Below are 232,164 nucleotides of genomic sequence, written 5' to 3'. Positions count from 1 at the left end.
ATCAACTGCCAAAGAATTTAAAATCAAAATCCAAGTTTCCCAGTTCCTAGCTTAGTTTTATTTCTTCTGAATCATGAGATATCTTTGTTATTAGAGGTAACATAGCAGCAACAAATATTTCTAAAACAGTAGGTTAGATAAGTTGAATTGTATGTACTTTTGCTCATCTTCATCTCTGCATTTTTGTTTTTTTCCTAGAACTTTAGGGAATTACTATTCTGGCTCTACAATGCTACCCTGTACAGTGAAATTATAGACTAAATATGGAATAAATTAGCTACTGATGACAATCAAAATAATACATGAACCCTGTGCTCATGAACTTCCTGGGAGGATATTTTCTTTGTCTCATAAGGACCATGAGAAAAAACTAAAAATGTTCTGGATATTTTTAATTATAAAAGATAATTGTAATTTTCATTAATTTGATTTACAATGAGATTATTCAATATGTTGTTCCCAAGTCTGCATTATTTTGCTTTGTTTTGCTTGGTTATGAGAGTTTCCTTTACTTTTTCCCAATGGGGCTGAGATTTAGAGAGGAAAATGAAGTTAGTTATAGTTTTGTCCTCTTTTCTAATTGATGTTTACTTTTAAATAAATTATATAAATAAATAGGAGCATAAGCAAACATGCACAAAAGTTTTAGAGAAATTAATCTGATAATTGTACATGTAAAGTCTATATGAATTTGCTTACTATCTCAAGGAGCATAGGGAATTGGGATGGGGCAATGGGAGAGAATTCCAGACTCAATATTCTTTGAAAAATTTTGGAAACTATTTTCCCATGTAATTTTTAAAAACCCTTATCTTCAGTCTTAGGATCAATACTATGTATTGGTTATAAGGCAGAAGAGTGGTAAGGACTAGGCAATGGGGGCTAAGTGACTTGCCCAGGATCACATAACTAGGAAGTGTCTGAGGTCATATTTGAACCCAAGATCTCCCATCTCAATCCACTGAGGCACTCAGCTGCCCCATTTCCTCATGTAATTGAGGGGAACAAAATAAAATAAAATAATATAAAAGATAGAAATCAGTCTGAGTCATTGAAAAATATGACTACTAAAAGCAGGAAAATAATACATCTTTCTTTTTCTGCTTTCTAAAAGTTTAAGCTCTCAGTTTCTGACACATCTCTTAATTATTTAAGCTTTGCCTTTTATTCATGTTCAGCTTTCAAACCTATTTATATTTTTAAAGTACAATTGAAACTTGTTGTCTCACCTTTATTTAGTGGCTGAATGGAGCCCAATGCTATTCTCTATTTTATCATTATCTCACTGTCACTTTCCCACCAAATTTCCATCTTCCCACTTATATTTTAAAGCTCAGATGGGGGAAGGCAAAGAGTCTAGTACATACTTAAAATCGGTGATACATTTTTTCAGCCATTATGTTTTATTCTGGAAAATAGATAAATTGAAAAGATGCCACTAAACTTATGTGTAAAAAATACTTAATAGTTACAAGAGTGCAACATTTATTAAACCATTGTGGTATAGCAAAAAGAACAACAGACTAGATTAAAGAACATAGCTTTCAAAATACAGTTCTGAATCTATGTGAGTTGGGGAAGATCATCTGGCCATTCCAGACTTCAATTTCTTTATCCATGAAATGAAGTGATTCAAATGGTTTGATGTTAAGGTTCCTTTCAGTTCTAAATACTACAATCCAATTCTAAAATATGCTAACCAGTTTTTAATTATCAATCATCATATTGAGAGCAGTTCTTTTTAAGTGTAACTTAGTACTTGGCTTTCTTTTGATTTGGCTACCTTCTCCCTACCCAATAGTCCAGTCATCTTTATGGGAAAATAGCTCATACATGTATCATAAAATTATATAAGCTAAAGTGAAAGGTTTTTAGGATAGTGCATGAAAGATCCTCTTTGTGTTTGCTGAAAAAAAGCTAAACTTGACCCTCTGGTATACATTAATGCCCATTACCAAAAACTAGCATACTAGTAGAATTTATATCTGATACAGTAGAAGACACACTGCACTTAGAGCAAGATGGTCTGTGTTCTGTCTTTGACTCTTTTTTTAAACCCTTACCTTCCATCTTAGAATCAATACTGCCTATTGGTTCCAAGGCAGAAGAATGGTAAGGGCTAGGCAATGGGAATTAAGTGACTTGCCCAGGGTCATACAGCTAGGAAGTATCTGAGGTCAGATTTGAACTTAGGACCTTCTGTCTCTAGGCTTGGCTCTCTATCCACTGAGCTACCCAGCCGCCCCCTGCCTTTGACTCTTAATGAGCTGTGTGGTACTAGGAAAGCTTCTTAATCTCTCAGTGCCTAAATTTCTTTATCTTTCAAATGAGAGTGTTGGACTCAAAGGTTCCATTCAGCTTCAGATCCTATTATTAAGTTCATTAGTTCATTCTCTGATTGCTATTTATTATCATGGGACTAATTATTTATCTTTCATCTTGGTTCCTCTGAAAAATAGAATAAGGTGCATATAAGTGACAAAGGATATGCTGACTACAAAAGATAAAAGTATGCTGGTTGCTCACTGATTCCTTCTTTGTACATAAATCAAACTGAAATTTAAGGCTGAGGGAAGGGGAAAAGTCAGGTTTAATAGTTAAAATTGAATACTATTTTTTCACAAACTGTGATACTCTTGGTGAAGAGATTTGTCAGTTTAGAAACTCCTTCCTTAAATGCAGTTCAGAAACTTGTCTATAAATTATAGTTAAGTAGTTGATTGGAGTTGAGTGAATCATCCATGGATACACAGCTAGTACATGTCAGAGACAAGACTAGAATCCAAATCTGACTTGATCCAAAAGCTCATCCTCTTTCTACACTGCTATATTTCCTTCTGAAACTGGATTCTATGAAAGGACAACTATCATGATGTAGAAAAAATAAACATAGAGGTGTCAATAACTTTCAAGAGAGATTATCAGCCAGGACAGTACTTATAAACCTTATATGTATCAATACCAAAATACAGAATATTGAGGATCATTTTTTAAAAAAGAATCTGTCAGCTGTCTTAGTATCAATGCTAAGAGAGGAGAGTGATTAGAACTAGGTAATCAGTGTTAAGTGACTTTCTCAGAGACACACAACTAGGAAGAATCCAAGGCAAAATTTGAATCCAAGTCTTCCCTCCCAACTATAGGGCTGGTGCTTTATCCACGGTGCTACCTAACTGTTCTCAATTCTTTTTTAAAGAAGTCAACTTGAAATGCTAGCACAAAGGGCAAATACAATTACATGCAAAGGTATAACCAAGACTTAGTGGGAAGATATTTATGGCAGGATATTATCTTATGCCCTTTGTGCTGGAATATACCAGCATTATCAATATCACTGGGCATGGGATAGGGAAGAAAGGTAATTCAAACAGCAAGTAAAAAAGAGGCAAAGCTAGAGAAAGAAGAAAAGAACAAGTAATCCAAAGGTATGGCTGGTCTGTTGCCCAGGAAGCAGTGGGATAGTAGCATCTCACAGGGGCTAAGACAAAATTAATTAGTCAATTGCCACTCAGAGATTAGAGGCAATCAACCAAAGATTAGGAAGGATGGGAAAGTTAATATGCAGTTCCAATTCAAAATGTTTCCTAGAAACTTAGAGTTGTGAAGGTCAATTTGAAAATCCTATGTGGAAGACACCACCTTCTGCTAACAGTTATTTGAATCATGCATTCAAACAGAAAGGCATTGTAGAAAGAAACATTTCTCATAGAAGAATGGGCATATACCTGTGACAAAATTCATGACATTACAGAAGAGAAAGGTGTGATAGTATATGAAAAAAGTGATATTACTGTGGGACTATACTGTTGTTTGTTCTTCATTTTTTTTCAAAATTTTTTCCCATGGTTACACAATTTTTGTTGTCTCCCTGCTCTCTTCCTTCCCCATTTCCAGTATTGACAAACAATTCCACTGACTTATACATATATTATCACTCATTTTATTCATTTTTGTAATAAAGTAATCTTTTAAAATCAAACCCCCAAATCATATACTCATATAAAGTGATAAATCATGTATTCTTTTCTGAATTTCTACACCAACAGTTCTTTCTATAGATGTGGATAGTATTCTTTCTCTCTGAACTGCTACTGACAACCTCTGAGGACAGCTTTGGGAGAGACCCATCCTACAGCTGCCGGGCCTCTTCCTTTGTGAGGGAGCAATAAGCTGTGTGGATCAAAGACCTGGAGGCCTATGTCTGCTCTGCAGCTGGCTGTGGGAGATACCGAGGGCCATGTGTACTTTTTGTTATGGGAGTAAGGTGGTTAAACAGAAACAACTATCTGTCTGGAGAGACAAAGTCTGAGGATGCCATAATGACAGGTTTTCAATATATTTATTATGTAAAAATATCAGCAAAAAATATCCTTGATCATTACATTGCTTTTAGTAGCAAAGTTGATTACATTTGATCATCTCACAATGTCACAATTTCTGTGTGTAATGTTCTCCTGGTTCTGCTTATTTCACATTGCATCAGTTCATGGAGGTCTTTACAGTTCTTACAGAAATCAAGCAATTCATCATTCCTTATAGCACAATAGTATTCTGTCACCAACATATATCACAATTTGTTCAGCCATTCCCCAATCAAGGGACATGCCCATATTTTCCAAATTTTTGACACCACAAAAATGCAGCTATAAATATTTTTGTTTAAACAGAACTTTTCTCATTTTTTTAAATCTCTTTGGGATACAAATGCAGTAGTGGTATTGCTGGATAAAAGGACATACATTCTTTTTTTTTCTTTTTCTTTTTTTTCTTTTTTATAGTATTTTATTTGATCATTTCCATGCATTATTCATTAAAGACAAAGATCATTTTCTTTTCCTCCCCCTCCCCTCCCCCCGTAGCCAATGTGTGATTCCACTGGGGACATATATTCTTTTAAAGTCTTTTGGGCATAATAATTCCAAAATACCTTCCAGAATGGCTGGATCACTTCATAATTTTACCAGCAATATATTAGTATCCCAATTTTGCCACATCCCCTCCAACATTTATTATTTTCCTTTACTGCCTTTTTGGCCACTCTTCTCTGTGTAAGGTGATACTTCAGAGTTGTTTTGATATGCATTTCTCTAATCAGGAGGGATTTAGAACATTTTTTATATGATTATTGATAGTTTTTATTTCTTCATCTAGATACCACATAATGATTTGATTTGATTTCTTATAAATTTGATCTAGTTTTTGCATATGTTCTTCATCTTTGAAAAAGATTTTGAAAAAGATAATAGGTGATATCTTGACATATGATTAAATGAGGCAAAGTTGCTCAAAGTAATCATCTCACTCTTCCAAAATCATCAAAGTCCAGTGGCAGAACAAAAGTCAGGATGACTGGAGAGAGAACAGGATGCAGTGGATGGCCTTGGTGTCTTTGAAATCTTACCAAGCTCTAGTCATTCTATAGTGTGTGCTTTAGCTGCCTTCATGACCATTGGAAGAAATATTTTTATCCTCCTCTTTTACCAGGGGTATCTTTACATACATTGGGTAGCTCTCCTTCTAACTCACAGCTTGTTAGTTATCTTAATCTGATTTAGTCCATCTTCTAAGATAGGCATGGCCACTGTGGACACCAAAGGTCAGTACTGATAAGGTCTTGACAAGCCCTCACACAAGAGACACTAATCCTCCCTGTTAACCCTGGGGGTATATTATCAACAAGTCAAAAAATAAGAGAGATGGACAATGATACAGAATATAAAACTGGAATTTAAGCAAGAGAGAGTAGTAATGTAAAACTTCAGGTATATGGACAGCTGCCAGAAATCTCAGTGTGCTAAAAGTGAGATACCTGAAAAATTTTAAACTTGCTTTACTAATATTATTTATGTCTCACAAAGCAGAGATAGTAATAAAGAGAACTTATATATGGTACTTAATTCTCAGAAAAAAGGTAAAAATTGTTAATGAAGCAGAACTAATGGGAACCTTGGAAGTCATAAAATAATCTTAGAATTTATATCTGAGGAAGGTAACATTGGACTGGTTGGACATGAACCCTTAAGTTTACAAAATAAAATTTCCAAAAATTCAGAAAAAAACAAAGATAAAATAGCATGGCCTAAAACTCTGAAAAATAAAACACCTAAAGAGAAATAAAAATTATTTTAAAAAGTCAATAAATCACAAATTGGTTGATGAAGGGAAAATATAAAGAAATTTAGATGGGTATACAGTACTGTAATTATTTCATTTTTGAAAGATGTAAAAGGTAGACAGTTTTTAAGGAATGCTCAGGAAAAAATAAGACAGAATAGAGTCAATCTTTATAGTAGATGGGAAAGATTAGAGAGAGAGAGTAGCATAACAAAATAGAAAGAGATTCCAAGTTTGAATCCTTGCTCTTTGCGTCCCTAGAAAATACAGTAATCTAGTCTGGGCCTCTGATTACTCAAACTGTATAATTAAAAGGTAGACTAGTTGCCTGTAAGGCCTCTTTAAGCTCTAAATCCTATAATTCTATTCAATTCCTATTTTGCTCCTGTCCTTTCTTACCTGGAGAATGATGTGCAAACTATTAAGGGTAAAATGAAAGTAATGAAGGAGTGAAAACTAAATGAGTGAGAAGATAACAAAAGAGCATCTACATATGACAAGTGACTATGTATCTTTAGGCTAATCTAAAATCACAGGATAAGAATTAGAAGGTACTTAAGAGGTCAGTCCATTTATTCCAAACCATACCTGACTCTACAATACTGCTGGCAAGTTGTTCGCCATCTTGAAGACCTATAGGAAAGATGAATTCACCACCTTTAAAAGGTATTCTATTCCACTCTTAGCTCTAATATTTTGGGAGATTATCCTTGCATCAAGGGCAAGATTATCTTTCTGCTACTTTCACCCATTACTACTATTTAGCACAATCTCTGAAACATGGTAAGCTTAAAACTGTTTGTTGTTAGACTGAGTGACTTCTGCCCTCTGGATCCAAGCAGAATAAATCTGTTCTATTTCTTCTCCATTAGCCTTTCAAATACATTAAGAATGAAGTTCTAAACACTAGTAAATCTATTCTTCTTCAGGACAAATATCCTGAGTTTCCTAAAACTTATTTTTTCTGACATACTCTGTCATTTCTTTCCAAATACTGGTCATCTTCTTAAAGTCTTCTGAAAATAGATAATTGTGATTACAGAAGTACTAAAAGTAATATTTGGAGACATGCCACAAGATGGAAGATGTAAGACTTGTAAGATAAATATTAATTAATTTTAATTAATTAAAAGACTTGTGATCTCAATACTAATTCCAGGCAAAGTTCTCTAATGGTTTATTAAATAGTTATTTGAGCAATTAGAAAAGAGAGAGCTAATCATTATGAGACAGAATGGGTTCACTAAGAATAAATCATGACAAATTCATGTTATTTTCTCATTTTAGGATCACAGCGGTAGACTAGTATCTTGACAAAAATAAAGAATATCAAAAAATTTCTCATAGTTTTGGACAATTCAAAGAAATGTGAGCTAAAGAGTAGTACAGTTAAGAAGATTTGTATCTGGTTGAATAATCCTGTTTATAGAGTATTAAATAATGGACTACTGCCAACCTGGAAGGTCTCTATTAATATATCTTAGAGCTATGTACTTGGATCTATCCTGTCCAACATATTTATCGATGATGGACAAAAACATGAAAGACTTATCAAATTTGTATGATACCAAAGTTGCAGCAATAAGTAATATATTGAATAATAGCATCAGTGTAGGTCAACATTACAATATATCAACTCACCAAATTAAACAATAATAACAAATTAACACACCTAAATAGCCTATTGCCCCCAAGTTTCAGTGTGTAATAGGCATAGGATGGATGATAGACTAAAAAGAAACCATTTTCATAAATGAAAGTGACTTTAAAAAATCAGCAGGAAAATAAATCTTCAATAATTTGTAAAATTAATATTCCCAGGCTATAACTTGTATTTTTAATTGCTGTTAGTTAGAAATCATCATTCTTTGCAACTTTAGAATAGACTAATAGCACAGAAGGCTTAAAATATAAGAGTGGGAGTTTTTGCTGTTTGGGTAAATGCACTTGGAGCTCTGGATACAACAATGCAATTTAGAAAAAGCTAAGGTTTTTTTTGTAGTATGGAAATAAATTTAAGGCTTATAACCTGGAATAATCTTATTATTAAGAATCAATAAGATCCCTTCAAGCAAGACTTGTCAGAGAAATTGACAGGAAGAACAAAGTACAAAAGAAATTGACATTTAACTAAGAACAGATTGTGAGAAAGGGTGTTATTTAGAAGAAATCCTAAAGTGACTGGTCACTGTACCAAAGTGGAATTCCATTATTTAAAAATTTAATTCTACTGTGTGTTCAAAATGTGTTAGAAGACTTCAGCTTTGGGTCTCTTGGTGAACAGCAGCTAAATGTAGAAAGGTACCATAAGAGTCTGTTGTTCTTCCAGCCTACTTCTAATTCTTATTTGTCATACCAGTATGACCAGATATATCATACATGATAATAAGTATTGGCAGAGAAGCTTTGGATCTTCTTTCTCTGGATATGGCAGGAGTTCAATCTGTTATCCTGAGCTAGGTCCCAATGAGTGCAAATAACGAATCATAATGCATTGAGTGCAAATAACCTGAAATGGTCCCAGCTACTCATGCCTTTTGATGTTATAATTATGTAAAATATAGTCCCTGATTCCAGCCTGATAGAAATAGATAGTTTGAATTCAGTTAGTGGGACCTCTTAATGGGATTTCTTAGTTGCATTCTTCAGGACCTAGCTACATATGCATCTGTGTATTCGCCTCTCCATCCATCTCTCCACCTACCTGAATAGTTATTTGTTTGGCAATGATAGCCCCTCCTTCCTTCTTTCCATCTCTGGGAAAGTTAAGAACCGACTGATTATCAGAAGGCCCAGCTGGAATGAAACTGACAAGTGTGGGTGCTCTGCGAAGTGTTATTAACACTGTGGGCAGAAGTAAAAGGATCAGAGTAAAGCTTCCTTCCCAGGAATAGCTGCTGGAGCTCTCCTCCACCTATTTTCCACTCCTAGGTGTTAGTCATGTGAAGTCAACTAGAGAATGATTTTAAATAATATCTGCAAGCCACCTACTCCTTTGATTACATTCTAGTTAAAGTAAAAGCATCTTCTAGTAGACTGGGGACATGGAACAACTAGGTTGATAGCTATATTTTGGAAATTATAACTTATCATGAAATATTATGGTTTACTTATCTGGGTTGGATTTAGCTTTTTTGGTGTTAGAGTCCAGGTGACCATTTGCCAAAAGCTACTCCATAGCTACTATAGACTAAGAATGATCAGGGTCACAACAGATCACTGGTGCCCTAGGTTATGAAACAAATCCACATTTTCATTTTCAATGTCTAATTCTTTTGAATTTTACAAAAAGATTTTCTAGATTTTTGTTTAGGAACTAAAGAAAAATTCAATTACTTAGAATTGTATGAATATTCTGGAACAACATCAATTTGTTCTATTTACCGAGGTGATTTAGGAGGCCTAAAATATTTCCAGTGATTTTTAATATTGCAAAAATAATAAAATATAAATGTGAGTTGGGAAGAAACCTTATGTAAAATTTAATCTAAATTTAATCTAATTTTTATGTTGAATGAACTGAAATCCATAAAGGTGAAGTCACTTGGCCAACATTGTCTAGGTGGTTAGTAGTCAAGCATGATCTCCCTTTCTATTTATCTTGTCTTTTTAACATCCTAAAGTAGCATTCATATCTGTGGCCTCTTCCTAATGGTGGTACTATAGTTTCTAAATTAACCTTTTCTTGTTATAGCCCAATATTGCCAAGGGTATCCTAGAACCAATTCAGCTTTGAAGATCAGGCAATATGTCTTCTTACTTTGGCATTTGTTAGGAAGTTTTGATCAGATTCCTCTATTTATACATCTAATAAGGTAATGCTATATTCATCTTAAAACAATTAGCTCTGGATAATAGCTTGATTCTTTTTAATTCTTCCAGACATGATAATAAGAACTGAGCTTTAATGTAGTGCTTGAAGGTTTACAAAATATTTTACATACATTATTTTAATTTGATCCATACCATAATGTTGGGAGAGAGTCACCCTATTTCTTTTTTATTATGTCCCTTTTAAGTTTGTGAACTGAGAATCAGATAGGCTAAATGACTTTCCAGTGGTCACAACTATATAGTAGAAGAGGGAAGAAATTAACTTGGGCCTCTTTTGACTAGGATTATGGGATGATCAGATTTAGAATTTTAAAAATCCTTACAAGCCTTCTCATTCAAAACTTTCATTTTACAAATGAGAGTCTGAGGCCCCAAAAGGTTAAATGACTTGTCTGAAATTATTTAAGTAGTGAGACTCAAAACCTAGATTAAAACTCAGGTACTCTGACTTCAAAAATAACACACTTTCCATTGTGTCATGCTGCCTTCTCACTCCAATGCAATCTCTTTTTTTATCCTTTATCCTTTTATCCTTTCTCTCAATTTTAACATATTAAAAGTTTAAAGTGAGTAATAATGTTTACCACTATCATTCAGGATATCTTCTACAAAATCTAAATGGAAGAATGATTTCCTGTAGATGGTGAGATCTTCCAAATGCCCCATTTTATAAATAGTATTATAAATTACATTGAAGCTTAAAAGACTACATCTCCATCACTGTGAGCCAGGATCACTGAAAAAAGTCATTTTTTACAAAAAGCAATTGGATAAAGAGTGCAAATTGTTCAGATTTTGAAATATGGTTGAATGGGCAACCATTGAGTTAATCCTTTAGTACATATCACTCAGAAAGGCACTATAGATGAACAATGAACTTGGTCTGCATTTGAGGAGGAAGAAGAAACAGGCCACAGTGCATTTGAAAAAGTATGCATCACTTTCAATGGACCAATACCTCTCTGTCTTAAAAGCCTATCTTCTTAACACAAATATTCTTCCAGTTATACCATATGGAATTTCACAGTTTCAAAAGCATCAAAATCAAATGAGTATCAGAGAATCACATGGTAGGTGGAATAGGCTGACTGCAACAAATAGCCAATATTGTTCTTGTATGTAAGAAGTAGCATAAAAACACCATCAAAATGAATATATCTTAATAATATGCTCTCTTGCTCTCTCTCTCTCTATATATATGTCAGGAATGAAATCTACCTTTTTTACTTTCAATGTCCATATTGTCTCTCTCTCTCTCTCTCTCTCTCTCTCTCTCTCTCTATATATATATATATATATATATATATATATATATATATGTCTGCTGCTGCAACTGCTACCTATATATATATACATATATATGTATATATATATATATATAGAGAGAGAGAGAGAGAGAGAAATAGGTAGAAAGGAGGGAGCAGTGAAAGTCACAAAATATTAAATGACAAAAATGAGGGCCTCTAACAGTTTGGGTAGACTATCTGGAGTGGATTATAGAAAGTCATTGACAATAATGATATAGGATGAGAAGGTATGCATTTGCAATTTGAAAGGTGCAACTTGGGAGTCAAAATGGTGGCATAGAGACAGCAAACATTCAGACCTCTGAAATCCCTTCCTTACTGATTACAAACTAAATGCTCCTAGGGGACTGAAAATCAAGCCTAACAACAAGACAGAGCAAAGGAACTGTTCTGCTGGACTCAACTTAAAAGATGTGCCCCCCAAAGTCAGAATTTGAGAACACTCTTGTTTAAGGGGAAGTAAGAAGGAAGGTCCTGGGACCCCTCCCCCACCTAAAGTGCTTAAGCCTCCAGCGGCAGCTGGAAACTCTGGGCAGGCAAAGGTGCTGGTTTGGAGGGAGTACCTTGTGGGCAAAGCTGTGCCAGGCTCAGAGTGTCCAACACAGGCAGTGGGGAAGCAGTTAGAGAAGAAACATAGAGCAGGCAGCTGTTGCAGCAGCAGAGACACTCCATATTGCTCCCCCCTTTCCAAGGTTTTGGTCTCAGGGCACATCCAGCAACACAGTTGGACTTAATCCTATCAAAGCCTCCAGAGGGCAGGAAAGCTCAAGCTCCAAGACCCCCTCTCCCACAGACTGCACTGAGAGATTTACTGACAAAGCTCCAAGGGTGAAGGCAGAAAGAAAAAGCCTCAAACCACAAAAAAATGAGAGGAGCAAGAGCTCAGGCAACTACAGGGAGTAAAGAATGGGTAAATATGAGCAAACAACAGAAAAAAGAGAAAAGAAATTACAATCAACAGCTTCTATGCAGACAATGAACAAAGAGCAAATGGAATAGAGAAGGATGACAGAATACCAAGCAAAATACAGAAACCCCAGAGAATTGGATACAGGCTCTGGAAGAACTCAAAATACAATTCAAAACACAATTAAGAGAGGCTGAAGACAACTGGGAAAAGAACTTAAAAACTAAGATAAGTCATCTGGAAACAGAGGCATTTGAACTAAATCAAGAAAATAGTGTCTTGAAAGCCCAAATCAACTAGCTTGAAAGGAGATGAAAGACAAGGTAAAGAGGATGAAAGATGACCTCCAAAGAAAATCAGACCAGAAGGAGAAGAATGACCAAAAAGACAGGGATTAAATCCAGTCCTTAAGAACCAGAATACAACATCTAGAAACAAGTGACTTCACAAGGCAGCAGGACACTATAAAACAAAATCAAAAGAATGAAAAAATTGAGGAAAATATGAAGTACTTCATTCACAAAACAGAAGATTTAGAAAATCATTCCAGAAGAGAAAACTTAAGAATCCTTGGTCTACCAGAAGACCATGACAAAAGAAAAAGCCTGAACATTATTCTATAGGAAATTATCCAAAAAACTGCCCTGATATTCTAGAACAAGAGGGAAAACTGGAGATTGAAAGAATCCACAGATCACCTCCTGTACTTAATCCCCAACTGACAACACCCAGGAATGTTATAGCCAAATTCAAGAATTATGAGACCAAGGAAAATATATTACAAGCTGCTAAGAAGAAGTCATTCAGATACCATGGAACCACAATGAGGATAACACAGGATCTAGCTGCATTTACACTGAAGGACCGAAATGTTTAGAATATGATATTCTGGAAAGCAAGGGAACTAGGTCTATAACCAAGAATCAACTATCCAGCAAAACTGACTATATTCTTACAGGGGAAAGTATGGTCATTTAACAAAATAGAAGAATTCCAATCATTTGTAAATAAAAGATCAGACCTGAACAGAAAATTTGATGCCAAAGCACAGAACTCAAGAGAATCATCAAAAGGTAATTAAAAAAGAGAGAAAAAACAAAAAAACCAAAACCTTTTTTTAAGAGACCCAATAAATTAAAATGATATGTATCCCTATAAGAAAAGAGGTCATTGGTAAATCCTAAAAATTGTTATTATCACCTGGTTAGCTAGAAGAATTACACTTAGAGGGAAGAGTGACAAACTGCATAGGATGAAATGCGAAGACATAAATATATATAGAGATATATGTATACATATACATATATACACACACACACATATATATACAACTAGAGCTAAAAAGAGGTTATTGCTAAAAAGAAATGGAAAAGAAACAAAAGGGGGTAAATTTATATATCATAAAGAAGCACATGACAGGAGGGGAGAGAACATCAATACACTGGAAGAGTAAAGAGGTTGGAGACAGGAAATACTTAATTCTTATGTGCATTGAAATTGACTCAAAGAGGAAAGAACAATCTAATTCATTGGGGCAGAGAATTGATTTGTACCCTATAGGGAAGTAGAAGGGTAACAAATAGACATGTATGCACCAAATGGCATAGCATCCAAATTTCTAAATGAGAAACTAGTGGAGCTCAAGGATGAAATAGATAGAAAAACTATATTAGTGGGAGACCTGAACCTTCCTCTATTAGAACTAGACAAATCAAAACAAAAAATAAATAAGAAAGAGGTAAGAGAAGTGAATGAAATCTTAGAAAAATTAAGGTTAGTAAATATGTGGAGAAAAATAAATAGGAACAAAAATGTATACACCTTCTTTTCAGCGGCACATGGTACATTCACAAATATTGACAATGTATTAATGCATAAAAACATTGCCAACAAGTGCAAAAGGCCAGAAATAACTGCAACCTTCTCAGATCACAATGCAATGAAAATAATAATTAGTAAGAGTACATGTAGAGGCAAATCAAAAGTTAATTGGATATTAATATGATTCTCCAAAATGGGTTAGTTAAAGAACAAATCATAGAAACAATTAATAACTTCATTGAAGAAAATTACAATGATGAGACATCTTTTCAAAGTCTATGAGATGCGGCCAAAGCAGTACTCAGGGGGAAATTCATATCCTTGAGTTCATATATTAACAAATTAGAGAGAGCAGAGGTCAATGAATTGGGCATGCAAATTAAAAAATTAGAAAGTGAACAAATTAAAAATCCTCAGATGAAGACTAAATTAGAGATCTTAAAAATCAAAGGAGAAATAAATAAAATTGAAAATCAAAGTACTATTGATTTAATCAATAAGACAAGAAACTGGTACTTTGAAAAAAACAAATAAAATAGACAAAGTACTGGTCAATAAAATTTAAAAAAGGAAAGAAGAAAACCAAATTAACAGTATCCGAGATGGATAAAAGGGAAAAGGGAGACCTCATCTCTAATGAAGAGGAAATTAAGGCAATCATTAAAAATTATTATGCCCAGTTATATGGCAATAAATATGGCAATCTAGGTGACATGGATGAATATTTACAAAAATATAAATTGCCTAGACTAACAGAAGAAGAAATAGACTACCTAAACAACCCCATATCAGAAGAAAGAAATTATTTATAACAAAAACCTTTGACAGAGGTCTAATTACTCAAATTTACAAAGAGCTAAACCAAATGTACAAAAAATTAAGCCATTCTCCTATTTATAAATGGTCAAGGTATATGAATGTGCAATTTTCAGTTAAAGAAATCAAAACCATTAATAAGCACAAGAAAAAGTGTTCTACATCTCTCATAATCAAGGGCATGCACATCAAAACAACTCTGAGATGTCACCTCACACCTAGAAGATTGGCTAACATGACAGCAAAGGAAAGTAATGAATGCTGGAGGGGATGTAACAAATTTGGGACATTAATGCATTGCTGGTGGAGTTGTGAATTAATCCAGCCATTCTGGAGGGCAATTTGGAACTATGCCCAAAGGGTGCTAAAAGACTGTCTTCCCTTTGATCCAAGTCATAGCACTGCTGGGTTTATACTCCAAAGAGATAATAAGGAAAAAGACATGTGCAAGAATATTCATAGCTGTGTTCTTTGTGGTAGCAAAAATTTGGAAAATGAGGGGATGCCCTCCATTTGGGGAATGGCTGAACAAATTGTGGTATATGTTGGTGATGCAATACTATTGTGCTCAAAGGAATAAAAAAGTGGAGGAATTCCATGGGAACTGGAATAACCTCCAGGAATTGATGCAGAGTGAAAGGAGCAGAACCAGGAGAACATTGTACACAGAGACTAAGACACTGTGGTATAATTGAATGTAATGGACTTCTCCATTAGTGGCAATGTAGTGATCCTAAACAACTTGGAGGAGGGATCTACGAGAAAAAACAACAACATTATTCACATTCAGAGGAAAAACTATGTAAGTAGAAATACAGAAGAAAAACAACTGCTTGAATACATAGGTCAAGGGGATATGGCTGGGGATATAGACTCTAAATGAACATCCTAATGCAAACACCAACAACATGAAAATAGGTTCTGATCAAGGACACATATAATACCCAATGAAATTGCATGTGGGCTGAGGGGAGGGTAAAGGGAGGAGACAGAGGGAAATAATGTGATTCATTAATTCAAAAAAAATAAAATGAAAGGTGCAACTTGCTCTGATGAAGGAACCACATACATTGATGTGATCATGGATTCATTAAAAAGGTTAAAGTATCAAGAAATAAATATCTTACTGAAATCTATAGGCAATTATGGAAAAAAAAGATACTGAAATGCCAACTTACATTAGGAATTTAGAAAGCCTACAGCTCCGGGAATAAAAAAAAATAATTGTGCATATGGCACCTCCTGTATTATATATGTTCACATTTGTGTAATTGGGTTAGATATGCTTAAGTATGTTTCTGATAGTAGCCTTCAGCATTAATTACAATTCAAAGATCTTGCTTTTGATGGTCACCAATGAATTTTAAAAAAGCACTTCCCACACTGGCTATGTTCTGGCCCAGTTTCAACTCAGAGTCAACATAAAAAGAAGAGGAAAAATGATAAAGCAGAGCTTTTAAGAAGAGAGCAATGAGGCAAAAACAGAATGAGAGCCAAAAACTATAGTATGTCTCCCAGGGCCAAGAATTAATTGAATGCTTTACTTCCACACCACCTACAAGGAAATAGTCTTCATTCATGATTTAATTAATCAGATTAAAGTAAGGACTAGTTGGATGGAAAAAAAATTGGTTGTTGCCATTCTTGTGTTATGATTTACTTACTGGTAAAAATGTCTTAAATTTCAAATAGCTAGAGGAACAATTTAGCTTATTCAAGCATGCAGGCAGAGCTGGTTTCTGCTAGAAATGTTTATCTACATCTCAGAAAATGACTAAGAGAGTACTATATAGGATATGTCAGCATGGTGAAGAGGGAGAGAGAAACAATAAGCTAGAAGTCAGGAGGACCTGCATCCATACTTTAACTAACCCCAGAACTTTTAGTAATTTACTTCATCTGACTGGACATCAGCATTCTCATCCATAAAATGAGGGCATTGGACTTTAAGACAACTCAGGCCCTTCTCTCATTTCTGGTATCTTATAATCCTAGGGAATATTTTTGATTAAATCAAGTAAAAATGCTTCCCTGAGAGGAGACTCCCCACAATGCAAAGGTCATTGAATTTTAAAAAGCATTCTAAAGGAAGGATTATTAAGCTTTTTACTCTTATTCATTATTATTTCAAGTTATAATTGCCACAGAGACTGAAATTAAATATTAGAAATCCTTATCATCTTCTTTGATAGTGGATCTAGATAATAGTAGAATTCACTATCAGGATAAGACAGTTGGCAAAAATTATAATAAATAGGTTTTTGCTGAAAAGTAAGAAACTGAACAATGGTGAATGGTGAAAAGTTAAGAATAAGAATTAAGTGACATAAAAGATTATTGGCAATTCCTAATTTTAATAATTCCATGTGATTTTTGATTCATGTGGATTATTCTTTGGTTTTTACTGCCTGATCATTGGTCACCATGATAAGACACATAGTGCAAATTTCTCTTTTCAAATAAATTGATAACTCACCTTTATATTGCAATTTTCTCTCAGCAACCTTTTGAAATTGATATATTTTTTTTAATTTTAATATTATTTTATTTGGTCGTTTTCATACATTATTCACTGGAAACAAAGATCGTTTTCTTTTCTTCCCCTCCCCTTTCCCCCCCCCCCCCCCCCCGCCTTTCCCTCTCCCATAGCCGACGCATGATTCCACTGGTTATCACATGTGTTCTTGACTCGAACCCATTTCCCTGTTGTTGGAGTTTGCATTATAGTGTTCATTTAGAGTCTCTCCTCAGTCTTATCTCCTCCAACCCTGTAGTCAAGCAGTTGCTTTTCAGCGGTGTTTTTACTCCCACAGTTTATCCTCTGCTTGTGGGTAGTATTTTTTTTTAGATCCCTGCAGATTGTTCAGGGAAATTGCATTGATACTAATGGAGAAGTCCATCACCTTCGATTGTACCACAATGTATCAGTCTCTGTGTATAATGTTTTCCTGGTTCTGCTCCTTTCGCTCTGCATCACTTCCTGGAGGTTGTTCCAGTCTCCATGGAATTCCTCCACTTTATTATTCCTTTTAGCACAATAGTATTCCATCACCAACATATACCACAATTTGTTCAGCCATTCCCCAATTGAAGGGCATCCCCTCATTTTCCAATTTTTGGCCACCACAAAGAGCGCAGCTATGAATATTTTTGTACAAGTCTTTTTGTCCATTATCTCTTTGGGGTACAAGCCCAGCAGTGCTATGGCTGGATCAAAGGGCAGACAGTCTTTTATCGCCCTTTGGACATAGTTCCAAATTGCCCTCCAGTGAAATTGATATTTTAAGAACTATTAACCCCTTTTAATATATGAGGAAACTTGAGGTTCAGACAAGTCAAGTTACAGATCTGGTAGACTGGATTTGAATCTGTCTTTTCTGATCCTAAATCTAGTGGCATCATCACTTTACCACTGCTAGGTAAGAAACATTGCCTGTGAAGAGTGATTATATTGGGTTTTGCTTTAAGTTGGGCATGGTACTTTGACTTTTCCTCTCCATTTGCAAATCTTGCTTAAATCCACTGCAGGCAGCATATTATCCATGAAGCCTTCAACCACTACTCAATCCCAAATTATCCTCTCTCTTCTCTTAACTCTTTTATTACTTATTGTCTTTTTTCATTCATCCTTATGCATAAACAGCAATATGATGCCTTTTATAATTCACTGCTTGATTTACCTATATATCCTGTCTGGACATCTAAGTTGTCTGCTCCTTAGGAGCAGGAACTGTGTTTTCTGTTTCTACTCTATTTTCCATACCTTCTGATATAATACATAAAGAAATGATTAATAATATCTGCTGAACTGAATGATGCTGCTATAGGTTGCACAATTCTTTTCTGATTTCCTAAAGTCTAAATATCAGTGAAGTATTGCTTAGGCATTTTTCCCAAGATATAATTCAATTCAATAATTCAGTTCATCAAATATTCATTATGTATTCACTATGTGCCAGGCACTATGTTAAACACTAGGAATACAAATAAGAAAAGTAAAGATAGTCCCTGCTCAAAGTATGGAGCTTACAATGTGATGAGAACTAAAACAAATCTCCATAGCTACCTTTAAGATAGTAAAGTTATGATCACGAAGCTAAGAAAGGATTTGGGGCCTCGATTAAAAAATAACCTCTAGAGAAAGTCCAGTAGGCCTCCTTCTTTTATCTCTCCTACTCCTGGTTTACCTAAGCCAAGCATAATTACCTTCCCTCCTATATGTGAAAAGTGAATCAAACTTTCTTTGTCTATCAATCAGCAATTTTTAAATTAATCAACCAAAAACTTAAACACCCCTACTTAACACTAAGTAAGGGAGTTCCTAAGTCACTTACTAAAGTGAGTTTCAACTCCAGGGTCCACTGACCACCCCCTGGGCAGTGCTAAGCAAATTGAAAGACTGCAATTGGTTCCTGTAAAGTGGAGGAGGGTCAGGAAGTGATATGGAAATAGGATTATAAAAAGTCCTGAACTTCCTGTCCAGGGAGCTTCTCCTGGTGACTTGGCTTTTGGAGGTGGCTTTGGACTTGACCTTTAGCTTGGACTTTGACTTTGGCTCTTGGACTGCTTCTTGGAGGGCTGCTCCTGGATCTTCTCCATTGGACTTCATCTTGGGTGAGTGAGTAGCTGGCCTTCGTTTCCTGGCTTCTGGAGAGATTAATTCTAGAGAGGCCTTCCTTTCCTGGAGGAGGCTGCGAAGGTGGAATCCTTGCATAAGATACCACAACATCTTCTGGCTGAAGGTCACTGAACCCTGTAGGGGCTGAGCCTGACACCAGAGCAACATGTAGTGTGATAGGATAGACCTTTACTCTACCTTCTTCTAACATTTCTCTACACTCACTTTTTCCAACTCTTAGTAAATAAAAGCTACTAAAAGTCATTTTGACTTGAACTATAATATTTTAAGTAAGTGAACATAATATTACCTTAGAGTTCTCATATTTAGTCAAACCCTAAATTTAATTTCTTACATATATCTGCTTCTCATTTCCCTCTGTTCATTACAGGCAAAATTATATTTTATTTCAAGCTTTAATCAAGATTTTGGTGTCATTGAAGTTATTTCCCCATTTCAATGGCAAATTTCTTTTGGAATTGAGAAGATCCAATCTTATCAGCAACAGAAAGCATCAAGGTCAATCTAGTTATCTTGCCATTTAATGGTTCATTCCCCAGGACCAATTATTTCTATCAGAGTTGGGGAGTGGTAATGGAAGTACAATACTATGTTTCCCCCTTAAAAATAACTAAATAACTAGAAAGCTAAAAAAAGAGGTAATTGAAAATTTCATTATTGATGCCTTCTTAATATTATAACAGTCATAGTTCTTTCAGTGCAAGAATTGGTACTTTAGACATTACAACATTAGACAAGACATTAAGTACTCACTTTATACCGGGTCTGAAGAAGTTTTATTTATAAGACTTAAAATTTATTATCAACTTTCTGCTGGATTTCCCTATTTGGATGTCACATTAGTACTTCAAATTCTATATCCAAAACAAAATTGTTTATCTTCTGTCCTAAACCTGCAGCTTCTCCAAATTTTTCTATTTCTTTTAAGGGCATTATTATCCTTACTGTCAACCTGCTTCCCAAGATCAATGTCATCCTTTGCTATGTAATCTGATGCACTTATGTCATTGTCTAGTTTATTAAATGATATGCTCCCTGGTGGCAGCTTAACTTTTACTATATTTTCTAGGGTACCTGGTATAGTATATAGCATAGGAAATGCTTACTATTATTTATTGAATTGAAGGATATTGATGTGGACTATTGAACAGGCTATTCTTATCTCCTGTAAGCAAAACCTCTGAATGCTACCCCCTAGGCATCAATGCATTTTCCCTTTCCTCTCACTCACTGTCCCCACAGGCTAATCAGTGGCTAAATTTTGTTGAATTTACATCTCTGTTGCATCTGTTCATGTTCCACTAGAACTCCAATTTAAGCCCTAATTATCTCTTACTTTGGCTAATAAAATAGTCCCCTAATTGTTCTTTCTACTTTAAGACCCTCTACTCTTTAGTCCATCCTTCACTCGGCTTTCAAAACTATCTTTCTAAGTCATGGGTATCACAATCTATGTCAAATCTCTAGCTTTCCCCTTTTTCCACTTGGACAAAAATCAAACTCAGCAGACTAGAAATTAAAATCTGTTACCATATGGTTCTAGCTTTCCTTTCTAGACTTATTTCATATGACTCCCTTTTACAACATGCTTTGTTGTAACCAGATTGGTTTGCTGTCTGATTCCCAAATTCAGCCTCTTTACCTTTGCTGATGTTTTCCCATAATGGGAATGTCTGACTTTTTACTTCTGCCTCTCAGAACTTTTAGCTTTCTTTAAGGCTCACTTCAAGAGCCAACTACTCAGTGAAGTTTTCCCTGATTCTGGCAGTTGCTACTGCCTCCACAAATTACCTTTGATCTATTTACTGGGTGCTGGTGATATGCTGTACCCTCTCAGGAGTATAAATTCCTTAAGGGTAGGTATCATTCCCTTTTTATCACTCTCTTCCCAGTATTTAGTTCAGTGCCTTCCATATCATAGGCATTTAATAAATATTAAATCAAAAACACTTTAAAACTTGAAGCCTTTTGTAAACATCACTATTCTTCCTTCCATTACAGATTTTGTAATTACATTACTCTTTTGTAATTTAGTAAACCTGCATCAAGAATTGCTTTGGTAGTAAAACATCCAACACCCTTGTGCTAACCTGGCCATAGTCCTCTTTGAACTTAATCAGATGTCTCCTCTGACAACCAATATGTACTACATGCTTAAGCCTATATTTTCATTGCCCTATAAAAACATGAGCTATTATCATTATTAATTTTACTGTCCATCCTTGAATAACAAGTTATATGGGGATTTGAATTATTATTATAATATTAAAATATGCATTTAAAAAATTAAATACTGCTTGTAAAGTACCTGCTATACATCAGGCACTGTGCTAGATTCTGGGAGTAAAAGGACAAAAAAGAAATAAAGAGAATCTCCATTCCACTGATTATTATTATTTGAATTCTAGTCCAAATTCAAACATGTATTCAGAGTTATAGTATCTAGATCCCTTTTGGGGGCTATTTTATAAGATATAAATGTGTTCTCTCCAAAAAAGTTTCCTAGTCATATTTTCAAGCCAATGTTTGATTAAAAAGATATTCATGTCAATATCTGCTAACAAGTTTGGTGTAAAATTCTTTCTAAATTGGTCTCTATGGTATAGAGTGTTATGTCTTTAGAGACATATTACAGTCCTGTGCCACCACCTTCTTTTGCATTAGAGTTCAGAGCCTTCTGGAAGGAAAGCTCATTGTTAATTCCTGTCAACACCCTTCTTTCATCCTGGATTGTTTTTCACCCAGCTCTGTCATGGAAATAGGAACAGGTTACTCCCTTCTACCTTCCCCTTTTATCTTTTATATAAGCAGATAGTTCTAAGGTTTTAGAAGTGCTTTTACATCAATGTGATTTTTCATCCCCAATCCAGATAGCTACCTGTCTATAACTTATTAGATAAATCTTATGGAGTTATCTCAGTCTCAGAGGTTGATGGTCACAAAGCTATTTAGGTAGAAATACTTGAAGGCAGGTGCTTGAGTTAGAACTTGAACCCAGATTTTTCTCTACCCACTAAACTACATGGAATTTCAGTGTGTCCCCACCTCAAGTTTAAGAAAAAGAAATCTATAAATGTTTACAAACAAAGAAAAAAAACAACTTAGCAAAGGAATTTGAACTTATCATTTCTTTCAGAGGAGGTAGCCACATTTCCTCAGTTAAATTAAAGTGGAGAAATGTTTACATCATTCTTTACTTTTCAATGATGTCTCAATTTTATACTTTTTAAAGAAAAGCTTATTTCTCATTTTGTTTCTCAGCTTCTTTCTCATGCATTTTGTGAAGGACATTCAATAAAGTCCCATTCTTATTCTTCATCATCCCTTATCTTCAATCCCTGGACAGAACAAATATGGTAGACTCAGGTTTAGGAAAACCATTGGGGCATGATGTGGTGGAAAGAGTGATATAGTATTAGTTAGAAGGACCTTGGAGGTCCAATGAAGTTTCTCTCTCTCCACACTTGGTTTCTCAAAATAAATTGGACTTGTTCTGTGAGTGTGATTGTAGTATCATTGCTTCTAATATGTCTTCTTACTGGCAGTCATGAAGAACCTGAGTAATCTTTCCTGTAGCCACTTAAAGCCTCAACTTTAAAAATAAATCATAAATTGAATTTGGCTTAACAAATACCTTCTCTTTCTAAGTGATGATTATTAATAACCTAATGAATTCAACCACATGACTCTCTAAAATAAATGGATGAGTCTATATAAAAAGGTCCAGCTTATTTATAAGGGCCCAGAGAGAGAGCTTTATCAGATATATGCTTGCTCTCAGAAAGACTGCTTTGTTTCTAACAGTTACAATACTTGTATTCAATTACAAATCTGTTTCTTTAAATAGATGTCTCATCTTTATTTGGTTTCACCACTTTGCTCTCTCAATATCCAAGATACTGCTTGGCAGTCAGGCACTTAGGAAGATGCATTAAGGCCTGAAAGTGATTCTTTTCAACTTCATTATTATAAATGGTACCAAGGAGCTCTGGAAGACATATAATGTCACCTCAGTACCTAGTACCAAGTACTGCCCATAACTTGTGAAACTGCTTTAGATGATTGCCTTGATTTTCTAGGCTTGTTATCCATATTTCTATACCCTGTAGGATGGAGTATTGCATATAATCTACCAGGAATACTAGCTTATTTATAGAACCAGAGTTCTATAGAAATAGTTGGAAAGAAAATTTTTCATTTTCTTTCCTCCTTTTCTTTCAAGTGCTCATTTATTTCTTTTTTAACTTTATTTAAAAAAATTAAAGTTACAAATTCTCTCCTTCCCACCTCTTGCTCACCCCTTAAGAAGGCAAGCAAATGATGCAAATTATACATGTGAAGTCATGCAAAACAACTTTACATGTTAGTCTTATTGCAAAAAAAGGGGAAAATAAAGTGAAAAAAAGTATGTTTTGATTTGTACCAGAGTTCATCAGTTCTTTCTCTGTAGATAGATAGCAATTGCATCATAGGTCCTTTGGAATTATCTTGGATCATTGTGTTGTTCAGAGTAGCTAAGTCTTTTATAGTTGATCATTGTTATATTGCTGTTACTGTGTGCAATGTTCTTCTGGTTCTATTCACTTTATTTTGTATCAGTTCATATCAGTTTTCCTATTTTTTTTTCAGAAATCATTCTACTTGTCATTTCTAATAGCACAATAGCATTCCAACACCATTATATATTACAACTTGTTCTGCCATTCCCCAATTAATGAGTATTTTCTCAGTTTCCAATTCTTTGTCACAACAAAAGTATTGCTATAAATATTTTTGTAGACATGGGTCCTTTTCCTTTTCCTTTCATTTCTTCAGATACAGACCTATTGTAGTGATATTGCTGGATCAAACGGTATGAAGAATTTTATACCTCTCTTTTGGCATAGTTCCAAAGTGTTTTCCAGAATTATTGGACAAGTTCACAATTCCATCAATACTGCATTGGTCTATATAACTGCAGGGAAGATATTATAGAGTTTTTGACACAGAAATTGTACTAGTTATCACATATAATAAAATATTATTAATACTACAGTAGCAAAGAACTAAAAACAAAGATGGTTCCCATCAGCAGTGGAAGAGACCAACATATTGGTAGATGAAGTTAATGGAATATTATTTTACAGAAGAAAATTAGGAAAAAGGAAAGTGAAATTTTAATAATTTTAATGACCAACTTTGGTCCTGGAAAACCAAAAATGAAATATACTTCATACTTCTTGGAAGATAAGTAAAGTATTTACTGGGAAAGAATGTCATTGCAACTCTATCAGTTTTCTGTATCAGTTGTTTTTGCTATATTTCTCCACTTTGGCATAAAGGAGACTCAATGATAGAGAAGAGGGAGCTTATCCAGAAATGAATGAGTTGTTAAGTAAACTTCTTTCTGTAGAAAAAAAACAACTTAAGTTACCTAGTTATTCCTTGGTGTCTAAGTGGGTCAACAATTAGGAAGTCCAGGTGAATAGATGTCTTTTGTAGATGCTCCACACCTGTCCCAGTACCCCAGCTACTTAGAATCAAAATATTTTTTTAAAACTTAGGATCAAATTGTTATGATTGTTTCTTTGGAGATAAACATGATTTTTGTATTTTAAAAACATTTCATATAATTAATATGTAATATAACAAATATTTAATATTTTAAAATATTTAAATGTTTAATCACTAAGCAATATTATTAGGGAAGAGAAGCAGTGACATTTTTGCTGTGGGGCAACTGGAAATGAGTCTTTTCTTATCTTATAAAATGAAAATTCACAGCCAAGTTATTTGACTATTATTAGAACTGGGAGCAACTCTGTTAGCACAGGACAAAAAGGAAGCAGAAAGTATAAGAAAGGGGGGGGGGAGTAGCATCAACGAACTGCTTCATTAAAAACCAGAAAAGCCTAATCATGGAATTGCTAACTTCACTAGAGTTTGTATTCATTGTGTTTTCAGTTTCACTTTTTGCCTAGGAGTTTTTATTGACATCATTCCCATTAATAGATAATTAATAACATGTTATGATTCTTGCTAAATTGTGTGATTTGTTTAAATTTGAACTTTAAAAAAATTATAAGGGGTTGTTGGGAATAATGGAAAAAGACCTAGAATAGTAACTGGGAGACCTGTAATGTAGTTTCAGTTAAAAAATACCAGGTGACTTTGAGTAATTTACTTATATCCCTTGGGTTTCAAATTTCCTCTTATATAATTTGAGTGGGTTAGCCTCATTGATTTCTTAGGTCCTTTACAGCATTAGCATTCTTTATAAAATTAAATGCCACACCAAATTGTTTCTTCCCAAATTACTTCCAGCTTTAGGAAAGTATAATATACTTCCATGAAAAGATGGCAGACATTAGAACATCTAGTATAAATTTTTAAAGTAGTGGAGGATGCCATGGCTCATTTAATTATTTTAAAAAGAAGGGTGACCTCTATTATTATCAGAATCATGTTAATAATGATGTGTTTGAATAATGACAGTAATAATAATAACTGACATTTTTATAGTATGATGAGACTTACAAAATGCCTTATGTGTATTATCCCATTCAGCTGGTATATAACCTTGTATGAGGTGGATTATTATTATTATCATTATTTATTTATTTATTTATTTAACAGATTAGGAAACTGAAGGTCAGAGATATTAAATTATTTATCCCAGTCACAAAGCTATTAAGTAGCCAGGTTTGGATATAAAACAGGTCTTCCAAATATCTTTCCACTATACCATGCTATCTAGCATTAAAGAGAAGTCCACAATTCAGAATGACATTTGTTAAGACAGAGGAATAATACAAGGCCAAAGTCTTAGAGATATTGCAAATGAGACTGTGAATATATAAAATTTCTTGTAAAATAAATATTTTGGTTACATTAAGTAAAGTCATGGACTCCTATATAGTTATATCACAGCAATGATGAGGATTCACTGGGGTGGAATGATTGTGGCAGGAATAAAAAGGGGGAATCTCTGGTTCTGGTTGTCTCTCTGTCATTTGGTCCTGTGTACTTTGTAAACAAAATTGATGACTTTGTAATTACTTTGTCTTTGTGGGTGTTGGGATACTTATTACTGAAGCTCTTGAACTTGAGTTTTTAACATGCTATCTTTAGGCCCACTAGGACACAATGAGTACCCAAAAAGAATTTTTCAAGGACACAGAATAATAAAGGAAATAATGGTATACATTCTTTGAAAGAATAAGAAATATAAATATGTAAAAGCCATTGAATACTAATAAAAATACAAATCTGAATTTGCTTCAAAAATAAAAAGATAGAGGTTTAAAACATAAACATAAAACATAAAAACCCAGTATTTCCCTAAAATTGTAATTTTTAAAGACTAAAAAGATGGGGAAACCGTCCATGAGAAAGTGGGGACTTTATAACTTCCTGAAAAAGCATTCATGTTTCACATTGGTTTATCTGGAAAAGTCTTCAGCTGATACTTTCTTTTGATACCATGTCTCCATTCCAATCCATAAACTATACTATTGTTAAGGTATACTATCTAAGCTATAGAACTGATTGTATTTATGATTAAGATTATCTCACTCTAGAATCTTCAATTAGTCACCATTGCCTATATAATAAAGGCAAATTACTTCTATTGGCATTCAAGGTACTTGATAAACAGGTTCCAACCAATATTCCCAGTATTATTCATAACACTTACTAACTACTCCATGTTACAGAGAAAACGAAACTACTTGTTATTCCTTGAATTTATCCTGAATTTACTTGCCTTTGCTTGTACTTATATTGCTTGCTTCCCTCTTTTCTACTTGTTGAAATCCTTCCTATCTCTCAAGGTCTAATCCACCTTTTCCATGAAACTATCCTTGATAAATTTTCAATTAGAAGTTCTCTCTCCTCTTTCAAGTATCTCAAGGCATTTGTAGGCACCTCTTGGATGAACTTATTACTCTCTGATTTGCATTTTAGGTTGTTTTTTTTTTTTTTGTGCCTGCCTTATTTCCCTTTAAGGCACAAGGCAAGAACCTCATAAAGAATTATGTCTTAGTTATCTTTTTTTGCAGTGGCTAGAATGTTTACTTGATAAATGTTTAATTGTACCAAACGATTCTGAACAAAAAAATTGCCATTTGAAAAATCTCATGGGGATCATTAGAACAATGAATTGTAAGGTCCTGGGGGGCCATCCATTTCACTCCCATCACTTTAGAGCTGAAGAACCTAAAGTTGACTAGAACTAGAATCAAACCTTTTTTTCTAGCTCCATATTCAAAATTCTTTCCACTTTATCAAACTGAATAATCTCATTTGACATTCCCCATGGTGATTTGCAGGGTTTTCTAAGAGGGGCAGTCTGTCATACAGAGTATACCCAGAAGTCAAGAATACCAGTCCTGTCTCTGACTCATAATTGCCTGTGTAACCCAGGGTAAATTTATTAAACTCTTAAAATCCCCAGATGACCATCAGATACAGAGAAGGAACAGATCTGTATTGTCAGTGGGAGTTTACCTATCAACGATTCTCTATGCCAATAAAATATGAGGCATGAACCAAAAGAGAAAAAAAAACTAACTCTAAAAGCAGTGACAAAATGTACATCTGATATTTGGGTGAGTTTACTTTAATAAAATAGGAGGAAAACATTGTCTTGTGATTATATATATGTGTGTGTAATTATAAAAACACAAAGGTAGGCTGCTGTGAAAGTCTTTTTATGTATTTCAAAGAAACCATAGAGGAATTATATATATATATATATATATATATTATATGTTTGTAATTTACATAAGATATATTCACATATATCTAATATACCCTCTATATTGTGAATATATAAAAATACATACATTCATATAAATATGTGTATGCATACATATATGGGTATGTATTTATATAAAACGTGTATAGATCTTTCTATCTATTTGCTCACTCTTGTTTCATGGTAGTTGGTGAAACACATTAAAAGGCTGTTTCACAGCAGCCTACCTTTGTGTGATAATATCATTGATTTATCTGAGCTGAAGGAAAGAGGTGGTAGTCTGAGGAAGCTCAGGCTAGCACTTTAACTTCCAAAGAAACGTTACAGGATTTTTACAGCATATTTACCTTTCTACCTTTTTACCAAAAAGAAAAAGATAAGCAACTTTCAGATATTCTGTCTTATTTATCCAGTCCTACCATCTGAATTGTACAAGAATAGTCATTAATGATATTATTTACAAAGCCATTCAGAGCAGAGGAACTTGAAGGAATTTTAGCCTAGTGGGGTAGAGACTTCCACATTAAAGGCAGTAAGAGTACTTTCCCATTAAAGCTCTCTCCATTATGTATCATCATAGTTTCAAGTAACAGATTTCAAAAGTATTTTTTCACCTCAGAGCCACTTTTAATTTCAAGCTTTCATTCTAAAAACATAAATCTATTCAAACTGATTACATCCAGAAATCTCATTTCAATATTTTCTTCCTCTTTTGCCTTTGAGGTATTTTTATGCAAGGAAGGTTAGAAGGAATGAGAAAAATACAATTTGAGATTGAGAAGTGGATTGCAAGAGGAATGGATGCCCAAAGACAGTGAGACATAAACAAAAGAAAGTGTTTATTCAAAGGTTCATGTATGCCAGGCACTGTGAAGATAACTTCAATCGAATTCATTTGCATTAACAACTTCATTTTTCTTTAAGACTGGGTATCTCAGGCCTAGAAATACAATAGCTACTCTTTTTGATTGGCACTTGATTCAAATACTAATTGTAGTTTTAGATGCACCAGTTTTGGCCTCCCTAGTAGCAGGGAAAATAAACATGTACCTCCAAGTTTGGTATTTTAACAACTTCATAAGAAATCTATCTTGTGTCTGTTTAGTGTCACTAGACATTTTCTAGCTCAGACGCCTCTATTTTACATTATTAATCCTACACATTGGTGTCTAGGCTTCCATGGCCACCTACATTTCCAGGCAAATCCACCAGGGTGCGAATGCTATCAACGGCGCTTTACTTTTTTACTTCTTTACTTTTACTAACCCTTCTTTTGGATTTAGAAAGAGTGGATCCAGAGCCAAAGTGCTCCATCTTAGCAAAAGTGAGCAGAGCAAAGGAAACCTTGTAGTTTGATATATATATATATATATATATATATGTATATATATATATATATATATATATATATATAGTGCAGTTTGATCAATATCTTTTGAATAAACATGGATCTCATTGAGGAAGTCCTGTCATGTCCTAAGGCTTGATGCAGTTGATAAAACCATATGGGGGGGAATGTTTTTGGTTTGTGTGTGTGTGTGTGTGTGTGTGTGTGTGTGTGTGTGTGTGTGTGCAAAGTATACTCCACTGTGATCACAATACCTTTGGAATGGAAGATATATCTATATTGTGAAAATCATGAGTATTCTCAAATAACAAGTGGCTATATGAAGCCTACAAACTACCCAATTGGAATTGGCTCCTCTCATAACCATATAAAACACCAAACAGGATGAAAAAATAAATGAAAATTTCCTTTTAGCTAGTAACTGCTGCTTAAAATCTTATCTCATGGTCTAGCACTGTATTGCCCACCCTGCTTGATGGAGCACTAGAAATACTCTTGTAAAAGAAAAATAATAGGTAAACATATTCTGTAACACTACACTTTAAAACACTTGAAATTACCTCTTGACATTCCCCTCTTGACATTCCCCTATACTTAAGTATTCTTGATTTCTTGACCTCTTCCATTATTAATCTTATGTTTTTTTTGTTAGTCTAGTCTTTGAGATATCTAAAAATTCAATAAGTTCTTTACAACTTCAGGACAATCAATTACCTTCTTGGAAGTGTCTAAGTCAAAGTATATTGGAAGACACTGAATTCATATTTGCCACATGCTGTAATTTAGTAATACTAAATTTAGTAAGCTCTACTTTCTTTTTTGAGGGACTTCAAGGTATTTGTTGCTACAAGTGGTATACTTTATTTTCCCTCTCCATCTTAATAGTACTGAAAACTTAATTATATGAATGCTTGTGTCTGGTTTTTAAAATTATACCATTTTCTCAGTTGCTTAATCATATTTCTAGTTAGAAAGGTTGATTTGCAAGCTTGCAAAATATATTACCTTGTCCATCATTGAGAAAATAATAATTTCCAGTGTTTCCATCATAGTGATTTGAGCCTAGGGAATTTAATGGATTTCCCATTATTTTTTTATGATTCCTCAGATTAGTCCCTTCATCTTTCATCATCATCAACTATTAATGTAGTGCTATTAGGTACAAGGAATCAGGCTAACACCCTGAGGGATAGAAAGAAGAAGACTGACCTTCATGGAGCTTGCAATTTACCAGGACAGGTGAAGTGTGTCTACCATGAAGTACAAGATAAAATGTGAAAGTTCAAAAAAAGAAGTACAAGGTGCTCATGGCAATGAGAGATTCCCATATCTCAAATAGGAACAGACAGGGTAGGCTTCATAGGAAAAATATCATATGAATTGTGCTGTTTTGAGTGACTAGGAATTATGCAGGACTGGTTGAGGAGAAAGAAGAAAGTTCTAAGTAAAAAGCAGGAGTCTGGACAGCTTAAAGGGATGTGCTGTAAGTCTAAATGGTAGGTACAAGTGGCACAGATATATCTGTGCCAAAGGAGGGGATGTCAACCTTTTGTCTTGGCTTTTCACAATCTTCCTAATACGAGTGGATAAAGATTACCACACACATCTTGACTATTCCCATAGAAGATGCAATTGCTTTAGAAAGTCTTCATGTTTCAATCAGATTTCTATCTGCAGTTACAAAACTGAAGAACAGAAATGAGTGAAGGAAGAGTTTGGGAGATAGAATGGAGACACATTAAGAAACACATTAAACTATTTCTAATGGCCAACATTTACTGTTACTTGGTCAGATATATTTTTAAGTACTTTATGATTTAATAAAAAAGATTTCACTCTTTCTAGGAACTTGAGATGTATTCTGGGATAATGGCTAAGAGAAACATTTTTATAAACAAACCATTGCTTTGAAATTTGGTAGAGCTATGACTTCATTAGTGAAGTACAAATAACAAATTTTCCATACATTCTAATCTTGTGCGACAAAAACTCAAGAAACTGATTGAATCCTAGATTTTAATAATTTACATTTTCATTAGTTTGAGTCAAGAATAAATTTTCCTTTTTTATGCTCTTATTACTATCTACAAACTATTTTATTATTTTTATTGAATTCATAGCTATTTAGTTCTTTTCAATCATTTTTGTACAATTTAAGTTCTAGCCATGCTATTTCCCTTATACAACAATCTACCTTCTCCTTCCATACTTTTCACCTGAATGCTCTTCCTTTTCATCTCTTGCTCTCTAATTTTCAAATTCCGTTCAAGAATAATGAACTTTGAGGACAAGGCCCCAGATCATCTCAGATGCAGGCATTCTCCTTCAATTTTATTTATTTCCTTCAAGGTTCAGCTCAAATATCTTCCTAAGAGACCTTTCCTAATTATTCTAGTTGTTTACACTTTCCTTTGAAAGCAACTTGCATTTATTTTGTTTATATTTTATATTAATTTTATGTGCAACACTATCAGTCCCATTCCAAGAATTAAGTCCTGGAAATCAGGATCTATATCATTTTTAGTCTTCCTATCCCCAGGGCCAACATGTCGCTGGGATTTGAAATAAGCAAATGGTGGACAAAATGCTTATTGAATTGAATGGAATCCATTCAGTAAAAAAAAATAAATAAAAGCAGTCATATGGAAGTAGCAGGTCAATTCAATCAAGAGTTAATTATGTATGTAGTCATATCCTCACAAGTCAGTATTTCTAGAAAAATACAACATGACCTCTTTTCTGCCTTCTGATCCTCCAGATTTTAGGTGATATAAATTCAAAATATTATTTCCTATCTGATCATTCTCTGTAAAAGAAGGTATTTAATTACTTTTTTGAACTGACTAAATTACACATGGAAATGTGAAATATTAGAAGCTTACACTGTATCTCCTTTGCTCAAAAGAAATGGAGAGTGAAGAAACTGCCTTTTAAAATTCAGTTTGTTGTGTTTTTTTCTTCTACATTTGTCTAATTGCATATGTAACTTCAACTTATTTTTATAGGATATTAATGGCTAATTATATATTCTAAATTATACTCAACAAAAATAGCAGTGTTTTGATGAGTTGCCGAGGTATTTGTTTATTAATAGCAGTAAAAGCTATGAATTTTTGGGAAAAATAATCCACTTGGCCCTCTTGCACTGTTGATCTGAGAGTTTGACAATGTCACACTAATAAAGTTTGTGTAGGAAAAAAAAACCTGTTGCTTAGTCACAAAGCCCTAGAGTAGAGAGGCTTGTGTACACATGTGTAAACAGATTATTCATCTATGGTCTTTGAGAAAATCAGAGAGGTGGATGTGTCAATAACTGCCATTATCTGTTTTGCCACCTGCCTCTCTTCCTAATAAAATCCCAGGGTAAATAATGAATTTTACCAAGCCTCTAAGAAGGTTTAGTCAATTATGTTGCTAAATTGGACAAATATTCCAACTCCCAAAGATGAATATAATGCAATGAAAGGATGACAATTATCCTTATAACAATAATAATTGACAGTTATATAGGTTTGAAAAATATTTTATATGCATTATTCCTTTTGATCCTCAAAATAATCCAAGGAGATGAGTGCTTTAGATATTACTGATCCCATTTTATAGATTAAGAAATGAAGTCAAAGAAAGGTTATGTGGCTTCTCCATGCTTTAAATAGCAAGTAAGCATCCAGTATGGATTTCAAACAGAGGTCTTCATGACTATAAATCCAATATCTTGGGATACAATTGCTAAGAAGTCACTTGGCAATTATACAAACTATATTTAGTAAGGAAGGAGCCTGGTTTGGTGGAAATCACACTGGCTGTGACAGAAGGAGACCGTGGATCTAGCCCTGGCTCTGTCAACAAATATTTATTAGGTACCTTCTCTAAACAACATATTGTGCTACCTACATGACTAGATATCTTGAAGATGTGATTTTTCATTTGTACAATGAAAGGATTGACACAGATGATTGCTTCCATTTCTGGCTAGGATCATTCTAGAATTCTATTATAATGACAAGACATGATTGTGGTTTCTTTGTTATATTATTATTCATTTTCTGAACAAGACAGATTGCATATAGTATCATGGATTTAGAATTAGAAGGAACCTTCAAATTTATCTAAACCAATCATCTCATTTTTATAGGTAAGAAAAATAAGACCTAAGAAGACTCAAAGTACTTACCCAAGATCACACAGATTATGAGTAGCAGAGGTAAGATTTATAGCTGGATCTTCTGATCCCACCCTCAAAATATTCTTTCATAATACAGAGTTGTATATATGGGACTATTGGTGGGAGAACTGAATCATAAATATGCATATATACTGAAGATCTGTAGGATGTCCCAAAAGTCTTTTTTTTTTTAAACCCTTACCTTCTACCTTAGAATCAATTGATTCTAAGGAAGAAGAGTGGTAAGGGCTAGGCAATGGGGGTTAAGTGACTTGCCCAGGGTCACACATCTAGGAAGTATCTGGGAACAGATTTGAACCCAGGACCTCCCATCTCTGGGTCTGGCTCTCAATCCACTGAGCCATCCAGCTGCCCTCTGTCCTAAACGTTTTAGTGTGTTTTAAAGCTATTAATACTGGATATATATTAAGTGCAGATTTATATCTTTAAAATATACATATCCACTATTAATAGCTTTAAAACACACTAAGACTTTTGGGACACCAAATATATGTGTATATACATATGTGTACATATGTATATGTATACTCATGTATTTACCTGCATATATGTCTGTATATATGTATGTATATACACACATAGATATTTAAGAATATTATAGTGAAGTTACTGTATACTGGTGGTGTCGAACTTAAACAGAAATGGGGCCACGAAACAATATATATATATACACTTATAAGGGTCCCTGAAGGAGCATGTTGACTGATAAGACCACATATGAGCATTAACTATATTTTATTGTTTTAATTTATTTTGTTAAATATTTCCTGGTTATATTTTAATCTGATTCAAGCTTTACTCTATTTTGAAACATAGGCTGTGTATTTTACATCTCCATTGTATAGTAATAAAAGTTTTATAATAAAATTATAAAATAATTAACATTAATGGAATTTAAATATGTGTAAGCATGTATAAACAAGTATTCTCATTTTCTCTTAATCTCTCCCTTTTTGTCATCTCCTTCCCTGTCGCCCAATAATTATTCCCATAATTTCTCCATCATTAAAAATAACTCTCTTGATTCTACTATCCCTCCTGATTATCATTCATAGATTTTCCCTCTACTTATCTGCTTATCTCCTTTAAAATGTCATCAATTTGCTAAAATTCTATCTCCTTCAAGAAGCCTTTCCTGGTATCCCATAATCTTAGTGCTTCCCTTCTCATTATTCCCCAGCTACCCTGACTATTTCTTGTATGTATATAGTTGTTTGCTCTTTGTATCCTACATTAGAACATGAGCTCCTTAAGGACAATGACTGTTTTTACCTTTCTTTGTATAGCCAGTGCTCAGCAGAGTGCCTGGTACATAGTAGGAGCTTTAATAAATGCTCTTGTACTATACCCATAGTCTCTACTTACTCAGTTTTCAGTCTTTTCCAAATACACTACATATTGGTTTCCAAACAACATTTGACTGAAATGGCTTCGGTCTACTTTTCCAGTGATCTCTTAATTGCCAGATATAACATCCTTTGTCCAATCCTTATCTTTCTTAACCTCTCTGCTGATTTTTTTTAACCCTTACCTTCCGTCTTGGAGTAAATACCGTGTATTGGCTCCAAGGCAGAAGAGTGGTAAGGGCTAGGCAATGGGAATCAAGTGACTTGCCCAGGGTCACCCAGCTGGGAAGTGTCTGAGACCAGATTTGAACCCAAGACCTCCCGTCTCTAGGTCTGACTCTCAATCCACTGAGTCACCCAGCTGCCCCCCCTCTCTGCTGATTTTGACAACAACAATGCTGATTACCTTCTCTTTTTAAGTGCTTTCTTCCCTTTGGGTTTTTATGACACTGCAAAACTCCCTTGGTTTCCTTCCTCCTTGTTTGGCCATTCCTTCTCCTTTGTAGCATCTTTATCCTTGTCATGTCCCCTAGCTGTGGCAGTCTCCAAAGGCTTTGTTCTGAGTCCTTTTCTCTTTTTTCTCTAATATTTAACTTGGTGATCTTATCAGCTCTCATTCAATCATCTCTATGCTGATGGTTCCTAGGTAATTTAGCCCTAATCTCTCAGAGAACCAATCTCTAGTTGTGGATTGGATATTTTAAACTGGATGCCCTGCAGGCATTTAAAACTAAACATGGACCAGATATAATTAATTTTCTTTACTTCTCAAACTCTTCGATCTTCACAACTTCTCTTGCTATTGAAGGTACTATTGTTATCCTAGTCTCCCAAGTTTCCTTGAGAGGTCTCACTCTTACATATCTCACATATCCAATCTATTACTAAATTTTGTATTTTCTGCGTTCACAAATCTTATATACATCCCCTTATTTTCATTCACATAGCCACTAACCTAATTCAGGCTCTCATCCTCCTTTTAAAAAACTATTGTGATATCCTAATTGGTATCCCTGACTCAAGTCTCTCTCTTCCATGACCATGTTACCCCAACTCTCTTTTCAAAAACCTCAGTGGTCCCTTATTACTTTAAGATCAAAATGAAATCGCTCTGTTTGATATTTCAAGTCCTTAGTAACACAACCCTTTCCTACTTTTACAATAATCTCACACTGCGGAGTCAGCATTACCAGAATGCTTGCCATCCCTCCCATGTAACATTCTATCTCATCTTTCCATGCCTTTGCATTGGCTGATCCCATGGCTAAAATGCTGTGCCTCCTTTTTTTTTCCCTCTGCTTCTTAGAATCCATGTTTTTTTTTAATAGTTCAAATTCCATCTTCTGAAGATTTACAATCCCTGCAGATGCTTGAGTCTTCCTCTCTAAGGTTCCAATAATTCTACTTTGCACATATCTTTTGTATACTAACTTTTAAAATATTTGTTCTCTCTTATACCAGCATATAAATAAAATAGAGTATAAAATAGGAATTATTTTTGCTTTTCTTTGTATCTCTAGTTCTTAGCATATAATAAACATTTGATAAATGCGTAATGATTGGCTGGTAGTAATAAAGAGCTAATTATGATATGCATAGCACTTTGTAGGAGGTCTAGATTCCATTACCAGAGATCATCAAACTTTATTCGTATTTGCTTCCATTAGAAGGGAAGCTCATCGGGAGAAAGAGTTTCTTCATTCTATAAACTTTCATCCCTGGCATCCAGCACAGTCTCTGGCACATAGTGCTTACTTGATTAATGTTTATTGATTTATTGAATGGATTGTCTTGATATATAGAATGGAAATACTATATGTAGAAAACAATATGTCTATTGGAAGGATGTTAACTTGGCAATTAGGAACTTTGGCTTCTTGAGTTTTGTTTTTTTTACCACTGATTCACTGTGTATCCTTTGGCAGTTCACTTCACTTCTTGATGATACAGCTTCTCTACTTACTGAAAATTGTAGTATCTGCCTTTCTTGATCTTCTGGTATGAAGGCAGAGAGATAAATATGTCTGTAATCATCTGCAGGAGTAAATCCTGAGGAAGTTCCCATGAAAAAGTAAACCAAACAACTGAAGTGTTCTCTAGGAACTTAAAATCTAGGAAAATAATTTTGCAATAATTTTGACTATGCAATCTAGGAATTGGAATTTTCTTTAAAGATTATGCAGGTTACATTGTATAAGTCATATGGAACATATAAACATGTGGCACACAAATTTTCCATTTGTCCTACCTTTAAGGCAAGTAGATTTGAAGTAATGGGATCATGCTTAGAGCTGGAAGGAACTTAAGGGATTAGTCCGAGGAAGAGCCATGCTACTCAAAGTTCTTCTTGGGTGATGGTGGTGGCAGAGGCAGCAGCACTAATAGCAGCCACCACAGTGGCAGCAGCAAATCAGATACAGATGGTCCAGTAAGAAACACCTGAAACTTGCCAAGCACCACTCCAAACAACCATGGAAGAACAAAAGTGCCTCAACACAAAGACTGGAGCAGCAGAACCAGCTGAAGAAGGAGTGATGTGGTGCTCTGGCTCAGAACAACCTTAGTGAGAGACAGCAAGGGAGATTCATCTCACTGGGGTACCCAGGAAGGTTAGATACAATACAATGCAAGTGGCAGGGGAAAGAGAACAGCTTGCCCAGTCCAGTCTCAGCAAGGTAAGAGTAGAAACCAACACAATACAGAATAAGCACAGGTTGGAGGAAAGTGACCCTGCATAATTCAGTTAGGAACAGAGGCCAGGCATGACCTAGCACACATAGCAATGGGAGAAATTCAGTTTAACATAGTCTACCTCAGTAGGGTTGGGCAGAATCTAACTCTAATCAATTGAACCAAACATCTGCAAAATTCCAGAGAGCAGGCAAACCAGGCTACTTCTGAAGAGTGCTCAGTCCAGGACCCAGACAGTTGAACTATCCCCAGACACAGTACAAGCACTGGACAATAGTCCCTCTTCCCCAGGAACAGCATATAGATGAAATCAAAGGGAAAAGTAACCCCCAAATGAGTAAAAGATGGAGAAAAAGTCTGAAGTTAGAAAAATATCTCACGAAGGGAGATGACCAAATACATGTTCAGAAGAGCATAGCAATACAAAAATGAAAACATATGATGCCTCAAGGAAAAATGTGAAAGGATGTCAAATTTTCAAAATGAATCCCTGGAAGAGCTACAAAAAGGATAGAAAATCAAATGATAAAAAAAAACAGAAGAAAAATTAGAAAAGAAAATAGCTTAGAACAAAAACTTACTGAATAAAACAATTCCCTAAAAAAGGAGAAACAGTACTTCTAATTGGAAAATAATTCCCTAAGAAAGGAAGTACAAAGCCTTGAAGAAAACGACTCTGGAAGAAAACCTTCATGAGAGCAGGAAACAATAAAACAAATTCAAAAGAATGAAAAAAGAAAATTTGAAATCTCTCAATGGAAAAACAACCCTCTTAGAAAATAGATCCAGGAGAGACAATCTAAGAATCATTGGATTGCCTAAAAGCTATGATTAAAAAAAAAACAACTAGATACCACAAGCAAGAAATTATCAGGGAAAACTGCCCTGATGTTCTTGAACAATGGGAGAAAATAGAAATTGAATTGATCTACCAATCACATCCTGAAAGAAATCCCAAATTCCAGAAATCCCAAGTCAAAGAGAAAAATACTATAGTCAGAAAAAAATAATTCAAATATGATAGAACCACAATCAGGATTACACAGAACCTAGCATTCTTACATTAAATGACTGGAAGGCATAGAATACAATATTATACAAGGCAAAGGGTCTAGACCTATAAACAAAAATCATGTACCTAGCAAAACTGAACATAATACTACAGGGGAAGGTGAAGACATATATAATGAAATAGGGGAATTCTAGGTATTCCTGACAAAACAACCTGCACTAAAAAGAAAAAAAAATAATCATATTTGATACTCAAAAGCAGCATAAAAAAGTAAACAGAAAAAAAAACTTCAAGGGAATCCTGAGAGGTTAAACTAATTATATCCCTGCATGGGAAAGTGGTAACTAGGCTAGTTAAGATTTCTATAGTCCAACAGACACCTAAAATATTTAATATATTTAATCAAGGGAAACAATGGGGTTAAACAGATTACATTCCTTGCATAGGAAAATAATAACTATAATGCTTCAGATACTTATGGCATAAGAGACATTTAAGATACTTTGAGGCAATCAAGGGAAACAAGGCGGTTAAACTGACCATATTACTAGAAAAAAAGGAGATGACTAAGGTTGTTAAGATATCTATGATACTTGAATTACCTAAGATAACTAAAGGTCTTGGGATGCTTAAGGTATTGAGGAACTTAAGAACTTTCTCACTATTAGGGCAAGAAATAGAAGCATGTATAGGCAGAGAGCAGGGAATAAGTGGAATATAATGGAAAATTATTTAAATATGAAGAAACTAAGATCCACAGATTTGAGTTACATGACCCAGCTCACACGTTAGATGAGATTTAATGTTAGATGTGAGATCTGAACCCAGGTCCTCTGATTCTAGAGCTGGTAAACTTTTCATTATGTTATGTTGAGTAAGAAGATCTAGTTTCAAATACTATTTCTGAGACATACGAGTTGTATGACTATAGGCATGCTACATAATCTCCCTGACATCCAATTCCTCATCTTTAAGAAGGAAAGGATTCATCAGTTCAAAAACCATTTAAGTAGCTTCTATTTTCCAGAAAATGTTTTAGGTCAGTGGTTAGGACACAAAAACAAAAAGGAAATCATAAAAGTCCCCAAACTTTGGCGAATATATACCTTGTATTCAAGCAAGCAAATACAAAGTATGTGTAAAGTAATATCAAGAAATTTCAAAAAGGAAAGAATGCCAGTGATTATAGGTATCTGGAAAAGATCTACGTAGGTGATATGGAACTGTGTTTTATCAGAAGATAAGGATCCTATTGGGACAGAGAAGAAGAGGGAAGATATTCCACAAAGAATCCCACTCGTACAAATGCACCGAGGCAAGAGATAGAAACCTGGAACAGGAAGAGATAGCAACCAGTTTAAGTGGAATGGAAATGACATGAAATAATAATGTGAAATGATTTTGGAAATGTAAGGAAGAGTCATACATTTGGGCCTTATTTGTCTGAGGGTTAGTCTAGCTAATTTTATGATGAATCATTAAGATTTGGTCACCAGATGCTGAGGGGTTTTGTTTGTTTGTTTGGTTTTTGGTTTGGTTTGGTTTTCCCACCACCATTCATATGCTTCCTCCAAAAGCACAGATGGATAACTGGTGTTTTTGGAAAGAATGAAATTATGGATCTTTAAAATCAGACAAGAAGAACATACAAAATGTATGACATAAGTCAATACAGTCCTGGCTATAGAAGACCTGGGTCCATAGCCTGTAGCTGACATATAATAACTGTGTTACCACAGTCAAATAATTTAACCTCTCAGGGTATTTGTACTTAGTAACTCTTCAAGACTGAACATTACAAACAAGTTGTTGATCACCATCAGTGGAGTTTTCTCACTGGGAGATTCTGATGCTAATGAAATCATGGGTCTAAACCCAAACCAAAATAACAATATATACAAAAGGTGATTTTTTTTCTGTAAGGGTGATAAATAAAGATTTAAGTGTAGGAGTGAAATAGTAGGGAAAATCCCTGTCACTTTTCTAGTTAATTGGAGGTTTCTGTAGGAGATGGGAGCCTTGAGATTCAGGCTGGTGGCAGGGTAGAAGCCCTGCTAATCTAGGTACATCATGGCTTGGAGGAAAAATGTGAACGCCTACAAATTAAACAGTCAAAGGGTATATTGAACAAATTCAACCCAGAGAAGGAGAGAATATGTTTAGGCGAGTGGGTAGACTGTAAATCAGATTATGGTGTGATGGGAATCCATTGTAGTAAAGCGTGACTACTCAAACTTTTCATTAGTCAGTCATGTAGTCAGAAATAAACGTGTCCAGTCACATATGAATAATTATATGATCAATTACATTAAACTTTAATTTGGATTGATAACTTGGATTGACAAGTAGGCTATAGCCAGATTTTGAAATCAAGACTTCTGATAACCTTTACAATATACTAAAAAATTTCAGGCAAACCACATAAAGGGTAACAATGTGGGACTTTGTGTGTTTTTTTGGGGGGGAGGGTGGGGATGAGACTGACAAGAGCATTATCAAAAGCACTGGAGGAAACAGAATAAAGTAAAACCTATATGACTTAGACTCAGAATACCTGGATTCCAGTCCTGAATCTGCCACTTATTAATGCTGTGACCTTAGGTAAAGCATTTAACCATTCTGAGCTATATTTTTTTTTTCATTTTTAAGTGATGCATATCACAGGGCCATTGTGAGAAAAATACTTTGTAAATTCTAAAGTGTTATATAAATGTGAAATTAAGAATGCTGGTGCTGGAACTGGCATTGGGAGTTCATTTGAATATGCAGCCACTAGAAGTGAAGGATCTAGAGAAGAGACTGTAGAAATCAAGGTAATAAATGAATGGGTCATGATTAGGGCAGTGGCTTTAAAGAGAAATGAAGGGCAGGTTTAGAAGATGATATAAGGCAGCAGCATTGGACATTGAAGGTTATAGATCCATGAGTAAATCTCTCTATAGACACCAAAGCCAGCCAACCAGGGAATCACTACCAAATGCTGAAGGGACTCCAAGAGAACAACTCAAATACTAGAACAATTCAAGATACTACCAGAAGTTTGTGAAGATGATGGGGACAGTAGAAAGTAGGCATGGAAATATGCTGATAGTTTTTAGTGAGCGAAATTGGTAACAATAATTGGGATGGAAAGATATAATGAATGTAAGAGTTGTGTGGGGAGGAAGAGTTTAGGACTGGATCTCGAACTAATAAAGGATATTTATAGACTAAACAAAATTTATCATATGTACTTTTAGCTTTCTTCTAACAAGCATAAGTTTATCTTTTTTATCCAAACCATTTTCTCTCTTTTCAAAAAGTGCTATATATAGTTCAACCAAAATCTAACTAATTTGAATTCAATGAGCAATTCAACGAGGAAGACACTGAATTAGTAGAGTTGAAACCTCAGAAATGTAAAAGCAAGTCAATTATTTAAAGCAATTAAGAAGCACAATAGAAAGAATGCTAGACCTGAAGTCAGGGCCCTAATTCAAATCCTGACTACTTAAGTAGGTGGCCCTGAGTAAGTTATTGAATTCCTCTCAGTCTGAGTCTCCTCTGTAAAATTGGGATAATGATATCACTTACTTCCTAGGACTGTTGTAAGGTTCAAGTTGGTAACATATATAAGGTTTGATAATTACCGTATATCTATCTATGTAAAAGGTGATGAGGTACAGAATTATGTGATGGCTATAGAAAGAAGAGGATGTATACAAGATACATTGTGGAAATAGAAAAAAGTATTTGACAACTGAATATGTGGGGGGAGAGAGAGAGAGAGAGAGAGAGAAAGAGAGAGAGAGAGAGAGAGAGAGAGAGAGAGAGAGAGAGAGAGAGAGAGAGAGAGAGAGAGAGAGAAAGAGAGAGAGAGAGAGAGAGAGAGAAAGAGAGAGAGAGAGAGAGAGAAAGAGAGAGAGAGAGAGAGAGAGAGAGAGAGAGAGAGAGAGAGAGAGAGAGAGAGAGAGAGAGAATAAGGTTGCAAATGTGGGTAGTTAGAAGGATAGTGGTTCCCTTGATAGAAATAGGGAAATTAGAGGGCAGTTGGGTAGCTCAGTGGATTGAGAACCAGGCTAGAGATAGGAAGTCCTAGGTTCAAATCTGACCTCAGACACTTCTTAGGTCTGTGACCCTGTGCAAGTCATTTAACCCCAATTTCCTTGCCCTTACCACTCTTCTGCCTTAGAACCAATACATAGTATTGATTCTAAGATGGAAGGTAAGGGTTTTAAAAATAGGGGAATTAGGAAGAGTGGTCATTTTTTGGAGGGAAAATAATGAGATATCTTGAGTTTGATATGTTTCAAGGACAAACCAGGGTGTACCAGAGCCAATTTTAATAGAGTTTAGAATAGACTGAGAGGAGAGGAAGTGGTGGTATCAGGTAGGGATGGCTTTTCCCCGCAAGTTTAGTTTAGAAAGGAGTGAAAGAAATAGGATGATTGTTAGTGCAAGGCTAGTAGGAGCTAATACAAATTGCTTGCCAGTTCCAGAAGGAGGGAGGAAAGAAGGGACAGAGACAATTTGGATCATATAACTTTGGAAATATTATGTGGAAATCTGGTATTAGGTATAATTGGTAAAATAAAATATCTTCATAATCGTAGGATCTAATGAAGTTTTCTTAAAGATAAAGGAGACAAGAGTGCCTTGGTAGCAAGTAGAGAAAGAATAAGTAGATGGAGATATTGGACATTAGAAGATGATAATGGGGCAATTTGTTACACAGGGTGGGAAGGGATCAAAGATGTATATAGATGGGTAAGTGTGGGCAAGTAGAGATTACTAGAATAAAAGAGGAAACAGTAAGGGATGATACCAGAGGAGAAAAAGGGAAGCAAAATGTTATCAGCATTGAGATGAAAGTCTAGCAAAGTATAGAGAAGTGAAAAGATTGAAAGTCTGGGGGAGAGGGAAGATCAGGTAGGATTAAGGCTAATAAAAGAAAGATTAAAAAACTATTTTTAGATAGGAAAATAGTCCAACTCAACCCAATAAGCAAATACTATAAAATTACTAATGATGCTCTATAATTAACATATTCATCTTATGCTTTAAGATTATTATAACATTTGTTTTATGCAGTATTTTAATGCTTCCTCTGCATTTTATTTTTTAAACCTTTGCCTTTTGTTTTAGAATCAATAGGACTAGGCAATTGGGGTTAAATGCGTTGCACAGGGTCACACAGCTGGGACTATCTAAATCCAAATTTGTGCCCAGGACTTCCTGTGTTCAGTTCTGGCTCTCTATCCATGAAGCTGCTCAGCTCCCCTTCCTTGCAATTTAGAACACAAGATTTGTTGAGCGAAGATGAGCTTTAACTATGTTTAATTCAAATGATATGTGTGCAGTGTAGGTGAATGAGATTTTACTGTCTTATAAATGAGTCTCCTATCCCGATTCTATTTTTTTTAGACATGCTACTTGCAAAAGTTTTCCAGAGGCTTTAAGTCATTAAGGTATATTTATAATATGCATTTGCCAGACACATGAGATTTTTCTCTGGGCTATTCTCAATATTACTTCAAAGAGTTTAAAGAGATGCTTCCAATGCCTTGAGATTAGTTTTTTAAAAAAAAGAAGAAACAAATATGATTAAAAAAATTTTTTTTAATTTAAAACCTCCCATTTTAAAAAATGGGAGGTTACTTGAAAAGAGGTTACTTTTTAATTATTTTTATTATTGGTATTTTCAGGAAGGCAATAAAGCAGAGCAGAAAGAGCACTGGTCTTAGAATTGAGACCAGGTTTGGCATTCCATCTCACTCCTTCCTTATTAGCTGTGTCCCCTCATTAAGTTTCCTCACTTGTAAAACACTTGTACCACTTACTTGACATAAATGTGAGCAAAATAATAGGTAAAAATGAATGATATGTGTCATATAAATTTGATTATTTTTGGATAAAATTACTTATAAAGTCTAGAATAGTGTTTGTGATAAGTAACAGACTACAATAAACATTTAATTTTAGTTCAAAGTTAGAATATCTTGGGAAATTTCTCCCTATATGGCTCAGTGACATTATTTTGCATATGTTAAGATCACAGAGGTAGCGTTCTTGAAGGGACCTTAAAGGTCATCATAGTTGTCAAATACACAAAGGTGTTAAATAATGTTTTCTGGGGGAAGCTGGGTGGATTGAGACCCAGACCCAGAAACAGGAGGCCCTGGGTTCAAATTTGGCCTCAGGTACTTCCTAGTTGTGTGACCCTGGGCAAGTCACTTAACCCCCATTGCCTAGTCCTTACAACTTTTCTGCCTTGAAAACAATACATAGTACCAAGACAGAAGGTAAGGTTTAAATAAAATGTTTTCTGCTATACTTTGGGTCTTGTAAAATGAGACACAGAACAGGAAGCAGAGGCAGGATCCCTGATTGCAGTCCAATCAGGGTTCAATGTAATTGGGTAATGTTTTAAAAATAAATACAAATGTAATATAAATCATGTGAATTTGTTGTTTTCAAAGCCAATATGTGGCCCGCAGGGATCTATTTCTATCTGGCATTGACATCACTGATTCTAGCCCAACGCCATCATTTTACACATAAAGAGAGTGAGGCCTCCAGTAATCACTTGTCTTATGGAATTTAATACAAGTAACAATTAAAAATCAGCTGAAATACAAATCCCAATCTCAGATTCAAACTTCAGTTCAGCATCTTCTCCACTACACAGTCCATAGCTGCTGATTATCTTAGACAAACTCACTTCTGAGGTTAGGATGAAGAGGAGGAACTGCTGAGTTCTCTGTTCCTTCTTTCTGATTTGTGGCCAGTAGATGGAGCTACTTGTTAGGAAGCTGCTTGCCTTTTTTTTTTTTAAAGCTGTTTTCTGATATATGTTGGGTACCATAGAGTGAGACTCAGAACAGGAAGCGGAGGCAGAAGCGGAGAGGATTCTGGAAAGGTCTCTTTGTTTTCTTGTCCACAGAGAATGCAGAAAATTGTAATTAATTTGTAAACCTCTGTGGATAAAAATCTGAAGAACTGCCTTTGGAGGCATATCATCCTGTCATCTTCTTGGATGCTGGGCTTTGTTGTGCTGTGATTTCTAATTCTCTTTTTATCAGGTAAGCTAGAAAACATTTACTCATATGCATCATAGGTTCTAAAGATATTAATCTTATTATTTAAAAATCATCTCAATCCTTGTGATTGTCGAGTTCATGGTGATTTAAATGTATATTCATTATATTCAGTGATATCTTCTATTGTTTTAGAGCTTCCAAAGGAAAGCCAGCCTAGGTCTATATATTGTGAATTATGATAGGGACTAGGTGGTGGTACTGATCTTGTGTTTTTTTTCAGGCACTAACGGGTCTAGGTTCTATGGCATTCAATGACTATTTCTCTGGGAATCTGAAAGATTTCTTGTAAAGCTCATGTTTGTATCAAATGTACATAAAATTAAAAATTTAAATGGTATTTTAAAAAAAAGCAGCCTAAAACAAAAAAAAATTGTCTCGTGAACCTGGAAGTATCATTTTCATGGCTTAGCTTTTCTCTTATAGCCTAATATAGGCCATGTTTGTACACATTGATCAGAATGGTAAGATTATACCCATAGATTTGGCTATTTAAAAATACACCTTCACTTTTCTATTCAATCACATTGTCGTAGAAGATAGACCACTTACTGATGATTAAAGAGAGGTCTAATTTTCTGAGAATAATGATGATTAGCATATAGTCCCCAAATCCAAATCCCGTATCTGCTTGCTGAATTATATATAGCTACTCATATGTTTCTTCATGTTTTCTGTACTAGATTAATAAATAATATTAATCAATATTAATCATAATACTAATTAGAGACCATTACTTGAGCCACAAAACAATGTCATTTCTCTCTAGGTTTTTGTAGTTTTTCTAACATACCTGAGTATTATAAAACTGCAATTATTTAATATTTTTCTAGAAACATTATATTATATAAGGAGATTGTTTTTAAAAGTTCCTCCATCAAAATGAAAGAACAGTTATAAGAATTATGAAACTGCCCATTGTTTGTACAACAGGTGGTGTAATGTAGCTTATGAGGGCAAGGATATAAACAAGTTAGTGTGGGTAAAATTTTGAATAGAAACATTTAAACACATTTTCCTTAATTAGGGTATCACTTTAAATGATTTTTGGCATGGGCTTTCACTACAGTTTGGCAGAAAGAAGGCTGTAAAAGAAAGGACTTCTGGGGTCTGCCTAATTGCAAGGTTGTTTGTTTTTCTGGTGTTAGAGGAAAAAATGTTGATATCCAAGTTAGTATTTTCAAGTGAATACTGTCTTAAAATAGCCATACATTGAAAAATTAGTTTTCCAAAAGTGACTTTGTCTCAAATGAAAGCTGGGCATCTTAGAATTGCCTCTACTATAGTGTGTGAAGAAAATTGGTTCTTTGAAAGAGGGTTTTCGTTTATATATTGCAAATGTGGTGTTAATCGGCCTATATAGATCATGTGCAAGGCATATTTTTCCACAGGTGATTGACTATGAGTAACTTTGTCCTTGCAAATGCTAGTTCTGATCTTGGCTGAGTTAGTTTACATTCATGAATGGATGCTTGTGTTTGGGCACTGAATGCCAACAATTTTTCCCAAATCGGTGTTTGTTATTAGCTAGTATTTGGTCTGCAGGTGCCACTGGTGTACTCTACAATTCCTGAAAAGTTGTCTGGAAATCATACAGATTCCAATCAAATTACACTTCAAATGACGGGAGCATTCTATTTTAAAATAATTTTACTGTTAATCTTTTTTTTTTGTGAAATGATGACTCACTTCCTAATTTACACTCTAGTGGAAAGTGTACCCACCTAAGAGCCAATAGGCTAGGGCTCTAGTCACAGCTCCATGACTATCTGTGTGACTTCAGGGAAGTCTTGATTTCTCTTTGACTCAGTTTTCAAATCTCTAAAATGTGACAGTTGGTCCTTTTATCTCTAAAAGTCATTGATTCTATGAGATGTGTTTATTCATACACTAGTTTTTCTGGGGGAAAAGGCACACACATTCTAGTTGCTTACATTTATATAGTATTTTAGGTTATCAAGAATTTTCTATACATCATTTCATTTTATTTTTGAAAGAACTTGAAACTTGGGTTTCTGACTCTAAGTCCAATGTCCTTCCTATGAGCTATTGCTCACATTGGGGTGCTCAGGTATAATCTCTAAGCAAATAAGTAGGGATTTTCCAGCCCACAAACACCAGAAATATCTCCCAATTCAAGACAGAACTCTTGACAAAGTAGAAATAATGACTTATAGTTAAAAGTGTAACACATTTTGTGTTATTTGGTGTTACAAACAACCAATAAAGCAGGGAATAAAGAATAAGGGTATAAGTGTTTTATGTGCCAAGCACCATGCTGAGGAGTTGACAATTATTATCTCATTTGATCCTCACAATAACCTTAGGAGGTAGATGCTATGATGTGAAGAAATGGTGGAAGATAAAGGTCAAACGACTTACCCAGGGTTCCACAGCTAAGTGTCAGAGGTTGGATTTGAATTGAGCTCTTCCTGACTGGGTGCATAATATTCTATCTACTGTACCAACTAACTGCCTAAATATTGCAAATATAATAATCCTCATTTTACATATAAGGAAATTGAGGCCCTAAGGGGCTAAAAGACTTGCCTAGGGTGCAGGGCTAGTAACCAGCAAAGTTTGCATTTGCACTCACAACCAGTGATTCTAAGTCAGTATTTTCCCCTGCTACTCATAGAATGCTATAGATAAAGGCAGAAACTTTGGGAATTTCCTGTGCATAGATATCAATATATACTCCTTTGCATCTGAAATACTAGCTAGCAACTTGGTTTCACTTGCTATTCTCTCCTTAAAAACAATGTGAATAGACTAGCTGGGTGGAGTACCATTATGATGCCCTTCTTTCTACCATGAAGACTGTAATGTTTACTTCAATATCCTTAAGACATGCGAAGTAATCATAGTTTTCACCAGGGATCAGATTTAAACCCCCAACTACTCCTTATGATTCATAACACTGAAAAGGCTCATTTCAAAAGGTCTGAATATGAATTAGTTACCCTCTTTCCTAACCAACCCTCCACCTCCAAGATCATCTGATGGGGACCTATTGATGAAAAAAAGTTAAAAAACAAAGAATGATAACTGAAATAGCATTTCTGAGGCATCATGGTATAATTGATAAAAGGCCAGACCAAGGTTTGATTCTGAGCTCCACCACTCACAACCTGTGGTAAATCACTTAATTTTTGGGCATCTGTGTCTGAATCTGGAAAGTCAAAGACTAGATGATTTTAAAGTCTTTTCTAGCTCTAAAACCATGATCCTATAACATGTTCTTCTTGAGGGTCAGAGTTCAGTTACTAATGGGCTATCTTATCGGCTACTGACATTTAACTGCTTTGAGAATTAAAATTTAATGACTCTTTGGTAAGTCTGACTTTCTACATTTTCCTCTTCAGAAACCCTTAGATTATTTGAAGATGTTCATGTCACTCTGCTTTCTATCTTATTTTCTTGAGTTCTTAACTAGTAGGTAACTGGGACAATGGAAGACTGAAAAATATGAAGGAAATCTAAATTACCTTGGAGGGCTTAAAAAATTCCAATACTCATTTCTATGGAATGGTCTGTAAGTTATTCTTCATTCTTTAGAAGCCTTATAGGTCTGTGAGAAGGGTTTTTAGGATTTAACTGAAAATGAACCTTTTTAAAGGTAAATATATGCAGGAAATTTTTCCTATGACTACAGAGTCATGTATATAAATTCATATTATTTTAAAACAATATTTTATGTTCTCACCATGGTTCTGATGCTTTTCCTCTTCTAATCAATCAGAAATTGAAGCAGTTTCAATTCAATTCAGTTCAATGAGTATTTATTATATATCTACTAGTTAGATGGTACTGGGCGACCCACTTAGAGATACAAAGGGAAAATGGAAAATGGTCCATTCCCTTGATTCATTAGTAAAAATCCATTTTCCCCTTAAGTTACAGGAAAATAGACCATTTTATTCCTCTTTAATGTTAGGAATTGGTTTAATAGTTGATTCCAACTATACAAATCAAACATACACTCCCTCAGATGCACACACACAACCATAACCCCTCCTTCTAAGTCAAAATGGCATTTTCTTTTTGCCCCTTATATCCCACATCTGTGCTCTGTGAAGAGTCTCTTTTTAGACATTTGCTTTTTATCACAAATAACTTCAAAGGCAGTATATATTTACACCCAGAGCCTTCAATATCAGATCTTTAAAGAAAGCTTTTCACATTTTGGAACTTAGGGAAAGAATTGCCAAATTTACTTTAACTCTTTGCTGCAGTTTCACATATTTCACTTAGAGACCCACATTTATAGACCAATATTCTTTTATAATATGGGTTCTTAGCAGTGGAGTCAATAAGCTATTTAAAAATATTTTGATAATTTTATTTCAATATAATTGGTTTCTTTTGTAATCATATGCATTTTATTTTATTCATATAAAATATCAGAGTGAAAAGGGATGCATAGGCTTTATTAGAATACCAAAGAAGACCATGCAACAAAAATGTTATGTGAGAACCTCTGCTTTACATTGTTTCTCATTCCCTTATAAACTCATCTATTTACTGTTATCTGTCTTACACTGAAATATAATCTAATTAAAAGTTCATCTCAAATGTCTCATAATGAGATGTAGGACCAGAAACCATAGCACAAATCAGTAATGCGTATAGCTAGGCAGAATGAGATGGATGATTACTTCATTTGAGGAGTTCATAGCTGCAGTAGGGCCAAAGCCAATTGGATGTCCATATTATTTGCACCAGCATGGTGAGATCCAATGAATTTAGGTTGCCTAAGGAGAGTCAATTAGTCTAGGTTTGAAAAATGAAGCAGATTAAAACTTCCATGCTAATCAGTATCTGGATCAGGCATGTATATAACTGCTACACTACCAGCCTGGGTGATAAAGGGAGACCTAGTTTCAAAACCAATCCAAACAAATAAACACTAACGAGGCTATAATTCTGGGATATATGAAGATTCTTCTAATGGAAAACAAATTCTTACAGTTTTTACCAAGTTGGGTAGATTTAGGGTATCTTGAAAAAGGATCACTTATCTCTATAGTTCAATGACCAATATAAGCAAATACAAAAAGGCTTATCCTCAATATGGTAACCGTTCATTGGTGAATTTGGCACTCCAGCAGTACACAAAGGCTGTTTCACAAGTTGCTGAGGAATTTTGATGTCTTGGTGAAGGAAATACCTATAATCATGAAAGCATAGTTCCTTGAAGTAGTATAATGTGTTGAAATATAAGTAGTTGGTCCAGAACATGACACAGAAGTGTGAAAACTTAACAGTAAACTTCCCCTCCAAAATCAAATCCCTCCTTCACTAGGAAATAAAACTACCTTTTGTTCTTTTCTCGTTCAGAGGTGCTATGATATTTGTGTAAACTTAAGCTTGCAAAATATGGGATAAAATTAAGCAGATCTACTGTAGAAATGCTAATTTCTTAACATTTAAGCAGCATGGTGTTAACAGAAGATTAACCATCATGCAGATATGAGTAAAATTCTAGCCCCTAATACATACTAGCTATGGGGCCATTGGCAAGTTACTTAAGCTCTCAGTTCTCTAGGCAACTCTCTAAGATTATAAATTGCAGAAAAGTTGCTGATCTGTGAAGGAATTCTGCCAAATGTTTAGAATTTTTATCTTCCAATATTCATATTCTTCATTGTTTTTTCAGGATAGTCAGTAATATAAAATTTATCTTTTCCCTCTATAACTGCTGCTCATTGGGTCCATACCCTCAGTTTCTATACTTATTTCTCACTAAAGTAACGGTCATCACATTTCATCCGCTATAGATTCATGGTGAGTCCCAAATGAACCAAAAGAGTGCCATCTTCTGATATTTCCTGGTCTTTAAGGAGGCATGTCATGTCCAATACTCTTCTGACTCATCTTGTGAGTCTGGGTATTGCTAGGCCAATATTGAAGAAGCAGTCATGAGAAGGAGCCTCAAGAGATAGTCACTTTTCTATAGATCTCTTGAATTTTACAGATTATTAACCTGAGATCTATAGAAAAGTGACTTACCTAAGGTCATATAATCAGTAAGTGGGAGAGATAGGGTTGAAATCCCTGCTTTAAATCTCCTAATTTCATATTCTTTTAGTTTCTAGCCACTGATTGTTTTCTATATAGAAATGCCTAATCAAGGCTAATGATTTCTTATAAATATTATCAAAACTGTTCTTCACTTGTTAATGTTTTGTAACACATTTTCTTCCTCAATCAAAGTTCATCTCAATTTTTAAAATCTAGTAAGATATTTTCTTTTCCTATGCAATTTTCATGTAGTTTATAGGTTGCTTATATAGTCATAGATGCATTTATGTGGTCTAGAAATGATAGTTTCTTTTTCGAACATCTTTCAGTTATTCCTGTATATATCTGCAGATCTCTCTACATGTAGTGACATACAAAGTTCCCAAATCTTTCCTTGTCACCAATTGTCTCTTAGATATTTCAACTTATTCAACATCCTCCAAACTGACCTCATTATGATTTCTTTAATCCCAAACTTCCTTATTTCTGTGGAGGTCACTGTCACCCTTCTGATCACACAGTTTCATAATTAAGATGGGGGAACAGAACTTTGTTACAGGACATCAAATTTAGGGGGTGCTTATAGCATTTACAAGTACTCTAACAATGTATAAACAGGAGAACTTGGCATCTAGTTATCAAGAAAAATTAGTTAAAATAAGAATATAGTAGATGGAATGAATTCTTCCTTCAGTCTAATTAATACAATCTTTCCCAGAACTGGCTTTACTCTTTCCAAAGTCCTTGACTCTATAGATGCAGAGTAATGTTCCATACTTTCTCTCAACTCAGGGCCTGCTTTATGCTATCTGCCCTGGGTGATATGTATGATATTTTCTCAGACTGTAAAAATTACTAGCTACAACTATGGAAAAGAAAAAAAAATCAGAGGCCAAAGAGGGTGTGGGGGGGAAGCAACATCCAGATATCAAAGCACAGAAAATTTTAAGAAGATAAAGAATAAAAGGAAATATAGTCAAGTAACACACTCAAAAAAAGAAGAAAATATTTATATCACATATACTGTTTTCTCTCTTCATTAATTGACATTTCTCATTATATTTTCCTATCATAATCTTTTCCTTAGCAATTTTTCATATCATTCATTTCTTATCATTCATTTAACTGTTAAAGACCTAACCCTTGGCATCTAGTCATAGCTAGCAAAAAAAGATATACTTTTCTACATTTGGCAATGATCATTGTCTTTAATTTGTGAGATACACCAGAGGTTCCTGCACTTACCTATTTTTATAAATTGTTCTCTTGGGACCTGAAGTTTCAAGTAATCATATAAGAGAGGACACCGAATCTTACAGGCAAACTAAATCTGTTTAGCCCTTCAACAGAGGAGGCAAAACCCAAAATATTTGTTTCAAGTTTAGGAATCAAAATAACATATTCGGTTTTAGAAAATTATATTTGTGGCACTCTGGAGAGATAAAGGAAATTTAATATACTTTTGTAAATCATAGAGTTTTTTAAAAGCTAAGATTTATTTTAATTTTTCCCTGTTAGTGGCATTTCTGAGGAATAAATGGCTTAACAGAATAGCTGCAGAATTAATAATTCATTACATTTCTTAAAAGTCATTTCATTGCAAGGTGAATCATATTATTCTAGGCAGAGCAAAGAAGCACTCTCATTATATTAGGAAAGATATAAGGAAACAAACATTTAGTAAGTGCCTACAATGTACCAGGCACTATGTTAAGCACTTTTACACATGTTATCTCATTTGATCCTCACAATAACCCTGGGAGGAATTATTTTTATCTGTATTTTATGATTTTATGATTGAGGAATCAGAGAGTTGACAGTTGACTGTTAACATGATAAAACATCTGTATGCTCTTTAGATTCCAACTTTGACCAAGTATCTTGTCATGTGGTAGCACTGTGATGACTGGCTAGTTTTCTTCTGTGTATTTTATACAAAAATGAACCAATAAAACCATTTTTACCACCCCCCTCACAAAAACAAACAAACAAAGAAAAAAGTGGTTAAGTGGCTTGCCCAGGGTCATGCAGTTAATCTGAGGCCACATTTGAATTCAGGTCTTCCTGATTGTTAAATGCTAATGGAAATAAAGAGACAGGTAAGACATTGCTTCATGTTTTCCACAACAGCCTATATCATGAAATCTCACTGCATACTGACATCGGAAGAGCATCTACTTTTGTGTATTTCTTTTAGTACTTCTCCTATTACCCTTGGTCATTAGGGTTACCATCAGATGTAAAAGTCCATATGCATTAATAGCTTCAGTACTAGATTGTTCATATTGATGTATTTGATTTCCATTGCAAATTTATTTATTTTTATTTTTTTAAACCTTTACCTTCCTTCTTAGAGTCAATACTGTGTATTGGCTCCAAGGCAGAAGAATGGTAAGGACTAGGCCATGGGGGTCAAGTGACTTGTCCAGGGTCACACAGCTAGGAAGTGTCTGAGGTCAGATTTGAACCCAGGACCTCCTGTCTCTAGGCCTGACTCTCAATCCACTGAGCCACTCAGCTGCCCCCCAAATTTATTTTTGAAGTCTCATGTTTTCTGGATATTTTTTGTAAAATCTTTAAGTTACCGCCACATTTCAAGTATTCATTTTTTTTTTTTGGCAGAGTGATTGTATAGTGGAAAGAACATTTTATTTGGAATTGGAAGATCTGTGTCTGTTCAGGAACAATCTATGTAATTTGAATGCAATATTTGCCTTCTAGTATTCAGTGGTGTCCAATTTGATCTGACATGATTTTTCAATGTACTTTACCTTTTATGAATTTTCTTAATTATAAATCACTATGGCAAAAAAATAAATGATCTCTTATAACTCTAATCATATAATGCCTCCATGGATACAGATCAAAACTTTTTTATGCATTAGGAGATGTTTCATAAATTTCTTTGGCTGAAAATTTTTTTATTTCTTGCTAGTCAAACCTCTTGCAAGTGACAGATGACTAGAAGACATACCAGAGTTTTTGCTCTTTTTGCAAAAGCCTTTGGGAACTAAGGGGACTCTCCACAGACCACTGAGGCATCAGAGTATGATTTTAGTGGAAGAAGGCTTTATAATAGTTAAATCTCTCATGTCTAATGTTTAATGAAATATCCACTCTGATTTGTCTTTATCATAGGATTGCAGACCTAGAGATGAAAGGGAGGTTAGAAGTCATCAAAGGTCATTTAGAACCTTCATTTTATATCTGAGGAAGCTGAGGACCAAGAAAATTAAATATTCAGTGCAGGCTCAAACATGGTCCTGCTGAGACTAAAAGACTGTGCCATTGGCTAATGCAAATAAAGGGAATGGGAAAAGGAGGGCAAGTTATAATACAATGTTAAGGTGAAAATTTTTTCCTATCCATGGAATAGGACTTGAGGACTCCCAAGTGGGACTAGGTTTTATATAGGTATTATTTATTATAGTCATACCTTTATTTTGTCCTCAAGATCTACTTTGCCAAATTGTCTTCATTCTTCAAGCAAGTGAACATTAATTTACTGGCTAAGAGGGCTACGGTGTTTGGTAAATTTCGAATGATGCTCTCTTGATGTAGGTGCTTGAGATTGCCACAAACAAGGGTCTGAAATTACAAGATGAAATGAAAAGAAAAAGGAGCAATCTAGTCATAATATTGATAAGTTAAAATTAGCATTAAAGGATTAAAAGGGCAATGACAGCTCCTGAGCCATATGTTATCCTCATACCAATCAAATTATTTCTTTTGTACTTTTGAGCAGTTCTAATTCTGTCAGCCATATCCTGGAATATCCCAGACTAGTATCTACTAATGATACAGATCACTCCATTGGTATCCAATTTGATTTTACAGTAATACGTGCTTTCTCAATGTACTTTACCTCTCATAAAAGTTAGTTTATAAGTTATATAAAATGAAGACTGTTTACTTCCCCAGTTTTTATCAGAATTTCTTTAGTGCAGAATACAAATTGATACTCAAGTCCTACTGTAGACAGTATCCATTTTTTCTATGATAGATTATGTGGATTCTGCATTAAATGGCATTTTTTTCAGTTTCTCCTTCCTACTACTGCCTTATTTGGCCCTGTTTACTGTTTGCTGTTTACTCAGTCAGAAAACAGAGAAAGGAGGTAGTGACAATCAGTCATCCTAGCTAAAATGATCATTCAGGGTGAGGTTTGAAATCCCTATCTAAAGAAAAAAAATCTGAATTTACTTCAAGTTTTCACTTACCTGCGGTATTCTGCTTCCTCCTTTAGCTCCAGAATAAATGGGAGCTGAAAAGCATTTCCTTCTTCCTTTACCTGCTGAGATCTTAAGCTTCAGTGTTTCTCCTGCTGCAGTTGATGGCATCACTAACACCTAAATCAGGGCAGTGAATATAGCTCCCTGCTCTATTTTGGTGTTAATGATGTTCTTAGCTGTTGCTGGAAAAACACAGACCCCCTTGGGTAGGCAACGCAGGCCCTCCAAGATACATTTCCCCTATGTTATCTTAAACATAAATTCATTTGTTTATGTGTTTTTTGTTTGTCTGTTTTTCTCTTGAGGGTGTATGATTGAAATTTGAAGAGGTAGATTTATAAGAATTCATTTAAAAGAATCAAAAGCATTCTATTGCCATTTTTATATAGATTATCTCAAGCTTGAAGATTGTTGCTATCAGTAGGCCTGAAGAATTGATTTTATTATGAGTCCAGAACTAGAAAGGCCTTAAGGAAGTTATCTCTTTAGAGTCTCTTGCCTTTAGGAATGGCTGCAGTTTAACTGTAGTTAAGGCAGATGGTTCCCTATCTTTAATTAAAGATTCCCAGGAAACAAACCACAGTTTACCTTCTTAGTATGATTATTTAATTACCTTTGCTGTCAGAGGTTTCTATTTGTATCTAATCTAAATCTTTTGCTACAGTGTAGGGTATTTCCTTTTGTTCTAATTTGGCTATAACGTATTCCATAAGTAGGGGTCCCCAAACTTTTTACACAGGAGGCCAGTTCACTGTCCCTCAGACCGCTGGACAGCCAGATTATAAAAACAAAACAAAACAAAAAACTATGAACAAATCTGTATACCACTGTCTGGGATAGTGGAGGCTGCAGCGCTGGCTGTGATGGGCCTTGCTCAGGCCCATCACCACCACCACTATACCGGGCAGCAGAATACACAGTGGGGAATCCCCTCCCCCAGATCGCCGCTCACCATGCTGACGTCTTCCATAGTGCAGCCACACAATCCTTTGCGTGGCACTTTCCGTTCCAGAACAAAGCACCATGCAAAGGATTACGTCACCGGAAGTAGTCTTGTGAGTAGTAGTGAGCGACCCCGTGCTTTGAGTCGCCGCCACATACAGTGCTCCTCTCACTGGACACCAATGAAAGAGGAGCCCCTTCAGGAAGTGCGGTGGGGCCAGATACGTGGCCTCAGCGGGGTGCATGTGGCCCATGCGACGTAGTTTGGGGACCCCTGTAGGATAACTGTTCACATACTTGGGACAAGGCCTTAAAAAGGGACACTTGACACAATAAAAGGGTTCTGAGTCTGGATGGTACTGGCTGGAGGGAAGGTTTCTGCCTTATCCTCGGTCTGAACAGTGACAGTGCAGGGTACATAACCTTTGGACATCGAGTTCCTTCTAAACCCCCAATCCCTAGGGAAGAACATCCCTGGGCATACGTGGAGTGGTAAGAATCCTCTCATTTGGACGGTTTGTGGCAGTGTACAATATCCAATTAAAGGGGCTTGCTGCATCAACACAGATCAGTCTGCATCCCAGTGATCTGGCCTACTACACCTTGGAAAAGCTATAGCTTTGCTTACAGACAATTTTTTAAAAAAGACTCTAAAACCATTTCTTCTCCTGATGAAATAAAAATAAAACTTTTGTTTCCTTAGAAGATTGAAAGCAATACCCAAAGTGACTTGACTATGTAAATGATATCAGCCTTCTAGTATTCAAGGCCGTTTTAGGATGACTTTGTCTTTTTTGACATCTTTAAGGATGTCAACTCAAAAAGAACAACCAACATTTAACACTATGTTTATAAAACAGGAGCCTGGCACTTGATTACAGTTAGTAAACAGGCTATGTCTTTCTGAAGGAAATTGCTTAAGATTCGTGGCCTAAGTGTACCTTATGAAAAATGCTTTAGAGGGCTTTTAAATTCAACTAACAATGTTAACATGGAATAGTGCCCCAAGGCTGGTCACTGAGGAGGATGTGCCTGGCATATAGTAGCAATAAACATTAATAAATGCTTTTTGATTGTTTGGTTAAATATGCATGTATTATCACACACAGTTATGCATCTACATCATTCATACATATATTAAGCACCTGCTGTATACTAAACTGTACAAAGTGTTGAGGGGGACAAAATATGAATAAAATGCAATCCTTAATCTCTTAAACTGTTAATTAAGGTTATTGGTAACTTCAGATAGAGCAGTTTCAGCTGAGTAATAAAGCTGGAAGACAGAATACATAGGGCTAAGGAATGAGAGAAAAGGAATGGAAGCAATACATGCAAATTTTTCTAGAATTTTGGCTAAGTAAGGGATGAAAGATGTAGGGTAGTTGTGTGAAGGGATGGTAAAATATAGGTAAGACTAGAGAATGTTTAAAGGCACTATAGAAGGAATTGATACTTAGAGAGAAATGAAAGATTGAAAGGGAAGGGGGATTTTTGAGATCTCAAACTGATGGAGAAGCTGGAAGGGTATAGGATCAAGGATGTGTAGAGGCTTTGGCCTTGACAAGGAGAAAAGCCTCACTGAGAATGGGGGATTATATCAAGGGGTTCTGAGATAAAAAAAAAAGAGAGGAAGAAGGACCACAGATGGAATGACCTCCATTTTCCCACAAAGCAAGAGATGCTTGAGGTGATGAGGTGGTTGGGAATTACTATTTAAAGAGTAAGTTAGGGAACTAAATGCAGAATGGCATTTTGCATTGAGAAAGTTTCAAAGACATTTTCACCTTGATTAAATGTTCAAATTTAATTCAACATATTTAAAGAGGGGAGAAATTGTAAGTGATTAAGAGTGGAAAATATATAATGAAATCTAGTCCACATTGGGGACACAGTCATCAGGAAGGTAAACACTGATTGCTTGTGTTATACTATTCTGGGGAGATGGAATTAAATATAAGGAAGGTGAAAAATGCACCTGACATTCAGTTGAAAAGAGAAATAGAGTAAAAGCTAGTCAATTATCTAGACATTTCAAAATATTCCAAATTTGTCCTAATACAAAAATAAATCTGAATCTATAACCAAAATTTCAGTTTTCATCTAGACATTTGGTGCCAGATCCAGAAAACCTAGCACAAGGCTAAACTTATAAGTTGCTGCTCAACACACATATTGATTGATAGAGGAAAAACTAACAATACCTTGCTCTGCAGCTTTGCAAATAATGACTGCTAACCAAAGGACCACCCAAATGTGTATGTATTGTAGAGATGATTTTTGGTGACACATCAATCTTTCAGGACACACCTGTACAAACAATTTCTGTACCATGAAGGGTCAGAGAAAGGGTCACCACATAATCTCATTTATTTGCTTCTGGTTCATTATAAGATCATAGTGTCAAATTTCACCTGGGTGTTCAATGCTACTTGGCTTATTTTATTTTAATTTCAATTTGATTCTCTGGAATATCCCTTATAACACTTAATCTAGGCTATCTCCAGGCATCATAAGCCACCAATTCTATTTCCTCCCATTCTTAGTTGCTCTTCCTCCCAACCAATTCTTCTCATCATCAATCCTATCTTCACTGATAGATAACTTTAATTTTTACTTCATGGAAATGAAGATCATTCACTGACATGGAACACATTACTTACCATAGTCTTGAATTTAATGTGGTTTTGGAACCTATACACCATTCTCTTATATTTTTCTCTAATCTTTGAAGAAAAGGCATTATTCTTTTCCCCCCAAGGCTATCATATCAATAACCTTGTGATGTCATTTGTTGCTTCCTTCTTAAATATTTTGAATCTCTCTTCATTAATTCCTTCTTGGCCTTCAATAACATATGTATCTTTTCCGTTTTGAAATCACCTTTGATAGATTCTTCTGTCTTCTTTGATAATTCAATTCAATTTAATTCATAGTTATTAAGCATAAACTATGTGTAAAGCACTGTGCTGAGCAGCTGAGGTATATAAAGATGAATTAGGCAACATGCTTAACTCAAGGGAGCTTACAATTTAGTTGTCTAATTAAGGCAAGTACACTTACATAGCAAGAACTATACAATAGTAGTGACTTGCTCAGGGACACATAGCTAGTAAATATCTGAAGTTAGATTTGAATTTAGGTCTTCCTGACTCCAGATCCAGCGTTCTATGCAATGTACCACGTAGCTCTCTTTGTCTCTGTCTCCATATATGTACATATGTGTGACATATGTGCATATGCATGTATGTACTGTAGCAAAAGAGAATATAACTTATGCAAGGAATGATTGACAGGGTGTGAGACTTGGCATTCTCCCAGGGCAGTCAGGATTCTAAAGCATGGAGTATGTATGGATATATAAAACATATGTATATATATACATATATGTGTATATATATATGAATCCATCATCCCATCTCCATGGCTGTTCCCTTTATTGGTTGTTCCCTAAAGTGCTTGTTAATTCCTTCAAGTGTTGGTACAAACAACATATCAATGCCTTTTTATCCTTTGTGATACCTGACAATGTCCTCTTATAAAACCTCTTTAAAGCATTTAGCCAATATGGTAGAAACCTTTATCCAAGTCTTGTCACATTTCATAGGCATCAATGGAGAATTCTGACTCTTAATTTGTTTTCCCTCAGCTTTGGTATTCAATCATCCTGTCCCATTTCCCCATTAGGTATATTTCGAACACAGGAGATAGAGTGTGCTGTGCAGAAGTTACTCATTTTAACTCCCACCGTTGATCTTTTTATTTCCCACTGAACCACTTAAAACCCATTTCTTGAAAGACTGTGATATTGCCTAACACATCTGTAGAAGCTCCTTGGGCGAATTCTGGGGTAAAAAAGAAGGGTTGTTGAGTCAGAGAGCAGTTTGGCCTTATTCAAATCATTGTGCAATTTTTCGAATGTAATCCAGTCTACTCTCTTCCTTCTATTCCACTGGGACTCAGATAATTTTGCATCTGTGGTGACTGTTCAATATATATGTACCAATAAGACTATCTTAGGGTACTGCTTTGAAATGATTGTCATAATCTGGGTAATGTATATTTTATATCCTTTTGTTTTTTCCTCTATGAATGGTTAGACCAGTATCTTTCAGGTGGTTGTAGGTCTCATTCCCTATTGTATTGTAGGATTTGATACAATTGATGTAAGTGATATAACATCCACCAACAGGAGTGCTTAGAAATTTCACTATCTAAAAATGAATCTCTCTTACGTTTGGAATCTCTATAGTACATTCTCTTTAATAATAATAAATATTTTAGTGTGCTTATTTCCCCTCTTTTGTGTTCTGTTTGATATTGATAATAGAGGGTTGCTGGATGAAATTGTCTTTACTGCTGAGCTTGTCAAGGAATTTTTTATTATATCATCTTATACTTGGGTGATATGCCAAGGAAAGAAAGTCTGTAGCTGTGTAATACTCTACTGCATCAAATGTATTTTTATTCTCAACAAACAACAAATATAGTGGGATGTTTTATTTTCTAGCTCTACCAGACAATTGTAATAGCTTCATATGAGTATGTGGTCTATTGTAGATAATCATGTAGAAAACCAAAGCTCATCTACTTTTTTCTCACATTTTCACTAAGGATATTCTTGATAGATATATAGACCTGTGATAGTAAACCTCTGGCACAAGTGCCAAAGATAGCATACAGAGCACTCTCTGTGGGCATGAGTCACTACCCCCGCTAGAGATCATTACTAGAAAGGCAGAGGGACTTGCGTGGAGCTGTTCCCCTTCCCATCTCCATAAGCCTGATGACATTTTTTTCACATCACCCATCCCTCTGCCCAGCAGTCCAATGGGAGCACATATTCCCATCCTCAGACTGAGGACATTCCTTACATCACCCATGGGAATGCTTTCTCCCTCCCCTGTGTGGGATAAAGGGTGTGGTGGGGCATGCCCTGCACTTGGTGGAGGGCCAGGGCATGTGGCTTCTGGGGGTGGGGCATGGCATGTAGTCTAAAAGTTTCACCATAACTGATATAGACCATTCTCATAGTTTATAGAAATAAGTAAGTAGCACATGTATCAGTAGGAAACAAACATTTATTAAGCTTTTGCTCTGTACTAAGCACATTGCAAATATGATCTTATTTTATCCTCACAATACTGGGAGATATGTATTTCATAATTTACATTTACAGTTAAGGAAACTGAGGCAGACAGTGATTAAACAACTTATTTAGGGTCACTCAGCCAGTAAGTATTTGAGGTCAGTCTTTCCAACTCCAGATCCAGAACTCTATCCATAGTTCTATCTTTTTTTAAATTTTTTTTGCCTTTAGACTGTTTTTTTTTTGTTTGTTTGTTTGTTTTTTGGTAATACTATCCTGGAATGCTCTCCCTTAACTCTACCTACTGAATTCCCTAGTTTCCTTGAAGTCACATATAAATCTTTTACAGGAAGATTTTCCTAACCCCTCTTAATTCTAATATCTCTGTCAATTATTTCCTAGTTATTCTGTACAGAGCTTGCTTTCTATATTTGTTTACATATTGTCTTTGAATGTCTTTTGTCTCTTTCTATAACCCTAGTGCTTGTATAAACCTGATGTAGAACTAGGTGCTTAGTGGGTGTTTTTTGCTTGCTTGATTAACAATTTTTTTCATTTTTTTTTGTCTTCCCCTCTTTGAGACATCTTGAAAATTGATCCCCCAATCATTTCAAAACTCTGTCAACTCAACCATGAATTCTTCTGTTCTTCCTAACTTTGGACTTTTTCATTTAGCACATTAGATACTATTTTTAGTTTAAATACACTCAGTGGTTCCTTTTTCATTGATGCTGAGAATAGATGGCTAGAAATGAAAACATTTCATTCTCCACCTTTTACTCTCCAACCACTTTCATTTATACATGTTTTGGGGATGAATCTGACCTACTTGCACCACTTGGCAAGCTTTATAACAAAATTGTTTCTCACTTACTATTCTATGCTTTTTGTAGATGATGTTGCTTGTAACAATAAATGTTACTATCTGATGATATAGTCAGACCTAGATCCTCTCCTGAGCTCTGTTCCCATGACATCAGTTAACTACTGTATATTCAAACTTAACTTCCCATAAACATCTCAGACTCAACATATTCAAAACAGAACTCACTATCTTTCTCCTAAAATCCACCCTTTTCCAAACTTCCAAATTTCTACAAATTTATTGTTTAGTCTGAAGGCTGAAAAAAGAGTGTTATCCCCAACTGTTTATCATCTCATATATTCAGGCAATTACCAAATACCATTTCCACTTTTCCTAAATTTCTCATGTCTGACCTTTTTCTTTCCTCACACAGTTACCACCTTAGTTCAGGCCCTTATTTTCTTTCATGAGAATTACAGCAATAGCCTTCTAATTGGTCTCCTTGCCTTGAACTTCTTTCTCTAGTCTATCTTTCACACTGATACTAAAGGAACCGCAACCCTTAAATGTAGATCTGATCATGTCTCCCCTTTAATAAGCAAACTCAGGTGGTTTCATCCTAGAACTCAGGTTCTAGGATAAAAATATCCTCTTTTCTTTATTTCTTTGGAACCTGGCCCCAACTTATCTTTTTAGTGCATTATTCCCCTTCTTGCATTCTGCAATCTGGTACAACTGGTCTTTTTTAATATATTCCTAATACAGGACCCTCAATCTTCCATCTGTGCACATGTGCACTCATTATCCCACACAAATCCATTCCATCCTCACTTCTACCTCTCAGAATCCCTTACTTCCCTCAAGATGCAGGTCAAATAGCATCCTCTTAACTACTTTCTTGAGGTCCCTGGCCTTGCATTTATATTATTTATATTTTATATCTATTTTTATGAACATGTGTTATCTCTTACAGAATTTAAAGTAGTTGAAAGCAGTCAGGGACTTACCTATTATTATTTGCTTTCCAGAACCTAACATGGTTTCTGTTTATTAAGGACATAATAGGTATATGATAAATACGTGTTGGTTGATTAATTGATAATCTGCCATATTCTTCTACAATTTTTACAAGTGAGTTCTACTCTCAATTCTTTCTCTTGTCTGCTATGTATTTCTGCTTGGAAAGGAATCTAAGTGTTGAATGAATAGTTTCTGAATTTTTGGGGTCTTCTCATTGTGGTGATGGTTTTATATTGGTTACACTTCTTTAAAATACAGTCATGATCAGGGTCAATGTCTTGGACTTTAGTAAATTTCTCGTGTTTTAGAGATAATAGTTTATTTGAATGTTTGGAATTATTCTTTTCTTCTTTATCCTTTCTCCTAATTTGCTGCTATTGATTTTGACTTCTGTTTGTTTCTGATTTCTGATTTGCTCTGCTTGGCTCTCAGTTGTTCAGAAATCACTCCTGTATAAGTAACTAGTTGTTCTTTTCAATTAAAATATAGTCCATTTCTTGTTTTGAGGTACTGTTGTTTAGTATCTGAGATTTCCATGCTCTAACCTTCTAATTTCTCATCATTATCAAATGCATTGCTTTTTCCCAATCCAGCAATAGAATGTTCTGAGTTTTGCCTTCCTAGTCATGATGTTACTCAGGAGAAGCTATAAGCATTGGGGTAACTGGTTTACCACCACAGGTGTCAGTATTCAGGATCAAGAAGCTGTAGCTTCTTGATATAGGAACCCTACTCTTATAGAGGAAGGACAATTCATATCAGAGCTGGTGGAGCACAGATTATGACTAACACTTGTTCAGAAGGCCAGTTACAATTCTATCTAGTTGCTATATATCTCTCAGATAGGGAACAAAATTACACATTATTATCCACACCACACCAAAACTCATATAAATATGGCCTATGGAAACCCTAGCCTTGTAAGCTATTGTCTCTTTCTCTCCCTTTCCCCCAGATTCATTTCTACTTTGATGTCTCTCCTCTCCCAAGAGAGTCACTCACCAAACAGAATGTTTTCTTGGTCCCAAAGTATCTCTAGGATATAGAATTTAAACTTTCCTCACAAAGAATGCATATTCCTCCCCTAAAGTCACAGCCAAAGAATCCATGGCCAAACCTCACAGTCAAGTTCCTATCTATCGATGAATCTCTCATTTCATTAGTATTGCCCTGGGACAATCAACACAGTGTATAACTAGAATGTAACCTGAAAGCTTTCCAGCTTCATAGATTATGAATGGTTGACATGGGTGTTAAAAACACAGAATCTCCTCCATCTTACAATAAGACATCAGAGTAGGCTTTTTGTGACAGAAACATAAAAGCTATAATACAAAATACATTAAGATAAGCATATGGTAGATGTACAAATTCTATAAGAAAGACTCTCTAAAGAAAATTATATCTGGCTTAAAGGGGTTTGCAGGGGAGAAGTCAGATCAAGAGAAACTGCATGCAAGTAATGACATCTAAGTTAAATCTTGAAGATTGTGTTAGATTTGTTTTTGATGTATTGGATTTTTATAAGTGGAGATTGGAAGGAAGGTAGAGTTCATTTTAGTAAAAGGGTTTAGAGTCAACAAATCCAAAGAGAGGGGAAAAGAACATAATGCATAGAACAAATTCATGCATTAAAAATGAGCATGTTTTGGTCATAGAAGCATAGCATACAAGAAAGGGAAATAGTGTGAGATAAGATGACACTGATATTTCAAGTCATCCTATTTTATCTCTATGATAAACTTCTTAAAATAGAATTCTACAGCAACAATCTTAAATTCCTCTGCACAAAGTCCTTTCCTAAGTCTTTGTAATCAAAGTTCCCTCTCACTCCTATCATTCAATTGAAACTATCCTCTAAGCTATTGAAAATGTCCTTTGTTAAATTCATTGAACTTTTATCCCTCTTTATCTTTGAGCTCTTCAGTATTGATTAGTGTGGCTTATTCCATTCTTCTTGAAAACTCATTACCTCTTAGCATGCATGTAGATCTTCTCCAAGATTTAGTCCTATACTTCTACATTCATCCATATATGTATATTATGTATAATATATGTATCTTTGTACTTTTAAATTCTGAGCTTTTTTTCTGCCTCCTAGAAAAGTCACCATTTTATGTGTGTGTGTGTGTGTGTGTGTGTGTATGTAAAACCATATCATGAATACTTCTTTTTAAACAATTCTTTCTCTGGAGGTAGACATTCACAGTTACTCTTCTGTTGCTGTATACAAGGTTCTTTTTGTTCTATTCTTTTCACTATTCATTATTTCATTTAAGTCTCTCAATGTTTTTCTCTTTACCTTTTAATGGATCCTGCCTGGTAGCTTGCTAATATTATGGTTTAGACTCAAGTTTTTCTGGATTTAATTTTTTGTTGAAATTTCAATACTTATCTTCAGTAGCCTATAAGCAAACTCCATTCAGAAGTTTCACTGCTACATCTAATTTAATGTGTTCAAAATAGAATTCATAACCAGAGGAGGTACTACCATCTAGTAGAAATAACATTCCATATAGAGCCAAACATCAGCTCTGCTACTTACTACTTGTGTGACTTTAAGTTTGTAATTTTGTTTCTTATGGCTTCAGTTTGCAATTGGAGTAGATGATCCTCAAGATTTTTTTCTGGATCTAAATTCCATAACCATTCCACATTGGCAAAATACAATTCTGCCCTCAAGGAGCTGACAGTCTAATAAGAGAGAAAATATATAAGCAAATAAATATAAAGTAGACTATATGAGTGATGAATAGGAAATAATTAACAGCTACTGGAAGTAAATTCCAGAAGTTACTGGGACTAAAAGGGTTTGGGGAAGATTTCTGCAGAAGGCAGGATTTTCGTTGAGACTTAAAGGAAGCCAAGGAGTTCAGTACTTAGAATTGAGAAGTAAGACCTTTTCAGACATGACAGGATGAGAAAATGATTGGAATTGAGAGATGGGTATTGTATTTGTAGAACTGTTAGGACACAAATATCACTGGATGTATGGCTAAGTGTTGCAGTATCAGAGGAGAAAAGAAAGCATATTCAAAATTTGATGCAAAGGCAAAATCAACAGAACTTGGCAAAAGACCCAATATCAGTCATGAAAAATAGTGAGGAGTTCAGGATGACTTCCAGGTTGTGAGCCTGAGGAACTAAGCAGATATTATTATCCTTTAGAGTAATATAGAGGTAGGAGGGTGAGAGGGTTTAGAAGGAAAGAAAGTAAATTCCATTTTGTACATGTTTAGTTGAAGATATCTATTGAACATTCCATTTGGGATATCTGAAAAGGAGTTGTAGATACAGCAATGAAAGTCAGCAGAAATGTTGGAACAAGAGAAGTAGATTTGAGAATTTTCCATCTAGAGATGATAATTATGTAGGTTCTACATACTGATACATCTAGTTTATAGATACATCTGATTGAGAGCTATACTATTGATATATATATATATTAATCTAGAAAAGATGTGACTATATGTAGATATAGATTATACAGATATGTAGATATTTTTCACCCTAAAATTATTACCTTTCTGTAATGGATATCAGATTTCTTCAGTGCTTCTACTCTTAGGTTTTATCACCTTATATCCAAATTACAATAGCCCCTTTTTTTGCAGAATGAGTTGTAGGATAAGAAGCAGCATGATGTAATAGAAAGAAAATATATATCTGGGACTTGATTTCCTCATCTGTAAAATTCAGAAGTGTCAAACTTGTAGTCATTGACCCCAAAAAAACTTTGGAGTGGGAGCCAGATTAAAATGTAATTAGAAAATAGTTAACAAAAATAAAATATAATGAAACATAGGTAATGCTCATTAGTGGTTTTCTAAATCCATATGTAGCCTGTAGGGGTCTGTTTGTATTTGAATTTGACACAACATGACTAGATAACTTATAAAGACCCTTTTCTGATTATAACCATTAGATGTCTAGAACACCTAGACTGGATTCATGGCTTTATTACTTATTAAAGTAGAATTTTTAACCTCTCTGGACTTTACTTCCCTTATGTATTAAAATACTGTTGGATTACATAGTCTCAAAGGTCTTTTTTCTCACTTAACCTCCGAGTACTAAATCCTATTAACCTGTAAGTCTCACTCAGTTATTCTCTTACACCATTAATCTACCTCCAACTTCTCAATGCATCAATTTCATCATTTCATTCTCTGATTGAAATCTTCATTGTCTCTCCTGTCTCTACTAACAAATAGAGTTCATTGCTTCAAGAATACTTGAAAATATGTCACACGAGGAGCTTAAAACACTTGAAGACAATTATATCCCTTCTAAGTCTTCTCTTTTCCCAGATGAATATCATACATTTCTTTAACTGTCTCTCATATATTCGAAAGGTTGTCAAGTGAAAAAGGGATTGGGATTAATTCATGTAAATCCAAAGGTCAGCATTAGGGCAGATGGATGGAAGTTATAAGGAAGCAGAGATGAGGTCAATATAAGAAGAATCTTCCTAACAAGTATGGTTGCCCAAAACAGAATGGGTTTGCTTCAGAGGTAATAAATTCTTTATTTGGAAATGTTAAAGCTTGAAGTTAACTCTTGTAGGGGATGTTGTAGAATGGATTCATGCTTTAAGGTCTCTTATAATACTAAAATTCAATTATTCTAGAAATTCAATACCACTTCAACTGATGAACAATAGAACATTTGCTGGCATATATATTATAACAACTTGAAACAATCAGGACCATGTAATGTGATAACAGGATAATTAGACTGGGAGCCAATAGACCTGAGTTTCGTTTATAGTCCTTTCACTAATTTGCTAACTTTAAGAAAGTAACTGATCTGCTCTGGATAATTCCTTATCCACAAAACAACAACATTGGCCTAAATAATGTGTGAGGGACCTTCTGACTTGAAAATATTCATTCTAATAGGGATCCACATTTCCCCAAACACTCAGAGGAATCTGATAATTTGATAATGGGCATCTTCAGTTAATGTGTACATAATCAGTTTCCTCTTTTCTTTTTCTGTATTTCTCAGTTTTTTTATACAATGAGGCAGACCTGTATAGAAGATAGTTAAAATTAGGAGTGTAAGGAGTATTGATCATAAAAATCAATAATATTAATATATTAGTACCTTAATTATTCAAAATTATTAAGGATAAAGTTTCCAAGTTATCGAAGATTAGTTTTTAAAGTGACAAAATGTGGTTTTTGAAACATTTTATATGGAAATCTTTTTAAAAAGATATTATTCAGATTAAAATTTTAAAAAATAGAATATAGATAGCCTCAAAAGGTTCATCTATAAGCCAGTTGTTTGAAACTAAAAATATCAAAAATTCATGACAGTATGATGTAGATAACTACAAATATATAACAAAGATATGTAATTAAGAGAGACATTGTTGTGTGGTGTACACGGAGCTATTTTGTAGTCAAGAAGATCTGGGTTCATGTTCTGCCTTTGACACATACTGATTCTGTGGTAATGGGTAAGAGTCTTAACCTTTCATTGTCCTTGGACAAATCTCTTAGAACTATTGATTACAGACAGGTTGCCAATCTATATTAGTAGGAGTTTCCTTAACAGTAATGTCCTACACTAAAGAAATTAAAGGTCCAGACTCCTCAAAACAAAAAAAAATCTAGGAATAATACCTGTAAATTTCCAGATGTAATACAAAGAATTATCTTTTGTAGAGGATTGGGGACTTGTCAGAATGATCTACCTATTTCCTGTAAGTCACTATTGAAGGCTCTGGAATCAATGAACTCTATTTTCTTTTTATATATTTTTTTCTCTCCTTCTAGTCAGTTGTGACTTTCAGTTGTCTAAGTGTCTTTGGTGCTTTTCTAATCTGCTGGTTGCATTTCAGTCACCTTTACCTGGGAAAGACCTCAAAACTGGCCTGTTTTCCAAAAGTAAACCATGTGGGTATTTGTGTTAGTTATCAAATGCTTAGAGTTCCTGTGGCATAGAGAGGTTCTTTGGGACTACTGGTCATATTGAGGATACATGAGGTGATTTAGAAGTATGAATTCCAAATAAATTCACAATTACTATATTTGGAAACCTTTCCTACCAGTTATCTATTGGCCATGAGGAATTTAATAAGAGCATATCCATTTTGATTCAATTCTTTGGGTCCAGAAAGATTTAAGATATGTTGTTTATAGTCTAGTACAGTGATGGTGAACCTTTTAGAGACCATGTGCCATGCCCCACCTCTCCCGCCCCAGACCCCATGCTGTGCCCTTACCCAATTTAAGACTGAGTGCTCCATGCACCACCATCCTACCCCCTTCCCCACACACAGGGGAAAGAGGAAGTGCTCCAGTGGGTGATGTGAAAAAAATGTCATCAGGAACAGTGGAAAGAAGGAAGGGAGCAGCTCTGCCCCAGTCCCTTTGATTTTTTAGTAACAAACTCTGTGGGTGATGGTACACATGCCCATAGAGAGCTTTCTGCATGCCCTCTTTGGTACCCATGCCATAAGTTCACCATCATGGGCCTGTAGGGCAAGGTGAGAGGTGATTGAATCAATCAAATCATTTTATCCTATTTAAAGGATTAAGATGCTACAACCTGATATGTAAGCCAGATTAAAAAATTATTCACTGAACCAATCACAAACTTTAGGCTATGTGTGGAAAAGTCAATAATCAATTTAAATATCCTTGAAATCCAATGGATAAATTGTTGAAAACACTTGGCCACATCCTGGGAGTCATTTATGAAAAAAGCAAACCAGTTTGGAACCTGAGGATTTTAATATTTATCTAGCATTTGAGAGGTGAGAGAACCAAGGCCCTGAGAAGGAAATTCTTTGGGCAGAAGTACTTTTCCTCAGTATTGATCTTGGTCTTTTTCTCCTCCCTTGAGGAGAACCTCATGAACTCTGAAGTGCCTGAAAATTTTCATCCACAATCTAGTAGTATCCCCAGAATGATTAATGATCTTCACAGGACACTAAGGACAGATTGTATACAATTAGAAAAGACAGATTCAAAGAGCTCAGCAGAAAAGATACATAATATGTAAGGGGGACCTGTTGAGGAATCCAGCAAAAGGATTTCTATGAGAGTGGAATAGAAAAGAGAGAAGGACCAGAATAGAGCTCTATGGAGCAGGCACAAATAGAAGTTGGGACAATGAATTATGAATAAGCAAAGGAGAATGAGAAGGGGCTATTTTATAGGAAGAAATAGTCATTTTAAAAAAAGGAAGAACACTCAGGAGAAGGGGTTGATCAATAGTGTCAAGATAGATGAAGACTGAATAAAAGTCATTGAAATTTGCAATGAAATGATCATTGGTGCACTTAATGGGAGACCAGACTTCTACAGTTTGATTTAAAATGTGATCTTATCTCTTTTGATTAAAAAGGATAAGCAGAAGAGATCCTTTTGAAATGAAGGCAAATAAAAAGGGGAGAAATCTTTCAAGCCACTAGGTGAATATTTATTTATACAGATCAGTGTATTTTCAGTACATTTGTTGCAATGTTGCCAGGCATAACTTATTTTTTTTTTTCATTTCAGACTCATTGATTCTGAAAACATTGATTCATAGAATAAGATTCAGCTTATAACAGTGATAGAGAACCTTTTAGAAATGGAGTGGCAGACCCCTCCCTCCCCCCCACATTCTGTGCCCCTCTTCCTGCTAAGTGCTGGGCATGTCCTACTCCCTCACCCCCAATCCACCAAAGGGAGGGAAGAAGCATTTCCATTGGACTTCTGGGCAGGTGTCAGGCTTGGGGAGAGGGAGAGTTGAGGGATGCAAGCACTCTACTCTGCTCCCCTCTAATTAAGTGAACTATGATTCTCAAACGTAGGGGGGAAAAAAGCAAAAAGCCCCAGCTTACAGGAAAACTCCTTATTTATAGGAAAATATAACCCTCAAGTTAAATTACAGCATCCTGACACATTCATCCCATCACATTCCAGTCTGAAGGGGGTATCCTCCAAGTGAAACTTTTTAGCAAATGGTCAAGGGTTGAAGTTATATTTTAATCTGGATGCAGGGATGATTGATAGATGACTACCTCTGACAAGCTAATATTGTGTTTTCCAGAGCTCTTAGCCTACCTTTCTTCCTCTTGCAGGCACCCCTTTCATTGCAAATTGAACAGGCTAATAAGAGGTGAGAAGGAGAAGAATGCAAATTAAAGCAGCCCAAGTTTGCTTGTGAAAGAACCTGGGGAAGGAAACTGTAGAACAGCAAAGAGGCTATTAGCCTAGCCTCAGGGTCATAAAACTTACTTTTAAATCACTAGCCTCCAGTTTTGGACATTTTAAAAGTACAAACTCAAAAGACGCATCCCCAAATCCCCAAAATACTTTGTATAGTAAAGACACTGGTTGTTTCTGATAGTAAAAACATAAGTTATTTCCGTCTCACTCTGGCCAAAGGTAATTAAGAGACCATTGTATTCTGAATAGGGTAGGGAAATCTTGTCCTGTAAGGGATGCTGTCTGGTAGAGACCAGCTTACTAACTCCTACTGGGAAGAGGGGGAGGGGAGCAGCCCAGCTATGCCTCCCTCTGGCTTTATAGTCAGAATTCTGGTGAACTCTGTGCTGCAGGGATGGCTCACTGGGTCCTTGGCATGCATTCCCAAAGAGAGGTCTAGGCATGCCATCTTTGGCATATATGTCATAGGCTTGCCATCATGGACCATGAGTCTATAATATGAACACACAGAAAAGCACAAGTTACTTAGCTAGCCCTCTGAAAACCTAGGTAACTGTAGGAGAAAAGAGATGTCAAGTGTCTAGTCATCAAAACAAATATTGTTCCTCGCATACAATTCAGGATTTAAAAATATACTATCCTGTGGTTGGATTAACTTTTACAGACATTAAGAAATTGTGTATGAAGGTCAAGTGATTTAACATTTTGATTATAAAATTTGTTATTCTGTTAGCTAAACATTTTTGGTAAACAATTTTGTATAATCCTTTTCATTTTTTCCTAAATATGATTTCATTCTATATGGCTAAGTTTTGAATAAAATGATAAAGAGATACAATGAAAATTTAAACATTTGCAGAAAAATGTCATTTAAAAAATGTCATTTCTACATTTAGACCAGATCATTGTTTTAATCTATGGAAGAAACATCCTTTACTGGTGCAATTTGTCTCTTGCTTTGTCCCTCATAGTCTTAGAGAACTGCCTGGTCATTGAAAGAGGAAATGACTTACTTAAGGCTTCAAAGCCAGGATGTGTGAGAAAGAGTTAGAACTTAATCTGCATCTTCCTCACCCCAATATCAACCCTCTCTCAATTGGCATCTTTAGGTAGTTTTATTAATATGCATTCTATAGCTATTTCACAGTTTCTGTTTCTTTTATATGAGTGTTTGAGAATAAATTCCTTCATTTATGTATTTATATTAGGAAAATGTTTATTACTTTTGAATTGAAAGTTATAAATTATTACACCTAGAATAAAAATGACAGCAGCAAAAGACTGTCCACTGTAGAATTATTCATCATTACTTTCAGATCTAATATTAAAAATGCACAAAAAGCTATATTTATTATATAAGGTTATTCTTGACAGGGAGCAGAAATATTGGCAAAGTTAGGTTATAAAAAGCCAGAGCTCAGTGTTCTCACCACTCACCCAAGTTTACTATAGTTTTATTCCTAGAACCTGTTGGATTAGGTATTTGGTTTTTACCTGGTCATTCAGTAAAATATCACAAGTTAAGAGCTGGAAAAAGGATAATCAGGATGGTTTCTGTACTATCTCCACCCAGATCACATGCCATGTAGACATTATTTGGCCAAAGAGAGTTTTCGGGAAGAGAAGAGGTAGAAAAGAAAAGAGGAAGAAAGAGGAAGGGGAAACAGATAAAAGGAAAAGAATTATGATGAACATGATTGTGTGTTCAGATGAACATGATTATATGTTCCTTTCCAGCCCCTATCATGGGTCAAGGAACATGAAACAGAAGCTACGCCCATGTTGATCATGACTCAAGATATCTTTGAACCACTATAGCACCATATACTGCAGGGAGATGGGGAGATACAGAGTACTCATAGGGATATTGTCAGAATAAATGTGTTAATCAAAAAGAAAAGAAAACACCATCAGCTTTTCAGAAGAAAGGTGCTATATAAATCTAATGTATTCTATTAATGTGTATTCTACATATTGTGTAATATATATTCTATTAAGACTACAAAAAGAGATTCAAATATTGATTCACTAATTCATAAGATCAGCTGTGCCCTGATTAAAAAATATAGGAATGTTCCTCTTTAGCTTCCCTTGTCTGCTTGCACATTAAGGTCAAGAAGAGAGAATTCCGTATAACTTTTTTCTTCCTTTAAAAGATGCTGATTATGTATATTTAATAAAGAAAACTGGTTTGTAGTTGGGTAAATTTGTTCACAGCCCATCTGGCAACAGAGAGAGAAGGATTTCTAAATTTCCAGTGAGTGGTTAGTTATGACATAGCCTGCCTAAGACTAGAAGCCTGTCAGATCTTGTTTGGAAAGACCATGAAGCTCTCCCCTCTTCTGGACAATGTATTTTAGAGGCTCTAGGGGATAGAGAAAGGCAAGGTTTGGCAAATTCTTCTCTTCTTTTTTCACTTGTGGTAGCAGGGAGAATATGAACAGATACAAGGTTAAGGCTTAGTCTTTTTACAGGGTTTAGCTAAAGTCAAAGGCTCTTCAAAATGTCCTACCATAAAGTTGTCTTAAAATAAGAATGGATCCTAAAGAGACATATTTTAATCAGTTCTCAATGTTCATTATGATAAAGGTCAGGGAGAACTTATATATATATATATGTATATATATATATATATTTATTTATATATAGTTAAGATAAAAAATTTTAGTTTTTTCTGCTAAAAGTATTATATTTTATGAGGTTTATTAAAGATTAAGAAATAAAGAAAATACAAAATAAGAAAGCACGTGCAACCTACATTTTTCCTGCCTGGTAGAAAGCCACGTGTGCTAAGAAGCAGAAGTAGGGGGAGAGACCCAAAGTAGGTGGAGAGTCAGCTTAAATACAATTTCTGTTCTTGGCCCAGCTGGGAATTCAGGTGAGGTGACAAAGCATTCTGGGAAGTGGCCAAGGACTTCTGGGAATTGAAGTCCAGGGTTCAAATCTCCATTTTTTAACATTCCCTGTTTGATTGTTTTTGGGGAAAGAAGTTTCCCCAAAAAGGATCATGAAAACGTAATCAACTTAAACATTACAACAATTTGAGGATAAGAGGAAAAAAGAACAAAACCAATAATTGCTAGACACATTGATAAAAACCAATTAGGGACAGTCCCCTTTGGCATGAAAGTATACATATGAATACATGTTCAATCAACCACACCCAAAGTTCATTCTTGATCTTCTCCTGCAGCTTGTGGTCTGGAGGCAACTTCATGGTGTCTTCTCCAAACAGCTCAGTTTCTGGATTCGGGGAGGTATCATGTTTCTTAACCTAAAATTCTTCTCAAAAGGAATTTAAACTTTGCAATAATATTTTTACATTTCCCCGTGAAGAGGGTGATTGAAAAACACAGGATCACTTAGGGATGCATAGCTGAGTTATGAGGTATATGAATCATGTGACAAGGAAATCACTTTAAAAGACTGATATATATTAATTTAAGGTGGCCAAGGAATTCAGCTATGTAATTCCTAAATGAAAACTCAAGTCAGCAGTCAACCTTTTATGGAGTTTAATTACAAACAGGAGGAAGAATGGTATTAGAGAGAGAGAGAGAGAGAGAGAGAGAGAGAGAGAGAGAGAGAGAGAGAGAGAGAGAGAGAGAGGGAGAGAGAAAGGGGAGAGAAGAGAATAGGGCTTAAATACCCCTTCTGTTTAGGCTGGGCCAAAAGGCCTAAGCCCTTAGATAGCTGAGGCAAAGAAAAGAGATCAGTCCCTATCACTCATGTGACCAAAATGGAGAAACACTCTCAGGGGCCTCCACCTCCAGCTTCCTTCAGAGCAAGTTTCTCAGAGCACAACCTCTCAGAGCAAAACCTCTCCAACCCCCTTCAGTCCTCAGACCCCGCTATCTTTAAGGAAACCATCCAAGTTCCCTCCCCTCAGTTCTCACATCTACCAATCACTGTCCATGTCTTCCCTGTGCCAATGGTGGCTCTAGCTTAACCCAGGACTGCCCAGAGGTCTGCCCCCCTTTGCACATGTCTGTTGAAGGTCATATTCTCAAATAATTAAATCTTGATCCTTTGCTGCAGCCCTTCCTAAATCCTGTTACCCTGAGCAGGGTGGAGATTGGAAGTTCCAAGACCTGTTTCTGTCATTCCAAGTATCTCTATTGTATCAATTCTAAAATCAATCATAACTCAAAGAACTTCCTGTTCTATGCTTAAGCATAGGTCAAAGCCCTTTCCATTGTTTAGCAAAAGGTTTCTGTCCTAAAGTAATCTTAAGTAGGGAGGAGAAAGACCCTCCCATGCCAAAGGGGGGTTCACATTCCAATAGACTATCAGTAGGAAAATTTTCAAGTATGAAATTTCCCAATGGTGAAATTTCCAACATTTATAAGTCTAAGAAATTTTAAGGTTTACAATCAATTGGCAAGAGATATTAAAAAGACATTAGAAAAATCCAAATAAAAAAAGATAATTTTTGGATGAAAATTTAGACTATCAAAGTCTTATGTGTAAAAATTCCAAGTAAAGGAAAAAGAAATCTATAATAGGTCCTTGAATCAGGGCCCAATTAAAATGATCTAAGCAATGATGCATTTACCCAGTCATTAGCCAGGACTACAGAAAGTTTGCCACAGTATGAAAGACAGAAAAGGGACCAGATTATAGGAGCCAAGTAGGAGCCAAGTTTGGGATACTCATCTGTAAGTATTTTCAGAGTGAATGTGGCTACAAGGAAGGCCTATGTCTTAACGTATGTTAAGCATCACAACCTTGAATCTTCACACTAGGTTCAAGTCCTTTGCATTGGCTTAGAAGTGCATCAATTCATCCTGGATTGGTTTATCTTTGGCCCTGAATAATGGATCTTTTGTATACCTTGTCCTGGAATTGGACAGAATCATTAAGCAAAGTCCCATCATTTTTTTTTTTTTTTCTTTAATTTTATTTTATCTTTTTATTGCTTTTAGCATTCATTTTTATCATTTTTTTAAAATATATTTTATTTGATCATTTCCAAGCATTATTCGTTAAAGACATAGATCATTTTCTTTTCCTCCCCCCCACCCCCCATAGCCGACGCGTAAGTCCACTGGGCATTAGATGTTTTCTTGATTTGAACCCATTGCTTTGTTGATAGTATTTGCATTAGAGTGTTCATTTAAAGTCTATCCTCTGTCATGTCCCCTCAACCTCTGTATTCAGGCAGTTGCTTTTTCTCGGTGTTTCCACTCCCATAGTTTATCCTTTGCTTATGAATGGTGTTTTTTTTTCTCCTGGATCCCTGAAAGTTGTTCAGGGACATTACACCGCCACTAATGGAGAAGTCCATTACGTTCGATGATACCACAGTGTATTAGTCTCTGTGTACAATGTTCTCCTGGTTCTGCTCCTCTCGCTCTGCATCACTTCCTGGAGGTTGTTCCAGTCTCCATGGAACTTCTCCACTTTATTATTCCTTTGAGCACAATAGTATTCCATCACCAACATATACCACAGTTTGTTCAGCCATTCCCCAATTGATGGGCATCCCCTCGTTTTCCAGTTTTGGGCCACCACAAAGAGCGCAGCTATGAATATTTTTGTACAAGTCTTTGTGTCCATTACCTCTTTGGGGTACAGACCCAGCAGTGCTATGGCTGGGTCAAAGGGTAGATATTCTTTTGTCGCCCTTTGGGCATAGTTCCAAATTGCCCTCCAGAATGGTTGGATCAGTTCACAACTCCACCAGCAATGAATTAATGTCCCTACTTTGCCACATCCCCTCCAGCATTCATTACTTTCCTTTGCTGTTATGTTAGCCAATCTGCTAGGTGTGAGGTGATACCTCAGAGTTGTTTTGATTTGCATCTCTCTGATTATAAGAGATGTAGAACACTTCTTCATGTGCTTGTTAATAGTTTTGATTTCTTTATCTGAGAACTGCCTATCCATTTCCCGTGCCCATTTATCAATTGGAGAATGGCTTGATTTTTTGTACAATTGATTTAGCTCATTATAAATATGAGTAATTAAACCTTTGTCAGAGGTTTCTATGAAGATTTTTTCCCAATTTGTTGTTTCCCTTCTGATTTTAGTTATATTGGTTTTGTTTGTACAAAAGCTTTTTAGTTTGATGTAGTCAAAATTATTTATTTTACATTTTGTGATTCTTTCTATATCTTGCTTGGTTTTAAAGCCTTTCCCCTCCCAAAGGTCTGACATGTATACTATTCTGTGTTTACCCAATTTACTTATGGTTTCCTTCTTTATGTTTAAGTCACTCACCCATTTTGAATTTATCTTGGTGTAGGGTGTGAGGTGTTGATCTATTCCTAGTCTCTCCCACACTGTCTTCCAATTTTCCCAGCAGTTTTTATCGAATAGTGGATTTTTGTCCCAAAAGCTGGGATCTTTGGGTTTATCGTATACTGTCTTGCTGAGGTCGTTTTCCCCCAGTCTATTCCACTGATCTTCCTTTCTGTTTCTTAGCCAGTACCAAATTGTTTTGATGACTGCTGCTTTGTAATATAGTTTGAGGTCTGGGACTGCAAGGCCCCCATCATATGTGTTTTTTTTCATTATTTCCCTGGATATCCTTGATCTTTTGTTCTTCCAAATGAACTTTGTTATGGTTTTTTCTAAATCAGTGAAGAAGTATTTTGGTAGTTCAATGGGTATGGCACTAAATAGATAAATAAGTTTGGGTAGGATGGTCATTTTTATTATATTGGCTCGTCCTATCCATGAGCAGTTAATGTTTTTCCAATTGTTCAAGTCTAGTTTTAGTTGTGTGGCAAGTGTTTTGTAGTTGTGTTCATATAGTTCCTGTGTTTGTCTTGGGAGATAGATTCCTAGGTATTTTATTTTGTCTAAGGTGATTTTGAATGGGATTTCTCTTTCTAGTTCTTGCTGCTGAGCTGTGTTGGAGATATATAGAAAAGCTGATGATTTATGTGGGTTTATTTTGTATCCTGCAACTTTGCTAAAGTTGTTGATTATTTCAATTAGCTTTTTGGTTGAATCTCTAGGATTCTTTAAGTAGACCATCATGTCATCCGCAAAGAGTGATAACTTGGTCTCCTCCTTGCCTATTCTGATGCCTTCAATTTCTTTATCTTCTCTAATTGCTACTGCTAGTGTTTCTAGTACAATGTCAAATAGTAGAGGTGATAATGGGCATCCTTGTTTCACTCCTGATCTTATTGGGAATGCATCTAGTTTATCCCCATTGCAGATGATATTAGCTGTTGGTTTTAGATATATACTGTTTATTATTTTTAGGAATGACCCTTCTATTCCTATACTTTCTAGTGTTTTTAATAGGAATGGGTGTTGTATTTTATCAAAGGCTTTTTCTGCATCTATTGAGATAATCATGTGGTTCTTGCTAGTTTGCTTGTTGATGTGGTCAATTATGTGGATGGTTTTCCTAATGTTGAACCAGCCCTGCATCCCTGGTATGAATCCTACTTGATCATGGTGAATGATCCTTCTGATCACTTGCTGGAGTCTTTTTGCTAGTATCCTATTTAAAATTTTTGCATCTATATTCATTAGGGAGATTGGTCTATAGTTTTCTTTCTCTGTTTTTGACCTGCCTGGTTTTGGAATCAGTACCATGTTTGTGTCGTAAAAGGAGTTTGGTAGAACTCCCTCTTTGCTTATTATGTCAAATAGTTTGTATAGTATTGGGGTTAACTGTTCTCTGAATGTTTGATAGAATTCACAGGTGAATCCATCAGGCCCTGGGGATTTTTTCTTAGGAAGTTCTTTGATGGCTTGATGGATTTCAATTTCTGATATGGGATTATTTAAGAATTCTATTTCCTCTTCTGTTAGTCTAGGCAGTTTGTATTTTTGTATATATTCATCCATTTCTCCTAAATTGGTGTATTTATTGCCATATAATTGGGCAAAGTAATTTCTAATGATTGCCTTAATTTCCTCCTCATTGGAGGTGCTGTCCCCCTTTTCATCTTTAATGCTGTGAATTTGCTTTTCTTCCTTCCTTTTTTTAATTAGATTGACCAGTACTTTGTCTATTTTGTTTGTTTTTTCAAAGTACCAGCTTCTTGTCTTATTTATTAAATCAATAGTTCTATCACTTTCGATTTTATTAATTTCTCCCTTAATTTTTAGGATTTCTAATTTGGTTTTCTGCTGGGGGTTTTTAATTTGATCACTTTCGAGTTTTTTCAATTGCATTTCCAATTGATTGATCTCTGCTCTCCCTTGTTTGTTAATATGAGCTTTCAGGGATATGAATTTGCCTCTGATTACCGCTTTGGCTGCATCCCAAAAGGTTTGAAAGGATGTTTCGCCATTGTCATTTTCCTTGATGAAATTATTAATTGTTTCTATGATTTCTTCTTTAGCTAAACGGTTTTGGAGTATCATATTGTTTAATTTCCAATTGGTTTTAGAATTGGTTTTCCATGTACCATTACTAATCATTATTTTTATTGCCTTGTGATCTGAGAAGGCTGCATTCATTATTTCTGCTTTTTTGCATTTGTGTGCTATGTTTCTGTGACCTAATGTATGGTCAATTTTTGTGAATGTGCCATGTGGTGCTGAGAAGAAGGTGTATTCCTTTTTATCCCTATTTATTTTTCTCCATATGTCTATTAATTCTAATTTTTCTAAGATTTCATTCACTTCTTTTACCTCTTTCTTATTTATTTTTTGATTTGATTTATCTAAATTTGATAATGGTTGGTTTAAGTCTCCCACTAGTATGGTTTTATTGTCTATTTCTTCCTTCAATTCTCCTAGTTTCTCCATTAGAAATTTGGGTGCTATATTATTTGGTGCATACATGTTGATTAATGATATTTCCTCATTGTCTAGAGTCCCTTTTAACAAAATATAATTACCTTCCCTATCCCTTTTGATCAGGTCTATTTTTGCATTGGCTTTATCAGATATCATGATTACCACTCCTGCCTTCTTTCTATCAGTTGAGGCCCAGAAGGTCTTACTCCATCCTTTAATTCTGACCTTGTGGGTGTCAACCCGCCTCATGTGTGTTTCTTGAAGACAACATATGGTAGGGTTTTGGATTCTAATCCATTCTGCTATTCGTCTACGTTTTATGGGTGAGTTCATCCCATTCACGTTCAAAGTTATGATTGTCATTTGTGGACTCCCTGGCATTTTGATTGCCTTCCCTAATTCTAACCTTTTCTTCTTCGGCTCTACCTTTTAGTCCAGTGATTTACTTTGAATCAGTCCCCCTTGTCCCCTCCCTTGATGTTTCCCTTTTTAGTCCCTCCCTTTTTGTTCCCTCCCCCTCCCCCCTCTCTTTCCCTCCCTTTTTGTTCTCCCTCTCCCCCTCCCCCCCTTGGTTTTCCCTTTTCCTTACCCTTGTTGGGTAAGATAGAATTCAAGATCCCAATGGATCTGGATGTTTTTCCCTCTCAGAGTTGATTTCCCTGAGATTGAGGTTTAAGTAACCCCCCCCCCCCTCTCTTCCTCTCCTTCTTATAGGAGTTTTCTTCCCCTCCCCTTCCCCTGTGAATCTTTGTGTGAGAACCATTATTCTATTTGGTCTTTCTTTACCCCCTATTTATAACCGGGTCCAGGTCCAGGAGGAGGGTTCCCAGGGTCTGTGCTGTTGATCGTTTTGAATTTCGGCGCCTTAGGAGCTTCTAGTTTGAGATCGGTTGGGAAGGGTTTTCCGGAGATCTGAACTTCAGCTTTCTCTAAGCCGCCATCTTAACCGGAAGTCAGTCCCATCATTTTTAAAAACAATTAGTGGCAACATTTTTATAGTCTCAAGCTTTTGGGGCATGCATTAGCAAATGCATTTTAAACTTATATTACTGAAAAATCAAAAAGTTAAAGAAAATCTTAATACTGGTGACATGTGCTTCAAATATAAAAAGGAGAGAACAAAACTGAAATAGTATATTGCATATGCAAGAAAAATGTAATAATAAAAGAGTTTTAAAAATTCAAAAATGTAGCTTATAATCATTGACACACTGTGTCAGCTAAGAAAATATAGAATACAAGGCTCTCTCACCAAAAATGAGATCCATTTCCTCTTCATATCTGGCCATGATCCACTGTGAGTACAAGCAAATGAATTTCACAAGGATTTTTTTTATATAAAGAACAGTAGTACAAATATGTAGTTATTAATATCCCCCAAATTCTCAATAGCCCAGTTAATTACAATAGCAAACAAACACACTATAATTTTTTCACATGATAGCTGTATGGCATTTTTAAAAACCTATGAACTGATGGATATTTGTCACAATTTTTACAGATGTAGCAAATCTTTCAACCTTGGTAAACATATTTATAAACAAAGTAAAACTTATTTTGGGTTTTGAACATCATCAAGAAATCTAGATATCATTCTGGTGGAAGTTAAGTAGTGAGCTGAAGAGTTATAAATGAGAGATGCTCCCTTTTTTGTTTGGGGAGGCTTTTTAGGGGTACTATATGCCTTGGGATTAACTTCCCAACTTCCATTCACATTCTTATAAATGCAGGAGTTGGGGTTTATAATTGTATTTCACTTCAGCTACTAAAATGGGCCTTACCTCGTGGTAGGGACAGTCAAAATGACCAGAGATTGTTAAGAAAAATTCTAAAAATCATGTCTAAAGAACCCTTAAAATCAGTTTGAGAGATTTAGCTCATTAAATTTTCCAAAGGTTGTTATAGCAATTTTCTGATGGAGTCCATCTATCCTCTATGTGACAATTTACAAAGTCAAAAATAGAAAAGCTATTTTTATATGGGTCTACTCAATAATGTTTGTTCGGTATGGTTATAGGGGAAAAGCAAAAGAATTTAACAGTAATTAAAACCCAGGACATTAAAATGATTCAGTGTAACAGAATAGTATTGAATGCAGTAATATATGAACTTAAAATCACAAAGTTAAATCTTAAACAAAACAATCAGCAAAATGCAATAGAATACAGAGATTTTTATAAAACATAGAGTATGAAATGCCTTAAAGTATACCTCCAGTCACTTTAAAGTTCCTTGTTTTTTTGTTTTATCCATTTAGATGCCTATTGTCAGAAGGCAGAAGATTGGTAAGGGCTAAGCAATGGGGGTTAAATGACCTGTCCAGGGCCACACCGCCAGGAAGGGTCTGAGGCCAGATTTTAACCAAGGACTTCCCATCTCTAGGCCTGACTCTCAATTCACCAAGCCACTGAGCTACCTTCCCATTGTGAGGAATCTCAAATTTGGCTAAAGAGTTGCAGGGAGCTGAATTTTCCCCTTGGCACTCAGGTGATATAAATGAAAGGATCAATACAGTCAAAAGATATCCTCTTAAAGTAGCCATGCTTTTAGTTCCTGTTCGGAAAATCCTCTCCCTTCTTTTCTTTCTTTCTTCCCCTCTGCTATCCCCTGCCCCCAGTCCACATGGAGGCTAATCGTAGCTTAAGGGAAAATTACCCCTGTTTTTTATCAGTTGGTGGAAGTGAGTCCTGGGCCTTGGGTGGTGAGCCAGAATTACTGGACCAGGCAGTTCATCTGGGTCTGAATTGCAGGCAGCAGGCAGGCGGGCCGGGGCTGGGAGCCTGGAGCCGGGAGCCGAACAGGAGCAGGAGCAGGAGCGATTTTAATCAAACAGGTCTGGATCAAGAGGCTTTTCTGAAAATTCTTGGAGGAACTTGGCTTAAAAAAAATCACTATCTAGGCTATTTTTTTTTCAATTGAGAGTTTTTTGTCCCATTAGGTCACCAACTGTTAAGATTAAAAATTTTAGTATTTTCTGCTAAAAGTATTATATTTTTTGAGGTTTATTAAAGATTAAGAAATAAAGAAAATACAAAATAAGAAAGCACATGCAACCTACATTTTTCCTGCCTGGTAGAGAGCCACATGTGCTAAGAAGTGGAAGTAGGGGGAGAGACCCAAAATGGGAGAGTCAGCTTAAATACAATTTTTGTTCTTGGCCCAGCTGGGAATTCAGGTGAGGTGACAAAGCATTCTGGGAAGTGGCCAAGGACTTCTGGGAATTGAAGTCTGGGGTTCAAATCTCCATTTTTACATATATATATATATCCTCTATGGCATTTAATCAATAGATACAGCATCTTTTGTCACCAAACCATTTACTCAACCTGCAGTAGAATTGGTTGATTTGAATTCTTCTCCTCTCCTTTCCTTGCTGGTAAGTGATAATAAATTATGATGTGGTCGAAAGGCAAAGCAACAAGAGCAAAACAAAAGAAGGGAGAGAGTGGCCATTAAGAATCCAAAATTATTTTGGAATAAATGTGAGTTAATTGGATTCACAAAGAAAACACTTTTATGATAGATGTTAGATAAATATAGATAGATATTAGATAGATGTAATATATATACATGTTAGATAAATATAGATAGATAAATAAGAATTTATATTCATCTCTGGAACATATGCCTAGATTTATTCACTTTTACACTTTCAAGTTTTTTATCTTATTAACATGTAAACTCCATGAATTTTCACTTCGAATCCACATATATTTAATTAATGCTAATTATGTGCAGAAGACTCATCTAGGTACAGAGGAAAATACAAAGTTCAGATAAAACCTCTACACTAAAAGCTGACAATCCAGTACAGGAAAATATCACACACACACACACACACACACACACACACACACACACATACACACACACAGAAAAAAAAAGAGAGAGAGAGAGAGAGAGAGAGAGAGAGAGAGAGAGAGAGAGAGAGAGAGAGAGAGAGAGAGATTTTTAAAATTACATTGGCAAAAAGGGTAAAGAATTCTTTTTAAAATCTTCATTTTAAAATGTTTTTTTATATTTAAAATCCTACTGTTTTCTCCATATCCCCCCAAAATTCATAGAGTACTGTTAACTGATACCTTAACAAGATAAAGAGGCAGCCAGACAGCACAGAGGATAAAGCAAACATACATCAACAAGATAGAGAGGATAAAGTGCCAGACCTAGAGAGGACCTGGGTTCAAATCTAGTCTCAGACATTTCCTAGCTATATGACCCTGCAAGTCACTTAATACCATTTGCCTAGTGTATACATTGTCTCAGATATATGATATAGTAGAATGAAGACTGGACTGGTATTTGGGCCACTTAGGTTTGTCACTAACTACCATGATACTTTGAAGAACTTAAATTCCATATATGGGCTTTGTCTATAAAATAAGTTCAATGACTAAATGCTTTTTAATATATCTCTGAGTTCTTAATCCCTCTGACCTCCAATAACAGTTCCATATCATTCCACAGATATTTATTGCGTACGTACCAGATCTCTGTGCTAGACACAAAGAGGGCAGGAAAGAGGAAGAGAGATCCTAAAAAAAAAATACATCCCTATATTCAAGGAGTTTAAAATGTGTTTGGAGAAAGAAGAGAAATATAGACACAAACATGACAAAAAAGCCTAATATTAAAATAAATGAAATCTATACATAGAGAATGCTATAGATAGATGGGAAGTTACATTTAGGGAGTCAATCTAGAACTAGTTCTTTGCTCAGTATCTGTCATGGGATATATAAATATGACCATGAGAAAACATGTTTAGGAACAAAGGATTTAGATGTGAAAGATGCCTTTACAGATCATTTTTTGTCCAGGTCTCATTTGATCAATGAGGAAATTGAAGAATAGGGAAGTTAACTGATTTGCTGGAGGTATACCAGGTATTCAACAGAAGACACGGAACTGGAATCCAGGTCCTCTGACTCCAGATCCAGTATCTTAATTACACAGTGCGTTCGAGTTAGTCATCCAGGTTTGCTCTCTTGGATACGCAGAGTCCTGGCCAAGCTTCCATTCTTGGAGATGGCAGATTTATAGTCCCCTGACATAGCTTTGTTTCTATGGGAACAGACCAGAACTAATCGATTTTGTCTGCAAAAATAATAATAAAAGTACCCACATGGAAAGAGAATATTGACTCCAACAAAATAGACAGAGACTGAATCCACTAGATTTCTGCATTTCTATATGGTTTGTCGGAAAGAGACCTTTTAGGTCGCATGGTCAGTGGGAGGAGGGCTCCCCTATCCTTCACCATAGCAATGTCTCAAAATATCCAGGATTGCATTTTATCAGATTCAAAATTGGTGTAACATTCATTAACCAAATACATTAGTTTCCATTAGCATAATCATTTAGTCCTCATTAAAATGATGCAAAGCATTGTGCTATTTGACTTGCATTATGATATCACAGTGCCATCTAAGAATGGCAAAGTGAAAAGAGACATAAAATCCATCCATCAGTGGTTATCAGCATACAGCACAGATGCCTTTTTAATGACAAATCAGAGTCTCAGTACAGTACAAAATGTCAACTATAGCCAGGGAAGATAGTCAAAAATAGAATGTACTGAGTATCTTCCATCAAAACCTGTCTCATTTTCAGTCTGTAGTGATATATCAAAGACCCTGAAATACTCAGATGAAATCTTCATTTCCAGTGAATGGAAGGTGCCTAATTGAAATAAAATGTTAAACAAGAATATTAAACACAAACTAAACTTCTGCTGGCAAAATCAGACTCAGGAAGGTAAAGCTGCCAAAAGTGATGGTGATAATGTAGTTTCATACTCTAACACCAACAGCCTTTAGTTTCTCCTATGTAAAAATCATTATAATGTTGAGAAGGTTGCGGACTGTGTGTGGAAGGCATGATAGCTTTGTAGTCAGAAATTCTTAGTTCAAATACTGTATCTGACCATCCTACCTTAGGCTAACATTTAACTTCCGTAGGCCTCAGTTTTACCATCTGTAAAATGATGTTGGGGTTAGACTAAATGACCTCAGATTCATCTTTCTCTAAATCTATGATCCTTGTGTCTGGGTTTTGATAGTGAAATGATCATGAAATAAAAATAGATCAGAATCCACATTTAGTTCTTTTTTTACTGAATGGTTAGTTAGATTCTCTTTGAGTTTAGGATAGAAAGTATTACAATCGCTACTTGGAAATTTTGCTTCTTAAATCTGCACAGCGAAAAACACTGGACTAGGAATAAGAGGAACTGGGTTCCAGTTCTAGTTCTACTGATTGCCCATGGGACTTTGGGCAGGTCACATGGCTTCTCTGTACATCAGCTTCTTCAACTGTAAAATGAATCACAGATTTCTGAATCCCTTAATACTTTGTGACTTGAATAAAAATATTTTTAAGGTCCTTTCTATTTGTTAGCCATATTAAGTTGGGAAAGTCACTTAACTTATTTGTTTGTTTTCACAACTCTAATATGGGTTGACCATACTTGTCCTGACTCCTTTACAAGGTCATTGGTAGAGTGAAATGAGAGAATCTATGTGAAACAGTTTCATAAAATACAAAGCATCAATTCAATGTAAAATGTAATTACTTCAAAGTGCTTCATATACTCAAAAGTTTTTGGTGAGATAAAGGATAATAGTGCTTATCCAATATAGTAATGCATTTGGTAAGTGCTAAGAATATAATACATTATATATATAAATATAATAGAATATATAATGGTGCTTTTAAATGTATTTTAAATTCATTTTGTGCCCATGAAATTTGTTTTATAGTTTATAAATATATCATATAATAGATCTTCAGAAAATATTTTATGATGGGATCACTTAAAAATAGAATTTCAAAAAAATTAATATATTATACATGCTCCATTACTCTCCTCTGGTAACAGTATCTTTCCATATTCTTTTGCTGTGGCAACAGGTTACTGAGAGCTAAATTATTAGATTGTGCAGTCATGATCTCCGTGGAAGCAGAAACTATTTTTAATTTCATATTTTTTATCTCATCTAATGCTAAGCATAGTGCTCAATATACCTTGAAACTGAAATTAGACAAAGAAATATTTCAAATTTGCTACAGTTAATAAACTACAACATATGCATGTCTACTTGCAAAATGCATAATATATATACATGTTGATAATATAAATGCATATTAGGTCTTCATATCATGGCATCAAGCAAAACAATTTTTACAAGTCTTGGGTTTCTCCAAGGAGAAGAATAAACACATATTTCCCAAAATGTCTAGTCATTTTAATTGTGTCTGACTCTACATGACCCCATCTGGGGTTTTCTTGGTTTGGACTATAATAGTTTTCCATTTCCTTCTCCAGCTCATTTTACATATGAGGAAACTGAGGCAAACAGGGATTGACTGGTTCAGGGTCACACAGGTAGTAAGGGTTTGAGGTCAGATTTGAACTCAGGAAGCTGAGTCTTCCTGTCTTCAGACCTGTCAATCTATCTACTGTACCATCTAGATACCCTCAGGTTTCTTAATGCTACATTGATGGACCCAGAATGGGTAAAATTGAGTCCTATGCCAATGCATTGAATCCTGGAAGTCAAAAGAACTTGCTTTGGGGTGATTCAATTATAAAAGCAAGTGGGGTTTAAAGACAAAAACAGAAATAATTTATGGCAACTTCAAAATGAACATCAAGAAGATACAAAAATCAAAACAAACACCTATTCACCAGCTGGTTACTGATTTTAAAAGAATTTTCTCAGACTTTCACATCGTGTGCATCCCATTTAGTTTCTCTGTATTAGCAATCATTTCATTGGTGTTGCAAAATTACTGTTTTTTTTTCTTTTGAAGAGTTTGACCATTCACTTTTATAGACTGTTTTTTGGCCTTGGATGTACAAAGGTCCAATCTACTGGACTGAGCAGCTGCTGTGTCTTCTTGTTTGTCCAGTTTAGGTTAATAATTAACATAAGGAGGGCCTGTCCAACAAAGAAAAGTGCAAGGTGTGGATGAGCCAGACTGCTCATTAGGTCATCCCAGTGCCAAAAACACACCCACCACATGTGGTAAGTAAAAACATTAAAAACATGCATCCACAAATACCTTTTTCACAATGCTAGGAGGTGCAGTGGATAGAAAGGAAAAATGTCAGGTGGACAAAAATCAAGGATTGGCTCTATTTGTAAGCCTTATGAGAACATATCCTTTACCAGAAGTAAATAACCATATTTCTGTTTTTCTTGGCTCAAAAGCCAAGAACAGATGTCTTATGAAGTTGGTTTATAGAGAATCAGATTGAACAGTAATAATGTTTACAAGTAGAAATTGTGGCACCGCACTAAATGCTCTATTTAATGTTTATAGAGACTATTTTTTTTATTTACTGGGAAAACCAGATGAAGCATTAAATACCATCTTGGTTGATTTTTCCTCTCTCTTTTTCATTACTTTCCTCCTAACTAGTATCAATTTTTCCCCTTTTATCCTCATAGGAAATTCTTATGCGAGAGGCTAAACGAAATTAAATTTGCAGGATGAAAAGATGGCACAGGCACTGCTGGTACCCCCAGGACCTGAAAGCTTCCGCTATTTTACTAGAGAATCTCTCGCTACTATCGAAAAACGCTCTGCAGAAGAGAAAGCTAAGAAGGCCAAAAGAGAACTCAAAGAGGATGATGATGAAAACAAGCCAAAGCCAAATAGTGACTTGGAAGCAGGAAAATCTCTCCCATTTATTTATGGAGACATTCCTCCTGGAATGGTGTCAGAACCCTTGGAGGACCTTGACCCATACTATATCAACAAAAAAGTGAGTCCTAAGGAAGGTTATCCTTACTAATCCTTGTAGTGCATACTGACTATATAGCATTCCCTTGCATGGATTATTACATGTAATACAATGTACTTCACAATGCATTATTATATTTATGCATTTCTCAGATTTGCAAATAAACTATGCATCTTGAAAGCATAGTATGACCAACATAATAATTGCATAAAATGTACTATGACAGTAAATGATTTTGTTACAATAAGAGCTTTAGGCAAGTGTAAAATTCCCCCTACAAAAATGCAATGATATATCTATATCTATCACTATATATGAATTCATAGTAAATTAAATAAAAGGTTATCAGTCAAAAAAGCAAAATGCATTTTAATTAATGTACTTAGTAAATTTGAAATTCTTTTTTTCTTTCTTTATTTTACTTTAACAAAAAATTTCCACATAAGTTTTCCAAAGTTATATAATTCATGTTGTCTCACTCCCATCTTCCTCCCCACTCCCAGAGTTGACAAGCAATTCATTCTGGTTTATGCAAGTATTATCAAGCAAAACATGTTTCCATATTATTCATTTTTGCAAGTGAATAATCTCACAAAATCAAAAGCCCAAATCACATACCCAAATAAACAAGTGATAAATCATATGTTATCATCTGCAATCTGAAATTCACAAGTGACTTATGGGCCAAAAGTTCAATAATATCTCTAACTCTAAATATTTTAATATGCAAATTAGTATTAGTCATTTGTCCAAAAATACATGCTTCTTATTTCAGATTTTTGAGTATTCTTAATGATTTCTTTGCAAGAGAAAACTACTTGCCATTATAGTGGAAAGTCCACAAATTTATATCTTTCTTCATGAATTCAGACTTAATTTTTCAATCTAAAGTACATATTAATGAAAGCAGTTGTTTTAAGCTAGCATATGACTATCTCTAATATCACTTTAAAGGAAAATGTGAGATGAAAATAAGCTAGAAACATATTTTTTCCTTAAGAACTCTAAGCTTTCTTTAAGCAACAATTATTTCTGCATTTACACAATGATAAAGCAATCACATGAGATAAAGACAAAAGAACAATTATAGCATAGAGTAAAAAGTTTGACCCTTGATTGCCTGTAAAATGACACTTTTTATAAAAGATGAATTCACTATACACACATAAATAATTTAACCTTATAAAATAAGGTTGGTTTACAAATGAGTGTATGGATATACATATAGATAACAATAGTGTTGAGACATATCTCATTAGTACATTCAATATGCTCTGGTCCTGTGATGGTGAACCTATGGAACATGGGCCAAAATGGCATGCAGAGACCTTTCTGTGGGCATGTGCCACCCAACAGAGTTAGTTACTAGAAAGGAAGAGGTACTCTGTGGAGCTGTTTCCTTCCCTCTCTCTACTGCTCCTCCCTGTCTCTCTGCCTAGTAGCCCACTCGAAGTGCTTACTCCCTCTCCTGAGTGAAACACCCAGACCATTCCCCTCCCTTTCTTCCTCCCCTCTTTGGGATAAGGTGGCGATCTGGGGGTGGAAGGGAGTTGGAGAGGGGGCACAACATACAGTCTCGAAAAAGTTCTAAAAGGTTTGCCATCACTGATCTAGTCCTATGACTGGAATGCTGGCCCCTTGAAATGCTTGAGTAAACAGTAAAGAAGCTGGTCCAGATTGGTTCAATATATCCTGAAATCACTTTAAATTGTTTCAATCTTGTTCAAACCAGTTTTATCCAGGTGTCTCCAATCTTTGATACAATTCATTAGGATATTAGCATCTGACTCCAGTGCTGAGGAAGAAAAATCCTTCAAAAGTCTCCATTCAAAAAGGACTTCAAGGTCCACTCCTTTTACTCAACTGTATCAATGCCCAAAGAAAACTCATCAACAATGTCAAGTTATGCTTGGAAGCTATGCCTGACTTTCCCCAAATGTTAAGTTGCTATTCCCCATATTTAGCTTCACTTAACTTCATTTTTCTAGTTTATAGTAAAGTTTTCAAACATTTTCATTCTATTTCTTCAGAATTTAGAAGACTGATACTCATGGCATTGAGGAAGGGAGAGGTGCAGAAGACAGAGTTACTAGAACCATGGCTTGCCCATGCTCACATACCTAGTATATGTGTCATATGAGGATTTATAATAGGTCTTACCAACACCAAGGTTAGCACTCTTATCTACCATATCAACTCTCATTCTCTCCACTATGTCCCAGTAATAAGGTATATCTTCCAGATTTCATTAGAACTTAGGTAGTCACTCTCTCTACCTTCTTCCTTTCTTGTCAGCTAAAAATATCTATTATTAAGATTTAGGATAAAACCCCCCAAACTATGGAAATTATCTGAAATTCTTTTTTTAAAGATGTAACAACCTTCTATTTATCTTCATAGACCCAGGAGTTGTTTGGTTTATTAAAGTCTTGGGTTCATAAGATTTGGTAAATGGGCCTTGTAAATTTCAGCAAAATTGTCCCTGGAACATCAAATCTGATTTCCCTGGTGGGTCAACAGATATTGAAAAATAAAAAGAAGACTAGTGATCATAAAGTAAGATGGGATATTACAGTTTATTCTTCCTTATATTTTTCTTCCCTTTTGTTGGATGGGGGTTAGGGGTAGGGTTAGGGTGTATTAGTTATCATTATCTAAATTCTTTGCTGATGTGGTAAAAGGCAAATTACTTAGTAGGCTAAATTATTTGTTAATAGCCATCCATATTCTCATTTTCAATTTGATTAACAGTGAATTTTATGTTCAAATGTTTTAATTAAAAAACAGAAAAGCTGATTTAGATCTGTGACTTAATACTAAATTGTTAATATTTTGAATTATGGGAAATCATTTAACAGATTCTGGATTATAGCTTCCTTTACAGTTCTCTGCTGCCTTAATAAAGTTAATACATGCCTCTTGGATAATCTCTTTGCATTGGAGAATAGTTTATTTATCCTTGTTGCATAATTGTTCAAATTTGCCAAGAGAAATTCATAGAGAACAATTAATTAGGCATTTCCCCAAAAAGTATAGTCTTTAAACATAAAAGAACACAACAGAAAGACTTTTTTCTAAGCCCATTGAATTTATAATATAAATTTGTTGTTGTTTAGTCATGTCTGACTCCTCATAACCCTATTTGGGGTTGGCTTGGCTAAGGTCCTGGAGTGGTTTTCCATTTCCTTCATTTTACATGTGATGAAATTGAAGCAAACAGGGTTAAGTGACTTGTCCAGGATCACACTAGTGTCTGGGGTCATATTTGAACTCAAGAACATGATTCCAAGCCCAATGCTCTGTCACACTGTGGCACCTTGCTGGCCAGAATGTAAATATTTCTATTTTGATAGTGCTTGTTGCCAAGAAAATAAATATATGGAATTGAAGCACTAAGAATTTTTGGTTAAAAGGCAGAAATATATCCTTAACACTTCTTAAGGAAGTCAAGCAGTTGGATCTATAAGTAGATTATAATATATTAGATCAAAATAGATGTGAAATAATGAAATGTGGAAAACTGAAAGTTGAAACTAAATGCATATGCTGGCATATGTATATGCATATATGTATATAGAGACAGGGGGGTGGGAAGAAGAGCAAGAGAGCACACTATACTCAGTACTGTGGTTGAAAAGGAAATACAATTTCACTTTCTCTGCCTTGAAAGGACCTAAAAATTGAGGAAGACAAAAATATACTTTTGAAATGATTTAAGAAAAATTATAAAACTCCATATCAACAAAATAACTTACTACAAACTGATGGTCTAATACTGAAGAGACACATTTAGTAATGATTAAGGTGGGCTTCATCTGGAAAGGTTTTCTAAAGGAAAAGTCTTTGTATGGGCAGCATTTGGTATGTTCCCTTGCAAGTAGATGCTAAACTGACATTGGCTTGATTGGATTAGATTACTGGCAGGTGAGTTTTGAACCAGTTCTTCAAAGAGATGATCAAATGGTAGTAGACAGCCTGCTGAAGCAAGTTCTTGATGGACAATATTTGCAAGTATGTTGTAGTAGGAAGCTACTATGAAAATGAGTATCACACCTAAGGAAATTGAGAGGTGCCTGGTGGGTGTGAGCAGAACATAACATAACAAATGAGGAACTTCTAAGAAGAACAGCAGTAAAAGATTCCATAAGGAAAACAAATGATAGAAAGAGAATGAGAACTGGTTCTAAGTTGAAAGCAAGGCTGAGATATTGATTGAGAAAATCTAAGATAGGATGATTTCTTACATTGGGATGCCTTTACTTGTAGTTTCATATTACTGTGAAAATGTAAATTAGATAACATAAATTGACTATAAATTTTCCTTATAATATATGTCTGTAATAATTGCTTATTATTATAATCTTAATAACTTCTTTTTTCTTTTTCAGACTTTTATAGTATTGAATAAAGGAAAGGCAATCTTTCGATTCAGTGCCACATCTGCCTTGTATATTTTAACTCCTCTCAACCCTGTTAGAAAAATTGCTATTAAGATTTTGGTACATTCATATCCTTTCAGAATTTTTTTAAAATTTACATTTCTAAACATCTGAGTTTTTAAAAGATAAAAAAATAATTTCTATATTAACTATGTAAAGAATGCCTTTGAAGCCAATGTTGGTTTATTAATTTAATTTGTATTTGACTCTATTTTTTCTGCTGTTAATACATAAAGACTTTGACTACTGAGACAGAAGGTAAGAGCTTAAAAAAAGACTCTGATACTGGGCTATATAAGTGAAACACATCATATGAGAACAATATGTTAGTCTGTTTATACCATCTATTACCTACAGTAAGACTCTTGCTGAAGTATTATTAACAGAACAATCAATTAGTCAACATGTGTTTATTAAGTACTTGGCATTTGCCAGGCACTGGGCTAAGCACCAAAGATTCAGAAATTACATTTGCCCCTAAGAGGTTCTAATGGGAGAGACAACATGTAAAGAACTTGCTGCATACAAGACAGGCACAGAACAGAGAAGGAAAACTCAGAAGGAAAGGCATTGGCAGGCAGAACCAGTTTACATCTCCTGCAGAAGGTGAAATTTGAGCTCAGTCTTGAAGGAAACCAGAGAAACTAAGAGAAGGAGTGGAACCAGAGCATTCCAGGCATGGGGGATAGCCAAGGCAATGGAAAAGAGATGAAAGGTGGCAGGTTGTAAAAGAGAAATAACAAGTGGCCAATATAGCAAGATCATTGAGTGAGTGGAAAAGAGCAAAGTATAAGAAAAAAAATACTGGAAAGCTATTAAGGGACAATACATGAAAAGCCAATGGATTGGTAGGGGAAAGAGAGGGGCCATGGTCAGACACTTTGGCAGCTGAGTAGAGGATGGACTTCAGTGGAAGACTTGAGGAAGAGATGTCAACCAGAAGGATGTTGAAATTGCCCAGGCAAGAGGTGATAAAGGCCTGAACTAGGCCAGTAACTCTGAGATTGGAAAGAAGGGAATGTCTATGAAAGATGTTATGAAGGAAAAACAAGATTTAACAATTGATTCAGTATGTGGCATAAGGGAATGTGAGGGTTCCGGTATGATGGCTCCAGTATATAAGGTACCTTAGAAGAAGGCATGGTTTGGGAACGGAAGAAGATAATGAATTCTGTCTTAGACATATGGCATTTGAGATGTTGATGGCAATCCAGTTGGAGATGTCCAAAAGGCAGTTACTGAGGAGAACTCTAGCTCAGGGCAGAGACTAGGGCTGGATATACAGCTCTGCCCATCATATGCCTAGACTTAACTGAACCCAGAGGGACTAAGGAGTTCACCAAGTGATCTCATGAACACAGCCTTTGGTGCTACATTGACTATTGTAAAAAACATTTCAGAATTCACTAGTTGTCACGTGTGGATTCAGCTTGTTGCTGTGGGGAGGGGGAGTACCAAACATTCTTTCTGGAAAAGGTCTTATATTTTAGTGGTGAAAAGGAGAGATGCAATAGCCTGGAAACCCAGAGACAAGAAATGCTTTTGCAAGTGTAAGGTCATAGGGTAAAATTAATTCATATAAATGTACACTTAACCCCCATTGCCTAGCCCTTACCACTCTTCTGCCTTGGAAACAATATGTAGTATTGATTCTAAGACAGAAGATAAGGGTTTAAAAAGTCTTTTATGTGGTAACTGGAGGATCAGAAATTATTTAAATTTCAGCCTAAAGGATTTAGGTCAAAGCTAAGAAAGTATGAGACTGAAGTTTTCTCTGAAAGATTCCTTAAAAAAAAAAAAAACCCTTAGCTTCTGTCCTAGAATCATTGTGTATTGGTTCCAAGACAAAAGGGTAGAATGGGCTAAACAAAGGTGGTTAAGTGAATTGACCAGGGTCACAGAGCTAGGAAATGTATGGGTTCAGATTTGAATTCAGGACCTTCCCCCTCTAGGTCTGGTTCTCTATCTATTCAGTCACTTAGCCAGCCCCCTCTGAAACCTTTTTAAAAAGTGTAGGTGTCAATCTGGGCATGTAGAGAGATGCAGTAGATAGAGTACAGGGCATCTTCTTGGGTTCAAATCTGGCAAATCTGTCACTTACTAGCTATATGACTCCAAGAAAATTGGTTCATCCTATTTGCCTCAGTTTCCTCATTTATAAAATATGCTGGAGAAGGAAATGGCAAATCACTCCATCAGCTTTGCCAAGAAAACCCGAAATAGGAACATGACATGTAGGACAGGACTGAACACCAGCAACAACAGGTGCTAATTGTAGGTAGTTTGTATCATCTGGTCTAGAAGAAGGAAGGTCATGATTACCTTGGACTTTAGGCAAGGGAATAAAAACTCTTAAAATAATGACCAGAATAATGGAAAATGTCAAATTTACAATAAATCTTTTCCCCATTTGACTCCATATTTCATCTTGTCCAATATGTCCATTGACCATTATTTTTTTAAAACCCTTACCTTTCATCATAGAATCAATACTAAGTATCAGGTCCAAGGCAGAAGAGTGCTAAGGGCTGGGATATTGGAGTTCAGTGACTTGCCCAGGGTCACAGAGCTAGGAAGTACCTTAGGTCAGATTTTAACCCAGGATTTGCCATCTCCAGGCCTGGTTTTCTATCCACTGAACCACCTAGATGTCCTCATTTACCTTTGTAGAGGCCTAGACAAATTAACAAATTTGTCCAAGGTCACACTTTTATGTCCAAACACTCACCACTCTTCCTCTACTCTCCCACCTTTTAGGGAGGCAGAATAACACAATAACCCTTTGCACAGAGAACATACTATGAAAAGAAATCAGCGATTGGTTCTGGCTTCTGATACTCCTATTTTTCAGCTGGTAAATAATTGCATTGGTGCAGAGCTGCAATAGCATTTATTGATGACATACTCTTCATTTAATTCTTAGTTGCAGAGAATAAATCGATGTATTTATTATCTGAACACTTTCAACTTTCTATATTGCAATCATTAATCTTTGTATGGAAATAGAGAATTAAATTATGCCCACAGTTCAGCCTACATATTTAAACAGTATTTCATACTTACTAAAAAGGTCTCTTCCTCTGATAGAGCCACAGTTCACTTGAATGGCGAATTCCAATTAAATTTTAAAGGAGGCATACATAATCCATTGGTTGTGGAGCAAAATGGGGCTTTAGTCATTTTTCAGTCATGTCCAACTCTTCACATCTCCATTTGGAGTTTTCTTGGCAAAGATGCTGGAGTGATTTGCCATTTCTTTTCCCTATTCTATTCTTTTTACAGATAAAGAGCTGAGGCAAACAGGAGTAAGTTACTTGCTTGTGGTTACACAGCCAGTAAGCATCTTGAGGGGCTGAATCTAAACTCAATAAGATATCTTCCTGATTCCAGGCCCACCACTCTAATCATTGCATATCTAATTGACCCACAAAAAAACAAAACAAAACAAAAAAACAAACAACAAAGAATAAAAACATTTCAGTTTTATCCAAGTCTTTGTGACCCCATTTGAGGTTTTGTGAGCAAAATTAGTGGAGTGGTTTGCCATTTCCTTTTCCAGTTCATTTTTACACATGAAGAACTAGGCAAACAGGATTAAGTGAATTGCCCAAAGTCACAGAGATAGTAAATATCTGAGGGATTGGATTTGAACTCATGAAGATATCTTCCTATTGTGCCACCTAGCTGCCCCAGGTATAATGAGGTTTCTTTCCAGGAATTTGTTCTGGGAATTATTTTTTAATTAACATTAAAATGGGAAAAGCATATATTTCTTTGGGCAGTAAATAAAAATTAGTATTATATGTAGGCAATCTGTCAGTGTACACTGTTATCATTATCCTTATTTTATTGTCTACTCATATCTTTTCCTTAACTATATAATCTACTTTATTCAGCATGCTCATTATGTGCACTATTCTGACGAACTGTGTATTTATGACCATGAGTAACCCTCCGGAATGGACAAAGAATGTAGAGTAAGTGGAAATGATTCTTGGAATATGAAATGGACTTAAAAATGCTTTTAGATAGGACTCTTTGCCTCTGGTCTTACTGATGGTTCCACTCTGTGAGACTAGGTTGAAAATCTTTCCTCATAATTCCTTTCCTACAAAGGGCTATTCCATATATATGTTTATATATCTATATATCTATATATCTATATAAAGATGTGGAGGTCATCATTATATGAGGTAAGTGGTTTTGGTTTCTTCCTCCCTCAGGATATTCACTGAATTTTTGTGCTGAATCAATATGTGATATGTTAAAATTAATGTAAATGAAAATAGTATATTTTTAGTGCAATAATATATTTGATCAATTTAAGTAAAGCAAGGATTACAGCTTTCTGCATGTTATTGATTTAAAAATATTTTTCCCAATGGAAGTTCCGATTAATGTTATTATAGTGTAAAAAGGAGTATAAAAGAAAAAGAAAGCCTTTCCAAGTATTCCAATGCCTTTTTCAAGTTGTTTTTATTGAGTTTTAAAGTCATTGATTAAATCATTGTACCTAAAATTTATAAGGTATTTTAAGGTTTGCAAAGTACTTTCCAACATCCCTGGGAAGTAAGTGGTATCATTAGCCCCAGATAGAAATAAGGAAATTGAGACAGACAGAGGTTACATGATGTAGTCAGGGTCACAAAGTTAGGCTATTCTTGAACTCTGGTGTTTCTGACACTATCCACTGTGTTTATATAGCCATGTAACCCTATTTAAGAATAATGTCCTTGGTTCTTGTTTATAGTTCTTTGTGCCATTAGATGGAGAAAGAGAAACTGAACTCTTGACATGTGATATTTGTGTTTATGTATATGATGTTGAGTCACAAACCTTATTTTTTAGTTTTACCTGAATATCAAACAAACATTAGACCAGATGGTCTAATCTCTAAGAAAAAAGTATAAACTAGGACTTTTTATTCATGCTAAACACATCACTTTAAGTTCATTTAGCAGCAAAGCCCAATATCCATTGTGAGATTAGTGTTACAGAGAGAACAGAGGCTATATGAAAGGTGATGATATGTTGTGTGTAGATATAAGGTAGAGATTCATAAAACAGCATCATGTAGTCTAGAACATGGGGCTTAGGGGATGATGACATAAAATAAATAGTTTAATATATTGTGGAAAAGATCACCAATAGAGCCACTCAGAGGAAGAAGTTGAGATACAGAGGCTAAAAAGTAGTACTAAATTTTTAAAATAGTGTCTGATTTCTTTGACTGGGTACCATCTTGACATTACAAGTTACTTAACTTTTGTTTTCACAAAGATGAGGCAAGTTTACCTAGATATAAAAGCCAGATCATTTTAAGAAATTTTGCTGCCAACTCACCAGTAATTAAAGGTGCCCAACAACTTGTGCTTTCATGGTTTTTCTGGACATCAGGATATCAGACTTCTTCTCAGTTTTGGCCTATACATTTCTAGTCATCACTTCCATTTATTAGTCTGCATGGCAATAGCAAGAGTACAATTTTTAAAAATAATTCCTTACTTAAACAGACTCAATGCACCAGGCATTCTGTTTAGGGCATAATGAGAAAAGAATGTGTGTTTTGCATATGGTATCTTTCCATTGGAAAATTCAAATTATTTTCTCAAATATTGTCATGTGGCCTATAAGATGTAAGCATGTAAGAAGTAACTATTACTTAAAGTGACTCATAACACAATATAAACTCAGTGAATTATAGTCATTTTTTCCATTATGAAGTGTTCTTAGCTTCTCAAAATAATAAGATTTTCAGTCATTCAACAAACACTGATGAAGTATCTATTGAATGAGGTTGCTTTCCAGCTCATAGAAAAACAAAAATAAAATAAGACAATCTTTGCTCTTAAATAACTTGAAATCTGATAAAGGAGAGTCCCTGAACACAAATAAATATAATATAAATAGGGTAGATTGAGTGCAAAGGCAATATGAAAACAAAGAACAATGGGAGAAACAGAAATCACTTCAAGGAGGGACATCAGGAAAATGCCTAAGTTGGGCATTAAAAGGAATGCTATAAACAGGTGGAGATGGAAGACAGTAGAGGAGGAAAGTGCCTCTAGGCATAGAAGACTGTGTGAGGAATACCATGTTGACTGGAATGGTGAAAGTGGGGAGAATTCAGTTTGATTAAAGTATAGACTATGTGAATGGGAATATCTGAGATAAGGCTGAATAAGTAAGCTAGAACTAGATTGTAGATGACTAAGTAGCAGAGTCTGATGAAAAGATCAATGCATTTGGAATCAGATCTGGGTTCAAATCTATTCATTGTCATTTATTTTCTGTGTGATCTTGGACAATCCTTTAAACTTTTCTATTCTTCTTTATTTGTAAAATACAGTTTGACTAAATGAGTTCCTAGGTTCCTTCTAGCTCTATATCTATGGTCCTATGATTTTATAGTATATAACTTGATCTTATATATTTAATGAGAAACCACTAAAATCCTGCAAGTTTAGTTGAAGTAAGTATTTAAGTGGTTGTTTATTGATCATTCAAATTATTTAACAGAAGAAGGTCTGTGGGCAGAAGCAATGTCAAAGATTGAGTGTTAATAGAATCTGCTGGTGAAGTTTAATCAGTAAAGAAGATAAATGATGACTGGAATGATCATATAAGTGAATTGTAAGATGATTCAATTTTTAAAAAAATCTGTCTTTAGGAAAACAATGTGTATGTGTGTATGCGTGTGTGTATTTCTAAACATATTGTTGGTTTAAAGTGCCTTTGTTCTCATTTCAGTTTTTGAGAAAATGTAGCACATGTAGTCATGTGTTTTGAGTCACATAGTTAATATTTGAACCAGGAAAAAAGCTTGAATATTTTTCTTGCCACTCAAGCATTGCTTTGAGCACTTTCTATGTATGTGTCAAGAATTGTATCAAGCCAAATCAGGTAGTTTATGTTATTGAGCTTGTTCACAAGAAACTCACAGTGTGCTCTTGGGATTGTCCTAGAGATGTTCTTAATCATTTATTTACCAAGTAACAGGAAAAGAATGGAAACTTCATTCATAGATTCATTTATGAAGGGATGATACAAGAACCTTAATATAGTATTGATATTTAGCACTAGGATGGAAGACTAGTGATATGGTAAGCACAGTTTAAAGGTTTAGACTCAGTTAATTCAATTTCATTCAGTGAATAATTGTTAAACATTTATTATGTATTGAGCATTGTACCAAGCCATGGAGGCAAAACCAAAAGTGATCCTTACTTGTACTCCACATTATTTACATCTTAATATGAACAAGTCTATATCTCACTTGCATTACAAATCAGTGTAATGCAGCTAGATCCCAATTGCTGAAAAAAGAGATCCCATGAAGTGGTAACCTTTGTTAAAATTTGTATTATTCAGAGTTATAATTATGTAAAGTATTCTGATTGGTTCCAATCCAACTGAAATGTGTACTGCAAATTTAAATAATGCAACCACTTCAGGGAGAGAATTCATATTTGCACTAATTGGGACCTCACATAAATTAAGATTAGAGATAATACTACCAATTGGAAAGGGTGGAAGGAAGGGAATGATCAAAAAATATTTTGTGGATTAAGGACCACTTCCTTCTAGAATGTCATGGAAGCTATAAACATCTTTAATCGCATATCATAGAAATAATGATGACTCATCCAAAGTCAGAAAGGGAATCTATTTTACAAAATAAAAGATAAATCTTAGCCTATCTAGATCCTTTCTCTTGAATTGCATAAAATTATAGCTGTTAGAAATATTCACCATGAAAATGACAGTCTATTGAGAAGAAACATATTCATGAATATACCTCCTATTTGCATGGGAAAAAATAGAGAAGTTTAAACAGTTGGAGTGATTTCTCAATTCTTTCACACATTCTCTGAGCTCTTGCAAGAGAGAGAAATGCAGACAGGAAATATTTTTGAGAATATTAGATTAACTACCATAGTTTCTTCACATGTCAAGTCAAAATGTAAGCAAAGGTGGTATATATTTAAAGTGACAAATCAAAGGATTGATAGAGGGATTTTTCTTTCCAAAAGCTCACTATACCAATGAAAGAACATTCGGTTTTTAGTAAATCAAATCATTGAGGTTTGGGGATATAGATGCCCTGGGGAAGAGAAATTTAGTTGTTGTTGTTGTTGTTGTTTTAATTTGTTTTGTTTTTAAAGAACATAATAGTTATTAACAGAAAGTTTGGCCTACTTGTTGTTACACCAACAGGACACTCCATATCTTTTTCTCTCTACCTTGTTTGCACTGGCTTTTAGTCATAAAATGAATGTAGGGGTCCTTTAGCTCTGGCTCTAAGTAACATTGGTCTCCTCAAGACACAGCTCATATCCTTTCTTCTATAAGAGACTAACCCTTTTCCTCACTCCCAGCCCCAGCAGCTACTGCCTTGCCCTCTCTGGTAACCTTTCATCTAGTTATACATATTTTATTTACAAGTTGTCTTACCTATTAGAATGTGATCATATTGAGCAATGGGACTGTTTTTGTTTTTCTTTGTATTATCCAAGTTTTAGCACAGCTCTTGGCAAATAGTGAGCACTCAATAAATATTTGTTGACTCACTGATTGGCTTCCTCAAATGTCCCTTTGAGAAGAACAGTAAAATAAAATTATAGACAGTACATAAAGGAAAATTAGATGTTAAAATGAAACAACAGTGGGAGAATATCAAGCCATTTTATAGGCAAAGAAAATGAGTCATAGAAAAGTTAAGCAAGTATCTCCAGTTGTTTTAGAAAATAAAAGATGTAAGAGCAAACCTTAGTTTTGTTCCATCATTAACCTCTCACAAAATGACAAAGCTGTTATCAGGAATTGCAACTTCAGACATCCAGTAGTATTTATTTAATAACTAGCTAATATCTGTGACTCTACTTTGAGTATTGCTGATATACATTGAGCTTAATGAAAGAGGAGATGGAAAGAGAGAATTTGAAATGACCTGAGATGTAAAACAAAATTTAAAAATTTTTGAAAAGCTAAAGGGGAAAAGGAGAAAGGGGAGAAACTAGTCATTCTAGCATTGAAACCTGTGCTGGTTTTCCTTAATTATTCCTAAAATTTCTCAAATCATGAATCAAAAATCCAGCACAATTTCAGGTATTATATTTTATAAAATATTTTCCACTTTGAAAAGCATGTTTTATTATATTTGTAATGCCAAAAGCAATATCTCTTCATTCACTTACTTGAGAAACTGTAAACTGTTAATTAATGAGTTGATTCTTTTAATGATCAAAGAAATTCAACTTTTTTACTTAAGCATGGAAAGATATAAAATGTGTCTGACAAAAAAGCATAATATGAAATATCCCTCACATACTTGGCCACAAGAAAAATTAGTTTCAAGAATCTGTCTTTGTGATTATATGTTAAATGAAAGTGATACCTTAAAAAAATCTGACCCTTTTATTAAGTTCAGTGAGAATCAGTTTCCTTGAGGACCATCTAGTATTAAAGATATCTAAAAATAAGTCATCTTTTCTTCAGTTTATACTCTTAAGCCGAATTGTTAGAGGCTTGAAGAGACTTTAAAACAAACAAATAACTTTGCTATGTAGAAATAAGGGGCTGGAGGCTCTTCATTCCCTTTGGTAACCATGAAACTTTAGGTATAAAGAATTTTTTAAAAAAGAAGAATGAGTCATTGAATCTAAGGAGTTGTATGGAACCCTGGAGTTCATTGAGCTCAGCCTCCTCATCTCTGACAGATTATCATCTATCCTCTAATTGAATAAATCTAGGCTCTATGAATGCATGGACTTCACTAAGTAACTCATAGTTCTGTTAGCTTTCATGGTTAACCAATTTCCATATACAATGAGATAAATCCATATTTAGAAATGTATAATTTCTGAGTAATTCCAGTTCTGTCTTTGGGAGAAACATAGAATAAGCCTGTAATACCCCAACAACTGGTTGGTATTATTTTTTCCAATGTACAGATGAATTAATTAAGACTAAGTGGTTTGGTTAAGTGATTTGCCCAATGTTAAACAGATAGAAAAATCTAAGGTTGGGTTTGAACTCAGCTCTCTTCCTGATTCCAGGTCCAGTGCTCTATCCCCTAAACATCTTCAGTTCTACCAGCATGCCCTGTGTGACTTAGATTGCAAACTCCCTCATAATCTAAGTTGCCTTTTTCATGAGGCACTCTAGTTTTTCAGTGTATCTCTTAAAATATGAGCTCCAAAACTAAACATAGTATTCCAGATATAATCTGAGAATTACAATAGAAATTGAAGCTTATTATTTTCTATTACTGGAACACCAGAAATCTGTGATTGCAACAAAATTTAAACAGCTTTTTTTAGCACTATATGTTAATATAGTGACCTCATGATCAAGTAATACTCCTAAATCTTTTTTCATGAGCTTCATACTCCTTCCTCATGAAACAAAGTATTAGTGTCTGATTTTATATTTATTCTTGTTAAATTTCATCTCGTTAATTCTAATCAATTATTCTAACCTGTTGAAGTAGTTTAGTTCTGCTACTGTCAATTACCATAAAGATTTTATTCATTCATCAAATATTTATTTATTCCCTACCTTGTAAGGAACTTGTCTAGGTGTCTTGGCAGGCATTATCCCTCCAAGATTTATGTTACTTATAGATATAATAAACATACCTTTTATAACTTCACTTAAAAATGCTGATGGGACTGAGGGTCAACACTACTATCATCTAGCCTGCATTTCATTATTTTTTATACACAAGAATGTTAGAGATTTTGTCAGATGCTTTCATAAAATCGATATGTGTATGGCATTTCTCTGACCTAGTAAAAAGGAAACTGTCACTTTGTCCTGACATGTTCTTAGTAAACCTTGGTTGACGCCTATGGATTTTCACATGCTTTTCTAAATGCTCACAAATTATCTTTAACTACTTTATAGAATTTTGCCTAATGGCATATTCGGGAAAGATTGTGGAAATCCACTAAATACCTATGGCATACAACCCTTTCTTCAAATATACCAGCGGCGGACCTCTTTTGGGCAAGAATTATGTTCATTTTTCATTGCTGGTGACTATTCATACTTCCCAGCTGCTGTATAATTAAAGGTCATAGGTTGCTGTGACTGCCTTGGTTTCCATTTCTCTATTCAAGCATAAGAACTCTTTAGGGATTGGAGGAGAATAATTGATAATCTCCTGACTGTAACCTTAAGGGCCCAAAGGAGAGAGTAAAGCCCTGTAATTGTTTTTTTTAGTGCTCAGATTCAGGTCTAGACTTGCTCCCTCCCTCTCAAAGGTTGAGGTGTAGGTTCAGCAGGCCTTTCATAAGAGAAAGATGACATATCAAAAGGTCAAATGATCTATTCACAGCCACTGACGGCATAGAAATATGGTGACTGTTTGAGCTAGTATACAAGAATTAACAGACCAAAATATAGGTAAGAAATAAATCTTTTAAAAAATTAACGTAGTATTTAAAATTGCCTCCTACTTGGAAAATTCTATTCCTTATTATTATTATTATTATAAATGTCCAGAATACAAGTTATAAAGTCTTTATAAAAATTTTTGAGAACTTAAAAATGTAGCAACCTGCTTATCAATCATTAGTGACTCAGTGGATAGAGAGCCAGGTCTGGAGTCAGGAGGACCCTGGTTCAAATCTAATCTCAAACTGAACTCGAACATTTCATAACCATGTGACCCTGGGCAAGTCACTTAACCCTAGTGGCCTAGTCCTCACTGTTCCTCTGTCTTGGAACCAATATCAATTCTAAACAGTTAGAAGGGAAGGATTAAAAAAGCACTCTTATGCTTAGGAGCCTTATAATACCATGTTTATAGAGTGTCAGTTACTAAATTCACCTGAATACAGCCCAAAAGAGACCTGTATTTTTGTTCTAAAGCAAAAAAGTTTTAGTGAGATGGTGGAGTTTAAAAAAGCCTTATATTGAAAACTATTATACAATATTAAATTTTATTTGGATGTTTCTCTTAGGTATACATTTACAGGAATTTATACCTTTGAATCACTTATTAAAATTTTGGCAAGAGGTTTCTGCTTGGAAGGCTTTACTTTCCTTCGTGATCCATGGAACTGGTTGGATTTCAGTGTCATTTTAATGGCGTAAGTGTTGGAAATGCTCAGATAACCAAAAGCATGAAATTAATATCAGTAAAAAATGTATTAAATCTAGTTTTATCATTATAGAGATTTCTTGTTAGTTGATATAACTATTTGATTGCATGTATTTTTAGAACACATTCTATATTTCAAAACAAACATCAACTATGGAAGTAGACAATACATATAAGTTCTAAGGGTAACTGGAAGGAAGGGGCATTAATCAATATCCTAAATTCTTTCTACTTGAATATGCTAAAGTTATTTTTTGACTTTATGCCATTCCAGTGCCACCAGCTGCACTTGGGGAAATACATTTTGTACATTAACTTTGTTCACTTTATTGCCATTTAAGCTGAATTAACTAATAACCTCTAAACTATATTCTTGAAGTATACATTGAAAGGAAAGGTTAACTTTAAACTCTAGCAGTCTCATTAGATTCTTTTGTCAAAGTGGTCTATGAGCCAAATGCAACATTAATTAGTTTTTTTAGCATAAACTCTGCCAAAATCCTCAATAACTCTGGTTTAATTCTACAGGTATGTAACAGAATTTGTAAACCTAGGCAATGTTTCAGCTCTTCGAACTTTCAGAGTCTTGAGAGCTTTGAAAACTATTTCTGTAATCCCAGGTAAGAAGTTAACTAGTATAAGGGATTAGGCCCCTCATATAGCCAACTATTTCTTGTGTGTTATTGTGTTTGTATGTGAACTCCCTTATACAGATATGTGACAGAGTTTGTGGACCTGGGCAATGTCTCAGCGTTGAGAACATTCAGAGTTCTCCGAGCATTGAAAACTATTTCGGTCGTTCCAGGTGAGAGCCAGGTTAAACATCGAGGCTGATTTTAAATATATCCAAGTTCTTGAAAGCACAACTTTACAGCAATAAGTCTTTCTTTGGTTATTTACATTAACAAAATGCAGTAAGTTCACAGCAGAATTTTAACGATAATAAATCTTTACATTTTTATATTTGTATTTATAAAGTCAGCCTCTGAGTTTAACACAGTATTGCATGAGATAGCTATTTTAAAAGAAGTTTAGTCTCATTTTTCATTCATGGTATAAAGCTTTCTCTTAAACACTTAGAAAAAGCTTTAATCCTCTTCAGCTTAATTATTGATTTAAATTTTATCATTTATTAAAAATGCTTAAAACTGAATATAGAACTCTATTTTGAAAAAAAAAGTTATCTTCAAGGTAGACAAGATAATTTTGAACATAACATTTGATTTTTAAAATGTTATTTTGTTTTTTTCCTCTAAACCATTGCCAGGTAAATAATAGTATATTACAATGTTTAAAGGAAAGAAAACATAAAAATAAAGAACTGAATAAAAAGAAAGAACAGGAAGATTTTCTTTACATGGTCCTGTGGACATGTAGCAAGTGAACAAAATTTCCTGTTTTAAAATAAAGAGTCATATTGGGGAGCTAGAAAATGCACTGCTTACATAGAAATTTGTTCTTCATTCATTTCCCAAACCCTTAGGTTGTTTTCTGGACTTTATTATCTCATAAGCCAAACAATCATTTGGGGAATGAAGGGGAAAGGATGCTCATGCATGATTAATAAGAAATCATGATTTGTGGCAGTATTAATGTTTTTTCTCTCATTCTCTCTTTGTAGGTTTAAAAACTATTGTGGGAGCCCTGATCCAGTCAGTGAAGAAACTTTCGGATGTCATGATCCTGACTGTGTTTTGTCTGAGTGTATTTGCACTCATTGGGCTCCAGCTGTTCATGGGCAACCTGAGGAATAAATGTTTGCAATGGCCCCCAGTCAATTTTACTTTTGAAACAAACATTACTTCCTACTTTAATAGTACAATAGATGTAAATGGGACATCTGTTAACACAACAATGAGTACATTTAACTGGAAGGATTACATTGAAGATAAAAGTAAGAAGAGCTACTATATAATATTAACCAGTTTGTTGCCAAAACTTTTATAAACACCAATAGATGAAGAGATGAGAGTTATTCTTTTTAAAATATCTGACATCAAATGCTATTGAGAAATTCAATGTTTGTTCTTATGTAAAGTAAGGAGTATTTTAGACCTATGGGATGAATGTAAATGAAAATCATCATTTTGTAGACAATATAGCATTGACTTTATATTAATCGAATTAATAAATGTTTTGTTCTTTTCGTTAACAGGCCATTTTTATTTTTTGGATGGACAAAATGATGCTTTACTTTGTGGAAACAGCTCAGATGCAGGGTAAGGTGTTATGAAGAAGGATATTTTATTATAATATCGAAAGCAGAAGAAGCAAATAGACACAAGAACCTAGAAAGAATAGGCTTCCTAATGGGACTTTGAATTTTTCTTTACTTTTTTGTCACATCACCTAAACTTTATACCTGAAAGTTATTCCTTTGAGTTAAGCCCTGGTCTTCAGAAGGTTACGATGCATCTGTGGAGCAAAATCAGAGTCTAGTGAATGACCTCTCATTACTACATTAAAATCTATCAACACATGGTTGCACTTATTAGGCGTTTACTTGGAAAGTAGAGAATAAGGCCCTGAATGGATACAGGACATTGGACGATCAGGTTTTAGAAGGATCTGTATGTGTATGTTTGTGATAGAGGGGGGCCAGGAATCAGAGCCCTGCCTGAAGCAGCCCCCTCCTACCTCTCCAGTCTTCTAACAACTTACTCCCTGGCACATCCTCTTTAATCTAGTGATACTGGCTCAGCTATTTCATGGACATCTCCAGCTGTTGGCATTTTCTCAGATGATCAACCAGACCTGGAACACTCTACTTCTTCCATTCCCACTTGGACCTCCCAGGATTCTTTTAAGTCCCAACTAAAAGTCCATCTTCTGCAAGAAATTCTCCCCAGCCCTTCTTAATGCCAGAGCTTTCTCCCTTTTATTTATTTCCTATTTATCCTTTCAAAAGTAGCATCAGTGTATGAGAGGTCTTTCTGACTATAAAAGACAAAAGTGTATTCATTCCTCCATGCTCCTATCTTTGATTGGAAGCTAAGTTTTATAAATACTCTTTTGCCTAGAAAAGTTCATCTGATAGCTGTTTAACTCTAGCAAGAGTCAAAAATGTTTTATCAGAGTAAAGGGGAACACATTCATTATAGAAGGATACACAGATTACTCAATGATCCCAAATCACCTGAGGTTATCATACTAACGATATCTTCATTTCTATTTATCATTTGCAGCCATTGTCCGGAAGGATATATATGTGTGAAAGCTGGTATTAATCCCAATTATGGCTACACTAGCTTTGATACCTTCAGCTGGGCCTTCTTGTCTTTGTTCCGACTAATGACTCAAGATTACTGGGAAAACCTTTACCAGCTGGTGAGGCTTGCATAATAGATTTTCAAAAATTTATGATCCATAAAAGATGATATGTAACTGAAACCTTAATATAATGCTATTTGCTATACTGTACAATTCAATGAAAGGTGAGTTTGTCTTGTCACTTCATCAATCAGGAAACATTCACTAAAAACCATAGGGAATACAAAGGACTTTAAGAACTTTGTTATCAATAAGCTTATTACATGAGATTAAAACTGTTAAATAGCAAATCTCTTTGTTTTTTTCAACCCTTACCTTCTGTCTTAAAATTGATACTTAGTATTAGAATTAATGCATAATTTCATGGCAGAAGAATGGTAAGGATTAGGCAATTGGGGTTAAATGACTTGCCCAGGGTTACATATCTAGGAAGTATCTGAGTCTAGATTTGAACTGAGGACCTTCCATCTCCACATCTGACTCTCTATCCACTGAGTCAGAAACTGCCCCAAGCAAAGTTCTTTGTAAACTCTACAATACTATAAAAATGCTAGGGATTATGATGATGACGACATGTAATATCATGACCTCAAGGAGCTTTACATTATAGTTAGATGGAAAAAGCCTAATTCCATGATCATATAACTAAAAAGATATATGGTAACAAGGTGTTAGAATATTGGTCTGAAGTCAGGAAGGCCTCGATTCCAGTCTGGCCTCTGACACATTCTGGTTATATGATTGTTGGCAAGTCTCCTAAAACAGTCATTTAGAGGGATCTGTCAATCATTATCAATGGAAGGTGTTTCCATGCTGGTATGTCCCTAGAAGAGCAATTTCTCTCATTAATGAAATCACAACTCTTCATCAAAGAAAAAGCCAAATTAATGGCAAAGTGAGTAAGAACAGAGTTCAGAGATGGGACAAGTAATATTTTCTCCAGAAAAAACTCATTATATGAAGGTGAGATATTACTGCTCCCAAAACAAACAATCTTTAGACATAAAAATTTGTGCATTTTTAAAATTTTTATTTATTTTTTATTTTTAAAATAAAGTTTTTAATTTTAATTTTTAATTTTAATTTTTAAAATAAAGTTTTATAGAAGTAAAATTTGTATAGTGAATTTTTGGACTAAAGTATCTTTTGTGCTATAATTGAGTTTTAGTCAAAATGTTAGAATATTACACAATCACAGAAATCATAGAAATTCAGAGTGAATTCAAAAGGACTGCTAGGACCATTTATTTCTATTCATAGAGAATTGTGAATCTCCTCTGCAATGGCCTGACAAGTGATCTACTAACCTCTATTTGAAGACCTACCAGGAATAGAAACCTCCTTTTGCCCTAATCAGCCCATCTAACTTTTGGGCAACCCTACCTAATACCAAATTTTTCCCAACATCCAACTTAAATTTGTCTCTTTGCAACTTCTACCTGCTGCTCCTAGTTCTTCCCTCTAGGACTAAAAAGGAGGCTAGTATATCTTCCATATGACAATCCTTCAAATACTTAAACACAGCTATCCATGTCCTCAATCAACTAGATATTAATATTCCAGTCAACTGATCTTCATATGGCATTCCCTCAAAGCCCTTTGCCGTAGCCAAAGTGTAGCTTGTCAACCCCTTTCCTAAAACATTGTGGCAAGAACAGGAATTGGAAATCTGGTTGAAGAAAGATTATATTTAGACTGGATCCAGTAGCCTCATTAGTTCTAGAAAGAAATCTTATGAATAAATTGATGGCTGACCTCTTAACTTGTGGAAAACAGCCTCCTACATTGTATTATGAAATTAAAGTATTGACTTTTCTTTTCTTCAGACACTACGTGCTGCAGGAAAAACATATATGATATTTTTTGTTCTCGTGATTTTCTTGGGCTCATTCTATTTGGTGAATTTGATCCTGGCTGTGGTTGCCATGGCTTATGAGGAGCAAAATCAGGCCACCTTAGAAGAGGCAGAACAGAAGGAGGCTGAGTTTCAGCAGATGCTGGAACAACTTAAGAAACAACAAGAAGAAGCACAGGTATAGTTATAGTATTAAAATGCTTTATTCTTTGTCCAAAATATGATTTTTGTTACATTAGACAGATAAAATTAGAACATGGGCATCCTCTAACATATAAGAATTTTCATAAGAAATAGAATCCTATTTAAAAGTTAAAATCTCTTCTGAATTAAATTGGATTAAGTTCATTTCAATAAAAATATTTACATATCTAAAGAAATTGGCTGAAAGCTGTAAAATAGATAAATTCATATTAAGGTTTGCTATGTGATACCAAATGCTCTTTCATGAAATGAGTGTCAATATCTAATTTTTAACTGAAAAAAGAATATAGCCAATACAAAAGGATAACCATGCTATATTGCTTTCCACATTACATGTCCCTAGGGTTTTTAACCGGGGATCCTCAGATACCTCATTCCCTATTAAGGAGTATGCTGGTAAATGAATTTAATCTTGCTCTTAACAAGCCTATACAGGCTGACTCTAGCATACACTTAGGTCCACAGAGATATTTCCAGAGGTAGGGAGGAAAAATTACATATTTCTTTTCCTTAACCTCTAACTGCAACATAACATTTCCTTTTACCACTTAAAAACATTAATTTGAGAAGGGATATGTGATACTGGCAAAGGGATCTATGATATAAGAAAGTTAAAACACTCGCTCGGGGCCTAGATTAAGCCAAAGTAGATTTTAAAATGCACAGTTTATGAAAGGATGCTACACTACATCTTATAAAAGTCCTATAACCAGCATCCAATCTTAGATCAATACATTAAAATGAAATCAAAGCAGGCTCAGTTTGGGGGGAAATAGTGAAGAGAGCATAACTCTAGGAGAAAATTTAAGATATAAACAGAAAGGAGTGGCTAGGTGGTTCAGTGGATAGAAAGCCAGACCTAGACAAAGGACGTCTTGGGTTCAAATGTGACCTTAGGTACTTCTTTGCATAAAATGCAAAATGTAAAAAGATTTCTCATCACACAAAATATTTTTGTTTTAAAATCTCAAGGAAGCAATGTTGGGGTTGGGATGGCAAGACTGTACTCATTTAGTGATAAAGATGCTGAAAGGAAGGCCAAAATATTCTTTCAAAGGCCTGACTCAAGTTCTGTCCACACAAGAACAGCACCATTAAAGAAATGGACAAGTGCATATAGTGCTGGATAGTCCTTTGGAGTAACTATAATTTAATTTTTATTGGAACACCTTTTAGAAAAATGGTTTGAGTTGGAATATTTATTCACTTGGATGTGAGAAATACATGTAACCTATTTGTTGTATACTATTAAATTGAGAATGAAAGAATGATTGTCAATTCCACAAGGCCAGGAATGGCTCTTTATGGTTGCTTTGATATTTAATATATGCATCTAATGCTATGTAAGAAATAATTTCAGTACTTTGCACATTATCTATATTGAATAATACTAGTACAAAACATGCAAAAATATGTCAAGTTTTGCAAAGCTAGACTGACAAACTTTATGAATTAACATTTTGCTTTTGAAAGACAGTCATTTTTGAGGGTAAAATGTGGCACCATTCTGATGAGTACACTTTTAGAAATAAGAAACTGTTACATCTAGCAGAAAGTAAAAATGAGTTTTGACAAGTAGAATGCAAATAGACAAATATAAATTGACTAGCAAAATTAAAGTTTGCATCTTCATATTTAACAAAAGAATGCTATTAGATTCCACTGCTCCATTAATAAAAAAGTCGATAGGGGCAGCTAACTGGCTCAGTGGATTGAGAGCCATGTCTAGAGATGGGAGGTCCTGCCTGGTTCAAATCCGAATTCAGACATTTCCTAGTGTGACCCTGAGCAAGTCACTTGACCCCCACTGCCTAACACTACAGTGTTGATTCTAAGATGGAATGTTTAGTATTTAAAAAAAAAATAAAATAAAAAGTGGATGAAACTTTCACTTTCTACATGTAAAAAGTTTAAACAACCAGAAAATCCTTAGCAGATGATGCCATGATCATATTCCATTATGTAAAATTTATTTTGAATTTTAACATGTTTCTTTAATTTAATTAAATTATAAAATTTTCAAGTAAGAAGAGCATAGGTCTGCCATTATAATGCAATCCAATAAAATAGACACAGCAGATATAAAACAGAAGAGTACAACATATGAGATCATTTCACATCCCAATTCATCTCGCTGAATCATCAAATCTCATCACCTGAAATATTTCACAAGGTATCATCCAACCAAAGCTTTAATGAATCTCAGTTTCAGTTTAACATCTGCTGAGGGTTAGACATATACTCATCATTGTTTAGAAATAGAGAAAGATCTGGTATGATCCCAGTGGGTTTATATTCTAAGTGTGTTTTAAATAGATAGGGAGAATACAAAACCACAAAAGAAGGAATAGGTAGTTTTGTCCTGGGCAATTATATTTAGCCACTCAGTATTTGATCTTTAAATGTGGAGCATCATACAACCCATTATCTCTCATGTTCAGCAGCTTCTATTGGGCTCAGAACAAAAACATTTCAGAAGACAATAGAAAAATGAGAAATGTAATTTATGAGAACTAAATATAATTTTACATGCAGAAAAGGGTTAGAACCTATATTTCTAAATACATGTGGGAAATTTTAATATCTGATTTTTACCCTAAGGAATTAATGGTATGTACACTTAGAAGAGACCAGAATTCTGAGAATACAAGGAAGTTGTGAGAATAAAATAATGTTTCTTTTATGATTAGCAAATCAGTTATAAAAATAATAACATTCAAAGCAAAATAGTACATTGACAGTGTTGCAATGTTAGCTATGAACATATATATAGACCTAAGAGTTAATAAGAAACATTCATATGATATGGATATATAATATAACGTAACATAACGTAACATAACGTAACATAACATAATATAACATAATATAACATAATATAACATAATATAACATAACATAACATAACATAACATAATATAATATAATATAATATAATATAATATAATATAATATAATATAATATAATATAATATAATATAATATAATATAATATAATATAATATAATATAATATAATATAATATAATGTAATATAATATAATATAATATAATATAATGTAATATAATGTAACATAACATTACAATATAATACAGAAGGGATTTATCTTAAAGACATTGTTCTACCTTATCCTTCAATTAATGAGTAGTTTTAGAATTTGAACATTAATGGGAATATTTGAAATGGAATAAATAAATATCACCTAAGTCCAAATTTTATTCAAGCTTATGAACTTTGAGAAGTCACTTAATCCAAATAAAGAATTGAGTATATCTATTTTCCTCTTGATGAGAAGGCCAGGAGCCTAAGGTTAATGCTAGGAGGCATGCTCTATGGATTTTTAAGAAAGTAAAACACATTTTTCCTATAGTAAGGGCAAAATTGCCAGTTACTATTTTGCCACTCTCAAAAAAGACAGTTAAAAGAAAGGATAGAACTATCAGTTCCATCTATCAGTGTTTATGACCATGGAATCTACCATTTGTGCTAGGCTGTCATGATGACCACCAAAATTCCCAGGGTTATATAAGAATATCATAGAAAATTCATACAATTGGTACTAATAGATATACTAAGGGATCATTTTAACCATTAGCTAGTGAGTGAAAAATAAATGACTGATCCAGGAAATAAAGTTCATGCCCTATGAAACCCCAAAATTATATTAGCTTGAATCTTGCCTAATTCAAAAAGAAAGAATAATTTTCACCATTAGATAAGATCAAAGTATATAAGTTGAAAATATAGAAATCTTTTTCAAATATAACTTATAATTAGAAATATGTTTTGATATGTTGTAAAGTTTGTAAGTTAATTTTGTGGTGTTTTAAAGTTCTGCATGCTAAAGTGTATGATTTTGTGGTACAATAGGCAGTAGCAGCAGCATCAGCTGCATCAAGAGATTTCAGTGGAATAGGTGGGCTAGGGGAGCTCTTGGAAAGCTCTTCAGAAGCATCAAAACTGAGCTCTAAAAGTGCTAAAGAAAGAAGAAACAGAAGGAAGAAAAGAAAACAGAAGGAGCAGCCTGGAGGAGTTCAAGGAGAGAGTGATAAGTTTCCCAAATCTGAATCCGAAGACAGTGTCAGGAGAAGTTTCCACATATCTGTGGATGGAAGCCGACTAAATTATGAAAAGAGATTCTCTTCTCCTCACCAGGTATTTATCCTTATTAATTTCATTATTTGGGAATCTGTGGGAATACATAATTGTGATTTCTCTGTATGAAAAAGTGAAAGAATCGATGAAGTCACATTTTAATGTACTTATTTTTTCAGGGTTTCTAAATCATAAAACACTGCCATGTATTTCTTCCATTTGTTCAACTATAAGTATTCCCATGCTTTTAGAAAATTCAGTTTATAGATATGAAGCAATTTATCAGAATTGTCTTTTTTTGTAAAATAATCTGGCATTTCTTGATTTTTCTATCATTGTCCTTCTGAAACAGTAATGAAATTATATTCAGAATGTTCAGGTTGCCAAAGAAATTCTACATTTGTCAAAAGTTGTAACTGTGAGATAGGTATGAAGCTAGAACAAAAAATTTTTTCTATAGATCTGGCCTGTACTTTCAGATAGAGTATAAATGAAAGCTGTACTGTTTTGAATCTCCATTATACTATCATCACATCAAGATATCTACTGTAATGTAGCTTTGCTTAGGAATCCCTGGAGGAGAAAATGAAAATGAAAGCTGTTTCCATTTCCCCTCTGATTTAATTGCTATCTACCAATGCAATTGTGCTATAGGATGTAAGAACAATCTTAAAGGCAAAATAAAAAAGAGCAAATGTATGTTTGAGAAACCAGAATAATAAGTACATTTTGGTCTTTGAAGTTTCTGTGATGCTGTAGTGTGACTACAACATCACACTGGTATGATAATTTGTATTGTTAGCATCAATTGCAATTTAGATTTATATACATATATATCACATTTCCTTCATTTCATCAATTAAGATTAAAAAACAATGTGCTACTCGATAGCAAAAAAGCATGACTGGTACCATTATGTAGGGAAAAGATGCATGCTAGTTTTATAACTTGATCACCTCTGTGAGTCTCAGAACTGAATAGCCTATTCTAAACAGTGTTCTGACAAGGGTTTTTAAGGTTTGCAATTCATTTTCTTTACAACAAACCTGCGAAAGAGGTAATGCAAAGAGTATTGTCCTGTTTTGTGGATGAGGAAACTCTGAGAGGTTATATGATCTGTTCATGGCCAGATACGTAGTATGTATCTGAGGAAGGATTCAAACCCAAGCTTCTTGACTCCAAGTCAAAAACTCGGCATCAACAACCTGCCTCTCAGCAGAGCTGGTGTTTATTCCAATCAAAGCGCAAAGATGTTATGTGGGGAGAACATGAAAACAACGTCTTCAGAATTCCATCAAAATAAATTAATGTACCATCCTCCTTGTAGGATGAGAAGAGCATGCAAATAATTAGCAGCCTATAGACTTATAAAAAAAAGCATATTCATAATTAGGCAAGGTCCCTAAAAGAGATATAACTATTCTTTGTAACTTGACCTTTCTTTTATCTTTTTTTTTTAATTTCATGGAAACCTAGTTAAGAGAACCAGAGAACTTGGAGGGTCTTTGCTGTTGTTGGCCCGTTGGTTCTTTTGTTCTTTTACTCTAGTATTGTAGGAAGAACTGGAAGAGGAAGGTATTGGGTGATGAGATGTGGGAGAGATCTCATTTGTGGCAAGTGGAGTAAACAAAGATTTTGCACTGAATTATTTTTGAAATGCTGCCTAAACAACATATTATTTAGTGTTGCTAGTGAGTGCAACCAATGAGCTCTAAAATGGTTGATTTAAAAAATGTTCATGAAAGGAAAAGAGCAGATTCAATGCTAGATTACAACCACTAACTCTAGAACTACTACGCGTGTTATTTATTTGTGAACATAGGTGGAAGATGACATTCCCTGGATCATAGTTCCTTGTATTATCATTAAAGTGATAACAGAAGAGATTGGTTACCTTTTCTTTCCTCTCTAATAGAATCTATTTTTGTAGTCTTTGATAGCTATCTATGTATCTGCTTCTTTTTTATCAATCTTAGAATTTTTAATAGATATATACATATATATATGTATATATATGTATTTGACAAAAGTAAAGCCTGGATAGTATTTTCTTTGCTATGCCAGCCAATGTTTCTACAGAACAAGCAACACAGAAATAGTACCTGGTTAATCAAATGATGAATAAATAATAAATGGTGATAATGAGGAGATGGATAGAATTAATATAACATTTTATGGTTTGGAAATCACTCTGCTTATGTTATTTCATTTGATCTTCCCAACAATTGTAAGGTATGTGCTATTATTATTCTCATTGTGGTGGAATAACATAATGTAACTTGTGCAGGGTCACACAGTTAGTGTTTGTGACAGAATTTGAAATCAAATCTTCCTTACTGCAACTACTAACTTCTGTCATGGATTTGGAAATACTCAGTGGAGTTGACCATAAGCAACTATCAGAAATACTATAGACAACTCTGCAAAAACATGTGCTGTTCTAAATTCATGGATGGCCAGCTAGATATGACTAATCTTATGCACTTGGTTTTAGTATTTTCCCCAGTATATGAAAGTAAAATTATTTTCCCTCTATAATCATAGAAGGAGGAAAGAAAAGAACAGTTAATTTACTTCCTTACTAGACTCCATAAAGGGGAACCTTTGATAACAATTTCTAATTACAGTCAACAACCTATTTTTATTGTTTGAGGATAGGAGAGGGCAAAAAGAATTCTTTTCCAAATCACATTCATTTCTAGCCACATGCTTTGCATCTAACTTTTGATATGTTCTTCAGTAGAATTTTCCCCAAAAGTGACTTGTGTTTTAATAACATTGATTACACTGTTCTATAAGATGGCTACCCTGACTCAAAAGAAATATAACTGAACATTTAAAAGAATTTAACATAGACTATGAGAGCAAAGAGGAACCCCGCTCTGTGACTTACTATCTGTCTGACTCTGGACATGCCACTTAACCTTATTGATCCTGTTTCCTTGTGTGCAAAATGAGGGGCATGAAGTGATTTCTAAGGCACCCTCTGCATCCACAGTCTATGTATTGAATTTTTTGCTTTCCTTTTCTTTTCTGTGTTCAGTCGTTGCTGAGCATCCGTGGCTCCCTGTTTTCCCCAAGGCGCAATAGCAAAACGAGCATTTTCAGCTTCAGAGGTCGAGCAAAGGATGTCGGCTCTGAAAATGATTTTGCTGATGATGAGCACAGCACATTTGAAGACAATGAGAGCAGGAGAGACTCACTCTTTGTGCCGCACAGACATGGAGAACGACGCCACAGTAACGTTAGTCAGGCCAGTATGTCATCCAGGATGGTGGTGCCAGTGCTTCCAGCCAATGGGAAGATGCACAGCACTGTGGATTGCAATGGTGTGGTTTCCTTGGTGGGTGGACCTTCAACACTTACTTCACCTACTGGACATCTTCCACCAGAGGTGATAATAGATAAACACACTACTATTGACATGATATATGAATTTGACACAGGTCAGACCTGGGTTTGTTTGTTTTTTTATGCTACTATGTTTCTACACAACAAGAAAAACAAAAATATTGTCTTGCTAAGTGACAAACTACAGAATCTAAGAGATTACATCAGAGTTCTTTTAGCACTCTAAAACATTAAGCTAAATAGCAAACCCATTTTTCATAGACTTACAAATGATCATTTGGGGACTGAAGCTTTGCATTATATACATTCATTCTAAAAGTGTCCAGTCACATACAAGGATTTATAAAAGCAATACATTAATATGTTATTAAAAATCTGCTCTGAATTTTGGTTCATGGATATTAACTTGATCTTTTTTTGGTAGCACTACTTTAAGCCAGAGAATATATCATTGCTAATAGTGCTATGTTCAAAGGTCTATAAGATGAAATTATTATTATTTTTTGTCTTTTGACTTGGAGACCTCTAGGTGACTCTTCAGGTTAGAAACCGGAATTTAAAGTAACTAAAAATGACATAGGAAAGCACACACATTTCAGTGCACATTTGTGTTCGTGCATGGAGAAAAAAAAAATGGCCCATGAATGTCAGTGTTGTAATGTAGCATTAAAGAAAATGAATCGACCTAAAGAATATTGAATTCAAATATTTATTTTTCTTTTGGGAGAAAAATAAAGTTCAGACAAAATGGACAGTATAACTTTAATAAAAAATGATTTTTATGTTTTAATGAAAATAGGAACATGTCATATAGAACTGGTTATATATGGCTTTTATATGCTTAAAGAAAAAATATCATTCAAAATTATAGTAATAACTTTATCACTGAAAATTTGGTAATTGATAATAATATATTGATGTTAGGATTTTTCAATATTGATTACTCACTAAACAGGTGAATGCCTAGTAAAATCTATCAAATTCAGATAGTTAAATAAATCTGCTCTACAAATGAATGACAAATTGCATAACCTATACTACATTATACACAAGCTTGCATGAAGCATGACTTTCTAAAAGTCCTCTTTGTTGCTTTGTAATGCTTTAATATCCAATTTAAGATACTGGTTTGATCCATCAGTATTTTATTTGTAGGGTACCACTACAGAAACTGAAGTGAGAAAAAGGAGGTTAAGTTCTTACCAGATTTCTATGGAGATGCTAGAAGATTCCTCTGGAAGGCAAAGAGCTATGAGTATAGCCAGCATATTAACTAACACCATGGAAGGTATGTAGTGGGCTGCACAAAACTCAGACTTGTCATGGGATTGTCTGATCTTCAGTCATTGCTTTCTTAAAATGAATATCTGTGATATGCTTTGTCTATACATGTCTGGCTTGATCTTGGAAATTAATCTGATTTGTAGAAAAGTTAGAATTCATTTTGGAATACATGAGATCAGAGCAATATGACTGATGGGAGCTAACATACTGAATATAGTTCTGTGTTATTGATAAGAAAGTTGCTAAACTTTCTCTCTGAGCTCTGCTCTGTCTCTGATCTACGGCACTGCAATTCATAATGCCAAGGTGGTACTTTATTATTATTCATTTATTGTTATGGTTTTCTTATATGAATTAAAAAATCAACAAATCATAATTTTGGATAAAATAACTCTTTGTAATCTTGTTTTAGATTACTATAAAATGGACTTCAAGATCATTAAAAATCAGTTGGATTTTCTTCTTTAATCCAAGAAACCAATATTCTACAGTGATAGAGGAAAAAGCAGTAAATTAATTGGACATTTCAGGAATTCCATTATACTTAGTCAAAGTGATTGATTAAAGGTTCCTTCCCCTTATGCAGCAGACACATTGAAAAAAATTAGTGTTCATACTGGTCACTCTCATGTGACTGGAGAAAAATCTATTCATGTCTTTGAAGTAGGTCAAGGAAGCATGAGTCGTGGAACAATATCTCATACCCTCATCTGAATTTGTCAAAAAGAGTACATATTATATACTGCAGCATTTGTGATACTTTTTCTTTCTCTCTATCCCCATGGAAAGTAAGCTATGATGTAATTGGTGTCACAATATATGTTATATAATTCCAACACACACCACAATTGAGAAAAATGCTAATAATATTAATCATCTTGACCATTTGAAAGCATATTTGAGTGTGTGCTTGTATGATGTGGTTTAATAACACAATTTCCTAGTATAGGTTACTAAGGTCTCCAGTTTCCCAAACCAAAAGTCTAAAAATAAACATAAAAATCCAAAATTCATTCTTTTGAATGACCATCAATGTACACAATTTTGTAGTTATACTTGAAGGTTCTACATATCCATAGATATTTCAATGGATTTATGATTTAATTGACATGGGCATTACCTCCACTGGTGCAGATCGCAACACCAGTGCCTTCTCATCACATGTAATTCATGTCAATACTCTTCCATATGTCCTCTATAAGAAATACACAACATTCTGGACACCATATTCTAAGTCTTAAAAAGTATTTTTGAATATCAATCCAATGCTTGGCTATCTACTTACTATTCCTTGCTCTGGTTATTTGAACAGTCTTCTTCCTTTTCCAGATGTATATTTCTTTGATGATAACTTTTACAGTACTCCTTGCACTGAACTCATTATAGGTAATATGCTCTCACCTATTTATACTCATGATGCATCTTGTTTCCCTTTTGTGACAACTTCAGTATTAATTATAAATTCTTTGGATATCACAGTGTTCTATGAATTGTCAACAGGTAGTATCTCTGGGAAAATAGAAATACTGTTGTTGAGTAAATGGACATTTGTGATCAGGTGGCAGCATGGGATGTCTGAAAGCACTGAATAAATTTCCAAATGTAATCCAACCAATTTATTCTCATCCTATTACAATTCTGAATCAAGTTCACTGTTCTTCTGTAGTGTGAAGGTGTTTGAAAACTATAAGTACTAATGCTTAACCCAATAGGATGTATCCAAATATGCCATAATCTAGATGAGAAGCATTCTTCATCTACTTGGTTCTTGATGTATGGATTGTTAGGCAAACCTGTTTAGAATAGCAACTGGTCAAATTTAGTAAGTCCTCTCATATTCTAGGGCTTGCTATCATATATACCTTAGCAATCATAAACAGAATATTCTTCTTCTTCTATATGAACTTCGATATAAAATATCTCCCTTGAGGCTAATGTACTTTGGTGAGCATGTCTACTTGCTTTATGCTTCACTTAATGTTAATAATCAAGGGATTATTGAAGAAAGTTATTTCTGTTATTTCATCTATTAGGAAATCTTATATGATTTTAAAATATACATATAAAATACATTGTTTCAGGAAAGCCCTGAAAGCTACATTTTGCTGTATTCAATAAAATGTTTTGTAGTAAAAAAAAAATGGGACCTTGTATACTCTATTGTTCAGTCAATTTTACCTTCGTATGTTATGTTGTGGAAAATTACTTTTGAAAATATGCCTATTTCCTCCTTATGTTTTCATCAGGCATACCTTCAAAATATAAGAAATTAGACATATATGGGATGAAAATTATTGAAGTCTTCGAGTTACTTTTTTGGGTTGTAATGCCATCCTGGGTTATTTTCGTTTTTCCAAACTTTCTTATTAAAAGCATTTTGAAAATTAATCCACAAGTGCCTTGAAAATGCAATCAATCCCAGCACAGATTTATTATCTAACTCATCTATTTTTAAGTGAAATATCTGCTTCCTCTCATAGCACATTAAGTGTCGTAATGTTAGAATCTAATTGTGGTAGTTCTATTATGAATGCTGATAAAAATAGATCTCTTAAAATGCTGACAAATCTGTTCCATTTTGTTTCTATTTGTTATCTTCTGATTCCTTTTTTTGATCGGTACTCTTGGAATGATCTGACTTAATTGGCTCTCACAACAAGCAGTTTTAAAGCTTGTTTCTTCCTCCACTGAATTTTTCAGTGATGTGAGATATTAGTCATAATTTTGTATCACGAATCTAAATAATGTTTTAAAATAATCTCATATTCTAAAATAAAATAATGTTGCCAATTTTTTTGTCTAGACAAAGGGATCATGTTTGTGGCTAATGTGTTTTCTGAGGTCTTTTGCCCCAGAAATGGTCATTGTTTTAAATGTTTAAATTTTTCTAAAAAATTAATTTTCACTGAAGTCAATATCTTTAGGTTTTTTTATCATTTCTTTTTTTTTTTCAGAATAAACAGCACACTCAAAAAAGTGAGATCAGAATTCTTATAATCATCAAGTATCATTATCCTTCTAATTTGTATTAATTTTGAACTTCGCTCTAAGTAGTTAATGACTTGGTTACACAAAGACAACTGATTCTGAAATGATTTCCACGTTAGCAAGCAGACATTAGCTTCTTGTCTGTTAAGATATGGTTTCAAATCTTTTTTGAATTCTATTTCCCATATCTGTTGGCTTGGGTCTCTTTTCTTGAATAGAGTATTCATGATACATAGAGATAAAATTTGCAAGTAATCTATTAAATGTTGGTATTTTAATATTTTATTCATAAACATAAACCATAAAATAATTTATTTTTAATTTCATTTTAAATATATTTCTTAAACACTGATTTCTTATCATTCAAAAAAATTACTCAGAAATTGGCTAAGTGAAGAAGAAAATGGTAATTATGTTCCCAGATCTAAAATCAGACTATATGTACACATTCTCATGATAGATAAAGGGAATTAACCTAGAGATTCTACTCTCTAGAGACAAGAGAGATAAACATTTTTATGAATAAGAATAGGAGCAATAGGAGATATCAAAAGTCAGATATTACCAAATGAACTCAGAATGTGCCTATAACTTTAAAAGATATAAGATATTAAGCTAGACGAAGTTATAGTGCATATGGCTTTTTATCTTAAATAAACCCCATCACTCAATCAGAATTAAATTATTACATTAGTGTAAAAACATTTTTGAATTGGATAAAAGCCAAGGATAGGAAGGACATATAAATGAAATTCCTATTAATAAACATTCTTGAAAATAGTTAATGGATTTGTTTCCTACAGTGAATTAAACTTAATATCAGGAATATTTGCTCTTTAAATTTCAGGATTAATATTAGCTAGTAAATATAATCTGTTTCTATTAGCAATAATAATAAGGAACAATATGTTTAGTCCTTTACAATTCCTCCTCTTTCCCCCTAGAACTCGAAGAATCCAGGCAGAAATGTCCACCATGTTGGTATAGATTTGCTAATACTTTCCTCATCTGGGACTGCTGGGATCCATGGTTAAAAGTGAAACGCATTGTTAATCTAATTGTGATGGATCCATTTGTTGATCTTGCCATCACCATCTGCATTGTCTTAAATACTCTATTTATGGCCATGGAACACTACCCTATGACTCAGCAATTCAACAGTGTGCTGTCTGTAGGAAACCTGGTAAGTCCATCTAAATACACAAAGCAACATGCAAATATATTTCATTAGAGAAATCCATATATGCTAGACAGAAGAAAATTCAATTTGGTTCAATTCAATAAATATTTTTAAGTGCCTACCACAGGCAAGAATGTCAGTTAGATATTTCAGAATATAAAGGCCTAAACAAAATCAGTACTACTCTCAAGGAGTTTATAATTGACTGGGGAAATGCAACAAGCACACATAAAAAAGGAAATTGAAAAGATATACACAGTACTTACAATAGGGGAAGAATGTTCATAACCATATACCTGAGACAGGTTTTGAAGGAAACTAGAGATTTTGTGAGGGGACACCCAGACAAGGGGAATCCATGCCAAGGCACAGTATATTAGAACCCCATGATAATCTAAAATCTAATATCTCTCAGGGAGTGCAGAGCTTTCCTGACAAATTCATCAGAAGGGAAAATGTTCAGTTGTAATGGTTATATAAAAAGCCTGTTATGCAGTCCAGATTTTGTGGCCCTCCAAGGCTGATTACAACAACCTTGGAGAGGCACTGATACAATCTCCCAAACACAGAGTATCAGTAGAGAGGGAAATCATCTGGTTTGAATGGTGAGAATTCTAAATTCCATCCTTCTTTAAAAAAGGAGTGAGACTCCTATGTAGTATCAGCCTCAGGCTGCTTCCCACCCCCCCCAAACCTCCAAGATTCTGATTTCTTAAAGAGAGCCTTAAGAGTAAAAGATGAGGGTTATTTCCTGGAATCTAATTTTTTATTGAAGGAGGTTTTCTAGGTAGTGCTGGGCCAGTTTTCGGATTTGCCTTCCCACAGTATAGTCTTATATCAGAGAAAGTGTACTTTCTAAGTTTATGAGTTGTCCCTACCTCTTGGGGAGAAATTATTTGTGTGATCTTGAAGCAAGATTAACAGCAAGGAAATAAAGTTAATATAGTTGGTAATAAGAGACCTGGATTGTGTACATGCTTTTTCCAAGGGTTATTTGAATAATGCAAGTTCAGTGGGAAGGGAGTTGCCTCTCTATTAACCCCAAATCTGTTTTCCTGACAAGGGAAATACAAATCACAGGATGATTCTGTAAATCCAGAGGACTGAATATGTTGTTTTGGAAAGTGGGAGTCATGAGTGGGAAGAGAATTGTATTTTCTGTTTATGAACCATAATGATTCTGTTATGTGTTTTGTGCCTTATTTATGGGATCTTGTGAGTCCTTTGCATTTTCTAGGGAGTAGACTAAAGAAAGTTCTAAACCTATCATCTGTATTTTTATCCTGGCAATTTGTAAGGAATCTGGGACACATTTGGATCCACGAATATGAAAACTTAAAGAGGTATATTCAGAAATTTTCCAGAGTAAACTCTTGAGAAGCATAATGATTCAAAAAGGGTAAGGGTAGATGGGTAGTGCCCAAGGTGGGACTAGGTAGTTCTGCAAGTATGGTGTGATAGGCCATAGTTTTATAGAATTAAAGCTAGTTTGGAGTCAGATGAAAGAGAATTTAAAATGTTAAGGATTTTATATTTCATTCTCTTTGTAATAAAGCTTCACTAAAGATTTTTGTTTGTTTTTGTTTGGTGCTTTTTAGCACAGGTCTGACCTGTGTAATTGAAAGACTAATTTGGCAGCTTTGAGAAATTTGAATTGAGTTGGAGAAAGACCAAAGTCAGGAAGACCATTATTACAGTCTTTTTATGAGGACTTACATTAGAGTGGTGGTAGCATCAGTGGAGACAGAATAAACGAAAAGACTCATTAGAGGGAAGATAGGATACAAGGGATAAGCTATAGGATATGACATCTTCTTGGATTTTAGAGTGAGGGAAAAGTCAGGGATTTATTCTGACATAGATTTTGAACAGCTAGGTGACTGGAAGCATAGTGATGCACCATCAATAAAAGTAGGGACATCATTAGGAATGGCCCAGGTCCCTTCAGAAGTTGACTCAGGTATTCATTTTTGTTCAGTGGCAACACAGAGATTCCAAACTTAAAATATCAAATTAAAAAAAAAAAGACTGTCCACACACAGAATGTGTTGCTATGATCAAATATAACTATGCTGTATTGTCAATTGTACGTGGATGTTTTCACTTTAATTTACCCCAAAGAACGTGATGGATGAGAAAGAAAGGAAATAACTTATACTAGTGACTTATTCTTCTACTCATTTGCTATCAGTCAGACAACAAATATTTATTATGTCCCTAATAGGTGCCAAGTTCTATGAGAAGCTCTAGGGATATACAAAAAAAAAGGACAAAATATTGTTCCTTTCCTAAATTAGTTTATATTCTAGTTAGAAAGACAATTATGTAAATATATGATAGCTCTTGATATATGTGCAGGTACATATAAATATTTCTATACACATACATACATATATTTATATGTACACATGTATATATGTCTATAGGATATAGATATAATATACAGGTGCAAATAGAGAGATATGTATATACACAGACATGCATATCTATCTATAGCTATCTTGTATTGCCATAATAGGTTTCTTTCCAGTTAGAATATAAATTTCTTTTGGGAAGAAACCATGATTTTTTCTTTCTTTGTATTCCTCGAACTTAGCACTTAATAAATATTTGTTGATTGACAGCCTAATATTAGAAAAGTAAGTCTTCTTTGTAAGTTGTTTTCTTTCTTGCATCTATCTATATACACATATAAATACATGTATACACACATACATATATATGTATATGGAGACACATATATATGTATTTTGAGAGAGAGAGATAGAGAGAGAGAGAGAGAAAGAGAGAGAGAAAGAGAGCAAGAATGTGTGAGGGGAATAGAGAAAGGCTCCTGAAGAAGGTAGAATTTGACCTGAATCTTGAAAGAAGTTAGTAAAACCAGGAGACAAGAGTATTCAGGTGGAACATTCCAGGCATGTGTCATCTGCAAGGAACAGCAAGAAAACCAGTGTTGCTAGAGGGCAGTAAAATTTAAGAAGACTAAAATGATAGGAATGGGCCAGGTTTCAAGGGCTTTAAAAAGCAAACTGAAGATTGGTTCAGCTGAGTAAAATTTGGAGTAAAGTGGGGAGAGGCAAGACAGGGGAACCAAGCAGAAAGTCATTGCAATAATCCAGCATGAGGTTATAAGGGTCTCCACTAGGGTGGTGATGCTTTGAGTGGTAAAGGAGACATATACACTTGTGGAGCTTTAAATATCAAAATTTGATAATAGCTGGCCTGAAAAGTAACAGTGTTACTTAACTCTTTCTTAAGCTTCCATAATTCTAGAATATTCTGACTTTTTTCTTTCTTTTATGAACCCTACTCTTTACTTTCTTTTTCTACCTTCTCTTCCTTCTCTCATCCTAAAATGTAGACATCCTGTAAAGCTCTCTCCTTGGTTGAATGATTTTCTCTTTCTATACTTACCTCACCTGTGAACATCGCTATATTCATGGCTCTCTAGTTCCAAAAATTTAACAGCCTATATCTCTAGGTCAATTGCCTACCATAATATTAAATCTAATAGGTCAAAAATTGAACTTATTCTCATCTCCAAACTCATTTTCCTAAAAAATCTGTTTTATTTAGAGGTAACACAATTTTTACCCATTCTCCAAGACAGAAACCTTGGGGTCATCTTTGACTCTTTCCTTTATTTCATTCCTCTTATCCAATTTGACACCTATTTTGTCTTTTTCTTTTCCCCCCCAAATTTCTCTTTTCCCTTTCCTTTATCCATTTATTCTTACATATCACTCCTATACCAATATTCCTATCCTATCAACTTCTGCCCTATAACTTCTTTATTAAGAACCAAAAATGGTTTCCTATTATAACAAATCCAAACTCTGACTGTTTTTTAAGACTACAGTACCCACAATCTGGTCCCACTCCAGTTCTATTTCCCACTATCTTCCAAGGTGTGGAATCCCTTATTAGAACTGGTTAACCTCCCCCAAATAAAAAATAGATTGTCAATGACCTTCCTAAAATGCTTTGCTCATAACTAAACACAATTCTCCCAATGTGGTTTGGTCAGGACACAGTACAATGGGATCATAACTTCCCTTATTCTAGGCCCTAGATTTCTCCTAATGCAACCCACAAGCCCATGAGCCCATCAGACATATTAACCTGACTGATGTTGCATTCATAGTTAAATGGAACCCAAAGGTCTTTTTTTTCCCCTGAACTTTGGTCTAGTCATTTTACTTCCATCTTGTACACTGGCATTTGGTTCTTTTGAACCTATGTACAGGATTCTACCATCATCTCTATTCCATTTTATTTCTTTAGATTATGGCCAGTTTCCAGTCTGTTGTTATCTGGATTCTACTAGTCAGTGTATCCCTTAAAGCCCTTAAAGCATTGAAGAAATTCCTCTTATAAACCACAGTAGACACAAGAAGAAACTCAGATATTATGTTGTTCTATGCCTTCCTTTTACAAATAAGGGAACTGGGGACCAGATCACTTGCCCAAGGTCACACAGCTAGTTAGTGGCAGAGCCCAGATTCCTTGATTATCAGACCAATTTTAAAATGGAGTAATATTAAATATCTTATTTAGTATAGATGGAATTTATTATTTTCTTCTTAGGTCAAGTTTGATGTTCATGTTAATACTTAAACTTCTCTAAAGCTTTGGTGCAAAAATTCTAAATCTAATCCTTTCAGCTGTATCCTGCTTGCTAAGCAATTCTGACTGAATTTTAATCAGCATTGTATTGTCAGAACCATATTTTACAGCAGTAACCTTTGATTTCAGAAAGCAGGTAACATTTAATGAGAAGTTTCTATTAGAGTTCTAATTTTCCTTTTACTGAAATATGAAAGCAAAGTCCACCCTGTCTGTTGTTACATAGCTTCAAACACCTTTAAGCTGACTTCTCCTTATAAAGAACCTCAAGTCTTTCTACCTACTTCTTTTTGTTTCTTTCTCTTAGAATTTAGTCCTATTAGTTTCCATTTTTGTGTTTTATAATACGCTGTAGACTCAATCAGGATTTTAAACATGTAAATAATATGCAAGCACTTTAAGATTATTTACATAGAATGTGAATTCTTGAAGGCAGGGACTAGTGTTAGCCTCTTTCTGTTCCCACAACATGGTGCAGTGCCTGGCACATGGTAGGAGTTTAATAAATATTTGTTGATTAACATTGATAGATTGATTAAGTAATGTGGAAAATGTCTCTAACAGAAGGGATTTTGAATCATTTAAAATATTTCTAGGAGATCATACATTAAAATTATGAATGTAAATGTATGGACTAGTAACTATAACTTGTGGTCCAGGGATTCTACCACAAGGGACTCTAGTCTCATGTGAAGCAAGTTTGTAAAATTCCAGGGAAATCTCTAAAATAAACTGTAAGTATGGCTCCCATATAATACTTCTACAAAAGTGGGTAATGGGTTCCATTCTACAAAGATACTTTACACACAACATGGCCATCTGACATAGAACTTTATTTCCTTTACCATAGAAAATGCATAGGATGCAATGAACTTATAGGTGTTTCTGAAGAAGTACATTTAAAATTTGAAGGAACCACCCCCCACCTCAGCAACAACCACTTAACGCATTAAATTTATTACAATACCATGAAAGGTAAATACCCTTTGTGAAAATGCTATTCAGACATTTCCCATTCACTTCAATTCTGTACTGTGCAAGCTAGTAACAGTTATTATCAAGGAGGGTTGGCAAGATGGAGATTTAGGATTTTGTTCTCCATTGGCAGGATTCTCCCCATCATGGTCCTTTTCCCTTCTAATAAACATGCCACCAAGAAAACCTTTTACCTCTAAACAGCTGGTACAAAAGTTCCAAGCTTAGGAACTTGGACTCAGGATTATCTACTAGTTAAAGCCTTGAGCCTAGAAACTTCCTTTTCTCAGTATTACTAGGAACCGACACAGGAAGGAAAAAGAAACAGAAAAAGGCAGCCAGGAATTGGAAGGTTCTCCAGCTCCAGTGTCAGGCTTGTCTGAGCAAGCTTATGACTCTCACTGCCTTGTGGAGGTCACTGCTGCTCATAGAAAAGAAATATTTACCAAAAATTTGCCATTGCTATGTGGGTGAAGTTGAGGACAGGAGGCAGAAAGGAATCCTTTCCCTGTAGCACTCTAGACTGGAATTCTAAGGAGAAGGGGGTTTTAAAAGAACACATTTTTTCCAAGTTCACTCTTGGGTTTCCCTGACAAGAATCTAGGTCCCCCCAACTGACAATTGCCATTCATTTTTGGATCAGCTAAATACATCACGGGGAACAAATAAAGGAAATTCCTTGTGTCCTCTTAGCAAAGGCTAGAATGTATATGGTTCAGTAATGATTTAGGCTACCTCTCTTCCTCCATTTTCTAACAAAGGTTTTGAAATCCCATCAAGTTGATAGTGAGGGGGATAATCATAAAATTGAATAGCACCCAACTGATCAAATTACTCTCCCATTTCCAACATGACAACAGGAATATACAGCCTTAAAGTTTTCAAAGCATTTTCATGTACAGTATTTTTAGGTAATGCAAATAGTATTTTTTTTCCATTTTATATTAATGGACCTCGACGTGAAGAAAAAATAAATAGTTCATCCTGGCCACACTCAATAAGTCTCTGAGTTGGCAAACAAACCCAGGTGTCCCAGACCAACAGTCCAAGTTCAACAGCCATAAAACCATGCTGGTGTAGTCTTATCTGGAATGCAGGCTATTTCATGGGAGATTTTGTATGACAGAGATAACTAAACTAAGAGGAAAATAAATTTAAAAACTCATTCTTTTACACTTCTTCAATTGAGAAGAATTTTCAGCTACATATCAGGAAAAGGTATTTTCTGCTCTCTACAATGAATCCTATTTCCAATACCAAGGCAATATGAATAGTTGCAATTTTAAACTGAATAACTTAAGCTTTTATAAATGTTATTATGATGCATGTAGAAATTTTCAGATGAAAAAGTGTGTTTTTAAAATATTCATTTAATTGTTAGAGTCCTTGAATAAGTAATAATAAAAAAACATGGGAAAAAGATTACCTTTTTTCCCCATATTTCCCTCGTAAACAGAGATTTTTAGACAATCTGTATTCACCATAGTTTTCTTGGTCATTTTATCTGAAATATCTTTCCATTATTGATCTCTATCTAGCTATTCATCTATCTTTAATTCATATCTATTATCTATCAGTGATAACTTATGCAATAAATTTATTTCTGAAAACTAGTGGGGTCTTATCAAGGTATCTAGGTATCTTAGTAAATAAAGCACTGGACCTGAATGAGGAAGACTTGAATTCTACTTTCACCTCAGATAATTACTAGCTCTGTGACCTTGGGCAAAGTCATATAATTTCTGTTTGCCTCAGTTTTCTAACTGTAAATAGGAATAATAGAGGCACCTATCTTCCTGGGTTGCTGTAAGAAGCGAAAGAGATAATCTCTATTAAATGCACTTAGAATTGCACACAGTGAGCAATATATAAATACTAGCTAATACTAGTATTATTTTATGAGAAATTGATTTAAATAAAATAATATTGCAGAAGTATTCAAGGCAATCATATATTTAAGCAATGCTATGAGTTTTTCTTCAATATGAAGAATGGTATTGCAAAATGAAGACTATCTTCCTGGTGTATAAATTAAATTGTATATATGTATATATATATTTTTCCCACAAATTAAAATATTCCAGTGCTTTGGGGAATGGGTAACATCATTTCACATGCCTATCACTGAATTCATCTATGTCTAGTACTCACTGTTATTTGGGAAATTTTGGGTTTTATTAACATTGACACATTTAGAAAAGCTGATTGTTTTCTTTGTATTAAAGTTGTACTTTAGGAGACGACATGTTTTGGAGCTTATTCACTTTTACAATGTTCCTTTAAGGCAACTAAATAGAGGGTAAGCTTGACTGTACCTCCTTAAAATATGGTCTTCAACTATTCCAAGTTAATGTGATTTGTTTAACAATTTTCTGGATGTATAATTTGATAGGCTTCTTCTCGTCTTCTGGGCCATTTTAACCAATCTTTTCCAGCTAACACAAACCTTGAATTTGTCTCATTGTTTTCTTTTCTGGTTCCAATTAGTATTAGTTATTTACTCAAATAACTCATTAATCTTAATTAGGGTTATGTGAATACTAAAGTTGTTTTCAAATGGTTTTAATTCAATCTTTGGTTATTTACTGTATGAATCCATTAACCTTAATCTAGAGGCATGCACCTGAAGGTCACTAATTTACAACAATCCTGAAAACATGTTTTTATTGTTTAGGGAATGTTTATATTATTATAATCAGAAAGTTGTGTGATTTAAGCAAAAAATAATGAATAACACTATCATTTTATCATTTTATGATATTTTTCCTAACTTATTAGCATTTTGAAAAGTGATCAAGATTTCCTTGTAAGTGATATATTATTATCCCTTTCAAAAAAATGAAGCAAATAAATTAATTTGGCAATGAAATAGGTGATGATGGAGGTGGGAAAGATATATATTTCTAATAGATTATATAATTTCAGTCATTTCAGTCATATTTCAACCACAGATTAGAAATTGGTTATGATGAAATTAAAAATAAAAATTAGCATTTGCCCAGTAACCTACAACACAAACTGTTTTATAATTGGAGGAAGAGTTCACTGCTTTAAGATACATTAAAAACAATTTCCTAAACTTTGATAGACATGTTCCACCACTAAATTACTTTCTAATTTAGATTAATATTGTATTGAGCTACCATATTATTTGCTTTTTAAATATTTGAATTGTAAATTATTGTATCAGCATTTTTAATGTCACAAGAGTAATCATTTATATTTTACATTAGGTCTTTACTGGAATCTTCACAGCTGAAATGGTTCTCAAGATAATTGCCATGGATCCATATTATTATTTCCAAGAGGGTTGGAATATCTTTGATGGCATTATTGTCAGCCTTAGTTTAATGGAGCTCGGCCTGGCCAATGTGGAAGGATTGTCAGTTCTCCGATCATTTAGACTGGTAGCTGCAGAATCACTATCTTTATATTCTGCCTTATTCTTTTGAAATTTATTTTGAAATGTAATCGTATGTTTCTATGATTACTAACTTTCAAGAAGAATTAATATGTGAGATGATGCAGTTTCCATTAAATGCTTAGATATGAATGCCTATGCACTAAGAACCAAGAAAACTGTTTGTGTTTACAACAAAATGATAACATTCGATGAATAAAGAACCAGTGAATGTGCTTTTGAAATTTGAAAGAAATAAAGCGAAGTTTATTTTTGTTATTTTTTATGTCTAATACAATTAAATTTAAAAACCATTCATTATTAACCTGAACAATTAACTACATCAAATCAAAATTTTATAAAATGTTTTAGTATTTTTCAATAAATATTTAGGAAATCCTATATTGGTATTATGATTAAAAATTTTGATGGAAAGGATATTTTATTCTTAAAAATATCTTTTTTTATTTGATTAAAAATCACTTAAAATACTTTTTAAATTCACTAGCAATACCTTAAAAAGTCTTTAACTATTCTCTTTTTTGAGGCTAGAATAGGGACTAGATCTGTGAATTTCTTTGGTACCCATGAAAGTTAGTACTTTCTTAGTAATTCATGGTTTAAGAAAATTGCTTAAAGCACGGAAAAGTTGCTACCTACCAAAGGCCACACAGCCAATATGTGTCAGAGATGGATTTATCTTCTAAGCCAGGTTTCAATGTAATTCACTATTCTGGCAAGCTATGTCCTTCAATAATTTTGGTTTCATTATCACTGGTTAAGTTTATTTTTCTTTACATACAGCATGAATACTTTCATAATAATATAATTTCTTAGTTTGGGGCACCAATGATATTGAATTTTCTTTTAAAATATCAAAACAGAATTGGTGTAGTGTGCATTGACTTTCACCATCATTTAGAGGTGTACCGAAAAGATTTCAGACAAAATTAAAAAAAAACAAAAAAGCTTCCAAACCTTCACTATGATTAATACTGAAAGCATCTTTTCCCTTGTTTCCAGCTTCGGGTTTTCAAGTTGGCAAAATCTTGGCCAACACTGAACATGCTGATAAAGATCATTGGCAACTCAGTGGGGGCTCTGGGAAACCTGACCTTGGTGTTGGCCATCATTGTCTTTATTTTTGCTGTGGTCGGCATGCAGCTTTTTGGCAAGAGCTACAAAGAATGTGTCTGCAAGATCTCTAGTGATTGTCAACTTCCACGCTGGCACATGCATGACTTCTTCCATTCCTTCCTGATTGTGTTCCGGGTGCTGTGTGGAGAATGGATAGAGACTATGTGGGACTGTATGGAGGTGGCAGGTCAAACCATGTGCCTTATTGTTTTCATGTTGGTCATGGTGATTGGGAACCTAGTGGTATGTTTTCATTACATATAATTCAAAGATATATTTGTCATTAATTATATAAAAATATATGTCCACATATGAATATGCATGTAGGAACATATCTGGTTCTGACAAAAGTATTTCTACAATTTATATCCTTTTATATCCCAATATATCCCAATAACATTCTCCAAATATGAGGAAGAATATTACATGACTATCAAACTAACTTTTGAGAGAATTGGAACTCTGATGCTATTTTATTTGCTAGGGTAAAATCAGTTTAAATAATTTATATACTTCAGACAAAAACTTTTTTAAATTAACAGAATACCTAAGGAGTGTGTTGAATTCTTTTACTGAATTCATTCATTCATAAAACCATATTTACTGAATCCCTATTAATCACAAAGCATTGCATTAGATCTTATGGGCACAGGGACAAAAACAGGAAAAAGGTATTAGTGCTTTCTCTCATGTTATCAGTTTGAACTACCTAGAAGGGTGGGGGAAGGGGAGAAGAAACTAGGAACTTGAATCTAAATTATACAAGTTGTTTAGATATCCCAGTTTTGCTAAGCATTTTATAAGCCTCTATTCATTTTGAGTTGTGTCCTGTAAAGATAATTTTAGCTTTGTGACTGACTTGAAATCTTAATAATTGGTCACCAGGGATGATTCCCAAATAATAAAATACCCAAGTCAGCTGGGAATTATGGAGAGATTTTAATATATAGAGAAGGAATTAAGTAAGAGAGAGAGAGAGAGAGAGAGAGAGAGAGAGAGAGAGAGAGAGAGAGAGAGAGAGAGAGAGAGAGAGAGAGAATATTAATTTAAACTGTTCAGACTCACACTGAGCCAGGTAGTAGTTAAAGGCCTTGGCCAAAGTGGCCTTCCTGTGTCTAAAGGAAAAGGAACCAGTCTTATCACACACTACGAGACCATCTCCAAGGAAGCTCCAGTCCTCTACTGAACTTAATCTCCTGAACTGAGTTCAGAATCCTGAACTGACTTTTAGCCTCTTTTTTTTTTTAAACCCTTACCTTTTGTCTTGGAGTCAATACTGTGTATTGGCTCCAAGGCAGAAGAGTGGTAAGGGCTAGGCAATGGGGGTCAAGTGACTTGCCCAAGGTCACACAGCTGGGAAGGGTCTGAGGCCAGATTTGAACCTAGGACCTCCCATCTCTAGGGCTAGCTCTCAATCCACTGAGCTACCCAACTGCTCCCTTTTAGCCTCTTTTTAAGGAGAATTTTCTCTTTATGTCACCTCTCCTAAATTTTTACATCTACCAATTACAGCAGATGCATTTTCCAGGACTGCCCATTCTTTACTTCTCACCACTCTTTAGTTCTCACCTTCTCTGGTTAGATTATATCTTCTGAGGTACTTCACACTTCTTTGCTAAGCTTGCCTTTTGTGAGTTACTTGACTTTTTTGTGATTAATTTAACTTTTACAGGTACTTAACACCTTTTTGTATTAGATCTAAAAATAGACTTAGTTTAAGTTCTAGCTTAAGTACCTTCATTGTTCAATCAGGAGTTTACAACTTTATCTTCCTTTAAAGTATGTCTAAGTATGGGTGGAGTAATGTAAAGTTCCCAAGACATTCCTGATTCTTATTAGACCAAGTATCTCCATTGTTACAATAAAGAAATAGCTAAATCAAATCTTCTAAAGTATAGTCTGAGTAGTTTTTTAAGATTCACAGTCCTGAGAGTAGGTATAATTTTAGCATAATTGAATGCCCTGAGACTATGTTACTTAATATTAAAATGTCTCAATTGTGTTTGAATGAATAAAAAAGCAGTTCCTGGGGGTATTGGGTTAGATTAGCCTCTTAAAAGAATTTAAGCTTATATTTTTTAAAGAATTTACAGTGGTGTAATAATATATCTATGTATATATATATATGTATAACTCTAAATAAATTTCCCTTTATGTCAGCAACATTAGAATACAACTGTATCCATCATAGCTTATTAGTTTATCACCTAATTGCTTCCACATTTCCTGTTGCTGTTGCTAGCATTTCAGTTGGCTTGTCAACTCACATCATATTCCATTGTTGGCCAAAGATAAGAGATAAAAGCAATTTGTGCACATGATTATGGTCCAAATTATTTGCACACATAAATTACAAGATATTTTTATGATGAGACCAGTTATAAAACCTTGTACAAATGTACAATTTTCCTATTTAGAAAATTTTGTTTAAAACTATTTGCTCTATTTTAACAGTCTTTTATCTGAAGTAGGTCTTACTTGAGATAATCTACATTTGAAGTCACTAATAATAAATAAAAAGAAAGCTAAAACCAGGAAAAGCTTCTGGCTTAAGGGAAAGGGAAAGACAGAACAGGCCCTTTTATATCTACCATGGAAATACCACCTAATGCTAAAATTTATTACAGTTTGGATTTAAGAATAAAGATTCAATAGAACTAGAATCTATTTGCTGAGCATTCTGATTTACCATGATTTCTTCTATATAACTAGCAAAACTTTAATTTTATGGGTCAGGGTTGATGGGGTAGCAGGAGAAGAGGATGGGTGGGAAGTTTGTGATGTTTCATTATCTTTTTGGTAACAGGAAGAGTTTTGCTTTTGTTTGCTTTGTGTTTTAGGATTACGTGTAGGATCTAATAATTCACAAAACTTTAATGCTACATTTTGCTGGTTGTATCTTGCTCTTACCACATGATCAAACCATCTTTTCTTTCAAGCATATATTTCTTTGATAATATGATTTAGTCCAGTTCTTCACAATTCCTAATTTGTCATGTGTTGCAGCTTATTCATAATCACCATGTACATCTCCGTTGTCCTGTACTTTATGCTAAATTATAATTATTTGGAAACTAGTGTTTGAAGATTTCAAACATATGTAAAAATAGATGCAGTTACATTCATCTCCTATTTTTCTTTAGGTACTGAATCTGTTTCTGGCCTTGCTGTTGAGCTCATTTAGTTCAGACAATCTTGCTGCTACTGATGATGATAATGAAATGAACAATCTCCAGATTGCTGTTGGGAGAATGCAGAAAGGGATAGATTATGTGAAGAAAGAAATACGGGAATGTGTCCAAAAAGCATTTATTGGAAAGCCAAAAGCTATAGAAATTAAAGTCCTGGAAGGCAATAAGATAGAAAGCTGCATTTCCAATAATACTCCAGTTGAAATAAGCAAAGACCTTAATTATCTGAAAGATGGTAATGGAACTACCAGTGGTGTCGGTACAGGAAGCAGTGTGGAAAAATATATAATTGATGAAAATGATTACATGTCATTCATAAACAACCCCAGCCTTACTGTAACAGTACCAATTGCAGTTGGAGAATCTGATTTTGAAAACTTAAATACTGAAGATTTTAGCAGTGAATCAGAACTGGAAGAAAGCAAAGAGGTATGTTTTTTTAAAGCTGCATTTGTATAACTACTAATAGTCATTTAATATGCCTTAGTTATTTTTCAATAGGGTATCAATTATTATATTTCTGACAAATGTATAAACCTATAGCATTGAAGTCTATTTTAGAAAATCACCTACATTTTCACAGGAAAATAATGTCTAATGAAAGGTCTAGAAATTAATTTTCTCAAAATTTTTTTCTCAAGTTCTATGTTTAAAAAAAAGCCTTTCCAACAAATTCCATTCGGTCTTCCAAAAATAGCTGTCTGCACCAAAAATAGAACTGCATCATTTCTTGTTTGGGAAATTATACTTATTATATTTCTGTTACTCCAAGTATGTACCTAATCATGCACAATGTATCATTTATGACAAACATTTGGTGAGAAAGATTATTTATTATTTAATAGTTATCCATGCACATCTGAACGTATATAAAGAAACCATTCATGAAAATAATTAATGATAATTAGATAACTAAAATTTTCCTCTATCCATATATCTAGAAAGTTGATGGGGGTATTGAGTGAGTGTTGCATGTTTAGGGGATAAATAAACTGACATTATAAGTCAACTGGAAAAGAATATTGGAATGCATTTGTCTTGCCTTCTAAATTCTGGTTCTAAAAATTGTTTAGATATTTATGGTACACAACATCTTCTTTGTAGGGCCTTGGCATTTTGTCTGTATATATAGCATATATATATATAGAGAGAGTGTATACAGTAATGCCTTAATTAAAAAATAAAAATCATAAAGGTTATTTGTCCTTTTACAAATTAGAACAAGATATTGGTTTTCTGGAAAAAGTACTAGTCTGAGACCTGATAATTCAATGCAATTTAATTCTTTATTTCACACATTTATAAATATGTTCTTGTCTTCTTATTGCAAATTTCAAACATGGATACACAGAATGCACTCTATCTTCCATGGTAGGACCAATTGATAGTAGGATTAATATTACTAAATGTGGCAACTCAGTATTTGTTGTGTATACAAGAATTGGAGGCTGTTACAAATTCTTCAAATAATCCTTCAAGATACACTTAGCATATCAATAGAAAATGTTATAAAACTTGAAGTTTTACTATGTAGGTTTAGCATTGCCAGCATAGTAATCACATCCACAATGCTATCTAATTCTATTTTGAGACCAGACTTTTTTAGTGTGGTTGTGGGATTTTTATCCCAAATTACCTAACATAAGAATACCTACCACAGTGAGTAACCAAGTTACAACTCATCCTATTCTAACCATTTTGTAGAAATTTTACAGTTGCCAACATATCATAGCTAATGTGAAAGTGTTTTGTAAACTTTAAAGCATTATACAAAAATATTTGATTATTCTTATCCTTTCTTATCAGAACCAATTCTATGGATCTTAATGAAATTAAGTTTAGTTATAGCTACCATGTTTAAAAATTAATATGCTCCTTAACTTCTAGCTTAGATTTCTTAGAAACAAAAAAGAAAAGAAAAAGAAAAACCCATCAATCCAAAATTACTTAACACAGACAAGCACAGTGCTAGGATTACTGGATTCAAATAACTCTAGTGGTTTCTGCTGCTCCAAGAAATTTACCATCTGGTTAAGGAGAGAAAACCCATGCATGTGAAACAATTAGAGAAAAATGTGCTAAGTATGCAATACTGATTCTAGTGCAAGAGAAAGAAGAGTTCAGTGCAAGCTGTATTAGAATGAAAATGCTGTATTGGTAAGGTGGGACTTGAAGGATGAATAAAAAATAAATAAAGACAGAAGAATGGAAAGCATTTCAAGAGAAAAAAGGAATATAAGCAAACACAGAGGCAGAAGTATAATATATATAGAAGACAGTGATGAGACTGGCCTCTCAAATATGGAAAGTACTTAGTTGAAGAAATGGTTAAATCAGATTATGGATGGCCTTGAAATCCAGGCATAAGTGTTTGAACCTGATATCATAGACAACAAAGAATCTTCGTATGTTTTTGAGCATAGGAATATGATGAAAATGGCACTCCTATGGGACACCTATGTGTTTCAATGCTTTGAGAGGCAGGCCTAGAGACAGCACGTCCTGGGTTCAAAGCTGACCACAGACACTTCATAGTGGCATAAGTGACACTGGCCAAATCACGTAACCCCTATTGCCTAGCCTTTACCACTTTTTCTGCCTTGGAACCAATACACAGTATTTATTCCAAGGCAGAAGATAAGGATTTAAAAAAATGGGACTCTAGAAAGTTGGTTAGGGAGTAATATATGTCAGGTTGAAGTAGAGAAACACTAGTGCCATAGAGATCATCTGGAGGATTATTATAATAAGTTAGTAATGATGTGATGAGGGCCTGAGATAGAATGGTTTTTAATAGAAATTGAAAGGAAGTGTTAAACTTCACACACAGCTTTGATTTTGTAATAGTAAGGAGGTGAAAGAAGAAGAAAGAATCAAAGATGACTACAAGATATCTAGCTAGGGAACCTGAAGGTTTGGTGATACTACTGGAAATGATGACTAGGTAAAGGAATCAATTTTTTGAGGGAAAGATGAGTTTCCATTTTAGATATTTTGAGATTAAAGTGGTATTTGTGACATAGTCAAGTAGAATTATGGGATTAATTGGGTAAGAGACCAAGATAACACATGTAGATTGATGAATCATCCATATAAGTTGATAATGTAAACTATGAAATGTATGAATGACTAGAATACCAATGGAATATCTATAGTTAGTTGTGAAGAGGGAAAATGCCACAGATTTAGAGAACATCCCAATTTTGAAACAGAAGGAGAAAAAGGAACATTCAAAGATAAAAAGACAAACACACAAAAAACACAAGGAACAGCCATTTTTAAACATCATAGCTTTTGCTATATTAGTGCCTTTGAAACTAGGGTATATACCTTAATAGTTTTCAGAATAAAAAGTGTTTATGGTCTTAAAATATTTCTAAACCTGTTTAAAGTACATGGATATTTTATATGGCTACTCAGGAGAGTTCTTCCTCATTTTCTAGAGAGTATCCTTCCATTGAATTCAATGCAGGATTCAATAATTCACATGTCATCAAACTCTTGCCTACTTTTCATTCCCATTTATAAAAAGTCATACACTTGATGATTTTATTATACTACACTTTACTCTTTCATAATGATGTTAAATAAGCTGTCAACCTGTAGAATATAACAGAATGGTTTGATGATTTGGAAAATCAATTAGCAAATAAATGCCATAAGTAACACGGTTTTAAAAACCTTTTTTAGTTTTAGAGTTGAACATAAGTATACCTTCAATTAGCATAAGATATTTGCTATAGGTAATCAAGTGAAATTTAGGGGCGAATTTCTTGTACTTGTCATTCTTAATATGCCATATCAATAGTAATTAACAAGAAAGGTCTAAAACTGACAAAAACATCTTGAAAGAAGAAATGATAGAATTTGGTGGTAGCTGGGAAATCAATGAGTAGCAAGGCACAAATATGATTTCAAGAATTCTAGCCTGGAGGACTAAAAGATTGGTGGCACCATTGATAGAGATGATATATTTTGGAAAAGGACCTATTTTGGAGGGGGGTAAGGATAACAAGCTCAAGGAAGGCCAATGTGTGCATTCATAAAAGTAAAAAGTACTGTGCTCTTATATTGCTGAGATTTATTTATTTCCCTATGAAATGCACATATTATTTGAAATACTCAGCAATTGTTCACATATGAATTCAATTCAATCTAGATTAGAGGGGCAGTCTTTTATTTGCTTGCCTATTTCTTTTTTAATTATTCATACCTGTCAAGTGCATGTAAAGGACAATTCTTTTCTCTTATAAGACAAGATTTAGAGACAGTCAAAGAATGCTTGGATCTGATTCAGAAGGCAAACCATTCTTTTTAGCTTGTCTTAAGTAAACAATCGATATGCCAACTTTGACACACCTAATAAATCTTTGGAAATATAATTCTGCTTGGATAAAGGCAGTAAATACTGGCAAGGATAGAAGGTATTTGTAAAGTTTAACATCCAATTATTCTGCTTCTTATTAATAACATTTAAGTGATTAATAATCCAGGTAGGAAAAGATGATTTCTGAAACATTTGAGAAAACATATGAATCTTTGCTATAACTTTATAAATCTTTAAGTAATAATGGTTGGTATATAAATAAACAGAATTTTGGAGGAATGGAAGAGATCTTAAAACTTAAATTTAAAAGTGGTGATTTTTAGTCTTCTTTGTATTTAGCCTCATAGAAGTCTGATGGCTAAGGTATTATGTGGAATTTTGCTAATTATGCTTTTTGAGGTAAAAAGTTCCAATTCAAATTTCATCATTAGGTATTAAAATATATGTTGGTTTCATTTACTTTCATGCCTGTAAAATGGGATAAAAAAGATGAAATGTTTCTTTTCTTAAAAATCATGTTTGAAGTAGTTTCCAGAGGAAAATCTAGCAATATCCTATCATGAACTTCACTACTTACCATTCTTACTTCTCACAGGGGTAAAATCAAGCTGGAGCAATCAAGAATGCAGCTCTGGTGCTTATAAACCAGACAGAGGCACGTGCCATCACTTTTACCCAGGTTACCTAAGCAAGTTCTACATATATAATAACTTTTAAAATGGATATTGATTGGCCTGCATGCTTCTCAGCTATGTCCCTCCCTTCTCCATTGCAAAACAGTAGATACATGCACAGCTGCTCTCTGCTGAATCATGTAACTCACATCACAGCATGGTCAGACAAGATGGGCAGCCCCAACATCATACAGGATTTTGCTACTGAGGTTTTAAAGCTACATTCTCTGCCATCCTCAAGAATAACGATTGCATGCTCAGGAGGCTTTAGAATATACAATTAAGCTAGACAGGAGTATTAAGAATAATATAGATAAGGGGATAAATGGAGCATGTACTTCCTTTTTGTTTGCTTTAACTTTCAAAAAATGAAACAACTACCCTTTCTTGATTCAGCCCTTATTAATGAAATATGTCTAAAACAAGACCAATAACAACCTAAGCAGCCATATTCAGCATGCCTTAATCATGGAGTTTACAGTCCCCTTGAATCAGATGCTCCAAATGGTAACATGTTTGTTTTTATTTATATTGGGAAAGATTTTAAATTTGAGAGATAATCTGAATTTTTGAGATTTGAAGGGCCATAGTCTGTATTCATTTGGGCACCACATATCTTGGGCTTTTCATGAAATTTTATGTAGCAAATGGCATGTTACAGGGTTATATCATAAGTGTGATTAATTATCATGTTTTGGATATGCAGGAAATGGTGATCATCCCAGAAAAATTAAAAGGTTAGCAGAGTATCATCAGTCTTTGTAATTGGTGCTCTACACTCACCTTTTGTTTTAGACCCTCCATGATTCACATGAATTTCATGACATTTTCTTCCTAAATTCTCTACTTTAGAATTGAGGAGGCAAAATGGAGCTTGGGGACTTTATGGTTTTTATTATTTTTAATTGTTTGGTAAATAAAGTCAGCTCCCAAGCCAATTATATACTTGGTGGATTTTCCAAATCCTTGGATTATTTTCTTGATTAATTTTCTTCTGTCCTGCTGTTCACCTTTCATTCATTTAACTGCTTTTTTTTAAACCTCCACTAGAATGAAGGCAGTGGGAGGGAGAGACTGAATCATAAGTCACTCGAATGCTATCTTGGCTATTGCAAAATCTTTTTAGGGAAAGAAATATAAATCAATCTCTAAAATAGAGACTGGGTTGTTTGAAGGTCTAATATATTTCTACTTATAATCATTAATAATTTAGTTTACTATATTGTGATACAAATCCAGAAATAACAGTGTAGTGAGGGACAGATGACAACAAGTGCTTATTGAACTGTTCAATGCTTTTTCATTAAGCACTGACTTTTTAGATAGTATTATTTTTTGGGGGAAATCACACTATAGAAAATCTGATAATTCCTTTCTATAGCAGAAGTAAAAATAATCTAACATTTGCAGATTGTAAACAAGATGAACAAGAAGACCTTTTCTTCTGAATTTTGGAATAAAAACAATTCTAGAAATCCCAATTGTCTGTCTAAATATGAAGGCTTATGCCTATAGTGTGCAGAGTTTTAGGTTTTCTTGAATGCTTTTAGAGTGTGAGGAATTATAGGATGAAATGAATTTCAGATGTTATCTAGCTTAATTCCTAAACCAAAGCTAAATATGAAATTCTTTAACAACATCCCTGAAATATAAGCATCTGGCATCTGCTTGCAGAGAATCCCAGTGATGGAGAACCCACTGCTTTCAAAGGCCATCCATTCCAATTTTGGACACATCTAATAATTAGGAAGTTTTTCCTTGGGTCAAGCTGAAATGTATTTTCCATTAAACTTCCATTTATTGGTCCTAGTTTTTCCCTTGGGAAATGAAGCATATCTCATTCTTCTTAAACATAGCTCCTGCAAGTCTCCTGTAGGCTTTCTTTTCTACATCTATCTTATTTTTCCATCAATACATACCCATCTCACATGACTCTAGCTATATTCTGACTTATAAATATCTTTCCTAAAATCCTGTAGCCAGAACTGAATATACTGGTCCAAGTGAGACATGGCTAAATATAGTGGGAGTATTAGTTCCCTTTTTGAGATGATGATGATGATGGTGGTGGTGATAACAATGATAACAATATTTCTCTAATGCTTACTGTGTGCTGGGCCCTGTGCTAAGCACTTTACTATTATTATGTCATTTGATCCTCACAACAACTAGATTGCTATTATTCCCATTTTACAGATGAGAGAACTGAGGTAAAGAGAGATAAAGTGACTGGTCCAGCATCCCACAGGGTTTATCTGATTGAATTTAGATCATCCTGACTATAAATGATGGCATCCCCAGCTGCCTTATACCCGTGTTAATGCTGCCTAAAATATCATTAGCTTCTTTGGTTTTCATGTCACATTGTTGATACAGATGGTGCTGTTTACTTTTATTTGGTCCACTAAAACACTTTGCTCTTTTTTTTTATATGAATTGTCTAGTCATTTGTTGTTTATGAGAATCACATCCAGCTCCAGTTTTCTCCCTCTCCTTCTGTGGCCCCAATATCTTCCAGTTACATTTCTGGAAGCTCAGATGGAGACAACTTCTCCATGGGCAAAGAGGACAGCTGGAATGACAAGTGTTTATGACTGAATGCTCTGGGGAATTATCAAGTATCTTCAGTTAACTGTGTTTGAAAAAAGGCTAGTGTGGATGAAAGTGTATATTTATATGTTTACAAGATGAATATCACAAGCACATGTTTTGTCTCTTGGCTTTTTTTGTGCTCATATCTCCTGCTCTTCAAAATGCTGGAAGAGTGTGCTGTGCACACTGTTTTCAGGTCTCAGCAATGCCAGCTTAAAAAACCTGAAATACTTTGTTTGCCTGTCACCTTCATTGCTTCCTAACCCGAGAGTAAGGTTAATAAGGATCATTGGGGGAAGGCATATTTGAAACCTCTGATGACATGGCTTTAGTAGCTTTCTTCCTGGATTTCATGATGTCCCAATGACCACAGGTGATCCAGAAAGCTATTTGTTTATCTTTGGTCTAAATGCCTGGGGCCAGAAGGGAAGCAGCTCTCCTCCCTCCCCTGGCTGTAGTGCATGACAATATTTAAAGTCAAGATATGCATAAGCAAATCCAAAAGATCAGACTAAGGCCCTCCTGGAAGTGTGTGTGTAGAAGTCTCTCCCCCCCCCCCAATTTGCAAGACAAAGCACGTAAGGTTTAAGAGTAATGTATTCATCTAAAGACCATATTTAATGGCTGAATCTCTTCTTTTAAATTTTAACTCCTGTACCGTAAGACAGTTCATGAAACTCTAACATTTAGTAGCTGACTGAAAATAAATGAACTGTGAGCACATTTCATGGAAGTAGGCCACTATTCTTTCCTGGGTATTATTAAATTTCATCATTTAATTGGTTAAAAACAAGAGCCATTTCATTATAAATGGGAAATCCTATATAGGATGATATATAAGTAGAAACAAAGTCTTATTGTTTTTGATGTATTTGTGGCCCATTTTAGTGTTGATTATGTCATTGTCTCTCTTGAATTGGTCTATTCCTCCGAGCAGTACTTTCAGTTACCTTTTGAGATTATCCCACATATTAGAATCTTGATGTTGAGAACATGGTTCTTTGTTCAGTATGCAGCTTTCATAGCATTGCGTTGGGCTTCTGCTCGAGCCAGGCATGTTTTCCATGGCTGAATCAGGACTTGAGAATGTTGCATCCTAAAACAAAAACAAATAACATAACATGCTTTTCAGTGTGTATCTATAGAGTATAAATCACCATCTCTTTGTAGGACCAGACTAAGATCTACAAGGGATGGAAATCTAAATTCCAACATAAGATAAAAAAAAAAGTGTAAGAACACGAGCTTAACTTGCACTTGGTCATGTTATGCTTAGTTTGGCTGTTACATCATGTCTATTACCTGTTTCTCTTTTCCAAGTACTTCAGAAATCAAATTTATTTCAGTTACTTGGTAAAGTCATTTCATCAGAGGAATTTGAGTTCCTCAAAATGTGAACTTTTCTTCATTCAGCTATAGTCCAGTAAAGGAATGAGTTATTTTTTGTCGTGTTTATTAATCACCGTCCTGTGTTTTGCTTTTGAATTAGTTGAGCAATTATGTTGATAGGATTATTATAGGGAATGCCTTAAAGAGGAACTATCCTCACAAGAGTGAAAATTTGATCTTGGTTAAATGAATATCATTCTACCAAATTTAACTTATCTTAAAGATCTTTTAGACTTTAATTTTGTGCTATTTTTCAAAGTAGAAGTAGTATGACCTATGTTTCCAGTGACTAGAAGGTCTTTGGGAAATATTCAATAATCTTCATAATGAAAACATTTTTAAACATGAAAATCACATCAGTACTTTTTGAAAATTACTATATTGGATAGGAAAAATTCTTTCTATCCCTACCCTATATTTTGAAGGCATTGTTATAGACAACAAGGATCAAAATATTATTATTACAATGATATTTCTGGATTAAGATATTAAAATACAAATGCATCTAATTTTCTAATATAGAGGTTAGAGGCTGCTAATTATAAAATTTAAGGGTTCTCCTTTACAAATTCATGAAAGAGAAATGGATATGATTTTACCCATAATAATGCAGGAATATGCCCCAACATTTGCCTTGGTCTGGTGCTCTAGAGTCCTACATACCTGTATCCTGTAATTGAACAGCTATAGCACTATGCCATTCCATTCCTTAAGCAGCTTTTCAGAGCTTAAGAAGCAGTAGAAGTTTAAATCTCATGGGCTAAAGGATAATAACACGTCCTTACAATAAGTGGATTTGTACTCATTTGGGCAGAGAATCATAGAGTGGAGTACAAATGGGGGACTTTCCTCCCTTCATTCCTAAAAAAAGGCATATCATTGTGTAAGATAGAACTGAGATAAGTGAATGCCATTCCTTTAGTAATTTTGAATTCAGCCTCATTCAAAGTTTTAGAAAATCAAATGCTTGCACTTAATATATGGCAGGAAACTGTAGAGTGAAAAGCTGAATATCATGCAACTTCACTGAAATAAGTGATATCTGAGAAAGCAAAAGATAAGTGGATTTTAGATAGAGAACTAAAAGAGTCCTTAGAAGTCATAAAGCCCTCACATCTTATAGGTGAGCTCAGAGATTAAGTGACTTGCCCAGGTAATAAGTAGCGCAGCCTGGTTTGCAACTTAGTCCCTGTGGCTCTATGTCCAGATATTTTCCCACTATATCACAGTGCTTTTCTGAAGTCCATTAAATGTACATATATGACTGTATTAATCTTTACCTATTTTAAAATTTGAAATCTGTATTTCATAGAGGAAAAATAATATTAGAAAAACCCAAGTGCTTTTATACATAAAATATTCATTAACTAATTTCTGCCATACTCCATAATAATAATGAATCTTTACACGGAGTTTTACATTAAGAATTCGATAGTCATACATGAAAAGAAGGAGAATTGAAGCTATTATGTAGTCAATAGGCATTTATTAGTCTACTCTGTTCCCAGATCTATTGTATACACTCTGGGAGAAGCAAAAGAAGTAGGAAACATGGTCTTTACCCTCCAAAAGATTAGAGCTTATCACACTAGATAATTAAAAGCTATGGAATGAGATAAAACAGCATGAACTTATAACAGCAAGGAATGCGAGATTATAAAATACAGACTAAAAATGTCATAGGATTTTTTATAGATTGTCACAGATTAACAGCCCTATTTCTCAGCCATCATATAGGGTTGATCAAAGCCTATGAGGGAAAACACCATTAGTTATGCTGAAAAACAGTTTTTTTTTCCAATTGCCCTATAACTGCTGTTGTATTTTCTATTAAGTGCTTTCTTTTATCTCTTAAAAAGAGATATTAGGAACTCTGCTGCTTATTTCTCGTTCTCAAGTGGTAGTTGATGTATTCTTGAAGAATGGGAGGCTCTTCCCTTCCAGGCAAGGCAAAAATATGTTGGATAGTATGTCAGAACAAAGGCCATTGTAGAAATTCCTTTACTGTAATCATCTTCTAAAGGTCCTTTCCATATCCATCAACAATAATAAGCCTCATCTACTCATTTCATGATGCTGGTTGAATTAATAAGCTCTCATAATAATGATCCAAGGATCCAAGTTATAGTTATATTCTGCCCCAAGTTAATTATCAGAATGTCTTTATTTAGCTATTACCTGGTTGTTGTTACCTAGCCTGAAGTGCCATAGAAAGACAACCTACATACTTGGTCCAAATTTGTGATTTTTTCCTCAGTGGATGGAAATTCTCTGTGTGGATATTTCTTCCACCAATACAACAGTGATCAGAATCTCATCTCTAAGTTAAAATCACAGAAATCTTGACTAGGGCACTGAGAAGTCATGTGGCTTGCCTGCCCATGATGCCTCAGCAAGTACGTGTCTGAAGCAGTCCTGTACCCCAAGTCTTTCTGACTTCAATGCCATGCTAAAGATTCCTCATACCACCCTACCTCCAACCTGCCTGCTTCATTTAACTCACATGTACTCTGAAGTATGAAAGTGCATCTGCATTAGAATTCCAATGAGCTATGCACCTAGCAGCCAATGTTTCTATTACTTGGGCTACATGGAAGAAATAATTCAGGCACTTTTGTAAGCTATATTAACCCTCTTAGACCTTTTGAATCCTACTTAAGTTGTGGGAGAATTTAGCATGATTATTATTTATGGACAATATATATTCACTGATTAAAATCTTTCCATTTCCAAATACCTATTCTGCTTCATGTGTTTGTATCAACTTATATAAAATATGTTACACTTTGTAATATGTTCAAGAAAGTGACCTCACAGTACCAAATACATCCCTGTAACATTAAATGTTTTTTTCTAGCCAGTTAGCACATCACTATAAATTAAAGTAGGTGTTCATAATCTGATTACATGTTGAACTCAGAATGTTCTCCTTATTAGATTTAGCATAAGTTTTTGAAACTTCCTCATGTGATGAAATGTCAATTTCATTCAAAATTCTTTGGTAATTATTCAGTTCTTCAAAACAAAATTCATGAGCCTTCTTAAAGTAAAAGGAAAAACAAGTGAGTCAGAGAAAAATATAACTCAAAGTTGAAATATGATGATGATGACTAATATGAATGGGATATTCTTACTTTCTAAAATTATAGACACATGGACAGTGCTTAGGAGCAACTGGTCATATTCTTTTATCCCAAAGAGTTGCAATTTCAGAGGTGGAAATTGGCTTGATATGATACATATTTAATGAATGCTATCCATAATGGTAGAAGCAGGCTAAATTTTTTTTTATCAGACTGTACTTGATTTGGCCTTTCTAATAGAACATTTTGATGTAAATTCACAATGAAGTCTAATATGTAAAGTTTCTGAAAACAATTGATATTTCTTTTTCATATTGCCCTCATCTAAGAGAAATTATCTTTAATTTCTCCTCTCATATAAGTAATCACATTACTGGGATGTTAGTTATATTAAAGCTCTCAATGCATATTTATTGGTTATCATAGTAAGGATTTGTAGACCACCTTTGCAATTTGTACTATAATATATCAAGAATGTTATAGATACTGTAAGCAAAGAGAAAAAAATTGCTTATGGGGTTTTATTTTCAGAAATTAAATGCATCCAGTTCATCTGAAGGCAGCACAGTTGATGTTGCCCCTCCAAGAGAAGGTGAACAAGCAGAAATTGAACCTGAAGAAGACCTTGAGCCAGAAGCGTGTTTTACTGAAGGTTAGGCATTTTATTTAATACAACTAATTAAAATTTTGTTCAGTATGCTTAAGTGTTCTTTAAAAAGCCACATTTGTTAGGAAATTTTAGAGGAAATGATAAAGACACTTTCATTGCAAATGTCTTTTCATTGGACAGGATCATGTCTTCTTTTCCAAGAAATCTGATTACATATGTTTCTGTAATAGTATGAGAGAATGTCCTTGAATTCTAGTAGTGGTCATGAATAAAAACATTAATTTATTCAGAACTGATTTATTAATGAATTGCTTAGTATGTGCAAAAAAACCTGGGAATGACCATAAGGGGGGATCTAGTAATAATGAAGCCATGATTCTTTATGAATTGTAGCAGAGTGAAATTGATGCATGAACCAATATCTACAATATGTGAACAATGAAAATGTAATGATTATGAATGGACAAAGAGAGGTGACAGTCACAGTTACTCATCAGTGTGACTAAACCAAAAGGAGGATATGGAAAGGAGATCTTTAGGAAACTTGATAATGGATTATATACTCTTTGTAAGAAGATCCAGTAGGGAAAGATTTCTGGGCATACATATCAGGAAAAACAGAAGAAATAATTTGGAAGATCATCTTTGACATGAACATGCAAGCTGTGCCAAGGTGTCAGCCAGAAAGGACGCCTTCATACATCAGTCAGTAACTATCATGCATTTACTGAGCACTGACTAAGTTTCCGGTAATGTGATACATTCAGGAGATACAAAGAACTGTAAATGGCAGTCTACATTCTAAAGGGGCTTATAGTCGAATACATCAAGAACCTAGAACCTAAGATAAAGAGGCTAATTGGCCCAAGAGGTAACATCTTTTTACCTGGGCAAAGGATTTGTAACTGCAATGTGTACTTACGTATTTTTCACTTCTGTATATAGTATTCTGGCATATATTTTTATTATGTACACAGATTACATGGTACTGAGATCTGGCTGAAGAAATGGGTTCAAGTCCCTTCTTTGACACATCTTGATTATATGCTCATGGGCAAGTCTCTCTAGATGGCTCTCTAGGACTACATAGTAGAGAAGGGGACAACTTTAATTGGTAGAGAGATTGTCCTTATTGGACATTTGCTATACCAAAGAAATTATACATTTGGTCCAAAATACAGTTTATAGCCCAAGACTCCTCATGTTGTATGAAGATTTTCAATCTGGGATATATGTGATATAACAGATAACTGAAGTTATAGATTTAAAAGTCATTGAGTATTTAAGTACCTACTATGTGTCAGACATACCCTATGATAATTTAAATGGCAGCAGTGGGAAAGACCCATATTGAATACAGGGTGCTTAAATTTTAGGGGTGTTCCTGACTTTTCCCCTATGAGATTCAACCTGCTGATAATCTTGAGCCATGTAGCCCAATATGATTTGAGGTGTTGCTACTCACTTGAGAGATGATTTGTCCTATGTTCATTCATAGGATTTTCATGTAAATGTTTTTATCTAAATAAGTAGTCTGGTGACCCCTAGCATATTGCACAGTAACTCATATTAACTCTAGTTTAAGCATTCATTTCTGTGTTTAAACTGGTACAATCATACACAGATGTATTATTAACTCCTTAAAAAACCAGTAAGAATAAGATATTGTTCTTTTCTAATTTGTCATGTCCAAATGACATTTTTTTTCAGGCTGCATAAAGAAGTTCCCATTTTGCCAAGTAAGTATAGAAGAAGGCAAAGGAAAAATCTGGTGGAATCTTAGGAAAACCTGCTACAGCATTGTTGAACACAACTGGTTTGAAACATTTATTGTCTTCATGATCCTTCTCAGCAGTGGTGCTCTGGTAAGTGAAGCATATCACTGTGAATAAATAAGGTTTTGTTCAAATTTATTTTTCTGCTAAAATACTGTAAATCTTTGATGTATTTCAGAATGAGAGTAGGGGAAACAACAATACCCTGCAGAGTTTGCCATTTAAGGGATAAAATAATGGAGAATTTAGTACAGAACAAATCAAGCAAATCGTATGGCCAGATGGAATTTCTCATCTTGTGTTTATCTAAAAGATGTTTAAAACAGACTACTTTTTTCTCATTTTTTTTCAGAAAGTCCAATTGAATATTACATTCAACATAAACTATCATTCAGTTTTCTCCAAATAAACATGCTTATAGCACCATATATTCTGTTCAGTTTTTTAAACATCTAATCAATTTAATCTTTCATATAATCGTAGAAAGCTAGGACTAGAGATGACCTAAGAGACATCTATGATACCTCCATTTCTAATAGGTAAACCTATTGATCAAACCACAAGTTCAATTCTCTTTTCTTCAGGCACAATTTGTAAAGATAATTTGAAATATAGTAAGAGCTGTGTTAGAAACCAATAACTAAAAGGAAATGAACTCTGAGAAATTGGTGGAAAGATTGAAATCCCTCTGATCATTTTTATTACTGGAATCTATTATTATCTTTTGAATTAGAAGGTAGTTTATATCATTATCCAATGTCTATCATTTTCCACTTTGGGAATAGCAATGTACTGATCAGTCTCGTATAAAACTTAGAAGATAAAAACAGTTTAAGAAAAAAACCCTTATGGTTCACAGGCTTTCGAAGACATTTACATTGAACAACGAAAGACCATTAAGACAATGTTGGAATATGCTGACAAGGTCTTCACTTATATTTTCATTTTGGAAATGCTCCTGAAATGGGTGGCCTATGGTTTTCAAACATATTTCACTAATGCTTGGTGCTGGCTGGATTTCTTGATTGTTGATGTAAGTAAAATGAATTTTTAAAAATTCTGTTTACAAATAAAAGGTCATGGTTGATATTAAATCAATTGTTGTTTTGCTCTTCAGGTAAAAATGCAGTCAATGTGAGTGCCTAAGGTCACTTTTGTGCACATTTGTGCAATTTTTAAAAAAATTGTAGCAATTAGGAAAGAAGTGCTGGGGACAAGGAGGGTTGTAATAAGATAGCAGAGGAGATCAGACAATTATTTCTAAACTGAAACTCCTGTTCATTTATTATAAAGTGGAAACTACAACATTCAGGCTTTATATCATCACCTGCATTAATGAAAACAGTGATTACTAGATCCACACTCTTATTTTAGAAATAGCTCTATCAACTAACCAATCTCAAGGACTTACTAAGCACCTTCTATATTCCAGGTACTAAGATAAACAATGGATGATAAAAAAGACAAAAATGAAACAGTTCCTCTTCTCAGGGTCTCGAATACTGTAGAGGAGAGACTTCATGTACACATAGAAGTTTAAACAAAATAAATGTATACTTCATATGTGTGTATATATATATAATATACATGAGTATGTATGTGTGTAACAATATAAAGTGGAAAGAGGATACCAAATAGCTAGAAAAATCAAGAAATACTTCATGGAAGAGTTGGTATTTCACCTGAATTTTGAGGGGATATATGGATTCTAAGGGATGAGGGAGAAGAGGTAAACCACACATGGAGGAGGACTGCAATAGAAAATAAATAGGATATTTTTAAAAAGTTTTATTTAGTCAATTTAGATCATTATTCCTTGGTTACGAGAATCATATTCTATCCCTCCCTACCCTACTCCCACCTTTCCCATGGCCCACATGAAATTCCATTGGGTATTACATGTATCCCTGATCAGAACCTATTTCCATGTTGTCGATGTTTGCACAAAGATATTCATTTAGAGTCTATATCCCCAGCCATATCCCCTCGACCAATGTAGTCAAGCAGTTGTTTTTCTTCGGTATTTCTATTCCCACAGTTTTTCTGTGGATAGTGAATAGTGTTCATTCTCATAGATCCCTCTGGGTTATTCGGGATCACTGTATTGCCACTAATGGGGAAGTTCATTGCATTAGATTGTACCACAATGTATCAGTCTCTGTGTACAATGTTCTCCTGGTTCTGCTCCTTTTGCTCTGCATCACCTCTTGGAGGTTGTTCCAGTCTCCATGGAATTCCTCCAGTTTATTATTCCTTTGAGCACAATAGTATTCCATCACCAACATATACCACAATTTGTTCAGCCATTCCCCAATTGAAGGGCATCCCCTCATTTTCCATTCTTTTTTTTTCCACCACAAAGAGCACAGCTATGAATATTTTTGTACATGTTGTTTTCCTTATTATATCAAACCCAGTAGTGCTATGACTGGATCAAAGGGCAGAAAGTCTTTTAGCACCCTTTGGGCATAGTTCCAAATTGCCCTCCAGAATGGTTGGATCAATTCACAACTCTACCAGCAATGCATTAATGTCCCAACTTTGCCACATCCCCTCCAGCATTCATGACTTTCCATTGCTGTCATGTTAGCCAATCTGCTAAGTGTGAGGTGGTACCTCAGACTTGTTTTGATTTGCATCTCTGATTATAAGAGATTTAGAACACTTTTCCATGCGCATATAATAGTTTGATTTCTTTAACTGAAAATTGCCTATTCATGTCCCTTGCCCATTTATCAATTGGAGAATGGCTTGATTTTTTTCTACAATTGATTTAGTTCTTTTTAAATTTGAATAATGAGACCTTTGTCAGAGGTTTTTGTTATGAAGATTGTTTCCCAATTTGTTACTTCCATTCTAAGTTTGGTTACAATGGTTTTGTTTGTACAAAACCTTTTTATTTTGATGTAATCAAAATTATTCATTTTACATTTTATGATTTTTTTCTAACTCTTCCTTGTTTTTAAAATCTTTCATTTCCCAAAGATCTGACATTTATACTATTCTGTGTTCACCTAATTTACTTATAGTTTCCTTCTTTATATTCAAGTCATTCACCCATTCTGAGTTTATCTTGGTGTACAGTTGTGAGATGTTGATCCAAACCTAATCTTTCCCATACTGTCTTCCAATTTTGCCAGCAGTTTTTACCAAATAGTGGATTTTGGTCCCAAAAGCTGAGATCTTTGGGCTTATAGACTGTCTTGTTGAGGCCACTTAACTCAAGTCTATTCCACTGATCTTTCTTTCTGTCTCTTAACCAGTACCATATTGTTTTGATGACCACTGCTTTACAGTATAGTTTGAGATCTGGGACTGCAAAGCCATGTTCCTTCACATTTTTTTTTCATTATTTTCCTGGATATTATTGATCTTTTGTGCTTCCAAATGAACTTTCTTATGATTTTTTTTCAAATTCAGTAAAAAAAAAAGTTTTTTTGGTATTTCAATGGGTATGTCACTAAATAAGTAAATTAATTTGGGTAGGATTGTCATTTTTATTATGTTAGCTCATCCTACCCATGAGCAGTTAATATTTTTCCAATTGTTTAGATCTAGTTTTAATAGTGTGGAAAGTGTTTTGTAGTTGTGTTTATATAGTTCCTGTGTTTGTGTTGGCAGATAGATTCCTAAGTATTTTATATTGTCTAGGGTGATTTTAAGTGGTATTTCTCTTTCTAATTCTTGCTGCTGAGATGTTTTGGAAATATGTAGAAATGTTGATGACTTATGTGGGTTTATTTTGTATCCTACAACTTTGCTAAAGTTGTTGATTATTTCCACTAGTTTTTTAATTGATTATCTAGGATTCTTAAAGTAGATCATCATATCATCCACAAAGAGTGATAGCTTGGTCTCCTCATTGCCAATCTTAATATCTTAAATTTCTTTTTCTTCTCTAATTGCTACTGCTAGTGTTTCTAGTACAATGTTAAATAATAGAGGTGATAATGGGCATCCTTGTTTTACTCCTGATCTTTTTGGGAATGTATCTAATTTATCCTCAATGCAGATGATGTTGGCTGATGGTTTTAGATATATACTGCTTATTATTTTTAGGAAAGGAACTTCTATTCCTTTGATTTCTAGAGTTTTCAATAGGAATGTGTGTTGTATTTTGTCAAAGGCTTTTTCTGCATTTATTGAGATGATCATGTGATTTTTGTTGGTTTGCTTGTTGATATGGCCAATTATGTGGATGGTTTTCCTAATATTGAACCATCCTTGCATTCCTGGTATAAATCCCACTTGATCATAGTGAATAACCGTCATGATTACTTGCTGGAGTCTTTTTGCTAGTATTCTATTTAAGATTTTTGCATCTATGTTCATTAAGGAGATTAATCTATAGTTTTCTTTCTGTTTTTGACCTGCCTGCCTTTGGAATTAGTACTATGTTTGTGTCATAAAAGGAATTTGGTAGAACTCCCTCTTTGCTTATCATGTCAAAGAGTTGTTTAATATTGGGATTAGTTGTTCTTTGAATGTTTGATGGAATTCACTTGTGAATTCATCAGTCCCGGATGATTTTTTCTTAGGGAGTGCTTTGATGGCTTGTTCAATTTCTTTTTCTGATATGGGATTATTTAAAAATTCCATTTCTTCTTCTGTTAATCTAGGCAATTTATATTTTTATAAATATTCATCCATATCACCTAGATTTCCATATTTGTTGCTATATAATTGGGCATTATAGTTTTTAATGATTGCCTTAATTTCCTCTTTATTGGAAGTGAGGTCTCCCTTTTCATCTATGATACTGTTAATTTGGTTTTCTTCTTTCCTTTTTTTATTAGATTGACCAGTTCTTTGTCTATTTTGTTTGTTTTTTAAAAATACAAACTTCTAGACTTATTTATTATTTCAATAGTTCTTTCACTTTTGATTTTATTAATTTCTTCCTTAATTTTTAGGATCTCTGATTTAGTTTTCATCTGGGGATTTTTTTTTAAACCTTTCCTTTCATCTTGGAGTCAATACTGTGTATTGGCTCCAAGGCAGAAGAGTGGTTAGGGCTAGGCAATGGGGGTCAAGTGATTTGCCCAGGGTCACACAAGTGGGAAGTGGCTGAGGCCATATTTTAACCTATGACCTCCTGTCTCTAGGCCTGGCTCTCAATTCACTGAGCTACCCAGCTGCCCCCTCATCTGGGTATTTTTGATTTGTTAATTTTCAAATTTTTTGATTTTCATGTCCAATTCATTGACCTCTGCCCTCCCTAATTTGTTAATATATGAACTCAAGGATATAAAATTTCCCCTGAGTAATGCTTTGGCTGCATCCCATAGATTTTGAATGGATGTCTCATCATTGTTATTTTCTTCAATGAAATTATTGTTTCTATGATTTCTTCTCTAACCAATTTTGGAGAATAATATTATTTAATTTCCAATTAATTTTTGCTTTTTCATGTACCCTTACTAATTATTATTTTTATTGTATTATGATCTGAAAAGGTTGCATTTATAATTTCTGTTTTTCTGCATTTGTTTGCCATGTTTTTATGCCCTAGTACATGGTCACTCTTTGTGAATGTCCCATGTGCTGCTGAAAAGAAGGTGTATTCCTTTTTGTCTCTATTTATTTTTCTCCATATATCTATTAACTCTAAGTTTTCTAAGATTTAATTCACATCTCTTACCTCTTTCTTACTTATTTTTTGATTGGATTTATCTAACTTTGATAGTGATAAGTTCAGGTCTCCCACTAGTATAGTTTTCATATCTATTTCCTCCTTCAACTCCACTAGTTTCTTCTTTAGAAATTTGGATGTTATATCATTTCATGCATATATTGATTACTGCTTACGTTGATTACTGATATTTCCTCATTGCCTATATTGCCTTTTATCAGGATGTTGTTACTTTTCCTATCCTTTTTAATCAGATCTATTTTTACTTTGGCTTTGTCAGATATCATGATTGCAACTCCTGCCTTCTTTCTATCAGTTGAGACCCAAGCAAAGGTTTTGCTCCAACCTTTAATTCTAACCTTGTGAGTTTCTACCTGCCTCAAGTGTGTTTCTTACAGAAAAACATATGGCAGGATTTTGGATTTTAATCCACTCTCCTATTTGTTTTAATTTTATGGGTGAGTTCATCCCATTCACATTCAAAGTTATGATTGCCACTTGTGTATTCCCCAGCATTTTATTCTCTCCTAGTTCTGTCCTTTCTTCTTTTCCTATTTCCTTTTAAACCAGTGGTTTGCTTTTGATCAGTCCCCCTAATCCCTGCCCTTAATAAGCTTCCCTTTCTGCCTCTTCCATTTTTGTTTCCTTCTTATTTTTTTAGGGTCTGTTAAGTCCCCTCCCTCCCATTTTCCCTCCCTTTTTGTACTCCTTACCTCCCTAACCCTTTAGTTTTCCCTTCTTACTTTCCCTGTAGGGTAAGATAGAATTCAATACCCCAATGGGTCTGGTTGCTCTTCCCTCTCAGAATTGATTTCACTGAGAGTAAGGTTCAAGTATTTCCTATTAGCACTTTCTTCCTCTCCTTCTTATAAGAGTATTCTTCCCCTCCCCTTCCCATGTGTAACTTTGTGTAACAAAGATTATCCTATTTATTTTATTTCTTCAAGTTTCTCTTGATGCCATCTTCGATTCCCTCCTCCCTTTTGCTTTTTTTTGCATATCATCTTATAGCACTTATTACCTCAATCTATACCTATGAATGATTCCTCTAATTTCTATAATCGTGAATATAATTTTTGAGAGTTACAAATAACATTTCCCCCATATACTAATATAAATAATTTTATCTTATTGAAGCCTTTAAAGAAGAAAGTTTGAATAAAAACATTTTCCCCCTTTCCCTCTTTTTCTTATTTACTTTTTCATGTTTCTCTTGATCTTTGTGTTTGGATATCAAACTTTCCACTTAGTTCTGGTCTTTTCTTTACAAATACTTGAAAATCTTCTATTTTATTGAATGCCCATACTTTCCTCTGGAAGTATATGGTCAGTTTTGATGGATTGGTGATCCTTGGTTGAAGACCCAATTCTGTTGCCTTTGAAATATCCCAACTAAACAAGACATATAACATCGTCTTGATGAGTTAGCAATTAATTACTCATAGTCATTTTATCAGCTACTGTAACATATACCAACATGAACCATAGGTCATAATATATCTATATTCATTCTCTTTGACCTCTTGTGCCATCTCTGGTCTTCTGTCTCAAGTTTGAATATTCCTTAAAATATAGCATCTCTTACCTCTTTGATGATAATATTATATTTAATCTATTTTCTTTGTTTTGTTTTAACAAACCTTCTGCCCACTAGCATTCATGTAAGCAAGCAATTGCTTTGCATTTTCAGGTCTGATACACTAAGTAACATGATGAAAATATCAACATGGCAATACTTCAATATCCAAAACAGAGAGATTTCTAGCAAGTTTTTCATAAAAGTAAAGTTAATATCACAAAATTGTAGTCTATTCAAAGATGGAAGAAACATTAGAGATAATCTAGTCCAAACCCATCCTTTTATAAATACAGGAAAATTATGCCAAGAATTTAATTAATTCTTACAAATTTGCATAGTTTACTAGTGATCTGACTATAACCTAGACCTTTTTTTTCCCATACTTGTGCTTTTTTTCTTTTTTCTTCTACAATTGGAGAAGCATTCTCATTGGGAAAATTAGTGCCAAGACATACTAAAACAACATATCATATTAGCACAAATTTATAATGAAACAAAAGGGCTCTTCACATTTCATAATTCTATGCATACCAACTAGAGTTTGGGGAATGAAAAAATCTTTTTTCTTTATTTGTCTTTAAATTTATGTGGGAGAAAGAACAACAAAAAACCTAAGGGAGATTAAAAAAAAAGACTAGGAATCTACAACCTTTAGAGAGTATAAATGTTATAGCCCAGCAACCATACACAAGAGCTCAGTAATGAGAGTCAATAAAATACACATACTGTCACATTGCCAAGAGTCCAGAAGGCATTATCATTGACAATATTAAGAGAAAGCACAATTAATTACTATCACTCAAGAAACTAAAAAATTCAAAATTCTACTAATTTGACTCTAATATAACATACTTAGATGGATTTTACTTTATTAACTGTTAAACCAATTCTATTTATTGAGTTGATGTTTTAAAAGGGAATGCCTGTTTTAAGCAATATAATAGTGAATTGCTATTTCACCACAGAATAATAGTAACTGACATTTATATAGTACTTTAAAATCTGTTCAACATGTGAAATATACTATCTCATTTAAGCTTCACCATAGCTCTGTGAAATAGATGCTGCCTACGTCATTATTACCCCTTTACAGATTAATTAGGAAATTTCAGTAAAGTTAAATAACTTACCCATGATAACAAAACTATGAAGTAACAAAAGTAAAATTTAAAAAGCAGTTTTTTTTCTGCATCCAAGTTCAGCATTTCCCTCTATTATACCATGCTGTATCTCTAATTGAGTATCTAATCATACTGTTTAGATTTGAAAAAAAAAGCTTTTGGCAAACTGAACACAGATTCCATTTTAAAAATAAGTCATAATGCAACTCATGGAAATATTTTGTTATTAAGAGAAAACTAATAAAAAAACCAGAAGATCCAAAATAGGGATATGTGGCTATTTTTATGAATAGAAAAATAAATGTGATTTTTCAAGGGATAAGTGCTAACTTAAAAAATTTTCCATTTTTATAAATATGACCTGACCTCATTCTCTCTCAAGGAAAATAAAATTGGGGAATTTCTTTACTAATGCCATAGTCCACCTTTGGGACAGTCTCTTCCCACTTTCTTCTACCAGTGAATAGAATTGTCTTTCTTCTCTTTCAAATGCTGACAGCAGGAAAAAGTCAAAGAAAAGTCAAACCAAGAAAATAAAGGAAGCTGAAAAAGGCCCTTTGAATGCTTCTTAAATGCAATCAATGGGAGAGGCTCATGATAATCCCTTAGTTAAAAGAGCAAATTTAGTTCCAAAATATCTGTGCATGCTCCAAATCCTTCCAAGACACTTCCATTAAACCCCATCCCAGCCTCTTCCCTGGAGAACTGTTATCAATGGCACTTTGCATATACTCATAAGGACTGGGTTGAGTGGCATTCTCCTACTGAAAAACAACTGGGGAAAGATTAAACAAGTTGTGGCATATGATTGATTTGGAATACTACTTACTGCACTCTGAGAAATGACAAAATAACAACATAGAAAGACCTACATGATATTATGGAGTGAAACAAACAGAACCAAGAGAACACTAAATACTGTTTGAAACATGGTTTGTGCATGTCCACCTCCAGTGAAATGATAGATAGAAAAAATTGAGATATGGTTTATATGTATATATGTATTTATGCATGTATGTTTCTAGTTATCTTTTTGTCAAAAGATGCCTTCTCTAAGGGAGGAAAGGGAGGGAGTTAACTGAGTATTTAATTATTAATTAATTAAATGAGTATTTAAATAAGTACATTTTTAAAATTTAGATAAAAGTCCTTTCACAAGATGTTGCTATGTAAGGATTGGTTATAGGAACTAGGGTTATTTGTCCTGGAGAAAAAGAAGATTAAGAGAGAACATGATCATTATATTATTCAAGCATTTGAAGACTAGTCACATAGAAGAAGAACTAGATTTGTTCTCTTTGGCCACAGAAGGAAGAAATGGGAGCAGGGTGAGATGGGTGTGAGGGAGAATTGTTAGAAAACATTTTATAGAACACACATTTATTTGATAATAAGATCAATAGATGCTTACTTATTTTAGATCAAATATTACCAATCAACAAGCAAATATCTGTCTTTAGCAGGCACCTAACCTAACAAGTTCCTCCTCTCCTGCACAGCCTCAGCTACCCCCAGCCAGCCCCTAACCCCAAGACACCTCAGCCTTGCTCAGCCACTTCCTTCCCCTTAGCCATCCTGAGTCCTCTTACTCCTATGGGCATCATAGCCCTGGGCCCAGCTGGCCTCAGAGACAGGAGAGGGTATAGCAGGTTATATTGGGGTAGGAGAAGGGAAGCAAGGCTATAAGAAGAATTAAGGAGGAGGGGGTGGGGCAGGAAGGTCTGCGTGGTCAGGGCCTGGTGCCAAGTTTCCAGTTGAAGTAGCCCTGCAGAGCCTAAAAGAGAGTCTCTGGGTGCTCAGCCAGTCCTGGCCTGTCAGCAATTACCATGAAAGGTTTCACTGTAATCTTTAAGGTGGAGGAGAAACAACTGGATTATACTTAGAGGGAACTGTATAGGGATATGATTTTGGAGAACTTATATCTCTGGGTGACTTAATAGTAATTCTAAGAGAAAGACTTCAAGGTATTATAGATTGCACAATTGGTGCCCAGTGCCCAGAAGGAGGTGATTCTTGCATTCACAATGCTTTCTAGGGAAGAGCCTCACCACTAAAAAGCTCCCGTAGCATAAGATCTAAAAGCAAAGTCATATCTGGTTGGACAAAAGATCTAGAGCCTCTGTTTTCATTTGGACAGGCAAAACTAATTTGTCCCACTGATTTTTTCTATTATTTTACAACAACAAAAAAGCATTAATGACTATTGAGTGCCTGGTACTGTGCTAGACATTTGAAATATAAATCCAAAGAATAAAAGAGTCCTTTTCTCAAGGGATGTACATGGAGAGTGAGGGAGGCAACAGATTAAAATAGCATTTAAAGAGAGGCAGATAACTTGATGTAAAGAATAGTTAATTAAAATGGACTGTAATGTCTGGGGAGGTTATGAAGTCATTAAGGGAAGGCCAGTGTTGAGGAAGAGATTATTGTTCAGGTATGAATTTAACTAGATGGCCTCTGGAGTTCTTTCTAATCCAGATTCTTAAAGTCATAGAGAATGAATATGGCTGAAAGAGGATATTTCCAGTGTCTTTACTGATATTTTCTCCTGCTACTCAACCCACTCCCTAAAAATCACATTAGCTTCTCCTGTGAGACAATCAAAAACTACAGTGGACACAGGGCAGACCAGTTAATAAAACACTCAAAGTTTTTAAAAGCTCTTTACTCATAAAGGGTCTGTTGTGACTATTTTGCAGTTGAGTGAACCCCCAAAAGTTTAAGCGAATTGCCTGAATCACCTTCTCTCTGAGATAATTTCTGATTTATCCTGCATCTAATGTTTGCTTATAGTTATTTATATAATGTCTCCTCCACTAAATTGTGAGATCCTTCACAGTAGAGGCTATTTTCCCCTTTCTCTATATCTCCAGTTATAAACATAGAGCCTGGCACTTAGTAGGTGTTTAACAAATATTGTTATCTTTGAAAATATACAAATTATATCATAGTTACTTTGATATAATTCTAACTACTAGAGAACTGAAAATTGGAGGATAAAAATTTCATTGGAAAGGTAACAGTAGTCTTTATAAACTTCTTTTTCCTTTTAAACATTGCTTTATAAACTTTTTAAAAGTGCTGTTATTTTTAAATTTCTTAATGAAATTAATTTCATTTTGTAAAAATAATTGTAGACTATATATTTAAAATTTTGGGCAGTTTATTTCTATAAATTATATATATTTAATGGACAAATATCACAAATTATTTAAGGATAACTACATATAGACAGATACACATAGGTAATTCTTAAATATGAAGCCCTTCACATATTTGCATGTCATCATTGCACATGAGCCACGCTAATCTTCTCTGTATCATTCCATTTTTAGTATATGTGCTGCTGAAGCAAGCAATGCACACACACATATGTATGTATATCTTGTAATCAGTGGCAGCTCTAAGTCAGCAAAATCTCAAGAGAAATGAAAGTAGAAAGTATGCATAAGTGTATAATGTCATTATGTTTAAAAGAACAATAAATTATGAAGCAAAGGACAGGAAAGGAAAGGCAACAAGCATTATAAAACACCAGCTATGTGCCAGGAACTGTAATAGGTGCTAGTTACTAGGGATAAAAAGACAAAAATGAAATAGCCCCTGTGGGAAAACAACATATACATATACAATGATATTCAGGGAACATACAAAGACTCATGACATAAGGTAACATAATATATGACATAAATATTATGCATTATATGTACATATATATAATATACAGGGAATATGCAAAGACACAAGACACAAGGTAACCTTAGAAAGGAAGGAACAAGGAGCTAAGAGGACCTGGAAATACTTTCTACTAGAGGTAGATTTGAGCCAAATCTCGACTGTGTGGTAGAGAAATGGAATGAAAGTATTTCAGTCATGATATATAGATAGACAGTGCAAAGTCATGGAGATGAGAGATGAATTATCTTATTGAGGCACAGCCATTAGACCAAGAACACTGGACACAGTGTATGTGGACAGTCTATGAAGGCCAAAGAGGAAAGAAGGGGCCAGGTAAAGCAGCTTTAAATACCCATCAAGAAAGTTTATTTTTTATCCCAGAAGCACCATGTTGCCACTGAAGTTTTCTGAGCAGGGGAGAACAACAGTCATTTCTGTACTTCAGGAAAATCACTTTTGAAGTTAAGCATTAGTTTATCTGCAGCTTGAAGCAGGAGATCAATTAGGAACTTAATTTTTTTTTTTTACAGATTACATGTTGATATAATTTTCACTAATCATTTTCTGACAGTTTGTATTCCATGTTCTTTTCCTCCTTCCCATCCCTCCCCCCTCCCCAAGATGGTAATAAATATGATATGGGTTGTACATGTGTTATCATATAAGACATAATTTCATGGTCGTCATGTTGTGAAAGAAAACAATTAGGATCTTTTAAGATAAACCAGTTGAGAGAGAAAGAGGGCGTCAATTGTGATAGTTGCTGTTTGAGTTTAGAGAATGAGATATATTCTAGAGATGTCATCTGAAACAAGATTAGGCAAGTGACCAAATACTCCAGATAGGGAAGAGTAACTAGTTGACGATGATACCAAGGCTGTGATTTTGGATGACTTAAAGCATGATAGTGCCCCATGAATTACAAATTCTAAATTTTCTTTTGGAGTAATTTAGATGACAATAATATTCATTTTAGAATTACTTTTTTTCTATCCTATTTCCCATTCTTCTGAATTGCATGATGTAGACATTGATTTGTGGATTTCTTTTTTTTTAAATAATATTTTATTTGATCATTTCCAAGCATTATTCATTAAAGACAAAGATCATTTTCTTTTCCTCCCCCCCACTCCTCATAGCCGACACGTGATTCCACTGGGTGTCACATGTGTTCTTGATTCGAACCCATTTCCATGTTGTTAATATTTGCATTAGAGTTTCGTTTAGAGTCTCTCCTCTGTCATGTCCCCTCAACAGCTGTAGTCAAGCAATTGCTTTTCCTCGGTGTTTCTATTCCCATAGTTTATCCTTTGCTTATGCATAGTGTTTTTTCTCCTAGATCCCTGCAGATTGTTCAGGGATATTACACCACTACTAATGGAGAAGTCCATTACATTCGATTATACAACAGTGTATCAGTCTCTATGTACAATGTTCTCCTGGTTCTGCTCCTGTCGCTCTGCATCACTTCCTGGAGGTTGTTCCAGTCTCCATGGAATTCCTCCACTTTATTATTCCTTTAGCACAATAGTATTCCATCACCAACATATACCACAATTTGCTCAGCCATTCCCCAATTGATGGGCATCCCCTTGTTTTCCAGTTTTTGGCCACCACAAAGAGCACAGCTATGAATATTTTTGTCCAAGTCTTTTTGTCCATTATCTCTTTGGGGTACAGACCCAGCAGTGCTATGGCTGGATCAAAGGGTAGACATTCTTTTGTCTCCCTTTGGGCATAGTTCCAAATTGCCCTCCAGAATGGTTGGATCAGTTCACAACTCCACCAGCAATGAATTAATGTCCCTACTTTGCCACATCCCCTCCAGCATTCATTACTTTCCTTTGCTATCATGCTAGCCAGTCTGCTTGGTGTGAGGTGATACCTCAGAGTTGTTTTGATTTGCATCTCTCTGATTATAAGAGATTTAGAACACTTCTTCATGTGCTTATTAATAGTTTTGATTTCTTTATCTGAGAACTGCCTATCCATTTCCCTTGCCCATTTATCAATTGGAGAATGGCTTGGTTTTTTGTACAATTGATTTAGCTCTTTATAAATTTGAGTAATTAAACCTTTGTCAGAGGTTTCTATGAAGATTTTTTCCCAATTTGTTGTTTCCCTTCTGATTTTAGTTACATTGGTTTTGTTTGTACAAAAGCTTTTTAATTTGATGTAGTCAAAATTATTTATTTTACATTTTGTGATTCTTTCTATGTCTTGCTTGTTTTTAAAGTCTTTCCCCTTCCAAAGGTCTGACATGTATACTATTCTGTGTTTACCCAGTTTACTTATGGTTTCCTTCTTTATGTTTAAGACATTCACCCATTTTGAATTTATCTTGGTGTAGGGTGTGAGGTATTGATCTATTCCTAATCTCTCCCATACTGTCTTCCAATTTTCCCAGTGGTTTTTATCGAATAGTGGATTTTTGTGCCAAAAGCTGGGATCTTTGGGTTTATCATATACTGTCTTGCTGAGGTCGCTTTCCCCCAGTCTATTCCACTGATCTTCCTTTCTGTTTCTTAGCCAGTACCAAATTGTTTTGATGACTGCTGTTTTGTAATATAGTTTAAGGTCAGGGACTGCAAGGCCCCCATCATATGTGTTGTTTTTTTTTAATTATTTCCCTGGATATCCTTGATCTTTTGTTATTCCAAATGAATTTTGTTATGGTTTTTTCTAAATCAGTAAAGAAATATTTTGGGAGTTCCATGGGTATGGCACTAAATAGATAAATAAGTTTGGGTAGGATGGTCATTTTTATTATATTGGCTCGTCCTATCCATGAGCAGTTAATGTTTTTCCAATTGTTCAAGTCTAGTTTTAGTTGTGTGGAGAGTGTTTTGTAGTTGTGTTCATATAGTTCCTGTGTTTGTCTCGGGAGATAGATTCCTAGGTATTTTATTTTGTCTAAGGTGATTTTGAATGGGATTTCTCTTTCTAGTTTTTGCTGTTGAGCTGTGTTGGAGATATATAGAAAAGCTGATAACTTATGTGGGTTTATTTTGTATCCTGCAACTTTGCTAAAGTTGTTGATTATTTCAATTAGCTTTTTGGTTGAATCTCTAGGATTCTTTAAGTAGACCATCATGTCATCTGCAAAGAGTGATAACTTGGTCGCCTCCTTGCCTATTTTGATGCCTTCAATTTTTTTTCTTCTCTAATTGCTACTGCTAGTGTTTCTAGTACAATGTCAAATAGTAGAGGTGATAATGGGCATCCTTGTTTCACTCCTGATCTTATTGGGAATGCATCTAGTTTATCCCCATTGCAGATGATATTAGCTGATGGTTTTAGATATATACTGTTTATTATTTTTAGGAACGACCCTTCTATTCCTATGCTTTCTAGTGTTTTTAATAGGAATGGGTGTTGTATTTTATCAAAGGCTTTTTCTGCGTCTATTGAGATAATCATGTGATTCTTGTTGGTTTGTTTGTTGATGTGGTCAATTATGTGGATGGTTTTCCTAATATTGAACCAGCCCTGCATCCCTGGTATAAATCCTACTTGATCATGATGGATGACTCTTCTGATCACTTGCTGGAGTCTTTTTGCTAGTATCCTATTTAAGATTTTTGCATCTATATTCATTAGGGAGATTGGTCTATAGCTTTCTTTCTCTGTTTTTGACCTGCCTGGTTTTGGAATCAGTACCATGTTTGTGTCATAAAAGGAGTTTGGTAGAACTCCCTCTTTGCTTATTATGTCAAATAATTTGTATAGTATTGGGATTAACTGTTCTCTGAATGTTTGATAGAATTCACTGGTGAATCCATCAGGCCCTGGGGATTTTTTCTTAGGAAGTTCTTTGATATCTTGTTGGATTTAATTTTCTGATATGGGATTATTTAAGAATTATATTTCCACTTCTGTTAGTCTAGGCAGTTTGTATTTTTGATTTATTCATCCATATCACCTAAGTTTGTGTATTTATTGCCATATAATTGGGCAAAGTAATTTCTAATGATTGCCTTAATTTCCTCTTCATAGGAGGTGCTGTCCCCCTTTTCATCTTTGATGCTGTTTATTTGCTTTTCTTCCTTCCTTTTTTAAATTGGATTGACCAGTACTTTGTCTATTTTGTTTGTTTTTTCAAAGTATCAGCTTCTTGTCTTATTTATTAAATCAATAGTTCTATCACTTTTGATTTTATTAATTTCTCCCTTAATTTTTAGGATTTCTAGTTTGGTTTTCTGCTGGGGGTTTTTAATTTGATCACTTTTGAGTTTTTTTATTTGCATTTCCAATTGATTGATCTCTGCTCTCCCTAGTTTGTTGATATATGCACTCAGGGATATGAATTTACCTCTGATTACCGCTTTGGCTGCATCCCAAAAGGTTTGAAAGGATGTTTCGCCATTGTCATTTTCCTCGATGAAATTATTAATTGTTTCTATTCGCCCCCTTCTTCTTTTTTCTTTTGGAATTTTGGGACTTCTGTGCTTCTGTGTAGTTTGCCATCTCTATGTGAGTGGGGAGGATTAGCTTTTCTTATCTCTGTCTGGTGTTCAGAGGTTTTAGCCCTAGGCAGATTTTCTGTTCTATGCAGTTGTTATTCTGTCTCCCCAGGGAGCCAGTAATTGCTGGTGTGTCCCTGTTACTGCCCTCCTCTCCTTGGCATCCTCCTGATGCTTCTCCGTTGCCTTACTTCCACGCTCTGAGCCTAGCTTGGCCCTTGTTCCTGTGCCTTAGCAGGTCAGCTGCAGCACTTTGTGGGGGGAGGGGCTGCGGCTTCCTGGAGCTCCCAGGGCTCCTAATGAGATTAGCTTTCCCTGGGTTAAATTTAGTATGCCTTGAGGCAGGGACTTTTTTCGTGAGACTCCAATGGAAGGATCCAGCCAGGGGGTTACAAGCTCCCCCCCCTCTCTGTTTCCCTGCTGTCTGGGTGCCCCCTCGACTAGGTCAGGTTGTTTTCAGCATGTGACCTTCAGAATAGCAGGCCGTGGGGCTCTGAGGTTGCCTCTGCTGCCTCGGACTTGGTGCTCTGGGTTGGGGAGGATGGGTCCTAGGACCTTCCTTCTGCCTACCCCTTGGGTCCTAGTGGTCTCGGGTTCTGGCTTTTGGGGGTGCGGTGTACCTTTTGATTCAGGTCCAGGTCCAGGAGGAGGACTCCCGGGTCTATGTTGTTGATCGTTTTGGATTTTGGTGCCCTAGGAGCATTTGGTTTGAGATCGGTAAGGAAGGGTTTCAGGAGATCTGGACTTTAGCTTTCTCTAAGCCGCCATCTTGACCGGAAGTGTGGATTTCTAAACATAATAATTTTCAGTCAAAGTGTGAAGCAGGGTTCAAGCCTCCATGTTACTTATATATATTTATAAGGCATTGATTATCTGAGCAATGGAGAAACAGCAGTATGATTCACTTTATCAAATTTTATTATTCCCATAGTATCCTTCCTCCTCTGTGGTATCTGAAAACCCAATTGAAAGACAGCAACTCTGTACTTTCCCCCTGATATATATGGAATTTGCCCACTCTGACCCCATACACAGTGGTAGAAAAAGGTGCCCCAGAGATAGTTCTGAGGTTTAACCATATTTTAAAAATAGACCCAGGAACTTCATGAGGAAAGGGACAGAGTGTTTAACCTTTGTATTTTCACTAATGATCTGACCTTTGAGTCAGGAAGACATAGGTTCATTTTTCCATCTGACTCTTTTGCAGCCTGTAAGTGGCAAGGCCAGTGCAGTTCTGCATTTATAGATTTACTTTGAAGGGGATTCCTGATACCAAAGAAATATCAGGACAAATCAGAGGGAGGGAGAAATCTCCCCTAGTACATAAGAGTGCTTTGCACATAATTCAATGGGCTAACAATCTGGGATTTTGTTGGTGCAGTAGATATCACCACTGAGGCATAGTACAAACCAGTAACTCATATATAACATAGTCAGAATTGTGTAAAACGTAGGGGGAGATTAAGTGGCTTGCCCAAACAACTAATAAGTACCAGAAGCAGCCTTTGAACCTAGTTCTTCATAAATTGAAGTACATGCAACATTCTATCTTACACCATCACTCTACCTTAAGCTAGAGCTTAATAAATATTTATTGAATTGAATATGACATGTCTTTCAGGATTACTCCCCCTCTCTGCTTCGATCTCTCTCTCTGAGAATCTTGCCACTTTATTTTTCATGTTTGGATGCTTTTTGATCACTGTATATGCTCTTTCAACTACTGATGCTTAAACTCAGCAATCTGTCTTGGGTCAGCTACAGAGAACTATCAAGTGGCTTGCATCTTTAAAGCTGTTCAGGCTGAAGTCTCATGGGAACTTGCTCTTAGCTACCTCTTCCTGGAGAGTTTTTAGATTGTAATTCTCAGGCTATAAATTTATTTCAGAACCTACAGTACCAAGATAATTTAAAATGGTCAGGGAAGATGCACCATAACTGCACAAAGATAATTAATTTCAACCTATCTTAACAAGAACTATTTGAGTGAAATAAGGTGTGTTTTAACTCAATCACTTAGCACTTTGGGTTTGCCTATATGTTCCACAATAACTTTTATAGATTGCAGGTTGATTTTGGCTAAATTTGATACCTCATCAAAAAGTATTTTAGATGTTTATGGCTTGGGATTCAGTAAGCCATCTTGAAACACAGTGAAAGCAAATTGTTTTTTTTAAGTGACATGTCTTTATCAATTTTTACTGTATTAAAATGAAAGAGTAACCAAAGAATTGAATACCACTGTCCTAACAAAGTAAAATTGCAGGTCACCCAAAAGACAAATACTAGATGTTAATAGGCTTCAGTGTATTTTCAAAAAGGAATTCTATGAAAGAAATAGCATAAATAATACCCAAAGAGATGTGATAAGAAAAAATGGGGTTCCATGATTATATAGCAATAAAAAGTAATAATGTATAAATGGACTATGTGCTCCACTGATGCCTGTGTTTAAAGTGCTGTGCTATATTAAGACCCTCACATATTGGGTGGATTCTTTGTGAAAGATTTATGGAAAACATTGAAAAGAATAAGCTAACATGAGAAAGTGATTTACACATTGGAAAAAGTATAAAAATCAATTAAATCAGATTCATTGAAATATTGAAGTATCCAATTCAATTTTTTACATATGTAGAGATTATAGAGCTATAGAGCTATGTCAAGTCTATAATCCAGTTCAAAAGTTTAACTTAAACATGATGATGATAGCTGACATTTATAAAGCAATTTAAATAAATACATACATCTGATCCCTGAAAAAAAAAACCTACCATCGCTGGTAGGGAAGTATTACAAATATTATCTTCATTTTACAATTAAGAAAACTGAGGCTCAAAAAGGTAAAAAGAATTAATTACCCATGGTTTTATAGACAATGAGATGGCAAACCAGATTTTATTAAGTGTTTATGTTTTGTTAAAAAAAAGTTTTTTGAGGTAGGTATATTTCCTTAAGATATGGGCATTTATATCCTTGCCCATTTTATGGTAGAACTGCTCAATTAAAATTCCTATTTTCATTTTTTGAAATGCATAGGTATCATTGGTTAGCTTGGTGGCCAATGCCCTGGGGTACTCAGAACTTGGTGCCATCAAATCCCTTCGAACACTACGAGCTTTAAGACCTCTGAGAGCGTTGTCCAGATTTGAAGGAATGAGGGTAAGAAATATAAGAACATTTCGCAAATTATGCTTTACTAAAAAAGTAGTAAAATGAGCAATTTATGCAGATGTACCTAATTCATTTGCTTATATTTCAAAGAATCTTAAAATCACAGAATTTAGCTCATCTTTATCTTGAAGTACCTAAACCACAAAGAGATTCTATGAACCAGACAAGATCATATAGTTAATTAGTGGAAGAATTAACACTAAAAATCAGATTTTTTTGACTGAGTTCATTGGCTTTTCTACTGCACCAAAATCACACTGCTTGCCAAATAAAAGGCTATATGTAACCACACATATTGCTTTAACTCATTTTGGCACATATTTCCTACTTGAATCAATATTAAGAGCATAGGATTTAGTTAGAAGAAAATATCTAATTCATCCTCCTTCACTTTACAAACTAAGAAATTGAGGCCTAAAAGGGGAAGCAACTTTTCTAAATCACACAGCTAGTAAATACAGAGTAAAGCCTGAACAGATAGACGTTTTTCCTCTTCACAGATATTATTCAGACTTCTCAAAAATTTATTGGTAGTTAAAAGTAAATAATTTCTATGTAATAGTAATATGTAATTTTAATGTAAAAGAAAAAACCCTAACATTTCAGCCTCTTATAGTTCTGGAGGCAAAGCAAAATTAGTAAGTTGGAATAATTAGTCACTAAAGACAAAACTGCCTTTGGGGAAAATTTTTCTTTTCATTAACTACCTATATAATTGTAAATTATATTCTAGACCTCTGAACAGTGAACATGGTTCACTTTCTTCTTATTACTTATATTCTAATTTGAAGAGTTTAGTTACACCTTTTTTATTCCTACCCTACCCACAGTAGCTCATTTCTGATATATATATTTGAAATTGTACAAAATCAAGCATACATTATTATGAAGATAATTTCTGTACAATTTTTTCCTATAAGAATAAGTGGCCATTTTGCATTATAGTTTTCAATTTCTGCAAAAGTAAAGTAATAAAAAAATGAAAAAATAATTTTAGTCTGCATGTTTTCCTTGATTATTTGAAATAATGATAGTAATATAGAAGAGAATTAAATTTTATTTTAATTTTTAAATGAACTATTATAAAACTAATTTATTTGACCCTCAAAACAGTCATATGAGTTATTAATTCCAAGTTTATTGAGATTCAGGATTTTGAAGTTCTTGAATACATCATTTGTTTTATACTTACTCTAAATTAAAGGTTGGTAGATTACAGTTTAAGGACCAAATCCAGTCTACCACTTATCTTTGTAGACTGCATATACAAAAACAGGTGCTTTAAGGTTTATGAAATGCTTTAGAAATATCTCCTCAATTCATCCTTATAACAATCCTAGGAGTGTTAATATTATCATTCCTAGTTTACAGATGCAGAAACAGAGACAGACAGAAATTTTGTCACTTGCTAGTTCCACTCAGCTAATGAGTATATAAGTCTGGATTTGAATTCAGATCCTTCTGATTCCAAATTCTATGCTCTGCCCACTGTACAACCTAGTCTCCTAAATTAAAGTATGAGTTTATTGTAGTCTGATTAACTAAAAGGAAAATTGTGTGTTCAGTTTACTTTTTCTTTAAAATTCCAAATATCTTACCCTTAGGCTGACCCTGCTCTTTTCAGATAGAAGCTAGAGTATTTTATTTCCTCACTAGATTGGTCTTAATTAAGATTGTTGAAATAAAATGTTCCTTGATCTAAATCTCAACTTCCACCAACACACTTAGACAAATTTGGAGCAGTAGTGTTATATCTCCAGACAAAAATTTACTTGTAGCAATATACTTTTTAAAAACTATTAGCAAGCAAGTAGAAAGGAAACAAATTATTATTAATATTTTTCAGATTCTGAACATTTAAAAATCTGAGAATATATATTGAAGGCAAATGTAACACTTGGTTTTATTTGTAGTCTTTTGCATAACCATCCTGTCATATATTCATTAACTTCATATCTAACTTTTTTCCTGCAAATTTATTTGTACTGCTTGTTAATTTTAATTTCTTTCATTGATATTTAATGCTTCTCTTTCTCCTTTTTCCTCTAGCATACAAACATTTTATGACCATCTTACTACCAGGTTTCCTTTATTTCTTTTCATGTTTTGGCATAATATTGCTTTTCAAATATGCTTTTGATCTTAAGTTCTGTCATTTTCTTTTACATTTACCAAATATTTGTTTTATTTTTAAACATTGAAGATGGAAGTTACAATTCTTTTATGTGTGTTTTACTAAAAACATGCGCAATGCTATTTTAGTAGGAAAACAAATAGTAACTAAGTTTAAAAGTTGTTTCATTTTTTAATGTATGGTTTCCTTTTTCTGAGCTAGGTGGTTGTGAATGCTCTGGTTGGAGCCATTCCCTCCATCATGAATGTCCTGTTGGTTTGTCTCATATTCTGGCTCATCTTCAGCATCATGGGAGTAAATTTATTTGCTGGCAAATTTTACCACTGTGTTAATGTCACAACTGGTATCAAGTTCGACATTAAGGAAGTCAACAATATTACTGACTGTCAGGCCCTTGGAGATCAGGCTCGGTGGAAAAATGTGAAAGTAAACTTTGATAATGTGGGAGCTGGATATCTTGCCCTGCTTCAAGTGGTGAGTATCTATCAGTCCACTTGCATGGTTATGATTAGCAGTACCAAAGTGAATGGTGGCCTAAAATTTTTCAACAAGTATAATCCTTACACTGTTGTGATGGCCTTTTTCATTGCTTAAAATCTATGATGGAAAAATGTAGGATGTTAATTCAGTTTATATTCCTAACACTTGGAAAACCTTTTTTAAATTTTGAGAAGAAAATGACTTGTAGTTCCTTTAAAATGTTCTATGTTCTTCCATTAATTTTAAAGTGAATTTTATTTTATAGTGTTTTTACAGCCTTATTATATCATTTTGCAGACTTGTAGCTTTCTTAAGTTCTACTTACTATACTCAGTTTTCTAAGGAGAATAAAGATCATGTGAGGTTAAAAATCCTAGTACATCACAAACTTTGCCTTTGTCTACCAATGGTTTAGACATTTTAACTAAAGTGATTCTTTATTGAAATTGGTATTTTAGACTGCAAACTCTTTTCCTTTCCTCTCTTCCTTTGCCTTATTCTTCTTAAGCCTATTCTTTGTATTCATCATGATTTCCAGTCACTCCATTCCTTCCTTGTTGTTTTTCCTAGTTCATTATTTCTGTTTTGGCCACTTTTATGTCCTTTCATAGCTTTCATCCTATATCTAAGCAATTCCACTTAATGATATCATCTACCCTTGAATACTCTGGCCAAGAGTCACACCATTCTTCACATATTGCCAAACCGTTACTTCTTAATTCTCTACTACTCTTTGTGTGCTGATGAACATCTCTGAAGAAAAAAAAAAAAAACATGACCAATTAAATCCACTACAATTGTTTATCTAACATTAATTGGACTATCATTGCTGCAAGCTAATCCTTTCTCCTTATTTAATATCAACTCTATCAATTTCTTCCAGCATCTATCTAAAACATTCTATTCTCTCTTCAAATCTTATCCTTTTTCCCTCTCCTGAGAGGATGTTTCCTTAAGACTTTACCAAAAGACTAAAAAGTACTTTAATCTCTCGTTAGCTGCTTTTTCTCCCTAAGTCCATTCCTTAAATCTGCTAAACTTCATTTCCCACCATTCTTTTCGTGTTTGTCTCTGACAAAAGGGCTGGCCTTTCTCTTTGTCAACCCTTCTATTGTATTCTTTATTCTTTCCCTTGTCTTGCAACTCCAGTAGCTTGTCCCTTCCATTATTTCTCTGTCTTTCTACTTTTCAGTTTCACTTTTCCCACAGGCTTCTTTCCTGATGTTTATAGATATGCACAGAACTTCCCCATTCTTAAAACATATTTAGCTGACTCTGCCATACCCTCAAATTATGACTCTATATTTCTCTTCCCTTTTATAGCCCAAATCTTTTTTTAAAGTGCTATCTAAACTCATTGCCTCCACTTTCTGAACTCACTGTCATTTTTAAACTCTTTTAAATATGGTTACCAAACTCACGACTTGATTGAAATTGCTTTCTCCAAGCTTATCAAGTTCTTGATAATTCCTGTGTTATTGTCTTTTCTCATTCTTTATCTTTTTGGCCTCTCTGTAGCATTTGACACTATAGAGTACCCCCCTCTTCCTAGATATTTTCTTCTCTCTGACTTTTAATGATACTGTTCTTTTCCAGTTCTCTTCCTACCTGTATTACTTCTCCTCAATCTCCTTTGCTAAATCATCATCCATATCATGTACCCTAACCATGATTATGCTGCATAGTTCTCTCTTGGGATCTCTTTTCTTCCAGAAATCTCATCTGTTCTCCTGTGTTTATTTATTAACTCTCTGAAGTTAACTCACAAATATATACATATATATATATATATACATATGAAAATATAAATAAATCCCTTATCCTTCTATCCTTGAATCACTAATTGCTTGTTAGTCACCTCAAAGTCAATGTGTCCCAAATAGAAGTCATTATCTTTCCTTCCGAGCCTATCTCCCTTTCAAACATCCCAATTTCTCTCTAGAATGCCTCTATTCTTCTAGGTGTCTAGGTTCACCAGATTGGAGTGATCTTTGACTTTAAAACTCTCCCTCACATTCCATATATATGTCATTCCTCTACTCAACAAGCCTTCAGGGACAAGGTAAATTTCTCTCCTTGATGGGTAAAACCCTTCACAATATGACTCCAAGCTCTATTTCCAAACACATCATTTTATTTATCCATTTTGTATTCTATAGAGTAGCCAAATTAACTTACTTGCTGTTTCTCATTCACCACATTCCATCTCTACTGCCCTTTGAGTCTTTCCTGAGATGCTACCTCCAACACATAGCCTTTTGTATTCACAATTCATAGTGTTCTCTCCTTCTTAATGCTACTTTGTATTATATTGACTATATTGGCATTTATATACTTACATCCTATATCCACCACCTTGTCTTTTAGGAGAATGTAATTCTTTAAGGGTAAAGGATTTACTTTTTTATTTGTATATTCTACACTGAATACACTGTCTTGTAAACAGGAAAGCACTTAATAATTAATCCTTTTTGTTGAGTTTACTATATATTATTTGCTCTAGAAATGGACATAATTTTGTCAAGTAGAGTCAGTCGTATGTATAGATACAGAAACTGTCTTAGCACTTAAACATTTCAATTTGGTATTAATGATTTGAATTTTTAGATGGTTGTATGCATTAAGAATAATGCGTGCATTACTGGATTTGTAATTTTTAGAACAGAAATGGAAAATGTTTCCAAGAATAAATAAAAGAAGCCAAGAATCTGCCTACATCTGAAAACTTTGTTTTATAACAGCATCTTAAAATAATGGATGAAAATAGTTATTTAAAATAAGGTTATCAAGTAATTGAGAAAGTGCCATTTATTATCCAGAAGCAGGTTTTCTTGTAGAATTTAAATATGTCTTGTTTATAGGCCACATTTAAAGGATGGATGGATATTATGTATGCAGCTGTTGATTCACGAGAAGTAAGTATCACTTATATGCTATTTATATAGTTAGATTTTTCTATAATAAACATGAACTAGAATTACAGTTACTAGATTGAGTGTTCAGAATATTGTAAATTATAATATAGCAGTTGTTCTAAGCATAACATTTTGAAAAGCAAAATATTCTACATGTGCATGTACTTGATGTAAGAAAGAACTTCACTGAATGACTTATAATACTTAATTGTCCAATCTAGTAAGATTGTTCATAACAGAAATGAAAACTTGGGAGGTATGGGAAAGAGGGACAGATATTTAAGATCCCTCTTGGCTCTGAAAGAATGAATTGTGATATTTGTGAAGTAACTTCAGGATGAAATGTAAAATCAAACAACTTCCAAGTGACTCAAATATGCTGAGAAAAATAAAGTGCCATTCCAGAATTTGTTTATATTTTCTTAAATATTTTCTTAAAAATGAAAGTTATAACAGTATAACTCAGTTTCTGCTGACAACACAGATGCTCCATATTGACCCCAAACATACTGTCTTCTTTTTTAGTATACATTTATGCATTTAGCTCCAAAGGGCTTGCTAGAACTAAGCCAAGTGCACTTTGAGTCAGTCAGAAGGCTTGGTGTCTGAACCTTTAGTGAGGTCTAATGAAGTAATTTGAAACAAATACTCTGGATTAAACATTTTACAAAACAGAAGTTGTTTTTATGTTACTTACCTTAGTGCAAAATCTTGCTTAGATTATATAAACATGGACTGAGTGCTTATGCTGTGTTTGCTTATTGTTTAGGTAAAGCAACAACCTGAATATGAAGTCAATTTATACATGTATTTATACTTTGTCATCTTTATCATTTTTGGGTCATTCTTCACCCTGAACCTATTCATTGGTGTCATCATAGATAACTTCAACCAGCAGAAAAAGAAGATAAGTATCCCAAATATTTTCCCTCATCCCAGCCTGTGTTAGGTCTCTATAAGCCCTCTACAACTACGAGATCAGACCTGGTTATATTATACCCAGAGTGACCATATTAACACTAACTAGATGTAGTCATGTTCCACTTAGCTGTAGTAAATCCATCCAGATTATCCACCAAAGTGAAGTGAACTGACTGACTCTTTCATATTCTGGTCCAGTTAGTTGTATATGACATTTAGAAATTGGCTTAGTAACTAAGAAAAATATTACATAGATTCAGTTTCCCAAATGAAAGAGAGTTTTCCATTACCTCTCTCACTGTATAGTCAAGTTAATTTGCTGTATTTGAAAGAACAAGTGCTTTTTCTTTCACTTGATTTCAGGAGGGGAACCTGATGACTTCATTTTAGAATTATCCACAAACTGCGTAAGGGATTATCTAAAGATGATTCTCAGAAAAGATTATAGGATGAAATAGAACAAACTATTCTATTGCATGGAACACATGCTGATGTCAAAGCAAAAAGATTATTTCATTATGAATTTACTCTTAAAGCTTACCTACCAGAGAATTTAAATCAACCAATAAATTTTTATTTAGTGCCTACTACTATATGCCAGGTACCATGCTTGGAACTGGATATACAAAAACAAAAATAAAACAATCCCTGTGCTTTACAGCTTGTAAAGATAAAAGGATATATAGATTGGTACAAAATTAAATTTAGGCAATTTGTGAAGGGGGGGTACCAGCAGCTGTAGGAATCAGGAGGGGCTTTATGTAGAAGGTAGGGTTTGAGCTGAGTAAGAAAGGAAGCAGAAGAATTCTACAGGGAGGGGATGAGGAGAGAGTATATCATAAACATGGGGTCAGCTAGGGTAAATGCATAAAGTAAGGAAAGAATGTAGTGTGTGAAGAACAACAAAGTCAATTTGGCTAGACTGTAGAGTACAAGAATAAGAATAATGAATAATAAAAAATGAGGCTGGAAAATAAGGTGGGGGCAGGTTATGAGATGCTTGGAGCTTATATTTGCAAGGGTACGCCAGTGTTTTGTGAACAAACAACTCTGTTTTCCCCATATTCAACAAGTTTACCTAAATCAAAGGTGTTATAAAAGAATGTGAAACATTATTTCTTATTTATAGCATAATAATTCCTATTTAAGAATTGTTTTAAGTTTTACAAAGGTACTTCCCAGCAACAGTCCAATGGTCTATATCATACTGTTCTTCTCACCTTACATAAAAGGAAATTGAGGAAGTCACTGGTCCATGGTCACACAATTAGTGTCGGAACCTAGATTTACACATAGATTTCTTGACTTTAAGGCCAGCAACCACTCTATTATTTATATCACAAATATTTCATAATCTTAACCTTTCATACCATGTAACCTTAGGGAGCATAAATCTTAATAACTCAGAATGCAAAAATGAAAATTTCAAAACCCAAACAAGCTGAGTTACTATTTCAGAAGTATTTTATTAAAATAATTTCAATAACATATTGAATGTGACAATGGTTGTAACCAGTTTTCATAATGTTTCTTTACTTTGGAGGGCAAGACATCTTTATGACAGAGGAACAGAAAAAATATTATAATGCAATGAAGAAACTAGGATCGAAGAAACCCCAGAAACCTATTCCTAGACCAGCAGTAAGAATAACCCTTTATCTTAACTATGAACATATTGGCATGGTGAATGTGTTGCAAATCAAGCACATTTTTGTGACATCATCCCTATGTAGCTCTTATTGCAAGGTTCATTAAAGAGCGAAGAATTTGTTCTTGCCCTGAATGTGACTAAGAATTATCAGGCTCTAAAAATGAGGCCAAATGAAATTACCCATTTGTAATTGAGGCACAGTAATGCTCCAAATTTACACATCCCTAGGCAAAACTACATTAGTCTTCATTAGTCTGACTGTAGTCCTGGCCACATCATGAAAACTTTATCTGATTCTCCCACAGTTTTCTTAGCCAGTTTTTTTTTATCTCTTTTCAGCTTCCACACCACTGTACTCCTGTCTAGGAACTTGTCCCTTTTCAGCATTTTTATGTCATCCTTTTCTGTTGGTTCATTTTGTCTTGCTCTGTTTACCATTTTGGATAGAAAATCATCTTTTTTAAAAGAAGAAGAAGTTAGAAACTTTACTGGAACAAATCAGTATTTCATACTGTGTTTCAGAAAATAATCGATGTGCTTATCATGTTTGCTCTCAAAGTCCCACATGGATAGTCATATAAAAGTACAGATAGCACACACAAAGGAATCATAGGAAAGTCCATAAAAGAGTGACTTCTGCCCCCTCCCCACCCTCTACTTTCAGAGGAGAAATTTTCATCTCATAATTTAAAAAAGAGCAATTCATTTATTCAGTAGACATAAATACAGAACCAGTACTTGAATGGTACAATGCTAGGTGCTAGAGATTCTGAAATAGAATAGACCCAGCCTTGTGCCTTAGAGAAGGACAGAGGATAAGCCCATACAAGATTCTGTGAAATGTTCAAAAGGGGAGAGGCTATTTCCATCTGGAAACACTAGAGGAGTTTTCATAGAGCCAGTGAGACTTCAGTTGGACCTTTAAAGAAGGGTTAGATTTCAACTGTCAGGGTGAGTCAGGGTTGAACTATAACATGAAAAAAAAACAAACAAAACAAAACAAAAAACAAAGATCTGGGGAAGGGTAGAATGAGATTGAGTGGTCCAGTTTGATTGAAACAATATGCAAAGGTGAATAGTATAAAGCCAACTAGATAGGTTGGAACCAGAATGCAGAGATTTTGAATAACAGGCTAAGAAATTTGTACTCTGTTGTGGGGAAAATGGGGAGTAAGAGGAAAAACTTTCTGAATTCATTTAAGCAACTAAGAATTTAAGCTTAAATAATGTTAATTTTAGCCTTACTATTTTTCCCTAAAAAATTCTTTCCTTAGTACTTTTTACTGTGTTCATCTTAAATATGAACACATAAATCTTAGAGTATTTTATCAAATCAATGGATTTGAAACAAAAAGTAAGACACATTATTACAAAACAATGATAATATCATTACATAGTGTTTTAAGATTTGAAAAATGCTTTGTAAATATTTTGTTTTATCTCCACAACAATGCTGGGAGATAGGTGTTATTATTATTTCTGTTTTATAGATGAGAAAAACGAGTCATATAGAGGTGAATTGACTAACCTGGGGTTACCAGGGCTAGATTTGAACTCAGATCTCTCTGACTGCAGGTCCAGACTTTATGCACTGCTCCACTTGGAAATATTTTTTTAAATAATGTAGTCAACTATTACAAAGCTTACCCAAATTAACCAATCCACAAACAATATGTTGTTTGTTCTATATCAGGAACTAAATCATTATCCTCAAAATCAAAAAAGGTCTGAGTTTTAAAGGAGTGTGAGTTAATTGCTCAATTTCTGACATAATCAATTTTTTGTTTCTCATGAGACCAAAACAAGTTCACATAGGCTAATGAGGTTTTTATTTAAATATTTTACTAGATGCTAAAGAGTTGGATTTTTTTAACCTTTGTTTCTCACATAATACACTAAGGGAGAGGAAAATGGAGAAAAAGGAAAAAGCCTTTAAGAAATTATATGAATAAAAGTAACAATGATAATTTAGGGACAGCTGCTTTTGTCTACCAGTCCTGACACTCAAATGAATAAGGACTTTTTTGTCATTATACTGCACTTGGAATTCTTTAATTTTCCTTTTGAAGAAAAAGAAATTAAATGATAATATTCTATATTTTGCAGAATAAATTCCAGGGAATGGTCTTTGATTTTGTAACCAGACAAGTCTTTGATATCAGCATCATGATTCTCATCTGCCTTAATATGGTCACCATGATGGTGGAGACTGACGATCAGAGCGATGATATGACTAGCATTCTGTCCCGAATTAACCTGATTTTCATTGTCCTCTTCACTGGAGAATGTGTACTGAAGATGATCTCCCTCCGCCATTACTATTTCACCATAGGCTGGAACATTTTTGATTTTGTGGTGGTCATTCTCTCCATTGTAGGTAAGATATGCTTTGTTTTAGGAGAGACCAAATAGAGGTTAAAATTAAGCATAATCAGCCTTCTAATGTGAATCTTGAGGTCCCTTTGGTTTGAATTTACTTCAAAATTAGAACATAAATCTATAAACTTACAGACGTATTGCTGGATGTACCAAAAGTATATACCACAAAATATCTTAAGTATGTGGCTGTTTAACGTAACTTCATGTGGAATATAGGAACTCCTCATTCAAGTAGTTCCCCAAGGGAGAGCAGGGTGGCTCAGCAGATAGCTCAGCTCCAGGCCTGAAGAAGGGACGTCCTAGATTCACATGTGGCCTCAGAAACTTCCTACCTGTGTGACTCTGGGCAAGTTGCTTAACTCCAATTTCCTAACCCCTCTGCCTTGGAACCAATACTTAGTAGAGATTCTAAAATGGAAGGTAAAGGTTAAAAAAAAAGATGAAAAGAAGTTCTCCAGATATGATGCTAGGTTATCAGCGTTCCGCAGGTTAGTACCCGTTTGCATTGTTCATGAGTTCCTACTGTGTTTACTTTTACTAGCCAACCAGAAGATACAGTAATTCACAAAAATAAATTTAATCAAATAACTTACAAAATTATATTACACAAAAATATATCTCTAGGCCTATATTAGAGTACACTTTCCCATTGAAGGTTCACAAAAAGAATATAAATGACAAAAAATTCATGCAGTTATGGAATATCAGAGAAGGGACAGATAAACCAGAAACACATGTGACCAGAGCAAATAAATGAAGTGCATCTATGTGTGACTAAGACAAACCACACTTCTATAATTCTCATAAATTTCCATTACACTTTTGGCATGGGGGTGTGAAGTCTTTGATTCTGTCACATTGGGTCCTCTGGCCTCATGAACAATGAGGTAGTTCATCTCTGTGACCCTTAGCAGATGGTGCAGTTGATTCTTTTGACTCTCTTTTTTCCCTGATGCTGACTCATCAGACCGCAGACAACCATCTGACTTGGAATAAGAAAATTTATTTTTTTAACTCTAGTTAAATCCCTGAAGGTCTGTATTTCTAAAGACTATTAAAAAAACTGAAGATGATAAAACCCCAGAGGTGCTATGAGTTGCCTAGTAAAACAAGATTCCCTTCATCTCCCACATGCTTCTTAATTGTCATCAAATGCATTTAAAAGTAAAAACAAAATGGCTGGGTAGCGCTCTCTCCTTCCCTCCCTCCATCTCTCTTCTTTCCTCCTCTCTCCATCCCACTCTTCTTCTCTCCACGCTTTCTCTTCTATCTCTACTTCTCTCCCTTATCTCTGTCTCCATCCTGGGAAATGTAATAAATACTTTGTCTGTCTCTCACTAATAATGTGAATCCTCTTAAAAATGCCCCATTTCAAAGATAAGATATCATTCTAATGACAACAATTTAACTCTAGGTAATCATAGATTGTAGGTTTTATCTGCTGTCCAAGGACCAGCTTAGTTAAATTCAGAGAGAATCATCACCAGAAGCTGGAAATGAACAAGAATTCTTTGGCCAAGAGAACTAAAAAGAAGACAAAAATACAAAATGGGCCCAGCTCTGTAAAGGTTCCTCTAGAAGTGATAATGACAGAAATGAGATTCTGATCTAGGAATGCTAAGAATCTAATAATTCATAGACAACCACAAATATTTCTTTAACTATTAGAATTCAATGTACAAGTTTTGTGTAATGATTAAAGAGTTGATCTCTATGAAGGAAAACAAACTACATCCATACTGACATTCACACTTTAAATGAATCTAGATTGTTAACTCCTTGAGGGCCTAACTTTTGTCTCTTTTTGTATCCTCAATGCTAACCAGAGTGCTTAGCACTTAGTAGGGACTTAATAAATATTTATTGACTAAACGACTAAAACATAAAGAATAGCCAATTGGGGGCAGCTGGGTAGCTCAATGGATTGAGAGCCAGGCCTAGAGATGGGAGGTCTTAGGTTCAAATCTGGCCTCAGACACTTCCCAGCTGTGTGACCCTGGGCAAGTCACTTGACCCCCATTGCCTAGCCCTTACCACTCTTCTGCCTTGGAGCCAATACACAGTATTGACTCCAAGACGGAAGGTAAGGGTTTAAAAAAAAAAGAATTAATAGCCAAATATAAAGATTGCTTTTAAGTTTTCCCTGCAGAGAATAAAAGAATTGGTTGATCTGGTTTCATTGAATATCTAAGATAACAAGGAATATCATTCCAAGTAATATTTGGTCATATTGCCATGAGGTACTCATGAAGTTTATGAAATAATTATAACTCATTTTTCAACATGTGTTACAGAAGATAAAGATAGAAAATATCTAGGAATAACACGATTAGATCTTTCAAACTGTTAGCATATGCCTGGACACTGTGGTGACAATAATACAATGATAGGCACAGGGATGGTTGGAAGGAACTGTTTCAAAAAATGTAGTACAGGCTCAAGAAATGAAAAAAGGCAACAAAAAAAGCATAATTTTTGTCCATCATGAATATTTATTTAAGAACAAGAGGAAGCTTAACATGGAAATATTAAACATCATAAAACTTAAATGACTGAATCTCAACAGATAGGAAAACAACTTAGCAGTCAACTGAAAATTAACTATCTTTGTGTAATGAGATCAGCAACTGGTCAGAAAAAAACATTACAATCAATGCCAAAGTAGGAAAAAAAGAGGTAAAGATAAAAGAAAACACTGTGAATAATTAAAAATAACTCTGATCTGACCTGTTTAAATAAGCAGGTGAATGTATGAGAGACAGACAAAAGTAAAGACATTGTTTCAAAACTAATTTTTTAGAAGAATAACACATTTTTCTCTTTTATTTTTTTATTTTTATTTTTAAATTTCATTTAAATTTTAAATTTTTTCCATGGTTACATGATTCTTTTTTGTGTCCATCCCTCTTTCTCTTCCCCCTCCCAGTGTTAACAAGCAATTTCACTGGGTTATACATATATTATCACTCAAATCCTACTTCCATATTATTCATTTTCATAATAGAATAATCTTTTAAAATAAAACGCCCCCAATCACATACCCATACAAACAAGTGATGAATCATATGTTTTTCTTCTGGATGTATATTTCCACAGTTCTTTTTCCAGATGTGGATAACATTCTTTCTCATAAGTCCCTCAGTGTTGTTCTGGTCACTGCATTGCTTTTAGTAGCAAAGTCGATTACATTTGATCATCCCACAATTTTTTCAGTTACTGTGTATAATGTTCTCCTAGTTCTGCTTATTTCACTCCACATCATTTCATGTTGGTCTTTCCAGTTTTTATAAAAATAAAGCAGTTTAACATTCATTATAGCAAAATAGTATTCCATCACCATCATATACTAAAATTTGTTCAGTCATTTCCCAATCAAAGGACATCCCCTCACTTTCTATTTTTTTTTTGCCACCACAAAAGAGCAGCTATAAATATTTTTGTGCAAATAGAACCTTTCCCATTATTTTTATCTCTTTGGGATACAAACCCAGTAGTGGAATTCCTAGACAAAAGGGCATGCATTCTTTTAAAGCCCTTTGGGCATAATTCCAAATTGCCTTCCAGAATGGTTGGATCAATTCACAACTCCACCAGCAATGTATTAGTGTCCCAATTTAACCTCCATCATTAGTTATTTTCCTTTACTGTCATATTGGATTGGCCATTCTTCTCTGTGTAAAGTGGTGCCTCAGAGTTGTTTTGATTTACATTTCTCTAATCAGGAGGGATTTAGAATATTTTTTTCATATGATTATTGATAGTTTTGATTTCTTCATCTGAAAATTGCCAGGAATAATAAATTTAAAGAGGCCAGAAACCACCTCAGTCAGTACATGTTGGATGTCCTTTTTAAGTACAGAGTTCTGGCAACAAATAACAACATTGATTGAGAGTATTAATTCATTACAAAATATTTCAGAAGATAAAAGATTACAAGCCATATAGCCTCACAAAACTACAAGACAAAAAAAAGGGAAGCAAATTACAGATAATTTGCAATGTAGTCTGTCAGATCCAGATTAACTAGTGAATATTTGTAGATGAAATTGACAACAAATAAATATTAAATTGACAGATTGTCCAATATTTCTATGATGATTTAACTTAAACATTTGAAATTTACAACCTTAGTGCTAGATGCCTATGTGAAGCAATATCAACAATACTTAACAAGTTGGGAAGATTAAGTGGACATGACCAAATAAATACATAAAATATGTCACATAGTTTTACATATTGATGCCACACAGTTTTGTTTTGTTTTGTTTTTATAACCATTTTATTTATTCAATTTAGGACATTATTCCTTGGTTACAAGAATCATATTCTATCCCTCCCTCCCCTACCCCACCCTTCCCATAGTCCACAAGCAATTCCACTAGGTATTACATGTGTCCTTTATCAGAACTTATTTCCATGTTGTTTATGTTTGCACTGGGATGTTCATTTAGAGTCTATATCCCCAATCACATCCCCCTTGACCAATGTAGACAGGCAGTTGTTTTTCTTCCATGTTTCTACTCCCAGAGTTTTTCTTCTGAATGTGGATAGTGTTCTTTCTCATAGGTTATTCAGGATCACTGCATTACCACTAATGGAAAAGTCCATTACATTCGATTGTACCACAGTGTATTGGTCTCTGTGTACAATGTTCTCCTGGTTCTGTTCCTTTCATTCTACATCAATGCCTGGAGGTCATTCTAGTTCACATGGAATTCCTCCAGTTCATTGTTTCTTTGGACACAATAGTATTCCATCAGCAACAGATACCAAAATTTGTTCAGCCATTCCCCAATTGAAGGGCATCCCCTCATTTTCCAATTTTTGGCCACCACAAAGAGCACAGCTATGAATATTCTTGTACAAGTCTTTTTCCTTATTATCTCTTTGGGGTACAAACCCAGCAGTGCTATGGCTGGATCAAAGGACAGATAGTCTTTTATCGCCCTTTGGGCATAGTTCCAGATTGCCCTCCAGAATGGTTGGATCAATTCACAACTCCACCAGCAATGCATTAATGTCCCAACTTTGCCACATCCCCTCCAGCATTCATTACTTTCCTTTGCTGTCATGTTAGCCAAAGTTAGGTGAGAGGTGATACCTCAGAGTTGTTCTGATTTGATGCCACACAGTTTTAAAGTGCCTCAGGGATTGATTTTCCATATATCTTAAGTAAGAGAGATTACAAAGAACAAGACAAAAATAATTACTATATATTTTACAGATAAATAAGGATATATTAACAACTATCCTTACTTCTTTAAATTCATAAAAAATTCATGATGATATCTTTGCACATTTTGGCAAGCTTTCCATTTGAATAAGATGTATAGAAAATAGAAGACGTCATTACTGATTTTTTTCTGTGTCATGCAATCCTTTGTCAGTCTGGTCAAACCTTCAGACACCTTTTCAGAATATTTTTAAGTGCTTGAGACAAAATATACAAGATTTAAGAAGAAACCAGCTGTATTGAAATGCAGCTAAAATATTTTTTGAAAAAAGTTCATAACCCCAGTTTAAGAACTCCTATTTTATTACAAAATGCTACCTGTTAATAGTTGCTTTAAAAAGTTATACTTTTTGAAATTACACTGGAATCTATAGCCACTACAAATATGTCAACCAATGTCAAAATAAAACATGCAATTAAGAGTCAGGTATTCATCTAAGATGTTCTCTATGATTGTGGTAGATATCTGCAATTCACAGAATATAAGCAGAAGAGTGATTATAGGATATTGTAGGGGTAAAGTGGACCTTACATTGTCCCTCTAATTTTACCAATGGAAAACTGAGGTTCCATATGGTAAAGTAAAGTCAGAATCCAAGTATTTTCCTAGTTTTTCAGATCGCCACTATTCATGGATGACATTGTGTTGACTGCAACAGATCCCAAGACACTACAGAATTTTCTCAGTGAGAGATAAAACTATCCACATATGTTAAGGAAAAATTAATTTAAAGGTTTTACTGCAAAGATTGTAACATGTAGTGGTATGATCAGCCTGTTGAGTTAGTGTATATATGTATGCATGCATGTATATGTCTACATATATGAATGAGAATTCTCAGATGGATCTGTGGTCTCATTGATTTGAGAGTTCCCTTTAATGTTTCAGACTGCAATCTGTCCTTGCATACCCATAATGTGAGATGATTGTCCATATCTTTCTAAAACCTCAACATATGGGGTCTACCTCCTATGGTTGAGGTCTTCCTCACTTCCTGTAAAATCTTTCAGATACTAGTGGAACACTTTTTACTTGTCACCTCTCACTCTTGCCACGTGACTAGCCCATTTCTCTGCCATACACTTCCTCCATGAAGTCTTTTAATCCTGTTCTTCTTTAGAGTTCTTCATTAGTTATTATTGTATCATATGTATACCCACTATCTTTAGCCAGGCAAAATTTTTCTTCAAAGAGCTTGTAGGACAGAATTTGTTCAATCAACAAATTTGAAACACAATAAGCACAACTGGATCTTTTATTCCACGTCTTTCATTTAATTGTGAGATAGTAAGGATGTGGTTCATTGCTTAGTAACATTTGTGAGAGATTATTTGTTCCCTGCTAATACTCTCATCAAGAATGCTGATTCATGTATAAATGACTCTCATAATGATTTTATATACATTGAAGGACAGTATGTTCTTTTGGTCATCCTTTTTTAGTATTAAAAAGGTTTTGTTTTTTTTTTTTCCTATGCCTTTGAGATGTTGTTATTGAGCACATTTCTGTGATCAATTCTCTGTGATCCTTTTTGGGGTTTTGTCAGCAAAGATATTGTGGTGGTTTGCCTGTTCCTTCACCAGTTGATTTGACAAGTGAGGAAATTGAGGCAAATAGGGTGAAGTGGCTTGCCCAGGATCATACGGCTAGTAAGTGTTTCTGACTGGATATGATCCACTGTGCTTCCTAGCTTCACCAGTTCCTTCAGATACTTTATATATTATTAGTCTCTCAATATACTCACAATCATATTGCCTCCAGTGCCTATCTCCTTTTTGTTGCCTTTTACACTGTCGATCATTCTTCCTTCTTTTATACTCTTCATTATGTTTTGGTGACACTATGATTCTTCTCCTACCTATTTGATTACTCCTTAGTCTATTACTGGATCTTCATTTAAATCATGCCTAGGTAGCTGGACATCCTCCCGAATTTATTACTGGACCTTCATCCCTTCTTCTTCTATACTATTTTAGAGTGGTATCTCACAGTTGTTTTGATTTGCATTTCTCAGATAATAAGAGATTTAGAACACTTTTTCATGTGCTTATTAATAATTTTGACTTCTTTATCTGAAAATTATCTGTTTCCCTTGTCCATTTATCAATTGGAGAATGGCTTGATTCTTTTGTACAATTGATTTAACGCTTTATAAATTTGAGTAATAAGACCTATGTCAGAGGTTTTTGTTATGAAGATTTGCCCACTTTGTTTCTTACCTTCTAATTTTGGTTTCATTGTTTTTGTTTGTACAAAACCTTTTTAATTTAATGTAATCAAAATTATTTATTTTACATTTTGTGATTTTTTTCTAACTCTTGCTTGGTTTTAAAATTTTTTCTCTCCCAAAGATCTGACATTTATATTATTCTGTGTTTACCTAATTTGCTTATAGTTTCCTTTCTGTCATTCACCCATTCTGAGTTTATCTTGGTGTAGGTTGTGAGATGTTGATCCAAACCAAATCCCACCCATACTGTCTTCCAATTTTGCCAGCAGAATTTTTTTTTTATCAAATAGTGGATTTTGGTCCCCAAAACTGGGATCTTTGGGCTTATCATAGACTGTTTTGCTGAGGTCACTTAACTCAAGTCTATTACACTGATCCTCTTTTCTATCTCTTAGCCAGTACCATATTGTTTTGAAGACCACTGCTTAATAGTATAGTTTCAGATCTGGGACAGAAAGGTCACCTTCCTTCACATTTTGTTTCATTATTTACCTGGATGTCCTTGATCTTTTGTTCTTCCAAATGAACTTTCTTATTTTTTTCCTAATTCAGTAAAAAATGTTTTTTGGTAGGTCAATGAGTAAGGCACTAAATAAGTAAATTAATTTGAGTAGAATTGTCATTTTTATTATGTTAGCTTGTCCTACCAATGAACAAACGATGTTTTTTTCCAATTGTTTAGATCTAGTTTTAATTGTGTGGTGAGTGTTTTGTAGTTGTGTTCATATAGTTCCTGTGTTTCTCTCAGCAGATAGATTGCTAAGTTTTTTATATTGTCTAGGGTGATTTTAAATAGAATTTCTCTTTCTAATTCTTGCTGCTGAGATGTGTTGGAGATATATAGAAATGCTGATGACTTATGTGGGTTTATTTTGTATCCTGCAACTTTGCTATTAGTTGATTCTCGAGGATTCTTTAAGTAGACCATCAAATCATCTGCAAAAAGTGATAGCTGGATCTCCTCATTGCCAATTTTAATACCTTCAATTTCTTTTTCTTTTCTAATTGCTACTGCTAGTGTTTCTAGTACAATGTTAAATAATAGAGGTGATAATGGGCATCCTTGTTTAACTCCTGATCTTATTGGGAATGCATCTAATTTATCCCCAATGCAGATGATGTTGGCCGATGGTTTTAGAGATATAACTCTTGTTATTTTTAGGAAAGGAACTTCTATTCCTTTGATTTCTAGTGTTTTCAATAGGAATGAGTGTTGTATTTTGTCAAAGGCTTTTTCTGCATTTATTGAGATGATCATGTGATTTTTTTGTTTTGCTTGTTGATATGGCCAATTATGTGGATGGTTTTCCTAATATTGAACCATCCTTGCATTCCTGGTATAAATCCCACTTGACCATAATGAATAACCCTCATGATTACTTGCTGGAGTCTTTTTGCTAGTATTCTATTTAAGATTTTTGCATCTATGTTCATTAAGGAGATTAATCTATAGTTTTCTTTCTCTGTTTTTGACCTGCCTGCCTTTGGAATCAGTACCATATTTGTGTTGTAAAAGGAATTTGATAGAAATCCTTCTTTGCATATTCTGTCAAATAGTTTGAATAATATTGGGATTGGTTGTTCTTTGAGTGCTTGATAGAATTCATTTGTGAATCCATCTGGTCCTGGGGATTTTTCTTAGGGAGTTCTTTGATGGCTTGTTCAAGTTCTTTATTTCTTCCTCTGTTAATCTAGGCAATTTATATTTTTTGTAAATAGTCATCCATATCACCTAGATTTCCATATTTGTTGCTATATAATTGGGCATTATAGTTTTTAATGATTGCCTTAATTTCCTCTTCATTAGAGGTGAGGTCTCCCTTTTGATCTTGGATACTGTCAATTTGGGTTTCATCTTTCCTTTTTTAATTAGATTGACAAGTACTTTGTCTATTTATTCATTTTTCAAAGTGCTAGCTTCTATTCTTATTTATTAAATCAATAGTTCTTTGACTTTCAATTTTATTAATTTCTCCTTTGATTTTTAGGATCTCTAATTTAGTCTTCATCTAAGTATTCTTAATTTGTTCACTTTCTAGTTTTTTAATTTGCATGCCCAATTCATTGACCTCTGCCCTCCCTAATTTGTTAATATATGAACTCAAGGATATAAATTTCCCCCTGAGTACTGCTTTGCCTGTATCCCATAGATTTTGAAAGGATGTTTCATCATTGCCACTGTCTTCAATGAAGTTGTTAATTGTTTCTATGATTTGTTCTATAACTAACCAATTTTAGAGAACTGTATTGTTTAATTTCCAATTAATTTTTGATTTTCTTCTCCATGTACCCTACTAATTATTATTTTCATTGCATTGTTATCTGAGAAGGCTGCATTTATTATTTCTGCTCTTTTGCACTTGTTTGCAATGTTTTTATGCCCTAGTACATAGTCAATATTTGTGAATGTACCATGTGCTGCTGAAAAGAAGGTGTATTCCTTTTTGTCCCTATTTCTTTTTCTCCACATATCTACTAACTCTAATTTTTCTAAGATTTCATTCATTTCTCTTACCTCTTTCTTATTTATTTTTTTGGTTTGATTTATCTAGTTCTGACAGAGGAAGTTTCATGTCTCCGACTAGTATTGTTTTTCTATCTATTTCATCCTTGTGCTTTACTAGTTTCTCCTTTAGAAATTTGGATGCTATGCCATTTGGTGCATACATGTTGAGCACTGATATTTCCTCATTGTCTATACTGCCTTTTATCAAGATTTAATTACCTTCCCTATCTCTTTTAACTAGATCTCTTTTTATTTTGGCTTTGTCAGATATAATGTTTGTGACTCCTGCCTCCTTTTTATTAGTTGATGGCCGATAGATTTGGCTTCTTCCTCTTACTTTTACCCTATTTGTGTCTACCTTCCTCATATGTGTTTCTTGTAGACAGCATATGGTAAGGTTTTGGTTTCTAATCCACTCTGCTATTCGCTTGCATTTTATGGGTGAGTTCATTCCATTCACATTCAGAGTTATGATTACTAGCTGTGTATTTCCTAGCATTTTGATTTCCACTCCTAGTCCTGTCCTTTCTTCTTTCACTATTTCCTTCTACACTAGTGTTTTGTTTTTAATCAGTCCCCCTAGATCTCACCCTTATTTTACTTCCCTTTCTACCCCTGCTCCTTTCTTATTCTCCTCTTATTTTCTTTATAGTCTTTTTAAAATACCCCCCCACCCTCACCATCTCTTGTATTGCTTCCCTCCCCACCAGTCCATTTGTTACCCTTCTATTTCTGTATAGGGTGCAAATCAATTCTCTGCCCCAATATATTTGGTTGTTCTTCCCTCTTCGAGTCAATTTCAACGTACGTAAGAGTGTTTCCTATCTCCAACCTCTTTACCCTCCCTTCCAGTGTTCTACCCCCTCCTGCCATAAGCATCTTTGTCACATGTAAATTTACTCCATTTTGTTCTTTTTCCTATTTCTCTTAGTATTAACCTCTTAAAAAATACAAAACTCTAGTTACATATATGTGTGTGTGTGTGTGTGTATTTTTTGCATACATATATCTATATGTATATTTATATTTTGGCATTTCATCCTATACAGTTGGTCACACTGTTCCTTCTAAGTATAATTCTTCTAGCTACCCAGATGAAAATAAAAAGTTTTAAGAGTTAACAATATCCTCTTTTCTTGTAGGGATACATATCATTTTAACTTATTGGGTCCCTTAAAAAATTTTTATTGTTTGTTCAGGTTCTTTTTGTTTTTGTTTGTTTTTCCCCCTTTCTTAATTACCTTTTGATGGTTCTCCTGAGTTCTGTGTTTGAGCATCAGATTTTCTGTTCAGGTCTGATCTTTTCTTTATGAATGCTTGGAATTCTTCTATTTTATTAAATGACCATACTTGCTCCTGTAAGAATATAGTCAGTTTTTCTGGATAGTTTATTCTTGGTTGTAGACCAAATTCCCTTGCTCTCTGGAATATTATATCCCATGCCTTTCAGTCCTTCAGTGTAAATGCAGCCAGATCCTATGTTAGCCTCACTGTAGTTTCATGGTATCTGAATGACTTCTTCTTAGCAGTTTGTAATATTTTTTTCTTGGTCTGGTAGTTCTTGAATTTGACTATAACACTCCTTTGTGTTGTCAGTTGAGGATTAAGTACAGGAGGCGATCTTTGGATTCTTTCAATCTCCACTTTTCCCTCTTGTTCTAGAATGTTGGGGCAGTTTTCTTGGATAATTTCCTGTAGGATGATGTCCAGGCTTTTTCTTTTGTCATGGTCTTCCGGTAAACCAATGACTCTTAAGTTGTCTCTCTTGGAACAATTTTTTAAATCTTCTGTTTTATGAATGAGGTGTTTCATATTTTCCTCAATTTTTTCATTATTTTGGTATTGATTTATAGTGTCCTGTTGCCTTGTGAAGTTGCTTCCTTCTAACTGTTGTGTTCTGGTTTTTAAAGATTGAATTTCATCCCTGGCTTTTTGGTCATCTTTCTTCTGGTCTGATTTTCTTTGGAGGTCATCTTTCATTTTCTTTGCCTCATCTTTCATCTCCTTTGCCTCATTTTCAAGCTATTTTCTCATTTTAGTTCAAGGGCCTCTGTTTTCAGATGACTTATCTTGCTTTTTAAGTTCTTTTCCCATTTGTCTTCAGCCTCTCTTAATTGTGTTTTGAATTTTATTTTGAGTTCTTCCAAAGTCTGTGTCCAATTCACTGGAGTTTTTGCGGATTTGCTTGCTGTTCCTTGATCCTCCTCTGTTACATGTGCTCTTTGTTCATTGCCTGGATAGAAGCTGTCCATTGTAATTTCTTTTTTTTTCTTTTTCTGTTCTTTTTCATATTTGCCCCTTCTTTCCCCCCCGTAGTTGCCTGTAGTCTTGCTCCTCTTATTATGTGCTGGATCTGTGATCTGGGCTTTTCTGTTGACCTTCACTCTTGGAGCTTAGCAAGGCTCTCAGAGCAGTCCATGGGGGAGAGGTATTGGAGCTTGAGCTTCCCTGATCTCTGAAGCCTTGATAATATAAACCCAGCTGAATTGAACTAATGGAGCTTGATGTGCTCTGAGGCCAAAACCTCAGGAAGGGGTGGGCAATATGGAGTGTCTTAGCTGTGATTGGGCTGCCTTCTTTAAGGTTCTCCTCCAACTGCATCCCTGCTGCCTGTGTTCTATACCCTGAGCCTGGCACAGCTTTGCCCACAAGGTACTCCCCCTAGACTAGCATCATTGCCCACCCACAGATTCAAGCCACTGCTGGAGGTTCAGTACTGTAGGTGGGGAAAGGGTTCTGGGTCCATCCTTCTTCCTTCCCCTTAAGGCCAAGTGTTCTTGAATTCAGGCTTTTTGAGGGCATAACTTTTAAGTTGATTCCAGCAGGAGGATTCCTTGGTTCTGTCATATTGTTAGGTGTAGTTTTCAGTTCCCTAGGGGCATTTCATTTTTAATTGGTGAGGAAGGGTTTTCAGAGGTCTGAACTTTTGCTGCCTCTATGCTGCCATCTTGAATCTGCCTCCTCGTGCTAATCTTAATCTCTGCTAATGATTTTTAAGTCTATTTTTCCAGACATAACCTCTCTCTTGACCTCTAATCTCAGTGTATTATTGAACATCTTGAAGAGATTAGGTAAGTTAAATACATGCCAAAAACTGATCTCACACTAAAACCTCCCCTTTCTTAACTTCCCTTTTGCTACAGAGGGTACTATAAAACTCCCTTTTCCCACTCAGTCTCATAATCTGACATCCTGGACTACTCTTCCATCTCTCATATCCAGTCCATTGCCATGTCTTGTTGCTTTGACCTTTATAACATCTCCCTTTTTGTGACATTTCTCCATCCTGATTTTCCTCCTATCTGACTACTCCTTTTCAGCCTCTTTTACAGGATCTTTATCCAAGTCACATCTGCTAATCATGGCTGTCTCTCAGGATTCTATCCTTGTCCTTCTTCTCTTCTATACTATTCACGTGGTGATAACATCAGCTTCCATGGATACAATGATTTCTTTATGCCAATGATTGCCTCCTGTTTGGTCTCCTTGTCACAATTCTCTCCCCTCAATTATAATAGTGATCCTAAAGAACAGGTCTGACTGCCAACCCACACTGCCTCAACTAAATTAACTCAAGTGGCTTCCTTTCACCTCCTGTCTCAAATATGAAATCCACTGCATGGCATTCAAACTCATTCAAAAGCTGCCTCCACTTCCTTTCCAGTTTTCTTAAGCCTTACTTTACCCTTATTTGCTTTGTGATAAAGTGACACTGACCTTCTTGCTTTTCCTCTCACAGGACATTCCATCTCCCTACTCAGTGAACTGACTATATCCCATGCCTATAATTCTCTTCCTCTTTATCTCCATTTCCTGGCTTCCTTTAAGTCCTAGCTAACATTATACTTTCCAAAATAAGCCTTTCCTAGTGCTCCTTAATGCTAATGTCTTCCCTGTAAGATTTTCATCATTTATCCAGTATATAACTTGTTTGACTAACTAACTAATTAACTAACTCACTATCTATCTATCTATCTATCTATCTATCTATCTATCTATCTATACTTGGTCTAATTCACCTGCTTTTCCTATTTTATTCCTTTATTGTTATTTCAACTGCCTTTCCAAGAACTTTATTGATGGATTAAAATTTCTTAAAAAGATTTTTTACAAAGATTTTCCATTTTTTTCTGTTTGTATTCTTTGCCATTTTCAATTTCAGTTGTATATCTTGCCACATTTTCTTTAAACTGAATTTACCCTTTCTGCTATACTTTTCTTTTTGAGATTATATTATTCATAATCATCAGACATCCTTCCTCCATAAGATTTTTCAGATAAGTTTACATTCAAACATGGTGCCTTTACATATTCCCACAATTTGATGAAATTAGATGTTTTCACTCACTAAAATGATTGTGGACTTTTTAGTCTATGTTGGGCAATTGATTTACATGGCTTAAACTTTTGGATGAAATTATTATTGGAGGATTGTAGAAAAATGTATTAATTACCTACTATTTGTAAGGCATCGTTATAAATACATTACAAATATTATTTCATTTGATCCTTATAGCTAGTAAGTGTTTGAGGTAAGATTTGAATTCAGTTCTTTCTAATTCCAAGTCTAATACTCTAACTATAGTTTATGTTAATGTTGGTTCTCTTGTTCATTCACATTTCTTATTTTCAAATACTTGTTTAAATAATTCAAGGTCCAATCATTTTAATTTTGTCCAATGTATTTTTCTCATTTTTTTAAAAACAAAATCTGACCTTAGTTATGATGAATCAATGGTCTGCCTATATACAGATAGATAATTACTTTATCAGTAACAAACTTTTCCTGTGTATTATTTGACACTTCCTCTATCTAAATACATACCAATTCTTTTATTTAAGAAAGCATTCATAATACAGAGAAATGAAGCTTCTTTTTATTCTATCCTTTCTCATTTCTTTTTCCCTAACCATACTTTCATTTAATAGATTTCCATAGGCAAAAAAAAAATATTCAGAGGGTGTGCAGCCTACTAATGATGCTCTGCTTATAATGAGGCTGATCCTCAGAAAACAGATTTCTCTTAGGAAAATCATACTTGAGGCCTTTATGATATGGACGATCCTGCTGGAGCTAATGATCTACTAGTCCAGCCTTCAAGAGTCCAGGGCCACTTTCATACTCCAATTGAAGGTGTTTGATGCAACAAACAGATTGCCAAAACTATGAAGCTTCCCAAATGTTGACCAGTCAATGAACAATGAGTTGGGTACAGAATTCAATAGTAAGAGTAAATTGGACTGAATTTTCCTTAGGAAATTGTAGTGTCATGGATCCCAAACTGCTTTCCATCTCATAATACCATCTGTTAAGCTTAACATTCTCCATGATGTTATCCATCTCTGAATCATCATACTTGATTATCTCAGAAAAAATGAGAATTTTAGCTGCTTTATTGGGAAATGAAAAAACAATATGGTAGAGATACTACAGTATATCACTCAAGATGAGTTTCAAGTAAAAAAGTAGCTTAAAAGACACCATCAAGGATATGTGTGCTAAAAAGGAAGTAGGTTACATCACTATTTATCAAAAATGAAAGACCAGATAGACATTCACATACATTACAGTACTATGTTGGATAAAATTACAAAGAAAATGTGGAGGCTTTGTTACAGTAAAAATAATAGCCATTCTGATGAAATGTGTACATGTTAAATTATGTTTGGAAAGGTCAATTATGGACCTGTGACTGCATAGATATGGGGATTTTATGGAAAGAAAAGTCCCTTCACTATAATAGCTAGATGGCTATTCTACAACTAGTCTAACAGAGGTTTGGGGAAGAGATGTCAAACACATAGCAGCAAAATGTCCAAGTGAACCTGAATCAGATTAAAACATAATTGGGAAATACTTAACAAAATATGTAAAAGTGAAATATAATATAGATAATGTTGATTTGTGGTTTTCTAAGGCAATATGCCACCTCAAATTTCTATTCAAGTTTGACACTACTGTTTGGGGCACAGAAAGGCTGTGACTTACCTCCATTCACCAAGTATGTGTGTTGCAGAGGAAAGACTTGAACTCTGGTCTTCATAACTGAGGCTCTTTCTCTATCAACTGTTGGTTCATGATTCTTCTGAATACTGTTATTCCAACTACTTGCTAAACCTCTCCCTCTGAATGGACAATGCACCAGAACCTCACATTCAGCAATTCCAAATGTGAACTCATTGGTCAAAACCTTCTGGTCTTCCTTTCCTAATGACAGTTACTTGGGGTACAAGCTGTCATCTTAACCTCTTCCTTCTCCCCATAATATCTAATCTTGTTGATTCTGTGACCACTGTATCTCTCCTGTCAGTATCTACTCCACCAGAAGTAGAACCCTGAACTGCCTTAGAAAATAATAAATTAACATTATCTATGTGTATTGCATTTAATTACTTTGTTAATCATTTCTCAATTAGATTTTAATTTGGTTCAGATAATATTTTGTGAGCCTTGAGTTTGATACCTCTGTCTCACTCCACACACACACTACTACCACTGTAGTTTAAGCATTTATTACCTCTCACAAATGCCTTCCTCACCTTGCCAGTTAATCCTTTTCATAGTTGTCAGAATAATACATGCCTATCCATACCATTCTCCTAAAAACAAAAAACAAAAAAAACCACAACCTTAAATAGCTTCCTATTTTGTCCATAGTGCTATTTCATCATGGTAGGAAGCTGTAGGTAAGGAAACTCCCTCTAGTAAAGTCCTTTAACTGCCAAACATGCTCCATATTATTCCTTAATCAGAATGTTAAGATCCTCTAAATCTAGTGTCAACTTTTTACTTCCTCATACTTCTTTCATGTTATTCCTCTCTAGGAATTTTATGTTTCATCTAGACTGGGCATCTGACTCCCTTGTATCTGTATTTGACCTACCATGTTATGGGAACATATTTCCTCTACATCTCTTCCTGAAGAAATCCTTTTCTTCAAGGCCCATTAAGGGTACCACCTACTCTGTAAAATTTTTTCTTCTTCCCCTGGCCGCAGAGACTACTCATCAAATTTTCTTAAAGAACTTTGCCTGCATCTTTCTGTTTTTCCCACTACATATTTCAATTTGTCAGTTTTATGCACACCTTTATCCCTCATGTTAAATCCCTGAGGTCAGAGATTGTGTCACTTTATCTAGATATTCCTAGCATCTAATGGTGACTTGCACATAGTAGGTACTTTATGAATATTTACTTGAAGTCGATTGCAATTATTTGAAATTTAATAAGGATATCAGGAGATTAGATTATCTGGGCAAGATTTAATATTTATTGATTCCTAATTGGAAATGACTTTATTGACTCATGCAATTTAGTTCCATGAAAATTTCAAACTATTTACTAAAATTTAATGATATTTCATTAATAAGTTTACTTTAGACCATGTGATCATGACACTTGGTAGAAGCAGAGTTTTAAAATAAAATGTGTATATGCAATATCTAGCTTAATATTTTATATACCATTTTAGTAAAGAGTAAAGAAGTTGCAAAAGATGAACTTTACAAAGATTTTATTCTTTTTTCCAACAGGTATGTTTCTAGCTGAAATGATAGAAAAATATTTTGTGTCCCCTACCCTATTTCGAGTGATCCGTCTTGCCAGAATTGGACGAATCCTTCGTCTTATCAAAGGAGCAAAGGGTATCCGTACACTTCTCTTTGCTTTAATGATGTCCCTTCCTGCTCTGTTTAACATCGGACTTCTGCTCTTCCTGGTCATGTTTATCTATGCCATCTTTGGAATGTCCAACTTTGCTTATGTTAAAAAGGAATATGGAATTGATGACATGTTCAACTTTGAGACCTTTGGCAACAGCATGATTTGTCTCTTTCAAATTACCACATCTGCTGGTTGGGATGGTTTGCTTGCACCCATTCTTAACAGTGGACCCCCAGACTGTGACCCTGAAACAATTCACCCTGGAAGCTCAGTCAAAGGAGATTGTGGCAACCCCTCTGTTGGGATTTTCTTTTTTGTCAGTTATATCATCATCTCATTCCTGGTGGTGGTAAACATGTACATCGCTGTAATCCTGGAGAACTTCAGTGTTGCTACTGAAGAAAGTGCTGAGCCACTGAGTGAAGATGATTTTGAGATGTTCTATGAGGTTTGGGAGAAGTTTGATCCAGATGCTACCCAGTTCATAGAATACAGTAAACTTTCTGATTTTGCAGCTGCCCTCGATCCACCTCTTCTTATAGCAAAACCAAACAAAGTCCAACTCATAGCCATGGATCTGCCCATGGTAAGTGGAGACAGAATTCACTGTCTTGACATCTTATTTGCTTTTACAAAGCGTGTTTTGGGTGAAAGTGGAGAGATGGATGCTCTCCGAATACAGATGGAAGATCGGTTTATGGCATCTAATCCTTCCAAAGTCTCTTATGAGCCAATCACAACTACTTTGAAACGGAAACAAGAAGAGGTTTCTGCTGCTATCATTCAACGTAATTTCAAATGCTATCTTTTTAGACAAAGGCTTAAAAGGGTACCAAATGACTATAATGATGATAATGGTAAAGGTAGGATAGACCTACCTATTAAAGAACATTTAATTATTGATAAACTAAATGGTAACACTACTCCAGAAAAGACAGATGAAAGTTCCTCTACCACCTCTCCACCTTCATATGATAGTGTAACAAAACCAGATAAAGAAAAGTTTGAAATGGACAAACTAGAAAATGGAAGTAAAGGAAAAGATGTCAGGGAAAATAAAAAGTAAAAAGAAACAAAGAACTGTCTTTGTGATCAATTGTTTACAGCCTGTGAAGGTGATGTGTTTGTGTCAACTGGACTCCTTTAGGAGGTCTATGCCAAACTGACTGTTTTTTTCAAACATACTTATGGTCAGTGCCTCTCACAAGACAGTGACCCTTCTCTATCACTGTAACTCTGTAAAACAGGGTAACAACACTGACAGGGGGTTTCTGTTCTCACTACCAACTGACACTGCAGAAGAGAAAAGACAAAATGGCTACTTAGTCTATAGGGATCAGTTAAGTTCTGCAAAGTGATCAATGTGATAACATAAACACCAAACACTTTTAGTATAGCAACTGTATCCACTGTAATTCACATGTGACATTTGCCATGAATTTGTTGTTTTTTAAAACAAAATTTGACCAAGTTATTTTATCATTTCCTTAATCCACAAGTTGTTCACTACACTTTGTGGCTCTTTCTGTAAATGTGTTTAAATTTTTTAGGGAAATGGATAAGAACCAAGGATTCTGCTCTATTGTTCCTCAATTATACAGACAGAAATTATTTGATATCACGATAGCTACAATTCTAGTTTATGCCCAGAGAGGGAAATGATACATAATGTCAATAATATTTGCAATCCTTCCATTTCTTATATGGCCCTAAATCTGGTAGTATTTCAGCTTGTTATGTGTATCTCATTCTAAACAGTTTTTATGTGCCTGTAAAGTCTCCTCAAATTTTTAAATGGATTATTTTTATGAAAATAATTCTGTTTCAGCAAGTGCAAATTTCCTTTCAAGTATCAAAGTCCTACATTTTGTTTTGGTTAAATGTTGCTTTCTAGAAAACAGATGAAGGAATCTGTTTCAGCAAAGTAACAGACAAAACATATCACATGAGTATAGTTGTTCCCACACTCTCCTGCAGTATTGCTTAGCCATCTTCTGCTCTCAACGAAGCTGACATTTTTGTCAATGAAACAGCCTCTGTTATGTAAATAATTATTTTATCCTGTGGTGCATGTTTGAGCAAATATATATGGCCAGATAAATAACTTTTATTGGATCAAATATGTGCCACAGTATGTGTATTTTTTTTTTTTGCAAGCGTGCAGCAACAAATACGATGTATCCTATACCATTCATTATACATAGTTTGGAGGCTCTCACTAACGCATGTCAATATTGCCTGTGCTGCTGCTATAGCTTCTGACTCTTTCCATTCTTCATGTCTATTATAGGGAGCCATATGTTGGTGGTAGAGTGAAAACAATATTCAACCAGACCTCTGTCTACTGTGTCATGAGTAATAGTTTACAGTTCTTTAACAGCTTTTTTAGTTTTGCTTTTCAAATTTTAAGTGAATATCATATGGTGTCTATCAAGATTTAAGAAAACACCTTGCAGACTGCCTATTCTGTTAAAAAACACACCTTTACTTCATTTTTTGTTTTAAAAAACATCTGTTAAAACATCTTTAAAATATAAATATTGTAAAAATTTTGTTTTGTCAGCATTCTGTACATGAAAATTATTTTCAGGTTGGTATCATGGCAAGTTTATTTTACTTTCTGCTTTCACATTTTTTAAAAATGAGTAACAACTACAAACTTTTGAATCCATAATACTTTTCAATGAAGAACTTCTCAAAATAAAAGTAAGAGAAAGGGTATTTGTGGGTTCCTTTGTTTTGATACAATATTTCCAATCATTTTATAGTGCAAAATGCATTGTTAGAAAAAAAGACTCAGTTCATCCCAACTATACCCATTGCAACATAACCCATTTTCTTAATCATTTGAGCTTTCAGTATTTATTTGCATAGATAATTCTTATATTCTTTAATCCATGCTGCTCTAGATTTGTTGCAGAAATTCTGTGTGATCCCCACTCTTGAGTCACAAAAGCAAAGTAGCGAAATTGTATAATTACCCAACATAAAACAATTTGTGTTTCTTACACAAGCAAAAATTTAATGTCTAGAGTCCTTTTATAAAGCTATTAACTTGTAGTGAGTGTATTGGTGACTTGCATGCGAGAAAATGCTATTCCCTTAAAGAATGGTGAGATACATTATTATTGAGCCAAAAGAATAAATATTTCATTTTTTATTATATTTAACTTCTTGGCCTCTGCTCTTTTATTGTTGAGAGTTAAAAGATAGACTGTTCTTAATTTGGGAATTTTGTACTGATTTTCACAGCTAAACATGTAAAATTTCTTGTTAATTTTATAAGAATGTGGTACATCATCTCAAGAAGAAGGGAAAAAAGATTCATTATTAGTATGTGTGTGTGTGTGTGTGTAAACATCATTGTGTATAATGGTTTCCTTGTTCCTATTTGTCCCCAAAACATAAATAGCAAAACTGCTATCCATCTATAATATTTTTAATAGTGTTTCCTAATTCTGATTGCCAGTTCCTAATGATTATTATCCTGGTACCCTAAATTCTGATTCCAAATCTTTCCAAAATAATTGGGCTCTTTCCCCAACTTTTTGTTAGCATGTTACATCATTTGTTTTGTAGTTTTGCTTTCTATGAAATCCTACACTGTTCTATGGACTAAAGTCTTACTGAGGGGGAGATTAAATTAAATTTCTTTTACATAATCACATAATTTAATTATTAAAATCACATAATCAGATAATTTTAGAGCTGGATTTTATAAGAACTGCCCTGCTCCTTCACTTTACAAATGAAAAAATCCAGAAATAGGTTCAGTGATTTTCCCAAAGACTCAGCTAATTAAAACTGAACCATAACTATAATCTGGACGTTCTGGCTTATAGTCTAGTAATCTTTCTACTGGTGCTATTTAATCCATTTTTGTGAGGGTCATTGGAAAAATCTTCAGTTGCCAAGCATACATTTTTAAGCATGGCATTACTTAAAATAGAAAGAATTCCTAAATTGCTTCTAACATTTGTGATTAAGTGAGAAATAATGACTGATGAAGGTCTGTGGGTTTCATCTGCTTGTGGCTTTTTGTTCATCAGAACAGATGAACAAATATCATGGAGATGCTACACAATGCTTTGCAATTTCCTGGTCAGCTTGCTCATCATATTATGCCATCATTAATCAACCACTTCATTAATCATTTGCATTACAACTGAATAATACATCTTAAACACTTAAAGCTGTAATTTAATTAGAGAATGTGTACCTCAGATTCAGATCAAACTGAATAGATTATCTTCAAGAAATGCTGTGGCCAAATAAGCACACCATTCTGTAGCCAATCTGGTAATGAACCTCTTCCTTTTTACTAAGCTCGTCTTTTTATGCCATACAGTTCATCTCCAGAATCAGACCAAAAGCCTTCCCAGGTTGGCAGGTCTCGCATGCTTCACTGGCATCACCTCTGAGAACTCAGGTTCATCTCTTTGCCACAATAAGAAATCAGAGTAGGATGATGTTGGAGAATAACTGCACAGCTGCCTGTCAGCAATATGAAGTGATTTGGAATAAATTTTCTGGAAAACAATATTCAAAGTTGTTTCCAGTCAAAGGATAGTAACATTTATAATCACATTGTTGTACAAATCTCAGGTAACACAATGACCCCATGAGTTTCATAGAACAAATATAATTATTCCCACATGACAGATGAATTAAAAACCGACCTATGCTCTTGCTGTTGTTGAGTCAGACCTGTCTTTTCATGACCCTGTGGACCACACTAGCCATGCAATTTTCTTGGCAAAGATACTGGAATGGTTTGTCATTTCCTTCTCCAGTGGATTAAAGCAAACAATGATTAAGTGACTTGCGCAGGATTACACAGCTAATAAATATCTGAGGTCAAATTTGAACTGAGGTCTTCCTGACTCCAGGCCCCCTGCTCTATTCACTGAACCAACTAGTTGTCTCCAACCTGTGGTCTAATAGTCATGTAAATAGCAAATATCCAAGTTGGAATTTGAACTTAAATTGGGTTTCCTGATCTGATGTCATTTTCACTCTTCTAAATATCTTTCCTAAAAATATAAATTTAAACATAACAAGAAATCCAACTGGATCTTGTCAGTCTTAAAATCACATCTACCAAAAAAAAAAAACCTCTTTTATTAAAGCTTCTACAAAGATCTGTTTCTCAAAGAAATTTCAGAATATTTGGTCCTAAGAATCAAAACATGGAAATCCAGTGAAAGGAATTCACATTTACAAAGAAATTCATATTTGTGGTGCTAGGTCCCTACTCTTTAACTTGGTAAAAAAAAATTCATTTTGTATTATCTGGTAGGTCCAGGAAATTAGTATTTTAATTGTTTAATATTATGGCTAAATGAAGTTTAAGATTTTCAAAAAGTTAGAATATATTAAAATATATTTAAAACTAAAACTATTCTGAACATGTTCAGTTTCCCTTTTGATAACTCAGAAGATCTGCTGAGAATTTACAGTATCCTTAGTTCAGAATTTTGAATACTAAATACCTTTCAACACAGAGTTCCACTTAATAGCAGAGAGAATTTACATTTCAAAACTACCCTATTTCAAGAGAGAAGACTAAAATTACAATGAGAAAACTGAATTTGCCATAGCATTAGGGGTTTCTAGTTCAAAAATAGATAGTGAGAATAGCAGCAGAAACTCATTAGACTTGCACTTATAAAAATTCTCCAACCAAAGCAAACTTTTTTTCACTTTCTTTCTGATTTTTATTCTGAGTTTTCTTCTACAAAACGACTAATAAGAAAAAACTATTTACATGATTATGCATGTAAAATCTATATGAGACTATTTATTATCTCAGTGTTGGAGGATGCAGGAAAATAAATCAAGACTCAATTCTTTTTTAAATGTTGGAAATAGTTTTTACATGTAAGTGGGGGGAAAACAAAATAAAATTTAAAAAGTAATATATCAAAGGATTAATAAAAATAAAGGTAGCCCATGTTCTGACACTTAACTACACGATGCTAAGCAACTCACTTACCTTCCCAGTACATCAATTTCCTTTTCCATAAAATGGAAAATGGTTGTACTGACTCAAGGGGTTGCAGTGAGAAAAGTGTGTTATACAGTTAAAGGTTGCTATGCAAATATAAGTTATCATAGTAGAGAGAACAACATGATGATTTAGGGAAAAATGAAATGTTTGTATTTGATATCTAATACAGTTAGTACAATTGGTTTAAATATAAATTATAGCTAACTAGTTTCATGTGACTTGTAATTCCATAGATTCAACTATACTTTGGATCAAATACTGTCCTTCAAAGCCTAATTGTAGCTCCCCTATATGACAGGCAGTGAAAGAAACACAAACTCTAGAGCAGTGATGGTGAACCTTTTAGGGACCATATGCAGTGACCTCCTCAGAGACTGTGCGCCATCTGGGCACTCCCTCCCTTCCCTAGACAAAGGAGGAAGTGCTCCTATTGGACTGTTGAGCAGAAGGGTGGGTAAAATGAGGAAAGTTGTGGAGAGAGGTAGGGAAGTGGCCCAAGCACTCTGCTCTGCTTACGTTCCAGCTCTGATACATGTGAAGTATTCCCATTGGGCTGCTTAGCAGATGGGTGGGTGAAGTGAAGAAAAATGTCCTCAGCAAGTACAGAGAAGGGGAGGGGAGTGGCTTGAGTGCTCTGCTTCCAACTCTGCCACTGTGAGCCACCTTACCCGCTGTGTGTTCCCATTGGCCACTGGGCAAAGGGGAGGATATGTGAAAAAATGTCCTCAGGTATGGTGGAGAGGGGGAGGAGAACAGCTCCACCAGAGCTTTTCAAGTAACAAACTCTGGCAGGCAATGGTTCATGTGCCCACAGAGAGAGCTTTGTGTGTTTTTTTTTTGGCACACGTGCCACAGGTTCAGCATCTTGGCTCTAGAGTAGATATATCTTGAATTCAAATCCTGGCTCAGCTACTCACACACCCCCTATAACCTTGGACTAGCCCACTGAACCTTTCTGAGTCTCAGTTGTCTCATCTGTAAAATGAGGAAATTGAACTATATGATTATTTAATTTATCACATCAGGGTCCTGACACGAGCATTTTATTTTTCTTTCATGTTTAATATTTTTTCCAGATTATATGTAGATACAATTTTAATAATCACTTTCTGACATTTTGCAATCTATGTTCTCTTCCTCTCCCATTACTCCCTCCCAGAGATAGTAGGCAATATATATTGGTTGTACATATGCTATCATGCAATACATAAGACATAAACATTTTAAAAACATTTTGCAATTATTCATCCTTTGAAGTTTTCATCCTGAATACAAAATTTACAAGAACCTCACAATTTCAAAGTCCATCAGTAAGAAAAGTCTAGGAAAGTAACTAGCACGGTGTACTTGAAAACCATGGACTGGGAGTTAAGAGAACAGAAAAATAGGCCTATTTTTAATGGGGACCATGTGAGATTAAGCAAGTCATTCCATTTTTCTGACAAGGCTTCAGTTTCATTATTTACAAAATAAATATATTGAGTTAGATAATGCCCAACTTCTTTCAAGTGCTAACATTTTGTGATTTCTCATATGACTCCATTCCATTATTTAGCAAAGAAGTTAAGCTTATTATTACTATTATTCACTGGAGTAACAATTGGAGAAGAACCAAAAACAGACATTATTTGTGAACCTTATGATAATGTCTGTTAATATTCCATTTTGCCTGCAGAAAAGAGCAGTATTGTCACCCGTCTCAGATAGTAGCAAATGAAATCTGTGAAAGTCAGACCCATTTCAAAAAGGAAAAAACTGGGTCAAAAGGCTAGTTCCCCTCCACCCCTTCACTGATGATACATTACCAGTTTATCACTTCTAGATAGCCATCAGCTGCTGCTGAGGCAAAAGTAGGATCAATGAAGAATAATGCAAAATGTGAAAATACCAAATATCATGTGGCTGTGATTAGCAATTAATGAATGTTGCTTTATGGAAAATTTCATTGCACCAATTCTGTCAATAAGAGATCATTTCATTAGTTATATAAAGTTGGGAGGAGGCTGGCTGCATCAAAAGCATACTTAACGTTTACTTTTGCTTTTTGACACAACCAATGCTAATTTAAGCAATTGGAAGCATGGATTTTCCTTCTATATTTTACTTCATTTATATATAATAATTATATTCCAAGGAAGGATAATATTAAAAGCTTTTAAATTAGCATACATAGTTATCCCTTGCATTACATTATATATAATAGTACCAAGTGATAGTGCTGTTTAAAATATTATTTCATTTTTAGAACTAAGGAGGAAAAATACCTAACATTTTTAATTTGGCCACTGTTAGACATTAGAGTCAAGATAAATCCTACTAATCAAATCCTTAGCCAAAAAGTAAATCGATTTGGAGAGAGAGAGCATGCTAGGCAAGAAAGAATATGATTCACCTTTTAAAAAATTCCATATATTCAAAGTTGTCTATTTTATCAAATTTTCCAAACAAAAGCAGGTGAATTACATAAGTAGAGAAGATACATTCATTCATGCTGTAGCTTAATAATTTATTCTAAGCACAGAGAATTATAATATGTTGAAATTATCTTGAGAGGCAGTGTTATAAATATAACAAATAAGGCAGTCTTAGAACCAGGAAGGACCTGGGTCATCTTCTGTCTGACATATGTTAACTGTATAACCATAGATAAGTCAATCTCTTGGGCAGCTAGAAGGTATAGAGTATTTATAATCAAGGATTTAGAGTCAGGAAGACCTAAGTTCAAATCCTGCCTCAAACACTTACAAGCTTTATAAAAACAAGCAAGACAATTAATTAGCCTCTGTCTGCCTTCGTTTTCTCATCAGTAAAATGGGAATAATAGCCACACCTAACTCAAAAAGAAAATTCATGAAAATCAAATGAGATAATATTAGACCATTGGCAATTCAGCAACAAGCCCTACTACCCTAAGTATCACAACCAAACTAGGCCTCTAAGGCAATTGTGACTCCAAGATCTGAAACCCTTTGAAGAGGAAATAGATGAGCTTCAAGCATCTCTATCTTTCAGCAACTGATTTGAAGCTCCAAAGCAATTTGCCAATCAGGCAAAACAACAATAACAACAACAACAACAACAACAATTTAATTGCCTGGGAAATTTATTCCTAGATGTCCACTCCTGAAAATTTGAGGGCAACCAGGCCAAAGGATGCATCTTGTGACTGACAAGAGTTGGCTACTCACTGCACAGACAGCCTAATACATAACAAATTAAAGAAATTCTTACAGAAATTTCAAGCTACAGTAGATGACATCTTAACAACACATATGGACAGCCACCAGATCTTCCTCTATCTTTATGAAGATTTTGAAATATTTTTTCTGAGTCCTGAGTTATAACTTACCCTGAGACCCATGGGTATTTGTGGCCTAGTTTCTTTGATCCTTCTTAGGATAAACTAGAATGAGCAGAGATAACTGAGATGCTACCTTACCTGACCTGGCAACTTCATCAGGTTAGGAGGTTGAGGTTCTTCTAAATTTGGTCAAGAGAGCACTTTAAGCTAATCACTGCTAGGTGACACAGTAGTTAGAAAACTGGACCTTGAGTCAAGAAAACCTGAGTTCAAATTTTACCTAAGATATTTATCATGTAACAGGGTAAGTCACTCATTTGCCTCAGTTTCCTCAACTGCTAAATGGGGATAATGAAAGAATTACTTAAAAGTGTTGTGCAAATCAAATGAAATAATATTTGTAAATTGCTTAACACAGCCCCTGGCATATAGAAGATGCCACATAAAATGTTTATTCCCTTCCTCTTCCCTTCAGTGGTTCACTTCCATTTTCCATAGTGATAGGGCTTAGGTATTTGGCTTAACATTCGTCCAGGCATTGCTTAGAAATATTGAGGTTTAGGAGGTGTTATTTCATTCTCTTTATTTCTAAAAGAACCGTTGGGCAAAAAATAAAAACAAAAAATACCTAGGTTGATACCTCCACATCCTGCTTTTTTGCAAGAATGAGGGACCATGATTATGAAACACTGAATATAACAAGACATTTTTAATATGTTGATTAGTCTTCTTGAACTTCTTTTCTCCCTTAGTCTTGCTAAATTGCTTTTCAGCCTCTTAATTCTTTTCCCAAAATATTTAAAATATTTTATTAATGAGTTTTATTTTCATATTAAATACATTTCCAGATGACCCTCATGAGAGTTCTCTTGTAACAAAGTAAAGCTATTAAGCAAAACTAATAATATAGTGACCTCATGTGAAAGTGCATATAACAATCCAAATCTGTAGCACTCTCTCAGCCATTCTATTTTAAAGTTTTTTTTTTTAATTAATGGACATTTTCTCTCCCACCTACCACAAAAAAAGAGAAAACAAATTCCTCGTAACAAATAGGAATAGTCAAGCAAAACAGATTCCCTCACTGGCTATATACAATTAATACAAAGATCTGTAGAGATCTTTCTGTCTGTCTGTCTAATCTATTTATCTATATCTTATTCTGCACCCTAAATTCACTGATTTTTTGTTAGGAGGTGGGTAGCATGTTTCACCAGTTCACCAATGCAATCATCAGTGGTCACAATAGAGTTCTTGTAGTTTTCAAAGTTATCTTTACAATACATTTTCTCCTGATTCTATTCATTTCATTTTTCATCAATTTATAAAAGTCTTCAAATTGCTTTTTAAAAATATTGGTGTTATATTATAAATTGTACTGGTTCTGCTCACTTGATTCTGTTTCAGTTCAGTTAACCTATTCCATATCTCTTTGAAATCTTTTTCCTTGTTATATAGCAGGAAAGCAGGAGAAACATCTCTCTGGAGTAAGAAGACAAAGTAGCCCAGGCAACAAAGCATCTCTGTGAACTGGCAGAACTCGCAGAGAAGCCCAATGTTCTGCTACTCTACCAGAGGCAATGAAGCTGCAGAGTGGGATTGGGCCTAGCCTAATCCACCCAAAGCAAATAGAGAAAACAGAGAAGGCAGGGTGGAGGACCAGCCTAGCCTAAGCCACTCTAGTAGTGGTAGTCTCTCGGAAGCAGAGAATGACAATTGTCTTTGTGCATTATCATCTATTGATGTACCCTCCTGTGGCTTTGGAGTCCAAAGGCTGAGGCGCACAGTCTGTGGCACATGGGGCATGGGACGCCAGTTGTTATGGGAAGTGCGGTTGTGGCCTGGTGTCGGCGTTCACGTGCAGTGGCAAGACGTCGACGTCGCTCATCTTCAAAGGTGGTAGCAGCATGGTTAATGTGGGTTCGCCAGCTGCTTCTGTCAGAGGCACCACCCGTCGCTAAGCCACTCTACACTGGTAGCAAAGGCAGAGATAGCAGGAAATCTACTAACTCCCACAGGGCAGTAAAGAGCTTTGAGGCAACAAAGCAGGTGGTGGACTGGACCAACCTAAGCCATTTTCTAGGGCAGCAAAGACAAATATGGCAAGAACCTACAGGTCCTCACATGGCAGCAGAGCACCTGAGCTGGTGTAGCAACAGTGTGCCTGAGGCACCAGAGCCCAAAACAGGGGAACCTACTCAGCCCAAGCCACTTGGAAGGAGTAGGGAAGCGATAGAGCAGGGACCAGTCCAACCCAGGAAAGGACAGGGCGACTGGTAATACAGGGTGCTGAATCTAACTGCACAAAATGGCTTCAAATCTCCCCAGAGCAAGCCAGCAACCACCCCTTTAACAGACACGCCCAGGGAAACAAAGGTAGCTGGGTCCACCCTCTAGTTCTTTGTAAGCTTGGAGCAGAGCTCTCTACTTCAGATACTGAGAAGAACATCATCAGATAAATAAGATAATGGGAAGAGAAAAAAACCTAGAAAAATGAGCAAAAGACAAAGGAAAAATCCTAACCCGAGAAAGTTAATTTAGTGACAGGGAAGATCAAAATATGAACTCAGATGAGGACAACAATGCTAAAAAGGAAACATGTGAAGCATCAATGTTGAGTGAATGGATGTCAGGTCCCCTGGAAGAACTTGGGATCTCTTCCCTGACTTTAGAGCCCTCCTGCTGCCTGCTGCCTGAGTAAACTCTCCTGGCACACCTGGAGAGAAGCTGCCAGGATAGATGCTAACGCAGCTGTTGATGGAAGAAAAGCCTGTACACTTCCTTTCTCTTTCGCGCTTCTGGCAGAAAGGAGCTGGACCCTCCAGGGTTCCCACTTTTCCCTGAATGCTCACCATGAAACCCAGGCAAGTCTTCAAGCAAGATGGGAGAAAAGCGGGGAGTCAGAGGCCCAGGGTGCGCCCCTCACAAAGCCTGGTTTCCTCACCCCCACAGCTCAGAGACAGAGATGGAGGCAGCTGTGCCACTGAAGAAAAGCCCACAAATGGCGAAAGCTAGCATTCATGGAGGATTTTTTTTTCTCCAAAAAAACACCCTTATCTTTATTTAGAATCAAGACTGTATTGGCTGTAGGGCAGAACAGTAAGGGTTAGGCAATGAGGGTTAAGTGATACATATTTGGGTGTATGTTTTGGGGTTTGGATTTTATAAGGTTATTCACTTACAAAAAAGAGTAACATGGAATATGTTTTGCAGGATAACATATGCATAACTCAGTTGAAACCCTTGCCACTCTGGGAGGGAAGAGGGAAGAGGGAAGAAGGAAAGGAGACAATTTGGATCATATAACTTCAGAAAACATGGAAATTTGCTATTAAATGTAATAATAATTGTCAACATGGAATCTAGAAGCCCCCAAACTTGTAGCCTAGAAAGATTAAATGAACCCCAGTTTACTTAGCTTAAGGGAGAAGGCTCCTGGTTTGACCTTGTCACACCCTCCCTGAGGGAAAGTGCTTCTTACTGCTTCAGACTAACAATAGACTTTAAGATAACTGCCTCTCCCAGTATATCACACCCTCCTTCTGAGGATCACACTTGAACTCTGAGAGGCCTTAAAGTAGGACTTTCCCAATTATTATTAAAATTATATATAATCAAAAACATGTTATATATATACATATGTATATATACATTCAATTGTACCATAGTGTATCAGTCTCTGTGTATAATGTTCTCCTGCTTCTGCTCCTTTCACTCTGCATCAATTCCTGGAGGTATTTCCAGTTCACATGGAATTCCTCCTGTTCATTATTCCTTCAAGCACAATAGTATTCCATGACTAACAGATACCACAATTTGTTCAGCCATTCCCAGTCAAGGGCCACCCCCTCATTTTCCAATATTTTTGCCAACAAGAGCATGGCTATGTATATTTTTGTACAAGTCTTTTTCCTTTTTATCTCTTTGGGGTACAAACCCAGCAGTGGTATGGTTGGGTCAAAGGGCAAACAGTCTTTTAAAACCCTTTGGGTATAGTTCCAAATTGCCCTTCAGAATGGTTGGACCAATTCACAACTCCTACAGCAGTGTATTAGTGTCCCTATTTTGCCATATTCCTTCTGACATTTATCATTTTCCTTTGCTGCCATATTGGCCAATCTGCTAAGTGTGAGGTGGGACTTCAATGCTGTTTTAATTTGCATTTATCTTGAATTTAGCTATTACATTCCTGGAAGTTGTCATTTGAGGATTTCTTTCTGAAGGTGATCTGTGAATTCTTTCAATTCCAATTATATTCTCTTGTTCAAGGATCTCTGGACAGTTATCTTTGATACTTTCTTGTAATCTGATGTCCACAGTTTTTTCTTGATCATGGCTTTTGGGTAATCCAATAATTTTCAAATTGTCTTTCCTAGAACTATTTTCTAGGTCAGTTGTTTTTTCAATAAGATGTTTAAGGTTTTCCTCTGTTTTTTCTTTCCTTTATTCTACTTTATTGTTTCTTTATTTCTTATGAAATCATTAGTTTCTAGATGATCAGTTCTGATTTTTAAGGCCTAATTTTCCTCTGTCGGTTCTTGGTTCTCTTTTTTTCAATTGGTCCATTTCTTCTTGCGTCACTTTCTTTTCTCTTTTCCACTTTTCTTCTTTCTCTATTAATTGTTTTTGAAGTCGTTTTGAGTTCTCCCAGAATCTGTGTACAATCCATATTTTTCTTTTACACTTTATGTGTGTTTCCTTTGCTCTCACCATCCCCTTATGCATCTGTACCTTGCTCTTTTGTCTCCATAAAAATTCTTTAGAGTTCAGAGAAAATGGCACAATAGCTAGACAGAGGATAGATGTCTAGATGTCTAGGCAAAGGCACAATAGCTAGATGTTTGGACTGCAGCTAAACATCTAGATGGTGTCTAGATTTCTAAATGGATAGATGGCACCTAGATGGCTAAATGGCTAGATTGTGGCCAGATATTTACACATCTAGACAGTGGCCAGATGTCTAGATGGTGGTTAAATGTTGCCTGCAAATTGGCTATAGAATTGTTACATAAGAGAAGTATGCCACACAGGCCTCATAGCCTGTTGTATATATACAATATAGTTTGGTTTGACATATTACACCTAACATAAGGTTTAATTTATCTGCTGTAAAGAGACATCAACAAGCATTTATTAAAAATGAATTATATTCAGACCTGGCTTCAGACACTTCCTAGCTGTGTGACCTTGGGCAAGTCACTTATCCTCCATTGGCTAGCCCTTACCACTCTTCAGCTTTGAAACAAATACCCAGCATGGATTTAAAGATATAAAATAAGGGTTTAAAAACAACAACAATGATAAACTAATTATATGCCAGGCATTGTGTTGTGTTGAAGATGCAAATACAAGCAAAAAGGAAGACTATCCCTGCCCTTCAGGATCTGGAAGACAAAACACAGAAGGGGAATTTAGTGACTGAGGAGGGTATCCACCCTTAGAGACATAATATTGAAGTCTGGAAAAATCAGAAGCAGAACTAGGGGTAAATGGAGATTGGCTCATCTGCCCTACCCCTACAAAATAGAGGACCCAAGAGAAACTCACCAACGGAAAAAAGCTGAAGGCTTAACAGAGGGATCTTCCAGGGTGAAATGTTGCAAAGCATATGTAACAGAGGAATGCAGATTCATCATGATGGAAGACCAACTCAAGCATGGGAAGGGCAGGAAGGACAGAGAAATCTAGAGAAGGAACCGAGGAAGTGAGAAGATCCAAGAAGTTAACTCATTTCCCTTTGGGGACCCTTTCAGAGAGGTTGGGCTGAGAGAACCTCTGAGTCTTGATCATCCTTCTGTGAATCCAGACCCCCTGAATCCAGTGGAAGATAACAGGAGTGGATAGGACTTTAATATAAAGCTATCTACCTTAGGAAGATTTCCTATCTATCCCCCTAAAGCAGTCCTTGAACTTCATATCATAACTAGGACAGTTAGAAGTCAGGATGGCTCTCATAAGTGACCCCAGAGGGTAAGGCAGGCAAAGCCTGACCCTGCAGGATTTGGGGCAAAGGGGTTCAACTGTTCATCTTAGGGACTTCCTGTTTCCCACTTTCCCATTACCTTATCCCACAATTTCACCCTACCTTTTGTGTGTTCCTCAAGAATAAATAGCTGTTTCTATAGATCAAGTGCCTGCTCATAATATTTAGGGAGAGGGATCTGAAGCTTTGGGGTGGAGAACTATATTTCCTCCCCAAGGAAAAAGAAGCAGTTCAGTTTTGGTTTTTACTTCAACCCAATCTCTGAAGAAATTATAGACTGTGAATATGAAGGCAGCCTATGTGGGTTTTACTAGGGAAAGAGAGGGGGAAAAGCAATTATTTCCTCTCTCCACCTTTTAGCTCTATTCCATCTCTACCACACTCTAGTTCTGAATTAAGTGGTAGGGGACTCTATTTTCCCCCTCCATTACACATAAGAGAAATTGGCATTAATAAAAAGGCAACACTCGTTGACAGATTTTTATTTTTTAATTAATCAATTTTTTATTTTTTCCCTATTCCACATAATAATTTTCAACTTATATTTTCTGAAATTATAAGATCCAATTTGTACTCCTTGCTCTCTTTGCTCCCCCTTCTCAGAGATTGCAAGAAATTTGACCTGGGTCATAGTTGTATGATTATGCAAAACATGCTTCCATTCTGGCTAGACAATAGGTTTTTTAAACCCTTATCTAAAGAAGAGCAGTAAGGACTAGGAAATGGGGGTTAAGTGACTTGCCCAGGGTCATATAGCCAGGAAGTATCTGAGGCCACATCTGAACTCAGGATCTCCTATTTTTAGGACTGATTCTCTATCCACTGAACCACCTATCTGCCTTCAATAAGAGGTTTTTAATAAACAGTTTTCCCACCTTCACTTATGGACTCTCCTCAAAGAATATGATATTCTAAAAGTCAAGGGATCCAGGATTGCAACCAAAAATTACATACCCAACAAAACTGAACAAAAGACTCCAGGTTAAAAATTGACCATTCAACAAAATGGAGGAATTTCAGACTTTCCTGACCAAAAAGCCAGAGCTGGAAAGAAAGTTGGATAAGCAAATATGACACTCAAGAAAAACATAAAAAGGTAAAGTGAAAATGTAAGGATTTCAATACAATTGAATTGAGTACCTTCATGGGAAAATAACTGAAATAATTAAGATATCTATAATAGTTGTGATATGTCAGACAAGATACTCAACATACTTAAGACACGTAAGAACTTTATCATTATTAGAGCAATGAAAAGGAGTATATATAGAAAGAAGGAAGCTGAATAGAAGGGACTGATAAGGAAAAAATAAAGAAGATCAAGGAATGAAAAAGAGGAACACATGAGGAAAAGAGGAAAGGAAAGGTAAACTATCTCTCATGAGAGGCACATAAAAGTAAAATCAGTGGAAAATATAGGGGAACAATAGGCTATGCTTGAACCTTAAAATCACTGGAATTAGCTGAAAGTAGGATTAACACACTCAGTCAGCCCTTGAAATTAACCTTACTATATGGGGAAGTAGAAGATTAGTGGGGATAAAGGAAGGGAAGAGTGTAGACAAAAAAGTGGATAAAATGAAGGAGTCAGTCTTCAAAAACAAAACATCTGTGAAGAGGGAATGGATAAAAGGGGAGAAAGAGAGAAGGACATATAGGGAAAATAAGATGAAGGAAAACAAACAATTAACAATCCTAATTGTGAATGTGATGAACTCATCCATAAAATAGAAAAGGATAGTGGAGTGGATTAAAAAGTAAAATTCCGCTATATACTGCCTACCAGAAACACATTTAAAGCAAGAAGACACAATAAGTAAAAGTAAGGAGCTAGAACAGAATCTACTATGTCTAAGCTAAAGTAAAAAAGCATGGGTAGTGATCATGATCTCAGACAAAACAAAAGTAAAAATCAATCTAATTAAAAGAGATAAGGAAGGAAAATACTTCTTGTTAAAATGCACCATAGACAATGAAACAATACTAATACTAAACATCTATGCACCAAATGGCATAGCATTCAAATTCCTAAAAGAAAAGTTACATGAGTTATAGGAGGAAATAGAAGTTTTTAAAAGTTTAATATGACAGACCACTGGAGAAAACCGAGAGGAGAAAGGAATACACCTTTTTCTCAGCAATTCAGGGCACCTCCACAAAAAAACGACAATATTATACAGAGTTCCTGTGTGGTCTTGGCAGTTAAATCAAGTATATTATACTGTCTGCAATGATCTTGATTTATTTTTAATGTTTTTATTGATATGCTTTGTTTCTTATATCTCCATAGTGGAGGGAGTGTATCCCTCCAGTTCCCATCTTCCCAAGACAATCCAATATGAGAGATTTTTTTGGAAAGAAAAAAAAAATTAGGATGATTGATCAATACATTTAAAAGGCCTGAATATGTGTGCAATGTGTAACAGCTATGAATCTCCCACTTCCATGGAGAGATAAGTTGGGTAGTATAGTCATATCTTTTTATTTAAGTCCTTGACCTTTATAATTTTGTTATGTTTGCTTTTGCTTTTTTTTTTTTGGTATGCCATTTTTCTTTCAATTTATATTGTGATAGTTACTTTGTATACTGTTTTTTTCGGCTCTGCTCATTTCATCCAGCATCAGTTAATATAGACCATTCCATACTAGTCTGTATTCAATGTACATAATTTCTTTTAGTATGGTAGCATGTCATTATATTCATGTACTAGTTTCTTTAGCCATCCCCAACTAATGGGTTACTACACTGTTTCAAGTCCTTATCTGTTATAATAAGTGCTATTCTAAGTATATGGGAGACTTTTTCTTATTGATGACTTCCTTGGGTCAGTGATGGAGTTTTTGGATCAAAAGTCATGGAAATTTTTGTTGCTTTTTTTATGGATTTGTTTAATTCAGTGTCCCCCGTCCCCCCCATCTCTTTAGTTTTATTTTTGGTATGTCTTTAAATTTTAAATGTGTTTCTCATAAGCAACAGATTGTAGGGTTGTCTTTTCTCATTTAATCTATACTTTTTTCCTGTTATCATTAATTCTTTCTCTGGAATTTAATGGCATTTTAAAAAAAATCATAACTTCCACAGGCTTGCCTTGGATCATTATATGGTTGGGAGTAGTTTAGGCTTTCACAGTTGATGACCATATAATATTGCTGTTATAACATACAATATTCTACTTCTATTCACTTCATTTTACATCAGTTCATATAAAGTTTTTCTGTAATGATTTTATTTATCATTTTGTATAACACAATATTACTCCATTACAAATCATATATACCACAACTTGTTCAGCCATTCCCCAATTGTTGGACATTTTTTCAATGCCCAATTCTTTGCCACCACAAAAAGCTGCTACAAATATTTTTGTACATATGGGTTCTTTTCCATCTTTATTTTGTTTTATCCTCTTCAGGAAACAGGCTTTGAAGTGGTATTTCTGGGTCAGAGAGTATACAGTTTTATCACCCTTTGATCATAGTTCCAAAACACTCCCCAGAATGGTTAAAGCAGTTCACAACTGCTTTAACAAAGCATTAGCATCTCAATTTTTCCACTTCCTTTCCAACATTTGCCATTTTATTTTTCTGACACATTAGCAAGTCTGAATGGTTTAATGTAGTACCTTTGAGTTGTTTTAATTTGCATTTCTCTACTCAATAATGATTTAAAACATTTTTTTCATATGACTAGAGATAGCTTTGATTACAGTATCTGAAAACTGCCTGTTTATAGACTACTTATCAACTAGGGAACACTTGTATTCTTACAAATTTTGAGTCCTACATTTGGGAAATGAGGCCTTTATCAGAGAGACTTGATGTCAAAATTATTTTGCAGATATAATTATTGTATGTTTGCCTCCATCTTATTTCTCCCCTTCCTTATACTCTTCCAGCTTTCACCCTATCCATTTTCAAAAGTATTTTATTTCTGACAAACACTTCCTTCAGTCCACTTTACCTTATATCAGCCACCTCCTTTCTATTATCTTCTTCCCTTCCTATAGGGTAAGACAAGGTTCTAAAATCTACTGAGTGTGTATATTATCCCCTATTTGAGTCAATTCCAATGACAGTACAGTTCAAGCTCTCTTTCTCGTTTATCTCATTTTCTTTTCACAACTTTTAAAATATATTTCATTCATCTTTCTCATCTCTTAATTTTACATTTTTAGATAGTATTGCATAATATTTAATTCACATTCATATCCTCTAATGTATAATCTTTCTCATTAACCAAATAATGATAAAGTTCTCAGGACTTACAAGTATATTCTTCCCATGTAGAAATATAAACATTTTAACCTTTTTGAATCTCTGTATGATTTCTTTTTCCTGTTTACCTTTTTATGCTTCTCTTGAGTTTTGTATCTGAAAGTCAAAGTTTTTATTCATCTCTAATGTTTCCATCAGGAATAGTTGAAATCAATTGATTTTGCTGAATATTCATTTCCCACAAAATTTATTATACTGTTTTGGCAGATAAGTAATAATACTATCTCCTTTGCTATCCAAAATATCAAATCTCACATCCTCTGGTCATTTAATGTAGAAGTTGCTAAATCCTGTGTCATCTTGACAATAGCTCCAAGATATTTAAATTGTTTCTTTTTGGCTTCTTGCAAAATTTTCTTCTTGATCTGGGGGTTTTAGAATTTGACTACAACATCTCTGATAGTTTTCAATTGGAGATCTCTTTAGATTCTTTCAATTTCCATTTTACCCAATGATTCTAGAATATCAGGGTAGTTTTCCTTGATAATTTCATGAAAGATGATAAGGCACTTTTTTGATCATGGCTTTTAGCTAGACCAATAATTCTTAAATTATCTCTCCTAAATAAGGGAGCTTAGAAGCAACAGAAGGAGAAACCTCTCTGATTATCCTTCCATACCATTCTTTTAAAAGCACTTCAAAAATAAGACAGATATCCAGAGCAAACAACAAGATGGAGTCACAGGCCACTCCTATTTAATAAAACTTGAAAGGTAGGCAGAGAGAGTTGGTTCCCACAGTATAAGAAGAGACCAGACATCTCTCTGCCCCTACTGTGCTGAAACCTGCCATAAGCCTTGGGCTGATTATGGGATTCCATTAAGAAAGCTTCAGCCAAGATCTTTATACCTCAGTACCACCACATGAAACTCAGGGCTCTGACAGCAGCTGGTTGTGCACCCTTGGTCTCTGCAGCAACTGGTAAAGATCTGGTCTCAGGGCAGATTAGCTCTTCCTGATAACTCAAAAAATCTAATTCAGTATACCAGCAGAGGAGAAAGAAGATTAAAGATTCCCTTCAGGGCAGAACAGCTCAAACACCCACGTCCAGTAAACAAACAGAGGAGTGAGTAAACAGTCCACAAGAAGGGTAAAATAATATGAGTAAACAACAGAAGAAAAAGAAAGAAGTAATGATTGAAAACTTCTATGGAGATAAAGAACAAAGAACAGAACCAACAGAGGAGGATGAGAACTAAGAAACATCAAATAAAACCTCAAAAAATCCAGGGAATTGAACTCAGGTTCTGGAAGCCCTCAAAAAAGAATTTAAAAATCAAATAAGACAGGCTGAAGAAAATTGGGAAAAGAAAAACAATAGCCTAAAAAGGCAAAAATAGAACATCTGGGAAAAGAGACATGAATCAAAACAAGAAAACAGTGTCATAAAAGCCAGAATTGACTAATTAGAAATTGAGCAAAAATGTTAAAGGATGAAAGGAATGATTTGAAAAGAAGAATAGATTAAAAAGGAAAAGGAGGACCAAAAAGATATGGCAGAAATTGTCTTTAAAAATTAGAATGGGGGGGATTAGAGCCAAGAGGGTGGAGTAGTAGCAGGGAAATCCTGAAGCTGCTCTGAATATCCTTCCAAACTGACTTTTAAAAAGCATCTAAAAAGAGCAGAAGTCAAAGCTGGATGAGCAAAAGGGCTCTACCACTAAACACAGCATGAAAGCAGGGCAGAGAAAGGGCGTTTCCACATTATAATGGGGCAGTAAGGTTCAGAGCTCCAGAGTACTGGCCTAAGGCAGTAGTAGATAGCAGCATCAGTAGCAGCAATGGAGGAAGTGTATTTTCAGAAAAATCCAAGATTTAAATTTTGTTCAAGAAAGATCTTCAAGGAAAGAAGCTTGCTAACTCCTAAAATCCAGAGAATGAACTGTTTGCAGTCAAGAAGATCCTGAATGAACTTTGGGGTGTGGTTCATTGAACATTTATTTAAATGTATACTCTTATGCCAAAAGGGGACTGCACCCTAATTGGTTTTTGTCAATGTGCCCAGCAAAACATTGGTTTTGCTGTTTCTCTCTTCTATTCCCCTCTTATCTCTAACTATTGTAGTTTACTCTTAGAAGGTGAAATTTTGTATGAACCTGTAGTTAGAAGATTTAGAGACACAAGATGATTATATTAAGTGATAATTTAGGGAGACTAGTCCCCCAATCATCATCAGGGTAGATTGTGAATTTTAGATTTACTCCACCCTGCTTAGTCTTTAGAATTTTAGCAAACAGGAATTTATACACCCCCACTTAAGGATTAAGTGTGGAAAAGGAAGGTCTATGGCCTGAGTGTGCTAGCAAGTGACATCAGAAAAAACTGACTGACTCCCTGGTTCTTCAAAGGCCAAGTTTAAGCCATCATTGGTACATGTGAGACACTGGAAGTGACATAAAGAATTGCCTTTATATTTTACGTCACTTCCTGTGAGAGGGACTTGGTGGTGGAACTTGACTGTGGAGGAGCTTGAGCATGAGACTGCAGAATGTTTCCATTAAGAATGTCACATGATGAGTGCAAGGCTTATTTCCCTTTTCTTGACTTTTCTAGAGGCACAAGCCTCTGAGGAGGCCCTTCATCTTGGAGGAGGCCTCATGACTGGAAGCTGTGCTAGATTTAATCCTCTGCCCCATGCCCCCTTGGCTGGGGCCTCTGAACTCCTGTCTGGTATCTCTATCCCTTTCTCTAATTCTTTCTTCTTTAATATCTTCAGTCTATTGTAAATAAACCACAATAAAATTCCATTCTGACTTGAATATTTCATTGGGAATTAGAATTTAAATCCCTGGCAACCAACTAAAATATATATTCAGTTTAACCATAAGTTTTACCCCTAACCGGAAGACAGCCTCAGGGCAAAACACCGTGAAGTGGGCTACATCTATTAAAAAAATGCAGACCTACCCCTGGATATCTCAGGCCCTGGAAGTGAAGGTCAGAGCTCTATAGTACTAGGTTCACTCCTTGGACCTCTGACAGGGCAGAGATGATAGCTCTAAGACCAAGCCCTGTGAGCCAGAAGTTAAGATAGAAATGACCAGCAACTTATAGGACTCCCAGGCCTTGAGAAGGAAAATAAGTAAACAACAGTAAAAAAAGCTCTTTACCTTGGAACATTTCTATGGAAAACAAGCAAAAAAAAAAAAAGAAGTAATAGGAGAGAGTGAGGAAAAAAAAGCAAACACATGCAGACTCAAGAAAAAAAAAAACTGGAAACTGATTGCAAGCTCTGGAGGAACTCAAAAAAAGAGTTCAAGGACCAAGTAAGACAGAAGAAAAAATGGGAAGAAAATTGGGGAAAAGAAATGAAAGTAATGTAAAAAGAAAATAACAGCTTAAAAGGCAAAATCTGTCAAATAGAAAGAGACACAGAAATCAAATGAAGTAATAAGCAGAATAAAAACTAGAACTGACCTGTGAGAAGATCAGGTAAACAAGTCCAATAATGAAGAGTGCCATGAAATGCAGAAGACCAAATTGAAAAGAAGAATCAAAAGATCACTGGTGAAAATCAGTCTTGAAAGACTAGAATTGGGCAAGTAGAAATGATTGATTTCATGAGACATCAAGAAATAATAATACAAAATCAAAATAAATACTAAAAAAACAGACAAAAACATGAAATTCCTCATTGAAAAAAAAAAACAACTGACATGGAAAATACACATAGGAGAAATGATTTTAAAATTATTGGACTACCTGAAAGTCATGACCAAAAATAATCATAGACATCATATTACAAGAAATTATCCAAGAAAAACTGCCCTGATATTCTTGAACAAGAGGGCAAAATCAACATTAAAAGCATGCATAGATCACCCTCTAAACTAAATCCCTAAATGATGACTTCCAGGAATGTTATAGCAAAATTCAAGTGCTTCCAAGCCAAGGAGAAAATAGTGCAAAGCCAGAAAAAAACAATTCAGTTATCATGAAACCTTAGATAGGATTATATAGGATCTGGCAACTTCCACACTGAAGGACCACAATGCTTGGAATATAATATTCCAGAAGGCAAAAGAATTTGGTCTACAACCAAGAATCACCTACCCATAAAAACTGACTACATACATTTAAGGTAAAGTATGGACATTTAATAAATAGAAGATTTACAAGTATTCCTGAAGAAAATACCAGACATAAACAGAAAATTTGATGTCTAAAAACAAAATTCAAGAGAACCATAAAAATAAATAAGAAATAGAAAAGAATTTTAGTGCTTCAATAAGGTCAAATTGATTATACTCTTTTATGGAAAAATGATTCCTATTACTCTTAAAAATTGTTTTCATCATTACGATAGAAGATATATATATATATATATATATATATATATATATATATATACACACAGAGGGTGTGGTATTAAGCTGTTTAGGATGATATGTTAAAAATTAGGGGGGGAAAGAATTGTACTAAGAGAAATGGAAAGGAAAAGGTAAACTTTGATAAATTATACCACATATAGAGACACATGGGATGTGAAGAGGGGATATACTATTACAAGAAGGGAAGGACGAGGGTGGTGACAAGTAATACTTAAGTCTTGCTCTCATTGGAATTGGTACAGAGAGGGAAGACCAGGCTGATTTATTGAGGTATAGAATTTAAGATCAAACAAGAGACAAAGAATTTTACAAGATGTAAAATGAATAATTTTGATTACATTAAATTAAAAAGGTTTTGTATTAACAAAACAAATATAACCAAAATCAGAAGGGAAGCAACAAACTGGGACAAAAATCTGAGGACAAAAATCTCTGACAAAGGTATAATTTCTCAAATTTATAAGGAATTAAATCAAATGTATAAGAAATCAAGCCTTTTAGCCAATTGACAAATGCTCAAGGAACATGAATAGGCAGTTTTCAGATGAAGAAATCAAAACTACCAATAATCATATGAAAAAGTTTTCTAAATCCCTCCTGATTAAAAAAACGCAAATCAAAACAACACTGATGTACCACCCACCACCTATCAAATTGGCCAATAAGCCAGTAAAGAAAAATAATGAATTCTGGAGGGGATGTGGCAAAACTGAGACACTAATTCATTGCTGGTTGAGTTAAGAATTGATCTACCCATTCTGGAAGGCAATTTGGAATTATGCTCAAATGGCTTTAAAAGAATGCATGTTCTTTGATCCATCAATATCACTATTAGATTTGTAACCCAAAGAGATAATAAAAAAGGGTTGTTCAAACATATTTGTAGTCAGGCTCTTTGTGGTGCAAAAATAAAAAAAAAATTAGAAAATGAGGACGTCTCCCTCAATTGTGGATTGGCTAAACAAATTGTGGTATATGATGATTGCTGGGAGCCATCAGGCCATGACACCTTGACAAAGTCACTCATGGTAGCTAAGGAAGCCATAGAGTGGCCCTTGGCAAGATGTGATTGCCCACTCAATCCCCTTTGCATAACCTCTCTCATTAACATCCCTTACCTATGGAATTGACATGATTACTATTCTCCATAGTCTCAGAATGAATAATGCAAGAGCAAAATACCTGTATCCTAATTCTCTAAAACATCATTAAAAGATCAGACCCTCAAACCTAATCCCAAAAGACTACCATGGGTTAACTTTTACTTAGGTACATAATTCCCGGTAACTTGGCTACAAGACATATCCAGAACTTTCCCACTCACAGAAACTTATTCTCATGAAGTCAGCACACAAATCAATCATAAAGGCCCATACAAAATGTGCAGGTACACCAAGTTTCATCATGCCTCAGACTTGATTCTTCCTCTTGAGAAACTCCCTAGTAAACCCTGAAAAATGATCAGTCTAATATTAAATCTGAATTGTGTTCTCAGTACCTCTCAACCTCAATGATATGATTGTTGAACTGTCTTTAAGAACTTCTGATTGATTATTCCTTTTTATTAAAAGTAATAAGTAAATTTCCTTGATTGTTTGTAAACTCAAAACTCCTCACAGGGTAATGAGAAAATTAAGCCACCTGTGATAAAATCATCTATCTTGTGTGAAACCTTTATTCTGTCAATAATCTGTAATCACAATACAAGAATATAGAATATTAATCAAGTGATTTGCTAAAAGTTAATGTATCACTTTTCCAATTATCTCTGTTTAGACATGTGTGTTAGGTAATGTATCTGTGTGCCAAAAAAATGGATATAATAATAAACGCCAGGACTAGGGATGGCAGAACAGCTATCAGATGCAAAGCATGCTAATGGCTGTAAAATATACAACTGTCTTCCATTTGGTTTTTTTTTTTGACTGATCGTTTGCAACCCGTTGGGAACCCCTGGAGTCGTGAGTGAGGCTGGACCTTGCCTGTGGAGGATGGTGATGGAATGCTATTGTGCTATAAGGAATGATAAACTACTTGATTTTTTATATGATTTAGAAAGATCTTCATGAAGTGTTGTAGAGTGAAACAAGCAGAATCAAGAGAATATTGTACATGGAAACTGGACACTGTGGAATGATCATCCATACTGCTACCAGTAGGAATACAATGATTCAGGACAACCCCAAAGAACCTTTGAAAAATAATGCCATCCACATCAATACAAAGAACTGTGAGAGTAGAAATGCAAAAGGAAAACATATGATTTACCACTTGTTTGTATGTGTATATGATTTGGAATTTGGGTTTTAAAAGATTACTCTATTACAAAAATGAATAATATGGGAATAGGTATCAAATGATAATACATGTTAACAGTGAAAATACTTTTCAGCTCTAGGAAGGGGAAGGGAGAGAAAATGAATTATGTAATCAGGGAAAATACTTAAAAATTAAAAAAAAATGGAATTGGACAATTAGGAGCTGATGACTTCACGAGACATCAAGAAACTATAAAACAAAATTAAAAGAATGCAAAAATAGAAGAAAATATGAAACACCTCATTGACAAAAACAACTGAACTGGAAAAATAGATCCAGGAGAGACAATTTAAGAATTATTGGACCACCTGAAATTTATGTAAAAAAAAAAATAAAAAGCTTAGACATCATACTAAAGGAAATTATCCAAGAAAACTTCCCTGATACCCTTGAATAGGAAGGTAAAATAGAGATTGAAAGAATCCACAGATCACCTCGGGTATTAAATCCCCAAATGACAACTGCTAGGAACATTATAGTAAAGTTCAAGAGCTCCCAGGCTAGGGAGAAAATACTACAACCAGCTCAAAGGAAACAATTCAGATATCAAGGAGTCCTAAGCAAGATGATACAGGATCTGGCAGCCTACCCTTTGAAAGACCAGAAGGCTTGGAAAATGAAATTATATCTTCTAGATCTATTTTCCAGGTCAGTTGCTTTTCCAATGAACTATTTCACATCTCTTTTTTTCATTCTTTTCTTTTTGTTTTATTGTTTCTTGATATCCATGAAGTTAGTTTCCATTTGTAAAGAATTATTTTACTCAGTGATCTTTTTTACCTCCTTTTATATTTCATAAATTCTATTTCTTAAGAAATTAATTTCTTCAGTGAATTGTGGTATCTCTTTTCTATTAGGCCAATTCTGCCTTTAAAGAGTTCTCTTCAGTGAATTTTTATTTTGCCTCTTATAACATTTAACCTTTTCTGATTTTTTAAGATATTATTTTCTCCACTATATCTGTGCTTCTTTTTCCAAGCAAGTGGCTCTTTTCACATGATTTTCTTAAATCATTTTCATTTATTTTCCCAATTTTCCTTCAACATCTCTTATCTGATTTTTAAAATATTTTTTGAGTTCTTCCAGGAATTCTTTTGGGGTCTAAGAGCAACTCACCTTTTTCTTTGAGATACTGGATGTAGCAGTTTTAACTGCTGTTTTTCTTTTAATTTTTAAAATTTTTGATCCTCCTTGTCACCATAGTAAATTTATTTGTTTGAGTTCTTTTTGTTGTTTGTTTTTCTAGCCTTTTTTATGACATTCAATCTCATATTAAAATTGGGTTCTGCTCTAGGAAGAAGGAGATATTATCCCAAGTTTTGAATTTTTTTGGAGCCATTTTAAGAGCTAGTTCTGGAGGTCTGTGAATTTTCCATTCTTCAAGGTATTATGATTTAACAAGAGATGTTCACTATCCACCTGGCCTATGATTTGCTCTGTGAGTTACCACAAGCACTCTTTTCCAACTTAGAAATATGAAGAGTCCATGCTCCCTTGTGGCCACAAGCTAGTGCTTCTCCTCACCTTGACACTACAGCCTATGATTGCAACACAGATCTACATATGAATTACAAAAGAGTACTGTGTTCAATTGTAAATTTTAAAACTATTCCACCCTAATCAGACCATTCTTTAGAAGATCTGATGTAGCTATTTCCTGATCAATAACAATGGAGATACTTGGAATAACAGAATCAGGTCTTAGAAACTCCACATTCTCCACTCTACTCAGTTTAACAAGATTTTGAAAGGTCTGTATCAAAATCAAGATTTAATTATCTGAGGAGATGGCCTTCAACAGACATGTGCAAAAAAAATGACAGACCTCTAGGCTGTCCTAAGCTAAGCTAAGTCCTCATTGGTACAGATGAGATGCAGAAAAGTGATGTAAAAACGTCCATATAAGGCATGTCAATTTCTGCCATTTTCTCTTTCGCTGGATAGACAACTCCGGCTGGCAGCATGCTAAGCGTTCAGACATTTTGGAGTCCTGGATCGTGAGTTTGCCCTGGAGCTGATTTCAGGTTCAGGTCTCTTTGGAGGTCAAGCTGATTCTTTCCTCCTTCACACTCAAACCCTTACTTTCTAGATCTCCTATCTTCCTGCCCGGTATTAACCCCTTCCTTCCTCCTTCTTCTTAAAATATTCTCTACTATATCAATTAAATCACCATAAAATGGCAGCTGACTTTGGTATTTTATTATCTGGGATTCACCCTTTACACAATACCAACAAAGGGATTTATGTAATCTTTTTATGACCTATCGTATGACACCCCACCCCTTACTATTTGTGGGATGAGAGTTTTGGAAGCCACTACTGCCAATTCAGTTTCCCCCTAGACTTGTTGTTTTCTTGCTATGGCATTTACTGCACTTGACTATATTCATCCCCTTGCAACAAGTCTTTCTTGACTGACCCACATCTTGGGTGAAAAATTATTTCACTCTATCTTTTTGTGGGTTATGCCACTCCAAAATTTTGAGTCATTATTTTAAAGTTATTTGGGGGAGAATTTAGGAGAGTTTGGGTTAGTCCTAGCCTTTTCTCTGCCATCTTAGCTCCATCACAGCTTGGATCTTTTTGGAAAAGCTTTTTATTCCCATTACAGAAAATGCTTGTTCTTTGTTTTAGATAGATAATCTTTTTATTCTTCTTTCTCAGTTCTTTTACTAGGAATCATTATATTTTGTCAAAAGCTTCCCCCAATCTGTTGAGGTTATCAAATGATTTTTAATATTTTTATTGTTGAATTGGTGGATTATGTATATAGCTTTCCTAATTCTGAACACTTTTTGCATTCCCAGTATAAATGTAGCTAGGTCATAGTATAGGATCTTTGTGATATATTGTTGCAATTTCCTTACTAATAGTTTATTTAATAATTTTATATCAATGCCCATTAGGGAAACAAGTCTATAGTTTTCTATCTGTTTTGGTTCTCCCTGGTTTAGACCCCAAAACCATATTTATGTCAAATAAGGTATTTGATAAGACTCTAACTATTTTTCAAATAATTTATAAATAGCATTGGAATTTATTGTTCTTTAAATATTTGATAGAATTCACTTTTTAATACATCTGGTCCTTGAGAATTTTTTTCTTAAGAAGCTCATTATGACTTGTTCAATTTCTTTCTTCTAAGAAAAGAGAGGGTTATTGAAATATTCTATTTCTTCTGTTAATATGGGAATTTTATGTAAATATTCATTAATTTCATTTGGAATATAGGTTCTATTGTCATAGAGTTTCAGAAAATAGCTCCTACTATTTGCATTAATTTCATCATCTTTGGCTGTATAATTACTTTTTAAAATTTTTATATTGGTCATTTGGTTTTTGTCCATTAAAAAAATAAAATCAACCAATAGATAATTGAATTTAAAAAAATAAAACCCAATCCTAATGTTATTTAATTTTTCTTTCAATTTTATTAGTTGATCTTTTGATTATCAGGATTTCTATTTTTATTAGGAATTTTTAATTATATGTTTTTCTAGTTTGTTTTTAGTTCCATGCCCACTTTGTTTATCTATTCTCTATTTCACTGATTTAAATATTTAGAGATATAAAATTGCCCTTTACTCTATTTTGGGTGTATCCCACAAATTTTGGAACATTGTCTCCTTACCATTTTCTTTAATGAAGTAATTGGTTCTTTCTATGATTTTTTTCTTTTACCCATTTATTCTTTAGGATCAGATTAGCTTCTAATTAATTTTAATTTATGTTTTCGAGGCTCTTTATTGAAGGTAATCTATGTAGCACTATAAAAACAGCTGTTAAAAAACAGAAGTGCATTTCGTATTTCTGCATTTGTTTGTAAGGTTTTATTTCCCTAATTTTTGTTTAACTTTTGTGTTGATGCCATTCATAGTTGAAAAATAGGTTCATTCCTTTCTATTTTCTCCAGATGTCAAACATATCTAATTTAAAAAAATCTATTCCTCTCTTTATCTTCATTCATATTTTATGGTTAGATTAATCTATGTCTGAGAGGGGCAAATTGATGTCTCCCCCCCCAATTAGTACAGTTTCATTATTTCCTCTTATAAATCATTTAACTTTTTTTATCAAGAATTTGGAGGATATTCCATTGAGTGCATATTTGTTATTTATATTTGCCTATAGTACCTTTTAGCAAAATGCAATTTCCCTCTCATGTGTTAAATGGATCTATTTTTGCTTTTACTTTGTCTGAGCTCATGATTGCTAGTGCTACCTTGTTTAATTTAATTGGAGGAAAAAAGATTTTGAACCAACATCTTATTTTAATCCTGCATTTATCTTTGTTTAAAAGATTTCTCCTGGAGAAAAGCATTGTTGTATTGTTTTCTAATTCATTCTGCTATCTTCTTCTGTTTTCTGTGAGTTGATCTCATTCACACTTACAGTTACAATTGCTGATGTAAGGAATTAAATTTTGTGGTTGGACTAAATATATGAGAATTTTAAGATAATGGTGTGGTCACTGATTTAAAAATATTTTAGTTCATGTCAAATTGTCTTTCAATAGTTTTATTTACAAAGAGGTGGGAAAAGTGAAAGTAGAGGAATATAAAAGGGGATAGAGAAAATGTCTAGCCTATCACCTTAATGCTGCTCCAGTCCCTAGCTCAACCCTGGCACAGATCATTAAGCCCTCAACCAGTGGACTGAATTAAACAAGGTGAATTACCCAAGGGTTCAATCCATGCAGCCTCCTCCAAGAAGGGGAGGCCTCTCTGGAACTAATCTCTGCAGAAGCCAGGAAAGGAGGGTCAGCTTTTCACTCACCCAAACCGAGGCTCCAAAGGGAGAAGATCTAGGAGAAATCTTACTAGAAGCATCTACTAGTTATCTACTACTACTACTACTACTACTATTACTACTACTACTACTACTACTACTACTACTACTACTACTACTACTACTACTACTACTAGTTATCTACTAGTTCTTTTTAATCATATTGCTACTTACTTTTCCTCAAGTAACTATTTTGTGTGATCTGCCTCATTCATTCTTTTTTATAAAGAGACATTGGTTGCTATTTACACATGGGAATGGCCACTGTGTTTCTTATAAAACAATGTTTAAAACTGCTTCACATAACCTGATCAGGAATTGTTTGTCATTTGGGTATTTATATATATAAATATTTTCAAAAAATAACAATTCATTTTTCTTCAGTATTTTAATAACTGTTCTCATTTTAATATCCAGAAAGGGCATTGGAAAAACTATAACATAAGACTGCAAAAGGTGAAACATAGGTCTATGAAAAGTATGGGTTGAGCCTTGAACAGATTTGAACCTAGGACCTCCCATCTCTAGGCCTGGCTCTCAATCTACTGAGCTTCCCAGCTACCCAGCTGCCTCTACCCCCACATGTTTTTTTTCAAAGTAAAATAGTGTTTTATTTACATTAAAGGAAAAATTAGTTATCACTTTAGAATAAATAAATGAATGAAAAAATAAAGGCAAAAGACCAACTTGTCAATATTGATAAAGCATTTTAAAAAACTTTTTAGTGTTTGAACCATTGATATTTCTTTTATTGTTTTGAAAAACTTGACCCTGTTTTTCATTATCATTTGATTACTTTAAGTTTTTGAATCCTATAAACATTTGAATTAAAAATACTTATTCTGTTCTTCTTGAAATTCATTTTTATTTTAATTTTTTAATTTTGGTTATTTTCAGTATTGGTCTGAATAAAAAAATATGTTGCTACAAATGTTGTCTTAGTATAACCAGCTATAAGACTTTACCTTTGATCTGTGTCTGCAATTCTACCTTCATTAATCAAGTCCAATATATTAGGAAGTTAAGTTTTATATTAACCAATAAGCTAACTTCCCTTTAGCCTACCAGAAATTCACAGCCATTGCTAGGCAAAGGTCACTGAACCCAAGATAAAAATGAATATGAAATTATATTCTTAGAGCAGAAAAAGAATGATAAAATGCTTTTGGATAGTCTTACTCCTCCAATCACCATCATTCTTAGCTCTTCTCTCATGACTTCTTTAAGTCTTTTCTCATTTTTTCAATTCTGTCTTTCAATAT

The 232,164-nt window shown here is 34.6% G+C and overlaps 1 protein-coding gene and 1 non-coding gene across 10 annotated transcripts; one reads left to right on the top strand and one right to left on the bottom strand.

The window, feature by feature from the left end:
- The first annotated feature begins 44,753 nt into the window (after positions 1-44,753).
- SCN3A (sodium voltage-gated channel alpha subunit 3) lies at positions 44,754-203,065 on the top strand. Of its 9 annotated transcripts, none has more exons than XM_001367117.3 (28): positions 44,754-45,819; positions 88,744-88,859; positions 89,286-89,602; positions 93,970-94,088; positions 97,908-97,997; positions 105,990-106,118; positions 106,843-106,934; positions 107,751-108,023; positions 108,285-108,348; positions 109,315-109,456; positions 111,226-111,432; positions 115,329-115,613; positions 118,597-118,947; positions 120,060-120,192; positions 124,121-124,359; positions 133,191-133,364; positions 134,381-134,737; positions 137,638-138,114; positions 150,282-150,402; positions 152,071-152,225; positions 152,995-153,168; positions 171,648-171,770; positions 174,118-174,390; positions 177,258-177,311; positions 178,081-178,218; positions 179,769-179,873; positions 181,990-182,260; positions 199,766-203,065. In XM_001367117.3, exons 3-28 carry the CDS (start codon positions 89,336-89,338, stop codon positions 200,959-200,961), a joined length of 6,009 nt encoding a protein of 2,002 aa, XP_001367154.1. In that variant the 5' UTR covers positions 44,754-45,819; positions 88,744-88,859; positions 89,286-89,335; the 3' UTR covers positions 200,962-203,065. The 9 variants fall into 9 exon arrangements, with proteins under 9 accessions (XP_001367154.1, XP_056653184.1, XP_056653187.1 ...); XM_056797206.1 differs by lacking the exon at positions 106,843-106,934 and adding an exon at positions 106,658-106,749 and having other exon boundaries at positions 44,755-45,819; XM_003341263.3 differs by lacking the exon at positions 106,843-106,934 and adding an exon at positions 106,658-106,749 and having other exon boundaries at positions 44,756-45,819; positions 118,597-118,797.
- Positions 163,720-163,822, bottom strand: LOC130454116 (U6 spliceosomal RNA). The gene has a single exon (XR_008911800.1). It is a non-coding gene; the product is annotated as a U6 spliceosomal RNA (small nuclear RNA).
- Positions 203,066-232,164: the final 29,099 nt, after the last annotated feature.

Source organism: Monodelphis domestica, chromosome 4, assembly GCF_027887165.1.
Source record: "Monodelphis domestica isolate mMonDom1 chromosome 4, mMonDom1.pri, whole genome shotgun sequence".
Classification (NCBI taxonomy): domain Eukaryota; kingdom Metazoa; phylum Chordata; class Mammalia; order Didelphimorphia; family Didelphidae; genus Monodelphis; species Monodelphis domestica.
The sequence above is the reverse complement of the archived record's forward strand: the minus strand, read 5'-3'. Positions and strand labels throughout refer to the sequence as shown.

Bases quoted from the DNA above. Each gene is read 5' to 3' on its own strand.
- SCN3A (XM_001367117.3), top strand. From the start codon at position 89,336: ATGGCACAGGCACTGCTGGTACCCCCAGGACCTGAAAGCTTCCGCTAT. The intron at 89,603-93,969 runs GTGAGTCCTAAG...TTTCTTTTTCAG, and splicing joins CATACTATATCAACAAAAAA to ACTTTTATAGTATTGAATAA. The intron at 138,115-150,281 runs GTATGTTTTTTT...TTTTATTTTCAG, and splicing joins AACTGGAAGAAAGCAAAGAG to AAATTAAATGCATCCAGTTC.